General features: G+C 39.6%; 20 protein-coding genes and 1 long non-coding RNA gene across 30 annotated transcripts; 9 read left to right on the forward strand and 12 right to left on the reverse strand.

Moving 5' to 3' along the window:
• The first annotated feature begins 2,204 nt into the window (after nucleotides 1-2,204).
• zgc:158260 (uncharacterized protein LOC571389 homolog) lies at nucleotides 2,205-5,524 on the forward strand. The gene is made up of 4 exons (XM_039804024.1): nucleotides 2,205-2,234; nucleotides 4,799-5,144; nucleotides 5,231-5,404; nucleotides 5,516-5,524. The coding sequence occupies exons 1-4, from the start codon at nucleotides 2,224-2,226 to the stop codon at nucleotides 5,522-5,524; spliced, it is 540 nt and encodes a 179-aa protein (XP_039659958.1). The 5' UTR covers nucleotides 2,205-2,223.
• A 2,001-nt stretch (nucleotides 5,525-7,525) lies between these two features.
• On the reverse strand, nucleotides 7,526-24,500 carry LOC120560870 (coiled-coil domain-containing protein 158-like). The gene is given in 21 exon segments (XM_039803749.1): nucleotides 7,526-7,732; nucleotides 8,042-8,171; nucleotides 8,804-8,926; nucleotides 9,169-9,261; nucleotides 10,014-10,051; nucleotides 10,054-10,171; nucleotides 10,889-10,992; nucleotides 11,391-11,543; nucleotides 14,047-14,215; nucleotides 14,781-14,996; nucleotides 15,099-15,293; nucleotides 20,408-20,527; nucleotides 21,288-21,369; nucleotides 21,515-21,625; nucleotides 22,011-22,063; nucleotides 22,165-22,459; nucleotides 22,534-22,643; nucleotides 22,801-22,961; nucleotides 23,191-23,342; nucleotides 23,834-23,894; nucleotides 24,074-24,500. Coding segments are annotated over 21 exon segments (2,631 nt in total). The 5' UTR covers nucleotides 24,195-24,500; the 3' UTR covers nucleotides 7,526-7,706.
• A 113-nt stretch (nucleotides 24,501-24,613) lies between these two features.
• LOC120560871 (cyclin-G2-like) lies at nucleotides 24,614-29,428 on the forward strand. 2 transcript variants are annotated; one of them, XM_039803751.1, is made up of 8 exons: nucleotides 24,614-24,763; nucleotides 25,349-25,472; nucleotides 25,587-25,724; nucleotides 25,890-26,140; nucleotides 26,280-26,358; nucleotides 26,453-26,551; nucleotides 26,992-27,194; nucleotides 28,080-29,069. In XM_039803751.1, the coding sequence occupies exons 2-8, from the start codon at nucleotides 25,350-25,352 to the stop codon at nucleotides 28,189-28,191; spliced, it is 1,005 nt and encodes a 334-aa protein (XP_039659685.1). In that variant the 5' UTR covers nucleotides 24,614-24,763; nucleotide 25,349; the 3' UTR covers nucleotides 28,192-29,069. The 2 variants fall into 2 exon arrangements, with proteins under 2 accessions (XP_039659685.1, XP_039659684.1); XM_039803750.1 differs by lacking the exon at nucleotides 24,614-24,763 and having other exon boundaries at nucleotides 24,783-25,472; nucleotides 28,080-29,428.
• A 1,110-nt stretch (nucleotides 29,429-30,538) lies between these two features.
• On the forward strand, nucleotides 30,539-38,823 carry LOC120560378 (sia-alpha-2,3-Gal-beta-1,4-GlcNAc-R:alpha 2,8-sialyltransferase-like). The gene is made up of 4 exons (XM_039802796.1): nucleotides 30,539-31,065; nucleotides 32,818-32,940; nucleotides 33,497-34,054; nucleotides 34,673-38,823. Exons 1-4 carry the CDS (start codon nucleotides 30,908-30,910, stop codon nucleotides 34,953-34,955), a joined length of 1,122 nt encoding a protein of 373 aa, XP_039658730.1. The 5' UTR covers nucleotides 30,539-30,907; the 3' UTR covers nucleotides 34,956-38,823.
• LOC120560379 (ras-related protein Rab-27B-like) lies at nucleotides 38,348-44,295 on the reverse strand. Its single transcript, XM_039802797.1, has 6 exons — nucleotides 43,952-44,295; nucleotides 42,953-43,125; nucleotides 42,765-42,850; nucleotides 41,622-41,725; nucleotides 41,310-41,433; nucleotides 38,348-39,389 (listed from the first exon to the last, which is right to left on the reverse strand). Exons 2-6 carry the CDS (start codon nucleotides 43,103-43,105, stop codon nucleotides 39,200-39,202), a joined length of 657 nt encoding a protein of 218 aa, XP_039658731.1. The 5' UTR covers nucleotides 43,106-43,125; nucleotides 43,952-44,295; the 3' UTR covers nucleotides 38,348-39,199.
• Nucleotides 44,296-44,661: 366 nt separating this feature from the next.
• On the reverse strand, nucleotides 44,662-50,851 carry poli (polymerase (DNA directed) iota). 3 transcript variants are annotated; one of them, XM_039802804.1, is made up of 10 exons: nucleotides 50,634-50,851; nucleotides 50,279-50,404; nucleotides 50,021-50,185; nucleotides 49,299-49,445; nucleotides 48,857-49,093; nucleotides 48,510-48,688; nucleotides 48,195-48,286; nucleotides 47,981-48,114; nucleotides 47,285-47,346; nucleotides 44,662-45,883 (listed from the first exon to the last, which is right to left on the reverse strand). In XM_039802804.1, the coding sequence occupies exons 1-10, from the start codon at nucleotides 50,725-50,727 to the stop codon at nucleotides 45,104-45,106; spliced, it is 2,016 nt and encodes a 671-aa protein (XP_039658738.1). In that variant the 5' UTR covers nucleotides 50,728-50,851; the 3' UTR covers nucleotides 44,662-45,103. The 3 variants fall into 3 exon arrangements, with proteins under 3 accessions (XP_039658738.1, XP_039658737.1, XP_039658739.1); XM_039802803.1 differs by having other exon boundaries at nucleotides 47,126-47,346; nucleotides 50,634-50,850; XM_039802805.1 differs by having other exon boundaries at nucleotides 47,126-47,346; nucleotides 50,629-50,717.
• On the forward strand, nucleotides 49,346-60,766 carry zgc:152968 (uncharacterized protein LOC564848 homolog). Of its 4 annotated transcripts, XM_039802801.1 has the most exons (17): nucleotides 51,121-51,346; nucleotides 51,906-52,573; nucleotides 52,769-53,440; nucleotides 53,527-53,616; nucleotides 53,803-54,061; nucleotides 54,392-54,732; nucleotides 54,989-55,132; nucleotides 55,214-55,328; nucleotides 55,422-55,493; nucleotides 55,579-55,716; nucleotides 55,869-55,982; nucleotides 57,182-57,255; nucleotides 57,360-57,464; nucleotides 57,750-57,865; nucleotides 58,664-58,802; nucleotides 60,040-60,160; nucleotides 60,415-60,766. In XM_039802801.1, the coding sequence occupies exons 1-17, from the start codon at nucleotides 51,199-51,201 to the stop codon at nucleotides 60,501-60,503; spliced, it is 3,405 nt and encodes a 1,134-aa protein (XP_039658735.1). In that variant the 5' UTR covers nucleotides 51,121-51,198; the 3' UTR covers nucleotides 60,504-60,766. The 4 variants fall into 4 exon arrangements, with proteins under 4 accessions (XP_039658736.1, XP_039658735.1, XP_039658732.1 ...); XM_039802802.1 differs by lacking the exon at nucleotides 51,121-51,346 and adding an exon at nucleotides 49,346-49,464 and having other exon boundaries at nucleotides 51,906-53,440; XM_039802798.1 differs by having other exon boundaries at nucleotides 51,906-53,440.
• A 596-nt stretch (nucleotides 60,767-61,362) lies between these two features.
• LOC120560774 (UDP-glucuronosyltransferase 2A1-like) lies at nucleotides 61,363-72,400 on the reverse strand. Its single transcript, XM_039803615.1, has 6 exons — nucleotides 71,677-72,400; nucleotides 71,365-71,513; nucleotides 71,074-71,205; nucleotides 67,754-67,841; nucleotides 67,028-67,247; nucleotides 61,363-61,766 (listed from the first exon to the last, which is right to left on the reverse strand). Exons 1-6 carry the CDS (start codon nucleotides 72,398-72,400, stop codon nucleotides 61,481-61,483), a joined length of 1,599 nt encoding a protein of 532 aa, XP_039659549.1. The 3' UTR covers nucleotides 61,363-61,480.
• Nucleotides 61,540-119,815, forward strand: LOC120560778. Its single transcript, XR_005639509.1, has 4 exons — nucleotides 61,540-61,625; nucleotides 79,361-79,465; nucleotides 103,074-103,178; nucleotides 119,716-119,815. It is a non-coding gene; the product is annotated as an uncharacterized LOC120560778 (long non-coding RNA).
• On the reverse strand, nucleotides 78,895-91,523 carry LOC120560775 (UDP-glucuronosyltransferase 2A2-like). Its single transcript, XM_039803616.1, has 6 exons — nucleotides 90,800-91,523; nucleotides 90,488-90,636; nucleotides 90,199-90,330; nucleotides 87,219-87,306; nucleotides 86,692-86,911; nucleotides 78,895-79,606 (listed from the first exon to the last, which is right to left on the reverse strand). The coding sequence occupies exons 1-6, from the start codon at nucleotides 91,521-91,523 to the stop codon at nucleotides 79,321-79,323; spliced, it is 1,599 nt and encodes a 532-aa protein (XP_039659550.1). The 3' UTR covers nucleotides 78,895-79,320.
• Nucleotides 102,635-112,556, reverse strand: LOC120560776 (UDP-glucuronosyltransferase 2A1-like). Its single transcript, XM_039803617.1, has 6 exons — nucleotides 111,721-112,556; nucleotides 111,017-111,165; nucleotides 110,738-110,869; nucleotides 104,750-104,837; nucleotides 103,628-103,847; nucleotides 102,635-103,319 (listed from the first exon to the last, which is right to left on the reverse strand). The coding sequence occupies exons 1-6, from the start codon at nucleotides 112,442-112,444 to the stop codon at nucleotides 103,034-103,036; spliced, it is 1,599 nt and encodes a 532-aa protein (XP_039659551.1). The 5' UTR covers nucleotides 112,445-112,556; the 3' UTR covers nucleotides 102,635-103,033.
• tal2 (T-cell acute lymphocytic leukemia 2) lies at nucleotides 118,713-124,299 on the reverse strand. Its single transcript, XM_039803618.1, has 3 exons — nucleotides 123,910-124,299; nucleotides 121,177-121,300; nucleotides 118,713-120,061 (listed from the first exon to the last, which is right to left on the reverse strand). Exon 3 carries the CDS (start codon nucleotides 120,045-120,047, stop codon nucleotides 119,709-119,711), a length of 339 nt encoding a protein of 112 aa, XP_039659552.1. The 5' UTR covers nucleotides 120,048-120,061; nucleotides 121,177-121,300; nucleotides 123,910-124,299; the 3' UTR covers nucleotides 118,713-119,708.
• A 457-nt stretch (nucleotides 124,300-124,756) lies between these two features.
• Nucleotides 124,757-141,347, reverse strand: LOC120560038 (protein shortage in chiasmata 1 ortholog). Its single transcript, XM_039802146.1, has 28 exons — nucleotides 141,273-141,347; nucleotides 140,794-140,869; nucleotides 140,571-140,700; nucleotides 139,853-139,943; nucleotides 139,580-139,770; nucleotides 139,303-139,465; nucleotides 138,736-138,841; nucleotides 138,516-138,657; nucleotides 138,318-138,422; nucleotides 137,430-137,559; nucleotides 136,873-136,967; nucleotides 136,239-136,484; nucleotides 135,248-135,733; nucleotides 134,576-134,806; nucleotides 134,250-134,438; nucleotides 134,014-134,106; nucleotides 133,484-133,665; nucleotides 133,326-133,398; nucleotides 133,155-133,224; nucleotides 132,311-132,486; nucleotides 132,129-132,234; nucleotides 130,436-130,547; nucleotides 129,638-129,759; nucleotides 129,402-129,489; nucleotides 127,919-128,050; nucleotides 127,474-127,623; nucleotides 125,762-126,569; nucleotides 124,757-125,096 (listed from the first exon to the last, which is right to left on the reverse strand). Coding segments are annotated over exons 1-28 (4,581 nt in total). The 5' UTR covers nucleotides 141,275-141,347; the 3' UTR covers nucleotides 124,757-125,010.
• Nucleotides 141,348-145,464: 4,117 nt separating this feature from the next.
• krt1-c5 (keratin, type 1, gene c5) lies at nucleotides 145,465-157,630 on the reverse strand. The gene is made up of 9 exons (XM_039802137.1): nucleotides 156,619-157,630; nucleotides 155,493-155,884; nucleotides 153,658-153,740; nucleotides 152,176-152,332; nucleotides 150,699-150,863; nucleotides 150,452-150,577; nucleotides 149,127-149,344; nucleotides 147,489-147,514; nucleotides 145,465-146,656 (listed from the first exon to the last, which is right to left on the reverse strand). Exons 2-9 carry the CDS (start codon nucleotides 155,874-155,876, stop codon nucleotides 146,541-146,543), a joined length of 1,275 nt encoding a protein of 424 aa, XP_039658071.1. The 5' UTR covers nucleotides 155,877-155,884; nucleotides 156,619-157,630; the 3' UTR covers nucleotides 145,465-146,540.
• Nucleotides 157,631-163,567: 5,937 nt separating this feature from the next.
• Nucleotides 163,568-176,716, reverse strand: lhx6b (LIM homeobox 6b). Of its 2 annotated transcripts, none has more exons than XM_039802178.1 (8): nucleotides 175,742-176,716; nucleotides 174,964-175,095; nucleotides 174,419-174,540; nucleotides 171,378-171,598; nucleotides 170,927-171,027; nucleotides 170,676-170,771; nucleotides 165,333-165,504; nucleotides 163,568-164,246 (listed from the first exon to the last, which is right to left on the reverse strand). In XM_039802178.1, exons 1-8 carry the CDS (start codon nucleotides 175,742-175,744, stop codon nucleotides 164,167-164,169), a joined length of 927 nt encoding a protein of 308 aa, XP_039658112.1. In that variant the 5' UTR covers nucleotides 175,745-176,716; the 3' UTR covers nucleotides 163,568-164,166. The 2 variants fall into 2 exon arrangements, with proteins under 2 accessions (XP_039658112.1, XP_039658113.1); XM_039802179.1 differs by having other exon boundaries at nucleotides 164,134-164,246; nucleotides 171,378-171,595.
• Nucleotides 176,717-192,091: 15,375 nt separating this feature from the next.
• On the forward strand, nucleotides 192,092-203,394 carry ptgs1 (prostaglandin-endoperoxide synthase 1). 3 transcript variants are annotated; one of them, XM_039804594.1, is made up of 11 exons: nucleotides 192,092-192,259; nucleotides 192,351-192,428; nucleotides 194,253-194,369; nucleotides 194,935-195,075; nucleotides 196,366-196,509; nucleotides 197,120-197,301; nucleotides 197,392-197,475; nucleotides 198,484-198,730; nucleotides 199,367-199,653; nucleotides 201,869-202,016; nucleotides 202,407-203,394. In XM_039804594.1, the coding sequence occupies exons 1-11, from the start codon at nucleotides 192,253-192,255 to the stop codon at nucleotides 202,754-202,756; spliced, it is 1,785 nt and encodes a 594-aa protein (XP_039660528.1). In that variant the 5' UTR covers nucleotides 192,092-192,252; the 3' UTR covers nucleotides 202,757-203,394. The 3 variants fall into 3 exon arrangements, with proteins under 3 accessions (XP_039660528.1, XP_039660529.1, XP_039660530.1); XM_039804595.1 differs by lacking the exons at nucleotides 192,092-192,259; nucleotides 192,351-192,428 and adding an exon at nucleotides 192,720-193,025; XM_039804596.1 differs by lacking the exons at nucleotides 192,092-192,259; nucleotides 192,351-192,428 and adding an exon at nucleotides 192,720-193,015.
• Nucleotides 203,395-209,452: 6,058 nt separating this feature from the next.
• On the forward strand, nucleotides 209,453-212,279 carry LOC120561007 (CAP-Gly domain-containing linker protein 1-like). Its single transcript, XM_039803949.1, has 2 exons — nucleotides 209,453-209,968; nucleotides 210,290-212,279. The coding sequence occupies exons 1-2, from the start codon at nucleotides 209,702-209,704 to the stop codon at nucleotides 212,087-212,089; spliced, it is 2,067 nt and encodes a 688-aa protein (XP_039659883.1). The 5' UTR covers nucleotides 209,453-209,701; the 3' UTR covers nucleotides 212,090-212,279.
• Nucleotides 212,280-213,362: 1,083 nt separating this feature from the next.
• On the reverse strand, nucleotides 213,363-227,319 carry LOC120561060 (hemicentin-2). Its single transcript, XM_039804025.1, has 18 exons — nucleotides 227,171-227,319; nucleotides 223,662-223,818; nucleotides 223,385-223,536; nucleotides 223,064-223,217; nucleotides 222,202-222,719; nucleotides 221,890-222,050; nucleotides 221,554-221,651; nucleotides 221,319-221,472; nucleotides 220,499-220,617; nucleotides 219,950-220,117; nucleotides 219,684-219,797; nucleotides 219,349-219,401; nucleotides 218,931-219,045; nucleotides 217,152-218,394; nucleotides 216,883-217,037; nucleotides 215,900-215,969; nucleotides 215,580-215,781; nucleotides 213,363-214,939 (listed from the first exon to the last, which is right to left on the reverse strand). Exons 2-18 carry the CDS (start codon nucleotides 223,804-223,806, stop codon nucleotides 214,448-214,450), a joined length of 4,113 nt encoding a protein of 1,370 aa, XP_039659959.1. The 5' UTR covers nucleotides 223,807-223,818; nucleotides 227,171-227,319; the 3' UTR covers nucleotides 213,363-214,447.
• A 4,001-nt stretch (nucleotides 227,320-231,320) lies between these two features.
• Nucleotides 231,321-237,500, forward strand: pmpca (peptidase, mitochondrial processing subunit alpha). Its single transcript, XM_039804370.1, has 13 exons — nucleotides 231,321-231,367; nucleotides 232,835-233,037; nucleotides 233,135-233,214; nucleotides 233,304-233,386; nucleotides 233,535-233,629; nucleotides 233,731-233,831; nucleotides 234,876-235,139; nucleotides 235,229-235,321; nucleotides 235,436-235,554; nucleotides 235,669-235,759; nucleotides 236,021-236,083; nucleotides 236,180-236,324; nucleotides 236,464-237,500. Exons 1-13 carry the CDS (start codon nucleotides 231,321-231,323, stop codon nucleotides 236,631-236,633), a joined length of 1,554 nt encoding a protein of 517 aa, XP_039660304.1. The 3' UTR covers nucleotides 236,634-237,500.
• A 1,405-nt stretch (nucleotides 237,501-238,905) lies between these two features.
• inpp5e (inositol polyphosphate-5-phosphatase E) lies at nucleotides 238,906-246,570 on the reverse strand. The gene is made up of 11 exons (XM_039803793.1): nucleotides 246,413-246,570; nucleotides 244,927-245,804; nucleotides 243,616-243,739; nucleotides 243,410-243,507; nucleotides 242,256-242,380; nucleotides 241,877-241,996; nucleotides 241,398-241,505; nucleotides 240,755-240,916; nucleotides 240,540-240,655; nucleotides 240,240-240,376; nucleotides 238,906-239,647 (listed from the first exon to the last, which is right to left on the reverse strand). Exons 2-11 carry the CDS (start codon nucleotides 245,733-245,735, stop codon nucleotides 239,515-239,517), a joined length of 1,932 nt encoding a protein of 643 aa, XP_039659727.1. The 5' UTR covers nucleotides 245,736-245,804; nucleotides 246,413-246,570; the 3' UTR covers nucleotides 238,906-239,514.
• A 946-nt stretch (nucleotides 246,571-247,516) lies between these two features.
• Nucleotides 247,517-248,926, forward strand: LOC120560903 (gamma-crystallin M3-like). Its single transcript, XM_039803794.1, has 3 exons — nucleotides 247,517-247,651; nucleotides 248,225-248,467; nucleotides 248,611-248,926. The coding sequence occupies exons 1-3, from the start codon at nucleotides 247,619-247,621 to the stop codon at nucleotides 248,887-248,889; spliced, it is 555 nt and encodes a 184-aa protein (XP_039659728.1). The 5' UTR covers nucleotides 247,517-247,618; the 3' UTR covers nucleotides 248,890-248,926.
• Nucleotides 248,927-268,837: the final 19,911 nt, after the last annotated feature.

Raw genomic sequence — 268,837 nt, forward strand, 5'->3', positions numbered from 1 at the left:
ATTCAACGTGGTCCTGTGTCACCACGAGGAATCTATAGACAAGAGGAAGAGGCTCAGGACGACTGGAGCAATAAACAAACCCATTCACAGCCTACAGAAGCTCATAGACATAGATCTTACTGGAAGCTGCTGGCATCGAAATACCAAAATGCTGTATGTTTACTGGATTTTAATGCTAACCTTGTGACCAACTACAAAAGACATACAGTGGTCTGCCATCTCCATCAGCTGACGGTTTGTTTGCAGGGTCAAAGCCTAAAAACACAACGTGTTGAACATTATTTGTCCCTGAAAGGCAATTGGTTTTGCAGCACCAAGTTCAACTTAAAACAAACATGAAATAAAAGACTCAGCAGCACTGCATCAATAAAAAAGCATAATCTTTAGGAACAGTAATAAGAACACTTTGGAACAATAATAAGAACACTCCTGTCAGACCTACATAAAAGTATGACCAGCATAATCCCACAAGTAGGCCTGAATACATCTGATGGGCAAATTTCCCTAATGGATGTGGGGATGAATGAGTGCTTGTATCCTTTTTTTCTTGACTGAGGGGAATCTGAAGCGGGTGCCACAGAGGGCATTAGAAGTTATCTTTCAACACTGTTTTCAATTAATAAGAATTCAACAGGTGCTACTGCTTTAACAACTCCATCAACAGCAGAATCTTGTAGGCTAATTGTGCAAATTGGAATGGCGAGTATTCAAGGAACTGAAAGCTGTCGAATCTCAAATGTGTATTGAAATGTCACTGCACTCGAGCTGGCTGTGTCGCTGGCAAACAAACAAACTGAAACAGCGCATTAGATAGTTCACTGACTGCATTGAAATTGTTTACTAAGTTAGTTTGTTGCCATAAATAGGGTTCATCAGTGCTGAAAGAAAGGGAACAACAGTAATCTCTGTTCCATCACTGTTTCCCCTGGTGTTTGGACAACAGGGGAGTCCGGGGACCTGAACTAGGGCTAATTAGCCAATTCATCAGCCCTGAAGGGAACGACATGTGATTAAATCCAGTCAACAACAATCACTTTATATAATGCTCTGAAATAGATTAAAGTACACAAAAGTTAATAAAGCCATTAAAATGTTCTCCACCTCAATCAGCAACAACATTACAATTCTGCTTACTCAGCAAGTAATATGTATACCGACCGGTATATATATATACACATATATGAGTATATCACGAGTACTTTCACTTTTGATACTTTTAGTACATTTGACTGATTTTAGCCTATTTATACACTTTTAAAGCAGGGCTTCTACCTGTGGTGTATATTTACACTGTGGTATGACTACTTCTACTAAAGCAAAAGGCTTCAATACATATTCCACCGCTGAAAGTAGTATTAGTAGGCATATATTTCCGCATTTAAAGATTTTTAGTAACAGGGATTACAGATTATGGTTGCATGATGCTGTGGTTTAGGATGGCATAAACTAAAATGCAAATTCTCTACCAAGGAGAGCCCCCTAGTGCTCAACACTAGCACGGGAGGGTCAACACAGAGGAATCTTGACTAAATTAATGACTATAACTTTTATAAATGTGCTCCTGGCTTGTGCACTCAAATAATATGAGATACACAGATCTAGGCTACAACAATGATAATGTAATATTGCTGTCACTCAAAACTACACAACAGCTGTAGCGTTAACCACATAGCTAAATGATCTATAAATGCACATTTAGCTAGTTGGGTTATCAAATATCACCACTGGGCTATCTATAAGTTCCTCCATTTAAAGTCTGCACATACCAGTTGTTATTAAAGCCTACATCTATGATACACATAGATAGGCTATATACAGTATAAGCATGATACCAAGCTAGCATACCGAAAAAATAACATTGATTTAAATTGAAACATCTATTTTAGTTCAATGTATATTCCTTTAACAAGATGTGTTACTGACAAATTAGCCAACTATAAAGACATAGATATTTTTAATAGGGCTGTCAAAATTAACGCGTTAATCTTTGCGTTAATTTTTTTATATTTAACTTTTATAATACGTCTCCATAAGAGCAGGCGGCGCTACTCTAGGAGGGATTTACCTGATTGAAGTAGGCCTACGGGCCAGTCAAGAGTTGAAACATGGACCAGTAAGATCCCAAAAGAGAAAAAAGATTATGTGTTAGAATCCAGAAATGAATGAGCGCGGGCTATAAACGGGACCGAGTACTAGTTCCGACATGTTGTCTCGTCAGGAGAGATGCGCCACCAGTAAGCTGCTGTTTCGCTACATTGAGCTGCAGTTTAAGTTTGATTTGTCTGTTGAGCTACTGCTGTGCTGCCGAGTGTAATGCGGCGCCGATTTGTTTGCTTGATAACTGTTACGTTGGTCACGCCTGATAAAACCTTATTTGCAGTCTGATGTTTAACGCTGTCGATTCGATAGTATCCGTGACTATATTCCAGTAAATGTTTGAAATTGGTGGCGTCTCACTGTCACACAGCTACTTCCTGGTTGCGGTGCTGGAAGGGAAATGTAGTCAATCGCTTTACATTGGTAATGGATTGCTGTGCACAGCGTCGCTATCTAAAACTACACTCAATGTTTTCCCTTTAGGCCAACATACACCTTTGTGGTTTTGGGTTACTGGTTTAATGTGTAACATTGATATTGATATTGATGTGCATTTCTGTGTTTAGATATATGTGCTTTGCTTAGTCATTCAGATTAAACACTATGTATATTATAATATTTATGATATTAAGTACTGCCTAGATTGTAATTTATATTCTCTCTCTATATATATACATATTTGTATATTATTCAGAATATGGTATATTAGGTATGTGGCTAATATTGGGGGTGGTGACAAAAATCTGCTCTCAAGTCGGACAGTTTCTAGCCGTTTCAGCAGGACTAAATAAGTCAAATTGTTGCTGCTGTTGTTCTGAAAGATATTAAACATTCTGAACTTAGCAGAACCTTTCCTTGTTTGTTTTCTCTTCATATTTGTAAAGTTAAGTGATTTAGCATTATTTAAATATCCATTACTACAAGCTTCAGTCTCAATTTAAAAATGCGATTAATCGCGATTAACTACAGCAAATTGTGCGATTAATTAGTTAATTTTTTTAATCGATTGACAGCCCTAATTTTTAAACGATTTTTTTTCTCAGTCCTCTTTGTTCAATTCAACAGTTCCGAAATATATTAACCCCACATCCATACCATAGACTGTTAATATACAGTCTATGATCTATACACCCGACAGCAAAATTACAAATCCCACGCCAAGACCCGCCCTACGAAGCAGCTGGATTGGTTGGGGTTAGGCATTTCACCTCGAGTGGTTAGGGTTAGGGGGATTGGTCAGGAGATAGGACCTGTACACGTAAGCATGGACGCCTGGCCAATAGTAGTGGCAATAGTGGGGGAAAAAAAATATATCGCCAACGCATACTGTCCTGTCGATGCACCGCACACTATGCATTGACATATATAAAAGACACTATGCCCATGACTATACATCATGCTATACATCCATGCTATGCGCTATGGCCTTTATATATGTCAATGGCTATGGCTATGCCCATTGGCTATGCCGCACAAGAGCCTCCACTGTTGCCATAGTTACCAAGTAACAAACAAACTTGGGGCACGTCCTTCTTATATACTGTCTATGGACACGTCACTATGGTCACAAGCATAGACAGCATATAAGGTCACAAGCCAGATTTTGATTGTCAACTTTTGCAAATGTGACGTTATCGGAGATAAAAGAACAGGTTGTCTTCTGAAGCTTTTGATTTCAAACTCTAAATTAATTATTAAATAAAGAATACTGACAAGGATATGGAAACAAAAAACACACGGCCCATTTTCCCTTGGTAAGTAATACGGCTTTGTTTGCTGAGCTGTTAACGTTAGAAATTAAGCAGTCGTTTCTTTGGTGATTAATAACGTGAGTGAATGTAGACTAGCTAATGGTGGAATGTAAATATAATAATAAAGTACTGAACAAAATGAGATTCTTGAACCTTACTTGAGCAGCCTATTTACATTTTTATAGCCTAGCTAACGTTCCTACTTTCTATTCCACTAGCTAGCTAGATTTTGAAGGCAAATATTGTTACTTTTTACTTCACATTACATTTATTTGACAGCTTTAGTTACTAGTTGCAGATTCAGATTGATTAATTAATTTAAATAAGAAGTAAATCATGTTTATTAATTAAGCTATCAAGCATATCTTTTATAAAGAAATTTGCCCCACATTTACCAGCTGCAACACATTATTATAAGGCCCACGATAGAGAATATAAATAGTCCTTTCTTTGCCAGAGAAATAACAGCCAAATAGCCTACAGGCTGAGTGTCCAACTGGCAAAATATAAAGGAGGATATGAAAAGGCAACTCAGATAGCAACGTGCATGTGGTTCAAATAGAGATGCACTTCCTGCCCAAAAATGGAAAAATGCTCCAGCACAGAAAATGTGTGCTCCTGCTAAAATTTTACAGTGAACTCAAATAAAAAGCCAGTTCTCCATTTGGAAAATGATTATGTAATACATATTGTATATACACAGTGCTTAACATTGTGTGATTGATAGAAACTATATTATATCTACAGAAACTATAACTGTTGCTCAGCAGCAATACAGTGACCCTATTACACTGTCTGCCGTTTTGTGTCTGGTACGGTATCTCTGGGGCGAGGCTATATTTCTAAAGGATACATAGTTGATCCTTGCGTTTATCATTATCGTTTCAACTAAGTATGTGAAGTACTAAGATTAGATAAGATTAGTAAAAACATTTTTTGTTAATCCTCAGGTACAAGGAGAGGTTGCAGACCAAGTATCATAAAGCCCCAGCAAACAAGATGTCGTTGATCGGTAGTTGTTGCCGTTTTGTAAACGTGAGCCTCGATGACTTCAGTGACTGCTCGTCAGTCTTATCCGGGGACCAGAAAGGTGTCTCACCAGTTATTTTTCATGACACTCCAAACCAGAACTCCAGTCAAAAGCATAAAAAGTGCACCTCTAAAGAACATGCTTGCTTTTCAAAGCAGATGATTCAAAAGCAGATTCGCAGGGAATATGTGGCTGCTGTGGAGGAAAAACTCAAACAGCATCCTCTGGCTATGTACCCACACTATAAGGATCATATGACCCCAGATGTAAGTAGTGATGACAGCATTCTGGACTACCAAGCTGCACAGTGAGAGTTTATCCTGTCTTTACATGTGTCTTCATTTCTCTGCAGCTATTTGATAAGGTGTTATCCGTCTTGGACCCAGACATGAGCGTTAACAGTGCCTCTGCACTTCCTACGCTTACAGGAGATGATGTGGAGGAGGAAGATGAGGAAAACTGTACAGAGCCAAGTCAGGAAGAAGTGAGCAGAGCAAAACACAGAACTTCTGCTGATAAAACGCAAGTAAACTGGCCATTTGATTTGTAGTATTAATATAATCTGAAGATCCATCCAACAAATAAACACGATTCTGTCTGTAATGCAGCTACACATTACTTCTCAATTATTTTACAGCAGTACTAATGGCCAAAATCCAAGTCCAAGAAACCCCTATATTGTAAAAATTAATGGAAATTGTATCAAGAAAGGCCAACAAGTGAATCAACTGAGCACCCATGAGGACATGAACGTAGCCGCCAAACCTTTCAGCAGACAGTTTGCCTCTCCGGTAAGTTTGAGAAAAGAAAACGTTAAGGTTACCCTTTGTCAGACCTTACACAAGAAACAGTATAATGTTAAAACAATGATACAACAGACTTATTTTGGACTCTTGCAGGACGAAGAGACAAGACACAAATGTTACTGAATCTGCAATACTGGGCCTTTCCGACTCTTCATCTCCAACTTTCCCCATTTAAGTGGAGGACGCCAACAATTTCCGGTTCAAGAACTGAATCCTGGGGCGCCTGGGTAGCTCACCTCGTAGAGCGGGTGCCCGTATATAGAGGTTTTAGTCCTCGATGCAGCGGCCGCGGGTTTGACTCCGACCTGCGGCCCTCACCCTCTCTCTCCCCTTTCAAGTCTAAGCTGTCCTATCAAATAAAGGCCTAAAATGCCAAAAAAAGAATCTAAAAAAAAAGAATTGAATCCTGTCACAGCCACAAACAGAGCAGACAGTTTCAAAAGGCCTCTGAGCTAAATAAAGTACAAAAAGAGTAAAGTTTACAAATTCTTAAACCCACAAATCAAAATAAACTTTTTGATGGCTACTGATTAGAAAAATCCAATACACGTACAGTAAAAGCCACGCATGTCCATGGAGCTTTTCCTGTATCCATGTGAAACAGTTGGGCTGCTGACCGAATTAGGAGCTCGAACAGATGTAGCTATGAGGAGTTATGTAATCCATAATGGACTATGACTGCCAAGGCTTAAGGCAAGACTATATATTAAGAGGAGGGGTTGCAAAAGACCTTTGTACCTTGTATGGTGTATTCAGAGCATTGGTTTACAATGCTCTACAAAACCCCACTGTAAAAAAAAAAAAAAAGAAGGAAGAGGAAGTGTGTTTGAAATGTCTTTGTTTTAGTATACAAGGAAACATGGACAATTAAGCACTGTTAGGGTGTGGGGGGTCAGAGGTTTTATGATAATTGATGCCTAAAATTAACTTAAACAGCAAATATAGATGCTGCATTATTGTTAACTATCTTCTCTATATTTGTATTAAGCTTGTTTGACTGTGTACCGCCAAAAATGCAAATATAGTAGACACATTCTTTTTTTTTTATTTGGTATGATTCCTGGAATAAAATAACTCAAACATAATTTTTTAATAGACTTTATTTAAACAATAAATTACAAAAACATAAGCCTGATTGGTGATTTCATAATTTTTTTTTGACATCTGGGTAGTCTTTAAAAAAAAAAAAAAAAGCAGCTTTCTGAAAGACAAAAAAAATAAATGAATTAATTCTGAGGAATGGGATTACAGAGATTATGATCATTAAATAACATTCACACAGTTTTATGAAAAAGTTCTGTGAGTTGCTAAAGGACACGCCTAACAGGGAACTTTACTGTTGCTGAAATGGACTTTGTCGCGTCATTACATCCTGACACATCAGACTTGTGTGCTATGACATTTCATGTGAAATGTCTTATCATTGCTATTAATAAGCTGTATTAAAGTGAATTTGACTTTTGCGTGAATGTTGTTCAGCCTCCCCTCTCATTAATATACAGTGTGATAATAGCAATATACCGTTTTTGAAGAAAATGCTACAAACTGACTCAGTCTCTGTATATATGATGCACAAATATTAACAATTTACCAGTAAGAGGGGTCGGCCTCAGGTCTGTTGTGTCACTGTCAGCTGTTTGGGTCAGAGGTCAGGAGAGAGTGGACGGGTGACCTGCGGCCCAGTGAGAGCAGCTGTGGGGAGGAAGTGTACCACGCTGCAGTCGCTGGACTTCGAAATAAGAATAAATTATTAATTAATTAATTAATCATTAAATTATTTAGGAAGATGTGCGCTGCACACAAAGTGTAACACAACCGTTACACGCAGCACCTCCCTTTGCAGCGCCGTTGCATGAGGTATACAAGGTCACGTGGTGAGATCGTGTGAGCGTCTCATAGCCTCGAGACAAGTCACGCTTAAACCGTTAAAAACAAAACTAAAAAACCACAACACTGAGTTGATTAGGTTTGGGTGCTTTCCCTACCTGCTGCAGGTTTTTCTTCTCAATCTGGAGCCAGCTTTTACTTCTTCTGCCTTGTCAGTACTGCTGTGGGTGCAGAGGGATATCAGAATATACAGTGAGACGTTACACATTCCATGAGTCCACAGTAGATATCTTAAAACAAAGGAGTTTTAAGCTATACAAGGTCAACAGCCTGTCTAGTCTTTTTATGATATAGTACAGTAAAAACAGTGTGGGCAATGGCCAATTAAACCACACATGTATGCCCCCCCCCCCCTCTAAATGACTTCCTGCTCACTTAGTAGCATCACATGATTTTCAGATGTGTGACCTAAGCTAGCCCAGGAACGAAGCTAATCCTTGCAGCGTGTGGGAACGGCACCAGACGCGCACAGCGCGTGGTTCTGTGGACTCTCTCCGGTGCAGACCTCCTCCTGTTATCTGTGTGTGGTCCGCGGTTCTCCGAAATCACTTCTCGCAACTCTTTGACTAGAGACCTGAGTTCCCAGGCGGGGCTCTCCTGCTAGAGGAGAGAACGACAATATCAATACACCGCTGTGCTGATCTGATGCTCAACATTAGAAATAGCTGGTCGGATTAGCTTGCATTTCAACAGAGAAACATGGGAATACATACAATCTCACACATTTCTGTGACAATTAGCAACAAGATATTTTACTCCTAAGTCACTAGAAACACTTAAAACTGTGTAACACTGATGACAGACACGCCACACAGTATCCCACTGCTTTGTTTATAGCTGTTTCTTTTTTTTTTTTGTAGATTATTTTTGGGGCATTCTCAGCCTTTATTTTTGATAGGACAGCTGAAGACATGAAAGGGGAGAAAGAAGGGGAATGACATGCAGCAAAGGGCCGCAGGTCGGAGACGACCCCGGGCCCGCTGCGTATAGAGTTAACCTCTATATATGGGCGCCCGCTCTACCAACTGAGCTATCCGGGCGCCCATCCCGCTGCTTTGTTGAGATGATTTACAGTCAGGTTTCTCTGAAATGCTGTGTATGTTTTTGATTTAAAGGCAGAGCAGATGTGCTGAGCTTGTGTCTGTGCAGCCAAATAAACAATGATTCACACATGCACTTGATGGGCTGGAACTGTAGGAGGTAGGCGAGATATAAGGAGTTCCTGACTGTACCGTGATCTGGGTGTCAGAGGCACGCTGGGAGAAGGGTGCAGCAGCGAGTGCAGATGGGGATGGGGAGTCCAGGTCAGGTGGAGGTACATTCAGAGCTGTGCGCAAATTTTGACCTTGGAGCTCCTATAGATGAGATCGACATTTGTTCAAGGGAGCTCAGCTCCATTTATACATGAAAGTCTCAGAATAAATCAGATTAGATTAAGACATAACTATAAAACATGCATGATGAGAAGATGAGAAGAAGTGTACAGTAGCATAAAACATCTACATTAAATAAGGGTATACTGTACACTGTGCTGTGTATTTGTGGAGGAGTCATATTCCCTCTTACAAAAAGAGCCTTTGTCTGTAATCTGCTCTACCTTCAAATCCAAGGCATGTTGGAGTTTCAGACGGAGGAAGTCCTGCTCCTGCAGCTGGATGAAATCTTGACAGTCCGCAAAGCTCTCAGACATCTTTTTGAAGATACAGAGAATATGAAGCAACAACACAGAACAGGACAGATAAGGTTCTTTATTTATCTGAATATATAAACTAACATTTTGGTTTTGCTCCAAAGGGAGATGAGAACTGTGACGCCAAACCTTACGAATGAAGTGAAACACAGTATTTCTCAGAATGTAAAGATAGTTATTCAGATATTAATATTTCTGTTTTAAGATAATAGCGGATCATCAGCCCATTTATAAGACATTTTCTAACTGTATTTTACCTTATCTATTTTTTGGGGGCATTTTATACTTTATTACGGTAAAGAAATGATGGTAAATGAGGGAGAAGGGAGATGGGAAATTAAATGAAACCAAACTCGCCGACCGAACACGAAACGAGGATGCCACCAACACTTTGTTGTTGAAAAAAAATTAAATAAAAATTGGTGTGTGCTGTTTTGACTTGAAACTTGATGTTTTTCAGTCTGTCATCATCTTATTCAGGTGTTTTGTTTTTTTTTTGTGGGGGGCTTTTTTTCCCTTAATTTCAGAGTGACAGTGGATATACAGGAAAGGTGGGAGAGAGATGGGGGATGACACGCAGCAAAGGGCCGCAGGTCGGATGCGAACCCAGGCCGCCGTCAAGGCCTCAGCCTACATGGGGCGCACGCTCTTACTGGGTGAGCTAGAGGTTGCCCCTTATTCAGGCTTCTCTCAACACCAAATAACAGCTGTTGGTAATATAATGACTAGTATAAAGTGTAAATGAGTGCTACCTTGTGAAGGATTGCCTCCAGCTGGCTGATCCGCTCCCCAACTGTTTATCTTTGGAGCGTAGGGCCTCCAGCTCGTTGCCAAGTAGTCTCTTCTCCTCCCTGACGAAGGTAAGCTCCCTGAGCTGACGCTGGTTCTCCAGGCTCTGGTAGCGCTTCTCCTGGATAGGATAGGAAGAGTCGACAGAAAAATTTAATAAATGGTGTTGACATGTACAAAATGCTTTTGAGTTGGGCATTTTGTATGAGTGGGCAAAGTTGTCCCAGTAAAGCAATTTAGCATCCAAGAAATAAAACTAAATGTCCTCAATTCTTTTTTTCAAGATTTACACACACACACACACACACACACACACACACACACACACACACACACACACACACACACACACACACACACACACACACACACTTTGTATGTGTGTGGAAGCACCAGAGACATAAAATAACACCCTAAATCCCAGAAAAAGTTATTTTTTTCATAATATGGGCACTTTAAGTCACTGTTAAGGGGTCAGAGTGAGATTTTCAAAAGTCATGTAAGTCATTAATAAAAGTCTTACAAAGTAAGCAGTTCTTATTATTGTTATCGATTAAAGACATTTGGATCTTCATGAGTTGAATGGCTAACTCGTCAACAGCTGAGATGCCAAGTCTGCTGTTCTGGGCATCCAGAAAAAAACTAAACTGAGACAACAACAAAAAAAATGAAGGAGCATGAAGGAAAATATTTTTTAAAAGTTATTAAAGATTACAAGATCTGAAAAAAAGAAAGAAATGACTAGTTAATATAAAAAGTAATTAGAGTAACATACTGAGTCCATATCTGAAGATCTCAACTGAACTTGACTGGAGAGAAGCCAGTGATTGATTATTACCTGGTACAACTTATCCTCTAAATGTTGGATTTTGCCCTGCAGGGAGTCCACCTGCTCTCTCCTGGCAGTGATCTCCTTCTGCATGTCCACGGCTACTTGGAGGCCTGATGTAGAGGAGACAAAACCACCAAACAAAGAGAAAAGGAGCTAAGGTCAAGGAGAACATCATGCACATAATATATCAGAACATGTTGTAAATCCCAGAGCTTTAATTCTGGACAGGCTTTATATCAAGGACATATATTAATGGTCACACAAGTCAGATTATATCTCTCAGACTGGAATACAGCAGAGGAGGATAAATTCATATTTGAAACTTCATTGAACTACACTAATGTTTTCTTAAGAGTTGTCTGCATTCCTAGGTTGAATTCAGATCCAAATAAATCACTGTTATCCGTCCACTTGATCACAGAATGGATGTAAATCAGAGGAGGTTTCTTTGTACGTGAGATCTTTTATTTAAGTCTCAGTTTAAATCAAATTGTATCACGGATCTAACCGTGTCCGTCAGCTCCTTCCAGGGTCCTCAGGGCGCTCCCGACCTGGTCCAGCTCGTCATGGGCGTTCCTCAGCTGACTCTGAAGCTTCAGCACCACACCCTCGTGCTCCTCGCTCTTGCAGCTGTGGAGCTGTTGCAGCTCCTTGTGCTTTTCTGAAATCATGCCCGCACAAACACACGCATCGTATCCACTGAGAGGAACACACTTTGACACACACAGCCATGGAAGGGCTTGGTTGACAGTGAAAACATACCAAACATAGTTCTTTGTTGGATTTTTTAACGCAGCAGGACAAGAGGATCATTTGATTTGGCAAAAACTGTAAGAGCTGACTTTTTTAGAAACAGCACTGTGTCATTTTCTGGTGAATGAAAAAAAATCTAGTTCCACTAGTCTGCTGTCCGGAGGTAACATACAATTTAGTAAAAGTCCACATGGAATACTATATTGTGTGGTAATTAATGAACACAAGAATATTTTATTATCCAGGAGGACAACCAAAGAATATTGTGATAAAACTAAAATCCTCCAAAATCGAATCAGTTCATCCTTCAGTCCAAGTGGACGTTTGTGCCAAATCCACTTGGACCTGAAGGGGGTCCTGAAATATCACGTTTACAAGAATGGGACGGACAACCCGAAAACATAATGCATCTGGCATAAAAACTTTGATTAGAATTGAGGATGGAGCTTTGATTGAATACTTTTTGGACAATGTTTTATATATATATATATATATTAGGGCTGTCAAAATTAACGCGTTAATTTTTGCGTTAATTTTTTATATTTAACTCGTTAAAAAAAATTAACGAAATTAATGCAGCTGTGTTTGTTTACTTCATGTGGCGGCTGAGAAACGTAATAACGTCTCCATAATTGCAGGTGGCGCTTACTCTAGGAGGGATTTACCTGATTGAAGTAGGCCTACGGCCAGTCAAGAGTTGAAACATGGACCAGTAAGATCCCAAAAGAGAAAAAGATGATGTGTTAGAATCCAGAAATGAATGAGCACGGGCTATAAACGGACCGAAGTACTAGTTCGGCATGTTGTCTCGACAGGAGAGATGCCCACCAGTAAGCTGCTGTTTCGCTACATGCCGGCTGTGCTGCCGATATGTAATGCGGCGCGATTTGTTTGCTTGATAACTGTTACGCTTGGTCACGCTGATAAAACCTTATTTGCAGTCTGATGTTTAACGCCTTTCCACTGATAGTATCCGTGACTATATTCCAGTAAATGTTTGAAATGGTGCGTCTTCACTGTCACACAAGCTACTTCCTGGTTGCGGTGCTGGAAGGGAAATGTAGTCAATCGCTTTACATTGGTAATGGATTGCTGTGCACACGCGTCGCTATCTAAAACTACACTCAATGTTTTTCCCTTTAGGCCAACATACACCTTTGTGGTTTTGGGTTACTGGTTTAATGTGTAACATTGATATTGATATTGATGTGCATTTCTGTGTTTAGATATATGTGCTTTGCTTAGTCATTCAAATTAAACAATATGTATATTATAATATTTAAGATATTAAGTACTGCCTGGATTGTAATTTATATTCTATATATATATATATACACATTTGTATATTATTCAGAATATGGTATATTAGGTATGTGGCTAATATTGGGGGTGGTGACAAAAATCTGCTCTCAAGTCGGACAGTTTCTAGCCGTTTCAGCAGGACTAAATAAGCCAAATTGTTGCTGCTGTTGTTCTGAAAGATATTAAACATTCTGAACTTAGCAGAACCTTTCCTTGTTTGTTTTCTCTTCATATTTGTAAAGTTAAGTGATTTAGCATTATTTAAATATCCATTACTACAAGCTTCAGTCTCAATTTAAAAATGCGATTAATCGCGATTAACTACAGCAAATTGTGCGATTAATTAGTTAATTTTTTTTAATCGATTGACAGCCCTAATTTTTAAACGATTTTTTTTCTCAGTCCTCTTTGTTCAATTCAACAGTTCCGAAATATATTAACCCCACATCCATACCATAGACTGTTAATATACAGTCTATGATCTATACACCCGACAGCAAAATTACAAATCCCACGCCAAGACCCGCCCTACGAAGCAGCTGGATTGGTTGGGGTTAGGCATTTCACCTCGAGTGGTTAGGGTTAGGGGGATTGGTCAGGAGATAGGACCTGTACACGTAAGCATGGACTGGCCAATAGTAGTGGCCATAGTGGGGAAAAATATATCGAAGATACGTCCTGTCGATGCACCGCACACTATGCATTGACATATATAAAAGACACTATGCCCATGACTATACATCATGCTATACATCCATGCTATGCGCTATGGCCTTTATATATGTCAATGGCTATGGCTATGCCCATTGGCTATACATACATAACGGAATGTGTGGATTGGTGATGATTAATGTGTCTGAATAACCCCACCCCACTCTTGACTGTGTGTATACCTGTGTCCAATCGCCCTTCGGGGATACAAATAAAGTTGAAGTTATTGCCATGAGGTCATGTAAACGACCAGGCACAAAAAGTATTTGTTACATGCATTCATTATCATAGTGAGGAAAATGCAGCTCAGTTTGTTTTCACAAGCATAGTTTTGTTTATATGCTGGATAATGATAATCTCCTGTGTGGTGATAAAACATTCAGTAAAGTTCAACTCACTAGTGAGGGTGAGCAACTGCGTGCACTGCACCTCCAGCTGGATGGTGAGCTGTCGTTTCTCCAGAGATTCCTCCTGGACACGCTGACTTTGTTCAGCCACAGAGGCCTGTAGCTGCCGCCTCTCGTGCTCTGCAGCAGCCAGGTCTGAATTATGCCGGTCCAATTCAGCCTAAACAGTATATGGCACAAGAGGAAGGAAAGAGAGACAAAGAGTGCAAGGTAAGTCATGATCTAGGTGAGGTATAGGGCTGCATGATATTAGGAAAATATCTTATTGCGATTATTTTGACTGATATTGCGATTATTATATATGATTCACGATATTGGAGGGAATGATCATTTTTGTATCATTATTCCCATTTTCATGTAAAAATATATAAAAATGTATTGAAGTATGATTTTTTTTTTGCGAGGATCTGTACCAGAGAAAGATTTTTTTCTTTAGTCTGTAGGATACGATTTGTAGGCCGGCATGTCTCTGCAGCACCACAATACTTCATTCAGAATGGTTTGACACAAATTTTGCGTTTAACAAATATTGCGCCCACCTGCGATTTGGATATTGCACTAGTCCATATTGTGATTTCGATAAAATTGCGATTAATTGAGCAGCCTTAGTGAGGTATGGAAGTGAAAACGAAAAAAAAAAATTCTAATTGAAGGCTTAATAGGGAAAAGGTTTTACTTCAGTTATCTAATCATATTTTAATCAAGTTTTCTGCCATGCTCCTGACCCTGAGCTGCTGAATCTCCAGCTTGTGCTGGTTTAGCTGGTTGCTGAGGAGGCTGTTCTCCTGGTGAAGTTCGTCGATGGTGCTGCGGTGCTGCACTGTTATCTGGATGCTGCTCTCTATCATCTTCTCTCGGTCACCCAGCCTCTGCCTCAGTGTCTCTACTTCTGCATGTAGGGCCTGGCATCGGCTTTGGGCCTCTTCCAACCTGGCAAGGTGCTGTAAAAAAAACAGTTAAGCTTAAGTTCAATGATTGAGCCTCAAAATGGGCACATAGTGAACGCAAGATTCATAATGCATGATCTCCTCTAAAAACTTTACGTGCTGAGCTTCTTGCTGCCTAAACTGGAGTTCCTTGTTTTTCTCCTCCAGGACTTCCTGGGATTTCCTCCCCTCCCAGGCCCTCTGCTCCAGCATGGCCTGTATGCAGCTTTTCTCCTCTCTAGCCGCCTCCAGCTGTCCACTCAGGGCCTTCACCTCCTCCTGGAGATCACACTGCTGCTGCTCACCGCACCTCTAGAGGATAAAGCAGGAGGCACAGTGGGCTGATTGTTTTTAAAAACGACAAAAAGATAAAGTAAATCTTCTGATAGTGTGAAGAAATAGGATCTCAACGATGGGAGAGAAACTGGCTTGACATTTCATCTTGTGTTATTCTTGGATGGTTAAGTGACCAAGCATGCTCTGCATTTAACCAAACCGTTCGGAACAGGGACACCTGGTTCTGCACAGTGTGTTCAATCACATTGTAAAAAGAATGCAACCAAAATGAATGAATAGCCTTTGACTTTGGAACGACATGAACCACTTGGATTGAGCGATTAACAGGTAACTAGAGCAACTTGCACATCAGGATTGGGGGATATAAACTTCATACTGGCGATAGGCTTAATCTATAACCAATGGACGTTTTATGACTATTGGAGCACCAATTTGTAAAACATCAGTAATTGCAATGGGATGGGCAATATTCATTCAGTGATAGCCTGTAACTGCCCAAACCAACTCACTAGTTAACTAACCACTGTAATTTTTTTCCCTCAAAGACATTGGCCCTCATTTATGAAACGTGCGTATGACCTAAAACAGGCGTAGGACGGGCGTACGCCGATTCCTACGCAAAGCTCGGCATTTATCAATTTGAACATGAGCGTAGGCTGCGAAAAAATCTCACGTCTGGTCTGAACTCGTGTACGCAAGTTTTGGAGTCAGTGTGGACTTGCGGTGCAGCATATAATCAGTTTAACCCTTGTGTTGTCCTTCGGGTCCCAGTGACCCGGACAACACAAGGATTATGTACTTCCGTTTACTTTGTTGAGAATTGCTCTCTAAACAAGGGTTGATACAGCACCTTATTTCTTGTTTGTACAGCATTTTGGTCAGCTTAAACTGTTTAAATGTGTTCTAGAAATAAACTTTACTTACTTACTTTACAAGAAACAGGGTTTAGAGAGCAATTCTCAACAAAGTAAACGGAAGTACATAACCCTTGTGTTGTCCTTCAGGTCACTGGGACCCGAAGGACAACACAAGGGTTAACAGGAGAAGGAGAAGTCATCAGTTGATCACTTATCAGCAATGGCAGATCTGGCTCTTTTAGAAGACCTCTATGCGCCGGTCTGCAACATTGTTTTAGCCTGTAGGGTTCTGCACAACATCGCGCAGGAAAACAGGGGAGGACACGCACTCTCCCTCAGCCGTTGCCTCGTTCTGACTCATGAAAAAAAACCACGAGTAAAATAAAAGACACTGCATAAACTCCGGACTGCTACCGTGTGTTTATTTAAATATAAGTACACCTACATGTAGGCCTAAGAGATTGCAATATAAGCCTGTATATTACTATTAGGACTATAGCATATATGTCAAGCATGTATAAATTAAATAAACTTCAGCTGGAGTCCGATTTACTACGGCAACAATGTTGACCGCATCAGTGATCCCTTTCCATTCCGCATTCTTTCTAAAGCCTTTAATAAGTTTCAGGCTGCCAAAAAGTACACACGTTAGGTTCATTTGCACTGAGATATCAGGGTTTCAATCTCCACCTCTGAAAAGTGCCGCTTCTCAGCCGGATTACGTCTCGCCATGTCGTAAATTGTAGGGGCGAGGCCTTAAAACAGAGAATATATTGGGGCGTGATATTTAAATGACGATCGTTTCCAGCCGCTGCATTTATCAATGTACGACCATTCTTACGCTCTGATTGGTGTGATACGAACGTTTCATGAATCCCACGTGAAGCCTGTCGTAAGATGATTTCTGCGCTCATATCTGTGCTGGTTTCTACGTTAGTAGTTTTTGAATGGTTTTCACTTCACAGGTGTGCTTTGTCAGGGTTAATTAGTGGAATTTTTTCCCTTATTAATAAAAAAGCAAAGGGTGGCTACTTTGAGGAATCTAAAATATAAGACATGTTTTCAGTTATTTCACACTTTTTTGTTAAGTACATAATTCCATATGTGTTCATTCATAGTTTTGATGCAATACAATATAAACAATATAATATAAACAATATAAACATGAAAATAAAAAGGAAACGCATTGAATGAGAAGGTGTGTCCAAACTTTTGGCCTGTACTATATATATATATATTTATAACCTCACAAAAGGGATGAATCAAACATTAACATGGCCACATATAGATCCTTCCACCAATCAGAGATGTCGCCGTTATGCTTAGGATTGTGGGTAGTGTAGTATTTCTCCATAAGATCGCATATAAAAGATGTTTTTCTTAAAACAAGGTGGATTTCATACAGACTTGGTGTTTCTACAGGAGCAGAAACTTTCGTTTCACAACCTCGTAGCTCGTGGTCGGTCTACCTTGGATGGTTTAGACATACTAGCAAATAATCAAAATCCTTATGGAGAAAATAAATGGGATTTTTACTTCCGAAACCACACTGTTGAGCTCTATAGTGGACATTATTAGGACAGACAACACCGCCTCGGTCAGGACACCTCTACCAGCACAGTCCATCACCTAACTTAAACTGTTTGACCAGCAGATTACTAGGGCTGTGTATTGGCAAGAATCTGGCGATACGATACGTAGCACGATACATGGGTCACGATTCAATATATTGCAATATATTTCGATACTGTGCGTAAGGCGATATGTTGGGATTTTTTTTAAAATGCGCATAAAAGTCAAAGAAGTTTACTTTAGGTAAACAATTCAGTACACAGAAAATCAAACTGCCAGTTTGGGATTGTGGTTCACAGGTTCTTAGTGAGCCAATGTTTATAGGCTAAAGTAGGCCAAAGTTCAGCCATAGCTACATTGTTAGCTTCTAGCAAAAAGTCAGGCACTCTATGCACTGTTAGGCAAGGACAGTAGTGGTGTGTCTCAGCATAGTCATCTAGCGGTAGGGGGTTTAAACACAACATAAACGGGAACCAGTGTCTTACATGAATATTTTGCACGTAAACTAAAAAGAAAATCAATATTGCGTTTTTGATACAGTATTGCTAAATAAAATATTGCGATACTCAAGTGTATTGATTTTTTCTTACACCCCTACAGATTACACACATCCAGCCCTTTACGTTGCTCCATCATAATTATACTACACAGAACTTAAGTATGATTTGTATTGAATCATGTAAAGTCAACCTGACACTTCAGTTTCCACTTTAAAGAGTGTTCTTTACGGTAAACATGCATCTATACTATGGGCCCTATCTTGCACTCGGCGCAATTGCCTTTGTACACCGACGCATGTATCATTCCTATTTTGCACCCGACGCACAGCGGACTTTTCCCTCCACAGACGCACGTCGGTAAATTAGGAATGTATTTGCGCTCCCGGGGGCGGTTCAGCGGAAAGAGGAGGCGTGTTCCGGCGCAAACGTTACTTTGTGCTATTCTGCAGTTTCAGAAAACAATTCCGCCATTGACCAGGAAAAACCTGGTCTAAAGTCAGTGCGCTAGTCTAAAGTCAGTAGCGCATTATTCAGATGCTATTTTAGGGACGCATGCTTGGCCATAATGTAGCGTGTGCACAACGCGCATACACTTCTCTCATCTAAATGGATGCAGCAGTTCCCATTTTTGCAAACCATACATAATTACAAAGGAAAATATTACTGAAAATGCGCTTCAGGTGTTTGGATAGGTCAGGAGGCTACAGTACAGTCCTCAAAAAGTCGCAGCATTCTTTTGTGGCTTGTTGTGTTTTACACAACATTTCCATGAATCATGGATGTGTTGATGACATAAATGAGGAAATATTAGAGGACTTAAGGAGACGCGTGATGTTGAACTACGGCGGGATCTGGTCCGGGAGTAATGCGCGATGCGCTCCTGATGGAGCGGGGTGGACGGAGATGGAGTGGGGGAAGAGGAAGAGGCACAACAGGTGCAGGTGGTGCGTGTTTGAGGCCCACGCTCCATGGCTGCAGCAATCTTCTCCAGACTTGAGGAGATGCGCCCGAGGAGCCGCAGCAACATCGCCACTTGCGCCAAGACGGGCATTTATTACTTTGCCGCATCTCGCATCGGCAGCTCCCGCTGGCGTGCGCCAGGCAAATCCGCCGTCATAATAGCAATCCGCCATGGAACAAGCGCCCTGCTCTTAAAGGGAATGTGAGATGACGCTCTGATTGGTTTATTGCACGTTACGCCCAAACCACACCTAGTTACTTCAGACCAACCCATTTTAGATTTGCGTCGGGCGCAAGAGTCAATAGGCTCGTTCAAGATGAAGTGCGCCTCGCCTGTAAAGTAGACGAGAGCAGGCGGCAGCAGCAGGGGGCGGTGACAAAAGTCCGCTCTCAAATCGGACAGTTTTCCAGCTGATTCCAGCAGCTGACAGCAGCCTTCAGGCTCAACAGGAAGTGACACAAACACTGTGGTCCGAATTCCGATTTAATAAAATGTTATCAGACCCATATATCAGCTCCTACACAGTCTCCAGTTGATTTTATTATGACAGAGTAGCTGTCAGAATGCTCTACATGCGATCTGTTGCTGATTTTAATTAACAACAGACTGTAGATGATCTGTAATCTGAACAGATTTAGTCTCTGACTTCTAAACACAACTATCAGCCACACAACATGTGTTCTGTACAGAATAAGCCTTTAAATCAGACAAATAGCAGTTAAAATCCCTCCGATTCAAAATCAATGAAAAGTTTATATAAAACGTCATCATGTTGAGTCGATTCTGAACCAATCAGCTGTTCGATCAGCTGAGAGACCGGCGTTTCCCAGCATGCCCTGGGTCCGCCTGCGTCCGCCTGGCTCTTGCAGTTGGTGAAAAGCAACTGCGCTACCTGCGTCTCAGAACTGCGGCCGCCTTGGTCTCGTGAGATTATCGTTGCCCACGTGTGCATGACGTCAGAGCAAGTCGGGATCAAGTCGGACACAAATCTAACCGGCATGCAACGGGCGGCGATCGCCGGTGATCGATTCTGCGCAGATCTGCGCAGATCTGGCTCATCTTGAACGAGCCTATTAATCCCGCCGGTAAAATAGCAACAGCGCCCAAGATCCGCCCACAAAGCTACTTGCGTTTTGCGTTTCAGATCGTTAAAATAGGGCCCTATAAGTTACTTTGGGTATGATAACAACAGAAAGAGTAAAATTGCTTGTTTTCACATTCACAGTTTTGCTGCAGCACCTTAAATTGGCCAAGCTGGGACCGAAGCTCCTCTGTCTGTTGTAAAGATCGCTCTCTCTCTCTTTGGGCATCCACCAGCTGGGACTGAGCCTCAATGAGCTGCTGCTCCAGACAACAAACCTGCAATGTCAAAAATCAAATCAAATATTATTTAAAGGTCCCATGGCATGAAAATTTAACTTTATGAGGTTTTTTAACATTAATATGAGTTCCCCCAGCCTGCCTATGGTCCCCCAGTGGCTAGAAATGGCGATAGGTGTAAACCGAGCCCTGGGTATCCTGCTCTGCCTTTGAGAAAATGAAAGCTCAGATGAGCCGTTTTGGAATCTTGCTCCTTATGAGGTCATAACAAGCAAGGTTACCTCCCCTTTCTCTGCTTTGCCCGCCCAGAGAATTTGGCCCACCCATGAGAGAGAGACATCATGGCTTTCAAACGAGAAAAGTGGCAGTTGGTCAAGGCCACACCCCCACCCTCCACCTTGCCACTCCCACTCTCCTCCTCAATAGCTACAGACACAGAAATGGCACATACTAAGGAAAGCTCATTGTAGGACTGGCTCTTGTGGCTGTAGTTCCGCACCAAAGCTGAATTTTGGGAAAGAGACTTCAGATACAGTATTAGGGGACCACTAAGGTCTATATAAAAGCATCCAAAGAGCACCATGTCATGGGACCTTTAAGTTTTCATTCTAGCATAGGAGGAAGACAGCAGTTTTATCAGTGTTGCTTGTCCACATTGTGTTTGTCTAATCTTTAAGCTACTGTGGTTTGACTGAGCTATACATATCTAGTGAATGAGATAAATATGGCTGGTTAATATAAATGTTTAGCAGCCTCAGTATCTATCATCGCTTACATTATTGCTCATAACATTCCTTACCTTATTTGTATGGCTCCAGAGGGTTGACTCAAGTTCACTGACCTGACACTGGCGCAGTGATGTCTGTCTCTCTGCAAGTTCCCTGGGCATAGATTTTTAATTTTTTTTGGTGTGTCACTGATTCAGAAATTCAACATTGTGTGATCATATAGTTAAGTGGCCTTAGATGGCAAAGACTCTTTTAAAAAACAAAAAACAGCCACAAATGATTTGGGAACAACACTTACTTTAGCAACTCCAACTTGACACTTAAGCTGACACTGTTGTTTTTTGATGAGCTCAGTTTGGCAGTCAACAATGCCATCTCCTGGCCAAGACTTGCAATCAGGTCTTCCATTCTAGGACAGAGCAACGCAAAGAGTGAACACTGCTTTTAAAAAAAAAAGAAATACTACTACTATATTTATGATGCACAATGGAGCATGGCAGATAGCCTACAATAGTTGGAAGGGATGAAGTGATACGAAAAACACCATCATTTGATATGGAGCAGGAAAGCAGCTGTAGCTGGTAAATATGGCAGATCAAGTTGGGATGGGATTCCATAATGACTAAAAAAGATAATCTTCACATTTAAGAAGTGGGAACCTGAGAATATTTGGCTTTTTTTGCTTGAAAAGTGACTGAAATGATAAATCTATAATCAAAATAGTTGCAGAGTCATTTTCTCCCGATTGACTAAATGATTAATCGACTAATTGCTGCAGCTCTCTATTACATTACCTTTCTTTTTGCTTATTTACGCCACAGCATTCCTCACTCCCCAGATGCTTTGACTGCCATAAAACAGATGAAAAAATATATCAGACATACCAGGAGGAAAAGACTAAGTCTAAAGTACACTTAACATGACCCGTAACCCACTTCTAGTACTTACTAAAAAAAGTCTCTCCTGTAGCTCGTCTGTCTCATCGTTAAAATCCTCAGTTACCTTAGCAGCTGGGGATAGCGGTCTTGAACTAGTGGCGACATCAGGAGTGGTCTCGGGAGATATAAGTGAGTACATCTCCTTTACATTTTGTTCCAATGTCTCTACTTTCCTGTTAAGTTCCAACGTCTCCTCCTCCGTCTCCTGCAGCTTCTGGTCCTCGGCCCTTTGGATGTTTTGGAGCGCCTCCAACATGCACAGCATCTTTTCCATCTGACCAACGTGTATCCTTGAATCCTTCAATCTACGAATAAAAAGATCTGTGTGTCAAAGTGATACAAAACACTTACAGGAGTAAAATTGTATCAGTGTCTTCACCTGAGGTTGGACAGGTTGTCCTTCTCCTTCTGGACTTTGTGCAACTTAGTCTGCAAGTTCACGATAGCTTTGTCAAAACTGAATGGCTCTTGTTCAGGTTGATTGTGTGTCTGTGTTTGAGAGGGTAAAATAGTACATTATAGAGAAAGCATTACCAAGCAGGACAGGAAATTAACTTTTTGTCCACCTGCCACTCATTAGATTACAATTGTTTTTTGGGCTGGTGAGTGAAGCAAATTTAACAGCCACTGAAATAAAAAGATAAACCTTGTTGAGCTGCAAGTCAGACAGCTGTTGAAGACAGTCTTCTATTGCATTTTCAAACACCTCCTTTCCAGGAGAGCTGATATCCCCTTGGTTTAAACTACCCAGTTTACAGACCAGGGGCTGAGTCACTGCCTGCTGGTCGGTATTCCCAGGTGAGTCATCTGCCAAAAGATAAAGAATGTTTATTTTCCAGGGTTTTTCCCTAAACATTTGTACATTTAGTCAGGTGATTTAGATTTTAGATGAACATTTAGCTTTACCACTTGGAGTCATTGTATCATAATGTGGATGATGTTTAAAGTTAAAATCATAAGCCCTAACTTAACACTTTATTTTTTTCATCTGTCTTGCTGCATAAACAAAATGTTGTGTGACAGTGCTTGTACTCACAGACATCAAACATCCCGTGGTTGTGGCAGCTTTGTCCAGGTGAGCTGTTGATGCCATATGTGCAGGCAAACCTCTCCAAGGTTATTTTGGTTGCGTTTTCCACCTCTTCCTGAAGCCTCTGGGTTTCCTTGGTGCGCCTATTAAGCTCCTCACTATAATTTTTTACAACAATAAAAAAAACAAATTAGGGGGATGGAGAGTATAATTCATAGTGATGCCATATATCACTGTGGAACAGCCTTCCTTTAAATGCCAAACATGAAAGGGACTTTTGGAGGTCAGGGCTTATAGTATCAATGGAATAAGATGTACTTGAGCCATCACTTTGTTTTGTGTTATTTAGCTACAGTGTGTTTTGATGTGGACATGCTGTTAATTTGGACTGATGTTTTTATTTTGATCATACTGTTTATTTTATGTTACATGTTTTTGTGTCTGTCTTTTAATAACTTGGGTCCGTGTTACGTTGTCCCTCTGATAGTCTGTTTTGTAGATCCATTTCTGAATCAAATCAAAATAAATATTAAGCTAAAGTAATGGCTGCTCATGAGTTGGGAGTTGAGCTGAAATTTAAATATAAATGAGCTGATCGCTATAACACTGCTGGCATTTTAATATTAGCTACATGAAGAGTTTTAGTTACCTCAATTCATCCAGTGTCAGGCTGTTAAATCTCAGCCGAGAAGAGGCGTCATCATTGGTCTCTAAAGAAAGTTGAACAAAAAAAAAAAACCCAAACAAAAAAAAATGACTGAACGAATGTACGTTAGAAACTAACCTAACAGAGATTCCAAACAAACCTAAAATCTAAAACTGCCTTCTAACTAGCTAGCTAACTAGTTAACCCTATGAGTTAACCTAGCTAGCTAGCTAGCTAACTTACCCGTTGTTCCTGCTTGTGTTAGTTTTGTAACGTTATGTTTCGGTGGTAATTGAGCGTGAGCGCCATTATTGCTAGAAAGAGAACTAGTCTGACGATCTGAGGGCTGAAACTCCGATGACATTTCTGTTCACATTAGTAATCAAGCGGTCAGTGTAGTTAACTAGCTAGGTTGCGCTAAATAGCTAAGTTATACATCCTTGAAGCTGTCAACAGCTAACGTTAGCCAGTAAATTGTCGTTAAACGTAAAGTTCCATCACCATGGAAACAGCATCTGTGGCTAATTCCTAGCTAGCATTATGCTACCAATAAGGTGGTGTATCTCTGCGCTACTAGCTAGCTAGTTAACCTAGTTAACATTATTTGACTGGCTAGGTTAGTCGGATATTCGATTAAGTAAAGCTGATATTGAAATCACAGCATATGTAACGTTAGCGCCGACACTTTGAAATAATCCGTCAACATCCGCTCTACAGCTGTGACGCAGGGCAAAGGCGTTTCCAGTGATGCATGATGGTCATTGTCGTTTGTTTTTTCAGGGCGGACCCTCTCTTTTTTCAGCAGGGATCAAGGATTTTGTTTTTAACATATTCCGACCATCATCATAATCAAAATGGAAACATGAAGAACTGAAAAGTGTAATTAAGTTGCAGCGCTATTATTATCCTGCACGTCGGCAGCTTCTTGACAAGGTAAGACGACGGTTTGTGGATTTACGCTAGCCTAGCAAGCTAACGTTAGCTAAGTTAGTTAGCTATTTACATTAAATTTGTGACGTCTGCAGCTTTTTGGCATTTATAGCTAGTTGTTGTTTACCCCGAACGTATATTTCAAGAGGCGAATACAGTTAAAAGCCTAGTTACATCTATTAATTCAACCTCTTATGAAATGTTATAAGGTTTATAGTAAACCTGTTATGAATGATTAACTTGGGTGACCTAATTTCTGTTCAGTAAACATTTAGCTAACGTCACTTTAAAGCTAGCCCAGACTACATTAACTTTGCTTTTGTGAGTGTTTAATTATTTTTGCTTAAGCATATTTTTGTACAGTATTGACATTAATCAGTGTATTGTAACAACTGTGTTATGATTAAATAGGTTCAGGAATGTGTAGTTTTTGAGCGGTGGGGGGGATCTTCCACTGATATGTGACACCCAGTAGGTGTGGTTTTGGAGACAACATTTGTAAGCCCCCCTCGCTCTACTTGGGGAAACAGTTGTTGTGACCTTTTGTTTGCATGCAATGCAGAGCCATTTAAATATGTTGTTTTCCAGGATGAGGGATCTTCAAGCCATTGACAGCTTGCTCTTGAAAGAGTTAAAGTCATGTCGTGCAAACGAGTACAACTTTCTTCCCAGAGAGGCTGGCCTGAAGCTGATGGAGTCGGCTTCCACAGAGGTTACCCACTGACCCACTTTGACATTTGTGGCTGTCTGCGAAGGCTCATGGGACTGCTAAAAATATACTCTGTTCCCAGTGATGTCTATCTAATATATCGTGGTTTCTTTTCAGAATCACAGTGGAGTGTCTGCAAAATGCAGAGACACCAGAGTGGAAGAACTGTGGGGCCTGACCAGTTTCTTTGGATACAGCACACAAACGTTTGTTCAAGCTGTCAATTTGCTTGATAGATTCCTCTCCATTATGAAGGTAGGAATTTAACAAAGTATAACATGTTGTTTCAAGTTAGAACTTTGCATGCCTTATATCACATTTCTATCACTAGTAAAAAGAAAACACGACCACAGTGTCCTTGTTTGACTTTGAATCATGGGATATTGACTCACACTTATCACTGTTGTGTCATTATGTCAGGTGCAGCCCAAACACTTGCCTTGTATTGGAGTCTGCTGTCTTCACATTGCAGCGAAAATGGTCGAGGAAGAGAACAATGTCTCACCTACGCGTGAACTCATCCGCATCAGCCAAAGCAAGTTCACTGTGTCAGACCTGTGTCGTATGGAGAAGATCATCTCAGAGAAGCTCAGTGTGGAGCCCAAAACAGTGACAGCCTTAACCTTTCTACACCTCTACTACTCAGCCTTTACATCCCTATCTGCTAGAAGGTAAACATTTTATTTTAATTTGCTTACTCTTGTTGCTATTGCTGACGCATTGCTCCAATTTGCATTGAGTTGGTCAAATTGATTCTGCTTTATGAGCTTTGTACTGGCGGATCACATTCCGCTCCCTCTATATTTTAAGGGAGGAGATCCCAAGCATTGGGAGACTGGAAGCCCAGCTAAAAGCCTGCTTATGCCGGCTTGTTTTCTCTAAAGCAAAAGTAAGGCTTGTTCTCAGGCGAAAATTTCACAGCATAGCAGCATTCACACTCTGAGTCATGGGATTTATTAATCTGCTGTTTTTCTCCTTCACAGCCATCAGTGCTGGCGCTGTCCCTCATTGCTCAAGAGTTTGAAGCCCTCCAGTCCATCACCTTGTTGAAGATTGTACAGCAATTCCAAAGACACCTAAAGGTATAAAAAGAGTAAGGCTACAACAACTGATTGTTTTTTCAATTAATCAATATTGTTTGCTCTATAAAATGTCTGCATGTTTTGAAAAATGGCCACCACAAGTTATTAAAGACCATGGTTGTGTTTTCAAATATCTTGTTTTGTCCAACCAATTGTCTAAAACCGAAAGATATTCAGTTTACCATTGATACTATAATATTGAGCAGCATTTACTTGTGGCTAATATGCTAAAGTTCTGTTTCTTTACTCCTCCATTTCCATAATTTCTTACACATATCTGCTTTGTATTATTAATACTTGTGTTGAAATTGTACAATGTGTCACAACAATGTCACTACACGACCACGTGCACATATAGTATGTGCAAAAACACTTGTTGATGGCAGCATATTTTAAGACTATTTTTGTCTTCAGATGTTTCCTGTTCGTCTTCTTCACAGATCAGCGACAGCGAGTTGCTCCACTGGAAGGAACTTGTGGCCCAATGCATGACTGAATACTGCTCAAGCGAATGTAATAAACCAGACAACAAAAAGCTTGTTTGGATCGTTTCCAGGAGAACGGCACAGAATCTTCAGGCCAATCACTTCAGTGTGCCTGGCCTGCCAACTATTCCTGAGGGGAGCTGGGATGAGAGTGAGAGGTTAATAGTCCAGTTTTTCCATTTCTTTCATGCTGAAATTCGCCTGACTGAATAAACTGTGCTGTGATGGATAGATATTGACAAAGTGGTCATAACTGAATGGCAATTGACTATGTCTTAAGTCTGCTGAAGTCCTCAAATTCATGACTCAGAAAAATCGTTTCATTTTAGAGTTGAACTGGATACAGCAATGGTTAAATGAGTACTGGAGAAGACTTAATTTGCTACAATTTAATGTATCACTCTGGCCTTATTGCCTTAGTTGGTATCACTCTGAACTAGCGTTGCAACTAACAATTACTTTCTTCATTGATTGATCTATCAATTATTCTTTGGATCAATCTTTTAGTCTCTTTTAGATCAATCTTTTAGTCTGTCCATCCCAGTTTCCCAGAACCCAAGTTGTTTTGTTTCGTCCCATCAACCATCCAAAAAACAATCAATTAATGCTTGATATTGCCTTAATCAATTAGCAAAATTGTTGCAGATTAAATGGGCATTCCAGAAATGTTGTACTGCACTTCTATTAAGTTGGGGGACTCACAAGAGGTAGACTTTTTAAAAGAATGGTCAAATTGAAGCTGCAGGCGCTGACATACTGTACCCTGACTCTTAGTTTCTAGTATGAGTCATGCGCTAAAAACACTGTTCAAAGGCATCTATTCATTAGACCCTGCCTGTAAAAAGCCACATCTTTTAAACTCCATACTTCCTGTTTGTAACACAGGCTTTGTGTTTTTTTTTAACTGTCACCAAGCCAAAAACACTAAGGTTCTTTTCTCAAGACATACATATACAACATGTCTGTTCAGTTATCGATAAATCAGCTAATTGTTTCAGCTCCACCCTGAAGCACAGAGTATTAAGCCTTCCATTCTCTCCTAGTGAGGACTCCTGTGAGGACATGAGCTGTGGAGAAGACAGCCCATGCGGCTCGCCAGGAAGTGACGGCGAAGGAGCCTTCTTCCCCTCCGCCTTTCTCAATCGCAAAAAGTGACGAGTCCTCATTGTGCAGAAAGGACAGATGTGTATTTGTCCCCTGATCTGATTTAGGGTGGTCACCGTGTTTCTGAGAAAACCTGTTTCACTTGTTTTACCACTGTATAGGTACCACAAGTGACAGGTTTCAATCAAGTGCCTGTTGATTCAGTTTACTGTCTGTCTCTTTAATGTTAAAAAAAACAACATATCTTATAAATGCAAAATGGAAAATTGCAATATCTTGGCAGCTTGATGGCAATGCTTCTGAATATCTTCTTCCAAGATGTCCTCTTTGGGTTCGTTTGTGTCCGAGCCGGCACATTCCAGGAAAAGCAGTGAAGCACAACCTAGAACTTGTGTATGTCAGTCGTGAGGTATGCTCACTGTTGAATAGTACCAGCTAACACACTAGCACATCCTCAATCTTTTTTTTAAAACCTGTTTTTATACTCCGTACCATACATATAGACAGTATTCTGCAAGCGTATGTTATACGTATGTACACAATCCTAATGTGACATATAGGACATTGTTGTGTGAAATTATCAGACTGTATATGCATGGATACATTGAAATATGTGATTATGAATGGATTTTGTCTGTTTACCAAAATAAGCTTACTGTAAAAAAAACGTTTAAAAAAAATGTATATAACATGTAAAAAAATTTTACGTTTTGTGAATGCTACATAATGTGTGTTGTATTTGGAAATAATGTGGATGTTGGAAGGGTCAGAATTAATCCTTCCAAATAATTAAAAAAAATCTTTTTATCTACCACATTGTTTTCTGTTTCAGTTCACTTGTTTTTGAATTGTCCACCAGTGGTGGACTAGGGCGTTGCCTAAAGTTATTTTTAATGTTCACACTTGTATTTAAACTGAATTCTGTCTGACCAGCGATCAGTATGGGTCAAGAAGAGTATTGTCATTGATCATGTACGTTGACTCTTTGAGACCAGCCTGAAACACTGATTTATTCTGGTTCATTTGAGTGGTTTAAATGACATATACCGAAGAACTGTAACATCAGCGGACTTTTATTCCATAAAAATATACGTGTTAAGAATTACTTAAACAACAAACATGGCCGTGAGAAACACATTCTTAAGTGATGGAAATCCGTGCATGAAACCCTCAGGAGTCCTGCATTAGTTATGTGTTCTGGATCTTGTTTTGTATGATGGAAGAAGTACTCTAGGTTAGCAATACCATAAGTGTAAAGTGAAAGTATTGTATTAAAATTTTAAAAGAAGGCTGTTATCAGCAAAATATACTTACATATAAGCATAAGTATTCAATATGCAGAATTGCCCATTTCAGAATATTTATTATATTATTGAATTATAATTATTGATGTTCATTGATGTTTAAATCATTTTAATGTTGCTACTAGTAAACGTTGAGCTAATTTGAACTACTTTATGCACTGCTCTAGCTTAGTTTATAAAATTATGAATACATCATAATTTACTTGATTTAATTTTATGTTAAAAATCTAAATCTACAATCTAACTAGTAACTAGCTGTAGACCATGTAGTGAAGTATAAAGTACAGCATTCCTTTCCTTCCATAGATTGTAATTACTTAAGTAAAGTAGGCTACAAGTACCTCAAATTCAATCAAAATCAGTGGTGGAAGAATGACTCAGATCTACTTATAAGCAAAAGTATAGCAATACCACAGTGTGGAAATACTTTGTTACTAGTAAAAGTCCTGCATTCACAAATTACAAAAGTATTAGCATCAAACTTGAAGTACCAAAAGTGATAGTACTCACCATGCAGAATGGCCCATTTCAGGATAATGTATATATATTATTGCATCATACTTATTGATGCATTCACGTGTTCATTAGGCCTACTTTAATGTTGCCACTGGTAAAGGTAAGGCACATTTACATTGTTTAGATACTGCTCCTCCCTGGGGATCAATAAAGTCTTATATCTTAAACTATAATAATACATTTCTTTGTTGATTATATTTTGTATTCAAAATCTAATTCTGCAAAGTAACTAAAGTTAGTGGAGTAAAAAGTACAATAATTGCCACAGATATGTCATGGAGTAGAAGAATATAGTTTTAAATGGAAATACTCAATTCCAGTACAAGTACATCATATTTTCTTGAGTAATGCCTTATATTAGAGATCAGAGGGTACACATTAGATTATTTGACTGGGAGATCTTTCCTCCCCCATTCAATTTAATTATTGGACAAGCTTTCCTTTATGCTGGGAGCTGCGGAGAAGCCTGGCTCTGTGTGTGTGTGTGTGTGCGTGCGTGCGTGTATGTGTGTGTGTATGTATGTGTGTGTGCGTGTGTGTGTGCGTGCGTGTGTGTGTGTGAGAGAGAGAGAGGGTGGAGGTGGTTGTGATTGTGCTGCTGCTGGTGGACGGGGCTTGTCTTTTAGCTGGCTGCCTGTGTTGACACGCATTTCTGCTCCATCTCCATGATTAAACCGGCTGCCTGGAGGGGAGTCGCAGCGGAGTGTGAAGCAGCAGCAGCAGCAGCAGCAGCAAGAAGCAGTCAGGAGGAATGAGAGCGGACCGAGTCGCGGCATCTTCACCATGCAGCCGACTAGCACCACCAGCCGTCCATTTTATACGATTATATGAGCCCATGAGAGCCAGTTTGTCTGTATCTTGCAGACAGGCAGCGTGCAGACCCGGCGATGACAACATAGGCCAACGCCTCGCTGCAGCTACATACAGGGAATGAAAACGCTCCCAAGATGGTCCGCATCGCCAAGGCCCTGGGTTTGGTTATTCTGTGCGTCGCTGTGCTCATACTGTCGCTCATCAGCTATGTGTCCCTGAGAAAAGACAGCCTCTTCACCTCCTCTAAATATTACATGGGAGGTCCGAGGATTATGTTCCACGCAGGATTTCGGTGAGTGATAATTATGGTTTAGTTGATGTGATGCAGATAAGCACTGTCGTCAACATAAACACAGAGACAGGCCTTGTTTGCACGATAACAACCTGGATGTGAGGCACAAGCTCAACACATCACTTTCACTTACATTTGGGCCGAATGCCTCCTTGTCAGTTAAACAAACAGTGAGCTGTCCGAGGTGCTGATGTTGTTGCCATGGGCGATGCATGTCGTGAAGTACTTGTATTGTAAACGTTTGCATCATCAGCAACATCACATCCAATTGTTGTGCTTCACAGTGGTGCTACATTTATTCAGGTACTGTGCTGAAGTACAATTATGAGGTAGCCCACTGGCTCACTACATTTCAGGGAACGTATTGTAGCCTACTTTTTACACCGCTACATTCATTTTACAGTTGTAGTTAACTTTTTAGTTTGAAGATCAATATTTTACATAATATCAAACATATAATGCTGCTTAAATTGGTGGAATGTACATTTACCCAAGTATTGCGCTTAATGCAATTGAGAGGTAATGCTCACATTTCAGAGGGAAATATTGTACTTTTTACACCTCTACATTTATTTTACTTTTATAGTTACTTTCATTATAAAAAATAACATATGATATAGCCTATGATTTTATGCAGTACAATACTACTAATCTACCCAGTAGTATATAAAGTGTCTGGAATTGGCTCCATATTGACAAACTACAACATTACAATGCTCTAATATGTACAGTGTTAGTGTTAATAAAAACAGAATCATCACTGTAAAATGAGCTATTCTGCATAATGAGTACTCTAATTTTGATACATTAAGTACATTTTGCTGATAATACTTATGTAGTTCAACAGAAGTAACATTTTAAATGCATGACTTTGATTTGTAATAAAAAAAAACAAGAGTATTTTTACACCATGGCATTTTTACTTTTACTTAAGTAGAATATCTGAATAATTCTTCCACCACTGTCATCTTATAAATAAGATGCATTCAAAGGCTGAACTACCCTAAATGTATGTAAATTAGTGAACATTAGCCCCCCCTCCACCCTTTATAAAGCTAAAACATGAATTCCTCATCTGAAAAATACATTTAAATAGAGAATGGGTTCCACTTTCTGACAAAATGTTTATATGTTGTAACATTAGGCTTTATAGATTGTTAATTGGCAGGTGTCAATAATGCAGTTATAAATGTCGGTAACCCATTGCCCATATGTCATTAAGAAAGGGTTTTTTAATCCATCTAATCTGCAGTTGTAAATGTCAGACTGTAAATGAAACCGTCGATAAATGGATTTTGGTGCAGATCCAGTGCAGCTCTTTCCCAGAAGGTATAAGTGGTCAAACGGTCCAACCAGTCAAAGGAATTTTCCACAACCTGGCAACCCAAAAGTTCTTGTTATTAATGGTCTATAATCTAATATTTGAAAATTGTTTCAGGTTTCCACTGGCTGCTGCATTTGAATTTTAAAAAGCATTTCATTTAACAATTTTTCAAAACATGGAGACTCAGAATCAGATGATTTCCAAAGAGAACCTGACAATGGCCAACATTAACACTTTTTGGTGGCTTTATGATAACTCCTTGCCTTCTCATAAAAACCAAACAGATGTGTGTGGATCTCTTGTTTAAGAAAACCATCTGAATACCTTTATCTCCCTATAAGACAAGAACAAACAAAAACAAATGAGTAGTTTGCACATGGATCACCAGGGTGTCTCAGAATTAAATTTCTCATGATTGTTGTTCTCAGGTCTCAGTTTGCCATGAATTTCCTGGACCCCTCCTTCATCCCCTTAACTAACGCCCTGAATGAGGAGCTCCAGGGAAAACCGTCCAAATGGAGGTTCAACAAGACGGCTTTTTATCAGCAGAGGTGAGCGATGTTAATTTTCTTTCTTCTTTCCACTACTTTTATTTGATAACTTTAGTTACTTTACAAATTGAGAAACGTACGAAGATCTTAAAAAATATAATGGTTTGTTATAAATCAAACTAACAAGTACAGCTGAAACGATTAGACGACAGAAAATGCTTTTCCTTTTAATAATTTTAACACGTTTTTAATAATTGAGATTTTGACTGTTGGTTGGACAAACAAAGGATTGGGAAGGTGTCACTTTGCTTAAATGTGACATCATTTCACACTATTTTTTTTTTTTAATTTTTACAAACCAAACAATCAATTGTTTCATGAAGAAAATTATCAACAGATTATTCTATAATGAAGATCATCATCAGTTGCAGTCTGATACAAAATAGTTCAAAATTATGTGCACCTCAAGCATTTACAACAGTAAAATCCTGCTTTTGTATTAATGCATGAATAATAATATAGTACATAATAGTGCCCAGTGCAGGACTTTTACTTGCAACATATTATACATTGTGATATTGCTTACTTAACTGAGTAAGTGTTTTTCTCTTTTCAGGAAAGATATCTTCAGCTACATCGACATTCCCACCAACTTCTCCCTCACAAAGAACAGTGTGCGTGTTGGCCAGCTGATGCACTTTGACTACTCCAGCCACAAGTACGTCTTCTCCATCAGCAACAACTTGAAATCACTGCTCCCAGACACCTCTCCCATCCACAACAAGCATTACAGCATGTGTGCCGTGGTGGGCAACAGCGGCATCCTGACGGGAAGCCATTGTGGCCCAGAGATCGACCAGGCCGACTTTGTCTTCCGCTGCAACTTCGCCCCAACGGAGTTCTACTCCAAGGACGTGGGCAAGAAGACCAACCTGACCACCTTTAACCCCAGCATCCTGGAGAGGTACTACAATAACCTGCTGACCATTCAAGACAGGAATAATTTCTTCCTCAACCTGAAGAAACTGGAGGGAGCCATCCTGTGGATCCCTGCCTTCTTCCTTCATACCTCAGCGACAGTAACCAGGACCCTGGTGGACTTCTTTGTGGAGCACAAGAAACAACTGAAGATCGAACTGGCCTGGCCGGGAAACATCATGCACGATGTCAACAAGTAAGAGTGTTGATCTGATAGTTCAGATTTTTTTCAACTGACGTGACTTATAAAGCTAACTGGAAAGTATGATCAGGGCCGCGACTTTGGAAATAAAAAGTAAAAGTAGGCTATGTAAGTATCAGCAAAATGTAAAATACTTTTTCAACAATTTTTTTTTTTTTTTTTTTTATTTTGGGTTTTTTTTTTTTCATTCCCTTTTTTTTTTTTTTTTTTTTTCTCAACCCTTTAAACTTTTTTTTTTTAAAAAAAAAATTAAAAAAAAAAAAAAAAACACATCATAAAAAAAAAATTAAAAAAAAAAAATTCAATTGAAATCTGAAAAGTAATCAAAGCTGTTGTGGAGTAAAAAGTACAATATTTCTCTATGAAATGTAGTGGAGTATAACATTGCTAAATATGTAAATACTCAAATAAAGTACAAGTAATTTGCACTTAAGCACAGTACTTGAGTAAATGTACTTTGTTGTTGTTTCCACCGCTGCATAGTCATAAGGAAAGTGGGATTATGGGGGTTAGGGGAATGAAGGATTAATCCTGGTATTCTACTTTTAGAGGTATTTTGAAATTAAACATTTCTGATTTTTGGATGACTGACTTGTCTTTTCTCCCTCACAGATACTGGAAGACTAAAAACCTCTCCCCCAAACGTCTCAGCACTGGGATCCTAATGTACACGCTGGCCTCCGCCATGTGCGACGAGATCCATCTCTACGGCTTCTGGCCCTTCGGCTGGGACCCCAACTCGGGCAAGGATCTGCCTTACCACTACTACGACAAGAAAGGGACCAAATTCACCACCAAGTGGCAGGAGACCCACCAGCTGCCCAGCGAGTTCAAGTTGCTCTACAAGCTGCATAGAGAAGGCGTGATTAAACTCAGCCTGACCCACTGCTCTTAGACATACGATGGAGGGTTTTTAAGAGGTAACTTCAGAGACCCAGATACATCTGCTCAGCTCAAACGTCTGCTGTGACCCACAATGCATGAGAAGTGCTAAGGCAATTTACGACAAAACACACACTCACATCCTGCTGTAATTTTACATGAAAATGTCACAGACTTATCACAGCGTTGTTACTCATTTATCCGGTATATTGTTGTCTTCAGCACTACACAGTTAGGACGTTTTACGCTGCTCGGTTGCTTCCATTACTGTCCTGTGCATGGCTGCCGGCCGTGGCTAAACAGCTCAAACTATTTTAACTGGAGTTTGCAGGGGGATTCAAAACAAATAGTCGAATCGTCCAGTTGTGTTTAACACAGCATTGATTGAATAATCGCCTTTTAACAACAGTATACTGATTCTGTAGACAGAAATCACTGCCTAATCTCAGGGAAGGAGTTAGATCAGTGTTTATGTAATCAAATTTGATGCCTCAAGAGAGGAGCAGTTCCTGTTTCAGGCCTTTTTGCCCCCCCCATGAGGTGTCAGACAATCGGCACTGCTCTGGAAAATGGTATTTGTTTACAAGACTGTACCTGTAGACAGTGTAACTGTCCACTTCAAATTTTGTTGATTCTTAAAATTTTTTGAATAATATTTGACATTACAACAATAAGCCATAAATTCATGGACAATGGATAGTGTGTTGTCATTAAAATGCTGAATTATAGAAAGTGGTATTGACCTACATTAGGTTCGGAGACTATAAGACATTTAAAAATATCTTCCAACAAGACTACAAGTCTATAGCCACACTAGTGGCTACATTCAACTCACACAAACTTTGATTTTCCGAAACGAAAAAAATACCCAAATGTTGTTCACCAACACCAAGGTATTTCCTGAATCCTCAAAGCCTCTTCTAACCATCTGGTTTAAAAAATATTTAGTCCGTTTCCCAGGTTGCTATTGCAAAAATCTCCTTGATCTTTTACAACATGAGAAAAATTCAAACACGTTATTTCTTTGTGAAATTTTTAAATAATAGAAAGTACAAATTGAGCAAGGACATTTCTTGAGAGTCTTTGAGGATTCTGGAAATACCTTCAGAACAGTGTTAGGTTTTGTTGAACAATCTTCTGATTATTGTTTTTTTTCAGAAAATCACATGCTTAGTTCTGTAAGTCAAATGTAATATCAAAACATGAGTCACAAACTGGGGCTTAGGTTGCACCGGCTATTCGTAAATCCATTACTGAGTTTGTGCATCATAATTAACTACGAGCTAGTTTTAAAATCAGGTTTGCAACTTTGCGGTGATGAAAAGATGTCAGGAAGTCACTGCTCCGGCTACCCATAAACTCGCTTTTTACACGCTTCTTTTGTACGAATTAAACAAACGAGATATAAAGTTTGAATTCGGAGCTTTTGGGGTTCCGTATTTTGTTATCTTCAGACAGAGCCAGATTAGCTGTTTCCTCAGTTTCCAGTTCATATGCCAAGCTAAGCTAAGCTAACCGGCTGCTGGCTCCAGTTTCATACTCAACATACAGACATGAGAGCGGTGTCGATCTTCTTAACTAACTTTCGCAAGTAAGCAAAGTAGTGTATTTCCCAAACTGTCAACGTATTCCTTTAAATCAAATATCTTAGCTAGTAAAGTAATTAATGTAGGCTGTAACATAGGCTAACTTCCAAAGGTTAAGGTTTTAGTGCGGGAAACAACTGCCAGTCCTTTTAAATATGTTTTATATGTTAAATTAAGCGAGTAGTATTCATGAAGCTAGTAGTATTCATGCAGTTTAGCACAATTGGCAGATATCTGTTTATGCTAACTTATTATGATTCAGTCATTAAACGTTATTGGCATATCATTTTGTAATTTGAGGTATTTTTGTGAAGTGCAATTTAAAATATCCCAAGTTTACATTTTTGCACAGTTCAGATTTGTCAAATTCAATATAATCTTTTTTACTCTTAAATCTAAACAGGTCATATATAACCAACCAACTAGTTGGTGTAATGAAAAATAATTATTTATTTATTTAATAAACAAACTAAGTTTGAATTTACGAAGAGCTGCAACCAGCTCCAGAAAACAAAAGGAAGAGACAATTTTACAATTCTAACCAAGAACCAGAGGGTACCAGACCATCTTGTGACCTAAATTGCGGCACTAGCGTGGCGAAAAACATCAGGAAATACAATATTTTGTTTGATCCTGAGGTTTACCACTATTTAAATTATAAAAAAAGTACTAAGCAAGAGAATACAGTATGTATTATAGAGCTTTTGTTGACAATGGGAGGGTTAGTTATTTATTCATCATGTAACCATATTAATTCCAATATTTGTGACATAAAACAGAGAATGAATGAATGTTATATGACTTACTGCATCTAGTATGAAGAGCATGATCCATTTAAATGACATTGCATGTGAGGCACTAACAAATCTGTTAGGCTAGTTTTATACAACCTTTTTGAAGATTGTTGTGGGGTAAAAATGTAGTTCTTTGCATTTGTGTGTATTCCTAATGGTGTATTCCTTAAGACTATCACCAGTGTCTTTGTATGAGACGTTTCAAGGCTAACAAGAAGAACCCTAAAATATTCCACATGGGACCAAACCTCTACAGATCAAGTTAAAAATGAACAAGCTTTATTTTTTGTAATTGTAGATAACCATGGGTTCTCAAAAACAATCCACCCCGTCATGCCAGACTGCAGTCTAGTGGATATGGGGAATTGAATGCTGGCCACATGACTCGTCTCATGACTCTGTAATGTGCTCCTTGTTGCAAACTCTGGCTGAGGTTTATAAAACAGAGCAATGCAGCCATTCACACTTACCAGATAGTAGCGTGTGCTTTTGTGCTCCTTCAGATTTAGCGTGGTAGGCCTTTGCCCGGCATCCCGTCCCACACAAAGCGTTTCTTTTTGTCAGTGTCCTTTACACAAGATGAATATTTCAGATGGTTAACTTTTGTGTCTCGTCTCCAAATCACAGTGCAGTCACCACCATGAAATCACATATCTGATGAAAAAGTTTGAATTTTAGGCAATTTAATTGATGTCATAGATGTGTACATTTAAGGATAATTTCTGTGGTCCCTTAGGAATGTTGTGTAGTTACACCAAAGACCATGCGCAAAGGAGAAATGTTAGCTTGATACAGACGGAGTTAGGATTTTGAAAGCTGTATGACAACTAACGACGACTATTATTGTATGAGAAATGGAGTATCCCTTTTTTGATGTTGAATATCACATTTTGTGGCACAAAAATCCTTTTAAAACGTTTTGCTTTTTTTTTTTGGCTTCAGCCAAAGTAAATTTATTTGTGACTCCATGAATGTCCTCCTATAGATCGATTAGTTTGATAAATCCACTGACATGAATGCAGGACAAGGATAAGTTCCTCTTTTAATGAAATCAAAATCAATGTGTAGAATGTGTGTAAACAATAATGATGCTAACAAAGTCTGTGAGGATTGTATTTTCAGTCAGAATAACAGTATAGCTTTTTGTGCATTACATAACCTAAACCTAAACATACAATGTCTTTATTCCAAATGCAGCACTATACAGGATTTGTTCCAACAACCCTTTAACATTCTTGTACTTGTGTTCGATCTGCATGGCAACTTGCATTAAAAACTTTGGCTGCTTATGTACATGTCGTAAAAAAGTCATAAATCATGTAAGTGACTTTGCTATCTTGGTTGTTCTAACAAAAATTATCATCTACATAAGAAATATAACCATGTCTTAAATGTTTTTTGATTATACTCCATGATAAATATATGTTATGTGCCTGCATATTCCTTCCATCAATGCCTCAATGTGTAAAATAAAAACAGTATTTTTCTCTGATATAACCCATTTGAATATGATAAATTAGTCTTCTTTTTGCTGAATCATAACCACTTGTGTCTTTGTCTTTACAACAATACCTGTATTAATTTACTATATACATTTTTGAATTCTTTTACCCTTCTATCTCCTCTTTCTCACTCTTACAATGCAAAGGCTGTGAATAAATAACATCACAGACAGCAAATGTTAAGAGAGGAATTCACACTGTAATTACAATATTGGGCCAGATTTCCTCCCAAGTATCTTATATTTTAGATATTTAAGATCGCAATTGGTCCTCTCACCTAGCAGGCACCCTAGTCCATCTCCAGAAAACAGTAGCATTTTAAAAATGCAGCGTTATTTAGGGCAAACGTGAAAAGAGTGGCTGCTGGTGGTGACATCAGCAGGCGCACCTCCTCCTGACAGGAGCCTCCTCCACCTCATGGCTGACAATGGGGCTGCCGTTGGGTTCAGAGCTTTGGCCTCCGTGAGTGTTCTGCTCCATCCTCTTCATCACCAGGTCCAGCAGGGTGGTCACTGCCTGGTCCACATCAACACCCGTCACTGCACTTGTCTCAAAGTAGGGGATTCTGACGAGAACGGAGAGTGGAGATAGATGCTTCCATTGGCTCAGATGCAGACGACACACACGTTTACATAACCTGATCACCAGGAGACTATGGTCTAATACACAGAGTAAGCGCATGAAACAAATCAATGATTGGATGTGCCAGAACTTTATTCAATTTGTTTAATTGAAGAAAGTTCTGGTTGTTTTTGAAGGCAAAGAGTAAGTAGTATTAATAGTCAGCGCTCAACTTCAATTGGCAAATTGAAATACCGCAGACAAAGCCATAAATATTTGGTGTAGTCATGGACTCAGACCTGAATTTCAACAGCCACATGAAGACAATTACAAAGTCAGCCTACTAACACCTTGAGAATATATTAAGGACTTATGTCTCAACAGGATTTGGAAAACCTTGTCCATGCTTTTATCTTCAGTAGACTTAACTACTGTAACAGTGTCTTGAAAGGTCTCCCTAAAAAGTCAAAAAGACAGCAGCTGATTCTAAATGCTGTTCCTCGAGTCCTCAATAAGACCAAGACAGTGGATCACACCACTCCAGTTCTGAGGTTATACACTGGCTTTCTGTCTCTCAAAGACTTGATTTTAAAATACTACTGTTGGTTTATGAAGCAATGAATGTGCTTTTCTATTCTCTTTAATGAATGTTTTTAATTGCTTTTTAAAGTTTTATGTAAAGCATTTTGAATTGCCTTGTTGCTAAAATGTGCTATATAAATAAAGTTGCCTTGCCTTGGCATGGACAAAACATAAGCTGACATTTAGTGACCATGTTGTGTGTTTGTGTTGCTGCTAAATCGATATTTTACAACCTTTTGACTACTAAAAGAGTAGAATGTACTTGTAACCCTTGTCACAGTTTGCCTATGTCTACTAGGCCTGAGTAGTGCAAACAAAAGTGTTTTTCTCTTTATTTTATAGGCATGAAGAGCTACAACTAATCAGTATTTGGCCTTGACACACAGTTTGGAAACAGTTTGAAAACAGCTCACTAGCACCACCCTGTTGTGTACTGGTGAAAGAGTCAAAGCAAACCTATTGTAGTGCTTGGTTATGAAAATATTGTAAAAACAAAGTAATGTTACTATTCATTTTACACTTGAAATCATGGGGAAAAAAGTCTCAAATATTATAACATGTGACAAACACAAGGTGAATCAACATAAAAAAAGTTGAAACTAACCAAACAGACCAAACCAGACTAGTTAAAGGCACAATCTGTGATCTTAATTATTTTCTTGATTAATGGATTAATTCAATTGGTCCAAAAAATAGTAAATAAAACAATTATATTTTGTATAATATCAGATGAGACTAAAAAAAAAAAAAAATTGAGGAGCTTTTGGGCATTAAACAATGCTGAACTGGAAAACTGGACAATTAAAAAATTCTGATTTAGTTAAGAAACAAAGTCAAAGTCTGTTTTTATCAGGAACTCAAACTCTTCTATAATGTGTGTGAATATGTGTATTCAAATTGTATACATGTTTTGAATACAAATGTGAAAACTTCTGCTGATATATTTATATACAATGTTTTAGTCTGTTTGACCTACAAGATAATACATGTGTAAATAAAACATGTTAAATCAATGAGTGAGCCTTAAATCCTCTCTTATAAAATGATTGTTTTTTTTTGCCCCCATGTGTGGAGTAAGTGGCAAACCAGGTGTTGTGTATAAAGTGGCTCAAAATCTACCTCTGCTTTGAATTTGATTCCTTTTTTCCAATACACAGAGTCTGATTAACTGTTTTCTTGTGCTGCAAAGCAAATGCACAGAGGGCTCCCAAAGAGAAAAAGAGGAAATTCTAAACTACATGTGCACTTCACACAGCCTCACAAACCACCATTAACATGTGCTATAACTAACAAACAGTAGTACTTTGTACTTTGGTACATCCTATAGTATGTAAAGCCTTACCCGTATCTGTCTGCCAGATCTCTGGCCTGTCTGCCGTTAACATCCCTCACATCCTGGAGGTCTGCCTTGGTGCCCACCAACACGATGTCTGGACTATCACAGTACGCGTTGGCCTGTAGCTGACCTGAACCAACACAGAGGAAGTCATTTAAACCCATGTAATGCAAATAGACACGCATGAGCAAACTTTAAACTCTGTTAGTTTAGTTTCTCAACTCTCTCAACTTTGCATCTCAATCTTAGTGGCATCAAGAGAGAGCACTGATCTAGTATTGATCCGAAGCAGAGCAATGCTGCTGAGATGACACATACTCATCCAGTTCCTGACGTTGAGGAAACTTTGCTGATTGGTCAGGTCGAACATCAGCAGGAAGCCCATGGCGTCTCTGAAGAAAGCTGTGGTGAGGCTGCGGAACCTGAAAAACAGATTTGTTTTACAGGATAAAGCTCCCATGCGTCATGAAATTGTATACAGACATTCATGTTCCTTAGAAGATGAATCCTACAGATTTTGGTGACCCCAGAAACTTTTCTTCTATTGCTCCCATGAGGTTGAGATTTGTGGTTTTGAGTGAAATTTCTTAGCAACCTTTGGATCCATTGCCATGCAATTTGGTACAGACGTTCATGTTCCCCTCAGGAGGAACTGTAATTACTTGGGTGACCAAAACATTCATGTTCCCCCCGATCTGTAATTACTTTGGTGACCAATCACATCAGACTGGGATTTTTCAGGAGGGGCCCTTAAAGAGACTGGTGCTAAAAAGGAGCATTTCAGACAGAGGGTCAATATACAGTAGCTATATGCAGGCAGACAGAATGAGAAAAATAATGTGTTTTTTTGAACATTAATGTATATAAACATTTATATAAACATGTTCTAGTAGAAACCCAAAATACAAGTATGGACATGGAAATGAGCATGTCTACTTTAAGCCCAAATTATACTGTCTGCGTCTGCGAGTGAGCGAGGATCCACGTAATGTAAATGACATCATCAGAAGCTGTACGTGTAGGTTCTGTGCGGACGTCCACGTAGAGCCAATTTGTTGTGACCGCACGGACTTGTCCGGACATATCCGGACATATCCACGCAGCTACTCTGCTATAAGTGGTAGCATGGCGATCTACTGCACGTGTGGAACGCATCCTCCAAACAGATCATATCAACAGAGCTACAATCAGTCGGTGGGATTGTAGGATTTTTCAAATTATTTTGATGGTAATAGTTTTTGGTTTTAGAAAAATGTGCCAATGCTGGTCAATAAGTAACTTGCTTTCAGTCCATTTATTTATTCTCAGTGTCCCCAAGTTTAGATGTGTTGGTGGTGGGGAGCAACAGCGTACATTGCCGTTTTGGGATTACCACCAGGAGTCGCAAAAGCCAGAAATTTGAGGTTTTAAATGAACATGTCTAAATGTTAAGTATATTGTGAACATCAGTGTTAGTTTTACCTCTCTTGTCCCGCTGTGTCCCAAAGCTGAAGGTGGATGTTGAAGTTTCTCTCAGTTGCCCCATCAGCACCTTTCCCTGTGTACATCTGAACCAAACCACAGAACAAACCTCTGAACTGGGTTACATATATTTTGAGTCAAAAATTATCCTTGTATGTCTGCACCTAAACATACCAAGCATCACTTACCACTCTCTTTTCCCTGAAGTCGATGCCCACTGTTGTTGTGAACTTGCGGTTAAACTTGTTGTCGGTGTACCTGTAGAGGTAGGTGGTCTTTCCCACCCCTGAGTCGCCGAGTGCCAGCAGCTTGATCAGATAGTCATACTCCCAGTCAGCCATTGTGCAGCTAAGTGCTCAACCTGCCACAGAGTTGAACTCACAGTACACTGCTATGCTGGTTTGATAGATCATGAACCATATGAGTTTAGAGCAAGCTTGCACATGCACAACACTTGAAGAGTGAGTAAACTAGAAAAGAAAGGTGAAATAGTTCCACCTAAGCTGCAGTTTGAGGGCGCAGGACCATAACCATCACGCAGACTTATCGGGACGTCATAACTCCCGACTCATTAGGCTTTGATCAAAGAGGGGCTAGCACATGACTGGAGTTGGCTTCCGCATGAGCAGTCAAATGTCTTGCCAGAGTGTTCAAACTTTGCTGAGTGAAAAACACAGCCTATTTGGCAGACAGAACTCTTTACTAGGGCTACTGGCAGACAGCTCAACACTGCATGACGCCACTCAGGTCACTGCAATGCTTCGGCGACACTCGCAGTTCTGACAGGCCAATAAAGACAGGGTGGGAAATCAGATTTGGTTATGCAAGAGATGGTTGAGATCTCCCATGGGCCAAAACAAACCTGAACAATTCCATTTATTTTCTTTAGCATATCCACAATTGCATTCAGGAAAAATGTATGGTCAACTCAGATTCCCCCACCACAGCTGTGACAGGACAAGGGATCCCACCATTAAATCTAGAGTCATTTCCCAAGTGCATGACTAATGGTATTAGATTCTTTGCAATCAGAAGAGTGAGGAGACGCTGAGTAATCAGCCCTTTAACCTGCAGCATTCTCTGTCCTGATCTGACAAAAACACCATCAAAAAGTATTTTGGTGATTTCCTCAAATACCCACTGATAGTTTCACAGGTCCAATGACAACAAAAAGTAATATATCTTACCAGTCTATCTGCAGGAAGTGCCAACGCCCATTCAGATGTCGCCCAACTCGTCCTGATTGAATAAAATAATCGCTATCATGATGCGATGGCACATCCTGAACCTTTCCCCCCTTCTTACATGTGATCCAAGGAGGAGTTTCAAGCCAGCAAGAACCAAGTGGGGCTGTGCTTACAGACCTTGTGTTTTTCCGGTATTTTACATAAGGGGAAAAAAAGGCTCTTTGAAAACTGGATGTCGACAAATAATGTGAGCCTCTGTGGATTTCAGTGAAAATCGTCCAACCAAGGATCAGGGGCTTTACTTCTTGAGGCTAAGAAAAGTAATCCTCCTTCTCTCAACAAAAGTGAAAAACAATATGAAAACAATAAACCTGAAAGCTAAAGACTTAATTAAGGCCGCCTAAAGATTTTGGAATTTAGTTTTAGCTTTGTTTACAAATGGTAACATTATAAGGTCGCTTCAGGTAAAAGGGGATTTCACACATTATGTTCAAGGCACAGAAAAACCAAGCAGTTTGTAGAGGTTTTTAAATCATTATTAAGTTTTATAAACATATATCCAATATATTATAATCAACAGCAATGAAAACTTACAAATTGAAATAAATATCAAACTTTGATCAACTTACGATTATACTATTTTTGTTTGCGTATTTGGAGTGTAAAAGGATATTGAGCAAAATCAATAGTGGAGTGTTTAACATTAATTCTTGACAAATAGTTCCCTTACTAGTTTTTTTTTTTTTTGCTCAAACTTTAATATTTTTAAGTCTGTTGTTTTTTATATCCAATTACATAACTAAACCATTGATCAATTAATTAATTGTGCTAGTTAATGCTGGTGTGAATCTAATTGTAACCACTTTTTTTGTGAGTAATGTATCAAAAATCAGTCCTCCATATCTTTTTAAGTTGGATTTGCAGTAGTGTCAGCAAAATCCCTCACCAAATTGTTTCTTGCTAAAGGGCTATTGTAGAATACTGTTAAGTGTTTCTTTTATTTTGTTTAATCCCTGTCACTCCCTATATATATATATATATATATATATATATCACGAGAACAACCAAAAAGATCTTTAAGATAAAGAACATAACAAAGTACGAGTTTATTTTCGTCATAAATTACCTTTAGCAGAAGTTATGTGTCCCTCTCTAACTGGGTTTGTAATACTTGAAAAGATTGTTTGCCTGGCTGCCTTTTCCTGCAGCCTTTCTGTCTTTGGTCATCAAGCTTCTCCCTGGTTTCCTGGATGATGCCGTCTTCAGGACGGGCTTCTGTTGCTTCCATTCAGACATTAACTCTCTCTGAACGTCCGGCGGAAGCTCAGAAAACACCTTAGGGTCCACGTTTCCCGGAATCTCACAGTCAGAAGACTGGGGGAATGACCGTCTCCCTTCTTCCATGACGTTTTCTCCTGGAAATACGTATGTGTCAGGCCTGTGGGGATTTACAGTGGTTGGCCTGTTAGATGGAACCAATTTTTCTGCAGCCTCTTTTATGTCTTTAATAGTTTGTGAGTCTGTAAATGACTGTGGTGGATTGCTTTTTGTTATGCAAGGGGCATCAACGACTGCAGATGAGCTTGATGAAGTGCCAGGTAAAGGGTTTGTGTAGGCAGGAGATAACAGTTCCTTCTGGATTTCCTCAGGGAGAAGCCAGAACACTTTGGGGTCAACATTCGGGGGCAATCGGTGTGCGATATTTGTTTCTCCAGGGTCCGACCTCGCTGTGGTGCAGGATATTCTCTGAAGCGGAGGGTCTTCTACAGCAACAACAGGGCTCTGTTTTCTTTTAAACCCATGTAATGCTGCCTCAGAGCTACGAGGGCTTTTTGTGGTTACTGTCTTTTGTGAGGTAGGTTCAGTAATCAAGCATGGCGTGCTGAACTGATGATCCATGCAGTTACTATCTCCACTCTGAGAGGAATCATCCTATTGGAGAATAAAAGAGGAGGGGGGACAGATGATTTCAGGAAAGTACTAACACACTATTTCTAAGAAGAGAAAATCCTGTAGGCATCACGTAACAGCACAGTGCGAAAGAATAAAATCTCTTTAGCATTGAGTAAGCATGAAGCAGGGTTTCGGAAGGTTTCACCATGTTAAATTGAAGACATTTTAAGACCTTTTTAAATACAGCATAGATTGCTATTTAACGGTTTCTTGATCATTCCATCAAAAGTATAATGGAAAAAGGGACAATTTGGCCTATCAATTAAAAATAATTTCCTTTTTACTGGTTCTCCTTTAATTTACTGTGATACTGTATCTTGTCTTGTGTTATGTTGTTTATCTATCAGAAAACTTAATAAAAAACTTGCATAAAAAAAGGGAACCTGAAATCAGTGCATCTTAAAACACGCCGACTTACTGGGACTTTAGCTTATTCACCGTAACCCCCAGAGTTAGATAAGCCCTTCTCATCTCCGTGCGTGTTGTAACTCTGTCTGATGCCCCCACCGCTAACTAAGCCTAGCACAGATCCTGGAGGTAACTGGTTCCAACTAGCCTACTGCTCCAAATAAGTGACAAAATAACGCCAACATGTTCCTATTTACATGTTGTGATTTGTATAGTCACAGGGTGTACAAATAACAAGGTCACATGAGACACAGCCGTTTTCTAACCGTATACAAAATGGGAACTATATTCTCAGAAAGGCGAAGCACTGCTACTTCTGCTACTTGGGCGGAGTGATTTGCTAGCAGCACCTGAAGCCCTGTGGTGAGGAGCAGAGAGTTCGCCTGGAGTTTGCTGAGAGTTGGAGTAATACAGTCAACAATTACTAGATAGTAAAAGCATAGTGACCTTGTTATTTGTACACTCTGTGACTATACAAATCACAACATGTAAACAGGAACATGTTAGCGTTATTTTGTCACTTATTCGGAGTAGTAGGCTAGTTGGAGCCGGTTACCTCCAGGATCTGTGCTAGGCTTAGCTAGCGCTGGGAGCGTCAGACAGAGTTACAACACGCACAGAGATGAGAAGGATGTGTATCGACTTATCTAACTCTGGGGGTTACGGTGAATAAGCTAAAGTCCCAATAAGTCGGCGTGTTCCTTTAAAACGTTTCAACTGTCCTGCAGATACCCTGGTGGAAATGATGATGCCATTATCTGATCAGTAATAATGAGGCAAGCCAGATTATAATGCATTACTTCACTGCGCTACCTGGCGTTGTGATGAGAAGATTTGTGTTTTTCTGGCAGACGTGCTGTGTGTGAAAAAAGATTTAATGGAGCCCTTTCCGCTGACGGCAGCTCCTTTGCTCTGCAGGTTACTGAAGCAAACGTTAATGAGGGTGAGGTGGAAGGCGGCGCTGCTGTCTACCATCTTGTGGAAGAGCTCCATAGCCAACGGGACCAGCTGGACCACAGTATCATCACTGCTGTCTGTAGACACATTACAGAAATAAAATTAATTAATGGCACTTTTGGACAGCAGGACATGGAGATGACGAGCAGGGCAGCTTTTAAAAGGTCTTGCCTAATGTAATGAGCCAAAATTGGCACACAATATTGTTGCACTTATGGCATTTTAAAGCAACACCAAAGCATGTTTCCTCTTTGGCCCCCCTACAGGTTGGAAGCGGAATTATGTCTCAACTACAGATCCGCTACCCGTTCTGGCAAACTTGCATAGTGCGGTTATAGCCGATAGAGGGCCGCAAAGCGAATGCAGAAGTGCCGTTCATCCTGTTACGAGTTGATGAACCACTGAAACGATTTTGGAAACATTATTTTAAGTTACAAAAGAATCTTTGGTGTTGCTTTAAAGCCAACAAATCACGGTGAACATATTCCCCTACTGTTTAAACCCTTTGAGGATAGAGTAAACTCCATAGTGCTGAGGCATACAGATAATGCATTTGGGTGCTGTATTCAACTGACAAAAATCAAGTACATTCATGGCAATCAGTGCTAAGGGCTCAATTATTTTTATGGTGAGTGGAAACCCTCATAAAGTGTTTACATATGCCATGCTGAGCTCTTGCAGCACAGTGTTATTCCTGGTGCAGGAGCTTACCAGAGGAGATCTTCTGCCCTATGTGGTTGGGGATTGGACACTGCCGGCTCTCCCGACTGAACCACTTGTTGGTCGCAGAGTATTTACGGATGGTCAGCCGGAAGGTTTGAGGCTGCCTGCCATCTTTGCGCATCCTAGTTTACAAACAATGATCAAAGGTTAGATTCAGCAACCACGAGTCGAGCATAAAAGACCACAATGACAAGTATCTCGCCTCTCCACCAGACTTCTCAGGAGTTCTTGAATCTTTTCCAAAACGTCTGTAGTTGATGAGATTTTCTTGAAGGAGTCTTCGTCACTGAGAGACTGAAACATGAAATTGGATACTAATTAAGGAAAGATATGGTAAAATAGAATTTTTTTCCATCAGAAGGGAAAGTAATTAAGAACTCAAAATTACAATATCAGCAATGTGTATGAGTCACATGCGCAGACCTGTAAGAGTGAGTCGACAATTACTTCTAACTGTCATAAATAACTCAGAAGGAGCTTAGAAGACACAGGTCATTTCCGGGATATCCTAGCCTACCTGAGGGGCTCCAGTAGGGACGACAGGTGAGTCATCAACACCAAGGGCCAGATTCTTTAGGCGCTGAGCGCTGGGAACTCCAAACTCTCTCACCAAGTCATTCAATGGGAAGAGCTGAAGGTCTTTCACGCTGACCAATCCCAGGGCTTGAAGTCTCTTAGCGGTTTGGTGACCTACTCCTAAAAATACATGATGGGACCACAAATGTATTGTCAGGGATACTAAATACAAGTGACATGGGTCAAAAACACACTAAAGAGCTTTCAATTAAAAACATTAAAGCAATACTGCACATAAAAGTGGTAAGGGCAACAAAGTTACACATAAGCTGAGGTAAACATCTATACCCGGTACATTGCGGACACTGCTCAGACAGCCCATGATGTCGCTGACGTTCTCTGGCAGCAGGGTGGTTTGCTGATTGGGTTTGAAGGTGCCCGCCACTAGTTTGGCCAGTAGCTTGTTCGTGGCGATGCCTGCGCAGCCAGTCAGACCCAGTTTGCTGTGGATAACTTCTCTCAGCTCTGCTGCAATGTGTGAACCTAAAGCCAACCTCGGATGATCACTGGGTTTGACATCTGCACCTGGGCAGGAAAAGAAAAACAGAAAGGTATCTGTGGTTGTGTAATCCAATAAGTTAACGTTTCACGTGAAGGGAAACTGAGAGTGCAATGCAAATATTTTACAAGTTGCAGCTTCTTGGCTTGTTTCACAACTCATTTCCTGGTTACCATGAGCCAGATGTACATAGATGTACAGCAATACACCAGAACAACAGGTGCGACTTACTGAAATGGTTGTAGATATGTCCTTTGAATGAAAGGCTGCTAGACTCTGGTGTCTGTGCGAGCCTTCTTTCTACCATATTTGTGACGTCCACAAAGTTTTCATCAAATCCAAGCCTCTCTACCAGTGGACAGTAGGACATCAGCAGCTCTAAATGAAGACAAAAAAGGTAAAGAAAGAGGACCAAAGAAACATAAAATATACATGATGTTAGCTAAAATATAATTTCTCAAAATAGCTTTTAACAACCATCAGAGAATAGAGTGAACGTGTTGCACTAATCTGTGGGCTATAACGTGTATGAGGAAATTAAAAACAATAGTACTAGTGATAGCACAGCAAGAGGGTGACATTTTTATAGCTGAAAATGATACTCATACGTTTTCTCAATTACAAAATGTCTTGTTTTTGAATTGCATTCTGACTTCTAAAAGTTCCTATAAGTGTTTAGACAGTATCTCTGGCACTATTTCTGAGAGACTGATACCAAAACCTGATATTTGTTGTTTTGTGTGGATGTTTTAAAGATTCCTAAATTATTCTCTGTTACCACCTAACAGTAAATGGACCCACAGATAAGAGATCAAATTGTGAGATGAGATTTATTGGCAACATCTATTTATTGAGGGTGTTTAGGGTGGATTTTTACTAAATTCTAAATCCTTTTCTAACTACTTTACAGATTGTATCAGAATACAGCTCTATTTGCAGAGCATTCTGCATACCTGTCAGTTTATAGGACATTTCTCTATAGTGTGTCAGGTCTTCTCCTTTAACCAGCACCAGCTGAGGACATCTCTCTTTAGCATCAGTCACAGACATCAGCTTGGTGACACCCTGATCCCTTGCCACATAGTTACAGGTGACTATGATGTATTTCTGCTGAATACCTAATGGTTTGAGAAACATTATTAAACCACAAGATTATTCTTTCAACTTTTATTCCTCCGCCAAAGAGGATATTTTGTATTAAATCAGTTTACCTAAAGGGACCTCTCTCAGTGCTGGGTTTCTGATCATTTCCACCTGAGCATAGAAGCAGTCCAGGTCAAAATGCAGAATGACTCTGTGTGCAGGTGTTGGTCTGGATGTCTTATTGAGGCTTGGACCTGTAACAAGAGATTATACATACAATACCATCTGACACGTATAGATCATAGACTGTATAATATAGTCTATGGTATATATAGGTGTTAGACAGAGCCGTGTTTCTATTTGCATGTCCAAAAGCCAGAAAAAAACCCCCAAACTGTAGCTAGCTAGTTAGCCAAAGCCTCCCAACTTCGGTAAAGTTAGACAGAAATTTACCGAAGTAGCCTCCCAGTCTTCATACTTTACCAGAAGCAGCAGCGGGGCTGAGTGAGACTGAATCCACGAAACTGTTCTTCCACTCGGTTTCATCCTCTTCCATCTCATCCTCGCTGTTAGCCATTTCAAACAACGCAAATTATAAGTGCTTTATAGATTGCGATATCCCATTTCAGACTGGTATTGTTGTGGCTGCGATGGGGAAAGTGAATCACTCACTACTATTTCGTGTAGGTCCCAGTTCAGTTTTGTCCAGCAGCGCCATCTGCCGGCGCGGAGGGATTTCGGCGACACATTGGGCAGCTATCAACTCTTGTTATTATTAATATTATTGTTTTTCGGGGATTAAACTACTTTCATTTCCAGAAAATATCGAAAAATATACATATTCAGGGACAATTTTTAAAAATGTTTTTATTTAACGTTACTAACGGTCGTCTCGCGACCGCTTGCAACCTGAACAGAGCCTATATAAGCGAAGCTGACGTCACAAGAGTTTCATTCGCAGCCTCCGGCTCAACGGTTATGAAGGTTAATTAGCTAGCTAATTAAACGAAACGGTTTTTGCGTATTTTGAAAGGTGGCGTTTTTCCTGATGTTTCCCTCGTCTGGTCTCTTTGCATATATAAATTGTCCCTTTTCAAAAAGTGGGTATTGTGAGCGGCCTCACTGTTTGTACAAACATGCCACAGAATTGCGGGATACGTTTGGTGCCTCGTATAAACCATCGCAAGTTGTTGCAGGTTAGTGTTTTTCAGGTGTGCCGTAGCTTGGTGTCTTTTGCCTAAAAGTTTGCACTTGCATAGATAAAGTAATTCAAGCATAAAGTTGGTTAGCTAAATCATTTTCAAACTTTTTGAACTAGCTAACTTGAAGATGAAGCAACTCACTTTTGTACTAGAATTCTTGGCTTCCTCACGTTTTTTTTGCATTCAAATAAGGGTTAGAAATACTGTATACCTAGAAGTGAATGGTATCCCACTTTCTCTGAGAAAAATTTAGCCACCCTTGTGTCCTCATCCTTGTAATGTTAAGTTATGTAATATTAAAATGAGGCACATTTGTGGGTCTGTTATCTTAGCTGGATTTCAAACATAGCCTAATGGGACACAAACACAAATTCTTAATTCCGGTGCTTAAAAATTGTGATCTGAAACACAAATTATGGTTGTGTAGAGATGTTTATTCTGTACACAGCTACAGGTCACACCGACCAGCACTCTCAACAACTTATTTATATTTAACCCAATCTCACCTCCACCATAATGCTAATAAGTCCTATATCATATTTCTTTTATACAGGACTGCAAAATGTCTATCCAGTGAATGATGAGACCAGAGATGATGGCCTCCAGGAGCTTGAGCGGATCAACAAGGAGATTGAAACTGTAAGGCATGAGGTGGAGCAGGAGCAAAGACGACTGTCGCGCTACCAGACCGTACAGGCAGACAGCATAAACACTATGCCTAATTTCTCTGTTTCCAAGTCTGAGACTGCAGATAAACATGTAGACAAAGGTTCTTATAGGCTGTCTTCGTGCACAGACGTAACTAAAACATACTCTCGAGCAAGGAAGTACGTGGTTGACAACTCAAAACCAAGGACTGACTTGGAGTATGACCCTCTGTCCAACTTTTCTGCTGGCTTAAGGTCTTATAGCTCATCAAGTAAAGAGCAAAAAGTGAGAAATGGACCGGGTTTGAAAAGAGCAATTAACACTGTACCTTGTGACCAAAAGAAGCCAGTCGCATGTCCGTCTCCGCTTTCCAGATCGCCATCTCCAGAGCCATTTGATGACTCCAATGAAGACTGCGTCCTGATTATTGACATTCCTCCCTCGCCTGACAAAAAGAGAGCGAGAGTTCAGAAACCTCTTCATTCTGTTGGTGGCAAATCGCTCCAGGATAATGTGGAGGAATCGGAGGAGGTCCAAACACCTATTTCACTTCTAAATGCTGAAGTGTGCAAGGTAACATATCCACCTGCATCAACAATAGAAGGCAATAGACTTTATAGTAATTGCGGTGCTGAAAACAATCAAGGTCCATTATATCTTTGTGAGAACAAAGAATGTGAAAATATATCGGTTGATGGGAGTGTAGTTGATTTAACTGGCTGTTTAGAAGACTTGCAAAGTGAAAGTCAGAAAATGACTCCCTTTCAGGCTGCTGAAATGTTGGAGAAGCCTGCAAATCCTGCCACCACAGACCTGCAAGATCAAAACTGGAACAATCTGGTGGGGGAAAAGGAAGAAAATGCGTTTCATGTGGAATTACCTCAGTGTGAGCTGCCCCATAGTGTTAAGAAAATGAATCCACTGCAGTCGCATCATTTTCCACCAACAAATTCACTTTTTTATAAAGCTCCAGTTGCTAACTCAGACTTACCGTGCAGACAACACACCAAGCAAGCTCAGACAGCAGAGCAGCCAGCTCAGAACAGAGTTAGTAATCAGTGGTCTTCCACAAAATGTGTACAATCAGTGCTGCCACACAGCCAAAAAATGTCAAGCAAAATGCCAGGACAGATGCAGGCTAAAGCTGCTGCACCTGAAAGCTACCTGGCGCCAGCAGAACCAGCTTCAGACAGCAGCCAGGCTTGGCACGATTCAGCATCAAGTTTGGCCAACCGAGCTGAATTATCATCCGGATTAACTGAACAGCTTTTTGGGACAGAAGATGAGGTTATAACTATTTGTTCCAGCTCTGATGATGAAGATGAGCTCAACTATTCAGAAATGGAACTGTCTGACAGTGACCCAATGGAGGAATGCTACAGGATCTTCATGGAGGCTAACAACGAGGATAAGGGAAATGATAAGCAGCCTGAAGTGTCTGTAAGTATGCAGTAGACACTCCAGATCCAAGATGAAAAAACTTTGACCCTGTCTAAAGACTAAATTCCTTTCATTGTCATTTTTAGGTTGGAGCTATTTATGTAGATGAACCCAATGTCAAACCCCAAGCATTGCCACTAAAGAAGAGAGTGGCTCATGAAGCCAAACATACAGAGGTACATACACATGAAATGACTAATCTTAAGTCTCCATATATGGGGAGGCACTAAATATAAGATAAATATTTCAGACTGGCCTTTTTCCTCTGGGCACTACCCTCTTGAGAATAACAATTATGAATTTTTAAAGCATAAGAGATCATTTCAAGCATTTCCCTTTTTTCTTTTACCTGCTCCATTCAGCAGCCATTAGCTAATCGCAGACCTCAGCCCCAGGTGCTGGTTCCCTTACGTGTGCCTGCGGTGTCAGGATTCGCCTCGCAGCCCTCAATCCCCCCCAAGATCCAGCAGGTACGGCAGGGAGCCTCCATGTTGACTGCTTCAGTTAAAGGTGGTCAGGCTTTTGTTTCATCCACCTGTCAGTGGAAGCCAGAGACCCAGACTGCACCTTTTCCTTTAACTCAAACCCCTGAAAACCTGCAGCCTGCTCCTGTGCAGAATGGTAAGCATCTGTTATCTGTAGGGGATGAGATTTATTAGGGTAATTCTTTAAGAAAGATTACAATTAAAATGAACATATAATAGTGTCCAAATACAAAAGTAAAATGAAGAAAACCATGCACTTTAAATATTCCTTCTGTCATGTGTGACGTTGGCATTTTACCAGTAAAACATATTGAGACCTTCATACAGTCTATGTAGATCAAGCAGCATTTCCTTCCTGTTTTTGTATGCAAATATTTAAGTAGATTTAGTTGTATCTTGTGTTATATTTCAGTAGCTTTGCCTGAATGCATTCCATCTGTATGGATGTTTTTGTCTTATTCCATAGCTTACATGAACTACGTATCTTTGGGAACTGCCGTGATCGGAGTGGGCAACAACTTGCACTTCATCCTCCCCGAGGGCACGTTCCCCCTGCCTGTCACTTCCAGTTCCAGCCAAGTTACTTCGGTGCTAACCCCACTCAGTCAAGTGTACCCAAGCACTGCCGCTGTGAGACAAATGTGCCATCCACCTGCTGTTACCCCTGTGCAAAGATACCGCACCACAGCACCGGTTCTCATTCCTGCCCCGGCACGTAAACCTTCACTGAACTCTGCTTTTTCATCGGCACATTCAAGTCCAGCGGTTTCCACTACTCCTCTAGCTGCTGTCCATTCTACTGTCAAGGTGAGAAGTGACACATGGCCTTTTTTGGGGTGATGGTGAAAGACTTGAATAATAATACATTTTATTTGTTGGTGCCTTTCAGGACACCTAAGGACACCTTACACACACATTAATAAAAACAATAATAGAAGCACAACACAAATGATCAATAGTTAAATCATGTAGTAAGTAAAATCAACTTGAACTAAACTTGTGTCTGGTGTGAGTTAGACAGGTTAAATCTGCTAAATATTAATAATGAATTTAATTCTTTTAGCCAGTGCCCACTAAACGGAAATTGAAGCAGCAGTGTGAGGCCGCTAAAGACAAAGTGCCCCATGACATCCGACAGCGTTATGTCAACATGTTTACGGAGGAGTTCCTCAAGACAACAGCCAATGTTAATGATGCCTTTGAAAAGGTGAGCTTGTGCCACTTAATGTTATCCTTAATTACAAACTACAGTCTAGATAGTCATTTCTGTCCCTATTATTGTTTATAGGCACTTGCTGAAGAGAAGGCTGTGTATAATCGCAGTGTGAACAAACTCAAATATCTGAGTGTTGCAGTGAATGCACTGAAGAAGCTGAAGAACCAAAGTGCTGTTGCTGCTAAAGGTTGAGAATTTCTTACAAACTCAAAACTGCTCTTCGTGAAATGTAACAAAATATATAATTTATATTTATTTCATTTATATTTTTCTGGTGCAGATGAAAATGAAGTCAACAGCCAAAGATCCAAAGGCAACATTCCTCTTAATTTGAAGAATTTTAGAGAAAACGGTGAGAATAATCTTTTTAATGAATTTGTCATTTTATTCTAATATTTTGACATCTTCTCAATTATTTTTTTTTTTTTTCCCAGCAGATATGCCATTTTATGAGAGTTTGAAGGACTATATTTTGACTGAGGAAAGGCTGGTTGAGAGCAACTATCCTGTACAACACCCAGAGAAACCTGGTTGGGCTGTTCTTTTTGCTGACAATAAGAAAGGCAGTGCAGACCGTAAGTAAAAACATAGACTCCCTGAATGGACAGTTTGATGCTGTTCTCATATAATATCACTAGAGGGCACACTTAACCTGTGGTGTACTATCAATGATGGTTTCTTTTTAGCACATTTCACAATGATGATTCTTCTGTTGTGTTGATTAAAGCCCTTAAGAGGATCTGCTGTCGATGTGGCGCTACATACTCTGTGAACCAAATGGGCAAACACATCCGTAAGGAGGAGTGTAATTACCACTATGGGAAAGGAGTTACGAAAAAAGGTAATGTTTCAAAGTGTTTACTATACAGCTTACACCATCAGATGTGCAATACGAGTCAATTATATTACTATTTTACTATTTACTCTAGTTTTAATTTTTCCATCTTCACATTCTCTGCTCTATGTTCTTAAAGGTGCCCTGCCACACGTATTTCATTACTTTGTGGTAATGTCTGAAGTTCTACCATGGAATGCCTTGGTTACCTTGTTTCAAGCCATTCTAGCGTGGTATAGAAAGCCTACATGAAGACTCAGCTCGATTTATGCCAGTTCTCATTAATATTCAACAAGCTAAGCTGTTTGAATCTGATTGGCTAACAGCTAGCCAATGAGATCCTGGCTGTCAGAATCCTTTACCCAGCCCAACTGGGCGAGCTAATGAATAGTAATGAGCTCAGGCAACATGATGTCAGACTGACCAGCTTTTGTAATTGGCCTGATTTCTCTGCTTATTTCTTTTCAGTGGCTAGAGCTGACAGAGGAGGTAGCAGTTCATTTTCACATTCACAACATAACACAAACACATATGGACCTAACATATTTAAAAAAATGCAAGTAAAAACGGTTTTGTATGACCAGGGCACCTTTTTAAGTGTGGTTTATGCTTCTGTGTTACATCTACGTCGTGGCTACGTACGTAGGTACATGAAGGCACGGACCCTACGCAGTATCCTGACGTGCACCTCTCGAAAAATTTAACTACACGTTGCTGCGACGCATGTCGCTCGGCCGTGGCTTGGTAGCGTTGCATTTCCCCCGACTCATTTCCTGGTTCTCCTTCCCCATAAACATGAAATCAAGAACCGTGTTAACTTTTCCTGTTACAGATTTCCCACCGTAGTCAGAAAACACAGTGGAGACACTTTGGTTCTCTCACTATGACTCTAGAGTCGGCACTCGCTCCGAAGCTAATCACCGTCACTCTCTCACTCGCTCTACCACACGCTCCCCACACCGGCTTTGCTATTTTCTTAAAGAGATGGACGCACCCATCAACGCACAAGTAGAAACTTCAGGTCACTTGGGTAGGTTACTGCGAGAGCTCTGCGTGGAGACTCTGCAGAACCATAATTCACGCTTCAGTTTAATGTGTGTTTTTACGTTTTCACCATAGAGTGGCACTTTTAATTTCATTGTATGTACTTAAAATGAGAATGAAATTAATTCTGAGCATTGTATACATTTTTAAACTGTTAACAGTGCCAGGTGGAGTGGAGACCCGCTACAGTTGCTGTGAGGGAGTCATGGGAGCACCTGGATGTCAGGTGTTTAAGGTAGGAAAAGACAAATAAAGACAAAAAATTCCATAACTTGATTCTTTCCTAAAACCTTCTCAAATGAAAGTCTGATTTTATTTTATTTTTTTTGTCTTCACCAGTTGCATGTCCATGATTCCCTCAGCCTGGATGGGTTTGTCTCGACTGCCCCCAGACATCCCTCAGATAAGAATATTCCTGGGGTCTACTCCTTGAATTGTGAAATGGTGATTAGGTTGTTTTTTCTTTTTTTTCTTTCTAATGTTGAGCAACAAACACCAGCTTATTTGTGGAAGTTTCATTAGAATCCATGATTAAAACTGGGGATCTATCACAGAAAATCTGAGTTACAAAGTAAAACTGACGTATTTAAAGAAGACATAACTTTAATAGACTTGTTAATAAAATGAAAAAGAATTCAATACCAGATCCACTTTGTTTGTTCCAAAACACTTATTCTATAGTTTTTCCCTGATGTGCACATATACATTGTGTTATTTTTGTCTTCCTAGTGTTATACTATTCATGGTCTGGAGCTATCCAGAGTGACGGTGGTCAACTCTAGTCTGCATGTCGTCTACGACGCCTTCGTCAGACCTGATAATGAGGCTATCGACTATAACACCAGGTAATTAGATACTTGGCTGTGTGTGCAGCGTTTATTTCCCCAATTGTTTGTTTAAATAACTCAACACATTATAATTACACACATTAAAAGATTAACTGGAACTGTGGTAAGAGATTGCTGGTGTAACAAGCTCGCTGACCGCGCTCTCACTCACATACACGGGCCATTTAGCTAGCAGGAAGAGGGGAGTTGCAGGCCCTGGAGCTCTGTCAGGGCAGCAGCGTTTGGTTGTCCATTAGCGCAAAAAAACAGTGACTTTGCGTGGGTATGGAGTGCTCTGGGCTGCCGTGACGGAGCTCCAAGTACCTCATAGCAGGCCGGGGTCTGTGAAGGAAGGCAGGCCGGGCGGCGAGGCAGCAACACAGGCAGCAACACAGGCAGCAACACAGGCCGCTGAACTCCAACACACAGTCTTACCAAAATTGCAATTGGCCATCAATTTTCGTAAAACGAATATAATATAGAAATAATAGAATATAGGGTAATAGAATATAATCATTCTAATACCCCTTTAAATCCTATCCCTCCTCTGGCAATTAACCAAAACTGATGGCAAGAACCTAAAAATGCATACTATAGCACTTGAACTAGGAAAATATAGGAATACACAGTTAGAGCCAATGGTCTTGCTGAAAGGCACTGGAAATGTACATTACAATACCACAGATATAATTTCCATTATATGGAATTTTTGTATTTACTAATACAGGGTGATAAATGAAGGAAATGGTACAACTACTGTTTATCAATTAATTTGAATCACCTATCAGTAGCCTGTGTGACATTTTACTTGTCAAGATTTTCAGGAATCAGTGAGGAAGATGTGAAGGGTAACTGCACCTCCCTCACAGAGGTGCAGGAGACCTTATTGAGCTTCATCAGCGCCGACACCATTCTGATTGGACATGGCCTGGAAACAGACCTCTGTGCCCTGAAGGTGACTACTATACTTTTTTTTTTTTTTTCATCATTATTGTCCTTTTTGTTTGCAAAAATTCTTTTCCAACATATTGCAGTCCTGGCTAACCTGTGATTTTAAACAAGCCCAGGGTTTTTTAAATGAAACTGAAACCAAGCAGAGCATTGCCACCCACATTCAACATGGCCATCTGCTAAACAATTTTTCTGCAACAACCCTTTTTGATATTTCAGGAGTATCCCTGTTCATAGTTCATGTTTTAACTTCAATGCCAGGATTTGTATTTTTTTTTTTTATAAAAGCACATTTTAAAACCTCAACTTCCACAGGACCATCTAGCAATAGTGCTGTTTTCTAGATGGGTGATTAGTAAAGTGTGCTTTTTATAATCTGTATTATAGGGCTGCATGATTGAGGAAAATATGCGATAACGTTTAATATTGTGATAACGATATTACTTGCGATAAATAAACAAATATTAAAGTGTACTCAGATCTGCATTTCTGCTGCATTCAGTATTCTGCTGAAATGCAACAAATTGCTTGTTTAATTTAAAACAAATGAAAGGAAATATTTTCCAACATTCTTTTAGTAAACATTGAATTGAATATACGTAAAAGGCACCACTTAAAAAAGTGACTAACATTTAAAGTGCAGTTTTCGGATTGATTATTATTATTATTGCAGCCCGAATGGATTATTGATAACCTGAATGTAAAAGGTAATAACTCACTTAAATACCTCATGAGAAAGTACAAACTCTGAATTAACTTGGCAATCGCAACTACAAACACTGCAACAAATCTTGGTCATAGAAGGTTGAATGTAAGGTACCAGCTTTTCTCAGCTGTTAAAGGGATTTGGCAAGTTTGACTTTTAAAAGCAACACAAGAAAACTAGGCTTTAAAAATAGCAATATTTTATATGTCATCATGGCAACATATGCCAGACATGTGTGTGTGTGTGTATATATATATATATATATATATATATATATATATATAAATATAAAATACCTGATCTCATATTTGCCACCATAACACAACTAGTATTACTTTGAGTTACTATCGTATAAATGGATCAAAAGTGGGACTAAAAATCCGTTCTGGGCCCCACTCCTGCTGAGTGCCATGCCATTGGCTGAGTCTGTTTTTTCGCCTGTATGATTGAGTAATTGTCACTTTTCCGAAGAGGCTACCCCCTCCCCCCCACCACCCCGTAAAAAGAGATTCAGATATCTTCCTCTTTACTGTAGTTGCTCCATGGGGCAGTGGTAGACACATCAGTGGTCTTCCCTCACCGTCTGGGCCTCCCTCACAAGCTGACCCTCAACAACCTCACTGCTGAATACCTCAGGAGGATCATCCAAGAGAGTGGTCAGTCATCACGGATAACTACAGTCAAGTGTCTGTTTTACTTGAATGTCCACTAAGTTAAAACTCCAATACATCTGAAACAAAATCTAAATTCAAATAAAGAAAATGGATCATAATCTGACAACAAAATTTGAGTGTAAAGACTTACCAAAGTGTATGTATTTGCAACAATATAATTTAGGTATAGCTAATTCATGCTTTTTTTTCCCAATGTGTACATTTATTTAAATACACCGTGTTAATGTTTCTCCCAGTTTGTGGCCACGACACTGCAGAAGACGCTGCTGCCTGCATGGAGCTTATGTTATGGAAAGTCAAAGAAGATGGAAAACTGAAAAAATGATGGAAATAAAACATGATAATCGCCACACTGTTCATACATGAAAAATCAGATGTTGCGCAAATTTGACTGTCACATCTATTTGTGTTCTGATGAAATGGGAGGGCTGTGTTTTTTTTGATTTGATTAAATTACCGAATTTATGTTATTACAGTATTTTCTGTATGTTAAATTTTGATTTACAGCCCATGTTTCGATGCCTGTATAAATAAACCCGAAGGGGTGGAGTGTCATCAGTATTATCCAAGTAAAGGCATATCATGAAATCCCTTTGTGTGTGTGTTTCTCTCTTTCCCCCCCCCCCACCAGCCAATGAACATTAGGTGTTTAATGTCTGATTGTCCTCAGGTGCTGTTATGCAAATTAGAGCACACCTGTCTTCAATGGACCTTTTTCACAGCAGACATTTTGACTTGTCATAGTAGGAAAAGCACAGCTAAAATTGATAACCTTAACGATGGCTCAATTCCATCAAGTGTCCCAGTAAGCTATTTCAGTGAGTCAGCATGAACAAAACCAGGACCTCTCTAAGTGGAATGCAGCCATCATTAATGGTTTTGAATACACCTGTGCTTTTCCTACTGTTACATGTCAACATGTCTGCCGTGAAAAAGGTCTATGAAGTAATTTCCGGTACTGGTGATATACAAAAGAACAAATGAAGAATTCACACATAATGGAATGCAAATGGATAGTAAATGTCCATGTAGAGGCTAACAATGTTTTAACTTCAGTTTTTCAGGCTAGGCTGACTGAACCTGAGTTGATGGTGACAAAACAAGTGAAACAAATAACACCTTGTATATGGTACATTGTTTGGAGTTTCACATGAAGACACTTTTTGTTTAACTTTTTATTAATTTGCTCAAATTAGTAGTAGTGACAATTGTTGGTCCCAAGCCACAAGTTACAATCCAGGGCATTGTGCTTACAGTACATTATTTAGGCCAACAGGTGGCACAACATTTCTATTCAGACAGTTACTCCGCCTTTCTCTTCGTCTTTCCCTTTCTGCCACAGCACCTCCGGAAGCAGAATGTGCAGCTCTTGATGAACAGAAGTAAGATGAACAGAACGATGGCGAGGATGAAGGCCAGGACATCCAGGCTGTGATACTGGTACCAGGTGAGCTCATGGGCCTGAACCCTCAGGTGCTTGGCCCCTTTGTTTCTCATGGTGTACTCGATCCAGAATACTGCCTCATCTCGAGCACTCATTGGTCTGTCATGGTGGATACTGGACAGCTGCATGACATTGTCCTTGTACCTATGAATGTGGACATACAGGGGTGAACATGTAATCTGGCTTTCACCAGACCAAGCTCAATCTTTTAAGACTGAACATTAGTCTGGGGAGTCTGCTCTGTATTTTCTCTGCACAAGAGGCATGATCAACTGGCATAGTTCAAATGACTCTGTACGCCAGTGGTGTCAAACTAATTTTCCCAGAGGACCACAGTGGAAAAAGAGAATCGCACCAAGGGCCAGACATTTATTAACATGCTTTTATTTCATCGAAAAGGTCAAATATCTTTGACTCAATGATTGTATGTCTCATATTGTCATCTCACGTACAGATTGGTCCACATAAAGCTCTGAAAAAGTGAGCAAAAAAGTTCCAAAGCCGTCCTAGAATTTAGCAAATCAACTAAGTATGCTACCACACAGCCGACTCAAAACAAGCTCTTTCACAGCCTGTATATGCAAACGCTGTGCTTCTGGGGGAATTTCTGAGTCTCAAAGTCGGCAAATTTGCCAAATTATGCGTTGAGTGTGGTGTAATTGCAAGTTGAAAAACTGTTTCCCATGTTTTTGGTTTGGCACACAACTAGGTGGGCCAAAATATACTGTGAACCAAGATTGATATGCCGGATCAGAATTAGCAAGGGGCCGGATTTGGCCCGCGGGCCGTGAGTTTGACACATGTGCTGTACGCAATTGTATAGTCCTTCAACCAATCAGACCAACGATCTGGGTGACGTAGTAGCGACAGCGGGTCAACGGGTTGCTGCCATGGAGTGCTGCGCTTCGGTGGCCGGCTTGTTGAATGTAAACAAAAAGCTGCTTGGTGGCTTCTCTATCGTCATCGTGTTAAACCCGCCAATAGCGCGCCAGTTTGTGATTGGTTCCCGCAAATTTGTAACGGAAGCAGGATAGATAAACGTACAGGTTTCCAGCCTGAGCTGCAGGGTGAAATCAAATCGCCGGCTGGGTTTCTTTGGCTTACCAAGAATGGGTTTAAAAGGAAAAAAAGGGGTTTAAGTTTTTATAAAAACTTAAACCCCTTTTTTTCTCATCACTGATTGGTCAACCATCTCAGGAGCGAGAGCAAGTGTTACTATGGCCTTTTTTTTACACTGACTGTTATTATACATATGAAATAATTAAAATGTATATTTTTAAGTGCATGCATGGGGTTATAAAACACAATAACAAGATTAAAAAAAATGCCATGCATTAGTATGCAGGGAACCAGTATGATGTAGATAACTCTTATATTGTTAGAATAACAGATGTATTACAAGTTAATGACATAATATATAGCTAGATAGCTAACAACATTATGTTGTCAAGAAAAACTTAAAGCCATATAAAAGAGTCCTTTAATCAATTGTTTAACGATTGGTCAAATTTAAAGTTAAGCGGCTAGGGAAATAAATACATTTTACTTTCCCCCCATAAACCATGGTAGCTATACATTCAACTCCTAACACCATATTCTTTGAGTTACACAATCTTTAGCTTAGGTCTAAAAAAAAAACCATACAGTAAATCACTGTAAATCAAATTTTAATACCCATAATGCAATGCATATTACAGTAATGAACCGAAAGAAAATTATGGTACTGTAGAAATTACAGCAAAGTCTAACAGTGTAGTCAAATGTGTAATTTGTGTAGTGTGTAAAAATTTCCTTTTGCGAAATGATCACATTCTGTTTTTCTGTTTGCTGTTTATATATTTTACACCACACCCCAATTTCTTTCTGTTTTGGGTTGTGTAATTAAATAGAACGACACATCTTAAATGTTCTAAAAGTTCCATTATGTTTGTTGTTTTTTACAGGAAAAGATGCTGCTACTTCTCCTTCCTCTGCTCTGTCTTCATCATAAGAGCCACACACAATCTAATTTGCTTCAAATCTGCAAAAACTGCAGAATACAGAAGAGAATCTGCACATTTTCTTAGTTTTCAGCTGGGATTTTTTGGCCTTCTTCCGCATTTTCTTTGCCGCCTTTTGGTTTCCTTGTTGTTGATTTCTTTGACTTTATTTTTTACTTATCTTAGCATTTTTCCACTGACTGCCTTTGTGTTGTTGTTTTTTCAACTATTTTGTCAATCGGCTCACATCCTGTGTTATTTATTTATTATGTGCTCAAGTTTTTCCAACAACAGCACCACAAGAGCGGAACTGCATTAAATTGTAATGTTAATTTTGTTACCAATAAATAGGTTTATTTTTATAACCAATTCAGTTTGTCCGTTGTGCCTGGTCGCTCTTAATGCGTAATGAGAAGGCCATGTCACAATCTTAAAATTTGAGGTAAGGTTGGTAAAACCTATTTAAGTTTAAGTTTGCAGATTTACTATTTATGAAGTTGGCAGATGGTTAAAATAGGCTATATTTTTTAATTTGTTAGAAGATCTGCTGACAGTCTAAAAAAATGGTTGACCCAAAGTTGGCAAAAGGTTGGTAATGTAAATTTTAGGTTGGCAGAAGGTCGGCTGTCTAATGGTTGGCCCAATGTTGTTTTAGTTTTTTAAGTTGGTAAAAGGTTGGTAAAGTATTTTTAGGTTGGCAGAAGGTCTGCTGGCCATCTAATGACATGAGTGGTCCAACGTTAATCCAACGTTATTTTAGTGGTTTTTGGGTTGGCAGAAGGTCTGCTTGCCATCTAATGAAATGATTGGCCCAACGTTGGCCTAACGTTATTTTAGTGGTTTTTAAGTTGGCAACAGGTCTGCTTGCCATCTAATGACATGGTTGGCCCAACGTTGGCCCAACGGACAAAATGTCGTTGGGCCAACGTCAGCACCCAACGTTGGCCCAACACAACAGCAGACGTTGGGCCAACGTTGGCCCAACGTCTGTTTGCTACCTGGGTAGTTTCATGTATTTTAAAGCTGTAGTGCGTAGTTTCTGTCTCCCCCATGAGGAATTCTAAGTAATGACAACAAAACAGTTGGCGCGTCCACATGATACAAACATTCTGTGATCGCGCACCACCCCCACCCCTCCTCCACGCAGTTGCTAGTATCCAAGAAGGACACAGAGGATTAAAACAACATGGACTCTTCAGGGGCCTGTTGCACAAAAGTAGAATAAAGAAATCCAGGATAAGTGAAAAAGCGCAGCTTAATCGGTTGCACGTTTGCCGAGCCAAGATAAGTAGGTGAAGCTATGTCAAGCCAGGAGTAGATAGCTGGGATAAGTGCACGTTCACGGCTTTCTTAAATAGACCACGGTATCGATCACAGATTTACTGATGCAGAAATGGGAAAGACGCGTGCAGCATATGTTTCACCCGCTGAGCAGCAGCTTCTAATGGAAATTTACGAGGAGGTGAAACATATAATATGCAAAAAGGGAAATACGGCCGTTATCAAACGAGAAAAAAAGCCCGACAGACAATAGCAGACCGACTGAATACGTATGGATTTAAAAAAAATCTACTCAGTCACTCCACGTTTTAATTGCTTTAATATGCTTGTTTTATGTGTTGGTTTTATTGCTGTATCTGTTTTTATGTGCTGGTTTTAGTGTCAAGTGTCTTTGAGTAGCCTGTAAATTCTTGTTCCTGGGAAATTTATAAGGACTAGGCTTAATTTCAAAGCTTATTCATAATGCGAGAATATGTTTTACAACCATATGCACAAATCTCCATAAGCTATGTCTAATTCTAAATATCTTTCTACAAATAATGTTCATACAGAACAAACATGACTGGACAAAAACTAGAACAAGAAGTGACTTCAATACACGCTGTAAGCATATCTGTAAAACAATGTTATTATTCATGTTTTTTTTCCTCACTCCCAAGATGACAAGTGTCAGCACTAAAATAAAATGATTAAGAAGCTTTGTGGCATTCCAACACATTCTCACTCCCATTTGGTAAAAAAAGGACGTTTGATCAGGTGCCATTGTCGTAGTTATTGATGCTAAAAGTCCGCTTTTAGAGTCCGCTGCACGGTGTGGGAGGATCCCCCTGCCTCCCCCCGCCTCCCCGCGTTGCACGGGCGGGGGCACATTTCACGGGGACAGCAGCGGAGGAAAAGCCCATTCCCTCCGTATCGTCCAACTTTTTACCATTACCATCTCAACTACTGCAGTAGTAGGATTTAAATCAAACTCGTGACAGCAATAGTGACAAGTAATAAATGTTAATAAAATGAAGCAGAACACATTCAGAAGACAACGGAATAACTGTTAAACACGTTTATTTCGGATCAGAGCGGCAGCTGATTTAATACATCAGACTCCAGGATTAATCTTAGCCTGCCTGTTAGCCTGCTCTGGACCAGGCTAGCTGCAAAGAATAAATCGCCATGGTTACTTGGCTAGGTTTAATTCAACCTGCTTTTGTGCAACCAAGTCAAAGCTAAATTCATCCAGGATAACCTGAATATCCCGGCTTAATCCCTTATCTTGGTTTTGTGCAACAGGCCCCTGAAGAGGTAATTATCTTAACTCAAGTTTCTGCGCGTGAAAGTCGCCGGACGACACCAGTTTCTGAACATAGCCATACTGAGAAATACAGAGAGTGTTTTGTGAAGCTGATAGTCTTAATTAGCTTTGTATCAACTTATTTGGTAATGGCTTGAATGTAACGGATGTTCATTAATATAAAAAAGTTACGCACTAATGCTTTAAAACTGAAATATCTTACAGGAAAGACAATTTATTAGAGGAAATGGCAATTCAGTGGTTTTGTAATTTCTTTGTGACCTTGAAACTTTAGTGTTAATTGGAATGACATACTGCATTAGACCATGGCTCTTTTATGGCATGTCGTCAATCTTGCTTCTGTATTATTAATGTGAGCTCTCCAAAATGGTAAGAAAATTTATTTTCACCCATCTATCCATCTATTTCCTGCGGTTTATCAGGGCTGAGTCGTGGTGTAGGGTTGCTACCCCAGGGTCTCCAACCAGTTGGACATGCTTGCAAAACCTCCAGGTTGCAGGAGACATCCTGACCAGATATTCCAAACCACCTCAACTGGCTTCTTTTGACACAGCAGCTCTAGTGTTAGCTCTATATCTCTAAGGGTGAACCCAGCCACCCTGTGGAGGAAATTAATTTTGGCTGCTTGTACCTATCTCACCATCTAAAGCTCATAACCAAAGGTGAGGGTTGGAATGTAAAGTCAACTGGTAAATTGAAAGCTCAGCTCTCTTGACCACGATGGTCTGGTACAGCACCTCTCACTTGTGAACAAGACCCCAAGATACTTGAACTCCTTCACTTGGGGCAATAACTCATTTCCAAGTAAAATAAATAAATCCATAAGTAAAATAACTTACGATTTCTCACTGATGACAGCATTGATTGCATCTCTAAGGTCCTCAGTCTTCATTAAGTTGAAGTCCACTATAATTCCAGCTCCCTTAGCCTTAATATGGACCATGTTGTCTGGCTGGTCAGCAAACATGGGGATGCCCACCATGGGAACACCGTGGTAGATGGCCTCATAAATCCCATTTGTTCCACCATGGGTGATGAAAGCTCTGGTCTTGGGGTGACCTGTTAGTTTACCAAACAACATGAAACTTACATTATCATCATTTCTCTAATTAAAGCAAGCTGTTCATCTGCATATCTTTTTACATCAGTATGATGTGACAACTATAAATGTAATGAAACTGAATATTGGCAAAGGGTTGTGTGTGGAAGCAGGCTAGTTCAGATCACCCAGAGATTTTAGAAAACTACAGAAAGTGACAATACAAGCCCTTACCTCAAGGATTTGTGCTGAAGTGCCATGAATGTCAAACTTATGGTGGCGCTAGAGGAAAAGGCATTTGAATACTTTGTCTGGAAACCATGGATATGAAATACCAGCTTGTAATCGGTGTTAAGATTGTGTAATTGTTGAAGTGCATCAAATATTCTGTTTTCTCTTCTACTCTGTCCTTTTAGGATTGTGTACTGTCACACCCAAAACTAAATATTGTGGTGCATACCCTATACCTTAAGAAGTAAATGTAATGACGTTTACTGTTGAAGGATTTTATGAAAGCTAAACTTGCCCAGTAGGTCATTCTGAGGGATCCAGTCGTATATTCTGGTGTTGGCACCCAGAGTTGATGGTTTTTCGCCACCGTATCTCCACAGCACCTATGAACAGCAAAAACACTTTTAGACTTGGAAACGCAGTTTTAATTGTATGTCATAATTAGGGTTGCAAAATCCAGGAATTTTCAAAGTTGGAAACTTTCCATGGGAATATATGGGAATTAACGAGAATTAACAGGAATAAATGAGAATTAATGGGAATGAACTGGATATTTACATCTTGCAGCATAATCTTGGTTAAAACAACCAGATTTAATGCAACTTCAGTTGACATGCACACACACAGTAATCAGTATAGGCTAGTACTTGCCAACATTTCGTTTTTAAAATATGGGAGGTTTTTTTTCTTTCTTTTTTCTGGGGCTGCGGGGGGTAATACATAACTCATTGCTATTAACCTATGCGTGTTAATTGTATAGCCCACTTGTTCTTAATAGGCTGGAAACAATAGACAGCGCTGATGATTAGCTTAGCACGCATATAACCATAACCATAGTAAATCAAAGGCAGCATGCTAGCTAAATTCATATGTTAAGCTAAGGTTTGGGCTACTACTTAGCCTACTGCAGGGCTATTGAGGCCACACCCACTGCATTATTAAAGTTCTACTGACAAATAACTCAACATTTGTATTCACTGTATATGCCTGTCTGCTTATTACAAAACAAAATGTTTATATTTATAGTTTGTATAAGATGGAGTTTGTATGAATTGCCCAATATTTAATTCTCGTAAATTCCCCTAATTTCCATTAATTCCCATGAAATTTTCCAATTTGAAATGTTTCCAAAATTCCCCAGCTTAATTTTCCATGGAAAGTTTCCTGAAATTTACCAGAAAATTTCCGCCCCTTTGCAACCCTAGTCATAATACACTGTATAGCACCTCTGTGTTGTTCCAATGAAAGTAGCTAGCGCTAGTTCCAAAAGACGCTAAATCAGCAGATGACGTCACACATAACTTGAAATAAACAATAAATACAAAAACATATGTACAATATGACTGTTTAAACAATTAGAGATAAAAGGCTGAGTGGTTGAGGGATGTGGAAAAGATCAGGATAAACCGTATAGTTTGTGCAATGGTATATATTGTCTAGTATGTACGATAATCGTCATAGGGGGACTACAGATGGGGAGATTTTGGTCCTGGTGGACTGCAGCCTCCTGCCAGAATGGAGTGTTTCAAAAAGTTTGTGTTCAGGATGGGAGGGATCGGCTACAATCTTTCCTGCCCACTACAGAGTCCTGAAAACCCTGACCGTCTGAATAAGTCGCTAAATTTGTTGCTCGTTGCTTTTTAGATCTAAAGCTTAGATTGTCTGAAAAGTTGCTTAATCTAGCGAGAAATATCACCAACACTACTAAAATAAAGGTAGCTGTATTATATAAAAAATAAAACTTTAGTAGTTTTTATTTGGAAAATGGTTGATCTTTGATGGTTTGGTCTATAAATGTGATTTGTCATTTATTTTTGAAAATCCCAACTCCACCCCTCCAATCAAATCTTAAATTGTATATTATGTTTACACTTCTGATTGTTTCTCCTTGCCTTACATCCTGTCCCCTGTTCACTCAGAAGAAATGCTATGTTGTCATAACTTTATCACCATTTATTACCATTGACTGCAAATCATGTGTTGCTGCTGATCTCTTACCTTATGATAAGCTATGATAACTTTCAACCCTGCAGTAAGCTGTTGGTTTCATAGAATGCCAACATGTTATGAAAATCAAATTTAGACTTGAAGCTTACTTCAAATTGGGTAATTCTTCACAGGTAACTTTTTGTTGCCTTTTATTTTGTTAGTTTACTGCCTGTTACCTGTTATCACCTGGGGCCTGTTGCACAAAACCAAGATAAGGGATTAAGCTGGGATGTTCAGGTTATCCTGGATGAATTTAGCTTTGACTTGGTTGCACAAAAGCAGGTTGAATTAAACCTAGCCAAGTAACCATGGCGATTTATTCTTTGCAGCTAGCCTGGTCCAGAGCAGGCTAACAGGCAGGCTAAGATTAATCCTGGAGTCTCATGTGTTAAATCAGCTGACGCTCTGATCCGAAATAAACGTGTTTAACAGTTATTCCGTTGTTTTCTGAATGTGTTCTGCTTCATTTTATTAACATGCATTACTTGTCACTATTGCTGTCACGAGTTTGATTTAAATCCTACTACTGCAGTTGTTGAGATGGTAATGGTAAAAAGTGGGACGATACATTTTATTTTAGTGCTGACACTTGTCATTGTGGGAGTGAGGAAAAAAAACAATAAGTAATAATAGGCTACATTGTTTTACAGATATGCTTACAGTGTGTATTGAAGTCACTTCTTTTTCTAGTTTTTGTCCAGTCATGCTTGTTCTGTATGAACATTATTTGTGGAAAGATATTTAGAATTAGACATAGCTTATGGAGATTTGTGCATATGGTTGTAAAACATATTCTCGCATTATGAATAAGGGTTTGAAATTAAGCCTATTCCTTAGGGTAAATTGCCCGAGGAACATTCATTCCCTCTGCTCACTTTTAAGGCAACGTAGGCTAAATAATACATTTTATTTATATAGTGCTTTACAGGCTACTCAAAGACACTTTACACTAAAACCAGCACATTTAGCGCATAAAAACAGATTCAGCAATGAAACCAACACATAAAACAAGCATATTAAAGCAATTAAAACGTGGAGTGACTGAGTAGATTTTTTTTAAATCCATACGTATTCAGTCGGTCTGCTATTGTCTGTCGGGCTTTTTTTCCCGTTTGATAACAGCCGTATTTCCCTTTTTGCATATTATATGTTTCACCTCCTTGTAATTTTCCATTAGAAGCTGCTGCTCAGCAGGTACATATGCTGCACGCGTCTTTCCCATTTCTGCATCAGTAAATCTGTGATCGATACCGTGGTCTATTTAAGAAAGCCGTGAACGTGCACTTATCCCAGCTATCTACTCCTGGCTTGACATAGCTTCACCTACTTATCCTGGCTCGGCAAACGTGCAACCGATTAAACCGCGATGAGCAGATCACACCAAGTCCAGCTGCGCTTTTTCAGTTATCCTGGATTTCTTTATTCTACTTTTGTGCAACAGGCCCCAGCAGTTTCAAGCAACTGCCTTTTAAAAATAATGGTTGCGTAAGGACATCAGTCACCATTTGAAACAGTCCTTGCTTGCAACTCATTTGCCATGTGACAACAATGCAACACTGCCATTAAATTTGCATTTAGGGGTCATTCCAGGTCATTCCAGTTGGCACATAGAGATTGTGCTCTTACCTTTTGTGGGATCTGAGCGAGGGCTGAGGCTATCATGTTTCCCTTCTCTGTGGTGATGTTCTTGATGAATGTTCCCAAAGTAAAGACCACAATGCCAGCGTCTCCAGAAGTCTGCACAAACTCCTCCATATCCTGCAATAGGAGTGACATTATCTCAATGCAAACCAATCAGCATTTTCTTTTCTTTCCTCAGCATTTTAATGCTTATTTTCTTCATTGTTTAGGTCAGGACTACTGTGAAGGTAGTGTAGTGAAATATTAACAGGCTTGCGATAGTGGAGACAGCCCTACCTTTGGTAAAGGTTTAGCAGGTCTGCAGTGGATCCCGCCAACATATTTGAAGTTAGGGAGGAAAGGACGAGGGAATTCAAAATCCCAGTAGGTTCGTATCAACCAGATGTCTGCTCTACCCATCATCTCGCAGGCACTGGTGGGTGTTCCTGTTGCAATACAAAATTATATAATATATAGTTATCTTATTTTCATATTTAAAAAATATGAAATGGTTGACTGGTGATTTGATATAAAAGCATTGCAATGAATCAAAAGCAAGAAATCATCATTGGACTCTATGTGTTGGTATCCTGTAGTTTGGTTGCTCACCTTTGACTTCGGAGTAATATTTATCTACTTCTTTCCAAATAACCTCATCAATCACGATGTCCTGCAGTGCGTAGAAGAGAAAGTTCCACACTCTCTCTGAGAAGTCCATTTTGTCAGTCAGTTTGCTCATAGTGCCAGGGACAAAGGAAGGTGGAGCAGGTAGCTGACCACAGTGTCTCTCCCAGTTATTGGCTAGGGAAAAGCGCAGGGTGAAGACCAGAGGGATGCCCAAAATCTCTGCTAATAAGTCACTGCCAAGGTAGATGGGGTCAGCCAGGAGAAGGTCATATTTTCCCTCCTTCAGCTTCTTCATGATGGTTTCTGATTTTAGCACGCCGTCCAAATACTTCAAAGAATACTGCAGGTTGACCTTTATCAGATCCATGTATCTTATGTATAACTGCAAGTAGCTCATATGATCCATTTCATACATGGAGAAGTGAATGAAGTCATTTAGAAAGTCCTGCATGTTCTCTATTGTGACAGATACATTGAAGGGTTCGTAGCCAAAGCGAGAAGGCTCACTGGTGTCCATGAACATTGATGTGCTCGGCACCAGAACCGTCACCTGGTGTCCTCTGTTGATCAGCGTCTCCAACACAGGCTTAATGTTGATCCAGTGGCTGCCTTCAGTGTACCAGACCAAAATGTTCCCTCCATTTGCTCCCCATGTCACGCAAAGTAGCAGCAGGACACTAACAGAGAGACGCTGCCCCAGCTTCATGGTGCCTGTTTGTCAAGACGAAAGCATGCTGTGGCCGGATCCTTTTTCAGAGGTGCTCTTAAAAAAAAAAAAAAAAAAAAAATCATTAACTAATGAAGCTGAACTCTGGCTCGTAACTCCTCTTTATGCCGCATGGAACATTATGTAATGGACCCACCTAAAGCAAATGGTTAGAGGTAAAGGGCAATAGCTGTAAAGTTGACAGTATTTCTTTGTTTTTTATAAATCTGTGGGTCATCATGATTAGGTACCAGGAAGTACATCAAATAAAGGCAAAACGACAAAGAAAAAAAGCAATTTCAGAATTTCGTCAGAATTTCATCTCTATTTTTGCATACTATGCTTTTTTTTTTATTGATTATACCGACCCACCCCTACCAACCCACCTCCCTTCCCCCAACCCACCATACCATCGGCCCGCCTCTCCCACCACTGTCCCCATTTACCCGCCTACCCCGCACATTACTGGTGCTCATTCAAGACAGTTCGCGCTTGGGCGCTGCCGCACACACACACACACACACACACACACACACACACACACACACACACACACACACACACACACTATGACAACAACAACAATAAGACATGAATGTTCTGTAACCTGTACCAGAATCATCCAAACAGAAAGTAAAAACAGACTTCAGATCCCCAAGTTCTAGTCGTTAGCAGTGAAGAGATGGAGTGAAATAACACAGACAGATAACTATTCATTGACACACTCACGTAACCTAAGGAAGTTGCATGTGTGTGCCCGTGCAAGAATTTGAAGGACTATATTTTGACTCAGGAAAAGGCTGGTTGAAAGCAACTCCCCTTTCTAGCTGCAGCTCTTTGCTGCATGTCATTTCCCCTTTCTCTCCCCTTTTATTTCTTCAGCTGTCCTATTTAAATAAAGGCCTAAAATGCCCGAAAAAAGAAAAGACATTTTGTTGCTAATCTCATATTATATCACTAGAGGGCACACTCAACCTGTGCTGTACTTGGAATCAGGATTTCTTTTCTCAGCACATTTCACTCTGATGTGCTTCTTCTGTTTTATTGGTTAAAGCCATCAGGAGGATCTGCTGTCGATGTGGAGCTACGCACGCTGTAAACCAAACGGGCAAACGCATCCATACAGAGGCGTGTAATTACACTATATGGAAGGAGAAAGGTGATACCGATGTTTTATTTTTGTGTTAACTATACTCAGGGTTCGTACACCTTTTTCCAAGGTTAAATTCAAGCACTTTTCAAACACTTTCAAGGTCCATTTTAAAAGCTTTTTCCAACACCTCACCACCGTAAAATATATACCAATACATAGTAAAAATTTAGTGTTTTTGTCACATTAAAAGACATAATACTATAAACAGCCAAAATTGTGTTTCGTAATAGCAGAAGGATCAGATATTTAAGCAAAACACAAGTTTTATTTATCAAAATGTATCACTGTCTAAGTAGACTTTGCTATCTAACCTGCCTGAGTCAATGTAAAAACAATTGCCCCAAACAAAATCACTTGACAGGTTCACTTCACTAACCCTGAATTATAACCTTCTCTTCATGGTTCCTAACATAACATACAGTAAGACAGCTATGGAGAGGAGCCCTGAGTGGGGGGTCTGAGCCAAATGACATGAAGCTGGGTCATTCTGGGTCAAAATCCCGGAAAACAGCTTGTGCACCCTCTTAAATTTTGCTCAAAGTTTATGCTACCCTTAATGTCCTTTCACACTTTTTTCCAAATCTAGGGCATGCTGTACAAACTTGTAATGGTTAGAAGATGGTTAGAAAGGTAACTGTTGCTTCTGCCTTTTGGGGAGCCACTCTCTGCTGGGCCGGACTTGATTAGAACAAAGGAAATGCATATCTCTGTGAAGTTGAATAGAATCGGCTACCATACTGAACTACCATGATAAACGACCTTTGTCTGTGATCTGGAGTAAACCTGAATTCAGAGGTGTGTCCTTATCCTGAGAGACTTTTTATTCAAGGAAACACCCACAATTGCACAGGAATATAATTCAGAAACAGAGGTGATTTCAGGGCTGCAAATCTGTGACCCCAGTGTATAGTGTATTGTTTTGTCATGTCACAAGACTGTTTTTATGTGACTCCATCAAGGAGAAGCATCATTTCAGTCCGCTGCCAGCTGCATTGTAACATTTGCGTTTTGTCTTGTCATTTTCATCATGTTGTTTATTAAACTTTTTGCTTAACTTTCAATTGGACCCTAGCCTCTCCTTTCTCCTCAGAAATCAAACGATCACGTCTTTTAGATTTTCTTAACAATATACATTTATCTACTGGAATAGAGCAGCGTAAATATTGTATAAGGCCATCCTCAACCTTTACAGTAGGTAGGCTACTTGTATGACACTCCATCTGACACGATATCTGTTCAGCAATCGATTCTTGTTATGCACCGGGCTAACGTTTGCAGGTTTTAATTTGCGGGTAGTTAACGTTACAGTTACTGTGATGTAACTTTGGCTATGTTCACTGCATATTCCACAAATGAATGTGCCATAATGGACATGCAATACTAACATTACATTATCACACCAAGTACTCTCAGTCACTTTTTCCTAGCTAGAAGTTACTAGCGTAAACAAATAGGCGCTAACTGGCGCTAACGTGTACAGTAGGCTACAGTTTGCTTACTTGAAACTTCATGTGACTCGAGAGCGCAGACTCGCCCCATAGATATATAGACTCGCCCATTGTGAAAAGCTGCACATCTTTTTTGCAGACTTTACAAGAGGCGACTGTTGAGTTAAATAAAGTTGTAACAATGCTGATTTTAATAACCATGTATGTTTTATGTTTTAAATAATAAATTGTATGCTGCAGTCAGGTTATGAAAATAGGAATTAAATCTAGAATGACTACTAAGGTATAAACAGCTGGTTATTTCTCTCCCCCTCTCTTCCTGTTTCTTGCAGATAGATTAGGTTAAAACCAACTATTAACATATGAAGAGAAACGTCTCTTTGAGTCTCCAACCTCCTGGTGCCTAGACTTGATTAGAACAAAGGAAATGCATATCTCTGTAAACTTGAATAGAATAGGCACTACCATGATAAACTACCTTTGTCTGTGACCTGGAGTAAACCTGAAATTCAGAGGTGTGTCCTTATCCTGAGAGACAGGAATATAATTCGGAAACAGAGATGATTTCAGGACTGCTAACTGTGACCCGACAGGGGAAGCATGTTGGTAGTCCACTGTTTACAGTGTAGCCTATTGTTTTGTCATGTCACCAGCACTGCGGACCTGGGACCCGACAAGGGAACAAGGTTCTGCAGTCCGCTGTTTACAGTGTATTGTTTTGTCATGTCGCATGACTGCAAAACTGTGACCCCACAAGGGGAAGCATGTCTTGTAGTCCACTGCCGGCAGTGTTTCATGTTTTATGTTTGATTGTTTTTGTCATGTCGTTTTCATCGTGTTGGTCATTAAATCCTTTGCTTAACTTTCAATTCGACCCAAGCCTCTCCTTCCTCCTCAGAAATCAAACGAACACGTCTTTTAGATTTCTATCACAACTCATAAGGTTTGTAACCATTAATCGATAATCATTTTTCATCGTTCATTGAAACGACAACCTGCCGGCAGCGATATTACGAATCCCACTATGGCCACGCCAAGACCTGTCCTTCAATAGCATTTATTGGCCAGGTGTCCATGATGCTTACGCAAGGTCGAGGTGAAAATACCTAACCCCAACCAATCAAGCTGCTTCCTAGGGCGGGTCTTGGTGTGGTGGCAGATCACAGTCACACATGCACAAGGGAGCAGGTTTCATTTTCTCCAACATTTTATTTCTCAAATTTAATAAACGAACTATTCAGTAAGTTAGGTATTTGTTGTGAAAGAAATACAGTTAACAATTTCAAGCATTTTATCCAAAATTCAAGCCCTTTTCAAACCTTGAAAACACAACATCAAAATTCAAGCATTTTCAAGGATTTCAAGCACCCGTACGAACCCTGTATACTGCTTACACCATCAGATCGGTGTACATTTTTAAACTGTTAACAGTGCCAGGTGGACTGGAGACCCGCTTCAGTTGCTGCGAGGGAGTCATGGGATGTTAGGTGTTTCAGGTTGGAAAAGACAGGGTGATAGTAATCAGTTAAAAAAAAAAAATCTTCACGTAGAGCACCAAACCCCAACCAAACTCCAATACATTTGTGGAAGTATCGTTTTAAGCCAAAATTTTAACTGGAGCTATATGACCAGCGACATTTTAAGTAGCACCGAAGTAAAAGTAACATGGATTTATTCAATTCAATTCAATTTTATTTATAGTATCAAATCATAACAAAAGTTATCTCGAGACACTTTACAGATAGAGTAGGTCTAGATCACACTCTATAATTTCCAAAACCCCAACAATTACAGTAATTCCATCAACAGCAATCATTAGCAGTGGCTATCGCGACAGTGGCGAGGAAAAACTCCCTTTTAGGAAGAAACCTCGGCAGACCCAGACTCTTGGTAGGCGGTGTCTGACGGGCCGGTTGGGGGGGTGATGAACAGTGGCGATAATAGTCACATTAAAGGTCACAGTGACTTCGAAGGTTATCGTGGAAGTTCATGTCATAGCAGGGCACATCGTGTCATACTGAGTAGTGCAGTCCCCTATACCGGATCCAGACTACTCTGTGCATAGGAACATCACAGCAGGGCGTTGCGGGATGTAGCGTGGCGCTTCAGAGCATGGGTGGATGCGGCGGATGCAGCAGGACGCAGCAGGATGCGGCCGGGAATTGCAGAAGAAGAAGAAACATAAGGACTCCGGGGAGTAAACTCCCCAGAGCTAGATTAGTAACAAGCAATTCTGGGACAGGATGCATACAAAAGTAACAAGTAGAGATGAGAGAGCAATACCATCCAGAGTAGCTATATCGAAGTTCGGCGGTGCGTTGGTCCTATCACAATAACTTCCGTTTTGTTTGAGTTTAACATCAGGAAGTTGTGGGTCATCCAGGATTTTATATCTTCAATACACATTTGAAGTCTTGCTGACTGACCACTTTCATCTGGCTTAATTGACAGATATAATTGGGTATCGTCTGCGTAACAGTGATAGTTAATTGAGTGTTTCCTAATAATATGGCCTAGAGGAAGCATATATAAGGAAAATAGAATTGGTCCAAGCACTGAGCCTTGAGCAACGCCATGGCTAACTTTGGCGTGCTTGGAGGGTTTATCGTTAATGTTAACAAATTGGGATCGCTCAGAGAAATAAGACTTAAACCAGCTTAGTGCAATTCCTTTAATTCCGACTAAGTGTTCCAGTCTCTGTAACAGGATTGTATGGTCAATAGTGTCAAATGCAGCACTAAGATCTAGTAAAACAAGAATGGAGACAAGTCCTTTGTCTGCAGCTGTTAGAAGGTCGTTAGTAATTTTCACCAGTGCCGTCTCTGTGCTATGATTCTTTCTAAATCCTGATTGAAAATCATCAAATAAACTGTTGCTATGTAGAAAATCGCATAACTGATTAGCAACCACCTTCTCAAGGATCTTGGATAGAAAGGGAAGGTTAGATATAGGTCTATAGTTTGCTAAGACCTCAGGATCCAGGGTGGGTTTTTTCAGAAGAGGTTTTATCACAGCTATTTTAAATGACTGCGGTACATAACCTGTTAATAAGGACATATTGATCATATCTAGTAGTGAAGTGTTTACCACGGGTAACGCTTCTTTGAGTAGCCTCGTTGGGATGGGGTCCAAGAGACAGGTAGATGGCTTAGCTGAGGATATCTTTAACATTAATTGTTGAAGGTCTATAGGATAAAAGCAGTCTACGTATATGTCGGGACTAGTCGTTTGTTCTAGCGGTCCTGTATTTAACGATGAACTGTTAGAAGTTAAGGGCAAAAGGTGATTAATTTTGTCTCTAATTGTTATAATTTTATCATTAAAGAAGTTCATGAAGTCATCAATACTCAGTGCTAGAGGAATAGATGGCTCAGTAGAGCTGTGACTGTCAGCCTGGCTACAGTGCTGAAAAGAAACCTTGGGTTGTTCTTATTTTCTTCTATTAGTGAAGAGTAATAGTCTGATCTGGCTTTTCTTAAGGCCTTCCTATAGGTTTTGAGACTTTCTTGCCAATCCAAATGTGATTCTTCCACTTTGGTGGAGCGCCATTTACTTTCGAAGTTTCGCGAGATTTGTTTTAATTTGCGAGTTTGGGAGTTATACCAAGGAGCTGTTTTCCTTTGCTTTATCGTCTTCTTTTTGAGAGGAGCGACAGAGTCTAAGGTCGTCCGTAGGCAAGTCGTAGCACCGTCTACAAATGTATCAATTTGAGAGGGACTGAGGTTAACATAGAGGTCCTCTGTTATGTTAAGGCATGGCATTATTGAAGACAACATAACTTTGTTTAATTGACAGGTGTGTGTGTGTGTGTGTGTGTGTGTGTGTGTGTGTTTGTGTGTGTGTGTTGCCCAATTGGCCTCAGGTACAGTTATTCAAGTTCGTGCACACCTGTCAGCAATTGACGTAATTACAAGTGCATTTAAAGGAGCTAACGAAGAAGAATGTTCACATATTGGATTGCAAATACATAATATATGTAGAGGTTAATAATGTTTTTTTCTTCAGTTTTTCAGGCTGGTTTCACTGAACCTAAGTTTATGGTGACAAAGGCAGTGAAACAAATAGTACAACACATTACATATTATACATTGTTTGGAGTTTCAAAAGAATACTGGACACTGTAAAGTGATTTTGGTGTCATTTCTATTTTTTGCCCTAATTAGTTGTTCAAAGTATCGACAATTACTGGTCCCAAGCCACAACTTCCAATCCAAGGCATTGTCGTTACATTACATGATTTAGTCCAACAGGAAAACCAGTGAACTAGGTTGTTTTTTCACCCATCCTTTTTGTAGCCAACTACATTTCTATTCGGTTAGTTACTCCGCCTTTCTCTTCGCCTTTCCCTTTCTGTCACAGCACCTCCGGAAGCAGAATGTGCAGGTCTTGATGAAGAGAAGTAAGATGAACAGAACGATGGCGAGGATGAAGGCCAGGACATCCAGGCTGTGATACTGATACCAGGTGAGCTCATGGGCCTGAACCCTCAGGTGCTTGGCCCCTTTGTTTCTCATGGTGTACTCAATCCAGAATACTGCCTCATCTCGAGCACTCATTGGTCTGTCATGGTGGATACTGGACAGCTGCATGACATTGTCCTTGTACCTATGAATGTGGACATACAGGGGTGAACATGGGAATTAATGCATTTAAATTATTTTTATTTTTTATACTTCACTTTCTTTGACTTACCAAGAATGGGTTTAAAAGGAAAAAAAGGGTTTAATTTTTTTGTTTAATTTATTTTAAAGCTGTAGTGCATAGTTTCTGTCTCCCCCATGAGGAATTCTAAGTAATGACAACAAAACTGTCAGCGTCCACATGATACAAGCCTTCTGTGATCTGTTATCTTTTTCTGCGTAGGAAAGTCGCCAGATGACACCAGTTTGTGAACATAGCCATACTGAGAAATATAGAGAGTTTTGTGAAGCTGGTAGTCTTAATTAGTTTTACATCAACTTATTTGGTAATGGCTTGATTGTAACGGACGTTCATTAATATAAAAAAGTTACGCACTAAAGCTTTAAAACGGAAATATCTTACAGGAAAGCCAATTTATTAGAGGAAACGGCAATACATTGGTTTTGTAATTTCTTTGTGACATTGAAACTCTGTAGTGTTAATTGGACTGACATACTGCATTAGACCATGGCTCTTTTGTGGCATGTTGTCAATCTTGCTTCGGTATTATTAATGTGAGCTCTCCAAAATGGTAAGAAAATGAATTCTCACCCATCTATCCATCTATTTTCTGCTGTTTATGGGGCTGAGTCGTGGTGTATGGTCTTGTTGAGCTCTATATCTCTAAGGGTGCCAAACCCAGCCACCCTCTGGAGGAAACTAATTTTGGCTGCTTGTACCTATCTCACCATCTAAAGCTCATAACCAAAGGTGAGGGTTGGAATGTAAAATCAACTGGTAAATTGAAAGCTCAGCTCTCTTGACCACGATGGTCTGGTACAGCGCCTCTCACTTGTGAACAAGACCCCAAGATACTTGAACTCCTTCACTTGGGGCAATAACTCATTTCCAAGGGGAGCAATCCACTGTTTTCTGGCCTTGACTTGGAGGTGCTGACTCTCTCTCACTCCTGACCTCTTTACACTCTGCTGCAAACTGCCCCAGTGTGCACTAGAGGTCAGGGATGGACTGACAATCTGTGCATTCGGGAAAAGTCGGCACAAAAAAAATCTAATAAAGCGATATTAACAGCCAACAGCAAGTATGATCACTTATATGCTACGTGTAAAAAAAAAAAAAAAAAACAACTGCAGAGTAGGCCTACTAGTCTGGCTATCGACTGACCATAGCTAGTGTAATGGAAGAAATTACATTTTAGCATAATTCCTTATATTTTTATGTTTTATTTCTACTTTAATTCTCTCACATTATTGAAAGACAGTTTATCTCAGTTTCTGCTTAACTGCTGAGACGTCCAGTCTGGAACATAATGTGAGCACTGTTTGTCTGAACAGATAGGGGCTATAAGGTCACCCTAAAACTATCTCTAGTTTTCCCATGCCAGTTAAGATGTAACTGGGGGGGTGAAAGTCGTACAGGGAGGAGGCGAAATGGCTCCGAGATGTCTTCATGTGTATCAGATTGCCTGTAAGAATTGTAGCGTCATAATAATCCAAGTGCGTGTGTGCTGTCACTCTGAAGATGCATATAAGCCTAGTGTTCTTGTTCACTCATTTGAGGAACTGACTCCACACTGGGCTGCGGCCTTTTGTGAAATCATGTTGCTCCTATTTGCAAATATATCTTTAATAAAATACAAAAACCCAACTTGGTTTTAGTCTCAGTCTGTCTTATTTGTTTCAATTTACTAAACTCTGAAAACCTCTTCCCCTGCTGCAAAGGAAACTTCCACTACACTAGTAGAAAACGTAAGGAGAAAAGTGAATGGAAAAATTCAAAGAAAAGAGGGCCAAGTCTCTCGAGCCTGATGCAGCAAAATGCAAAAAGCTCACAGAGCTTGCAACTGCGAGCAGCAGCAGTAATGTTGTATGCCTAGTCCTAGACGACCAAAGCAGCACCACTGCATCACTTAGCCAGAGTGTAGAGGAACAAGTGGAAGCTGAGCCTGAGCATCCACAGCCTGGTCATGATGAGGGACGGACAGCAGAGTTAATTTCATATAAGCAAGAGGTACTGGTAAGTGCCAGGAGCAGGGCACATTATAATAGGCTATAAACACAACCCCAATTATCGTCATTGGTTTAGAGATTTTACTTGCTGTGAATACCTTGTCTAATAGGCTACAGTATTGAGGCGTAGTATCAGGACATCCTGGCTAGTGTCTGTCAATGGGCCTATTTGTGAGAAAGTCCAGGGGTCTCATTTATAAACGTGGCGCACAAAACGGGGCTGAAAATGTGTGTACGCCACTTCCCACGCAAAGGTTGTGATTTATAAAAAACAAACTTGACGGGAGAATGTGCGTTCCTCCACGCAAACTCTGACCCATGCGTACGCACATTTTGGAGACAAAATAGGAATTGGCGACGCAGATGGTGAGGTGGTGAGCTGAAGTCAAACTGCAGAAAGTAAATGGGAATAACGATTACTCGTAATATTTTAGTAAGTATTGATGCCTCACGCACATTTTTTCACTCCATATCATCCACGTTACCATGAAGATTAAATCCAGCAGTGTTATTTGCGCTTGTACTGAGTGATTATTGTTCCATAAACATCTCCAACTCAAATCTTAAATAAAAATTTGTTCTTAATGTTTAATCGGCGCTGTCTCGCCATCACATTGTCCGCTACGGAGCACAGGAGGAGGGGATGGCCAGACTGCATGGAATACAGGATATCATCAAATACCCTAGCATTAGATAACGGCAGAACACAGTGTAAATAACTAAATATCTGTCTTTAAAACTGTGCCTAATCATCAAATGTCAAAGTCTAAAAATACAGCCATTAAGCTCTCGCGCAATCGTTACTCTTAATTAAGGGTAACAATTGCGCGAGAGTCCTCGTTATTGGTCCGAACTTTAAATTACTGTTTGTGACCAAGTCTGGATGAAGAACAGTGTGTTTGCCTATTAGACTTTCTTTCGTCTTCAAATTGTATCTCAGAGTGGGGGATAACACTAGTTGATGCTGTGTTGGCAAGGTGTTAACAATCACAAATTGTTGTAAACATGGAGTCATTGCGGTGACCCCCGTGCATAATGCTGCATGATGGCACTGCTGGCTCTGCAGGAGGACTATATGATAAGAATCGGGAGAAAAAGAGACTTCAGGGACCATGGCGATGCTAATATGCCGATTTAGATTTTCTTAAGCTGAGCTCTTGGATGTATGTACTGAATTGGGTCCATTAGAGAGGGCAATGCACCGGAACCTTGGCATCCCGGTCCAAATACAGGTACTGATCGCCACTCTGGGGGAAACCAGAAGGAAATGTGAAAGAAAGTGTTTTTTTTTTTTATAAATATTATATTTAATCTTCAACTTTGTCACTAAGGCTTGTTTGGATATAATATATAGTTCTGTTAAATCTTATTATATACGTCCGGTATATTGAAGCTGTCCCCGAGTGCCATAATGCCTGCCCATTTTGGACGTATTATTAATACATTTAGTTATAGATCAGGTTTCCCTACACTGTGCAAGAACAGGCCGAAATTATAATTCAATTTGCAGCAATTCCTGAACGTCTGAGAAGTTTTTTGCTTTTTCTCCGCCTTTCTTTTATGAGTGAGAATAGAGTGAATAAGAAAGGAGGTGGAGTCGCCATTTTGTTTAATGACTCATTCCAATGTACGCAATTATCTTACGGAAATTTTGCTTCTTTTGAATATGTGGCTCTTCAGCTAAGATCCTCCCCTCAAGCTCTACTTCTAAATATCTACAGGCCACCTAAATACTGTGCATCCTTCTTTGATGATTTTACTGAACTGCTGTCTATAATCTGTATTAACTTTGACTGTGTAATTAGTGCTTGTGATTTTAACATTCATGTTGACAACCCCCAGGACCGAGGGACCAAAGAACTGTGTTGTGTTTTTGAGAGCTATGGACTGACTCAGCATGTGACACAGCCCACGCACAATAAGGGGCACACTCTGGACTTGATTATCTCCAAGGGTCTGAACATTTCCAAGGTTGTGGTGACTGATGTTGCTCTCTCTGATCATTCCTGTGTTTTCTTTAACGGCACTATCTCTGTGCCCAAAAGTGTTCAAACAAAGTTAATCAGAAAACGGTATATCACTGAAAACACCAGTGAATCATTCATTCAGCTTTTCTCCTCTACACCCGCCCTCACTGGGGCCTCAGTCACTGAGCTTGTAGATAATTTCAACTGTAAAATTACGAATGTTATTGATGCTATTGCTCCCACTAAGGTCAAAGCTGTCTCTGGTAAGAAAAGATCTCCATGGAGAAATTTTATAGTTGTGAGAACAGAAAAAAGAGAGTGTCGAAAAGCTGAACGCAGTTGGCAAAAATCTAATCTCCAGGTCCATTATAACACTTATAAAGAGAGACTTCGCATTTATAATCTGGAACTAAGAAATGCAAGGCGGTCCTTTTTCTCTGACATTATTGCCAGAAACAATAATGATTCACGTGCTTTGTTTGCTACTGTTGATAGATTAACTAACCCTCCAGTACTAGTAGCATCTGAACTGTTGTCTACCAAGGCTTGCAATGACTTTGCCTCCTTCTTCACAGACAAAATTCAGAAAATTAGACAAACAGTCAGTGCTTCCATATCAAGTACACGATATGTGTTGTCACAGTGTGCACGCAAAACAAATTCCAACATGACACAATTTCATACGATCAACCTTAAAAACCTGGAGGACATTATACAACATCTGAAAACCTCCTCCTGTTGCCTTGATATTCTACCAACGGGTGTTTTCAAAAATGTTTTGAATTGTTTGGCTTCTGATCTTCTACAGATTGTAAACACATCTCTGCTCTCAGGTATCTTCCCACAGGCCCTGGAAACTGCAGTCATCAAGCCACTCCTAAAAAAGAACAATCTAGACACGACACTAATGAGCAACTATAGGCCAATATCAAACCTTCCATTTTTAAGTAAAATCATAGAAAAAGTGGTTTTTCAACAACTCAACCTTTTCTTATCGCTAAACAACAGTTTTGATGCCTTCCAGTCTGGTTTTCGACCACACCACAGCACTGAGACGGCTCTTGTTAAAGTCTTTAATGACATCCACTTAAACACAGATAGTGGCAAAATTTCAGTCATAGTATTACTTGATCTCAGTGCTGCATTTGATACGGTCGACCATGACATATTGCTTGACCGATTGGGAAACTGGGTTGGTCTTTCTGGCTCAGTACTAAAGTGGTTTGAATCCTATTTAAAGAATAGGGACTACTTTGTGTCTATAGGTAATTATACATCTGAGCATACAAATATGACATGCGGAGTTCCCCAAGGCTCAGTTCTGGGGCCTCTTCTGTTCAACATCTACATGCTTCCACTTGCTCAGATTATGGAAAACAACAAAATAAGTTACCATAGTTATGCGGATGACACCCAAATTTACATAACCTTATCGCCAGGGAACTATAGCCCAATACAACAATTAAATATGTGCATTGAACAGATTAATGATTGGATGTGCCAGAACTTTCTTAAATTAAATGAAGAAAAAACAGAGGTGGTTGTTTTTGGAGCAAAAGAGGAACGATTGAAAGTCAGCGCTCAGCTTCAAACGACAATGTTGAAAACAACAGACAAAGCCAGAAATCTTGGTGTAGTCATGGACTCGGACCTGAATTTTAAAAGCCACATTAACATAATAAAAAAATCAGCCTATTATCACCTTGAAAATATATCAAGGGTTAAAGGACTTATGTCTCAGCAGGATCTGGAAAAACTTGTCCATGCTTTTATTTTCAGTAGACTTGACTACTGTAACGGTGTCTTTACAGGTCTCCCCAAAAAATCAATCAGACAGCTGCAGCTGATTCAGAACGCTGCTGCTTGAGTCCTCACTAAGACCAAGAAAGTGGATCACATCACTCCAGTACTGAAGTCTCTACACTGGCTTCCAGTGCCTCAAAGAATTGATTTCAAAATACTTTTACTGGTTTATAAATCACTAAACGGTTTAGGGCCAAAATACATTTCTGATCTGCTACTACATTATGACCCACCCAGACCTCTCAGGTCGTCTGGGACAGGTCTACTTGTTGTCCCCAGAGTCAGAACTAAACAAGGGGAAGCAGCGTTCAGTTTTTATGCTCCACATATTTGGAACAAACTCCCAGAAACCTGCAGGTCCGCTCCAACTCTGTTCTTTTAAATCTAAGCTAAAGACCTATCTTTTTGATGTTGCTTTTCTTTAAATAATCTATTTTATTAACTTTAATTTCTTATACTGCACTGTAACTTTTATTCTTATACTGCACTATCAATTTTATTCTTGTCTTTTAATTTTTTTTAATTTGTTTATTAATGTTTTTAAATTGTTTTTAATTGTTTTCTTACTGCTCTTTAATGTTTTATGTAAAGCACTTTGAATTGCCCTGTTGCTGAAATGTGCTATACAAATAAAGCTGCCTTGCCTTGCCTTGCCTTGCCAGTCATCATGATTCGGTCTAACAACTGCCAGTGTCATTCATATACTGATCAGCATTCACGAGGTGCTTTGCATTGACTATTTATGGTTAAAAATGGGCGTGTACAGGGCGGGATAAGAGGATGATCCATGTACGCACACTTGTATGTAATCTCTGATTTATAAAGGGAACATTGCTTACAGATGTGCGTACACACGGTTCTATAAATCTGACTTTTGTTTGGCGTACGCCATTTTGGGCTTTTGGGCGTACGTACACGTATAGTAAGGATCCTACGCACAGTTTTATAAATGAGACCCCAGGGCTGTTTTTTAGCCCCAGTCCGTCCTTGCTATAGATCACGGTCTGGTGGAGCCAACAGAACCATATTGTCTGCAAAAAGCAGAGAAGTAATTCTGAGGCCCCCAAACCAGACGCTCTCCTCCTCCCGGCTGTGCCCTAAGATCCTATCCATACAGATCATGAACAGAATCGGTGACAAGAGACAACCCTGGCAGACAGGGTCACACAACAACAAACCCCTCCACTACTATAAGCTGACGATTCTTGAAGGGGAAATCATTTTTTAATACCCTAAAACAGACCAAGTGCACATAAGTAAAATAACTTACGATTTATCACTGATTACATCATTGATTGCATCTCTAAGGTCCTCAGTCTTCATGAAGTTCAAGTCCACTATAATTCCAGCTCCCTTAGCCTTAATATGGACCATGTTGTCTGGCTGGTCAGCAAACATGGGGATGCCCACCATGGGAACACTGTGGTAGATGGCCTCATAAATCCCATTTGTTCCACCATGGGTGATGAAAGCTCTGGTCTTGGGGTGACCTGTAAGTTTACCAAACAACATGAAACTTACATTATCATAATTTCTCCAAATAAAGCAAGCTGTTCATCTGCATATCTTTTTACTTCAGTATGATGTGACAACTATAAATGTAATGAAACTGAATATTGTGCATCTTTTTGCTAAAAAAAAACTTCATCAAATATTCTGTTTTCTCTTCTACTATCTGTCCTTTTAGGATTGTGTACTGTCAATCACAAAACTAAATATTGTGGTGGATACCCTATACTTTTAAAAGTCAAAGTAATGACGTTTACTGTTGAAGGCTTTTATGAAAGCTAAACTTGCCCAGTAGGTCATTCTGAGGGATCCAGTCGTATATTCTGGTGTTGGCACCCAGAGTTGATGGTTTTTCTCCACCGTATCTCCACAGCACCTATGAACAGCAAAAACACTTTTAGACTTAGAAACACAGTTTTAATTGTATGTCATAATATACTATATAGCACCTCTGTGTTATTCCAATGAAAGTAGCTAGCACTAGCTCCAAAAGATGCTAAGTCAGCAGATGATGTCACACATAATTATAAATAAACAATAAATACAAAAACACATGTACAATACGAGTGTTTTAAACAATAAGAGAAAAAAGGCTGAATGGTTGAGGGATGTGGAAAAGAACAGGATAAACCGTATAGTTTGTGAAATGGTATATTGTCCAGTATGATGGGGGGGCGACTGCAGATGGGAAGAAACAGTTTTTGTGACATGAGATTTTGGTCCTGGACTGGTTGACCTTTCCTGCCCACTACAGAGTCCTGAAAACCCTGACTGTCTGAATAAGTCGCTAAATTTGTTGCTCGTTGCTTTTTAGATATAAAGCTTAGATTGTCTGAAAAGTTGCATAATCTAGCGAGAAAATCACCAACACTACTAAAATAAAGGAAAAGTAGCTGTATTAATATATATAATATAATAAAACTTTAGTAGCTTTTATTTGGAAAATGGTTAATCTTTGATGGTTTGGTCTATAAATGTGATTTGTCATTTATTTTTGAAAATCCCAACTCCACCCCTCCAATCAAATCTTAAATTGTATATACTGTTTACACTTCTGATTGTTTCTCCTTACCTTACATCCTGTCCCCTGTTCACTCAGAAGAAGTGCCATGTCATAACTTTATCACCATTTATTACCATTGACTGCAAATCATGTGTTGCTGCTGATCTCTTACCTTATGATAAGCTATCATAACTTTCAACCTTGCTAGTAACAGTAAGCTGTTGGTTTCATCGAATGCCAACATGTTATGAAAATCTAATTTAGACTTAAAGTTTACTTCAAATTGGATAATTCTTCTTTCAAACAATGGCCTTTACAAATAATGGTTGCGTAATGACATCAGTCACCATTTGAAACAGTCCTTGCTTGCAACTCATTTGCCATGTGACAACAATGCAACACTGCCATTAAAGGGGTGATGGAATGAAAAACCGAGTTTACCTTGTCATAGTTGAATTACGACGAGTTCGGTGGGTAAAATAGGCATACATAGAACCTCCAAGTCCCATTGACACCTCTTTCCTATGCAAATCTCACAATTTGAAATGGGCGAATTTCAACAAAGCCAGTAGTTGACGTCAACTCAGGTGGCTGTACCTTATTTGGCTCTAGTCTGTACCTTTTGTCACACCCCAAAATTTACATACAAACCACTGGTCTGAGACCAGCTGGTGTTCTGAATGTTGGTTGCGCAGATCTTAGACACTTTATACATTGTTCGTCTGCTATTTCATTACTAAATTCACTTCTCAGACTTTTTTTATGCGAGAAATCAACTATGTAGAGCTCAAATATGGGCCGTTTTACGAAAATTTATGGCTAATTGCAAATTTGGTTAGACTGTGAAGTGTATTAACACCCTATTTTATCTGACCATTCTATATAACTTGTATTTAAGCTTTATCTGATGATTATCATTTATGACTTGTACTTAAGATTCGACATGAGGACTCAGATGAATTTTACCCTACTTTCAGAGGACACCTCTCTGGAAACATCTGGAAAGTGTTATCAGTGGGGCCCCCAAGATAGATATGTCTTTGTTGAAAAGAAGGCCAGTTGGCTTGTAGCCTTTGGTCAATTATTGATCCAACCCCCACCTTATGTTATACAAAGTTTAGGACATATATACCATGTGTTAACAGCAGAACCTCAGAGGACCATTCAGAGAATCGGGGTGAGGTCCTCTCCGGCTCTGTAGAGCTTGTAAATTGATGCTGAATTCTTTGATGAAAATAAACCTTTATAATCAAGGACGGTGTCAGCGGATTCCTCTCCACACAGAATTACACCATTGCTATAAAATACACCACAACTGTGTTGGAGTTCAGATGCTCCACAGTCTGACGTTACAGCCCGCGGGCGCCTGCTGGGGTCGATGGCTTGCTGCCCGGCCTGTCCACCCTCACAGACCCCGCTGTGAGCTGGCTGGAGCTCTGTAAGGAGACTCGCGGACAAGAGGCGTTTATTTCCCCGATCGTTTGCTTAAATAACTCAACACACATATCCATTATAAAATTAACTGGAACCTGTGGTTTTTCTAAAGTTATAATGGTCCACAAGAGATTGCGGGCGTAACAAGTTTGCTGACTCGCTGTCTCCCCTTCTGATCAGTGCTGCTAGAGAAAGCAGAGAGTGGAGGGGCTGCTCCTCCGTCACAGAACGAAGAAAGAAGTGACTGTTTTGGTGGACACAAGAGAGAAATACCTTTGCATGCTTGCCGGACAATACTGGCGTCTTTTCTACAGAAAGTCGCCAGATTTGTCGCTAATCGCTTTTTAAAAAAAAAGTTGCTAAGGGGTTCTGAAAAATCTAGCAACAAAGTCGCTAAGTTGGCGTGTGTGTATGTGTGTGTGTGTGTGGCTCATAAACCAACCAATCAGCACGCAGCTCATCTAAATATTCGTGAGCATACCATATAAGGGAGAAAACCTCTCGTTTCAATCCAGGGCCATTTCACAGGTTTGCATTAGGGCGCATAGAACAGCACCCGGGCCATTTTCAGCCCAACCAATGTTACATACCCTATTTGGAGATCTTAAGGAACAGTGTGAAATACCCTATATAATCATTCTATCACCCCTTTAAAACTGCATTAGCCCTTGTATTGTCCTTCGTGTCATGGGGACTTGGTTAGTTTATTTACATTTTGTATTAGCCTGTCCAAACGCGTTCAATCGCAGCACTGAATGGGTCCCGGGGACCCGAAGGACGACACAAGGGTTAGGGGTCATTCCAGTTGGCACATAGAGATTGTGCTCTTACCTTTTGTGGGATCTGAGCGAGGGCTGAGGCTATCATGTTTCCCTTCTCTGTGGTGATGTTCTTGATGAATGATCCCAAAGTAAAGACCACAATGCCAGCGTCTCCAGAAGTCTGCACAAACTCCTCCATATCCTGCAATAGGAGTGACATCTCAATGCAAAACAGCCAGCATTTTCTTTTCTTTTCTCAGCATTTTAATTGCTTATTTTCTTCATTGTTTAGGTCAGGACTACTGTGAAGGTGGTGTAGTTAAATATTAACAGTCCTGTGATAGTGGAGACAGCCCTACCTCTGGTAAAGGTTTAGCAGGTCTGCAGTGGATCCCGCCAACAAATTTGAAGTTAGGGAGGAAAGGACGAGGGAATTCAAAATCCCAGTAAGTTCGTATCAACCAGATGTCTGCTCTACCCATCATCTCGCAGGCACTGGTGGGTGTTCCTGTCGCAATACAAAATTATATAATATATAGTTATCTTATTTTCATATTTAAAAAATATGAATTGGTTGACTGGTGATTTGATATAAAAGCATTGCAATGAATCAAAAGCAAGAAATCATCATTGGACTCTATGTGTTGGTATCCTGTAGTTTGGTTGCTCACCTTTGACTTCGGAGTAATATTTATCTACTTCTTTCCAAATAACATCATCAATCACGATGTCCTGCAGTGCGTAGAAGAGAAAGTTCCACACTCTCTCTGAGAAGTCCATTTTGTCAGTCAGTTTGCTCATAGCGCCAGGGACAAAGGAAGGTGGAGCAGGTAGCTGACCACAGTGTCTCTCCCAGTTATAGGCTAGGGAAAAGCGCAGGGTGAAGACCAGAGGGATGCCCAAAATCTCTGCTAATAAGTCACTGCCAGGGTAGATGGGGTCAGCCAGGAGAAGGTCATATTTTCCCTCCTTCAGCTTCTTCATGATGGTTTCTGATTTTAGCACGCCGTCCAAATATTTCAAAGAATACTGCAGGTCGACCTTCATCAGATCCATGTATCTTATGTATAACTGCAAGTAGCTCATATGATCCATTTCATACATGGAGAAGCGAAGGTACTCCTCAAAAAACTCCTCTATGCTTTCTATTGTGACAGATACATTGAAGGGTTCGTAGCCAAAGCGAGAAGGCTCACTGGTGTCCATGAACATTGATGTGCTCGGCACCAGAACCGTCACCTGGTGTCCTCTGTTGATCAGCGTCTCCAACACAGGCTTAATGTTGATCCAGTGGCTGCCTTCAGTGTACCAGACCAAAATGTTCCCTCCATTTGCTCCCCATGTCACGCAAAGTAGCAGCAGGACACTAACAGAGAGACGCTGCCCCAGCTTCATGGTGCCTGTTTGTCAAGACGAAAGCATGCTGTGGCCGGATCCTTTTTCAGAGGTGCTCTTAAAAAAAATCATTAACTAATGAAGCTGAACTCTGCCTCGTAACTCCTCTTTATGCTGCATGGAACATTATGTAACGGACCCACCTAAAGCAAATGGTTAGAGGTAAAGGGCAATAGCTGTAAAGTTGACAGTCAGTATTTCAAAACATGAATGTTCTGTAACCTGTACCAGAAGCACCCAAACAAAAAGTAAAAACAGACTTCAGATCCCCAAGTTCTAGTCGTTAGCAGTGAAGAGATGGAATGAAATAACACAGACAGATAACTATTCAATGACACACTCACGTAACCTAAGGAAGTTGCATGTGTGTGCCCGTGCAAGAATTTGAAGGACTATATTTTGACTCAGGAAAGGCTGGTTGAAAGCAACTCCCCTTTCTAGCTGCAGCCCTTTGCTGCATGTCATTTCCCCTTTCTCTCCCCTTTTATTTGTTCAGCTGTCCTATATACCAAAAGGCCTAAAATGCCCAAAAAATAATCTTAAAAGAAAAAGACAATTTGATGCTAATCTCATATTATATCACTAGAGGGCACACTCAACCTGTGCTGTACTTGGAATCAGGATTTCTTTTCTCAGCACATTTCACTCTGATGATGTGCTTCTTCTGTTTTATTGGTTAAAGCCATCAGGAGGATCTGCTGTGGATGTGGAGCTACGCACGCTGTAAACCAAACGGGCAAACACATCCATACAGAGGCGTGTAATTACACCAGGGTGTGAACTACGGGGGAGCTAGGGGGAGCTTGGCTCCCCTTAATAAGACACGGGCTCACCTGAAAACGTGATTTATGAAATTTTGGGGGGGGGGGTCTCTAAAAGTATTAACAGTACAATTTCAGTTTTGTGTAATGTAATCATCATGGATTATTATGTGTAAAATTGCAAACATATTAATTCATGCATGACGGCGATTTAAACCTAATTCACTTTAATAAAGATAACTATACATGCTATTCTTGTCATGATCATTAAGAGTAGTTATATACTGCAGCAAACATGGCGGACGGAAGTGGGCGTGTCTATGAAAGCGGAAGTAGTACAGTAAGTCAGAAAACAGTTATATCCGGAATATGTAAATATTGACTGGAAGAGGTGTGTCTATGAAGCCGGAAATCAGAAAACAGTTATATCCGGAATATGTAAATATTGACCGGAAAATGTAAATCAGAAACAGGAAATCAGAGAACGGTTATATCCGGAAAATGTAAATAGTGGCCGGAAGTGTGTGTGTGTGTCCATGAAACCGGAAACAGGGGTTTGGGTTAAAAAACTAGTTAAACTTGTTAAACCATCCTACAGGGTGTGAGGGTCCGTGTTCTGACAGTTTTTGTGACTGCTTTGTTTCAAGGGGGGCCAACTTTTATTTATTTTCTTCATTCTCTTTTTAAAAGTACATAAGTACTACATGTACAATATGTAGCAATGAGGTAGAAATTATTATAAAAAATACAGATAAAAAAAATACATAAGGACGGAATCAAAATCTTAAGCAGTTCTCAAATAAATGCAATTACAGAAATAGTGAGTCTTTGATTAAAAAGTGATTCAAGTGGCTAAGTTGGCTAATGTAATAAAGGGTAGTTGGAAACATCAGTGCATAGTTTTGGGGTCCTAGCTTTAGTTGAAACCAAACAGTTTTTTATTTTTTTTTGTGACCAAACAGTTTTTTGTTGTTTCTTTTTTAACCATCTAGTCATCCTGTTCATCTTATTTGATTTTTAACAAAAATACTGTAATTTCTGATCTAGCTCTTCATACATTGTAGGCTATTCTATAAGATCCTTTATTGAGAATTTAGGTAATAACTAATGTAATAATATTAATCATCCAATCCATTCACTGGTCCTCCCCTGAAACATCAGTGCAAAGTTTTTGGGAGTCGTAGCATTCTATTTTAGGAACAATAGTTATTATTTTAAGACTTACCATATTTTGTTTATAAAGTTTTTGGGTATCCTAGCATTAGTTTTCAACCATCTGCACTATTATAGCCTAATAATAATGTTGTTTGATGTAACTTTAGACCAAATACATAAAAAAGGTCTGTCCTCAGACATTTTTTAGTTTCTGACTATGGGGAAAAAATGGGGAGAAACAGTACTGTAGGAGCCAAAAAATAGTTTTTTGTTTATTTTTTAAGAACAATAGTTATTATTTAAAGACTTACTTTAAGACTTTGTTTATAGTTCTGATCCACTGATTTTGATTTACAGCTAGGCCACTGATTGACAAATATGCTGCACCATAGTAATTATGAATGTGGTATAATTAATCTAATAAAGGATAGTTGGAAACATGAGTGCATAGTTTTGGGGGTCCTAGCTTTAGTTGAGACCAAACAGTTGTTTTTTTAACCATCTAGTCATCCTGTTCATCTTATTTGATTTTTACCAAAAATACTGTAATCCCTGATCTATCTCTTCATACATTGTAAGCTATTCTATAAGATCTTTTATTGATAACTTATGTAATAACTAATGTAATAATATTAATCGTCCAATCCATCCTGGTCCTCCACTGAAACAGTTTCAGTTTCCCTGGGGAGCCCTGCCTGTGTCTTGATTTGAAGGGTGTAAAAAACTAGTTAAACGTGTTAAACCATCCTACGGGGTGTCTTGATTTGAAGGGTATAATGGACCGTGTTCTGACAGTCTTTGTGACTGCTTTGTTTCAAGGGGCCAACTTTTAATTCTTTTCTTCATTTATTTTTGTTTTAACTTTTTAAAGTACATAAGTACTACATGTACAATATGTAGCAATGAGGTAGAAATTATTATAAAGAATACCAGATATAAAACTACATAAGGATGAAATCAAAATCTTAAGCAGTTCTCAACTAAATGGAATTACAGAAATAGTGAGTCTTTGATTAAAAAGTGATTCAAGTGGCTAAGTTGGCATCCTTGTGAGACTCGATATGCTTATAATAGGTTCAGCTCATGGTTGGTTGTGACTGTGACCTTTCATCACATCTCTCAATAACGAATAACTTTTTTATTTTTTTTTAACATGTAAAATATATAAAATATACACCCTATCTGAATATCTGTCATTTATTTTCCTTGTATCAGATCTGTCTGTATGGTCTAGCTGTAATCACAAAAAAAAAACAAATATAACTTCTTATCCAAATGCCTTGTGTTACATTGTGCTTTCTTGCACCTTTTAGGGAGCCAAAAAGAAGCAAATCCGCGACAAGATCTATTGTTGTCGGAGTTATTACAAGTACTACTTAATTTGAGTGGAACATTTCCCCTTTTAAAATACATTACTTAACATGAACAATTGCCCTCTTAAACTTGTGAAATCGCGCTTGTTAATGGCACTTAGGGCTTCTTATCGCCTTTCTTGTCAAAAACCTTGCAATAAGTATAACTACTTCTGTAAAATTAGCAATCATGGAGAAACAATTATATTACAGTGTGACATTTTCTGCTAATAGCTATGTTGCATTTTTTTTTCATTAAAGATAAACAAATTAGACATGTTTATATTTCTACAGGTGAATAAACTCAAACAGGATAAAACTGAAAAACTTAAAATGTTTTACAAAAATCACATTATCTCTTTGAATTTTTAAATTAACAAGCCATACAGCAGACTCAAAATCGCCAATTTCAAATATTCACTGCTCACACTGGGGCATTAATGTCACTGATATTCACAACTACTTCAAAAAACAAATTTTTTCACTTCTTCAAAAAATATATAAAAAAACACGCGGTTTTACTTTGGCTTCAAGGAGGTTTTCAACAATAAACATCACAAAGTGCAGTAACAAATAACAGAAATATAAATGTTTTTTAATATTGGTCTAATTTTGTTGTGTAACTACATACTTTTCATGTTTAAAGCTTCCAAAAGGACATTGGAAGAGTGACTTGACTTTTTTGCGGACACTTTCATGTGCAAACTAATATGGCTATTGACCCCCTGGATGGGGGGTGTGAGCGTCCGGTTGTACTAAAGACAGACAGCTAGAGACAGCTGCTCATTTATCCTTGAAAGTACATTTTGTTTTAAATTCTTTTTTTGCTTCGCCAAAATTAATAAACAATTAATATTACAGTTAACCTGAATTACATATATTTTTTTTAAACATGCTAGCAACCCACTTAGGTCCTTATTGCAAAACTGTCTTATTTTAATGTCTCCCTGTTAGCAACAGCCATGGATCAGATCACCGATTGGCTAAATCGTTCCTACATTCAACTTAATGTAAATAAAACTGTAGGAATGTTTTTCACAAAAAGACAATGTAACATTATGTCAAATATAACCATCTCAGGGCAAAACATTATGATTTTGTCACAATTTAAGTATCTGGTCATTATTATCAACTCTAATCTTGCTTTTAAAGCACATATTAAGAAAGTGTGCAATAGGGTCAAGTTTAGCCTAGCAAATTTTAAATATATTAGTAATGCCCTAACTTTTAATACTGCCAAACTATGTATGGATGCCATGATTATGTCACATCTAACATATTGTCTGACAACCTGGGGACAAACTAACAGCTCATCATTAAAGCAACTGGCTACTCTTTGCAAGAAAACACTCAAAGTTTTGGACGAGAAGACGAACAGCTCGCATCACTGTATTATCCTAAATAACCGTAAACTGTTGAGCTGGGAAGATGTAATTAAATACAAAAACATCTCTCTGTTGTACAAAAGTCTGCATAACACTGCTCCTACTCCTTTGAACTCTTTCATAACACAATGTAACAACAGCAGTCCGATCACTAGAAGTACCGCACGAGGTGACCTAATTCCATTCAGGAAAAGTACATTTGGCCAATTATCATTTTCTGTTACGGCATTACAAAACTGGAATTCATTGCCCACTACAATCAAAGATATACATACATATTCCACCTTTACAACACACCTCAGAGGATGTTTAGTGGATCAATTATCTGTGCTTGTTTGTTTGTGTGCCACTTCTTTGTATGTTTAACCTTTTTGCTTAGGACTGCTGTTACTATAGATGTAATGTAACTCATTTTAATATGTTAACCATTGTATTTCATGATGCCTATTGTCAGCTGGAAATTAGCCATTGAGGCTAAAGCTGCTCCTTTTACTCTATAGTTAATTAAGGGGGACTGTCCATGACATTATAAACTAATAAACTAAACTAGCTAGCGCTAGCTGATTACTTAGCTCCACCCCTCTCGTACAAATATGGCCACTTCTAGCTCCAAAAAACAAAACAAGATAGAAATATAGAAAAACATATAGACGTATAGAAAACAAACATGAAGTGACCTCCTTTGAAAAACAAATACAAGGTCCTTTAGTGCCCCTGCAGTATTATACACCTACACATACAGTGATTTCTACTTCAGTGGCCTTTTTCAATGTGCGACTGCTTTGCTTTCCATACTGCTCAGAGGAGATAATACATTCAATAACATTTTAACTTGCCAATTCAGCTGTCAGTCCTGCTCTTTCATAGCCAAAAACACTATGGAAATGTACTGGTTAATGGCTGCAAGTAGCGATTAATAAACACAAAAGTTTAAATGTAAAAATTACAACACAAAGTAAAAGTAACAGTTTTATGTACAGTGAGACTAGCCTTCAAGACATGTTCTTGAAAAGGAATGCCACTCAATTCATGAATTTTACAGTTATGACCTACACTGTAAAAATAAAAATAGTAAAAAAAAACGGTAAAAAGTCTGGCAGCAAAGTTGCCAAACACTTATTGTAGAATTAAAACAAATTCTTGTTATAAAACATTTCTAGAATGTTAAACAAATGTATAAATCTTTTAATACCTTAAAATTACATAATTTAAATGAAAACTGCTGTTTTCATATAGTTTTCTTTGGTATATTCACAAGATTATCCAAACCATCCACAAGATATCCCTGATTTATGGATGGAAAACACACAAAAATTATGTAAAATGACTTTCAAATACCATCCTTTAGGCGTTTATTTTATGATAATCCAATCTATTTACGGTAAAAGTACAGCAGAGTTGCCAAACACTTATTGTAGAATTTTGAATGTACAAAAACCAAAAGGGCTATGTAAAAGTGCATTTGCATCAACTACTTTTACACTCAATAAATATATATTTTTTTCTGCTGACATTTTACAGCATTGTCCAATCAATTCACTACAGATCCCTATTTGAGATATATGAGATTTTAAGATGTATCATAACCAGAAAGTATCGTAAAATGACCATTTACTGCTTGTTTTACAAAGAAATGCACTATTTAAATAGTGCTATCCTTAAAGTTCACATATGAATAAACTTAGGGGAGCAAAAAACTGTCTGGTACATTACATTATAACAAAAGGGGAACTATGGGCAATTTGGGAATTCAAAACCCCATTTACTAATGAGGAAGTTGTGAACATATATTGGACAGTAGCAATTACTGTAAAATAATGTTCATGAAGTAAATCCCATGCACTAATAAGAAAAGTCTGTAGATATATTGGTGTTGCTTGTTATTACTGTCAAAGTGTATATAAAATAAAACATGTATGTGCATATAATGGAGAGTTGCTTGTTATTACTGCCAAATTTTTTTATATAAAGTAAACCCCCTATTTCAACGAGGAAAGGTCTGTAGATATACCAGATAGTTGCTTTTAAATTACTATAAAACAATGTTTATATAAAGTAAACCCCCTATTTCAATGAGGAAAGGTATGTAGATATACCAGATAATTGCTTTTAAATTACTATAAAACAATGTTTATTTAAAGTAACCTCATATATTAATAGTAAAAGTATGTATATATTTTGGATAGTTGCTTGTAATTACTATAAATAACAGTTTATATAAAGAAAAACCCCATACAATAATGAGGTACAGTCTGTAGATATAATGGATAGTTGCTACTGTCAAATAATGTTTATATAAAGTGAACACCCATACAATAATGTTAAAACTATGTGTATATATTGGATATTTGCTTTTTATAACTAAAAAAAGAATGTTTATATGAAGTAAACTTCATATATTAATGGGAAAGGTATGTAAATATATTGGAGAGTTGCCTTTTATAACTATAAATGAATGTTTATTTAAAGTAAACAACATACATTAATGGTAAAAGTATGTAGATATATTGGAGAGTTGCTTGTAAATACTCTCAAATATTGTTTATATAAAGTACTGACTATTATTACAATGTTCCTGGAAGGTATTATTCCATTATCTTCTCTTTTTTGTACAGTAAAAAACAGCATTAAAAAGGAATTTACCGTAAATAGATTGGATTATCATAAAATAAACGCCTAAAGGATGGTATTTGAAAGTCATTTTACATAATTTTTGTGTGTTTTACATCCATAAATCTGTACTTTAACAGGGATATCTTGTGGATGGATTGGATAATCTTGTGAATATACCAAAGAAAACTATATGAAAACAGCAGTTTTCATTTAAATTATGTAATTTTAAGGTATTTCTGCAATATTTCTTAGTTTTGATAAAGATTTATACATTTGTTTAACATTCTAGAAATGTTTTATAACAAGAATTTGTTTTAATTAAGTGTTTGGCAACTTTGCTGCCAGACTTTTTACCGTTTTTTTTTACTATTTTTATTTTTACAGTGTAGGTCATAACTGTAAAATTCATGAATTGAGTGGCATTCTTTTTCAAGAACATGTCTTGAAGGCTAGTCTCACTGTACATAAAACTGTTACTTTTACTTTGTCTTGTAATTTTTACATTTAAACTTTTGTGTTTATTAATCGCTACTTGCAGCCATTAACCAGTACATTTCCATAGTGTTTTTGGCAATGAAAGAGCAGGACTGACAGCTGAATTGGCAAGTTAAAATGTTATTGAATGTATTATCTCCTCTGAGCAGTATGGAAAGCAAAGCAGTCGCACATTGAAAAAGGCCACTGAAGTAGAAATTACTGTATGTGTACGTGTATAATACTGCAGGGGCACTAAAGGACCTTGTATTTGTTTTTCAAAGGAGGTCTCTTCATGTTTGTTTTCTATACGTCTATATGTTTTTCTATATTTCTATCTTGTTTTGTTTTTTGGAGCTAGAAGTGGCCATATTTGTACGAGAGGGGTGGAGCTAAGTAATCAGCTAGCGCTAGCTAGTTTAGTTTATTAGTTTATAAGGTCGTGGACAGTCCCCCTTAATTAACTATAGAGTAAAAGGAGCAGCTTTAGCCTCAACGGCTAATTTCCAGCTGACAATAGGCATCATAAAATACAATGGTTAACATATTAAAATGAGTTACATTACATCTATAGTAACAGCGGTCCTAAGCAAAAAGGTTAAACATACAAAGAAGTGGCACACAAACAAACAAGCACAGATAATTGATCCACTAAACATCCTCTGAGGTGTGTTGTAAAGGTGGAATATGTATGTATATCTTTGATTGTAGTGGGCAATGAATTCCAGTTTTGTAATGCCGTAACAGAAAATGATAATTGGCCAAATGTACTTTTCCTGAATGGAATTAGGTCACCTTGTGCGGTGCTTCTAGTGATCTGACTGCTGTTGTTACATTGTGTTATGAAAGAGTTCAAAGGAGTAGGAGCAGTGTTATGCAGACTTTTGACTTTTGATATCTGGTATTAACAGACAGATGTTTTTGTATTTAATTACATCTTCCCAGCTCAACAGTTTACGGTTATTTAGGATAATACAGTGATGCAAGCTGTTCGTCTTCTGGTCCAAAACTTTGAGTGTTTTCTTGCAAAGAGTAGCCAGTTGCTTTAATGATGAGCTGTTAGTTTGTCCCCAGGTTGTCAGACAATATGTTAGATGTGACATAATCATGGCATCCATACATAGTTTGGCAGTATTAAAAGTTAGGGCATTACTAATATATTTAAAATTTGCTAGGCTAAACTTGACCCTATTGCACACTTTCTTAATATGTGCTTTAAAAGCAAGATTAGAGTTGATAATAATGACCAGATACTTAAATTGTGACACAATCATAATGTTTTGCCCTGAGATGGTTATATTTGACATAATGTTACATTGTCTTTTTGTGAAAAGCATTCCTACAGTTTTATTTACATTAAGTTTAAGGTAGGAACGATTTAGCCAATCGGTGATCTGATCCATGGCTGTTGCTAACGGGGAGACATTAAAATAAGACAGTTTTGCAATAAGGACCTGATGGTTAGCTAGCATGGTTAGCAAGGTGCATATGTAATTCAGGTTAACTGTAATATTAATTGGTTATTAATTTTGGCAAGCAAAAAACAGATTTAAAACAAAATGTACTTACAAGGATAAATGAGCAGCTGTCTCTAGCTGTCTGTCTTTTAGTACAACCGGCGCTCACACACCCCATCCAGGGGGTCAATAGCCATATTAGTTTGCACATGAAAGTGTCCAGCAAAAAAAAAAGTCAAGTCACTCTTCCAATGTCCTTTTGGAAGCTTTTAACATGAAAAGTATGTAGTTACACAAGAAAATTAGACCAATATTAAAAAACATTTACATTTCTGTTATTTGTTACTGCACTTTGTGATGTTTATTGTTGAAAACATCCTTGAAGCCAAAGTAAAACCGCTTTCTTTTGAATATGATGATTTGTTTGAAGAAGTTGTGAATATCAGTGACATTAATGCCCCAGTGTGAGCAGTGAATATTTGAAATTGGCGATTTTGGTACTCTCACTGGGCATTGTTAAGTTGCTGTATGACGGTATGTCAAATATTTTCAAGAGATATGTGAGTTTTGTAAAACATTTTAAGTTTTCAGTTTTATCCTGTTTGAGTTTATTCACCAGTAGAAATACAAACATGGCTAATTTGTTTATCTTTAATGAAAAAAAAATGCAACATAGCTATTAGCAGAAAATGTCACACTGTAATATAATTGTTTCTCCATGATTGCTAATTTTAAGAAGTAGTTATACTTATTGCAAGGTTTTTGACAAGAAGGCGATAAGAAGCCCTAAGTGCCATTAACAAGCGCAGATTTCACAAGTTTAAGAGGGCAATTGTTCATGAGTAATGTATGTTAAAAAGGGGAAATGTTCCACTCAAATTAAGTAGTACTTGTAATAACTCCGACAACAATAGATCTTGTCACGTATTTGCTTCTTCTTTTTGTCTCCCTAAAGGTGCAAGAGAGCACAATGTAACACAAGGCATTTGGATAAGATGTTATACATTTTTTTATTATTTGCATTACAGCTAGACCATACAGACAGATCTGATACAAGGAAAATAAATGACAGATATTCAGATAGGGTGTATATTTCACATGCTTTAGATGTTATAATTAAAAAAGTTATTCGTTATTGAGAGATGTGATGAAAGGTCACAGTCACAACCAACCATGAGCTGAACCTATGATAAGCACATCGAGTCTCACAAGGATGCCAACTTAGCCACTTGAATCACTTTTTAATCAAAGACTCACTATTTCTGTAATTGCATTTATTTGAGAACTGCTTAAGATTTTGATTCCATCCTCATGTATTTTTTTTATCTAGTATTCTTTATAATAATTTCTACCTCATTGTTACATATTGTACATGTAGTACTTATGTACTTTTAAAAAGAGAATGAAGAAAAGAAATAAAAGTTGGCCCCCCTTGAAACAAAGCAGTCACAAAAACTGTCAGAACACGGACCCTCATACCATTCAAATCAAGACACCCCCTGTAGGATGGTTTAACAAGTTTAACTAGTTTTTTAACCCAAACCTGTTTCGTTTCATGGACACAACACACACTTCCGCCACTATTTACTTTTCGATATAATGTTTATTTCTTATCATTTATTTTCGTCATATTTACATTGATATAACTTTTTGATTTCGCTTCATAGACACACCTCTTCCAGTCAATATTTACATATTCGATATAACTGTTTTTACTCTGTACTACTCGCTCGTTTCATAGACATGCCCATCCTCCGCCATGTTTGCGTATATAACACTATTAAGGCTGCACTGTGTGCAAATTCAACTCATCTTTAGTACATGTTAACTCAAAGATTCGTAGAAAAAATATAAACGTTGGAGGCCATTAATCGGTGTGCAAAGTCCTTGAAATCCTTTCTGCAGTTAGCATCATATAGCCATGGCAAAAACAAAACAAGGCAGTTTAATTAGGCTAATTTTGGTTTTACTGCGATGACGTTAATAGCACTTTTGTTTGCAGAGTAAAGTTGAAGTTCAAACGGAACCTGTTAGAGGCATGTTCCCAGCAGGGAGATCACGAACTACTGTAAAACCTAAGTGTTACTCCTCCAAGAGGCCTCAGGCAAAACTGTAACTACAGTCTGCACACACTGGACACACAGCACTTTGTTCAAATGCCAACACGCTGGCAAACGGTTAAGGATGGAAGCTTAGGCCTAATGGTCTGGTCGTTGGTCCCAAGCCACAAGTTACAATCTAGGGCATTGTGGCTACATTACATTATTTAGACCAACAGGACAACCAGGTGGCACAACATTTCTATTGAGTTAGTTACTCCGCCTTTCTCTTTGTCTTTCCCTTTCTGCCACAGCACATGGAGAAGCAGAATGTGCAGGTCTTGATGAAGAGAAGTAAGATGAACAGAATAATGATGAGGAGAAGGGCCAAGACATCCAGGCTGTGATACTGGTACCAGGTGAGCTCATGGGCCTGAACCCTCAGGTGCTTGGCCCCTTTGTTTCTCATGGTGTACTCGATCCAGAATACTGCCTCATCCCGAGCACTCATTGGTCTGTCGTGGTGGATACTGGACAGCCACATGGCATTCTCCTTGTACCTTTGAATGTGGACATACAGGTGAAAATGTGCTATGTATGTTTTATTTTTATACTGTAGTTTTTTGACTTACCAAGAATGGGGATGAGAAAGGTGGATTTTCTTAGTTTCATGTATTTTAAAACTTAAACGACATGAATGCCAATATATGAGACGAAAAGGCCCTCCAGTACATTAGGCCATGGCTCCTTTAAGGCATGTCGTCAATCTTGCTTCTGTATTATTAATGTGAGCTCTCCAAAAATCTTTTTTCAATACCTTTTTTATTACCCTAAAACAGACCAAGTGCAGATAAGTAAAACGACTCACGATTTTTCATTGATGACAGCATTAATTGCATCTTTAAGATCCTCAGTCTTCATGGAGTTGAAGGCTACAGTAACTGCAGCTCCCTTAGCCTTAATACGGACCATGTTGTCTGGCTGATCAGCAAACATGGGGATGCCCACCATGGGAACACCGTGGTAGATGGCCTCATAAATCCCATTTGTGCCACCATGGGTGATGAAAGCTCTGGTTTTGGGGTGACCTGATAGTTTACACAAAAATCATGTAACATACATTATTTTCTCCAATCAAAACATATTTTCACTTCTGTATGATGTGACTACTATAAATATACAGTATATAATGAACATTGGCAAAGGCTTGTAAGTGAATCAGATCAGATCCCGCAGATATTTAAAAAGACAGCAGGAAGCGAAAATAATACACACAAGCAAACAAAGCAAGCCTTGACTTTTAAGAGTGCTGTTGACGGATGCTATTGTCCTGCAAAGTAAATTAAGGAAATGCCCACAGCCTAAAAACTAATTGTGAATGTAGGTGAAACAGCTCCAGGCATTCTTTAGAAAACAATTATATTTTTGGTTGTTTGTTTAGAATGATTTGGTAAGTAGATTTTTCTTTTAGTATACTCAGGGGCGTAGCACAATACTCTGGGCCCTGTAGAAAGGCATTTTCTATGGGCCCCTCCCCACATCCACAGCTATTCATTCTAGCATCTTTTTGGGCCCTCCTCACATGAGGGCCCTGGTTACTCAGTCCCCTTTCCCCTCCCAGTCCGACGCCCCCTGTAATTAAAAAACACAATTCTACAAAGATAAATGCTGTACATAATGTATTGATTAGTATGTAGTATGGAATTGTGGCACAGGTTTATTGTGTGGACTGGCTTGCATAGTTAACTTTTCACTGGATAAATACCAGCTTACAATTATGCATATTATGAATGGTCGGAAAATCCATTGTCTCTGAATTGACTTTACCGAAACATTCTTATTGTGTTTTCTCACCTACTGTATGTCCCTTTAGGATGTTGTACTGGCAAACGAAATTATGAAAAAAATGTGGGTGACGCCCTCCTTTCTTTAAGGTTAAAGTCATGAGGATTAGCCTACTGTAAAAGGCTTGTATAAAAGCTTTACTTACCCAGTAGGTCATTCTGAGGGATCCAGTTGTATATTCTGGTGTTGGCACCCAGAGTCGCTGGTTTTTCTCCACTGTATTTCCACAGCACCTATACACAATAAAATCCCTGCTAATTCTAGGTCATAATATACTGCATGGCAGTACATTTAATAATACATGCTAAAATAACAAGGAAAAGCAGTGCTTTAGTACTTTTAATTGGAAAATGATTGATCTTGGTGATTAACTTGTGGTTTTAAGTAATCAATCCCATGTGATTTGGTATCATCACTTTATTTTTGAAAAAAAACCTTCCACCCCTCCCATCCATATTGTTTAAACTTTTTATTGTGTCCTATCTTTATTCAACCAGACAAAAACCATTTTGCAGTATATACATTTATTACCATTTACTGCAAATCAAGAGTTGCTTCTGACCTCCTACCTTATCATAAGCTTAATAACTAGGGCTGCTCCCTCTTAGTCGATTAGTTGACTAATCGGTCGTTTTGGTCTTTTTAGTCCAATTAGATTTCTTTAGTCGATTAGTCATGTTTTATGCTTTTTTCAGTCTGAATGACTTATTTCCAGGAAAAGTACGAGCACATCTCTGGTAAACACAAGAATTAAAGTGGTGCTTTTGCATGACTCTTTGCGGAGAAACTCCGTTGATTTAATCTGTCGATTAAATCAACTAATCGATTAGTCGATACAATTGAATGAGTGTTAGTCAACTAAGAATTTCTTTAATTGAGCACAGCCCTATAACTTGTTAGTTTCATTAAATTTCAACGTGGATGTGGTATGTAAATCAATTTGAGACTTGCTTCAGATGGGTTATCGATAAGCGGGATCCTTTGTTTTTTGTTATACCATGGTCTGGGCGAATACTCAATTCTGATTGGCTGCAGGGTATCCATAAAAAAGTAATATAAGACACAACTTAAAAGAGTTTTGGTAAAATGGACTCGTAACTATTCTAAAAGAATGTGCTACATTAAAAGAAAAAGAAAATGGGAATCTGTTATTCAGGGCTGTAGTACTCGAGTCCGGTCTTGGACTCGAGTCCGGACTCGAGTCCGTTTTTCTATGGTCTCGGACTTGTCTCGGACTCGCTGGTATTCGGACTCGGACTTGTCTCGGTCTCGGCCACTGGTCTTGCCAAATATGGCTTTTGGTCTCGACCGAATCCAGGTGTCTTTACTCTTTACTATGTTCCCATATAACATTTTCGCCGCTACCTATGTTTGTTTACTAGGAACATAATTAGGGTGACCATACGTCGCGGTTTGACCGGGACAGTCCCGATTTTGAAGTTAATGTCCCGAGTCCCGACAAAAGCCTGTCGGGACGCTAAAATGTCCCGGTTTTAGGAGGAGCGGCGTCAGCCGATTTTGCCGGGGCTTCAGCCCCGAATGTTTTGAGTGTAGCCCCGAATGTAACTTTGTCCAGTTTATTTTTCCGAGGCGAATACAACGGGTAGCTACGTGCAGGGTCCGACCATGTTGTGTTGGTTGCTATCACCTAGCAACCGTCTCTACGTGAGGAAAGCTGTTAAACGTACAATATGTAACTTTCTGCCACTAGGGGTCTCTCAACCAAAACAATGGACGGTAAAACTGGACTTTTGATGACGTTGGGAAGTTGCGGGAATTATGGGAGTTTTAAGTGTTAAACACCTTCGCTGCCAGTTAGAATGCATCAGTTCACGGACGAGTTTACCCGTTCAAGTTTATTCACGTTACGTTTATTCATTCTAATAAAATAGCTGCAGTTTCCCCAACATAATTACGTTTTTCTTGATTAGATTTTTATTTGTAGCTGACCAGTTAGCTCGTGAGCCAGCAAGCTAACAGTAGCCAGCAGCTAAAACACAAAATATTTTACATATCAGTGTCACCTTTTGGATCGTTTCAACACCGGGGCGGACGGGGTTTGTTGTAACGCTAGCTAGCTACTAAACGAGGCTGAGAGACAGGTGTGGGTGGGGATTGTCGGGGGAATCTCCGCGACAGCGAGCCAGGACGTTCGATGCCGGTTGTGCAGCAGCAGAACATCTCCCAGCTGCCCGGAATTATCTCCCCTTCACTTTTCAGTAATCTTAACTTTCCGTTTTGGTGCTTAACTCACCTTTTGTCGGGTTAATTTAGCTAACCGTAAAGACAGCTAAATGTGAAGCGGGGAGAAATTTGGCAAGGAGGAGATTTTCAGCACATACACCGGTAGCGCTGCGGAGATGTAGCTAACTCTATGGATGGCCGCTGTTGTGACTCGGTGCCTGGTCTGATATGGTCCGTTTCCCGACGTTTAATTAAACTGCCGTTAGCGTCGTAAGCACCAGGCACTGGAGATAAGTTCTGGCCGGGGGGTTGCTGTAATAAAAGTAGCTGACTGGGGGCTAACGATAACTAGCTAGCTAGCTAGCTATATGTCCCGGGGCTGTTGTCAGCTGTCATCCCCGACTGAGTCTCTCTGCGCCGGGGGAGTGAGGCAGACAGACCGGGGTGTTCTAGCTGGCTAAATTAGCATTAGATTAATCGTCTATCTAGTGAAGTTATTCGTGGGTTAGCCCAGTCCTGTTAACTGTGGTCGAAACAGTCATACTAAAGCGTGTTGAATGATGTTGTAACCTCATAATGTTACCCACAAAGCATTAGCATCAATGTTAGCTACTTGTCGATATTGAACTTTCAAAATAAATAAGGTATCTGTTGTATTACTGTGATAAAAAGTGGGATGTAATTAATCACAAAATGATGCTTTATGGCCAAAAAAAAAGCAGTATTACGGTTACAAGTATTTTTTTTCTGTGACATTGCATGATTTACAATTACTCCTGAACGTATCATCTTGGTGCCAGTGCTCTGACCTGACGGAAGTTAGAGTAACTGGAGGGTGAAAGGTTATATGACGCCACTGACGGGCGACTAAAGGAAACGTTGCGTGTCTGAAAATAAAATAACAGATTTCTCTGGGTTTGACATTTGGTGGAAACATTTGGGATAGTGTAAGAACACAACTCATAAAAATATATAACATAGGTATGGTCATTTTTAGACATTTTAAAGCAGAAATGTTACATATTGTACCTTTAAAGCCGGGTGAAGTTTTCGGAGGAATCATAGCCAAATCAGTGTGATACATTGATGCCATCAACACAAAGTTAAGGAGCGCAATACTAATGATTTAGTTTAAAGTTCCTGTGACGTGACGTTTCCAGTCTATGGTTCAGACTCAACCACACGGAGCTCTGAAGCAGACCTGTGCGTTAGTGTCCACTCTGTAAAATGCAGCGCAGCCTCAGGTTATAACGGATGCGCTCTACTGTTGACATGCTGCGGTAGATGTGTTGCGTTTGTGCTGCGTGTATTTCTGCAGTAGATTCGGTTTTCCACCACCGATGTAGAGCAGCGTACGGCCACTTCTCTAGCTAAACTCTTTGTCTCATTCAGACACCCAAACAGGGCTCTGTGTCTGTCAGAAGGTCTGAGATCTACAGCAATCACGTAATGCACAGCAGACTATGGTGCAGGTAGATTTCTGAAATACAGTGACTTTATTCTTGTAATAGCCTATTATAACTTTATTTTTCTCAAAATCACGACTCCTCCAAATCACAGAGAACACAGATATACTGTATTTTGAGTGTGCACAAAGTTTTGGACATTGCTCAAACACATCTGAAATATTACAGTCCAGGGGTTTATTAATAGGCCTACATTAACAACAAAAGAGCAAAACAGGAGGGGGGAGTAAATGATTCCTAGTCTATGTGTGCTGACTCAGATATAATTAGAAAAGTCCATCCAAAGGAGAATAAATATTTGAAAGCAATACAGAATGCCTGTTAGCCTTACTTCAATACATTCCATTATGTTTTTATATTTGGATTGTAATCTATTTTTCTTTTTACATAAAGATATTTGCAGAATACATTGATTACATACATCTAACACTGTTATTATGAGGTATCACCATATATCATCATTCTGTTTTCTTTAGATTAGAATATATGATATCAAGGGGAATGTCTTTACTTAAAAATCCTGGGTGTTGTGACACTGTTTTTGCTTTTAAATCAACAAATAATAACCCCAAATGACTGATAATGTCATGGACGCATTAGACTTTTTTTTTCCTGTCCTGGACTCGGTGCTGACTCGGACCTTTTTGGACTCGGTCTTGTCTTGGACTCGAACCTCTCTGGACTTGGTCTTGACTTGGACTCGACTAGTCGTGGTCTTTGACTTGTCTTGGACTCGACAAAGGTGGTCTTGACTACAGCCCTGCTGTTATTTCCAACACTATGTAGTCCTTCAGAGCCACGTTCTCTAAACACCACAGGATGGCACTAAGAAGTAGGTTGCGATTCCCAAACCAGGTCCCCATGTAATGAGCTACTACCGCCCTAAAATAAAACTGCGGGTCTAGCTAGGGGTCATCTATCTCACTAATAAATCCAGGAGTCTGTGGGGCCATCCACACGGAAACGTTTTTTTGTGCAAACGCACATGTTTTGCATCGTTTGGGCCGACCGTCCAGACGAATCCTGCAAACGCACTGCCTGAAAATGCACTTTTTTGAAACCTGGTCTCAGGGTGAAAAAATCCGAAAACGGTTCTCGTTTGGCTTCGTATGGATGGTGAATACGGATCCGTATCGATGATGTCATCGCCACACCCCTCTTTTACACCCTCTCCCACGGCCGCTGACGCACACAACTGCGTTGAAGCTAAGCGAGCCCATCCCATCTCCCTTCATCTAAATACTGTGTCTCTGCTCCCTGAACCTTCCCTCTGGATTCTACACAAGATATATTGCTAACGTTATGTAGCTAACGTTAAACATCGCTAAAGTAGCTGACCGCTCCAGCAGCGAAGTAACGTTAACGTTAGCTGCTATGGCTATCTGTTTATAAAGTGGAAGTAGACAATTTATCAACTAGCTAGCTAATCTGTCTGCTTATAAACTCCTTGAACGGATTATAGTAACTTTTACCACGGCTTATCGTAGAAAGGCTACTGCAAGAAAAACTTATAGATTATTAAAAAGACATCATTCATGGATCATTGATGTTTGTTTGACTGCCGATGTTAGAGCTAGCGAACGTTAGCGCGCTAACGTTAGCTCGCTACTAGCGCGCTGCAATCATGCAAAATAAAAAGCAATCTAACAGCACATTATACAATGTAAACAAAGACACGTTTTCTTGCGGCAGCCTTTATAAAATGAGCAGTGGTGAAAGGTATTATAGTCCACGGATGTATTAAGAGAACGTTATAATCTAGTCATGTTATGATGGGAAGTGGAAGTGACTATGCTCTTCTTCTCCGTTTTTTGTGAATTTCTGTAGCAGAAACAGCGCCGCCTATAGGCCTGGCATATGAAGTAGCGTATTGAGTCATTTACAAGTGGATTCGTTTGGACGCAACTTTTCTTGAAACGAATCCAGGGAAGACGGGTAAAAAAAAGATCGTTTTGGTACGTGTGGACGGGGCCTGTGAGTGAGTCTGCCGGCTTTTTGAATCCAGCTGTGGTGACCTGCATGCGCAATGACGTCACACCCAGCACACTGCCATATTTTTTAGCGCTGTTAGCGGGACATTCAAGGTGACAAAGGTGTTCACGTAATACAGTAGCCTAAATAAATCAAATTAGCCCTCTAAGCTAATGTGCACTAATTACTGAAGCCGAGTATAATAAAAACAACTAGGAGGCTCCTCAGGCTAATCTGAGCCAACGTGAACTAAGATAGCTAACACACGTTTATTAACTACAATACTAACAATGGCAGCGCATAACACTATAGCTTCATTTCTGCTGGGTATACCCTTCACAATAAAAGCCCAACTTAAATTTGATTAGGGCAACTATTATGTCAGAGGAATTTAAATTAGCTTACAATACGCTAACGACATTAACACATACCACAGGCCTAGCAATCGAACGGGCACATTTTTTAATGGGAACAGGTTCATTTCAGTTGGCCCCTAAAGATTGTGCTCTTACCTTTTGTGGGATCTGAGCGAGGGCCGAAGCGATCATGTTTCCCTTCTCTGTGGTGATGTTCTTGAGCAATGATCCCAAAGTGAAGACCACAATGCCAGCGTCTCCAGAACTCTGCACAAACTCCTCCATATTCTGCAAGATGAGGAACATTATCTCAATGCAAACCAGCATTTTCTTTTCTCCCCTTTTAATGACTAATTCTCTTCAATGTTTAAGTTAGGGAAACTGTGGAGTTGTAATCCGAGACTAATAAGCCTGTGAAAGTGGAGACAGCCCTACCTTTGGTAAAGGTTTAGGAGGTCTACAGTGGATCCCACCAACAAATTTGAAGTTAGGTAGGAAAGGACGAGGGAATTCAAAATCCCAGTAGGTTCGCATCAACCAGATGTCTGCTCTACCCATCATCGCGCAGGCACTGGTGGGTGTTCCTGTCACAGGGCAAAGTTTCACCAATCTTAATACACTAATAGCTTATTTTCCCATACCCAATGATGTGCAGTGTTGAATTTGGTGCAATTCGGACATGCAAAACCTTCAATATTAATTAAACTGTGAATACAAATAAGCAACCGCACAATAACGCTTGGAAAAACAAACAAAAAAACAAAGCGAAACTAGGCTGTGTGACTGTGACTAAAGGAGTGACTAAAATGACAATATTAATGGTTTTGGCGAGACTAGATTAACTAAAATGTTCAATAATATTATGATTTGGCAGCCACAGGCAAACGGCGTCTTGCTTTGCATGTCACCCTCTCTGTAACTGGGAATGTTGGTATTGGCAATGGTAGAAGCAGTACTTAAAAACATTTTTTTTCTGAAGTAAAACTAATCAACTATATTTACTGCCCAGTACATTCGACTGTCATTAGAAAAGGCACGTTTTGAGAGGGCACTGCACTAGTTGCACTTCAAATATCAAAGTGTTGACAAGGGTGATTGGATATAAAAGCATTTCAATTAATCCAATGTGTTCAATTCACCTTTGACTTCGGAGTAATATTTGTCGAGTTTGGTCCAAAAGAAACATTCTTGCACGATGTCTTGCACTGCGTAGAAGAGAAAGTTCCACACTCTCTGTGAGAAGTCCATCTTGTCAGTCAGTTTGCTTATTGCGCCAGGGACAAAGGAAGGTGGCTGGGGTAGCTGACCACAATGTCTCTCCCACTTATTGGCTACTGAATAGCGTAAGGTGAAGACCAGAGGGATGCCCAAAATCTCTGCTACTAAGTCACTGCCAGGAAAAATGGGGTCAGCCAGGAGAAGGTCATATTTTCCCTCATTCAGCTTTTTCATGATGGTTTCTGATTTCAGCACGCCGTCCAAATAATTCAAAGTATACTGCACCTGGACCCTTAAAACATCCATGTATCTGATGTACATCTGCAAGTAGCTCATATGATCCATCTCATAAATGAAGAAGTGAATGAAGTCATTTATGAAGTCCTCCATGTTCTCTTTTGTGACAGTGACATTGAAGGGTTCGTAGCCAAAGCAAGAAGGCTCACTGGTGTCCATGAACAGCGATGTGCTCGGCACCAGAACCGTCACCTGGTGTCCTCTGTCAATCAGCGTCTTCAACACAGGCTTAATGTTGATCCAGTGGCTGCCTTCAGTGTACCAGACCAAAATGTTCCCTCCATTTGCTCCCCATGTCACGCAAAGTAGCAGCAGGACACTAACAGAGAGACGCTGCCCTAGCTTCATGGTGCCTGTTTGTCAAGACGAAAGCTTGTTGTGGCAGGATCCCTTTTAAAGTCGCTCCTAGAAAATATATTATTAATTAAACAAAGCTGAACTCTGGCTCGTAACTCCTCCTTGTGCCGCATGGAACATTGTATAACAAACTGGATTGAACAGGTAGTGGCTCAGTATTTAAAAAACAAATTAGTCTCTAACCTGTACCAGAAATCTACCAACAGAAAGTAACAACAGACTTCAGAATCCCACATTCTAGTTGTTAGCTGTGCAGAGATGGAGTGAAATAACACAGAGGAATAATGATTTCAGCTAAGTGGGCTTGAACAGACTGCAGTAATTTGAGGATGCTGTGTGTGCATGGGGATGCATGCGCAAGAATTTTTCTGCATACCACTGAAGTGTGGGAGTGTTAGTGTGACCAAAGATGTGTTGGTTTTTGTGACAGTGGGGAATTTTTGCTAGTGTGTTGGTGTAATGGTTTACATTCTATCCGCATCAGTTTTGGGTTGTGCATATTTTGGCAGAAAGTTCATCCTCTTGGTTTCGTAAGTAATGGCTAGTGTGGAGGACTTTCTGGGAGCTCTTTGGAGTTAAAGAAGTGAGTTTCTTGAACATGTTTTGGTGTCAGATGAGTAGGGAACACCTTAAGGTGATTGAATGCCCAATATTGTTGCAAAGTGAGTAACTGGGGGTGCAAATTAAAGTTGCAGTTCTGGTGGAAGCACTAAAGCACATGAGCCTTGGTTAGGTAAGTTTTGTTGTAGCTTTGGTCTCCGTTGTTTTGTTGGCTATTGAGCCTTTTTGTTTGGAGGGACCTTGTGGGTGCTATGTTTGGTTGAGCACGTGTAATTCCAGATCAGTGTGCTTTTGGTTGCTGTAATTCTGAAAAGGCAAGGCATTTAAAAGGATTATGTTTTTATCTAGCTGCAGATCACTTGGTTGGACATTTGATCACTGGTACTAATTGTGTTAAACATTAAAGGTCTCATGACATGGTGCTCTTTGGATGCTTTTCTATAGACCTTAGTGGTCCCCTAATACTATATCTGAAGTCTCTTTCCCGAAATTCAGCCTTGGTGCAGAATTCCAGCCACTAGAGCCAGTCCCACAATGAGCTTTCCTTAGGATGTGCCATTTCTGTGCCTGTAGCTATTGAGGAGGAGAGAGGGGGGGGGGCAAGGTGGAGGGTGGGGGTGTGGCCTTGACCAACTGCCACTTTGCTCATTTGAAAGCCATGATGCCTCTCTCTCATGGGTTGGCCAAATTCTCTGGGCGGGCAAAGCAGAGAAAGGGGAGGTAACCTTGCTCCTTATGACCTCATAACAAGCAAGATTCCAGATCGGCCCATCCTGAGCTTTCATTTTCTCAAAGGCAGAGCAGGATACCCAGGGCTCGGTTTACACCTATCGCCATTTCAAGCCAATTGGGGACCATAGGCAGGCTGGGGGAACGCATATTAATGTTAAAAAAAACTCATAAAGTGAAATTTTCATGCCATGGGACCTTTAAGAGTTTTTGGGGTCAGGAGTGTAATGCAGGGTGTACATACTGTACTGACCAAAAACATCTTAGTAATACAGTAAAACAACTCACTGTTTCCAGGTTGCTTTCTTTGGCTTATCCTCTGCTCTTACTGTTTATTCTCCCTCTTAATTTGCTCCTAGGATCCCAGCTTGCTAAGGTGATATTATGTGACTGGTTGGAGTGGAGAGGTTGCTAAGGTTAAATGACATTTTGAAGTCACTTAATGACTTCCAAAGATACATAACAGCTACAAGTGTATGCAGTATACAGGATTTACCCTATTATGCTTTGTAGACAGGAATTGATAGGTCAAACTGAAAACAGCCAGCCACAAATAGACTATAAACAAAGCATCAGGCTGTCTTTGAGATTTCACATGAACAACGGTTCAAGTTAGTCAGGCTACCGAAGAATACCATAATTCTTCCGTTCAATTAGGCCTAAGCGACGCACCCCAAGCTTCCATCCTTAACCGTTTGCCAGCGTGTTGGCATTTGAACAAAGTGCTGTGTGTCCACAGTGTGTGCAGACTGTAGTTACAGTTTTGCCTGAGGCCTCTTGGAGGAGTAACACTTAGGTTTTACAGTAGTTCGTGATCTCCCTGCAGGGAACATGCCTCTAACAGGTTCTGTTTGAACTTCAACTTTACTCTGCAAACAAAAGTGCTATTAACGTCATCGCAGTAAAACCAAAATTAACCTAATTAAACTGCCTTTATTTTTGCCATGGCTATATGATGCTACCTGCAGAATGGATTTCAAATACTTTGCGCGCCGATTAATGGCCTCCAACGTTTATATTTTTTCTACAAATCTTTGAGTTAACATGTACTAAACATGAGTTAACGTGCACCGCCACGCCTTGATGATCATGACAAGAATAGCATGTATAGTTATCTTTATTAAAGTGAATTAGGTTTAAATCTGCGTCATGCATGAATGAATGATATTTTTGCAATTTTACACATAATAATCCACGATGATCACATTACACAATATTTTAAGAGACCCCCAAATTTTCACAAATCACGTTTTCAGGGGAGCCCGTGTCTTATTAAGGGGAGCTGAGCTCCCCCGTAGTTTGCACCCTGGGTTTACATACTGACCAAAAACATCTTGCTTAATATGGTAACATTTTGAAGTCTTGGTTGGCTTGGGTAGTGTTTCTCTGGTCTATACAGACAAAAACTCAATAACAATTTTTTTTTTTAAATCTTTGCACGGCCCAAACCAGAGGTTGATGCAATGGATTGTTTTTGCCCATCAGGGAAGATACTTTTTCAAGAGCATGTGGCTCTTAAATGTTGTGTTGTACCACTGTTTAATCTCTCTAGTCTTCTGTCTTGTTCTTCAATGCTTCTCAGGCGCTGGAGTTGCAGGATGGAAATAGGCTGGCTGGGGGGGGGGGCGGGGGGAGACTCTCTTTAAACATCAGCACGTTAACCGTGTCATTGTAAACATGTTGGCATCCTGATTGTTAGCATTTAGCGAAGTTATCGCTGTGGCTACAGTAAGTACAGCTTCACAGAGCCGCCAGCATGGCTGTAGAGATGTATTCAGCAGTAGAATGAGGCAGCTGATTTCAAAAACCAGCTGGGGCCAGAGGGGTCAGTTCGGTGTTAATATTCGGGAGGCGGGGGTTGTTGACCATGCCTTTAGGAATCAGCGGCATTGAGGCTGTGTTGTTCTTGGGAAATGTCACCTCAGACTGTTTGGGCGTCTAAATCTTAACTCTGGGTACTTTGGTCCCCTCATTAACATTGTAGATTCCTTTTGACGCTGGATTCAGGAGCGTCTGGAAAAACAAAAAGAATTTGAATATTGAATTCAATGGCCTGTTGAGGGAGTCAGTGGCCATTCAGAGTGTGTAAGTGTATACGGTTTCTCCCTCAGACCTCCCCTGGTGGTACAGAGAGCGTGTGAGAGAATCTAATGATAGGTATATCAGGGTGTTGCATACAATTGCAAAATCATTGACACTAAATTTTGAATACAAGGGCAAAATGCGCATTCTACACCCTTCCTATGTACATTCCTACTGCTTCCTCTCCTTCCGTCCTCCTTCCTCACTCTGTCTTTCCACCACAGGGTAAGGGTTACAGCGTATTGCTTTTTGAAGTAGATATTTGCATAATCAGATTAGGATGCGTGATTGTCAGTGGGCTCCCCCATCAGAGGGTGCTCCAGAGGAGAGAGCGTGCTGTCCAGCCCAACAATGGATGACACCCCTCCTCTCTTACCCTCCAACCAGCCTGCACCTGCATCCCACCCACCCATCCGGGCTGCAGGTTGGCCGTGGCGGCAGTCCACGCTTGGTGTTGCAGCCATGGAGGGGTGAGAGAGAGCGAGAGGAAAAGGGAGAAAGGAGGAGGGGGTTTGAGTGCATGACGGGAGTGGGAGGGCAGGGGTTGAGCTGAGATATTTAAACATGCAGAGTGTGAATTGGCTTTAAGGGGATAAAGAGCTCAGGGCCTATCGGTTGGCACCCAACTCCAGAAATTCTTTTTCATGGGCGCCTCAGCCGGGAGAGCGAGGGGCTGCCTGCACTGATCTGGCCCATTGTGATAACAGATTCAGACAGTGTGCTAGACGCTGATAAGGAAATGTGCTCTCAATAGACGATTACCCACATACTTGGGAGAGAATAGTCAATCAGGCAAATATACTTGGTGGAGGGAATGAGAAGCGTACAGATTTGTTATTATTTTCAATGCAGGGTTTCATAATCCTGCTAGAAAGTTGAGGTCAGAGTAATGCTCATACTGTGATTGGGCGATTTCTATAAATAAGGTGTATCAGCAAAATGCATTTCACAGCCTGACAGCATATTGGGAAAAGCTGTCACGTCTTCCTATCCAGTTTCAAATGATGACTGAATAATTGGAATAATGTTAGGGAGTCTGAAATATACCAAAATATTCAACATAACATATATTGCACCTTATATAATCAAGATGTCTAGCTATTAATACCCACAGTAGTTTTATTTGGTGTTTTTTCAGTTCACCATGAAATTGCTCAATTCTCTGTGAAATTGCACAAGAGGTAAATACCTCCAAAATTCATGCTGTGGGAAAGGCAGACTGTCGCTGTACAGTTGTTTTCCATCACCCAGTACAATACGATTTATTTCGTATTTTTGCAGGATTACAAAGAGTCACCTGTCAGTTCCCACAGGCCTCCAGTCAGTGTGTCCAGCTGCCCTCTGCTCCGTTTACACACCATTAGCCAGAGTTTAACAGCCAGAGTGGAAGCGCCCAAAACCAACTCAGTGTTTACTCTTCAGCTCAGTTAGTTACAGCCTTTTGCCTGAAAATGGGGCACATTTTCTACAGTCACAATAGGCGATTAGGCCTGTAAATGTCTGACCTCTGTTTAAATGACATACGAGGAGACGGGTGCAAACAAAACTGCTGATATCGGAACTGGAGCCGAAACACGTCGTCCGTTAATCAGTTTGTCAAATGACAGAAAACTATTTGAATAATCAATTTGTCGCTTAAGTAATTATTAAGCAAAAATGACAAATGTTTTCTGCTAGCAGTTGCTTTTCTTTGTTTTATATTATTGTAAACTGAATACCCAAGCCATTTGAATATGTTACTTTTGAAGTCTGGGAAATTATAATGGGGATTTTTCACTATTCTGAAATGTTATACACTTACCAATTTATCGATTAATAATAATAATTAAAAACAAAACGATAGACTTATCAATAATGAAAATATTTTCAGTTGCAGCCCTAATTAAAACTATAGTTTATTTTCATCTGTTATTTTTTTGATAGTTTGATGGTGTTTCCCATATGAACCATTAATTTGATTGTAACATTTTGCACATTGATATGTTGGGTTTAGGAGTTTACATAGACAATTGGAATCTTAACAGGAATTAATTGGTGGCTTCTGACATTTCTGCAGTCTCCTTTTCAAGTAATTCCTATCTTTACACTTAAAAGTTATGACTTCAATGTTGTCAAATACCGCGTGTAGCAACAAAGTGAACTTTTCCTTAAGAAAACGCCATCTGCACGTTGGTCAACCGGACAGTGTTTGACTCCAGAATGACCTCCGACTCCTGGGGTCACAAGTTAAGCTGTCACTTTTAGCGCTCCTCTCAGAGACCTCTGGTCAGTGGACAGAGAGCAGAGGTCAGCGTTGTGTCCACACGCTCATCACAGGACTCGTGGACAAATGTTTCTGGGCTTATTGAGCAGCAACAAAGAGACAGCAGCTCCACTCTTAACTTCAGAACAGTTGTCTTACACAGTGTGAAATGATTTCATCAGAGGATTCTAACAGTGTGTCCTTATTCCACACTACATACTCATTGTATACATTATATGCCAATTATCTGTATACTATGTATTTGCACTTAGTATAGAAAAGAAATCAACATACTAAACTGTTTTATACTAACAGGAAATCGTACAGTATTGATGCCTATGCAACGAGAATGTTTTCCCAGGATTTAATAATTTTCTTTTGTTTTATTAGGTGTTCCTGGGGCTGTTTAAACACAATTTATTTGTATTTCCCTCCAATTCCGTGTGCATTGCATTGCTGGACAATGATATCCTTCAACACTCAATACTCAGGTGTTTTAGTATGCATACTGACTGTTTTGAGTCTAAAGACAATACTGTTTAAAAAAACACAGGCTAAGATTTAGTTCATAGTTTGGAGTCTACTCAGAAATTCAATGTTTGGTAGCCCTAAAGTGTTTCCTGCTTTAAAAAATACAAATGTTTATAGTGACCTCTTTAATTAAAAAGATCCAGAAAGTATTTTTTATTAACAAGTCATTAAATAAATAAATAAATAAATAGTTAAAATAAATAACATACTGCATATTCACAAGCACACCGAAATAACTTACAAAAGAGGTATCAGAAGATAAGTAGCACACTCTTCACAGTAGACAATCAATTCATAATCTTTGGCTATATGACATGCGTATTTTACAAAAACTCAAATGAAAACACATTTCAATGAGAAGATATTGTGTGGTCAAGCATGAAATTACTGAAAGAGGATCGCCAGTTTTGCTGAAATTCCTCAGCCCAATCCGAAGTATCACAAATTTGTAATCAACAAATGCTGAACATTGCTGTGTCAAAGGGTGAGAACCAGCAAAAGTCTTTCACAGAACTGTTTCTTCTGAAGTCACATAACCTTCGTAAATGAAAATTAAGGTCAGATTTAGTCTTCTCAAGAAAAAAAAACAGCATGTCGACTTAAAAAAAAAAAGAAAAGAAAAGTGCCCTTGGCTATTTTGAGACGATTGCAGGCTGGAGAATTGGCTGAGCCTTTATCTATTCAAATGCTGAATCTATTGCTTGAAATGAGAAATTCCTTAATCCCCTCCATTTTCCTCATCTGCAAAACACTCTGTCATTGCAAACTAAATTAGTTCCAGGTGGACCGGCAACAAGGAATATTAACATGAAGACATGAATGGAATATTGTATCACACATCCATGCAGAATACAAATTAATTTGAACCCGCAAAGCATATTTCAACACTGATCAGCATGGAGGCTGTGACCACATTTTGAGCCACGGTTGGAGTCCACAAATATAACACAATATTGCATCTTCTGCATTAAAACAAGTGTCACACACGGGTGACAAATGCGGAGGCAAAAATGAGTCTCGAGGAAGGAGATTATCAGTTCTTTTTTAAACCCCAGGAAAAGTGTCCGAAGGTCCACTCGAGGGTTTCTTTTTTTTGTGTGTGTGTGGTTTCTACCAGGCCTCGGAGCTGTCGCAGCTGGATCCAGGCGAAGGGACTTCAGTGTCACTGGTCAGGGCCCACGGGTGTGGAGGGGAGTGCAGCTGCTCCATGTTTCCTCTGAGAAAGGTGAGCAGAGCGGTGGGGGAGTGGCTGGCCGGCTGACCGCTCTGGCTCTCCAGCAGCTGCACCAGGAAGTTGATGTAGCGCATGGCCAGACGCAGGATCTCGTTCTTGCTCAGCTTCTTCTCCGGAGGATGGGTGGGGATGAGCTTGCGGAGCTCCGCGAAGGCGGTGTTGACGTTGTGCTGGCGCCAGCGCTCCCTCGTGTTGGTGAACACCTTCCTGGTCATGGTGCCGAGTAGAGCTGCAAAGATCCAACCATTTATTGATTAGTCGATTGACAGAAAAGGAATCGGCAACTGTTTAGATAATCAAAGCATAAATACCAAACATGCCCAATTTCCAGTTTCTTAAATGTAAAATATTTGATGCTCGTCTTTGTCATCCACGATAGTACGAAACTGAATGTCTTTGGGTTTTGGACCCCGCAGACATTTGACAATTTCACTTTAATTTTTTTTTTTAAATATACATGGGCAAAACAATTATTCAAGACATTAATCAGCAGATTAATCATTAATGAAAATAATCCTAGTTCTGAGGTGACTGACTGGAAGCAAAAAGCAGAGTGAATGTATGTTAGGAGGGGAACTGGCCACCTTATTGTAGTTCTTTGCACAAAAATTGCAGATATTGATAGAAATTATTTAATAAAATTGTACAAGAATATTTATCCAAATCTATGTTGTTTGCTGCCTCTTTCCGCAAAATACAACCCTCGTATTTTACCTCTTTTTGTTTAAAATTGGAATTCCTTCATATTCAGAAGGTTGTTTGGCTTGTACCAGGCTTTCACATTAAATTTAGATTTTGGAAACACTTTAACAGTATTACAGTATTATTTTTATTATCATTATTATTATTATTATTATTATTATTATTATTATTTTATTATTATTATAAACAGTATATGAACCTTTAATGGATGGTTAGGTCCTCTTTAATGGGTGCCCACACCATAAATTGAGGCTGGTGTATAAACGGAATGACAATATAGTTTAACATGTGTTTTCATATTAGATGTAACTGTTGACAAATGTACATTAATAAACACTTACAAATGTATGTTACAACTAAATTATAAGTATGCCTTTTATTAAATGTTTACATAGTGCTATTAAATGCTAAAAAGCCCTGCTGTTAAATAAAGGCTGTTCTACAACAAAAAACTCAAATTATTATGAACAGATAATTTGATCTTCAAATTACACATCATTTATTTCCCATTACAGCTGCAAGCAAAGAGTACATCACATCTGCTTGTATTACACTCTGGGTGATTAATGACTGACTTTACCAAAGTGGAAACACATGGCCTGAAGGGGAAATAAATGCTTCAATATACCACAGATGTCTCACCTGTACGTGTGTAGAAATGTGCAGAAATCTCAGTTGCAGAGTCGTCCTCCGCAGGTCATCAGTATCCAGGGGTCCGGCAGTAAATGTCCCCTCAGCTGTGTCTTCTCATGCTCGCTGAGAGATCCTGATGGGCGAGAGGGAAGAAGTGAGTAAAGGCGAGAGGGAGTATGAGGGAGGGAGGGATGGGGTAAGACTGCTGCATGCTCGCATCCCACATTTTATAGCAGGGTGAACCCTATTGTGTGACGTGTGCTGTCGTGGAGCCTCTGTGGCATTGTGTGTGAGGTTGGTGTTAACTGAGCAGTGATTGTTAAAACACACGCCCCCTCCTCTTCTACCATTTAGAACCAGCGGAGGTGGCTTCATGATTATATTGTCCACAAATCATCACTTTAAACGATTGTCATAGGTGTCTCTATGCAACATTTGAATGGATTCTGGGTGTGTTTTTTTTCTCAACAGCCTTTTAAGTGACTATTTGTGCTGCTTTTATGATTCATTGCCCATTTAATCCTTGAAGGTTCGCACTAAAGGTGACAAATACGTTCCCATTGAAGTGAAACTGAGACGTTCATCTCTCTGATCCTTCTCTTACTGCAGTGGACACTTGTTCCTTTCTGTTTCTCTGACATTAGGCATGGACAACCCACCATCCCCTGCACCGTAAAAAAAAAAAAAAAAAAGACCTTGATATCACTGCCTGCTCTCTTGAATTCAGCCTGATTGGGCCACAAAAGGTAAAAATACCATATCCAGATTGACAGTTGAACAATGTGGGTTTTGTTATGACTATGGTAATCTTGTTGAGCCATTCCAAGAGGCCACACATAAATTACAGCGTCCTGACTCACCTCTCTCCAACCACTCCTCTCTCTCTCTCTCCCCCCTTCTCTGCCTCCCACTTTCAACCTCCGTTCAGATAAAAAAAACAAGTCTAGTTTAACCAATTGTCTCTGTTCCTTTTACACCCTTCAAGTGTTGTTTCAAAGACACGCAGCCTTCCATAAAAGTCTCTGTGTGGAGTAGGAATTTACATAATCCGATTAGGGGCTGGGATTAGCCCCGGGCCTGGAGAACGGGCCCGATGGGGGCCGTTTTCTGAATCGGCCATTCATGGGCCCCGCTGCACGTCCAAGAGGCTGCACCTGCAGGCCAGGCGCCGCCGCTCTCTGGCTCCATCCAGCCTCCACTGCAGGCTGAAGGTCTGCAGACACACTCACTGTAGGCTATTTGGGCCAGTCGGTTAACTTTCATCACACCTACACGGCCAGATGAAGATTATACCCGATTTGTTGTAATGTATCTGTCGTGCAGGTTAGGGGAAAGAAGCATGACATGCTACGAAGCTGCTTGGGGAATTAATTAGGTTAAATTAAGTGTAGCGTTTTAATATGTAAGCACACTGTGAGAGACAAAATGAGATGACTACTAAAGCCTACTACTAAATGTCATGAGGTCAGGTCTGGCAGCAAGGAGCTTGAATAACAGAGGTTACTGAGGTTTTTATTATTGCTCACAGCGTGTTTATTAGACTTGTGTGTGTAGATGATTCTTGGACATAGAATTGGTGCTGCAGTAGTAGAGCTACAATAGTTAGTTGAATAATCGATTAGTCAGACGACAACCATGTTATTCACTGCCGATAAAGCGCGACTGTTGGGAACTAGGTCTGCTTCCCGAGTTGTGGATCAAAAGAGTACAAACAAGTCTGCTTTTCCCTTCTATGTTGTTTCTTAAAAAAGGTCGAAGTTGGCACCCTGTTAAACAAATAAAATAAATATGGTTTTATTCTCCCAATAATAATCGCTCAAAAGTTGCTCTCTCGCTTGCAAGTCAATTAACATACAATTTCACCAGCAGATTAAATTGTAAAGAGACAGGTCAACAAACTTTGACTTCATATTAAAAAGAAGAATAATAAATACAATGAAGCCACGGTATGCAGTCCCAGTAATAACTGGAATGTTAATTTGAGCTAACAATGGGTTTTGACCATACTTTGTATGTAGGGAGGATAAACTGGACACTTTATTACCACGTATTGGGCCAAACTGATGGATTGATTGTCTCCAGTGATGATGCACGGGGCTTTATTTCTTCATTACCTCTTCTTATTATATTTAACATGTTGCGATGTTGTTCCTTGTGTCAAAATACGTTGTGTTGCTTCTGCCGCTGTTAATTTCCTTTCAGGGATTTGTAATTTGTCCCATCTTAAATCAGTTCAGGTTTAAACAAACAATTGTGCACCTAAGTCACAGGAAATCCCCCTCCTCTGCTGGGGCTGTGGGTTTTATTTACAGACGAGAGGAAACACACAGGTGACACAGTTAACTGCTGTTAACTGCTGCCTGTGATTAAAGATAACAGCTGTGTGACCTTTACAGCTGTAGTCAGAGTGGGATCCAAATCTAAAGGATGGCATTGGTTTAAACAGCCTGTTAATTCCCACAATATCTCCCCTGTCCCGTTCAGTCCAGGGCTTTTAGTATAGTCGGGGGGAAATTACAGCACCATTACTGCTGCTGTTTACCGAGCCTTCATGTGGGGACTCCTTTGACCATCCTGCCCCACAGCTTTTGTTCCTGTGCCATTAAAAAAACAAAACATTTTAGTCTTTCTCTTTGTTTGTCCACTGCTTGTTAGAAGGCAGAGGCCGGCAGAGACACAGAGACACACAGAGAGAGAGAGAGAGAGAGAGAGAGAGAGAGATGTTTAAAAAAAATTAAAAACCTGGCGGTGGCTAGCCAGTGCTGGATGTGGCTGTCCAGAGGCAGAGAGGCTTGGAGTCGATGTCCCTCGGGGTTGTCTTTGTCTGGGGATCATTCCTGAGGGAGCTGGCTTCACTCTGCTGGCTCGTGAAGATAAGCACTCTCTCCACATGCTGAGAGACGATGATAAGGGGATTGCTTCACTAAATGAGAAAAAAAAAGAAATAGCCCCACCATTGGAGCTGCTAAAATGAGACGCTTTATCAGTTTTGCTGGGAAAGACCCTCGATCCCACTCCTCCAACCATAAATCACAGTTTGTTTTTCACTACTGAGCATGCTCTGTATGGAGGAAAACAAAAGCAGAATGTGCACACTGTTGTAATCTTGATGCTTAATCTTATTTTGTAAAAAGAAATTGGTAACAACCCCTTATTACTTAGAAGCGGTATAGAATCATAATAAATGTATGTATGTAATAATGATGTGTTTATATAACACAATGTAGTTGTAAGAAGATGTAAGGTTTTTAAATGTTTAGTATTTGGCAGTATTTAGCTACACCTTTGAAAAGATATTTTATTAAATTACAATTGTGTTATATTGGAATTCATTGTCTGTTCATACACCAGTTATGAATGCTTAACAGCACAGGACATTAAATAATACGTACAATTATAAACAAGTGTTATAAGTTTGATTTAATAAATCACAAATACTGTTTGTGCTTGTAAATGCAAGCGTTTTAAAACAAGGCATAATAAATACTATAACACTATAATATTTTACAAAAAATAAAAATTTCAAAATATTTGCAAAATGATAAAATATCAGTATTTTATATTAATAAACTATTTGACTGAAATTAATTATTTATAATTCTTCAACAACAACAAAAAAGAACAGGAATGGACAAGAGCACTGTTACTTGTTACTTATTATTGTTACTTATTACTTAACAGAATATATGCCAAAGATAAAGACATTTTATCCCAAAAAATCAAACCAGGCAAAGTAAAACGTAATTTGACCTGAATGATGACTCGAACTATGCAATTTATAACTTGAATTTAACAAAACGTTCTTGTCTTTTCAAACAGGCCACAGGAACAAAGCATTCATGACTAAAACAATTTCAGCCTAGTCTGTCCGTCACTTCGGCCGGGCACCTTCTCATAGCTCAACCTCGCCCTTTTCACCGGTGTCCCCACTGTCAAACAAACACAAGGCAATCTGGTAAACAAAAGGACACTTTAAAAAAAGAGAGTCAAAAACATAAAAGCCAGGTTTCCATCCAACTGTAGCACAAACTGGAATCAATTTGGAAGAAAATGTGTTTCCATCCACTCTTGTTATTAGGGGTGTTCAAAAAAATCGATTCACATTTGTATCGCGATTCAAGCTCTACCGATTCAAAATCGATTCATAGAATTCCAAAAATCGATTCATAGAATTCCAAAAATCGATTCATAGAATTCCAAAAATCGATTCATATTTTTTTTAAATTGTATGTCTACTGCAATCACATGGGGGAAGTAACTACATTTACATACTGTGAATCGAGAATCGTTTTTGAATCGAATCGTGAGCCTAAAAATCAATATTGAATCGTGACATTTTCTGAATCGTGCACCCCTACTGTTATGCAACATAGAGCAAAACGAGATGACGTCATTTAAAAAGAGAACTAGTTAAACCTCAAATGGTGGGAAACCACATGGACAGCGTGATGGAAATATGACATTTATGTTTGTTTCATGTATTGATTGTGAAAACGGTTGCAGTCACATTTTTATTAAGTCGGTTTCCATTGTCGCATTTTGCTTTTATTGAAAAACGTTGGATGGAAGCGCACCTATAGCGACTAGGACTCACCTGTTCCAACCAAACCTGCAGCCTCGCCCCTCCTCTTCCTCTCTTGTCCCATCCAGCATTTGGAGCCATAGTTGGTTGAAAAAGCCGTCGCCTCTCTACTATTTCTGAGACAGTTGAAGCTGCTTTGACTTTGACTCCACAGCGTGGCCTGTGTGGGAGGGCTCGGACCATAGGAAATGTGGGGGTTATCTGGACGCTGGGGGTCAGTGTAGACTGTAGAGTACGTGGACATCTGGCTGTTGACCGGCTGCTGCAGGACGGGGCTGTAACTGAACGCAGAGTCCAGCTTGAAAGGTCTGTCCAGGTGGACTGCAGGAGCGTCTGCGTTGAGGTTTGTCGTGGCCTTCTGTGCCCACTCACCGTTCACTCTTCCAACAACTCTCCCCACTGCCCCAGCTCTGCGTCTCCAGCCAGAAAACGCCACCTCCTCTCTGCCTCTGTCCTCCTCTTGCCATGGATCCCTGCTGGTCCAGCTCCTCTGCAGGTGAACATCTGGGCTGCTGAAGGAAGAACTCAGGTCGAGTCTGAAGTCTGTGTTGCCCTCCTGCGCCACCGAGTCTGGGTCGGGTTCACAGAAGCCGCGATCCGCTCCGAACAGGAAGCTGGTGTTGTGGTCACTACAGAATAGTTCCGGGTGGGGGTCGATGGGGGGTTCTGGCCGTGGATCAGGGTTCACGTGCTCGCGGTGAGCAGTGGTGGTCCAGGAGCTGTTTGGTGGACTGCTCTGTTGGTTTGTCTCAGTGATGAATGTCTGAGACTCTGGCTGCTCTGTGGTCAGTGGGTACAGGGAGGTGGTGTCACTGAACAGCTAAAACCAGATTGAGAAGAGGGGCTATTAAGGGCTAAAATGTCACTGAAAAGATAACAGCGTTTATCGATTTAATGTGAATTACATTTAATGTATAGTCTGTCCTGTAGAAATTAAGTTTATGGTAAAGGATAATGATTTCGATACACTAATAGGATACTAACTGGGAACTGCAGTAATGCATTATTATTCTCAGTTGAGCTGCAATGATTGGTCGATCAATTGGTTAGTTAGATTAAAAATGAGTTAAATAATTGGCTATTTTGATAATCTGTTAATCGTTTCAGTCATTTTTCAAGCAAAGATTGCAAACAATTGCTGATTCTAGCTCCTCAGATGTGAGAATTGGCTGCTTTTATTTGACATACAGTATATTCTAGTCAATAAGATATGGTATTCCAAAGTTGTGTTGGGTGTTTTTAACTACTTTGACATTGTATAGACTTAACGGTTACAGCCCTTATTCTTAGTGAAGTCACGAAAAAGATCACAAAGAAATAGATCACAAACACCGTTTGATGTTGAATGTAATAATTTAATCCAAAAATTGAAAAATAAAAATACTACGGCTGCCATGACTTTCACTCAAGTAGAGTGGATGTTTCAGGACTTAATTTGTTTTTATCCTATCCGGACAACCAAACAACACATTGTAAGTTAATGTGGTTCTTAGAGTACTCTCAGGCCAAAAGAAAATGTAAATGTCGCAATAAAGTAACAGAAATCTGGTCTGATAATCAGACTGACAGCATTCACGTAAACATTTTTTTTTAGAAATGTATTAATCCCATCAACCTTTTTGCTTTCAGCTCCCGCTGACATAAAATATATTATTACAGAGGCAAAAAAGCAACATACAGTATCCACGTAGTGTATTTTAGTGTAGTGGTATATGTCTGATCACCTTGAGAACTTTATGTGGCACCTCAGGGAGCAGCTCCATCAGCTGAGACAGAGAGGCCCCCAGGAGCCACTGGATGGATGGAGCTCTCTTCAGCATTAGCTGACTAACCAGAGGGTTAATACATGGGAACCGCAACAGACACTTTTCCTCCTGGAGGGAAAGAAAACAACAATAGTACCACACAAACTCAAGTTAGAAAAACTTCATGTGGGGGGAGGGTAAAAATGAAAGCCATGTAGTGTTAAGTTGCAAGGCATATTGGTTATTTGATATAAGACCGATAAATTATATGAATAAAAAGTTCAAGTTGTAGCCACAGAAAATCTTCAGGCATTTTACCCTGCAGGTACCCTGTATGAGTCGGGTTGAAGTAGTTAATGAAACCAAAGAAGACCCTTTACAACTAAATACAAGACCAGTCTATTAACGTTCTATGTAAGATGACCTCTGAGGGAATCACAGTCAGCCAGTCTCGGTCCAGGTAGTCCAGAGGGTCCTTCTTACTGGCCATCAGGCTGTGGAAGCAGATCTGGCTGATCCATTTGGCTATTTCAGTCACCTCAGACACAATCAGCACCTGACAAACACAGAAGAAGACCAAGTGGTTTATATTGTTATTTTGCCCACCATCTACACAAATTCAAATTCACATCTCATTTTATTTGTTGAGAGACCTAGTGGTTAGAGTGAGTCAAGTGTTGGTTTATATATATATAAAAATATATATATGTGTACCAGTAACTACATTTTAAAGATTAACTAAACCCCTGGGTTTATGCTCAAGGGCCTCTAACCTGGAAATTAAACAGTTGCCTTAGTGAAAAAGGTATCAACATCAACAGCGCTAGAAAAAGGGGCTAAGCCACGCCCACTCACCCCCCTGTGACCTCCAGTCCTAGAGTCTGGAGAAGTTGGTTTAGGAGCGGGGAGGGGGGGGGATCAGGCCCCCAGGAAGTACGCCGGGCTTTAAAGCTAATTGAACATAGTGGCCAAACAGTGGAATTGCAACTCCCGGCCCGTCACGTGATGCCCACTGGCCCTAAAGGACTTTTCCCCATAGACTTGGTATAGCCATTATTTAGAGCAATCAAATGCAACGTATCACCTCAGCATTATTCAGGGCATTCCTTAAGGATGGGGGCTGCTACTACTACCGCCAACCAAAGTTTTTCATGTTCCTCTCTGCAACATCTGATCCTCATTCATGTGATCCTCTGCCTACACATCCTATATTCGCCCTGATGTCGACAGCAAATCAAAGACCCCTGAAGCCCTAAATACCTGGTAAGTCATGCATATAACTAGTGGTGGTGGTCTCTCTTATGGTCACTGGATTACGGCTTTATTTATATTATCTATTGGGTCATGGCTGACCTAGCATTATTCACATCTTTCTAACAGGGTAAAATCATTCAGATCATAGATTTATTCTAACCAAATACTGCTCTCATGCATTGCATTTATTTTGTCATTAGTTCCTATCAGTATGACCTCATAATTGCATAATGGTTTATCGTGAAGTCATCATGGTCAACGTGACCTCACCATTGCATTGCAGTCAGCGTGGCCTCAATTATGACATCAGCTTTTAAATTTAGAATAAATATTAGTTGTTCCTCTGGCGTGCACTTCTACGTCTTATTTCCTGTCACTTAGAGATCAGTTGCTGCCCAGTAAAGTAGGTATAGCGTATGCGTACACATGCACATTTAATCACCAATTTCTCTTTTATTACCTCTTCTTTTGGGGGGATATTTCTGTCCACCCATGGCCTCTCTACCCCTTATACATTTAAGATAGAGATAGGGTCTAATAGCCAAAGACTCACATTTGAAAAATTGAGATGTATTTGACAGCAATGACATATACTGTAGTTGTAAAATCAAGAACAGTGGAGGGCAGAACAATGAATCGTGTTTGTGTTCTACCTTGATGTCTAGATCCTCAAACTTCATGCTGAAGAGCACCAGAGACGAATAAACCAACACCAAGTTGCTAAAAGCCTCGCTGGAAAATCTGCAATCACAAAAGAAAGACGGAAGCAGTGACGGTGAGTCTTTGTGTAGAAGATTTTGTTTGTATGTGTGTGTGCTGCATTTTACGTATGTATGTATGTATGCATGCATGTATGTATGTATGTATGTATGTATGTATGGACACAGACCCTCCTCCCTGGCTGTCTCTGCAGTGCAGGATGAGCCAACAGCAGTTGTACTGCAGAGAGAGAGCGGTAAGCCTCATCACTACTCCCTCACTGGCTCTCTCCTGACAAAGTTCATCCTCCTCCTACACACACACACACACACACACACACACACACACACACACACACACACACACACACACACACACACACACACACACACACACACACACACAGAGTTGCAGAAACTGAATAAGTATCAGCTATTGACCTTTTTCACAGCAGACATTTTGACTTGTCATAGAAATTGATAACCTTAACGATGGCTCAATTCCATCAAGTGTCCCAGTAAGCTATTTCAGTGAGTCAGCATGCCCAATACCAGGGCCTCTCTAAATGGAATGCAGCCATCATTAATGGTTTTGAATACACCGTGAAAAAGGTCTATTGTTGTCAATATGAAGATTTTGTTAAACATTTCCATGAAATACCCAAGGAGCTCACCAGAGGGAGATAAAAACAAGAAATTCAGCATCATAATGGATTGTGTTGTGGGTGTGTGCATGTGTGTCTTATACCCTTAAGAACTGAGTATTGTGCTTATTAAGTGATATTGTGAAGACCTGCTGCATGCCACTGGTCCATGAGTTTGCGTATGTATTGTACTGCATCTGTAATATGTGTGTCCCTGTACCATTTTTCTTCATGTGGACATAAATAAATGGTTAAAATGTGTGTGTGTGTGCGTGCGTGCGTGCGTGCGTGCGTGCGTGTGGGTTTTGACGGATGCAGCAGGTACTGTATCTCTGTTCATGGTACCTGAATGACGATAGCGGTGCTTTCATCCACTGTGATCACAGCGTAGTGATGGGTTCCTCCGAGCATCTGCAGGGACGGACAGTGGCTCCTCTCAAGCACAGTTATATTAAACCTGTAACATAACACACATGCAGATAACTTTCACCGTATGGTTTTAAATGATAGCTTATCATCACTGGCAAATACGGTAGAAACACTTAAAAGCCTGACTGTAGAAATTGTTGTGGGGAGATTTATTCTTAACATGTCCTCCGAAGAAATATTCTATCTGGAGGTGAGGTGGAGGTTACCTTAAGAGAGATACACTAGTATAACCAGCAAATCTGAAACAATTACTTGAATATGATCTCTAGAAAATGAATCAGCAACACTTGATAATTGTTTTAATACTTAAAACTTCAATGAATTAAAATTAAAAGTTTTAAAATGATTATTATTAATTTGGTAAATGATGTATTACCAATACCTCTCAAATTTGAGGATTTTAGGCTACAGCCACACTAAAACGGAGACATTTGGAAATGCTGCTGACGCCGTTTAAGTTTGAAAATGAGGTAGTGTTGTAGTCTGGACGGACGGAAACAGAGACCTTTGGAAAAAACTACGCAGACACCCATGTCAGTCAGTCTTATCGGTTAGGTAGGCTCGCATACCTTTCAGTAACCGTTCCACCTTGTTGTCGGTCTAAGCAAAAAAATCTTTGGTTTTACTTTTTTACTTAATGTGGACAGAGATCATATAAATAAACGCTTGCATGGACAGAGATTTATTTATTTTTATTTATTTTTTTGGCATTTTTGGCCTTTATTGGATAGGACAGTTAAGCCATGAAAGGGGGAGAGAGAGAGGGGAAATGACATGCAGCAAAGGGCCGCAGGTCGGAACCGAACCCACTGTATCGAGGACTGAGCCTCTGTATTTGGGTGCGCGCTCTACCAGGTGAGCAACCCAGGCGCCCAAGATGGAGATGGTTTTTGTTTCAAAACGAAAACATAACAGTGTGGATGTAGCCTTAGGTAGTGTCCTCATTTAGCATCATAGTTGCCTGAGGGTAGAAGCTCCTCCTGAGCCTCTCGGTGCTCAGTGTATTTACCTTCTTCACGACCGCAACAGGGAGAAAAGGCTGTTTACCCGGGTAGTTTGGATCTTTAATGATTCTCTTAGCCTTTTCCTTAACCACCGATAACTAGGTAGAAGTGGCTAAGGCGAAACAAACAAAACGTTTATAACTGTAAGAAGTGATTGAGAAACGCTTTAAATTGGTAATTGAATACAGTACAATGAAAATCTACAGATACTAACCAACCCAATTTTTCAGTGTCTGAAAGTTCTGTTAAATCTTGACTGATTTCCCCTTAACAGATAGAGCAGTAGATTATATGAAATGCTGATTATGATAAGTTTGATAAGTTTGTGGTTGCCATGGAGTCCTCTGATCTTAGTCAAAATATTTATGAACCATTTTATTTACTGTAAAATTACATTGATTCTTGGTAATATTGCCCTGTATTGGAAATGCAGGTATTTGTCATTCTTACCAGAGGGATAGGATTTAATTAGACTTGACTGAATGTCGAATGGCCTTGGGCAAGACACTCCATCTCCGCCATCGGTGTGTGAATGAAAGTCGCTTTGGATAAAAGCTAAATGTAATGTAATTTAAAAAGTAAAGTAAATGAATGAGAACATTTACCCTGACTCGAGTGTCTGTAGCAGCAGTGGACAGTTAAGAAGCCCCTCTGTCACTGACAACACATATGGCACATTGTCCTCCAGGCACCACGAGGCTTTTCCCTTTTCTTTTGGGAAAAAAATAAATATAATTACATATCACTGTACAATAGTGTCAGTAATATGTATGTGGTGGCAGCTGACCAGTGTCGGAGAGGATTGTGTTGAAGGCGAGGTGACTGATGCTCCTCTCTCTGCACACGGTCGCCCATGGCGACTGGCCTGGATGGTCGTACTCCACCACCAGAGAGAAACAGCTCCAGGGGAAGTCGGGCCCTACGTGCTGCTCATACACCACCACGCACACACTGTCGTACATGCTGGTGGAACAGGATGGGAGTGAGCAAACATTTGTTCAGCTTTGTTCAACATAACATAGCAGCTTGAACTATGTCCTTCAACACAGTAAAACAACTGCCACTTTCTCCATTTTACACACCAAAGCACTCTGGTTACTTACTCATACAGTATGATGATACGAGGAATGATTTTTACTTAAAGGTGCTGTAGGTAGGATTGCCAAGATCCAGGACTTAGCCAAAAAATTTGAACATCGACAACTTCTCAATCCCTTCCCCCTTTCCGCTAAAGCCCAAAAAGGTCTCCTAAGCCCCTCCCTGCACAAGGGAGAATGAATGCGTGTGCATGAGCAGTGATTGACACGCAGTTAGACACCCCCCCTGGCCCTGATTGGTGCATCTGAACAGGGAGCTGTGGATTTTTGCAAATTGCACTATAGGTTGTAGGTGGTGGCAGAGGAGCCAGATTTTTTTTTGTTGAAATGACCAGCTTCATGTAGTTCTACTCGAACGGGTCAGTTTCAGCAAATATGACAGAAAGTTAGTTTTATAAGTCTTACCTACTGCACCTTTAATGTTCATAAAACTCACTAAATTACTTTTTTTTTTTTTTTTTTGCTGTATATATTTTAACCCACCACACATTTTTAATGTGATTTATGCATTTATAAACAACTATGCATTTTTACCTGCTGACCACACTGGCACCGTTCAGTTTTTTCTTGTCCTCCTCAGGACAAACTGCAGTTACAGCAGCACCTGGGACGACGACAAGCAAACATACTTACATTTACTTACATCTACAGTAGTGTATTAGTGGTGCTGCTGTTGTAGCTGATAAGAGATGAAGGGTGGCTCACCAGTGGCGTGGCTCAAACTGCTGACGATTGAAGATCTGATCTCGTCAGAGTCGACTGATATTATGACAAGAATCTGCAAAAAGAAAAATCAACCAAGATCATAGCAAGTGTTTCACAAATTAACACTGAAACAGGACGGATATGCTGGTCAAACTGACTTTCTCCACAGTGTTCGGTCCTGTCCTGCCGCGCAGCCATGCAGCCAGCAGCTGCTGCAGCTCCAGCAGTTTGAGGTTGCACTCCTGGTTCTTGTGACTGAGGTAGAGGACGATCTGCAGCCTCTTCACCAGCTGCTCCAGACTCCGCTCAGCACACACCTCAGCTGCCTTGGTCAGGTACTCTTTAGTGCATAAGAAGAAGACCATAAAGTGACTGATGTGGTCTTATTTGATCAGTGTTAAAAATAGTTGGAAAACTGGACTGGACCAGGATGTGACCAGTGCAGAAATTAAATCTAAATCAAAACATAATGACAGTTGTTTGTTTTTGTTGTCAGCATTGTCAAGTCAATCAAATCTAATAAAACCAGACCCACGCTGTCCTGTTGAAGCAAAGTTTAAGTGTTTAACTCTTATAACTAAGGATGTTTTTTTTCTGTATTTAGTAGTAAACATTCATATCTTAGCTACAGAAATGGTTAAGATTTGAAACCAAGATTGAAGGGGGTTTAGAGTCAGTTTATACTGACCCAATGCAGTACTGAGGTCGCACTTCAGCAGCAGCTCCTTGAATGTCACCAGCATGTGAATCAGAGCTGCCTGGTCGAAAAGCACTTCCTGATCTGTATGCAACACAAGGCCAGCAGGGGGTTTGATATCTTTTCTAACCGATTTACTGAATTAATGTCTCTGTACTACATACAGTTGCAAGCCAAATACAAGGTTTTACAAATGTGTTTCTGGAATATGGAATGATACTTTGTACCTCTGACCAGCTCTGTCTTCTGTGTCCTGCAGAGCGCCTTCTCCTGCTGTTTGAGAAGGAAGTGTGTTTGGTCCGGGGCCAGGCAGCTGAAGTCTCCCAATACTGGGAAGTTGAGGCCCAGCTGTCGAGCAGAGTCCAAACAAGGCTGAGCGAAGGCCTGCAGCTCACAGTGGGCACGCTGCTGGCTCTCTGTAAGGGAGCGAGAGCACAAGGGGTTGGAATAACAAACTACAAACGCATCACATCGTATCCATGCTTCCTCCAACAAGGACAATTTCAGAAATGTTTTGCTATATTTAACGGAAGGTGGCGTGAAAGTGTTGTACCGGTAGCTTGGACTTGGACTACTCTGCTGTCCTGTCTGTCCTGAGGGATGGACTGAGGGACAGGATGACTGATGAGGTGACCCATTGACTGAAAGGCGGCTTTCTGCTCTCTGGTGGCAATTCCTGAGACAGCACCACTAATGTACATCGGCCTCTGATCTGATCTTTGCATCTGCTCTGGAGGGAGCTGATGATGCTCGGATGGTGGTGTTTGCTGGTGCTCGTTTGGTGCTGATAAAAAGAGGACGAGAAATAATAAAAATGATAATTACAGTTACTACTTGGATAGTTTTATATGCATAAAACTCTGGTGACGCAATCTTGATATGACCACAAGATGGAGCCAAAGTTTAAAAACTAAATTAAATCCTACATAAAGTCTAACTTCAATAATGGTAATTTTAATATCGATATGTCCAGGTAAGGTTTCTGATGATTCTTGATGATTATTATATTAATATTACTACCTACCTACCACTGGCCTATAATTCGTATTCATTGTGACATGCATACATACAAAAAGCATCTAGTTATCAGGAGAAAAGATTATAAAAGTACGGCTGCAAGAACATAAAGGAGGCAATGAAAATCATCTTCAGACTTTATAATAGGAACAATTAATGAATGCATTATCTATTTAGTCATTTAAACCGAATTAACATCACAGCATACCTGGAGTTGAGCTCTGAGGTGTTGTAGTAACCCGAGCCATCTGCTGAGATCTCAGGATCATGAAGGTGGAAAGCGGGTCCAGTTCCTTCTCCGATGGCCGTCTCGTAACCAGCGGACCTCTGTGATCGTCTCTGGAGGACACGACGCTCCGCTCTGTCCTACAGTCGTCTCTACTCGTGTCAACGTCGTTCTTATGAGCAGGGAACCTGGCTGCAACTTCTAAAAAACTCTCGTCTGAAACTTTGTCTCTGGTGTTTGTGACAGCAGCAGGTTTTGAAAATATAAAGATGGCAGGTTTTACTTCCTTATTGTTTGTGTTGACAGGGTGCATCAGGAAGGCGCTCTGAGACATATCAGCAACTGTTTCTTTTTGAAGAAAGGTGTCGTCCGCAGTAGCTGCAGCAGGAGAAGCAGCCATTTCACATTTCTTCAGTTGAGGTAACGGAGTTCTGTTTGCGGGATTCATCAGGATGGATCTGACTGTGACTGAGACCAAAGGAGATGAGATGATCCGTCAAATCTGCTTTAACTATCTGAACCTTTAAGTCCTCAATCAAACAATCAACTAATTGTTGAGTCTCTAATGTCAGAATATAGTGCAAAGTGTCCTAATTGACCAAAGCCATATTATTGACATATTAAAGTTGTTTGGTTTTGTATGACCATCAGTCCAAAACCCAAATGTATTTAGTTTACTGTTCCAGAAAACTAAAACCCAGACAAATATTCACATTTGTGAAGCTGTAATTTGTATGTATTTGACCAGTTTACTTAAAGGAATTACCTAAACAATGAATCAATTATCAAATTTGTCAATGAATGCTTTTATCCATCGACTTAGTAATCAATCAACTAACTGTTTTAGCTCAACTTACTATAATAACAAATATACGTACATAGAATTCAGCCTCTAATAAATTACCACATTCACTTCTATGTTCTGTCATGGAACACATTCCATAAAAAAAAATTAAAAAAACAGACTACTCACTCTCCACATGTTCAGGTGACAGTTTTTTGAAGTCTTCCATCTTTTCCTCCTCGGTGGAGGGAAGGTCGGACCTCATGCTCTCTGTGAACTCACTGCTGCTGCACAAGTACACCTGGGGGGCTCCCGTCTCCATCTCTGACTGCAGTTTGTCACCGACACTGACACCGCTTTGTTTCTCCGATTGTATGACCTTCCAGGCTTCAGACAGCGGCTGGAAGTCGACAGCTGGTTCATATATTTGAGGCTCTGTGAGAAAATGCAGCAGATTAGATTTGTAATAACATCTTATATAGAGTTATTTATAGTGTAGGTCTCTTAAACTGCCAGGGTACAATTTCCAGTGAAATGTTATCCCATCAGCTCCTTAAACCAAACCATACCTTGTTAACTTTGCCGCACTCTCGCCTTATAATTTTGACTTTAATGGTTCTTGTATGGTTAAAATTAGTTTTTCTATTAATAATTTTATTTTATATACAGAACTTCTAATTATTCATTTTATGTATTTGTTTGCTGCAACACCTAAATAATAACTGAATGTAGTGATTTGAGATTGATGTTCATTAAAATATTATCACCTTAGTACTTGGTATCAGGTGGAAAATGTTATTTAACCACAAATCCAAACCTTTACCTGCCAACAGAAAGCCCACCACAAAGGTTGGATGCTTCTCCGCCTTCCAAAGGGCCGTCTCCATCTCGTCCTGAGCTCTCGCCGACACCAAAGATCTACATGACAATCATTAATGTCACAAGAGCTTCTCTACGCAATATTAACACTTACATTACCACAAAAGGACTTCACTCTGTCAGTCACATCTGCTCCTAATGCTGTACCAAATAATGTTTGATCCTCTGCATGTCTTAAAGGTGGATTTTTAAAGATTAGTTTTTTTAGGCTTTTCTGCCTTTATTTAATAGGACAGCTAGGTGAGAGAGACGCGGAAGACATGCAGGATATGGTCACAGGTCAGATTCAAACCCTGGACCTCTGCGTCGAGGCATAAACCTCTCAGTATATGTGCGCCTGCTCTACCCACTGAGCCAACTTTGCCACAAGTGAATTTGACCTTTAAATTTAATGTGGTGAGCAATGTCAGAGCAACTTATTTTTTAATTGTATGTTCAGTAACTAAAATATGTGAAAATAAGGTAAAACCCCATCAGGATAAATGCTGTATCGTCACTCACCGTCTGCTGAGCGCGGACAACTCTTCCTCTTGGAGTTGACATGTGGACAGACAGATTTGTGTTTGACCCTTCTTGGGACTCAGGGTCAAAATCACCTCCAGCTCCAGTTCAGTCGGAAGCATTGCGCGGCCTTCGAGGAAAATTAGATTTGAGCACAGGACGTAAAACTTTCTATTATGCTAGTTTTCTACATTACCATACCACTACTTTTTGCACTACTCTCATTCCAACTATAACCAAACGTTTCTATTTATCAGTAACAAACACATGTAGAAGCATTGAAAATGTTGTAATTGGTCAATGTGGAACAAGTTTTAGATACTTTCCTGAGTAAATTAGTAGTGCATAATGTCATGGAAACATATACGTTTTTTTTTTTTAATGTAAAAAGTAACTGGGAACTCCTAAGTGTTAAATAAATGCAATGGAGAAAAAAGTACAGTATTTCCCTCTGAAATGTATTAGAAGTACTGTATAAAGTAGCATAAAATGAAAATACTATAGTACTTAAGTACAGTACTTGAGTAAATGCACTTACTACTCCATTACATTTCAGAGGCAAATATTGTACTTCTTCTCCTCTACATTTATTTAACAGTACTAATTACTTTTAGGATTTTACTTACAAAACATAATTTATACCTCATTAATGAAGATCTAATAATATAACACTGACAGGGACCATTCTGCCTAATGAGTGATGATTACTTTTGAGTATTTTAATAGTGTGGTTTTGCTACTTTGATCATTTGAATACTTTTCCCACCACTGTATTCAAAATCAAGTGGTAATATTTAGTAAACAAGCCGCTGTAAAAAAAAAAGTATTTCTGTCCAAACATGATCAACTAAGAAGTTACTCTTTGTGTTTTCTATCTGTAACGGTTACCTGCCAGCTCCATCAGAGCTTCTTCCATCTTGCATTTCCTGCCGAGCTCCTCTGGTATTTCATACCGAGAAATATCCACCGATACTGACGCATCTGCAAGGGAAGCTGAGAGAAATGTGACTGCAGTATATCAGTTTACTTTGCTTTGTTACTGTGCATTTTTATTTATCTTATTTCACTTTATGTAGTGTTATTTACCTTTATAAAGCATATCCAGGTCTGGAAGCTGATCATCCAGCGGTTCAGGAGCAAAATCCATTTTACTGCAAATGCTTGAAAAGGCGGTGCAGGTTTCTTGGCTCAGATCCAGTGTGTCAACTACAACCGGCAGCAGCAGAGACTACACGGGAAAAATATTCATTTTTAATCACTTTCATACATAAGAAGCGAATCATTTGGCATTTTCCTTTTTAGTTACCTCTTCGTTCATCAGTGACTCTTTACCAAACTCCTCGTGAATGTTTGCACACGTCTGAATGTCACTGGCGTACACATCAGGAGGTTTTTCATAAGACGCATTGTGCCTGAAAAGCAGTGGTGGAAAGTAACTAAGTACATTTACTCAAATAAAGTTTTGAGGTAGTTGCACTTTGTATTTCACATTTTCTGCTACTTAATACATGTACTCCATTACATTTCATAGGCAAATATTGTACTTTTTACTCTACTACATTTTTTTGATAACTTAAGTTTAAAGTTACTTTGTAGATTTAGATTAATATTACAAAATATAACCAACAAATTAATTATAATGTATTAATATTAAGATAAGATTAGACTTTATTGATCCCCAGGAGTTAATTCACAAGCTGTCGGGTAGTATATAAAGTAACTAAAATTAGTCTCACTTTTACCGGCTGCAACAGTGAAGTGAGGAACAACAAACTCTTCTCTGCCATTACGCATAAAGACTACTTTTACCTTTGGTATTAAGTGTATTTTGATGCTAATACTTTTGTATTTTTGAAGGATGAACATGACACACCTGAATATGGTATCCTCAGAGATAGCATCTCCTGTCGAGCTCTGCAGAGGGTCGGCCACAGGAAGCATCCTCAGCCTGGACAGTTTGGCTTTCAGCGTGGGCAAATGTCTCTTAAAGTGTGTCAGGTAATCGACAACCATGAGCTCTTCTGGCAGAAGGAGATCTTTGACGGACGTAAAAAATATTTTCAGTGAGAAAGACAACCAATGAAAACAGCCAATTCACTGTATGAGGGAATACTGAAATAAAAATAACTGACAGATGTTGAAATAACTACCTTTCTTGTCATTTCCATGTTTCATCTGGTCAGTTGTCCACTTGAAAAATGACTCCTGACATGGATCGTTGACCTGTGACTCTTTTAAAAGGCAAACATACTCATCCTGGTCAAGATCCATCAGTGAGTCAGGATTAGAGCTGGGTATCATCTCCACATCCCCTTCCACCTCACTCAGAGCCACTTTAAATCTGGAATATAAAAAGTGAAATTACGACTCCAACAATAAAAGATAATGAGAGTAAAATGATGTACAGGGAGACAGTTCTGAACCTTTCTGGTGAATTATCTGGTTGCTTTTTTGCTCCTAGGTCATCGAGCACAGAACCACTGACAAAGAGTTTGCAGGTTGAGATCACCTTTCCTATAACAAGTGGAAAAAAACATTTGTGTTGGTCTCATTTAGGGTAGTTTGACACAAATCATATACAAGTATTCATGTACCACATTTTCTACTCTGTTTCAGTTATACAGTTTGTTCAGTTAGACTGGAATAAATTTAGTTAACGTGAAAAAACATTTCAGCCTTACAGTAGGTCTTTACAGTACGCTCAGACAGTTATGTCCTGGGTTTACTGCTTAATAAAAACCTAACAGATGGTGCTTGTATATGCAAAAATCTGAGCAGGAAGAATTATTAGGAGAGTGCAAATGATGAGTTTTACTTTTAATCAAATAGATTAGTTAAAGAAAGTGATGAATTTGTTTCACCGAACTGTGATGTCCCCTTTAACAGTCACAGAATACAAACTTAAATAATATTATGGCATTAATACCAAAATCACACACTGTATATCTTAAAATGGGAGTTACAAGTTTATATAATTTTCTCACAAATGATGTAGTTTGTAGAAAATATACACTGGGCTACAGTGCCTTGGGCTATATATTGTGTTGAAATTAAAGGTAAAAACCCTTTACATGACACATAAAACGTAAAAAATAAAGTCAACATAGTGGTTATAAGACATGAGTTAGGCCACTTGTATACCTCTGATCCACGGTGTCCTGTACGTGACTTCAGGCAGCTTTCCACTGTGCGGGTACAGGTCGCTGGTACCAGTACAGTAAGGTGATGGCAGAGCCAGTAGGTTCATCATCACTTTCAGACTGGTGGTGGTCTGAAATAAAAGACAGGAGAGGGATGCAGGACAACATAGCTTTGAGGTTTAATGATAATATCCGGAGGTAAAAATAACAAGACAAAAACTCACCTCAAAGACATAGTCAAGAGCTTTAAAACTGTTAGCAGAGAAGGTTTGAGTAGGAAAAGAAGTGTCAGTTTCAGACCTGTAAAAATCATGAAAACAGTAACGTTAATTTAAACTAAATTAAACATATTTTCAGGAAAACATTCATTTTATAATCACCACTATCTTAACGAAAACCTAAAACAGATCACCCCAAACAGGTAACATTAACTAAATTTCTAAAAATTAGCGTGTCTACTATCACAAAATAAATCGTATAATACTGTACCGCAACTTTAGCAGTGTTAGCTTCGGTTATGTTAGCTAGCTAGCTAAAGTTAGTTTAGCGATATCTTCCAAGTAACGTTAACGCGTAAGCTAGGAGACTTTTAACTTGTTTTCTACGTCCTTCAACTAAAATATTTGATAGAATTAAAACGTCAACAGCCAAATTCCAAAAAAAACGTGATTAACCAGAATGTGTTGGTTAGCATCAAACTTACATAATGACAATAACGGCTTTATTTTAAGTGTCAATGATCTTTGAAGATGAACTAGCTACAGACGTGGTCTTTAACCGTCACGCATGCGCTGTGGGGCGTTTTGTTTTATTAGCTGAAGCATCTCAGTTTGTTTTGGACTTTTCTTTAGTAAAAACCTTAGAAAATTAAAAAGATAATAAATAATAAAATGGAATACGTTTAGTAAATAAACCACTTGAAGATATAATGAGTATTATATTGTATTCATAAAAACAAGACAGCAGTAGGTAGAAAATCTACTCTATAAAAAAACTATTAATAAATAATTTTTCCAAACGTTCTTATTATAGTTCCTTATTCTATCCTCCTGAGACCCAGCCCATTGACTTATGTCCACTGTAGTGGACATTTGAGTTTCATTTCTCTCCTTGGAATCTTTTGTGCAAGTCTCTTAATTCCTGCTGTACTGTACAGAGGACATTTTGGGCTTTTCAGTGATGTGTTATTTGATTGGCTGGGAGGCTGGGAACTGCCTCTATCTTTCAATCCAAAATGGACAGCATAGGAACAAGCACATTTTATGGAAAGATAAGAGATGAGTCAAATATTGTTTGTCTATGGTTTTGTTACTATGATAATCATATATTTTCTTGTTCATTAAGGTGTTAGGAATCATATATTGAGTTCTGATAGCAACTACATTATGTATCTTTTGAAAAATTTGCCATTTTATGAATGTCAATTATAGTGGACATCAGGACAATCTTCATGTAAAAAATGACTCCACAACTACCAAATTTGTCTGTTTTCGTAATCAAATGATCCTGTTGCCCACTACAGTGGACATCCTGTAAATAAATAAAAATTTTAAAAATTAAATTGTGAGATGTTTTTTTTAACCTTAAACAGGTAGGGAATCACAAAAAATATGATTAGGAAAAACAAAATTTTCCTCGGTTCTCAGGAGGCTATGTATTAATTAATTAATTAAATAATTATTATGTATATGTATGTATCTATATGTAGGCTATTTACATATGTGTGTGTGTGTGTGCATTTATTTATTATTTATAGATTTAGTTAAATTTTCCTTTTATTATTATAATTATTATTATTAAATTACTGTTTTCATGAATTACCACTATAGGTTAGGTTTATTATTGGTAATATGTTATATATGTCATTATCACTATTTTACTTATAATATAAGTTGATGCATCATTATAATGTTCTTAATTAACCTTTTTTCTACGAGTACAATTACGTGTATCACGTGTATTTTCAAAGATTCTCTATAACTAACCGTCTTGGGTATTTTTTCTTTGCTTTTCTTTTAAATGCATTTTTTTTTATCTTACTTACAAATTGCAATTGCACTGTAAATTAAGAATATTTCAATAAAACAAATCTCTGTTGTAATACATTTTCTTTTCTAGATTTCTTTCTTTATAGATATATGCAGCACATTTCATTTTGTAAATGTAGAATTTAACTGATATTATGAACGGATTGGTAATACATATTTAGTCAATACACAGAGACGGGTATTTACAATACAATAAATAAAACATGAATCTTTTTTTTTTTCATCTTTTTGTCATGTCCATTTTAAAGTTCAGCCAGAAGGAGACAGAGTAGGGGGATGAGTAAAAAACTATTATGCATGTGACACAATCTGTTTTTAGATATTAGCTATTGTTGGAGTTTCCAGGGAAATTTCTTCGAATACATAGATAATAAAATAAAATAATGTGGCATTTGGCAAATATTGTACTTTAACTCCACTACATGTATTTGACAACATTAGTTAATGGTTACTTAGCAGATTCAGATTATTAATACAACATATAAATCAACTAATAAATATGGATAAGTAGCAGTTAGGGTTAGCATGTTGTCGAAATTAGCCCCAGCTGCAACAGCTTACACATTCTTGTATCACTAATCATAATGCAGTTTTCTGAAATGGGCCATTCTACATTTACTTAGTACGATTTTGAATCCATGACTTTTACTGTTAACAGAGTATTTTTACACTGCAGTATTGATACTTTTAGTCAAGTAAAAGCTCTTAGTACTTCTTCCACTACTGCTGAATCCCCATGAAGGTATAACTTTTAGAAAACATGAACTGCTTTTCAACGATTTTTTTCCTACAGAGACACTGTATGCTTTTCAACACAGGGAGGCGCTGTTCACTACACTATCAGAAGACAGTTCAGTTGATACAGAGGAAGTTAGTAGACACCATAACATGTCACCAAAACTTAAACTCTGGATAATATGATCAAATCAAGGCAGTTACACAAACACTATGTCACTGAATCGATTCACGAGAGCTAATTCTACATCAGATTTGACACAAAGTTTGGTTATTAGAGGAGAGGTTTTGCTGTCATGTTACTGAAAGCATTAAGGCATGTCACAGTTCTTCTTTCTGGGTTATACACAACAACTGTCGTCTCCTCAGTGTGGCTGTAAATCTGGTCTATGACATCATTTTACAATAAAGTTAATAGACTCTTAAAAGTTGTGAGAAACATCTATATTTGGATTTTTACAAGTTTTTCCATCAAGGTGACAAAAATAATACCATTCACTGTTGATGATGACTAGGCTGCAGTTTAAGACTTAGATGTTATCATCTAACTCTGGGAATGTGTGTGTTTTTTGTTACTGCATCATATTAAAACCTTTCACGCTGGAGTGACAAGCTACATAATATTCACACTGACATGAAACTGCAGTAAGTGAGTGATAATGTAAGCTGCATTTTCTCTCTCTTTCCATGTAAGTAAGGAAACTTTATTTCTATACTAGGCTACTCTTGACTTAAAAAAAACAGTAATACAAGATTTTCAGGGGAAAGAAAAACTAAAACGAATAAAAGAAAAAGAAAGACATAAAACTGTAACATAGGTAGGTTTTTAAAAAGTGGCAGATATTTAGCTTGAGCTAAAACAGTAAAAACATCCTCCTTTAGCCTGGCCCGTGTACATTTTATCAACATTTGGTTGCCTGACCTGAAGGGCCTTGGTACAAAATAAGGAGTTTAAAAATATCAGAAATACTGTCCAGAGCCAAACCATGGAGGTTCAAGGTTCAATTTAGCCTATTCATTCATAAAAAACATGGAGAATACATTAAAACAACTGGATTAAAACAAATGTTAAGTGAAATTAAAATAACAGTTAATGTCTTCCTTACAAAGAAGCCCTTTGTAAAAGTAATCAACTGAATCGTAAACACTGTATAAAGAATTGAGAGCCAAAGTAATCAAGCCAGGAGTGGAGAGAGGTAGTCTCTGTTTTGTTTGTTAGAAGCCTGGCTGCTGCGTTTCGCACCAACTGTAGACAGACAATGAAGCAAGTAGTGATTCTTCCCTGTAACCTCACCACATTAACACACAGCGGTGGAGAGTCAGAGCCCAAAGTGACACAGCGGTTGATTCTCCAACCTCAAAATGATCGGACATACATGAAAATAGGGAGCAGCAAACCCTCACATTTGAGAAACTGAAACCATCTTGACGAGTTTTATAATACATTTTCTGTCAATCAACAATATGATTAATCGACCAATCGTTTCAGCTGTACTTGTAGCCTACTGTTGGGGTTTTAATTTATGACAAAAACATCATATTGTATAAGCTTTTAAAATGTTTTGTATGTAAAAATGTGTAAAGTAACTGAAGCTGTCATACAACTTGCAGTAATTCTTGTGGAGTGAAAATACAATAATCCCCTCTGAAATGTAGTTGAGTAGAAGTAGAAAGTGACATGAAAGAAAATACTCAAGTTAAAGTACAAGTATCACAAATGTGCACTTAAGGAAAGTACACATCCGTGGAACTCTTTAAATTTTTATTGTTTAACTGTGGAATCAATCTCCATGTTGCCATGGAACCTGAATAACGTGACACAGCCACCCTCTGATATGCATTCTAAGCATTTAGTGACTTTACGCTCCAACATTACTTTAATTCCTCTAAGCTGTATGTATACATGTGCACGCAAACTCACAGAGAAAAAACCCCTGAAAAACAACACCCGCATACAAAGCCTGTTACTTGATACTAGGTGCAGTTTCTGCCCTCTAGGTGCAGAATCATGTTTCTTTGTTTCTGCGTCCTATTTTGTTCCTTGAGTATCAGTCTAAGCTTTCAGTTTAAGCTAATAATATATCTAAAAATGAACAGGGACACATATTTTTAAACACTGTGTTTTATTGACATGTACAGATGCTATACAGATGCTTTGGTTGGTTTGTGTAAGTTTCTAAAATGCAACTACAGCTCATTACATTACTCCTATAACTATTTTACAGTGAAACGATCACATAGACACAAGATATGTGCAAGATGAAGACATTTTCCAAAAGCTTCAGTAAGTGTTAAAGAAAAAGGTTGACATTTTTTGAAATACTTAAATTATTTGCTTTCATGCCAAGACTTAGATGACAAAGACTCTCAAGTCTATGTACTAAATATGAAGCTAAAGCCAGCAGCTGGTTAGCTTAGCTTAGCATAAAGACTTTTTTGTACACTTTGTATTCTGTTTGAATCAAACAAAGCAGATATAACATGTTAATTAGTGACCTTTGGAGATGCTAGTAGTGTTGGACAGAGCCAGGCTAGCTGTATCCCCATTTCCAGTCTTTATGCTAAGCTAAGATGAGCAACTACACACTTCATATTTACTATACAGACATAAGAGTGGTATCAATCTTCCTGCAAGAAAGTGAGTAAGTGCATTTCCCAAAAATACAAAGTATTTCTTAAAATCCAAACAATTTTGAAAGCTCATTGTTGACGTTGAAAACAGCAGTTTGACTGAAAAAATACAGACCCACTAGCTTTTTCCAGATGTTTCACATTTTGATGACAACTGAAAAGCCAGAGAAAAAGCTACAGTAGTAATTAGACCTTGCGTTGAGATTTAGTTTTGTCGGATCAAATGAGATTAATGTCTTATTATCAAAGACCCAGCACAATCAACAGATACATCTTTGTAGATTTTAATATCACACAGATTATTTTTCTCATTACATCTCAATATTGAGTTTCTTCTTTCCTTTCAGTTCATGTTGCTGAAAATGACTATTATATTTTAGGTTGAAGTATTATTTCATTTCCATTTTAGTCTATTGTTTGGCAAGCTGAAGGCATTAAAACATGACATAAAATAAGGAAGACATAAAACAAGAAGGTTGTGGTGAGATTTAAACCACAGCCGGCAGGCACTTTGAGTTTATGAGACATCACTGCTTCTTCTCTTCACACACTTTGGCTCATTTTTTGCGCTCCTCGATCTGCTCCACCTCACTGGACTCATCCACCACCTTGCCGTTGATCATGGTCTGGGTGACAACTTTTACAATCTTCCTGGTCCTTACCTCGGGATCTTCTGTGACACAGAATTAAACCACGGTTTGTCAAAAAACACTTTGATCTTTCTTGTCTAGACCAGCACTAAAAAATAACATTAACGGTAATCTAATAACAATACAATGTCTGTAGTATTATTTTGCCATATTAAGGTTATGAGGCTGCACCGTAATGTAATATTTTAACAACTTTGGCCATCAATACCCTCAACTGTAACCTAATGTCAGTAAACTTCTTTTGTTGACCGACTTTATGCCCAAAAAATACAAAAGGGATGAAAAAAAGAAGAGATTGAATGTCGGTGAACCCAACTTTCAATGTGCGAGTCATTATTTGCTTGGTGCTATTTTTTGTTAACTCTTATCAGATCCTGTGTTGGTATCGAGCAACCACGCCCAAGGACTGAATTTATGTGGGCAAAATAGAAGAGTCTGAATTATGAGATAGGTACAATCCAAGAGTAGCTTTAGGAGACCAATATTAGGGGCTGTTACAGACAGAAAATACAATAGTAGGCCACTACAGTAGAAAACAGGTACTGCAGGAGCATGCAGGAGCATCCAATCCTTCCCTAAGTTTTGCAGACTCCCTTTTACGCACATGAATTCTGTCCTCGGGTTTGGTTAATTGATACCCACACAGGATCTAATAAGAGTGAAAAATAGAAGTTATCAAAAACAATCTAACAAGCCATTGCTGACCAACTCAAGTGGTTTTCGACAAGTAACCTCCGGCCAGATTTATAACACAACCCTGTGAATAAGGGTGTAGAGAAGACTTCATACAAATAATCCTTGCAGCACAGATTTGGTCCTTGATGGCATTCAGTAAATACAATAATCTGAACTTACTTTTAGGAGGAGGTGTTTCTTTCACCCTGTAGGACAAAACGATATGACAACGTTAAATCAATGTCAATCCAAAAGAGCAAGCATAAAAACATGTTCACTCAATATCTGATGCAAGTAGGACACTTTAAAGAAATATGCTTATTCTCTTTGTTGGTGAGAGTTAGATGAGAAGATTGAGCTCGGCTTAGCATAAAGACCTTACCGGACAGTCATGTAAGTGGTAATGATTGCTTTTTCTAATTACTTAGTAAAACCCTGTATTCACCTGGTATTGAAATCCGTCAAGGTGTAAAATAGCAGGCAGCACAGGAACAAAAACCCCCGACACATCACCGACAGTACAAAATGCATGATCCAAAAACCCCCGACACATCACCGACAGTACAAAATGCATGATCCAAAAACCCCCGACAAAAACCCCCGACACATCACCGACAGTACAAAATGCATGATCCAAAAACCCCCGACAAAAACCCCCGACACATCACCGACAGTACAAAATGCATGATCCACTCTAGGTGGTGACATGAGAAATACTTTGAATGAGTATGTAGTTCCGCTCACAGTTGAGTAGTGGGCCCTTACTGTGTCCCAGGACAAATACGCATGCGCACTGCTATAAGAATGTGATCATATGTGGCCTAAACCATCCCTGAATGTGGTCTGAGTGATCGGCTCCCAATGCATCCTGGGTGCATTCACACCTGTACTTAGAGCTGTCCACTTGTGATCGGATCACTCAGGATGGATTTTAATACCAGGTGGAAACAGGGTGAAAAGAGTAAGTAAGTGTATTCTACATCCCTAAATAACCAACTATTACATGTAGGGTGTTCAATACATGCATAGTCAGGATAACGACAAACTACGTGTACTCCTATGTAGCAAAAAGAAATACTAGTTAATACCCAAAGGCTAATAATGCATAAATAACTACCAACAGGTATCAATAAGTGTAAAATACTATCTTTACAGTTCTCTTCTGGATTCTATGGTGGTATTTTGGCACTAGAAAAAAACATGCAAACTCGACTCTACTCTACTCGGCTCGACTCCACCGCGGTGCCCCGTCCTCCGTTTTCCATTGCAGATTTAGTACTATGATTTAGTACCGCCTCATGCCTGAGGCGAGCGTGGCTGGTCGTCATAGCGACGCCGCAGGAAACTGCCGTGACCTAACGCGACACACACACAGAACGTCAAAGGTGTGTTGTTTTTGACTCTCGGCATGTGGCTGTTGCCACAGCCAGAAGACAAATTTTGTTTCAAAAGAAGCTGGAGGCAGCAAAAAAAACACCGCTGTCTAAACTATTTAAAGTTTTGTCCTTTTTGTTCAGGACACACCCATCTGTCGCTTGCAATGATGACGCAGTGATTAGTGATGATTCTCTTTGACCAATCAGTAGTCTGCAGGTTTTCACCACGTCAGCTCGCTTGGAACCTGAACCTAGGCGGTACTAAAAAAAGTACCTGTTAGCAGATACCAGGGACTTTTTTTCTTAATGGAAAACCAAAAAAGGTGAGTAGAGTCGAGGCGAGTCGAGAAGGTACTGTGTAATGGAAAAAACACCATTACATAGAAATTCTTGATTGAAACGATGAAAAGGTATTGGTTGTGGTTTCCCAGCTCTCACTTACATTTCCTCCCCCTCCAGCAGCCTCCTGTAGGTGGCGATCTCCATCTCCAGGTTCTGTTTGATGCGCAGCAGCTGTTCATAATCAGTCTTGTTGCGTTGCATGTCCAAACGCAGGTGAGACAGCTCATCCTCCAGCTGGGTCAGTGTGCTCTGAAGATTGTCCATCTCCACTGAGTACTTGTGCCCCGTTTCCCCCAAGTTTCCTTCCAGCACACCTACCTGTTAACAGAGCATGCAGGTAACATTCAGTGACAGTAGAAAGCAAGTCGCCCAGCACCTATCACATTACACATCATTAAAAACATTGTTATTATAAAAATATTCATGCAGCTTTAAAGCTATTGTGCGTAGTTTCTGTCTGTTTCATGAGGAATTCTAAGTAATGACAACAAAACTGTTGGCACATCAACATGATACAAGTCTTCCGTGATTGCGTACCACCCCCACCCCTCCTCCACGCAGTTGCTAGTAGCCAAGGAGGACACGGAGGATTAAAAAAACATGGACTCTTCAGAAGAGGTAATTATCTTTGCTTGATTTTCTGTGCGCGAAAGTTGCCGGACGACACCATTTTCTGAACATAGCCATACTGAGAAATACAGAGAGAGAGCTTTATGGAGCTGATAGTCTTAATTAGCTTTGCATCAACTCATTTTGGCAATGGCTTGAATGAAACAGACGTTCAATAATATAAAAAAAAGTTACGCACTAAAGCTTTAAATGGTAGAATAGTCTAAGGTAAACTCTGATGTGGCCTTAAAGTACCATGTGGAGTTTTTACCACCCAGTATTGTTTTGTACTGTATGTTTACCTGTTGAACTCATCCATCATCCAGCCCCATCACCACTCAACCAGAGACACTAGAGACTGTCAGCGCCATAATATCTCTGCATTCAATACTGTGTGCTCATTATTTGGCAAACATCCATGAGCTATATTTTCGTCCACTGAACAGCTCCATATGCTGATGTTTGACTTGTGTTCACATGTAGCGGAGACACAGACAAAACATTGACTTGTTTGGCTCTACTCTACGTCTTGTCACACTGATTGATTATAGGAGCAGAATGAAATTGCAGTGTACATTGTTCCGCCAAAAGCTCTTTGTTGACAAGGAGAAAACAGCTGTAATCTATAGATAACATGTCTAACGTGTGCAGAAGAGAAGAGGAAGGGGCTGAGCTCCTGATTTACCCCTGCAAGAAAAAGACTCTTTGCTGAGGCTATTTGGTATTTGACTGAGAGGTTAAGTATTATTCCCGAAGAAAAATGTGATTACATGTTCGGGCTACACCCCTGTGACGTGTGTTTATGCAGTAATGTACCTGCTTCCGAAGACTGTTGAGTTCGACCTCCAGAGCCTGCAGGAAACGTCGTCGCTCGCTGAACTCACTTTGGGCACAGCGCAAAGCCTCGTTGCTTTCTTTGACCTCCGACTGCACTGCTTCCAACTAGAGACACACACATCAAAATAATGCATAGTGCAATGTACAGTATGTAGTGTATAATACCACAAAAAGCATGTATTAATACAATGAAAAAAAAAAAGAACAGATTTGTGCAGTGACGGACTTTCTTGAGGTACCAGGTCTCGGCCTCCTCTTTGTTCTTGCGAGTGATGCCCTCATACTGGACCCTCAGCTCAGCCATGATGGCCCCCAGATCGGGACCCTGAGCCGCATCCACCTCCACAGTCACCTGCTCGTTGGCCAGACGAGACTTCATTGCATTCATCTCCTGTGATCATTTAAAGAGGGGGAAGGCAAAGCAGTGTTTAATGCTGCAACGTCTTATAGTGTCCACCTCACAATCTGGACAACTCTCAGACCGCAGTGTCTGTTAACATCTGATTTTGGCGGTGTCAAACTTATCTACTACCCAGTGGTGTATTCAGAGCCTTTACTTTTAGTAAAAGTAGTAATACTACACTAAAACAATACTTCAGTACTTTCACTTAAGCGGGATTTTGAATGCAGGACTTATAAGTATTATCAGAAAAATGTAGGCCTACTTAAAGTATCAAATTGAGAGTAGGCTACTCATTATACAAAAAAGAGGCTTATTTGATGGTGTTTGATTTTATATATTATCAATATGATTAAGTCCTGCAAACCTCATTTTAATAAAACAAGTAAACGATAGTAAGGATATTTAAAATAGTCTAGAAAGGTATTTCTGTAGCTTGAACCAAGAAAGAATATTACAGTTTGCTACAATAGAATTATGAAAATATATTTTTTCAGAAAATGCCTGAAACTTTAGTTAATTGGCATTAAAAACAGGTTGGAATGCTCTTACAGCCCTATAGTCACAAAATAAGACATTAAAGTGCTCAGTTAAGGACTGAAGTTATTCAATAAGCATTGAAAAATGCATCATATTTTACAAACTGTTTATATTTTTAAGTACAATCTTAGTATGCAAGATAACTATTAACTTTAAGTGTCAACAAGTGAAGACTAAAGAACAATATTTCTGTGTTTTAAGCATTTTTGTTTTTACAACCAGTTTGTAATGCAGCTTCCATCCTGTAACTTTAATTGTTCCTGATTAACTCCTTCTTTTTTCTTTTTACATGTTTTGATCATCTCAGCGTGTACAAGATACGTATTCAACACAAAAAAAACTCCATTGTCTTTAGTCAAGTCTTCAGTCCCCATCCTGGATACCACACCTTACAGTCTAAACACACATAATCCCGGAGGCTGGATGGGCTCAAATACTTGAGTGTGTTGTGTACACAGGTGTTGTCTTGCTATCTTGATGCATTGTGGCTACAAAGAAAAAGGGTTTGTGCGTACACTTAACATTATCATATTTCAGATACTAAAACCTACTACTATGTTGCTGTTAGAAAAAAAACAGGAACTCTATGGTTTTTGGATGATATGCTGGAAACTGGTTTTCATGCAGCTTTACAGAACCCACTGTGCTACATACATCTTATATTTAAACAAGACTACTCTTGACAACTTGTAAAATGATTATCTTGATGAGTCAACACTCATTGATCATATCTGACGTGACCTTCTTCTAGAGGGGATCTCACCTCATCGTGATTCTTCTTGAGGAAGTAGAGCTCCTCCTTCAGGCTGTCCAGGTCTCCTCGCAGAGTGGCGATGATCTGGTCGTGGTCAGACTTTGCTCTCTTCAGAGCCTGACAGTCCCTCTCCACCGACTGGCACAAGGTGGCCTCCGCCTCCCATCTGCAGGAAAAACACAGTGGAGGATTCAAACAAGAAGAATGGAGGTCATCAGCAGACACGCAACACTAGTCTCAGTTAATGCATCTCATGTATTTTCATTACATGTCGGACATGGTCAACATAAATATCTGCAGATTTTACAAAACCCCAAAAGGTAATTCAATACAAAATGTAAGCATCCTTAAAAATTGTATGTACATGTGGATGAAAAAATATTCCATCTACTGCAACATTTATACGATTTGTAACCCTTTTTGGAAACTGTAATTTGGCAAAAGTAAACTTGATTTAAGGTTTACTTACTATCTTTTCTCCCAATACTTTCAATCACATCTTAAAGCCTTCAATCCATTGAACATGAATTTGTCAAACAATGTTAATTCATGTTATTTTTAATTATTTTAAAACAAACAAGGATATACATCACTTCCTACTGCCATCTTTTTTTGTATTAGAAATAGACTTGTAAGTTATATGTGACTAAATGAATAATCTTCGGTCCAAATCTGCAAAAGAGTTTGTCAAGATATTTGAAATACCTTTAATAAAACAATAGAAACCCATCTGTTTTATCGGCGGTGGAAAAAGATTGTTCACTTGAGATAAAAAAAAAAGTAATACCACACTGTAGAAATACTTCATTCATCAAAAGTGTAAAGTATTATCAGCAAAATATACTAAATATTATAGTAAAAATATATTATAATTTACTGCATGAAATAGAAATACTCAAGTAAAGTACAAGTACCTTGAAATTGTACTGTACTTAATAACTTTCCACCACTGATGATGATAGATGAGAGACACAAACTGGAGGTAGTGCAACACGTGCAAACAAGCACATGCATAAAAGCACTCGTGAAATAGTCACGGAATGGATGCACACGTGTGAAAAATACAATGCAATGACTTGCAAAGATCTGCACGTGAGGTACACGTGCACTTTGCTGCTAAAACCATAAATCACTGCCAATTGATGTATCACTCCTTCAAATCAGGCCACAGAACATACCATCAACACACTGTGAAAAACATAAGCAGTGGGTGGGTGTTTTCTGACTCCACCATCTTTCCTTTACCAGCTCCACTTTGCCAACTTTGGACTTCAGTAAGTGACGATGTTTCTCTGACCTGCGCAATCTATCACATCCTTTGCTCCCTGATGGCAATCTTTGTCTCCTGCGGGTGCCTGAGCACCGTGGGAATGGGCCTCCTATTTCGCAGCCTGACATAAAGGTCATTTATTCACATTGCTCTGCAGTCTGGCGCTCCCATGTGAACACTCACAGGCAAGTACAAGAAAGGAAACTCTGTGTGGCACTCACTTGACTCTGAAGTCATCGGCCGCCAGCTTGGCATTATCAATCTCCAGCATGATACGGGCGTTCTCCAACGTCTTCTTTCTCACCTGAGTAGGGAACATGGTGGAAAGTTGATGAAGATCTGGCAACAAGTTCTACAGATATTATGCACTTTTTTGGAGTGGCTTTTCTGCGAAAGGACAGCTAGGCGAGAAAGGGGAGAGAGACGGGAAGACATGCAGGAAATCGTCACAGGTCGGACTCGATCCCTGGACCTCTGCGTCGAGGCATAAACCTCTCAGTCCTTCCAGAAAAATGCAGAGTTTTTTTGTGATTGTTGCGGGCAAAAATCCTTGATTATGCGACATGTTTTCTTAAAAAATGCGACGGAATATGTGGGATATTTATGCAATTTTATGCGATGAAATTGCGGGAACTTGCAAAAATTGCGGGAACTTGCAAAAACTGCGGTTCGATGAAAAAGAGAAAAAAAGTGATTCCCCCAACACCCTGCTTTTCCATGATGTTCATGTCGCGTAATTACGTAACTTCATAACGTCACTTCATAATGTCACTTCATAACGTCACTTCATAACATAACATAACATGGCAACAGGGGAAAATGGCTGCTCTTGTATAAAGTAAACGCAACATTTTTCAACTTTCTGCTAAGATATATGTGACTTTTTTGCAACGAAAATGCGGGGATTATGAAATCAAGCAAGCCTTGCATATTTTGTGCGGAAATCGGCAATTTATGCGGCGAAAGTGCGGCGTATTTGAAAAATTCGGCTCCCACATAAATATGCGGGCTTTGGCTGATTATGCATTGAATTATGCGATCAGATAACTGCGTTTTTCTGGAGGGACTGACCTATATGTATATGTGCGCCTGCTCTACCAACTGAGCCAACCTGATATGCACTTTTTATACTGTAAGTGTGCTGGTTTATTTACTGTAAAAACATACATGCTCTGACTAAAAAAACCCGAACATTCAAATCCATCTGACTGCAGGAGCTTTGTGCTCCATTTCTCATCACTGCCTTCAACTAAATACCTTATTAACAAGATGGACCCTTTTAAAGGTTCTCTAAACAATGTTAGGTGACGTCACTTCTTGTTGACGTTCGAAGTATTGTCAAACAAAACCTTCCCACCTCCTCATCCCGAACACTGTTTGTTTGTTATGTTATGTTTGGTGGTGCAGGTTGGCGCAGTTTGTTTCTGTTGCCTTTTGTGGAGCCTGGGCTGTCTACAGAGCCCGCATTTGTTTTTTACAGTGTGTTCAGGGGACAGGCAGCTTGCGGATAGTGAGGAGATGTTTGCTGTATGTGACAAAAAATGTTGTAGCCAAAAAAAATGCGTGACACCGCTTAGAGCACCTTTAAACAACTGCAAATTATCCCACGTGTGAATATGCAAAAATTGTCATTTTGCTGTTTTCAGCGGCTTTGCAGGTTAATGTCAAGAAAGTTACATTTCTGCTTTATCAAATAACCCTATACATATTTCTTGCATTTGACTCTTTAAAGTGCTTCAAGAAAGTGTATGGGCATCCCAAAATGATATCAGGTGTGTAGGTAGAAAGGCGAACACAATATGAAGAGAAAAAGGCACCTGCACACTGAAAAGATGCATTATGTATTAAGTACCATTACTGTACAACGTTTCAACATTACATCTTCATATTCAATATGTGACTAAGAAGATTTATATATAGACTATACCTGATTTAACATAGGTGTTAATCTTAGGTCGAGCCCATCAACTACATCAACATTAAAATCACTGGGGTGCAATCAAATCAAATCCCTGAAAGATGTTTGAGTTCTTAATTCTGTTCTACAAACACTGACCTCCTGCCCGATGGCATGTGCCTGGGCCATCAGCCCCTCGATGTCATGGCCTTTTGGAGCCTTCTCCAGCATGAGCTGCTTGATCTTCATCTCCAGTTCAGCGTTGGACCTCTCCAGTGAGCGCACCTTGTCCAGGTAGTTGGCCAGCCGGTCGTTCAGGCCCTGCATGGTCTCCTTCCCGCTGGCGGCGCCACTGAGGCCGTTGAAGGAGAGGCTGGAGCCCAGCATGTTGAGGCCATTGCCCATTGAGAGGGAGCGGGACAGAGACAGCGTGCCGATGGAGACGGGAGACTTTGAGCGGATGCTGCGTCCGCTGTCCCTCACAGACATGCTGGAGGAGGGCTGACGCACCGCGTAGCTGCGCACAGAGAGGGAGGAGGCCATGGTGTCCACTGCAGAAGATCAAAATGAAAGTTGAATCAGTGCTCTTATGAAGCTACACGTCTGCTAATCTGCAAGTACAGATACAACTTTTGTTTGAATGCGCAGGACAAAGTCAGAGACCTTGGCTTTAAGTATGCAGTTGACTGATTAATGCAGCAAAGAATGAACAGAAAAGAAGTTCAAGAATTAACTTTTAATCAACTTTTGAATCAACATGGACAAAAAGTCCTCAAAGGGCTAAAAAAGAGACAGCATTGCGGCATTGTTTTATTTCTCTTTTTAGTTGTTTTGCATCTCTTCATGCTTGTTTTGTATCTGTAGTTTTGTGTCTCTCTGTGGGTGTTTAGCATCTATCCTTTATATTGCATCTGTAGTTATTTTGCATCTCTCTAGTTGTTTTGTGTTTCTTTGCGGGCGTTTGACTTTCAAACAAGAAATGTTTACAGTCACTTTAAACGTAGGTTTGTTCAGTAATCCATCTATCTCTCAGCACAGCTACTAAATGGGCCTTGTGGTGAGTCAATTGACTGATGATGGCCAAATATTTAGCATTATGTTTCTGTTCTTGTTATTTAAACAGTACATAGAACAATATAGAGGATCTACTAGATTTCAAGCCTCCATCTGTGTCGGAATAGCTGTGAAATGTAAATCTGCTTGAAACTTGAAAACTTTGTTGCTCATTCTGTGACATAAAGTCGTTGTTTTGATGAGTAAAGAGAAAGGACAGCATAGTACTTACATTGAGCTCAGTTCTTCAATAGGTCTTCTGTTGTGCTGCTCGGTCAGGTTTCAATCCTGATGGTACGAGTGACCGTTGTCTGTTGCTGGACCAGATTTTCACAGGTGAATTTAGATGGAGTTTTGGATGGGTGGAGCCACTGTTGGTATGTCCAACCCATAGAGTGTAGCAACAAGGAGGAGGATGCAACTTGACACCTTGATGAGGAGTGGAAAAAAGAACTGTGGTGCACATAAACTAAAGTCGGCATCAACTTTTTAAATGCAGTTAATTGTCTGCAGCATTGCAGGTTTGCAAACAGCCGCTGTAAGTTGAGACACTCGATTAATTTCCTGTAACAGTAAAACACACACTGACTTTTAGAGCTACAGTATATTGGCCTCATGTGTCCAAACAGTGACATCAACTTCCTCAGGTCTTCGTCCGATCTGTAAGGGGAAACTGGGAGGACAAACTGGTGTAACTGGCTAGCAGGGCTGGAAACAGGCACCCTGCTGTGTGGATACAATGTACTCTGAGCGATGTGAGAATCCGGCTTCACCTGAGGACAGCCCGGCGGGAGGAAGCAGGAACAATGGAGGGACAGAATGAAAAGAAAGTGAAGACCCCTGAGAAATGCAAGGCGTAGGCCCGGCTGAACTGGAAACCCGGTTTACACACACAGACAGAAACACGCCATTTTGTAAAGGTCAACTATCTCTTAATCCTCTTTTGCTGTTATACAGTATGTGGTCTCCTGTTGCTGTATTGTAACATTCCTCTGGTGAGCATTATTCTCTCTGTATAGGATCAGATCACACAGTGTGACACGCACACACACACACACACACACACACACACACACACACACACACACACACACACACACACACACACACACACTAAAACAACAAAACAGGATGACAATGATCTCCAAGGTGTTGAGATCATTCACATGATCAAACCAAAATAGATTCTTGGATTGTTTAGTGTGAAAAGTTGCTTTGTGCAGATTGTAAGCTGAATACAGTGTTCACCTGTACAGTTTCTGACACAATAAACATAATAATAACATGAATGCCGTAACTCTGTTCAGCTGTCCACAATGAGGTTGAATCAAGTCCAACAAAGTCCTAACAAAAAGTCCTGTTACTGAAATTGCTGGACTATTGTGCTGGATTGCATAACATTGTATAGGTGTTTGTAGCAATGCAAACAGCTCTTAAAACATTACTATCAAATACATACTGCAGAAAAATATGTAATTACATACTAAAAACATACATCCTTTTTCAAATGCAATCTTTAGGGGTTATGATTATTACCATATGTAGCCCTAGTTTTCAGCATAGCTGTACCACCACCTTGTGGGTAAAAAAAGAGCTGCAGAATTGAATGATTACTATGGACTCATCATTACTAAGGAACCTCTTTTCACTTACTGTAACAGTTCCTTTGATCCAACGTTAAAATAAAACCATTGTTAGTACAGCTTGTAGCCTATCTTTGATTCAATTGTACTGCTACTGTCAGGATATAGCAGTTTCAGCAATGACAAAAGTAATTTTTTATAAAAGTCATTGAACCTTTAATGCACAAATAATTATAATTTAACAATATAATAGGATTTTGAAATTGGGTATATGCATAATAAGCATTTTTACTTTTTGTACTTTAAATATATCTTTAAACTAAAAGTTAAATTAAGAATGCAAGATTTTTACTAACAGTAACTGTGGTATTGCCACTTTTACTTAAAGTACTCATATTATGCTTTTTGGCTTTTCCCCTTTCCTTTATTGTGTTATTTATCTTTTTGTGCACGTATTAGGTTTACAAAGTGAAAAAGCCCAAAGTCCACCCCAAAGAGACTTACCATCTTCAGAGAAAACATTGTTCACAAACTGCTCCAAACAGCTCTATTGTAGTCCAGCCTTTATTTCCGTGACAAACGCTCATCACTTTGAAACACAAAATATAATGCTGCGTTATTATGGAACCCATGCAACTTCTAGGAGGGACCCGCCCTTCAATAGCATTCACACGCTACTATTGGCCAGGCATCGATGCTTACACAAGGTAACGGAACCCGATTTTGTTCGGGTCCTATCCCCTGACCAATCGGCTATCCTAACCTTAACCACTTCACTTGAGGTCAATGCCTAACCCCAACCAATCGGGCTGCTTTGTAGGGCGGGACTTGCCTAGAAGTTACGTGGGATCCATATTAATGCTATAATGCTCAGCTGCTAGCGTGGCACACCCTCATATGCTGCAACTGACTAGCTAGTAGTGCTGAACTATACTGCGCATGTGCGACTCCCAACAAAGATGGAACAGAAGTGCGATGCCTCACTCGGTAGCTAAAACAGTGAGCTCAACACATAACATGCAGTACAACAAAAATATAGTGTTTTTTGAAAATTAAATCACATAAACCTATTCTGGTACAACCTCTAAATACAATTATGAACCTGAAAATGAGCATAATATGAACACTTTAAGTAAAAGATCTAAGTACTTCCTCCACCACTGTTCATATTTGTTCTTGTTAAGATAAATAATATTGAATGAAATATTTATTCCTGCACTTTGACCATCTGAGAATATGTCCACTATGGAAACCTGATCTTTCAGCGTGTTGTAGCGCCACCATTTGTTCCTAACATGCAGCAAAACAGGCAATTCTACCTCCAACATGCCTCAGGAGAGTGATTTATATCCTGCTACAGCTTCATATGAATCAAACTAAACTAAACTGCTGTGATATTTCAAAAAACGTTGTCGTCTCCCCCAAAATAAACACATTCTGGGAACCTGCTGTGGAGTCCTGTGTTTATTTTTGCATAGTGCTTGGTTGGCCATCAGCCTGGGTAAAGTGAATCATATGTTTCAGCTATTTCCTTGCTTTTCGTCAGCCTTCTTTCTGCTCTCGTGTGCTACTGTAAATGTCATAGTTTACACATTAAAAAAAGTTTCTTTGTTTATTTCTCTGAATTTCTATAGCATACTATGTACTGACCGACCCATAGTCTAAAGTCGATTACATTCATTTTGCTTTATATTGGCTTTGTTTGGAAACTTGATACTGAATCCAGTTGTGCGGAGCTTTTATAGCCAGGGTTAAATGGTAGGCCTGTGCAATATCCACATTTAAGCAAAACACCCTGAGCCACAAAGTAAATTCATTGTGGTCCAGTTTGCCTGAAAAAAGGACATTTTGACTAAAAATGTTCACTCAAGTAGTGTTAACCCCACCACTGTTGTTTGTTGGCGTGGTCCTGCTCTGAAGCCTCAGATAGTCTAGTTCTGAACAACAAATTTAGTCAGGCTTTAGTCTGAAAGGAGTTCTAATTGCTGGTTTTCTCTCCTGTGTCACCAAACAGCTGATGGATGGTGTTACATTTAGAAATGATGCTTCCAGAAATAAGTAGCTGTTGTCGGAAGAAAACAACAAAACTATGCATTTTGAAGCTGGATGAAGTTTACAAGTAATTAAAAACTAAACTAACCATTGCCCTAAATGTCTAGAGTTTATTCTTCAAAATTCTGAGCAATATTTGAAACAAGGGGTCCTTGATTTGGACAGGATGTGGACAAAAGCCCTCTTCGCATTCTAGCCTAGTCGTTTTATTGGCTGCATATTGATGGTTATTTTATCAGCTGTAGCTAGCATGTTCTGTGTCAAGTGGCCAGGTAATAAACCTTTAAAAGGGCCTTGTCTATAACAAAGTGAAACATAAGGCTTAGCCCCACTCTAATCATTTTGTACAGTCCCTAAAATGTTTATTTTATCAGAAGATAGTGAAATGCAAAGTTGTGTATCGTCTGCATAGATAACTGATAACTTGTGTTTCCTGATTATTTCACTCCTAAAAACAGTACATGAAGATAGCCTTTCTGTAATTATATTTAGCACTACATACTCAGTTTGGTGGTACAATAAGATTTTTTCTTCAATCTCATGAGATATTCTTAAAATGTATTATCCAAATTACTTTATTTAGGAGTTGAAACTGAGACATTATCATGCTCATCAGACATTTAGATACTTTGCATGCTGTAAGCTCAGTCAAATAATATCCTCAAGTGAAGCAGAGGAAAAAAATAATTAGAAGACCCTGCCAGCATATGGCAACATCTGAAATAAACTTGAGGAGGAGGAGGAGGAGGGTGCTGATGAAGATGGCTCACGTTGCAATCTTCCACAGAGGTCTTGTTGACTGTTTTGCAGGGGAGAGCTCATCAGCGTGAAGGAGAGAAATGTGAATACGCAGAGACGAGGGGCACTGCAGTGTATCTGCTCATTAGGTGGGCGATGCTGTAATTCAGAGAGCGAGCAGCTCTGCAATCAGGGGCCTATTCATTAGCATAGGGGGCCCGCTTTCATCTGTAACCACTTGAAGCTGCCAATCACCGAGGTGGACGCATTACACGATGACAAACCGGGGCGGCTTAAACGCTCTGGGATGCTTGTGCATAGAGAGAAGACTCGTATCTGAGAGGGACTTTAATGGGGAAGAGATGTGCGTTTTTACAGTGTAGTGCTGGCAGGTGGCCCAAACTGTGTCAGCCTGATAATCATCTCTCTGCTCAGCATATAGACAGCTTTTGTTCTAAGATTTCATAAGGAGCTTCATTTTCCTGAACAGGTGCCCTCCTGGATTGAAATGATTGAAAGTGATTGATTAAAAAGTTAAGTTCAAAGGTAAAGTTTAGGAAAGAATAAGAGTAGCCTGCTCCATTAGTCCTGTTTTTTATTCTCTGATATAGCCTATGTGGTGGAATTTCCGGAAACACCAAGTTGTGGTATGATGAGACAATGGGAAAGCTTAGACAACATCAGGTCATACATAGGTCACAAGTCAAGGGACAAAAATATTCGGCCAATAACCAAACCTCTTCATGTATAAATATGTATGTGTCTCTACAGATTCAGGGAATCTAGGCAGCTGCATGATAAGGTAATGTTTTGACTTAATGACGGATGGTGAAAACTAGGCTTTAGTTAAGCCATCTGTGTTTATGGCACCCACAATGTCTTTGTTTTCATTGAAGGTTCAGATAAACATGAGTTTTAAATACACCTTCAGGAAGACAGGAACTTCAGAGAGTTGGGGACGGCACGACGTAGCCTACTGCCTGCCTAAATCTTAGTCCATTAACTGCTTCTGTGTAATTCATCATGGTTTCCCAAATCTTCTTCACATATATATATGTGAAATGAGTTGTGCTGCTCCTGAGTCTACAGTACACTCCCACACAAAAAAAAACACATACATGTACCCAAATATCCAACAATGATGCAGACCCACCTGGTCCATTCAACGTTTGGGCATCTTTAATTAAATCTCTGAGCGGTATAAGGGAGCCTTTGTGTGTATGTTTTTATCTGCTGTAGTTCTACTGTCTGTGTAAAGGCACTGCTGTTGTGTTTCTGACATTCCTGCTCCTACACAAGGAACAGGAGAAACATTCCTGTCACTTGAAACTGTATTAATGCAGATGTGATTTGCACTGTTTCTGTATTTTCTATAATCCTCTCAGAAAGATGTTTGGAAACCTGAAAGGTTGGGCAGAAGCACAAAAATGCTCTTGGTAACGACTCTTTAAAGGAGTAGTTAGACATTTTGGGTAAAAACACTTATTGATTTTTTATTTAGAGACCCAGGATCAATATCACTCTCATGTCTGTATGCTAAATATGAAGCTGAAGCTAGAAGCCTGTTAGCTTAGCTTAGCTTAGCATGATGAGCATTAGCATAAAAACAGTTACCCTGGCTCTGTTCAAGAAAAGTAAAAATGAGAATTTGCTATTTTTACGGGGCTAAAATCACTGGGGATGCAGCTTTATTTCTTGGCCGGGAGCAGTTGCAACAAACAAAGGGCTAGCTTTTTTATACCCCGGTTTTCAGTGTTTTTGCTAAGCTAAGCCAAGTGGCTGCTAGTCTATTAATAGAGTGGCAACAACCCTCCCCTTTCAATGGATGACCATGGGACCTGATTTAGGAAGAAAATATGAACTGTAGTGAATGGCGAGAAACAAATAATAGTTTGATCCGGTTTGAATCGAGCCACCGGAAGGGGAAGGACTCCGTCTCTCTATCGATCTTAATTAACTAACTCTTAGCAAGCAAGTAAATAAATGTATTTCCTTAAAAATGTTGAGCTATTGCTTTAAAAGAAAACTAATTTAAGGGATTCTTTGTGTATGTTACGTGTTTATGTAAAAAATATATACCGGCCAATAAATCATCATCAGATTTTCTTAAACTCTAAAATATCAATATCTCCTCCAGCCTCAAAAGTCCTGTATCAATGCCGGGCTGATGGTTGCTCTGGGGCTTGTGAAACTAGAAATGCATGGATGTGGCACACTCATGAATTTACTTTAGGGGTAAAAAAACGGCACATTGATCCAGTTTGGAAAATCCAGATCTAATGATATCCTTTAACTCAGAGTATCCCATTCGTTCTTCACATCGCAGCCCCTTAAGTGCTGTCAATCAATGTAACAACTGTGGATAATCTGTGTTAAAAGGCCTCATAAAAGCCAACAAGCTGCCAGATCAATAGCCACGCTCATAGTATTGATTACATTTCCTGTTAAGTACAGCATGTAAATTGGAGATGATGTGCAGGTTTGTCGCAGAATATTGCTCTCAATAATAGGTTACTGCAGGTACTTAACCTCTGATAGGCGACCTTTTGATTTTTGTAGCTCTTAGTATAAAAATAGTACATATAATATAATGTGGAGATGCATTCACATTTCTGTGACATTACTGACACACACACACACACACACACACACACACACACACACACACACACACACACACACACACACACACACACACACACACACACACACACACACACACACACACACACACACACACAATCTTGCTCTCTCTGCATGAGTTAATTAAACCTGATCCTCAATTATTCATTTTTATAACAGCTCTGATACATTTTTATTAAAATGTAGCAGTATTTACAATGTACAATCACTGACTTATTCCATTTCAAGACACATTTAAAAGTGCTTTTTCAAAAGTGAAATTTTGTTTTGAATAAATAAGTTTTTCTGACAACAATACAACAACAAACAACAGTAAGCTGCAAATGTGCTCATCACCAATACAAAACAAATGCTGAGGTTTAACTGTAATACTGCTACAACACTCCCTTTTTTCATATTGCAGCAATATGATTAAAATACCGTGTATGAGTGGGTAAACAAAAGGAAAACAATCCTGACCTGATTCAATGTTTTGTGTTCCACCAAAAAGAGGAAAAACAAAATAAAAGTGGTCTTCTTCTCTTCTCCATGTTATCATCAAGACGGGACATTTCTCCCCAATCTGCTGTCTTTAAAAGACAAGTTCAGCTCAGCAGTCTCACAGCAAAGAAGAATCCAACTGATTGAAAACAGATCGCCGAGGTCCTGCATGCCCCGGGGTGATTAGACTCCCAAACAGAGCAGATTACTGACAGTACGTCCCAAAGGATTTTTTTTTTCACAACATCAGAGTGGAGACGACGCAAAAAAGGAGACGCAGGAGGTCAGCGGCTGATGGGAAGCTGTGGTAAAGGGATGGACGGGTGGGCCAAGCCTGGGGCAGCGAGGACCGAGAAGGGATGAGCTGCACGAAGAAGACAAGAGGAACAACATGAGTTTGTGTATAGCAACGTGAGCATGTTAATGTAATTTAGTTAGAGAAAATGCTGCTAATGAGGGATAACAACTCCTGAATGATGATTGAAGCCACAGAGGAACTTTTTGTCCAATGTAAGGAAAGAGATTCAGGATATTCAGACTGCATATTCTCAAAACTACACAGTGTTTCAAACTTTGGGCTTTAACACATTATCGGATATGTCCTTTGTAAATCCTTTCAATCAAGTCATTTTTATTTGTATAGTCCAAAATTACAAATCAAACATTTGCCTCAAAAGGGCTTTACAACATGGTTGTAAATAGGTCATGTAGGCTACAACATACAATACCCCATATCCAGTGACCCTCAATTCGGATGATGAAAAACCTTTACGGAGGAAGAAAAAAGGAAGAAACAAAAAAGAGCAACAGAAGAGGGATCCCTCTGCCAAAATCCTTTGCATTTCCCGTTGCATTTGCATATTTCTACTCAAGTGCAAATGAAATGGTTTTGTACATTTTGCCTTACAACTGTGACAAACTGAATGTGTATTTTACTTTTTGGTACTGAAAAAATGCCCAGCCCTTCAACATGTACACACCAGACCCAAAATACACTTTATACTTATATTGCAAACATCTATCATTTTCTTTCATACTTGAACTTTGATCCTTTATATTTCTTTTTCTAATCCTTATATCTATTCGTATCATAATTATTATTCTTTATTGGGTATTCTATCTGTGATTTTTGTAGTAGCATATTATAGGGTAGTTTAAATTATAACAGTGCATCATACTTTATATACTGTTTTTATGTTAAATTATGTAGCGGACTTAAAAAGTACAATATTTTACAAGTGAAATGCAGTGTAATAGAAGTATAAAGCGGTACCTACAAATTTCTAAGAACAGCTGATTATGGAGTTCCAATGTTGGGAAATATAATATAATCAAAGCTTTTAAAGCAGTTAATGTCATTCTGCTTTTTAAAACATATACTTCTCTTCTTTTGTGCAACAATAACACAAACTCAACAGAGTGGAACTGACATAAAGACCCTTCAACTCACTGTCCAGGTATCCATGCAGGGCGAATAGATGTGGTCGGTCCGGGCTGCTGAACGGTGAATAGTGGATATCGTCTGGCAGCGATGGAGGCATCCTGGACATCGGAGTGCTCTGAGAGTAGCCACACTGAGGGGGCTGCTTTTTGTGTCGTGCACGGCAGTTCTGAAACCAAACCTGGTGAAATAATACGGATAATGTGAACAAGCAGCAAGCAGGGGGGAGATACAAAAACACTGGAAATCAGGTGTGTTGTTCCACTCACCACATCCCATTTATTTATGGATATATCAGTGTGGTGAGGGAGGATTTTACCCATCAGAATAATGGTTTTAGAGTGTAAAAGCTAAAATGAAACTTCCTCTGAAGTATGACACTGCTAACCTTTATTGGTCATTGGTCATTAGAGAGTCTAAGTGTTGAAAATGGTCTGAAGTCTGGTCAGACCACTTGATAACCCGGAGGATGCCATCTCTCACTTGGCCATCCCACAGAGTCTTTTTTTAAGCAGTTTTGTCTCAAGTATGCAACTAAGGGATGTATACATCTAGTCCTACAGAACAGATATGAATCAATAGTTTCCATCTTAATCTGAGGGGTCACAAGTTGATAAAATTGGGATACAAATGAAAACAATTTAAACTTTCTAAACATTTTGCCCTTTTTTTTGAAATACGGGATCCTTTACCTCATCTGGTCTCTAAAAATACTTTAAATCAGGCAGTTCCAGAAGGAAAACAAGGTTGCAGGTAGATAAGATTTCATTTTAAGGGGTGACAAGCAACAACATTCAACAACTCTTCTAAATGAGTTTTCATAGATCATTCCACCCCAACATGATGAACTCTGGGGGAAATTCACTGGATTTAGGTGGTGATCTGTCTAAATCAGGGGTATTCAATTAAAATTCAAAGAGGTCCAGTTAGAGAAAATGTTCTCAAGCAAAGGTCCGGAACATCATAATGTCTAACATGCCTTATTCAGTGCCATATATTTTGAAGCAGCCTAGAAGTTATATCAACGTCTGTATGTAGTCAACAACTGACTGTCAAATAAAATAAAGAGAGTACAATTCAATAGTATTTCAACAATGTTTATTATTAATTTCCATATCGAACTGGACTCTTTAATCATAAAATAATAATAATAAAATAAATGTTTTTTTTTCTCTTTTCAGGTAAAATAAGGTTTGCATTTAAAAATTAAATAAAGATATTTTGAAAAGGCATCTTAAAATAAAGTGCTTAATTTTAGAAAAAAAAAACTCAACTGCATTTCAAATATAAACAATCAACAAATATTAACAACTAAACAGTTTTACCTAAACAGCTTTAACACTTTCTTTTCTCTTTATTCACCTCTTTCCCCACCACTTTCTCTTGCTCAGTGAGAGAAGTAAGCACTACCTTGTGCTGCCAAGATTTTAAATCTAGGCTGGAATTGTATCAGGGCCATTCTCATGCACATGTGTAAATGGTCATCTGTAATCTTGGAGCGATATTTAGTTTTAATAATGTTCATGGTAGGGAACGCTGCCTCACAGGTGTATATGGAGCCGAACATGGTCAAGATGTACAGGGCCACTTTCCTCAGATCTGGGAAAATGGTCTCGGAGACCATTTGGAACCAGAAAGTGGCAGGGTCAGCTTGTCCAAACTGCTCTTTCAGGGCCACATCTGCTTGAGATCAATCAGTTGCATCTGGAAAGGCCCAAAATTTGCCCACTTGAAGTGCTGCGTGACTTCCTTTGATAATTTGGTGACATCAGTGATACGGAATGGGTTCTGAATGAACAGGGTGAGCTGTTGTCCAAGGCTGAAGCTGTCAAAACCTTTGCTGAAGTTTACCATCAGCTTGTCAACAAAGTCAACAAATGCAGATTGATCTCTCTCACCCTGAACCTGTTCCTTCAATGATGGGAAGTGTGCACAGTCTCTCTGCAGGTCTAACTTGAAGACCTCAAGTTTCTAGCCTGACCTCAAGTTTCTAGCCTGACAAGCCAGGGAACACACCATTGGCAGGGCTCAATCCGAGGGGCGGGATAAACGGTTGTCTTTCAAATTCCCTCTGCACGCAATAAGATAGTGCTACAACCAACCAGAGCAACGAAGAAGGTAGTGGAGCTAGTTGATAGATTAAACTTTTGCCGTATCCAGTCGGCAAAACTCCAAACACATCTTCCTTTTTTAAGAATGACTTCAGTGCCGTTCTTTGTTCTTTTCTCAAAGAAAAGCTTAAAGGTGCTGTAGGTAGGATTGGGAAGATCCAGGACTTAGCCCAAAATGTTTAACATCAACAACTTCTCAGTCCCTCCCTCCTTTCTGCTAAAGCCCAAAACGTTCTCCTAAGCCCCTCCCCCCACAAGGGAGAATGAATGCGTGTGCATGAGCAGTGATTGACACGCAGTTAGACACCGCCCCTGGCCATGATTGGTGCATCTGAACAGAGAGCAGTGGATTTTTGCAAATCGCACTACAGGCTGTAGGTGGTGCCAGAGGAGCCAGATTTTTTTTTTAATTACCTGCTTCATGTAGTTCTACTCGAACATAGGGTCAGTTTCAGCAATTATGACAGAAAGTTAGTTTTATAAGTCTTACCTACTGCACCTTTAACTCCAAGTCTTCCAGAGTCGCAGCTAAAGCCGATTTGAAAGGCCGCTGTTCGCCAGCAGCAACAGCAGCCATCTTCTTTGTTTTCAAGTAGCAGGGAATTCACGCGGAACCGTCGCAACTCTACCGTCAAAATGTTAAGCCCGCCCACCGACTCTATACACAATGTGATTGGCCTGACTAGAGTTTGGTTTTTCCAGCTCACAAGCCATCAGAGAGTTGTTAGACGACCCTTGTTGCAAATTACATTTGCTGCCGCTAGGGTGCGTCTAGATTTCTAGGCTATCAATTTTCCTCTGGAAGGAGCGGACAGCTATCATCAGGTCACAAACTGAATTGTCCCTGCCCTGTAGCTTTAAATGTAGTTCATTCAGGTGTAAAGTGGTATCAACCAAAAAAGCTACAATATGTATCTTCTTCTCATCTTCCAAAAATTGAGAATATTGTGTTGCCTTCTGGCTCTTCAGCTGTGCCAAGAAAAGTGCAATTTCCTTTCTGATGGACCAAAAGTGCTCAAACACTTTGCCTTAGCTGAGTCATCGGACACTGTTGTGCAACACTAGGTCATCAGCATTTGCATCCATCTCTCTGAGGAATTCCCTGAGCATGCGATGCTGATGGGAAGAGGATGCCCTGAGAAAGTTTATCATTCTCATCATTGAGTTCATCACCTCAGCATACTCGTCTGAAAGGGTGGCGCACAGGACTGTTTTGGTGAGCTCATGATTGTCCTCTTTCATTCTTGGCACAGCTCTTCTATCTCTTCCAACCATAGCAGGTGCTCCATCTGTGGTTATTGAAACCACTTGTTTTGGTTCTATTCCCCTCTCTGCTAACATCTTCTTTAAAGCGCCCATATTATGCTCATTTTCAGGTTCATAACTGTATTTTAAGATTGTACCAGAATAGGTTTACATGGTTTAATTTTCAAAAAACACCATATTTTTGTTGTACTGCACAGCGCTCTCTCACTGCTGCAGATGCTCTTTTCACCTGGTTTCTGTTTTAGCTTCAGAGTGAGACCTCTTTTCTTCTTCTTCTTCTGTACTATCTTTGATTGCACTCGCACATGCTCAGTAGCTCAGATGTAGAGCATGTCAGCTAGCTAACTAGAGACAGTAAAAGAAAGCCTGTTTCTCCAACTTTGGTCAGTTACAAGGCAAGATTAGCTGGGAGACTTCTTCTAAATGAGGGCACACATGTAAGTAGTTCTTTTGTAGATTATGGTGAACTTGTGTGTGTTGTAGCAGTGCTTTGCTATTGAGAACAACGTAGCATGCTAGCGTTAGCATTAGCGTTAGCATGCTAATGCTAATGCTAACGCTAATGCTAACGCTAACGCTAGCATGCTAATGCAAACGGTTAGCATGCTAACGAGCTGTGGTTAGCCAGCTCATCGGCTCGGACTGTGACATCACAGTCCGAGCCGATTTTGAACAGCTCACTAGGAGACTGAAGGCAGGACACATTCAGAAACCGTATCTCACTCAAAGCAGCATGGATGGATTTTTTTCAAAGTTTGTATGTGTGTGGAAGCACCAGAGACACAAAAGAACACCCCAAATCCCAGAAAAAGTGATTTTTTCATAATATGGGCACTTTAAAGCCAGGCAGATGCCCTCTCCTCTTGTACTGGTATCAAGGGATGTAACACCCAACAGGTCTTCACAGAACTCTTTCTTCTCACTGTTGAAAAATCTCACATAAACTAACATCTGAGCATTGTCAGACACATCAGTTGACTCATCTAAAGCTAAGCCTACACAGAGTTGCCTTGCGAATTGCTTGATCCAGCTGTTCTAGCACATCCTTGGTTAATATTTCAGTTTTTCAGTTGATGCTGACATGGGGATTTGATTGATCTTTTCACACAACTCTTGTTTTTCTTTTCCCTCCAGTAAGGTCTCAGCCACTGCACTCATGCACTCCTTAACGATTCCTGAGTCTGTGAAAGGTTTTTCCATGTTGTCCTAAAATCCAGGCAACTTTAAGGGAACATTCATTGGCACGTTGTTGGGCGGTGAATGATTGTGTCAGGACTCTGGTGGATCGATCATATTGGGCTCTCAGATCATGCATTTTCTGTGCCCTCAGTTTGGATTTGAGTGGATATGATTGTTCAAAGGATTTGGGCTTTGTCTCGTAGTGGCGCTTCACATTCCCGCTTAATTATAGCAACGGTCTCAGACCATATGAGGCAAACCGGTATTTAACTCCCAGTTGGAAGCATGAACATATAAGAGTCGGTCCATTCTGGATTAGAAACTCTGTTTTCCCTGTCAATTGTTCAATTTTTTTAGCAAGACCATGTCCCACTTCTCTCACTCACTTGACTCTTTTTCTCCACCTCTTCTACTTGACTCTTTTAGAATTTTTTTGAGTTTTTAGACTCCAAAAACTCAATTAAAATTCTAAAATGTAAAGACGTGTTTATCAAAAAAAAAAAAAATACTGGCATCTTCATGAGCCTTCAAAATGTGTTATGTGAGTATCAGATACTGCATATTCTAGAGCTAATGTAACATAATGTTTAGTTCAAAGCGGTTTGTGATCTGCTCAATCAAAGATTGCTTTCCCCTTTTTAAATAGTTTAATTGGAACAATTTTCAGAGGCCTGAAGAGGTAAACAAAAGTCCATTAAATATCTCACGACCCCTTTAAAATCTTTCAACCCCCAGCTGGGAACCATATATCTAATATTTTTTAAATTGCATCATAGAGTGTTTTATTATTTCCTACCTGTATGACTCGTCTGCTCAGTCCCGTCATTTCTGCCAGTTTCTGTAGAGTCTGGGCGTCAGGGTTGTTGTCCTGAGCAAACTGAGACTGCATCACCTGCACGGACACACAGTCATGAATGTCATGAACCCACACACACACACACACACACACACACACACACACACACACACACACACACACACACACACACACACACACACACACACACACACACACACACACACACAGGTACCACTGCACCCACACACCTGCAGTTGCTCAGCAGTAAACGATGTCCGTGCCCTCTTAGCTGGTTTTGGTTGGCAGTCCTGATCAGAGGGCAGTGCTCCTTCCAGAGTCAGTCCTGTGCCTTTAAGAGAGCACAATCACAGCAGGTCTCATACTGTCACTTTACCCGAAAACTACATTTCAGTCATTATATTGTGAAGTTACACAAAACAACGTAGTTATAAGTTTTACAGGCCAATTTTCTTGCGGCTCAACCCGTCTAACAAAATGTTTTCTTGCCAACAACCGCACAGTCCAAAGTTTTTATACTGTTACAGCCTACTTTTCCTCACTGAAAGCACAGCTAAGCAGAGAGCAGTCTCACACAATACATCTGTGATGTTGTCAGCCAGTGTGGAAAATAACTTATTTTTGCTGGTAATCCAAACTGAGACCATCAGAGACGTAGGCTATGTTTACTATGATTGTTACCATTTTCGGCAGCCCTGCGGAGGTTGTCGAGCATGATGTTGTAGTGGCTGCGGCAGAGCACCCTGCCCTCCACCAGGCCGAACTCCTCCCCGGTGGACAGCTGCCTCTTGCAGGAGAAGCAGGCGAAACAGGCCAGGTGGTACACGCTGCCCCGTGCCCGCCGAACCCAGTCACTGGCGTACACCTGCCGGCCACACTGGGCACACTTAGTGCCGAACCTACTGTGAGGAAGAAGGAACCAGGCAGGTGATGGTCGGCTATAGGTTACAGAGCTCAGTTAAAAGTACGAATGACCTGATACTTTTCAAATTATTTAAATACTGAGTATCTGCTAACCAAACCCTATCCAATATTTGTTCTTTTTTTTCTCCTTCATATTACAGCTACACAGCACACTGAGGCTATTTACATTCCATCAGTAAAACTATAATTCTTTGATGGTCTGCCATAATATTTGAGCATAGTTTGCTGTATTTTGTACAACATCTATACAGAGGAGTGTAATTGTTGATCTGTTGTGGCAGGAAGCTTTGGGCAAGTGTCAGGCGGCGCTCTTCATCTCCAGAGTAAACTACATTCAAAAGTTTAACTGCAGTTTTTCAACCAACAGCATCTCTGTGTATCTTTCAGTCTCTGTGTATTGTAGGAGGAGTGAGGGGGCTTTTTTTTATTGTATGTCTGTGCCCATGGCCAATTGTCTGTTTATCTGTGCATGCTACTTCTTATAAAGGTGACTGTGTGCAGTGGTGGAAGAAGTATTCAAATCCTTTACTTATGTAAAAGTACTAATACCACACTGTAGAAATACTCTGTTACAAGTAAAAGCCCTGCATTGAAAATGTTACTTACGTAAAAGTAGGTATCGTCAAGAAAATGTACTTAAAGTATAAAAGTAAAAGCCACAATTTAGAATTTGGAAACGATCAAAACAGTTCCGTCAATCAACTAAGTGTTTAATCAGCTCATCATGCCAGCTGGACTTATAGGCATGTATATTGTTGAGTAGTTTAATGTATAATTAAACATTGTAGTTTACAAACTACATGTGTGCAAAATTTTTAATTTGTAAAGTAACTAGTAACTACTAGATTAATGTAGTGCGTGGTGATGGCGCAGTGGATATGACACGTGCCTTTGGAGTAGAAGACCTGGGTTTGATTCCCACTGTGATACATCAACCAATGTGTCCCTGAGCAAGACACTTAACCCCTAGTTGCTCCGGAGGCGTGAGACCATATTGCTATACATATATAGCAATTGTAAGTCGCTTTGGATAAATACATTACATGTCATAAAATGACATGTAATGTAGTGGAGTAATAAAGTTTCTCTCTAAAATGCAGTGGAGTAGAAGTAGAAAGTGGCACGAAAAGAAAAGTATGAAGTAAAGTACAAGTACCTCAAGTTTGTACTTATGTACAGTAAGTAAATGTACTTAGTTACATTCCACCACTGTCTGTGTATCAGTTAGTTTGTTATTATTTGATTAAACAATTTTTTTTAAGAATATGCACAGTGTGAGCACAATATAAACTAAAATAATAAGGTCCTAAAACTAGATTTTCCTGAAGGTTCTCTTTCCTTAACAGGGCCACAGAATCAGCAAATAATGCAGTTAATATTGTACATTAGTGATGCACATTTTCAAACTAATTTGCCATCAATCAAATTACCAAAACTCATTGACATGCAGTGAGGGGGTGGGGAAGGGGGGTTGAGGGCAGTCCACTTAGCTCTGTCAGTAATCCACCTCTTTTCATTTGAGGGTTGTGTTCACTGTCAGAATTTGTTTCAAAAACATGGTTTAGTTAGTGGTTTGTTGTGATATATTATATAAGGCCTTGTAGACCAAAAGCCCATCATCGTCCATGCAGAACATATTTTTCACTGAGAAAATTGTGTTAAGTCCAAAAGTTGATCTTTGAGAGCAAATATCAATTAGCTGTAAAACCCCTCTGAACAACTGGAGATGTATTATTTCCCTTTAAAGGTGAAGTGCCATCAAATAGCTCTTAAAAGCTCTTAAAATGTCGTCTGAAATATTTTGTAGCCTAAAAACACGTTTTATTTTTGATCGAGGTAGAGAAGAATCAATCTATCATGCTGCATGTCAAGAAACAATTATGGTTTAAAAAAAATAATATGATATTTATATACATATTTGGTCTGTCTGCATCTGCATGCCTCATCAATGCCTCATCAATATAAAAAACAACAGTAAGGAGTCAAGTTTCTATTTAAAGCATTTGTTTATTAGGGATCTTTTGCAAGAATGTGGGGATTTAACGGGATATTTACAATAGATAAAAAATATCAGTATCAGAATTTTGGGTGGCTCAGACACAGCTTTACCCTTTCGCTCAGAATTTTCATTTAACAGACAAATGACAATTGTGACAATTATTTTCGCCGTGGAGGCTGTTCTTCGTTATTTTCTTTGTTTTTCCAATAGCCTACTCAACAAATGCAATTGACATGTGCAGTTAAATGAATTTGCCTCGAAACTACAATGATGAACCGTAGTTTTAGTACAGTCTACAGTACATGTCGTGCACAGGCAATTTGCAATTTATTTTTCAGAATAAACTACATCGACATGGCGAAGCAACGCGAATGTGGGGGAGGGGGGTGGTGACGGTCGAAATAAAATAAACTTTTAAAATAAATAAAAATGTAAAAGTAAACGTTTGAATAACCACAATGCAATTTAGATAATCGACACATTTTAATGTAACGCCATTCATAATATGTTAATTCATTATTAATTAGAAAAATATATAGGCCTACACACACACACACACACACACACACAAACGCACACTCTTAAAATTATATCATGTTTGCAATGCAGTGACCGAATTACCGAATTAAGCTTTGGGCTAGTACTTATTAAACTGAATAGTTTCACATTTAATTACGCTTTTATTTTATAAAATGAACTTCACTGATGAAAAATAAAAGATTGTAAGATTATAATTTCTAGAAAATGCTCGCGTCTTAAAAATAATCAGTAAACAGCTGAGAACAAAATAATTTAATACCTGAAGTAATCCAGTTTGCAGTAGATTTCTTTGTTTTTAACGTAGCAGCTGTTGTGTTGGCGCAGAGACGCTCTGCAGACTGAACACTCCAAACATCCCAAGTGCCAGTTCAGGTTGTTGACCTGTGGAGAGTCAATACAATCACACGGACACATCAGACACGTGCACTGAGCGTGTGACCGATAATCAGTGCCATACTACATCTTATTGTTTAATTCAAACCTCAACTAACTAGCAGCTTTGGTTATTTATATAGCCTATTTTTTACAAACGGAAAGAAGAAATAAGCCTCACGAGAAAAAAAGAAAAAGAATTGTAGGATAATACTTGAGTAAAATGATCACCACATCTACTTTGTGCCTATTTATGCTCATATTTTGTTGAGACCAATCAGCTAGTATAGTAGTAAAGACAAAAAATAAAGAAATGAATTAAATGAAAAGCTACAAATCTTAAATCGTTTGGAGCTTTGCAGATAGGCTATTGTCCGCAATTTATTCTTTCTGAGAGTGTAAATATTGATCATTTTGCCTCGTATTTCTCACCTTCAGCAGGTATCGGTCATGGATCTCCATGCCGCAGCTGGCGCACTGGTTCTTGGCCGCCGGAGGAGAGCAGTGGCAGGCGGCCTCCGACGGACTGGACTCACCGGACTCCTTCTTCACCTCCGATTTAGACTGCATAAAAACAAAAACAAAAAAAACACGGTTTTGTATCAAAGAAAAGACAGCTTCATAGACTTTGCTGGAAATCAATTTGTATTATTATGAGTAGATTCATTACAAAAAAAGACTAGTTCAGACATGGTAACATGAAGATCTAATCCTGGAAAAACACATAGCCTATCTAACATAATTTTTTTAATTGAATTTACTTCCAAAAATGCCTTATTTTTATCCAGTGGCTATTCTTTATATTTAGTCTATAGCCTGTATTAATTAACTTACATGTAGCCTACATACATCCGCGCAACAAGTAGGCCTAATTTTAACATTCTGTTTCATTTTGGCTACATTTTACAACACAAAGATTATTCTCATCCTAAAAACGTTGCATTTTTTTAAAACTCTAATCCGCAAATTAAACGTGAATAAATCGAGTTGTGATGGCTTTACTCTCCTCAGCCCTGATCATAGAAACGTACAGCCTTTAGTTACTGTCTGGCTGATTAAACTTGAACCTCTGCCAAATCCAGAGTCCTGCGGAGGTTATCCTGCATGTAAAAAGTTCTGGAAGAAGAGGAATCAAAGAACCTTACACAGATTGAAAGACAAAGAAATCAAAAGGCTGCAAAGCAAACTCGTCCAGATGTTTGTGACTCACCATTTTCGGGTCTTGAACGCTGCCTATTTGGAGAGAAGATGGAGCTTGCTCTGCGCATTACGCATCTCTGCCCCAACCCGCACTATATCCGGTACAAAACAACGAATAACAGTTTCTCGTGCATTTAAACCCTGGCAACAAAAGACATTTTGATGCAATTAGAAGGAAAAAAAAACCTTATATGTGATCGATCATTCCTCTTGTGCGCAATAGGAGGCTGTATTCCCATGCAATCAAACGCAGTGAAAAGAAAGGATGGCACTATCTGCAATTAGCGGTGGATTGAAATGCTTCGCTTGATAAGTGGCAACCCGAGTGTCAATTTCATCTGGCAATCAAGAAAAGGCAACCGAGCCACCAAGCTCAGATAGAGAGAAAAAAAGAGGCGCATTCTAATTTCAATAGCTGTATAATCGAAAATCGAAAAATCTCCAAAGTGAAGAGGCTCAATTGGAGATCGGTCTATTCATAACAGACAATGTGCAGAAACTGCAGCTGATCTCGAGGCATAAAGGAGCTTGATTGTCTCGTTCTCATGATGGACCCATTTAAGTACTTGAGGCTCCCCTAGGTGATTACAGCTGCATTCATAAACTGCCAAAAAATCTGCGTTTGGGTGGCAATCCGAAGTCCGTGTTGTCCTTCATTTTGTCAGAATTAACAGGAATGCAAGATCATGTTAATTGCAGCTACGGTATAAATATTGGAGACAGTGAAATAAAAAGAGAAGGCCTATATGGGAATAGATAAACATATACTTCATACATGGAAAACCTCCCAAAAGCAGCGAAAACATCGTCCAATAAGTTTCTCCAGAACATCACAAGCTAAATATCCTAATAATTCCGTGAGACATTGTTCTTTAAAATCGACTCTAGGCTATACTCTCGTTCTTCGTCTTCAACACAAAAAAATAATCCAACTTCATGAACTTTGTGGCGATCAAACCAGTGGCACCAGTATGTGCCGTGCCTCTCTGACAGACTGTCCGCTGTGGTTCCTTCTTTTCGACTCGACTCGAAGTTTACACCCTGTTCAGTCAGACAGGATGTGATGCTGCCGCATGACCCGCGGGTTTACCCTCCTTTTCTGTAGGCTCATAAGAATATTCAGGGTATGAATTCATTAAAAAAAAAAGATAATGGTGATAATCGGGCTGAAATCACCCATACTTATCGTGAATTTCTCTCTTATTTTCTGAAAATGATGGTTGCAGACTGGAGGCCAGAATTAGTTAATGGAAATCTCTTCACTGATTGCAGAGTGATGGGGGGTAAGGGGTGTGAGAAGATAATTATGCGAACTTTACACTGCTAATTATCCATCATATAGGCCTATAATTAATTTTTAATGGACTTTTAAAGTTCATTGTTCATTGTCTTATCCACTTTTCCTTGTTATTCAAGGGAGCCTAAAAAAACAACGATTACATGTACATTAATGAAATGGTTATTGGAAGGGAAGTTCCGATAAAAAAAAATTCCTTTGCGATACCGATTCCGTTACTTGAACTTGCGTATCGTCTGATACTGCTCGATACCAGTGCAAAAAAAAAAAAATATATATATATATATACCGATACCAGCATTTTAGGCAGTATCGGAGGCATTTCTAAACGACATACCTAAACAACTTTATAGCTCGATTTCCAAAGACTCCCCACTGCCGCACAGTGGTGGTTTAATCATGTAACCATAATCATGTTACCGTTCTATTTATCAATCAATTTTATTTGTCACATGAAACCATATGAGGTACAAGTCAACCAGTCTGTACAAGTCCAGTGAAATGTTATCCTATCAGCTTCTTAAACTTGTGCATGATTCATCATGAAGTAGAATGTGTCGGTCAGATCGGCACACAGAAAAAGAGTCAGTCAGTTGAATAAATAGAGATGCAGATGCACGCAGAGATAGTCTTGCTTGTTCACATAGTCGGGGTCATAGCCATAGGTCGTAGCTGAAAGCCATCTTCACTTTTTTCTATTTATACTTTGATGTTTACATTTTAAAACCCAGACCGGCCAGGCTAGCAGAGTCAGCAGGAGACTGGTGAGTTGATTTCTCTATCCTGATGAGCGACTCGTAGTCATGAGATGGCAAAAATATTTATTAATTTAATGATTAAATAAGGTAATGTCTCCAAACTTAGCTCAATTATAACTTGTCTCCTGCTATACTACAGCACTAAATGTAAAAAAAAAAAGTTAAATGAATAAATATTTTTGTTGTATCTCTTTTCGGTGTTGTAATTTGTAGACGTCCCTAAGCACTCGTCTTACTGCCGGTAGCGGTAGCAGCAGCAGCAGATAGCAGAAGCCAACAGGCAAGTGTTATTTACATAAACTTCTGGTGTACTTACAAACTTTCAAATCCATCGTTTTATGAGTGTATAACCTCTATGTACTAGTTTGGTATAATTTCGGGCATTATTAGTGGGGTCATTTACGAGATACAAACGTGGATCCATTAGCAACTGCACTAAGCTATTCAGCTGATAACGCTACTCTATGCTAACTCTCCCAATGTTCGACCCAGGTGAAAAAACCTTCTGGGGGGGTGTTTGGCTCAAGGTCGTGGTGCAAAGGACCCTAGGGTGAAATTACTCCGAACCATCACTTTAAGATGGACTGGCAAAGAGATTTTGGGTACATTTAGTATTTCAAAAAGTTGTCCTATATTCTTAACGATCTCCTCCAGACATGTTTTAATATGTTTAAAAACAACGCACTGAATCAAATTTGCGTCATATATAGTATTTCCACAATAAAAGTTAGATTGTCTTGTCTCACCTATCATAAAAACAAATCCAGAATCTATGAATATGCAAATCCTCTTCACACAAGATGTCTCCTACTTGATGTTCTGTGTCTCATGTGTGGTTATTTGATGTCCTGAGGTTTCTGTTTATGTTGCTGTTTAATGTTAATAAAGCATTATCTCTTGAATGGATTTTAGCGATTGAAGGATGAAACAAATATACAGTACATAGAAGTTATGTTCTTATCTGACTAATATTCCCCTCTGAAATTGTGTTTTTGGTGTCCATGCACAGCACATTAAACAACATACTGTACCAAACTAACTAAATAGCAGGATATCTTCCTACTAGTTTTGGTTTTCTTTTGTGTTGAAGTGAACTGAAAAGATCAAGGCAATCTGTGTTCTTGATAAGTTGACATTTTAGAGATTTCATTGTGATGGCATGACGACTCTTTTGCTTTGTGTTGAAAGTCTTACACTAAAGCTACACTTTTACATTTATTTCATGATAATCATTAAACTCCCTGCACCTACGGAGTAAGAATAAAGAGACTAAAAGTAAAGGTTTCAATGAAATCAATGACACTTTAATTCTAATTGATCACTTAAAAAGCATCTCAGCAGAACAGCAGAATGACATTGTCTCAGACTCTTTGTATTGTCAGTGTAACACACTTCAGCAGCTCTGTGCATTACCTGTAATTACCAGATGGAGCAGGGTCAGCTGGTGGGCTTGCCAAGATGAAGGAGGACTTAAAGAAGGAGGGAAGAGTGTTATTTCACCTCCATTATTGTCGCTCCTTAGTGATGATGTGCAAGATTGAAGGTTTTTGACCTTTTCAGAGACAGTGATTTTTGTTGTATGACCAAGTATATAAATCAGGAATGAAGCAGTTTTGGACCATTTTCATCTTGACAAATAACAAGTAGCAAATACTGCACATTTTCAGCTTCTAAAGCACTTTACCTCAAATTCGTTGTTGTGAAAGCCTCTAAAACAGCATTTACATCACCATTTACCGAGAGTTTGTCAAGATAAAATAAGAAAACGTACTCAATATTAAATGAATGAATAAATAAGTACGCAGCATCAAAATATAATAAAAGTGCCAAAGCAAAGGTACTCACTATGCACAAATGCCCATTTCAGATTTATATTACTAGATTATAATACCAAATTTACTAAGTTTATCAATTTTAATTTTGCAGCTTGTAAAGGTGTGGCCTACTTTATATACTACTGCATAGCTGAATAATACATAATAATTCTTTAGTTGATTAAATATTGTATTAATAATCTGAATCTGCAAAGTAACTAAAGCTATAATTTTTTTTTTGTGAGTTAACCTAGTAGAACAGCAGACTCCAGCCTGGAGTGCGGGCCAGTCTAGCTCCTGTCCCAGGAGAGACTTTCAGGACTGCGTCTCATTTCAATAGAGCGAAATGTGCGAATGTCTTGAGATCTGGACGACACAGCGGTAGCATTTGCCATAGCCAAGGTCCATAGAGTTTAGAACAGAATGGTGACAAACTCTGGTTTTGAGGGGTCCCCTAGGACCTAGACCACAACAGACCCTAGAATCACCACTGACAATGGCTGCCCACTGCTCCTAATTAGTTAGGATGGGTTAAATGCACTTGGGGTGTTTAAATATGTAGGCTACTTGTCAAATAAAAGATATGTTATTTCCTAATTCTGGCAACGTTAAATGCACAGCGACCTCCTGACAATGGTAATATGCGAGGATGGGTCACCTGTTGCATCCTGTACAGCTCTGTGCATGTGTGACTATCACATATGTGTGTGTGTGTGTGTGTGTGTGTGTGTGTGTGTGTGTGTGTGTGTGTGTGTGTGTGTGTGTGTGTGTGTGTGTGTGTGTATGTGTGTGTCTGCTCTGTCCAGCAGCCGCTGCCCTTCCTTCACGCACAGCTGTCTGTGACACAAACAATAAGCGACCAGCACACTGTAAACAAACAGTACCGCATGCTAAAGCTATTAGACTCATCAAATGGGACCCAGTGGACAGCTTGATGGCTGGTATGTCAACAATGTATGACGTGCGTGGTCTGCTCGCTGTGGAGGTGCAGAGGGGTTCACACAAGGGCAAAATCTTATTCACTGTACTGTGCTGAACGTTGACAAAACAACCAGCAATAAGGTGGGGCCTTCTGTCATAACTCAATAACAATGCTTGTATAACACACTGGCCTTCACTCAGAGTTGAATTATTTGTAACAATACAGTGTTATACAAGCTACTGCTGTAATTTTCAGTGGATTGATTGATTATCCAAGTTCAATGACTAAAAGACGTCATCTGACAGCTAAATAATCTGAGATTTGCATTGCCAGAAGCAACCATTTTCTATTGTCAAGTTTTATTATTTTTCATAGGCAGTATAATCTATCCAAGATTGACTTCTTTATATCTATATATAGAAATAAATGAAAAACTGTTAACCTCACTCAAAAAATGAGTCTTGATGCACGTATTGTATTGATCGATCTTAGGTTGTGCACAAGGACTCAAAAACGTTCTCAGCTGGGTTTGTCGTTAAATCATTACTATAATGCTGCAGGATTTTGTATGAGTATAACAGCCAAGAGCTCCCATGGTGGCAAATGCTAATTTTACTCTTTTCTCTTGAAATCACAAAATGAACAATCACACAAGTTATCTAGAAATATCAGATTCTGTTGTCTCATGATTAAAGGCTAAAACCTTCAAACTGATGATGCAGATTAGCAGCTGAGTGTTAAACTCTTAATAAATAATACCTAATAATAATGCTCTTATATGTCAATGCATACATCTGGACACATGCCTTCACACGCTGTTTTATCCGTTTTGTTGATTTTATCCATTTGTTTGTTAAGTTATTTAAACACAATTTTGAAAGTTTAAAGAGGGAAAGAGGCTGCACATTAGCATAAGCTTCATATATATAAGCCCTATAACATCCATTGAATTACTTTTTTTCTTATCCGTATCTGTTCAATAAGCCTACATTGTAATAAGATTACATGGTTAAAAATGAACAACAATGTCTTCTCTTCTGTAGAGATTGATGCCTGCAGTTCATGGTTTTCACCAACTCTATTTTCTGTAATTCTTTTGGGCGAGGTGCAAACAAAATGCAATGTGCATGATTCATACCTCTTTCTTTCAGTGGTGGCATGTTATGGAGAACCGGCACAAAGCCACGTAACAGGGATGACTGACGCTCTGCTTGGCATGTTGGCTTATAGAAAATGTTTGGAGAAGGGCGGAGCAAGCTCTACACACAACACCAAGGTCTTATCTTGTTTCTATAAGCTTCCGCCACTGTGGATTTTGTTAGATGTTTGAGATATGAGTTGGTTCTGAGGCCTGTGTGAGAACAAGGCTTCAAAATATTCATTGCTGTGGTTTACCTGCTTTGTAAACCTGCATTCCAAACTGATTTCCTAACAGTGGGTATAGGCTGCTTCTGCAGTTGCCAGGAGGTACGTGAAAATACCACAACTAAAATTATATATCACATAATTCTGAAATAAACAGTTAAAATAATTAGCTAAAAGTAACAGATAAACAGTTGAAATAGTTAGCTAAAAGCATCAAATAAACAGTTGAAATAGCCAGCTCAAATACTTAGCTAAAAGTATACTTAAGTTAAGTATTGCAGTTGAAATAGTCAGCTGAAAGTATAGTTAGCTAAAAGTAACAAACAGTTTGGAAAGTTAAAGAATAAATGGTAACACTTTACTTGAAGGTATCTACACACGAGTGACATGACACTGTCATGAACACATGAAACAGTCATGACACATGAACCCTAACCCTAACTTTTGTTTTAACCCAAACCTAACCCTAACCATAACTTGTCATGACAAAAACCGAATGACACTTTAAAGAACTTAAATTAAAGATTATGTCATAAATGTTTATGATTTGTTTATACTGTTTATGACACGTTCATGACAGTGTCGTGTCAGTCTTATGTAGATACCTTCAAGTAAAGTGTAACCGCAAACACTAACAATTCAATTGTAACAAAAAATGATTGTGACAAGAAACACTTTTGTAGCCTATAATTAAGTGGTTAATAAAATCTGGTTTATTTGACAAAGTGGGTAAGGCACTCACCACTTGTCTCTTGTGCTTGTGTACATTTGTTCCCATTTATTTTACATATTGCTGTAGTTTTTTCATATGGCATTCATTACACACAGCCACTGTTTGGTTTCAGTTAGATTTATTAAGTTGCAGGTTTGAATAGTTAATTGTTTGTTTCTTCATAGTCACCTTTTCTTTAGTCCTTTGTTTGGTCCTAGTCTGGCTCCGCCCTCCTACGTTGTTCCGCAAAATTTTCTTTTCCCTTCAGTACTCCGTCTGGGTTCGCGGTATTTTCCTGGGTCGGTCTCCCCTCTTGTTGCACATGCGCATGACATACTGTACGTCACGATAGCGATTGGTTATGGCAGATCCAGAGTGGCTCTGGGCAGATCCAATAGTTTTAAACTTCAACAGAGTACCCGCCTTCAAGGAAGTTAACACTTGTCAATGGAGAGAGGCCAGACTCTCTGTACAAATGAAATGTACGAGAGTCTGGTAGGACCAGGCTAGTTTGGTCCACCGTGCAGGAATGTTTGGGGAGGAGCAGCCCAGCATTTCTGGTGTATTTATGGTATTGATAATGTCATCACTGACATCATGAGGCAGAACAAAGTGATGGGGGTTTCTTGTGTGTACTGATTTTTTCATTGGTTTGGTTAATGCATTTTTGGGGTAATTGGAGGAAGTTACGTACCTCATAAAGTTTTCTTTACTTGTGTAGATGAGTATAAACTGTGTCCAGCTTTGTCCAGATTTTGGTAAGGTTAGTAATGTTTTGTAGACCGCTGGAAGATAGTGGTGCAGTCCAGGGCTGATTGAGAGCCCTATAAAGGCATGGTGCGTTCACATCAGAAAAACATTTTTCCGAGTGAAAACGTCACCATTCACGTCACTTCCTGTGGGAATCAGAGGTGCGAAACTCGGGCTGGATTTTGCTAACAGAGTTTCCCAGTTGGTGACGCATTGTTGACAACTGACGTTTGATGTAGGCGACTTTGGTTCACTGAACATATTTCAATGACAATAAACTGTTTATTGTGGACAAATGCCTCTGCCAAGAAACATACACAGACATAACATGTTTGAAATTATTCATAAATAGGCCTATGTATAAAAGAAAACGCATTATCGTGTCCTTTCCCGTTGGTTGTCCTGCAGACAACACAAACAAACACCTGTCGATGTGCTGTTTGTATGCTCGCATAAGAAAAACAGCAGCAAATCCTTTGTTATTGTGGCCTCCATGTTTTCACACACCTGATGCTCTCTCGGCTACGGCCAACAGTTGGCGGCAGTCATGCAACAAGTTGTTATGCCAAACGCCAATATAACAAAAGAAGAAGAACACGCATCCTGACCACGAGAACGCTGCCAGTCGGAAAAACAACCTAACCGTGGGGGTGGTCCCTGTTATTCCCAGGTGGCATGAACGCAGCAGCAGTGACATGTTGCTGCTTAAGGGGAAGGGAAGAGCTGTACTGTACTGATACAAACATGACTTAAAAAATAAGTGATTGATTACAGAGAGAAGGTAACAGCTGTGCTGATACAAACACATGATTTATTGACTATTTGACTATTTTTCTCTTTTATGTGTTTGGCACCCTGTAAATGAATCTGCGCTGATTGGAATTCAAGAACTCTGCCCTCCTATCTTTTGACATTTTGGCTACACCGCACGCCAGTTTATAATCCATAATAAGGAGACATTTGGAACATGATGGATGGTACAGATGAAGGGGTATTTGAGCTCATGTGACAGGGCTGTGGGGGTACGTCACACAAAAAAATGTTGGGAAGAAACACTGCTGCAAGGCACTTTGGTGTCCAGCAAATGTTTAAATCCTTCTTCAAAATGTGTGCTTGAAAACTTAAAAATGTTCAGAGGGAGTACCTGCTGTGGATGTGGAGAAGCACATGAATAATACAAGAAACTGAGACAGCCAGTTAATGTTTGCCTGTGGAAGCTTGTTGCAGAATCAATTGACTTTTGAAGACTCTCCGTACAGCAGCAGCCAACATTCAACAGGCTGCATGAAGTCAAACCCATCTAGATTACAGTCTTGCAGCCAAGCTTTTAGCAAACAAAGGAAATGGCACATTACACCATCCCTCTCTCGGAAAAGTTGCATTGGAGAGAAAAAAAAACCTCTCCAGTTATTTAACAAATACAAGTTTATTTGAAGTACAGACAAGGAAAAATGAAGGTCTTTTTTCAGGGCTTGCACTCCATATGACAGCAATTTGGGGGTATTGTGTATTTTGGCCCAGGCGTGTGGTCTATGATAGATGACAGGAGAGAAAATCACAAGCCGCTGGCTTGAGCACAGAGACACAAATTGCTTTCAGCTGATTGCCTTATTCTGCTTGATATTTATCAAGAGGATTACAGTATTCCCTTTTTATTTACAGCCAGGAAGCAGCTGATCAATTCCACTAACGAAGGGAAGAAAGAGAGCTGATGTTTTTACTCTGCTGGGTGAAAGTACAAACCCCTCAAGTGGTCAGTGAGCCTTGTGAAATTAAGTGTATGCCCTATTGCATCTTGTTTTACCACACCAGAAGAGACAACATCCAGAATTACAGATGATATGGGTTTGTGCTCAAATACAAATTTACAAACACATCTTACAGTAGTAGAACAAGCTTACAAGTGATAAGTGAGCCTACACACATCATTTAAACCTGCAACAACTGATTTTCTAGCCACTTGGGGGCAGCGGAAACAAGTGTGAACACAACACTGACATATCACTTTTTAAGTTGATTTGGCGAACTGTAAGCAAACACTAGCTTATTTACACATCAAACTGTTACGGGGCAACAATATCATTCACTTGGAGTCAGTGTTAGATATCTCATCTGCTGATTTGATTTTGATCCTTCTTTTTTCAATCCGTTTCTCCCAACCCTTCTCCAACTTTATAGAAGTGCAATACTGATTCGTTGGAGTACCCTTGTAGGCAAAAACAGTTTGACTATCCTTCAGCAAGATGCTGAACCTCTTCCAGCTTCAGGATCTTTGATCAGTGGCTGAATCTGACCTCTAACCTTTTTTTTTTTTTTTTACAGCTAAAGCGAATTTGTCGTCTTAACCTCCCATAGGATAATTTTTTTTGAGCAGCACATTATTTGTTGACAAGCACATGTATCTGTGTGAGGGAAGTTGAGAAAAGTTTATTTCCCTTATTGGCAATTAGTTGTGAAACTAAATATGCGAGAGTTAGTATGTAAGTGTAATCCTAGTCTATATCCTTCGCGTTCCACTTCTGGGATAGCTCCAGTAAATGCTGCAGTAAATTCCACCGGATTCCTTCCGCTTTCTCTGTGTTGGAATTTTAAATTTGGTTGATTTATGAGGACTATTGTTGACAGCTCCTCAGATCTCTGCAGGGTAATTGAGACAACTAGCTAAACTGTATGTCCAATCTGAGTTTTTAAGTTTTTAAGCTCCGTGTGGAGTTTAGCACTGCCCATGCAATTCTGATTGGTTTAAAGAAATGCCATTAAACCAGAGCACGTTTGCGCGAAAGTCGCCGGACGACACCAGTTATTAAACATAGCCGTAGGGTGAAAAACAGAGAGAGTTTTGTGGAGCTGATCTTAATTAGCTTTGTATCAACTCATTTGGCAATGGTTTGAATGTAACGAACGTTCATTTATATAAATAAGTTACGCACTAAAGCTTTCAATCAGGTTCCCGTGGGCACAATAATTCCACAGCACTACATACGTAACAGCAAATTTCAATTTCATAACGACAACTTGTATTTATTTTTTCTTTAAATATTTTTTTGGGGCATTTTTAGGCCTTTATTTATATAGGACAGCTGAAGACATGAAAGGCAAGAGAGAGGGGGAATGCCATTTAGCAAAGGGCCGCAGGGCGGAGGCAAACCCACGGCTGCGGCGAGTAAACCTCTATAGATGGGTGCCTGCTCTACCAGGTGAGCTACCCAGGCGCCCCAATTTGTATCTCTGTGATTTTAATTGAGCCCTGCTCTTGCCTCTGATCAGGATCTAGCTCTTTCCCTCAGATATGTCTGAGGACTCAGGTCAATGTCAAAGATCAGCTACTTACCCAATCAGGTAACCAACTCCAGAAGGAAAATTACCTCCGTCCGACCACTCGCACTCACCTGCAGTGACCCGGAGCAATCAAAGGTGAACCAGGCTCCTAATCACGGAAAACCCTTTAGGTAAGTAGATGCACACCCCACACACTGTACCACCCAACCTCCTCCAACACCACCTCCCCCCCCTGACAGGCCAGCTCTGAGTTCAAGTGTTTAAACTGTCACATCAAATAGGCTCAAACGTGGAGATTACTTGCGCAGGACGCCTTGTGTGTTTAGTTTGATGCCGACTGCAATATCCTGACACTCTGTTGATCCTAGCAACTCCGGGTGTAGAGCAGCGGAGTTGAGCTGTGTCAAGTAGAGGTGGCTGGTGCTGGGCACGCTTGCACTCTTAACGGCCGGAGGAAGTGTAGAAGGTGGGACAGGAAACAGAGGGGTGTTTTAGCAAAAGAGTGCTGGAAAGGATCTATAACCTGGAGCATAACCAGGACTCCCTCATTGTTCAGTAGGAGTGTGTGTGATAAAGCAGAGAGTGAACATAGTGGCACATTATAAATTTATTAATTTTAAGACCAATGGTAGCTTCTGGTCAAGTGCCACGTAGATGGATACATAGCTATGATTGTTTGTGTTTCATGCACCCTTAACTTTCTAGGGCCAGACCCTACGGGCTTGAAACCATGAACACTTAAGATGTGGTGTGTGTGCAGATTGACTACATTATAGTGAGGGGACTCTGTGTTTTTCTATGGTGAACTGTGCCAGCTCTCTGACAGCTGATGAATGAGTCAGAGTCTCGCTCCTCCCACAGAACTCAGATCACTTGCAGCATGTTGTGTAAAAGGTCTGAGGACTGTGGACACCTGAACCCAGCTCACAGTACAATATGTGGACCCATTGACTGATACTAAACTGTAGGCTATATAAGCCAACATCAAAACTCTGGTGGGATATAACTGACTACATGAAGTGTAATTTAAACACAATTTTGAGGTACTTTACTTAAGTATTTCCATTTTATTTTACTTCATAGCACTAATCCACTACATTTCAGACGAGAATACTAATTTTCACTCAACTACATTTTATTTAGACAGCTTTAGTTACAAGCTACTTTGCTAAAATCTAAATGTGTCCAAAAATGTGTTTATGATGTATTTTTATGGATTAAGACCCCTGGCAGTACATTAAAAGTAGCCTCACCTTTACCAGATGCAACATTAGTGATGCTTAGACATTAATGCATCAATAATTATGATCCAATAATATAACATACATTATTATAAAATGGGCATAGTGAGTACTTTGACTACTTTTGGCACTTTAAGTATATTTTAACACTATATTAGTATTTCTACACTGTGGAATTTCTACTTTTACTTGAGTCAAAGGTGAGTATTTTCTTCCACCACTGACTCTAACTGATTTATGAAATAAAGAAATAATAAGGAGGTATCTTAAGAAGGAGATATTTTTTCTACCTCATGTACTGTACTGTCATCATGATGATATGCTATGGCTGGCAGAGCCAAGTTTAGTTTTTTATGACGGACAACAAAACAAAAAGGCTTATTGTGACTAAAAAGCTCCATAAACAGGGGCACTGCAGAGTCGGTTTGTCACTATGAGAGACACTGTTCACGTTACACATAGTCATTTAATGCATTGGTTATATAAAATATTGGCTAGTGCAGCTTTAAGTACTGTATAGTTGAGTAAATGTTACTTTCCACCACTGCCTATAAGTGGACCACCAGCTGACTCCAGGGGAGGTCAGTCCTTCTTTATAATCTTCTAACAGGTTTAACAAATGATACCTGGTTGGCTGTTTAAGGACCCAGCGCTGTGTGGCTCTGTCAGAAACTCCATCTAAGAAAACCCATGATGCCCTCAACAGCACGCCTATCGCCTCTCCCCTCGTCAATTGGGTCGCCCCGTTCCTCAACTGGACAGGAAGTCTGCTAATCTGTAACCCGATCTGGGGGGAAGGAAGAAGTCAGGAACCAGCCTTCAGTGCTTTCACCAATCGTATTCATCACCAGAGTCGGACCGAGGCTCATTTAGAGCGGGAGCATGGCTTAACTAAACATCTTCTCCATAAAATAAATGCTTCCAGGTTACTCCCAGTCCAGGTTCCACTCTAAGGAGCATCTGATCTCAATTACCAGGAGTGCTGTAGGAAGCAGCGAGCCTCGCTCTGCAGCCTGAGCCAACAGCACCATGGCAACCAGCAGCAAGTCTACGAGCCCTGCGCAGATACAAGTCCTTTTCAGGCACTTCTAAGACGGGAAATGATGATTTGATAATTAGTTCCTGATGCCTCTCATTCTTTTTCATATCAATCATGTCTAGGAAACAAAATGTAATTCAAATACAGTTTAAAGCTGCAGAGGTTGGTTGGTATACTGAACATCCATTGGATGGATATCCTTCAGTCCACTAGGTTTCCCACTGTGAAACTTTAAAGTGCCCATATAATAAAAAATCACATTTTCTGGGATTTGGGGTGTTATTTTGTGTTTTCCTTTTCAGAATTGTCTTTGCTCCCATCATAATTACTACGACCACTAGAGGGCGCCACAACCTAAGAATAAAACGTAAATATAGGTCGTAATTGCTGATTGTACAAATGACTTATGAAGTTGTTTTTCAGGAGAGGACAGTAAAAAAAAATGCATTATGAGTATTTTCTAGATATGCATTTGCACTTAATTTACAATAAGTTTACAAACTCCCACTGTACTCACACACATCTTGCCCTACATCACCATCTCTACCTTCTCATACATCCATGATTTCTACACTCCAACACTCACTTAGACACTGTAAAAATATTTTCCTTAATTTACTAAAATTATCTGTCAAAAAATACATTGATACATATTTTCAAACACGTTAAACATTTTTTAACTAACATTTTCTTTAATATAATTATATCTACTTTAGATTAGATTAGATTAGAGTCTTTTGGAGGAAGATTTTAAGGTGTGCATGCAGCACAGTTTTGGGAGCATAACACATGCTGACCAAACTTGGCAGATAATACAATGTGACCTCAGGGTGACAAAAAGCTGAGCTCTTAGTTTGTATGTGAACCACGACAGATACTGTACATACTGTACACTATATACTGTACACTCCTTGAAGATGACAGGACATGGAAAAGAAACCTTTTCACTGCTGTTCACTGTTTTTTGTTTCAGCAAGACAGATCAGCTTCTGATGTTTAATTAAGCATAACAACATTATATTTTTGATCAGAGGTTTAGAAGATTATTTTGGAAATTTTGCAAAGCCAGTGTGAACTCGTTTTTGTTGGAAACAACAGATTCAGTAACAAACTGCATCTTCAGAGAGAGCTAAGGTGAGGTCTGTAAAGTTTAAAAGAATTGGCTGAACATGTTTTGGTCAAGATTTGAATTATCTTCATGTAGACAAGCTGGTCCTAAAATTGCTACAGTATGCAGGAAATTACTTCAACAGGCAAAAATCTCACATCGGTTTGGCTCAGATAATGTCTCCGTGGAAAGGAGATCAGAACCTGGCAACTCAACTGCATTGTTTGGTTCTTTTTTTAAAGAAGACAGCCTCTTTGTTCCTGTGTCTCTCCCCCCTTATTCCCTTAAAAACACAAAACATATTTACTAGGAACAATTTCCAATCAGTGTCAGTGTCTCTGTGCTATTTACGGGTTCTGGGGATATTTAGTACACATACTAATCACAAAAAGTCAGGGATATTCGGCTTTCTGGAGAAATTTCAGGATTAACCTAAAATCAACTATAACCTTTACAGGTGATTGCACATGTCCAACAGTTCAATGTTTCGTACTTTCTGCACAACTTGCTGTTCTCTAACAAATGGCAAAATGTTTTGATCCATGAATCGACCAATACATTTCCTGGTTCAATTAGAATTGGTATTTAAACATTCCTCCTCATCATGCTGTTCACATTTTGACATCATGAGACCAAGACGACACCTAACAATTGATCAACAGTACCTCACCATTGCGAGGCTTCAAACAGGATGTTCTCAGATGAAGTGGCCACTGAGCTTAGAGTGTCACAGAGTGTCATCAGCAGGTTGCAACAGAGATACAGGAAACTGAAAGAGTCACAGAAAGGCATAGAAGTAGACGCCCATTGGCCACATCCCACACTGATGACCGCTTCATTGTGAACGGTGCCCGGCAGAACCAGATGATGAACAACTCAACTCCAGGCACATTTAAGGAAGGTGAGAGGCACCCAATTGTAACGTCACACCATTCGAAACCGTTTACATCTGCGTGGTCTGCGTGCTAGACGACCTGCAAGGGTACCTGACCACACCACCAGGCACAGGCGTCATCGTCTTGCTGGACGAGGGACCAGTGGGCCTCAGTGCTGTTCTCTGATGAAAGTCGATTCACGTTGAGCAGAAATGATGGCCGCCAACGATGTTGGAGACGGCAAGGAGAGCGCTATGCATCAGCCACTGTTGTTGTGACATCTATGGTTGTGACCCTTTGGTGGTGGTGGTGTTGGACAGTGTGGACATGTGTGTCCAGTCAATACAGAGCTGCCCTACACATTCTGAATGGTACAGTGACATGCCCATACTACCTGAATAACATCATTAATCCAGTCATTGTAACCCTGCATGAACAACACAGGCCTAATTTCATCTTCATGGATGACAATGATCCAGCTCATCGAGGTCGCATCATTAGGGAACTGGAGACTGGGGTACCTCAAATGGAGTGGCCTGCACTTTCTCCAGACCTGAATCCCACCTATGGGATCAGTTGAGTCGCCGTGTTGAAGCCCGTAACTCTGTATCCCAGAACCTCATTGACCCGAGGGCCGCCCTTCAAGGGATACCATGCCTCAGCAGACAATAACTCGACTTGTGGACAAGTTATTGAGACATTGACATTTTTTGTTGTGGTATACCCACCACTGTTTTTCAAAATTTTTTGAGATGAGGAAATCACCATTGCATGCTTCTACTTAAATGCACTACTTTCATGATATAATACCACCGTAGCTTGAACTTTTTACATTTTCCATAGATTTCACCCGAAAGCCAGATATCCCTAACTTTTTGTGAGTAGCGTATGTATGAGGGGCAATTAAGCCTTGGATGTTACATAAATTTGCCAGCAGGTGGAGATAAAGCACTTTGAAATCATCCCTTAGCATCCTTTCATGTTTCCTTTCACTGTAATGATTTGAATGACACATAAGAACCAATAATTTTCATTATTTTAAGTTGTCAAAATTTGTACACACATGGGTCTCACCATTATCCTAATAACAATTTGCCCACCGGTTCTCGTTAAAAATGATCAAGTCCAAATTATTTAGTTTACATGCAGCAGGCTTTCTTTAAAATCTACTGCAGACTAAATGGAGGAAGTAGAGGAAACACCACCCATTCGTGTTATAGATGTTAGTAGCAGGCCTATGGGTTGTTGTGCAGAAAGTAGCCAACCCATGTGTCTGAAATTACTTTTGAGAAACAGAAGAACACTGTTAACCAAAACTTTTTAAATTTGAGCCCTCACAGAACGACCCAGGTGTGGAAATCATGAAAGGTGAGTCCTCACATTATTTAATTAAACACCTGCTAACGGAATTTGATGTTTTTACACACCAGATAATATTCAACTGTTTTAACTTTCATAGAGTTTAGGATCTTCTCCATCTGGTTTTTCAACCTGTTGCTGCTGGAGAGCTCATCATGTGCTGGTGACTCAAGTGTTGGTAAGCACGTTTTCTTTTCCCCATCACAGCACATCTTTATAGTTAGACTGATCATTTGAGAATTTGGTTTGGTAGGATGTAATTGGCTAATTATACAAAAAAAATTAAGTTTTTTTTCTTTTTTTATGTTTTAAAACTGGGTGATGCTACATATATTGTTACATTTCCAGGCCAAGTAGGGGCAGAATTTCTGATGGCCTGAATTGTGACCTTCATTTTAATGTGCTTCTTTTGACTCCTGATGTATTTTTTTTTGGATGTTATTCAATCACAAAAATCACAAAGGTGTCAGGCAAATCCAGGCCGAAAAAGAAAATAAAGAAAAGTTCAGTCATTTATTGAAGAAACGAAAACCTTTTATACTGTCTACGGTGAAAACACATACGCTTACAGGCAGGTAGAGGTACATTTCCCACATTTCAGGGTTAAGAGAAAGCAAGGCACGAAGCAACATTGACAATCATGCAGGGCTGATGAGGGAAAGTGGAAACAGGTGAGCAGGTGGATGTGAGACACAGGGACAGGTGGGAGAGTCTGAGGGTATCTGGTGGATGGATGGAAAATGGCAGTTCCATGGCCTGGGAGAAGTGAGAAGCTGTATGTAATAAATAGAGGAATAAATGACTGGATTTTACACATATTTTTGTGATTTTGTGATGACGAATTTTGATGTATTACATTTTATTTCATGTACTGCCTTGTGACAAGTCCATGGTATTTACTTTTACCCTGTTTGTTTTCCAGTGCATTTTTGGATTGGCTCTATCCCTGAATGGATGTATGGATAAAAACACTATTTCAATTTAAGCCACAATGTATTTAGACTTTGGTGCAGTGCAGCTTAAAGAGTGTAATTCAGATCATACCATAGGTAAATAGTTTGAAAAAGTGGGACGGTAAAGTAGTCAACCTGTATATGTTAGATTTACACAATAATTGAGTTCAGAAGTAGACTAATTTTGCATATATTCTACTTTATAAGTAACTCAATCTAAATGTTTATCTGCATCCTTGCCTCCCCTGGTAGAGTTAACCCTACACTACTTTAAACAATGCATGCATTCTTACACTTTCTCCTTTTGGAAACCTAAATCAGAATCACCTTTAATGGCCAAGTAAGTGTGAACACATACAAGGAATTTGACTCATGCTTTTTGATGCACTCAAAGTACATACACAGAAATAGACATACGCATCAGAGAGTGCCAGCTGAAAGCTGAACAAATGAACAAAGACAAAAAAAAGTACTAGAGAGCACAACCCCGAGGCCGCCATCCACGGCACCATCTTGATTATCTCCTCTATTTGTTGTTCATGTAGGGTGGGCATGCTTATCTATTCTCTCATTCACAGCTAAATGAGGAAGAAAAAGCTGCAGTGTCTGATTATCTTATTGAACTTCTGCAAGTATGAAGGGAGGACAGGAAGCCACAATACAGCAAGTGTTAAAGATATGGGGGAGGGGTTGCAGTGGGGCAGCAGCAGCTTGTTACCCAGAAGCAGGGAAGTCCTAATCTATTTAACAGTTCCTGTAAAGAGACTTTTCGGTGGAAGTGGGGTTAACGAGGGAGTAGTGGTAATGTGGGTTAATACAAGTTTCAGGTTGGTTTTAGCTTTAAAGTGTAAGATTTATGGGACATGTATGAATCAACACACACACACACACACACACAATGATATTTAAATGAATTCAAGTTGCCTGTGTTTCAGTATTGTGCTGATTCATTACACCACCTGTACTATCCGTCATTTAGTTCAGCTGGAGCTACATTATAACAATTATTCATTAAGAAAAAATAAGATGATCTTTTTCCTCGTTTGCAGTGAATCCCTGTTGTTACTACCCTTGTCAGAACGTAGGAGTGTGTGTGAGATTTGGTGCAGACCGCTACGAATGTGACTGCACTCGCACAGGCTTCTATGGAGACAACTGTACTGTTCGTAAGTACAGCAAAATTGAGGATTTTCAACATAAATCTGTGTGTCGGCATCTGGGTGTGGGTTCATTCAAAAGCTCCAAGTAACCCTGTTAGCTCAAGTACTACTTTAATGTAACATTGGGACAAATTAACCCTAAAGTTACCCTACTACGCTAACCATAATCTCATGCACTCTAATGCTCCTCCTATTTTGTATAAAAAAACTGATAATTAACATGAAAAAAGCATTTTAACAATAATAGATAAAGTATAGTTGTAAATATGTAGACATTGTTAATAAATACATTGTGCTTCCAGAAGGTCAGAGGTCAAACTGTCAATTGGATCTATCCTTATCCTAATCCTCCACCACTTTATAAACTAAAGAACTAAAAACATAAAGCACATGTCATTTTGAAGGAGGATAAACACCAGCCAACATGGCAACATAAACAATTTTCTCATTAATGTATATAAGTGATCTTTAAAGCATTCATACATTATGTATTTACATTAGTCACAATTTATAAACCCTTGCTTTATTAGAAGTGGTACAAAGAATATTTATTCTTGATCTTTGTGTGTAGCGGAGCTCTGGACCAGAGTTCGTCTCATGCTGAAGCCGAGGCCTGCGACGGTTCACTTTATCCTCACCCACTTCCAGTGGTTCTGGGACATCGTCAACAGCTCTTTCCTGCGTGGCACATTCATGAGATTAGTGCTGACGGGTAGGTGAAAAGGTTTAAGGTAAAAAAACTACAACCCTCAAACAAGTCACTCAATCGGCAGAATCCAACAGACCACAGCAGATAAAACAACATGACTTGCTTGCAGCTAATATTGTTTTAGTTCTTCTCTGTTATTTATGTTCACAATATGTATTTGGAAACACAATATTGGCTGGAGTTATGGTTTTATCAGCCTTGATGTATTTAAAGGTGGAGACACATTTTAATAAGTATATTGCTGAGGTCAAGGCTGTTTTAGATAAGGCCTGGTGGGGTAAGGTTGTCTTACTCTATGTGAGAAGCAAGGAAAAGGGGTCAGAATGGGTTTGCCTCATCTATAGACACAAAGCTGTTTGCATGTAGACGTGTGTGTTTATAGACAAAAACTATTGAGACAACACAAAAGAAAGTTGATCAGTTTTTAAATGCATCACAAGTTGAAGTTTTGAGAGCATGCAAGATTTGTGACTGCGAATAAAAGTGTATTTATACCCACAAAAAAGGAGCTGAGTTACTAGAATTAAATGAGCATCAAGATTTCTTTTGCTAACATTTTCAAAGTCGCATGCTCTCACTTTGTGCTGTTGTATTCCCTGCAAGCAAACGCAAACTCAGAGCAGAGTTAAAGATGAAGTCTGGCGTTATTCCATACTTTAATAATTGTCAACAAATTACATGAAAAGAAAAGATCTGTCAGTCCATCTCAGTTTGGGAATACACGTTTGGTGTGCTAGTGGGTATTTTCAGCTGCAGGACAGTGTATGTGGGCTGAATAGAATTTCACTACAGCTTCTCGTTCATTGTCATGCAAAAATGTGGCTAGATGTGTCTGTAATAGATTTTGGACACCAATTTAGCCCTGTGGAACAGAATAATAAGTTATATCAGGCTTTGTAGCTCGTAGCATGCGAGTAGGATAAATTCCTTAGTTTCATGGGATTTGTTGACACTAAGATACATATTGTATATCACCAGCCTTATCCATGTACTTACAGGGTAATAATAATAATAATAATAATAATAATAATAATAATAATAATAATAATAATAATAACTTTTATTTATATAGCACCTTTTCATGAAACCCAAGAACACTTTACAGAATTACAGTGGCTATACTAAAGGAGGTTGTATGCTGTGGTACTTGGTACTTGTAGGCTGGGTACTTACACATGGATTAATTAGGTGTCCAAACATGCTAGTTCATCCATTCCACTGAACCAGCAAACATGGAAAATATACAAAAAAAGACAGTTGTTGTAAACTACATATTGTCACTTTCTCCCAAAGTCAGAAGCGACCTTATTCCAAGCCCTCCAACCTACAATTCTAAATATGGATACCTCAATTGGGAGTCCTACTACAACATCTCCTACTACACCCGTCTCCTCCCTCCTGTACCTGAAGACTGCCCTTTGCCGATGGGAACTAAAGGTGAGACCTGCACAACTATATACACAGACGATTATGCTACTGAGGAAATCTTTAAAGGTCCCATGGCATGAAAATTTCACTTTATGAGGTGTTTTAACGTTAATATGACTCCCCCCAGCCTACCTATGGTCCCCAAGTGGTTAGAAATGGTGATAGGTGTAAACCGAGCCCTGGGTATCCTGCTCTGCCTTTGAGAAAATGAAAGCTCAGATGAGCCGATCTGAAATCTTGCTCCTTATGACCTCATAAGGAGCAAGATTCCAGATAAAGGTTACCTCCCCTTTCTCTGCTTTGCCCGCCCAGATAATTTGGCCGACCCATGAGAGAGAGACATCATGGCTTTCAAACGAGCAAAGTGGCAGTTGGTCAAGGCCACACCCCCACCCTCCAACTTGCCCTCCCCCCCCCCCTTCTCCTCCTCAATAGCTACAGACACAGAAATGGCACATCCTAAGGAAAGCTCATTGTGGGACTGGCTCTGTAATTCTGCACCAAGGCTGAATTTCGGGAAAGAGACTTCAGATACAGTATTAGGGGACCACTAAGGTCTATATAAAAACATCCAAAGAGCACCATGTCATGGGACCTTTAAATGTTTCTTTCTCTACAGGTAAACCTGATCTTCCTGATCCCAAAGTGTTGGCCGAGAGGTTTTTTAAGAGAAAGAAATTCAGGCCAGATCCTCAGGGAACCAACCTGATGTTTGCCTTCATGGCCCAACACTTCACCCACCAGTTTTTCAAGACAAACAAGGAAGTTGAAGATGGTTTCACTAAGGCTTTAGGCCATGGGGTGAGATGCATACTGTCTTTTTCATAATTAGTTTTTTGTGTGTTTGACTTTTGAATGTTTTGCCAAATGTAAGTATTTTTCTCACACCAGGTAGATGCGAGCAATATCTATGGAGACAACCTGATACGACAGCTTCAACTCCGGCTTCATCAAGATGGAAAGCTAAAATATCAGGTAATGAAGAAGCTTGTCATTTTGGGGAATGCGTTTATTTGCTTTTTTGCAGAGAGTTAGATGAGGACATCGATATCACTCTCATGTCTGTACTGAGGAGCGATATCAATCTTCTCATCTAACTCTCGACAAGAAGGCAAATGAGCGTATTTCCCAATATGCCATTAAAATATCAGTTATTTCCATCATGATAAAAAACGAATAGCCTAACTCTGCATGATATTACACAAACGTTTCTAAAGGCTTTGTATTGTGGTATTTCATAAACCACCAGACGTTTCTTGCATATCTAAAGGGTGTCAGCCTTGAACAACTTTTACTTCCTCTGTCACACTGACTTCTGAGAATGCTATGGTACTGTCTCCAGACAGCAGAGATAGTGATAAAGTTGTTAGAGAGACAATCCTCACACTCACTTTGACAGCACATTATTGTGCCTTTGACATGCTTGTGATGAAGTTACACTTTCAAGTTTATTGTCATTCGTCTCCTTACAGGTTATGCAAAAAGCAGAAATGTAATATTTCGCCCCTGGGGCAATAGTGCAATACATAGAAACAGGAAATAAAACAAAACAATAAAAACAAGCATATGACAATAGGAGCAGCAAAACTTGAAAGATACATTTGAAAATTAAAGTGTAGAAAGATCAGCGTGTCCGAGTGCTAGAGATCAGTGTTTGAGAGGGAACTTCTTCAAACTATCTTCATCTTAAAGCTTGAAGATGTTGTCTCATAAATAAGACAAGTCTGCTACTTTTACTTTGCACAACAAAGCCAACTATGGCAAGAATGTACATTTATGAAGAAATAGTAGAGCAAACAGGGTATTTAAAAGTTTAAATAGCTCAGAATCAAACCTTAAACCAAAATACTTCTCTCAAATGTGGATTACTATTTTGTGAGATGTACCCTCCTACTGTATCAGAGATCCCTGTGCACATGAGTTATCATGAAAGAATAAAAAGGTTTAAAAACTTTGCTTATACATGCTTTTGTTTGTTGACAGTTGATACATGGTGAGATGTACCCCCCTACTGTATCTGATGTCCCTGTGCACATGGTGTATCCTGAACACTTCCCCCCAGAGAAGCGTCTGGTCACTGGTCATGAGGTATTTGGCCTCCTGCCGGGCCTCACCATGTACGCCACCATATGGCTGAGGGAGCATAACAGAGTCTGTGACATCCTGAAGGCAGAACATCCCACCTGGGACGATGAGCAGCTCTTCCAGACCACCAGACTCATCATGATTGGTGAGAACCTAGATATGTTTACAGTTTAAGTCCAAAGATGGTGTCAGGATCTGCAAATCTTCTTTCTCTGTGACAGATTGGAGCATTTCAACCTACAGTATATCGACCACTTTTAACAGGTTTTTGACCAATAATAGGTTTGTAAAATAATAACTTAAAAATGGATCTTTACACTTTTTTTTTTTCAGTACAGTCCACATAGTAAGTAAAATTGTTTTTAGACTTACAATTGTTTTTGTAATTGATTAATCTGCAGATTATTTTCTCGATCGATCAATCAATCGTTTGGTGTATAAAACATTAGAAAACTGTGAAAAAGTGACTTCATCAAATGTCTTGTTTTGTCCGACCAACAGTAATAATAATAATAATATTTCATTTATTATAATCTAAGACCAAGAAAAGCAGTTCATTCTACCATTTGAGACCTTGGAACTATTACACTTTTGGCATTTTTGTTTAAAAAATAGTTGCCTATTAACTTCAATCAACTAATTGATTCCCTGTTGCAGCTCTAATTGTATGCACAAATTAACAGTTCAAATTTCCATCTTGAAGCTTCTTTATATGTTTTTTATTTCGATAAAGTTAATCCGTGTGTGACATGAAGTGATGACGTTTGTTTTTGTCCCCCAGGAGAGATCCTCAACATTATAATCGAAGAGTACGTGCAGCATCTGAGTGGTTACCTGCTGAAACTGAAATTTGATCCCGCCCTGCTCTTCAGCGTACGTTTCCAGTACAGCAACCGCATCGCTCTGGAGTTCTGCCACCTCTACCACTGGCATCCACTGATGCCTGACAGCTTCCTCATCGACGGAGATGAAATCCCATACTCCCAGTTTATTTACAACACCTCCCTCATCATGCACTATGGGGTGGAGAAACTAGTGGATGCCTTCTCCCAACAACCTGCAGGACAGGTAGATAAGTACCATCTTCTGATTGTATACTATAATCCAGTGTTAGAGTTACAAATGCAGTTTTGTTAGTATTGTTGCTTTTATGGATGTAAAGTTTACCGTCGTCAAGTACTGTACTTAAGTACACTTTGATGTACTTGTACTTTACTTTTTACTTTTTACATGTTACTTTATACTTCTACGTCACCACATTTTAGAGGCAAATATTGTACTTTTCACTCCACTACATTTATGTATCAGCTATATTTAGCCTACTAGGTACTTTTCAAATTAAGATTTTACATAAAACACGTACGATGAGCTTATAAAATGCATTGTTTATTGACCAGATGTTTCCAACCTTTTTGGCTTTTGACCCCTGACAAAAGAGGCAGTTGAGGCCCCTTGTTATGCTTCAGATATTTATCTAACTTCTCAGATGGTTTCATTTAAATAACTGCTCAAGTCCCAAAAAGGTGAAATTATCCAACATTTACAAAGAAAAAGGTTAGAGAAAAGTCCAAAGAAGTAAAGTACATATTTGTTTAATAAAGCTTGTTTTTTTTGTCTTCTTTCCTGCCCATTTAATAATCTAATGTTCCCTCAGATTTGTCATGTGACATTTTGAAGTGGCCCGTCCCCTAGTTTGAGAACCACTGGACAAAACAATCCAGCTGTATATAAAGTATTTAAAACTCGCTCCACCTCGACTAGCTACATCAATAAAATGCTACTTATGCATTTAGGCATCAGTATTAAAAGTGTGTGTTCGACGCCGACCTGCGGTCCATTGCTTCATTTCATTCCCTCTCTCTCCCCTTTCATGTCTTCATCTGTCCTGTGGAAATAAAGGCCTAAAATGCAGAAAAAATTATCTTTAAAAAAAAAAAAAAGATAATGTAATTCATAATAATATGTCAGGCAAGGTTCATTCTTCTGCAGATCTACTTTCTTTTCAGATCTACAGATGTACTTTTGATACTTTAAGTACATTTTGCTGAAGATGCTTTTGTACTTCTACTTAAGTAGGATTTTGAATAGCGCATTTACTTGTAATGTAATATTTATACATTGTTGTATGGCAATTTTTACTTAGGTAAAGGGTCTGAATACTTCCACCACTGAAGTAGACACAGTAGATAAATAGATAGATGACAGGAAATGCTGCACAGGAACTTGTTCCTATCATCTTTCTTTGACTCTTGGTGGTTGCATTTGCAAGACGTCTTCACTGATACGTAAAACCTCGTTATTAAACACCTCTAACCCTCTGGATGCAAATATTGATAATAATACCAATCACATACCAAATGATGACATTTCAGAGTAGCTTAACTCGCCCCAAAGACAACGGACATATAATATATACCATAAACCTCTAAATAAAGACAGAACATATTATATAAGAAAAGGTGCTCTAAGCGATGTCACACATTTTTTAGGCTACATTTTTTGTCACATACAGCAAACATCTCCTCGCTATCCGCGAGCTGCCTGTCCCCTGAACACACTGTAAAAAAATGCAGTCTCTGTAGACAGCCCAGGCTCCACAAATGGCAACAAAAACAAACTGTGCCAACCTGCACCACGAAACATAACAAACAGTCTTCCAGCGTTCCAGCCAATAACCGTCAAGGATTTGGGGGTGGGGCTTGGGAGGGTTAGTTCGCAGAAGCACGTAAGGGAGGGAGAGGGGACAGGATGAGGAGGAGGGAGGGGCGAGCTAGTCTCGTTTTGTTTGAAAATACTTCGAACGTCAACAAGAAGTGCCGTCACCCAACATCGCTTAGAGCACCTTTAATGAATGTCCGTTACATTCCAGCCATTGCCAGATGAGTTGCTACAAAGCTAATTAAGCTAATTAAGACTATCAGCTCCACACAACTCTCTCTGTTTTTCTCTGTATGGTTCAGAAGATTGTGTCGTCCGGTGACTTTCCCGCCCAGAAACTCGAGTGAAAATAATTACCTCTTTTGAAGAGGCAATTGCATACTAGCAACTGCGTGAAGGAGAGGTGGGGGCTGTGCGCGATCACAGAAGGCTTGTATCATGTGGACGCACCGACATTGTTGTTGTCATTACTTAGAATTCCTCATGGGGGCGACAGAAACTACGCACTATAGCTTTAAGTGTTGTTGCCTGCCAGGCTACACGTTTGTTTGACATCTGGCTGACGGTATTATCATTAACAGTTCATTAAAATAACATTGCAGGAACTTCTTTGTCTGTGTTTCAGATAGGTGGAGGTCGCAACTCTCATGCGGTAGTGCTCAAAGTGGCAGAAATGGTCATCAGAGAGTCTCGAGCAACACGTGTGCAGCCCTTTAATGAATACAGGAAGAAGTTTAACCTGAAGCCATACACATCTTTTTATGAATTTACTGGTAAGCACAAATAATATTGTAACTAAAACTTGGTTCTGAAAATGTTTTGTATTCCCCCTTTGCAAAAATCTGTTGCACATGTATATTTGTTAATACAGCAAGCTTATTTAAATTGGATTAAAATAATAGTTGTATTTATATACACTTTTCGAGCTTTAGCACAAAGTGCTTTCCAGATTAAAAGATACACAGAATACTACATGCTAGCGTGGATCAAAACATAAAACAGTAGATATACTTTAAATAAGTGAAATTTGTTTAGCAAACTATGTTTTGAAGTGGGTAAAGGAAAACCGCATTTACACATTCCACATTGTAACAAAGATGATAGTAAGGATATGAATAACAATCTCTGAGTTAATTAAGAGCCGTTTTCTCTTTTCCAAACAGATGACATAGAGATGGCCAGAGGTTTAGAGGAGCTCTATGGTGACATAGATGCTCTGGAGCTCTACCCCGGCGTCCTGCTGGAGAAAACCCGTCCTAACAGCCTATTTGGTGAGAGTATGGTGGAGATGGGTGCTCCATTTTCCCTGAAAGGCCTGCTGGGAAACCCCATCTGCTCCCCTGAGTACTGGAAGCCCAGCACCTTTGGGGGAGAGACGGGCTTCAATATCGTCAAAACTTCCACTCTGAAGAAACTGGTGTGCCTCAACACCAAGTGGTGTCCATACGTGGACTTTCATGTTCCACGAAAAGAGGAGGACACAAAACCAAGAAAATCACCCACTGAACTTTAATGAGTATTTCATTAATCACAATCAGTTTATTACTATACTGACTGTGGGAGACATAGTAGTTGTCAATGTGTTGTAAATTCTTGTCATATTCTCATTCAGACCATATGTATTGCTGTTGGGGAGAAAGGGTGACTTTTATACTACATGTGCTAATGCAGTGGTTTTATTCCTGGCTTCAGTGAATGACATACTCTGCATTTAAGCAGGTCTACCTCCAAAAAATACAGCTGACAAATTCTATAGTTTCCGGAGAATGAAAATTCCTCTAGACCTCGGAGAAGTATTTTAATTTGCTAATGATGAAACTCAGTATAACTTTTTTGTTTGGGTTTTTGTTTTTTCCCCTCTTCTTTTCAGAGTAAAGGTATTGTATCACTATATCTTCTTGAATACCAACAATTAAATTACGTTACTGTACAGATGACCTGTTCAAAGAAGAGAATGAATACACTGTATTTTAAATTGCCAAAAATAAAAGTAAGAAATAGTTCATGAATTATAAGTAATGATCTGCAGACAGTTATTATTGTTGCATATTAGAAGAAACCCATGTCATTTAGGTCAAAATTACATTCAATCAATGTTTATAATCTGTACAAAAGAAAATGTTGCAATTCAAAAATAAAAGTTGGCCACTACACTGGGGCATTGGGGGTTTAAGTGCTTTGCTCAACAGTGGCTCCACATGAGGCAAGAGTGCAGATTAAAACAGTCCAACTCTGTACTATAACAATAAGGACTAGATCCCTCACTGGCTTCCCACATACCCGAAGCCCTCATGTTTTCTCTCCCCACAGTTTTCCCTGGATTAGGATGGCACCTAAATCATGGTTGCATCTGTCGCCGTGGTCCTGCTAGGCGCCCTGCTATGCCGTGCTATGTCCAGTTACGCCCTGCTACGCTCGGCCTACGCCCTGCTACGTCATGCTATGCCCTACTACACCCTGCTATGCCTTGCAGTGCCCTGTTACACCGTGAACTACTACAACAACTACTATTTTTAGTCATAGTTCCATTTTCTTTATTGTGAATAGAATTGCCACTGTTCATCACACCCCAATCAGCACTGGCAGACAACAGCCCACTTGTAATCCTGTAATAAACATCTGTAAAGTGTCTTGAGATAACTGTTGTTATGATTTGATACTATAAATAAAATGTAATGCTAGCCAGTTAAGTTGGTTGAAATGGCCAAAACAGACAAACCAACAAAACCTGTGTGTGTGTGTGTGTGTGTGTGTGTGTGTGTGTGTGTGTGTGTGTGTGTGTGTGTGTGTGTGTGTGTGTGTGTGTGTGTGTGTGTGTGTGTGTTCTTGTTTTTTTCATGATCCCCAGAGTATTAATCCCACTGTCTATAGTGACATTTGTTTTTTTGTGTAATGTCTCAACTACCCAGATAGCAAAAAATATCCGCAAGGCTTCTTTTAGCCGCCAGCCCTAAGCTGTCGGCTATAGGTGCGTCCCGCTGGCGGGGATGAAACGTTTGCCGCCGAATACGTCAGTCCCATTTCTTGCGAGATGCCGAAGGTGAACAGCTGGCGGGCCGACTGTGTCATTTTCTCTGGCGGTTGCCTTTGTCTAATGGACCATTATGGTCTATATGTGAATTATATCAAATAGATTTTTTGCTTGGATGGATTTCCATTATAGTTGTGCTAATTATCAAATGTTAGCATGCTAACATGCCAACACACTAAAACAAGATGGTGAATGTTATGCCTGCTTTGCATAAGCATGTTAGCATCTTCATTGTGAGCCTGTTAGCAGGCTGACATTAGCATTTAATACATGCAGTGCTGTGCTTACAGTACAGCCGCAGGGATACTTCCAACAGGGTCCTATGTTCAGCATGTGTGTATCTTGATATTTCAACATTGTACGTGATACTGGTAAGGGCTATCTTCACAGTAATAATATTGAAACTAAAATTGGTTCTGAAAATGTTTTGTATTCCCCCCCTCTTGTACGTGTATATTTGTTAATACAGCCATTTTGACTTCAATCTTATTTAAATAAATATAAATAGATAAAAATAATTGTTGTATCATATAACACTTTTCAAGCTTTAGCACAAAGTGGAACACATTCAATACATGTAGCCATGCAAGCAAGCAACAAAACTCAGCCAGCAACACTGATTATAGCTCTTTTCTTGAAACATAGAAACCTGTAGCAGCAAAAGGAGTGAGACAAAAAAATAAAATACAATCCAGGGACCCAGGGAAACATGAATTAAACATTTGACCTATGGGAAAAACATTGCTGAAAACATTGAACCATTTGAAAGATCTTCTTAATATTGATGTTGAGCTAGGGACCATATAGGACCCTGGGAACATAGACACGCTCCCCAGCAGCACATGGCTGCACACTCTGTCTAGTTACATTTTTTAAAGTGTTACATAAGTTTTAACCATAGACTGTAACAGTCTATGGTTTTAACACATGCAATTTGAATTAAGAAAAACCTACAGTCACAATACAAAATGGCTAAATGTGATGTGTGTGTTTGAATTTTAACACTAACTGACGGATAGTGGATGCAGATGCAGACGTTGGTGGAAAAGGGATCACACACTACTGTGGCTTTGCTGTGATGTCCCAAGAAGATAGACAGGGCTGCATGTGTAAATTTTGTGTTTACACCTTGTTGTTAATGTGCACTGGGTGGATGTGCATTGACCACACTGTACTGTTGTAGTGGAAGTTTCCTTTGCAGCAGGGGGGGAAATTTCAGAGTTTAGTAAATTGAAACAAATAAGACAGACTGAGACTAAAACCAAGTTGGGTTTTTGTATTTTATTAAAAAAGATATATTTGCAAATATAGGAGCAACATGATTTCATAAAAGGCCGCAGCCCAGTGTGGAGTCAGTTCCTCAAATGAGTGAACAAGAACACTAGGCTTATATGCATCGTCAGAGTGACAGCACACACGCACTTGGCTTGGTATGACGCTACAATTTTTACATGCAATCTGATACACATGAAGACAATCAGAAAAATACAAGAGACATCTTGGAGCCATCTCACCTCCTCCTCCCTGTACAACTTTCACCCCCCAGTTACATCTTAACTGGCATGGGAAAACCTGAGATAGTTTTAGGGTGACCTTGTACTTTTATCGGTTCAGACAAACAGTGCTCACATTATGTTCCAGACTGGACGTCTCAGCAGTTAGAATCAAAATCTGCATGTGGGAAATGAGATCAACTCTTTCATCATTTGTGAGAGAAGTAAAGTACGAATTAAACATAAAAATATAAGGAATTATAGGCTTAAATGTAATTTTCCCATTACACTGTACACTATGCACACTATGGACCCCTCAGGTGAAAAAGAGGGACACACACTAAAAAATACTGGGCTGAAAATAACCCAAATTGGGTTATTCCCAACCCAGTCCCTGGTTCAATATAGGACAGAACACATGCTGGGTTGTTTTGACTTTTTGAACAGGGTTGAAATTTTAACCCAGTACATGGGTTGCTTCGCCTAACCAAAATATGGGTCATTCTGACACCAATGTTGGGTTAATGAAACTCATTACTGGGTCAGGCCCACCAGCCCAAATATTGGGTTAAATTGACCCACTTGTTGGGTTGATATTTGACCCATTCATTTAGTTATTCTTTAATCTATGAAATACCTGTATTTTTAATAATAATAATAATACTAATAGACAATGCATACACTTCATTAATGTCACAGATTTTATTGAACAATATTTAAGTTACTCATTTAAAAGAGAAAAACTGGAATAACCCCCATTCCCTTATCACATGAGCGTTTCCAAAGAAGCAACGCATGGGGCCTACATTACCCCTACCTCATTTCAAAATGTGTATCAAATAAGTGGACTAATAAGCAACAATTATTAACAATAATTAATTTCCTCCTTTAGTCCTTATATTCCTCCTAAATATTAGAAAGAGAGAGAGACAAGAGAGAGAGAGAGAGAGAGAATTCCCTTATGGCATGAACATTTCCAAAAAACAAACGCATGGGGCCACATTACTACTACTAGCGCTAGCTAGCGGTTAGCATTAGTGATCTTTTTAAAAGGTTATATATAATACCTCATATCATAGTGAATTTGTATAAATGTATGAATGGGTATAAAACCACTGTTTATGTGTCACTCCCTCAGAGAATTAGAAATATTCTCCATTTAAATCTTAGCTAGGTATCATGCTACAATATTAGCCAACTAGCTAGCATTAGCGCTATAATATTTGAACTCTCGCTAGCCTTATAGTATGCATGAATCATAGTTAGCTAGAAATCACTATTGCTAACTGGATTATCAGAGCTAAAATGCTCCTCCTATCCGGCAATTCTGACTAAGTGTGGATAATACAACCCTAGGTGTAGACCAACATGAATCAAGATCAAGTAAGTAACCAGTAATCGGAGCTAAAGTCTGCGGTTTGACTGCAAGCAATGTTGTAGTAAGCATAGGCTCATTGCTAGCTTGCTAGCTGTTTGCTTAATTAGCATCAGTGGTAGCCGTTAGAGGGGCAGAAACGGTTGCTTTCGGCAAAGTAAAGTTCTACAGGCTGTCCCGTTATGGAAATAATGATTATTATTATATATATCATAACTAACAACTAGCAAGCTCATGTTTCTGTCGAAGAAAGAGGTAGTTTTCTAAAAAAATGAGAAATGACAAAAGTGTTCGCCCGCCTCGGAGGAAAAGAAAAAGACCATTGGAGGAGGAACCCAAACTTGAATATAACCCTGGGTTAAAAGGATCATTGGTTCGGTTATTCAGATCAAGGAAGATTGAGGCACTGTCCAAAACCATTAACCCAACTGGGTTACTGAAAGTAACCCAATATGGGTTTAATATACATAATACAGGGTTAAACAGCCTCAACCCAGTGGTTGGGTTAATAAAATAACCTAGTATTTTAGTGTGTACTATATAAATTTTATAAAACAGAATTTCATATTAAATTGGGCCTACAATAACATGTGGGGCGGCCTAAAGCCTACACATACCTGTTTAATGGTGCATACAATACTAAGCTATTTAATTCATAATTGTTGACATATTCATATATTTATTCATCATATTTTCATGTTAAAATGTGGAATCCTTAAGCGTAACTGTATCTGTGGATGGCTACCTTATGGCTACTTACCTATAGGCCAGTAAGCCTATCATCAATGTTTGTGTGTAAATTAAAAAAAGATTTATCTTTACAAATAATATTTTGGATTCATGTCAATGTATTTTCATTGTATGGCCCCCCTGCAGCAACTCTGAGGCTGCCTTAGGGGTCCAGGACCCCCTGTTAAAGATCTCTGCAGTAAGGAACAACAGATAAAACTTAATTTTAATTAATTTGTGTGTAGATTGCATCAGTAACCATTCATGTAACTTTGGTGAATTAGTGAATTCATTATTAGTATTCAAACAAAAGGATGGTAAAATGGTAGAATGTGTAACTGAAATGGTAATGTCAGAAAAGTATGGTTATACTGACCTCTGTGGGTTAAATGTTATAAGATTGTCTAGATTTTTAGTCTGTGCACAGGTGAACATTTCAGCTGCTATAGCAACAAAAACTATATTTCCAGCCTGTGTTTCTTGGCCTAATGAAGACATTTTGACATGTCACAGTAAGAAAATCGCAGGTTAAAATAATAAAATGAATGATGGCTGAATTCCATATAGCTGCTTCAGTCTTCTTGTAATATACATCCTGGCCCCTGTTACACTGTCTTGCCTCACTGGGGTATTTGAATAGAAAGGATTCAGCAAAAATGTTGTGATTAGTAATACCTATACTATGACAAGTCAAAATGTCTGCTGTGTAAAAGGCTGTTTACTCTACAAAGGGTGATTCAAAACAATTAACTAATATAATTACATTTTTATTAAATAAATTATAAAGCAACTGAAAACACTCCAAAAGCAGAAATTATCCTAAACAAAAGTATAATAAGTATGTTGGTACATGGTAAAAAAAAAAAAAAACTTCTAAAAATAAATGCAAATTAAAAGCCCCCTTAAATCCCTGATTCAAATCTATCTCATTAATTTAATGTGTGAATTCAGCTACTTATTTACCAAAACTTGGCAACTTGTTAATGCATTAGTGCGTAGTTTCTGTCTCCCCCATGAGCAATTCTAAGTAATGACAACAAAACTGTCGGCATCCACATGATACAAGCCTTCTGTGATCGCGCACAGCCCCCACCCCTCCTCCACCCAGTTGCTAGTAGCCAAGGAGGACACAGAGGATAAAAAAAAAAACATGATGGACTCTTCAGAAGAGATAATTATCTTAACTAGATTTTCTGCGCGGGAAAGTCACCGGACGACACAAAGTTCTGAACATAGTCATACTGAGAAATACAGAGAGAGTTGTGTGGAGCTGATAGTCTTAATTAGCTTTGTAGCAACTCATTTGGCAATGGCTTGAATATAACGGACGTTCATTAATATCAAAAAGTTATGCTCTAAAGCTTTAATTTGTTAAGTCTTCTATAATCATATTTTACAGTCCAATATAAGACCAAGACCTCCATGCAGGAGTTCCACTGTGGGAAAGCCTTCGAGGATTCAGGGCAAAGCAGATGACTTGAAAGGTTTGGTATCTACTACTGCAGATAGTTTTGATTGCATGTGCCTGGCCAAATCAAACTAAAACTACAGGCACTATGGCATAACTGAATATACCAAAGAATACTCTCTCTTTTTTGGAATGTGGGTGAACTGGCCCTCTAAAGTGGAATGTAGAATGTGTCAGTAGAATCCGAACACATCATCATGATTCTCTGCTTTGCTAGTCACAATTCACCTGTTGACTACAAGTTAGACACACTGCTGGCATTAAGAGAGGACAAACGTCAGTGCAGAAATATAAAAAGCCAGGTGTTAGCCCCGCCACATTGAAGCTACATTATCAGTACGGTGCAGTTATTTCTTCAGGATATGGCTTTATGGTTCGTAAGTAATCCTCCCCGTGAGGATATGTCTGTTGAAGAGGAGATTGAGGAAGAGATTGAGGAGGAAATTGAGGAGGAGATTGAGGAGGAGATTGAGGAGGAGATTGAGGAGGAGATTGAGGAGTTAACAGAGGAAGTTGATGAGAAAATAGTGGAGTTTCAGGAGTATGCAGAGGTAGATATTATGAAGGAGGTTCAGGATCAGCCCTCTGTCTCCAACAGAGAAGACTACTCCTACAGTTCCTTCGCAGAGGTAAGAAAAAAAATTACACAAACACACACACACACATCTTAACGTGATGGGATCTGCAAAAAGTAACATATAAGGAGTAAATATACATAATGTATGTATAGTAGAAAAATATTCAAAAACACATCTGTTCATGATTATTATACCACAATTGTGTTAACTGTGTACAGCTGCACAAGCATATAAGTAAATTAAATATGTTAGTGGATAAACCTCTTGATCGTTTAGTTTCTAAACACATTGTTCAAGAGAGAACATCTTAATTAAAAAGACTGCACATGTACTACAAATATTTTTTTTTTTTATTTGTTTAATGTTTTACAGACGGAGGAATCTGAGAGGTCTGAGAAATCGGCTGGTCTTCACAAAGCTCTAGAAAAAGAGAAAAGAGACAAAGCTGCTCTTGAAGAGGCTTTGAGGAAGGAAAAAACATCCCATGCTAAACACAAAGGAGCCCTGAAGCAGGAGCGAAAAGAAAAAGACGCTCTTGCCAAGGCTCTGAGGAAGGAGCAAGCTGAGAAAAACCGTCTTCAAGTTGATATGGAGCACATGAAGGCACAGGTGGCTGATCTCAAGAAGTCACAGAAAGAGCAGCAGCGGAGCAAAGCAAAGCTGAAATCCACAATCACCGGAATGGCTGCTGAGCTTGAAGAGGACAAGAACGTGATTGAGAAGCTCCAGAAGGATCTGGAGGCGTCCTCTTGTCAGCAAGAAAAAGAAATCGCACAGCGTGATCGGGTGAATTGTGCCGAAATCAAGGCACTAAAGGATCGCATCACTGAGCAGTATGATGAAAGTCTGGAAAAAGACAATCAAATTCAATCCCTGCATCTCAATCTTCAGAATCTTCAAAGCGATATTGAATCCAAGGACAACATGGTTTCCTCACTGCAGCAGAAAGTGAACCAGTGGGCCTCAGATCTCAAAGAGGAACAAACTAAAAAATGGTCACTCCAAAGGAATTATGAAGCCGCTGTCTCCCAGCAGCAGAAGGAAGCAGAAGAACTAGACCATCTGACTCATGAGAACCAACAACTCGCTTCTGAAAAAAAAGGGCTGCAAGGTGAACTTGAGGCTGCTGTAAATGAGCGGCAGCTTCATCATAAACATCTTCTGGAAGCCCGAGAAGCTTGCAGCAGACTTGAGAAGGCCATTAAGACGGAGAAAGTTTGCTTCTCGACAGCATATAACAAGATCCAGATCCTAGAGAAGGAGCTCTCTGAGAAGAGTCTGGCTTTAGAAAAGAGCCAGATTGCTGAAAGATTCTTAAGGTTGCTTGTTAAAAACGAGAAGAAGCGCTATGCGCAGTTGGTTTCAGTAAAGCAGGCTGCAGTCGAACCTCTTGCAATCCCTAGCAACCAGCTGAGAGAAGCATCTGCAACCTCAGAACGTCTGATGTACGACATGCAGACTTTGAGGATGGAGAATGCAGACGTCAGAGCTAAATTTAACGTTATGGAGACAGAATATGACAGAATAAGATCTAAACTCTGCTCTCTCTCTGAGCGCCATGAAGAGATGATGTTAAAGAATAATGATATCATCTCTGAGAATAAGTTCACCATCACTAAGCTCCAGTTCATGGTAGATGGTTTCAAAGAGCAGCTGTCAGACAGCAAGGCGAGACAGGCAGAACTTGAAGATGCCTTAAAACAGGACCAGAAACAAAACCCGGAGTTGCAGCAAAGAGTTGATCAGCTCACCTCTGCTCTTGAAAAAGTATGGACCAGGTGTGAGAAGCACCGTGTGGAGCTCAAAGAGACTTTGAAAAAGCAGATTGAAACAATGGAGGAGAAGCAGAAGTTGGCCGTGGCTCTGCAAAAAGCTCACGACAGCTACGCCAGGCTTCAGGAACAACAGTCAAACTATCAGTACAGACACGTCAGTGACACTGAGCTCAGGCTCAACCAGCAGAAAACCGCCCTGGATGAGAGCGCAAAGGCTCTACAACATCTGCAACAGGAATACACACATCTGGGAAGGAGGCACAGCGACATTAATTCTGACTATTGTGAGCTGCTTAAATCTCACAGTGCCCTCCAAATCAGATATGACAGGCTCAGCTATGCACAAGGTAACCCACGACCAGAATTCAGCCCACCGCAGTTCACAGTAAAACCCTAATGTTTTGGTATACACGACATCTATTTCCAGTGGTGTAACATAATTAAAAGTATTCAGTCATACATTCAAAATCGATGTAGTGGGCAGCATGGTGGCCCAATGGGTAGTGCTGTGGTAACCTCACAGCACGAAGGTTCTAGGTTCGAATCCAGGTCGTTCCCGGAACGACCTGGATTCAAACCTAGAACATGCATTTCTGTGTGGAGTTTGCATGTTCTCCCCATGTTTGCGTGGGTCTCCTCCGGGTGCTCCGGTTTCCCCCACCATCAAAAACATGAACTATGTTCTCCAGTCAGTGCCCTTGATCAAGGCACTGGCTCAGATCTGGAGTTGGTCCCCGGGCGCTGTGATTGGCTGCCCACTGCTCCCTTGAGGGATGGGTTAAATGCAGAGAATAATTTTTTGTGGGAGTTTTTCCTCATCCGAGTCAAGGATCAAAGGACAGAGGGTGTCGTGTGATGTACAGGTTGTAATTTTGTGATTTGTACTGGGCTGTATGACTGGAACGTGAAGACTCTCAATCATCCAGGTGACAGGAGATGGGAAGTTTGTTTTTTAATTATTTTAACACTTACTCAAGAGACTTAATCAGCTTTACAGACAGACCTCTGTCTGATGCAGCACACCTTCCTTTGAATGTGATATTCTTTGTGTGTGTGCAGTACTACTAATGTAAGCAATGTCATAAAAAATGTGTTTAATAAACAACACTGTAATTCCAACAATCTCACCACAAGGTCCTTTTCGTTGCTTTTCTGGAGCATTTTATTATATTACATACAGGATTTTTCTGCTGTTTCCAATTTTAAGAATAAACCTTGAATCTCTTGAACTTATGCCTGACTTTCCTTTTAGTTCAGTTGCACATGGCACAGCGTAAATCTTGATGATTGTTTAAAATGGGTGGAGATTGGTGACCAGCAACCTGAGAAGACAAGGCAAAACAATAGCAGTAGATTATTTTAACATACATATTTTTATCCATATGCCTCATTACCAAACATGTGTCAACATATTGAAACGGACTGTGCAGGAAATGAAAATGCACCGTATGATCTCCAGTATGGGCCTGCCTTTCATTATCATATTTGATACTGGCAAGGTTTTTACTTATCCACTCCTACATTTCACACAACCAAAAAAAATAGAGATTATCAGGGAAACAGGCCAAAGTACAGCCATGGTTATAGTTAGAGCTTTTGATAAGGTGATAATGTGTGATGTCTGTATTACATGCAAAAATATCACTAAAGACTTTGGTAGTATTGTCTTAATGTTTATTGATCCAGCCCCTCATATTCTCCTTTGGTTTTAAGAAAAGGTGTTAACAGTCAAGTCGCTTGATATAAGAAAATTAGCATGGTCACTGAAACAAAAAAAAAACAGTATTTTGTGACAGAGTAAAGTATCCTTAGCAGTTTCACTAACAAAGTCAACACTGTACAACACATTAAGTCTTACTGTAGGCCTACTTGAACTAACTAATAACCAATAACACAATATGAATCAGAGTGAAACATGTGATTCCTATATATAATTAATTAAAAAAATGTAATACTAAACATTTTCTCTTTCATGTTTCAATAGTAAAATTAAGAAACGTAGAAACCAAGACTAGTAGTTGTATTCAGAAGTAAACTGCACTACAGTCAAACTGTATAACATGACAGTAAATAATGTAACCACAAGGAGTAGTACAGAAAGTGCTGTACTAAAGCTATGAAATACAGATTCACACAAAGATGTGGATGCTAATACAGAATGTTAGAAATAGTTCAACATCAAGACCACTCATGTCTGTGTGTTAAGTACAGAGCTGAAGTCAGGAGGCAGTTAGCCTAGCTTAGCATTACAACTGAAGGCAGGTAGGTAGAGACATCTAGCATGGCGGGGGAACAGTAAAACACAGTATGTGAGCATTGTTAACTGTTGCAGGAGTGAACGAAACTCAAGTCACGTTTATTAGTTGCAAACCGATACGTTCAGATTACCGTTCACCAAAATGAGCACGTTCAATGAACACTTTTAGTGCATTCATGCACAGTACTGTTTATTAGTGAGTTCAAAATGAGTTGGTAGGTTGGCTACATTTGACATTTGACTAGCTGTTTCCCCCTGCCTCCAGTCTTTATGCTAAACTAATCACCTCCAGGCTCTAAGCCCATACTTAAAAACACAGTAAATAAAAAATAAATTTTACAAATTCTCATCCTGTGCTAATTGTTCAGTTATTATATGCCAAAACATGTCAAAAAAATAATTTTAAATGTTTTTTCATATCAAAATATTTTTGATGGCTTATCTTGAACTTGGATTGGTTACAGTATATGAGGATGTCTTGGACTTGATGATCTGTTGCTACTTACACTGATGAAATCTGGCAGCTGATTGGTCATTCTCCTGACTATTAACTAACGGGGGACTGAACACAGGTGCAGTCACTGAAGTGGAATTAGAGACTGAATTGATATGAGTGCTAGTGCCTACTGCCATTGAAGCAGTGTTTGCTGGGTAAAAGTGGACATCCACTGCCACCGTAGTAAGGCCCAAGGAGACATGGTGAGAAAGGAGCAGGGGAGGGTTGCCATGTGAGATGGTAAGGCTGTGGTGGATGGGTGCTACACATGCCTCAGCACTTTGTAGGGTTATAAAGGAGCGCAGACCCTCCTCACGTCTGGATGGTGGAGAGGGGGAAGGTGAATGGGAGGGTAAGGATGATGGGGGAGGAAAGGCATCCTGGCATTGGCTGCAGTTGTCTCCTCTGTTACTGGTCCAATCCTCAGCACACTGCAGCTGGATGCTGGGCTGCGACATGCTGCAGCCCTTTTCCTCCTCCAGAGAGGGTTCAATCTGAAATAGTGTAATGAAATAATGAAAACGTAATGATCATTTATCTGATTTGATCAAATAAAGGGTAACACGACTGGTGGAATCATGGTCATGGTCATCAGTGGTTTGTAATTCTAATTACACATCAGAAAACAAAAATGTTGGGGAAAAGTGGCTCGTCCAATTTAGCATTACACTTGTATAACTTTCAGACTAACGATGGGCAGTTAAAACAAAAGTGTATCAAAGTTATTGCAGCATAGCCAAAAGTATCATAATTTTTATTGCCTTTATTCTTCTTATTCTTCCTAATCTGGCACCTACTGTATATGTTGGTTGTAGATTTGGGTGTTATTCTAAGAACATTTAATGTAGCCCCGAGCCACTAGCCTCATGCAGAGATAGCGAGTGGCTAAATTGGTCAGCTCACTTTTTTCTAACTTCCAGATTTTTTTTCATTTTCAACTCGCAGTCTTCAACCCCAACTGACGCTGACTCAGTTGACAGTTGATGAGATTTATCTGATTTTGTTTTCTTTGCTACCACAGTGCTACCTCGTTAGTGTAATTTGTTCATGCCCAGAGGAACAAAATTCCCTGTAAATTCAGACAAAAAATATCCCAGTCACCCAGTCATGTCATATGTTTCTGTGTTATCAAACCTTTGTGTCAAGAATGGGTTCAGGATAAGTCTCTACAGTGACTAAGTGATCGTCTAGAGCGGGCTGTGTGTCCTCCTGAAGATCCTCAAACGTAGGCTCCATCTGCACCGTGACCAGGCTTGGTCCTGGAGGTCGGGCTCGGGTGTCTGATGTGTTGGGGCTCTGCTCAATCACTGCCACACAGTCATCGTCTTCAAAAGCTCTATGCAAGAAACACAGCACTTTGGTTTCCTGCATCTTTTACAAAGAGGCAAAATGGAAAAAAACTTGCAAGGCACCATCTCATGCATTTTTTTGGTCCTGTATAATGGTGTATTTACCTGTTTTCATATGTACGTCCTGCAGCTCGATGTTCAGTGTGTCGTATGGGGACCCCTAGATTCCTCTGAACTGTCAAGGACATTTACATTTTAAAGGGATAGTTTGACATTTTGGTAAATATGCTTTTTCGCTTTCTGGTTGAGAGAAGATTGACACCACTCGTATATCTTAAATAGTAATAATATAATATTAAATGTGAAGCTACTGCGATCAGCTGGTTAGCATAACTTGACACACAGACTGGAAACAAGGGGGCACATGAATTACAGTAAACACTTGTTTAAAAAAGTTACCTTTTAATTAGTGAGCATTAGTGGGGCTAGAGGGCAAATTTAGGACAGAGCCAGGCTAGATGTTTCCTCATGTTTCTAGTCTTTGTGCTAAGCTTAGCTAACCGGCTGTATTCTTATATTTAAAGGAACACTCCACCAATTTAGCAATGCATCTAGTATAACATTGTTGGACTCACTATGGACAGTTAAAAAAAGAATAAAAATTGTATGCAACAGAAACTTGCCGCCTATATTACCCACAAGGCCCAAACAGCCAAAAGTTCTGCCATTATGGAGTGTTATGCTAGTGAACAGCTAATCCCTCAAGCGGCTAGCCTCAAGCAGAGATGAGGAGAGGGCTACCTAGTTCTGGTGAGCTCACTTCTCCACAGACCCAGATTTTCAAACTTGTAGTCTTTTTTATTTATCTGGAGCAACAAAATACTTTACACAACTTTTCTTTCAAATATGCAGTAGTATTCCTCAAAAGCTGTAAACACACTTTGATTTCTAAAACCTGTGAGGTTCCACTTTACAAACAGACATAAGAGTGGTATCAATTGTCTTATCTAACTCTCCGCCCTAATGCGAATAAGCATATTAAATAAAAGGTCAAAACAATGCTTGAAGAATAAGGATTTTCTGAAGTTTACCATGCTCAGAATGTGAAATAGTTGTGCTGACAATTGATGCGGCTGAGGATCTCTGACCTGCTCTGCTTGTTGTTGCAAGTTCGTTCTTCTGGACCACTGAATAGAAGGTTACAGTGATGAAGATGAAGGCCAGAGATACACCTACTCCCACCACGATGGGAATGTCATGTTTCTCCAGCACAGGCAACCATGATGGAGACTGCTGCGTTACTCTAAAGTGTAGAAGACAAAACTTAAGTCAAATCGGTTATGCTTTCTTTTGTTGACACTGTACAAACTCCATCTTCACAATATCTATCACTCCACCATATTTTATTTTGACCTACCTGGGATCATTGCTGGTCATAGGGGATTGGGAGGTGTTCCTCTTCAGCCACTCTGTAAGCTCTGTGTCATTGGATGATTTATCTGACTGAACTGGGTCACCTTGCTGGCTAGTATTTAGCTGTACCTGATCAGACACATTGACCTGATGGACAACAGGAATCTCAGGGTACAGTGTTGAAGGATCGGATGTCTGATGTATGGTTGAGATTGAAGGCTGGATTTGAAGAGGGTCTCTGTGTTGGAACGGAAAAGTTTCTGTCTGTGGTAAGGGAGCTTGTGAGTGGAGCAGTGGATGTTGTGTTGGAGATGAAGATATGGTTAAAGTTGGTTTTGCGGGGAAAGGTTGACTGTGAGTTTGGGATTGTTGAGGTTTTGTGACTGGAGAAGGTGGAGGTTGTGTAAAAGGCAGATCATGTGGGATTTTTGATAGCTCAAGATGGAACTTCGGTAAAAGACTTTGAGTAAATGATTGTGGAGGATCAGATTTAGTTATTTGTGAGACGGTTGGTGAAAGCTGCAGATGTGTTTTCTGGTGAAGACGTTGACTTTGGTGTTCGAGTTTGGTTTGAGAAATCTGGGTTGAGGTTGGCTCACGGTAGGATTGGTAAAATTGACTTTTTGTAACCAGTTGGTCAGTTGGAGTTTGGTGCAATTCAGCTTGTGAAACAGAAGACTGGGTGATTGAATACAAATCCAACTTGAGAAAGCCAAAGGGTCCAACCACTGGAGGCTTTGACGTCTCAGTGAAAAGTTTTTTGATTTGACCGGCTAAAGACACAGCACGGATGTTAGAGCCCTGAGTATGAGACTCTATCAACAATTTGTCGCTGACTTGATGTGATGACTGCAATTTTGTACGTGATGATGTTAATGTCAAATGGGATTGACTTTCACTGAGTAGATACTGAAGGGTTGAACCCAAAGCTTCACTGGTGACTACGGATATCTGGCTGTGTGTTATCGGTGTTTCACTATCTGAAATCATAAGAGGATCACTAGTCAGTGGCAGTTGGGTGTGGAGATCTACTGACTGGAAGTTCGGATGTGGAGGAGGTGGTAACATAGGAGGCTGCATCTGTGTGACTAATGGCTGAGTTGGATTGGTTGTTGGCTGATTCAGGCGGTGATGTAAAAGATAGCCAAGTGATGGTTGTGGCGTCTTTAGCTCAGCTACTGCTCCTCTTGAAAATGTAGACAATGTGGTAGCACTGTTAGTTGTTTCATCACAGTGTGATAAGGAGCCTGGAAATAGTCAAAAAAGTTGTTATTTACAGGAAAATGGGTTTTATTGCTGTAACATTAAACTCACCAAAGCAACGGCTTAATCTTGGAGCACAGCAACATTGCTAAATGTACAACAAACAGAGCAGTTTGTAGAGAGTTATCAGGTTGTAAACAAGCTAACAGTGTTGCCTGATTAGCTTTCAAGTGAGAGCACTTGAAATTTCGCTTACAAACCCTTAGTTTACACAGGCAATAGCTGTTTTAGCTTGCTAACGGTAGTGCTTGCTCGGCTACCCCACAGATTCCCTTGGCTTGATCCTCGCCTTGTAGGTCGTAGCAGCTGATCAAGACAGTTTGCATTGTAATTTTACCATCATCCTCAAAATAATGTTGAATTACCCGGGGGCTTTGTTTTCAGCCTGTATGATTGTCTCACTTTTCGCTGTTGTTGCCAAGTTGTACCTATTTTTAGTGATGTTTTTACAAGATCTTGGCAATTACTCTGATGAGTACAAAGTTATCATACCCTATAGAAGGTTTTTTAAAGTACATACATGTGGCCTCCTTATGCTGCGCCTGTACATGTGGATGATGTGTTGTCTCAAGGTGTTGCTCAGCCATAGAGTCACTGGATTGGGACACTGGCAGATCTTTGCTAGTGTCGGTGCTCTAGAAAATAAGAAAAAGACTCTTAATTTCAGGACAAGTGTAACATTTGACACAATCAGAAATGAACTGAGCTACGAAACAAATTATACGCATGTGAGAGGCCACAAATATCAGAGCAGTGATGTTGCCCATTGACAATGGAAAGTCACCACATGTAAAGCGTGCACAATCTAGAATAATTTACAGCTTCTGGACAGAGACAGCACAAGAAACCCCAACATGGAGTCTGCACACTGATTTGGAAGCCAAAGCAGTGTCACCACATAAGCCTCAACAGAGATTTTTTACAAGGTCATTACTCACAGCAGACAAAACCAGTCTTGTCTGCTTGTCTCTAACAGCTGGACGATGTTCAGCTTAGGACAGAGGACAGCATGAAAGACAGTTAGCAAGAATAAGAAACTTGTGCACATGGGGTCAAGATCGCATCTTGCCGTATAACAATGTACTGTAAGTGTACACCTCAAAGTACATGTAAAAATACCTCATGTAATGACAGCACACTAACACACCCACTCTGATTATACTGTGATAATAAGACAAAATATCTTGATGTCAATTTTTTGTAATATGAAGTATTTTTCACTCTGCAATTGAAGACAAAATAACAGTGAAATGATAAGCAGATGTCGACATACCTGTGACAATGAGGATGCTACGTCTCTGATGTCGTCCTGCCCGGTTCTCAGCAGTACAGTAATATTCCCCTACGTCAGAATACTGCACACTGGAAATATGCAGCGCTCCATCTTCTGCACAGACCATTAGATATGAAGTCATAAATCACATCCAGTTTAAGTATTGGTAGAATAAAGTTCATGTTTGCTGCTGAAAACAACTTCTAATGAGAACCTGGTGAAAAACCTAATGAAAATAAACAGCTCCAATCACACTTTGGACTCACCATCAATGTGTCTGTGCTCAGTGGGACTGATGGGGGACTGTGTCTCTGCTCTGCCCCTGGTCCAGGTATATGTGATGGGCTGAATCCCTACAGCCCTGCAGGGCAGAACCGCTGAAGCACCGATCCTGCAGCTCACTTGACCTACAATGGTCACTATGATGGGACTCACTGAGACGAGAAGAGGAAAATTAAGTCATATTTTGCATTGTATGAAAAAATAAGGCATCCTCACTTCCCCTTTATGTGCCATAAGATCAAGAAAATGAAATTGGCATAATTTAAACACAATTATATCATTATTGTACCAATTTCAGCAATATAATAAACTTCTATGACATGTGGCAAGCATTATGTACAAGGAAATACAATTTTGTGCCACTTGATGATTGTTTTGTGCACAAAATACACTTTAAAACGATGTCACATTGTATTTTTAGAAGGTCTGTAAGGAGAAATGCAATGTATTTGACTTATTTTGCTCCCACAAAGACTATAGAACAGATGTTCCTCTATCAAAATAAGCCAACAATACTGCTTTATTTAAATTACCAGCAACTCTCAGCATTGCTGTCTTATGGCTGTGGCCCAGAGTGTTGGAGGCCTCGCACGCATACACTCCCTCATCATAGCTCCTGGCTGAGTGGATGTAGAGAGTGGCATTTCTCAATCTGTATGAGAAAGATGTAAATGGTCATATACTATAAGGCAGTTGTTGATGTACTTCATGTGGTTTTGCTAGTGCAGCAGCAGTGGTGGTCAAGTATTGTAATAAAATACAATTGTGAGGTTTTTCCTGAAATTCAGCCTTGGTGCAGAATTACAGCCACTAGAGCCAGTCCCACAATGAGCTTTCTTTAGTATGTGCCATTTCTGTGTCTGTAGCTATTGAGGAGAGAGGGGGGGCAAGGTGGAGGGTGGGGGTGTGGCCTTGTCCAACTGCCACTTTGCACGTTTGAAAGCCATGATGTCTCTCTCTTATGGGTGGGCCAAATTCTCTGGGCGGGCAAAGCAGAGAAAGGGGAGGTAACCTTGCTCCTTATGACCTCATAAGGAGCAAGATTCCAGATCGGCCCATCTGAGCTTTCATTTTCTCAAAGGCAGAGCAGGATACCCAGGGCTCAGTTTACACCTATCGCCATTTATAGCCACAGGGAGATCATAGGCAGGCTGGGGGGGACGCATATTTATGTTAAAAAACCTCATAAAGTGACATTTTCATGCCATGGGACCTTTAATGGTAATACTTGTGTATTTTAACTAAAGTAGAATTTCGGATTACCTTTACTTAAGTAAAGGATCTGAGTACTTCTTCCACCAAAAAAAAAAAAAAACGTCTTTCCTTTTCAAAAGTCACAACACATTAACATACCCCAAAATGATCTTGCCTCCAGTCTGCTTGGAGTGGCCTCTCTTCACCCAGCTGATGGAGGGCAGAGGGTGACCGGACACTTGACACTCCAGCACCACCCGAGCACCCACAGGCACCGTCAACATCTGGGGCCACAGTTTCACTGATGGAGGGGCTGCCAGGAAGAGAAAAAAATGACTCTTATTATACACATAGATGAAGCAACCATAATGGTGGGTTTATTGTAATGTAATACCCAGCACAGTCAGGGTTGCTCTTCTAGAGGTGAGAAATCTTTGAAGGTGGATGTTGGAGGCCCGGCAGAAGTAGCTCCCACTGTCATACTCCTGGACACTGCAGAGAATAAAGTCAAGACACGTGCTTGTAGAAACCTTGAAAGCCTGAAATGTGGCGATGATCAAAGGAGTTTACATTATTATTAGGAACAATATTGCATATTGTCATGCTCTCAACTACAGTACACTGATGTACAAACTACATTTTTTAAACACGTGTCTTTAAACACACGGACGCACACACACACACACACACACACACACACACACACACACACACACACACACACACACACCTGTGGAAGAAGAGGTCTCCATTGGGCAGCACAGTCTCATGAACTGACTGAGTGAGAAGTTGGTTGTTTTTAAACCAGGACACCTGTGCTGCTGGTCTGCTGTATGGAGGCCTGCAGGTGACTGTAACATTTTCTCCTCTCTTCACTGTCAGGTTTACAGGCTGCTAACGAAACTCCAGTCCATCTCTGGAAACACAACATGTGCGTCACTTATTAAACCACCAGCATCAAGGGTCATGTCCTGTCACTCACTTAAACTCACTCACTGCTAAAAATGCGACATTAAACAATTTACTGCAGACATTGGCACACAGTACCAGCTGGATGGAGGAAGGCTGGCTGTGACTTGATTGACTCTTTCTGGTTGGATGCTTCACAGTGATACGAGCCCTCATCCTCCCTGGTCACGTTCCTGGACACATCCAGAAATGAGGTTTTACATTCTGTCTGGCAGGAGTATAAAGGCTCCAGACAGCATGAATCACAACTGGTTACAAATGTGATATATAAAGCATATTCCTGATCAAACCCAATGCAATATACTGTATGTATCATTTTTACAGTGTTGGTTCTTGGTTCATCATTACAATTTGACAATAAAGGATTAATATTCCTCTTGTCCCGTTCAGTGTTGGACCTGAATGTGAGCAGCTGTCCATTGTTCTGGAGGCTGAACGAGGCCGAGCAGTTCGACAGGAGGCAGCCGTCTTTGAACCAGTGCACCATGGGAACAGGGAAACCACGAACAGCACAGTGCATGGAGACCTCTGTTCCTATAGCAACAGTGATGTTGTTAGGGCCTTGGATTATCTGCAGCCTTCTAGGGACCCCTGCAAGGTAGATTGACAACGCTTTAAGATATCAACGCCACTGCAGAAAATATATGTACTTAAGTCGTTTAATGTAGCACTGGGTTTTGAAAAAACTAGAATCAACATAATTGGGAATGGATAATTTTTCTTGCTTCCAATTAGATTTTCAGAGATATTTTCAATTAAAGCAGCATTTTTTGTGATACTAGTGATCTGCCATAGTGCAGTAACTGCTTTGAAGAAAGAGGAATTAAACACATTTTTCAGTGACATTGGTGTGTTTATTTTTGATGAATCCAAAATGAAGGGATTTGCTGGTTTGAATTGACAAATGTAAGAATAAAAAAAATAAATAAACTCACCCTGCACAGTTAGTTTAGCTGGGTTGCTCTTCTTGTCGATGTTCAATGAAGGATTGTGTGTGACACAAATGTATATCCCATCATCCTCTAATGTTACGTTGAAAAGATGCAGAGTGCCTGAGATCTTCTTCTGGTTACCCCCTCCATACTCACCCTGAACATGTGAACAACACAGTTTGAAGCATGCAGTAACAATACATCTGGCTTGGGTCAAAAGGTACAAAAGAAATGTTTCCCACAGGTAAAGTGGTATTCGGAGCCCTTCTAATAAGCTGTTCAAATCCATTAAATTGATCAGTCCAAAGCTGCACCAGTGCTCACCTGAATGTGTCTCCCTCTTGTGACCAGAGTCCCATCTTTGAGCCAGGTGATGCTCGCTGGAGGTGAACTTTCCCCTGACACACACTGGAAGAAAACTCCCTCTCCTTCTCTGACTGTCTGGTCCTGGGGACTGAAGAAAACATCCTCCAAACCTGGAACACACAGCATATAAGGAAATGGACGATGAATCACTCTGTTGGCACTATGCAAGATGTTTAGGGACAGCAAACATTTAGTGGTCGGACTAATTTATAATAAAAAAGGTACTTAAACTCACCCATTTGGGATGAGACTGCCAAGCACGACAGGATGAGTAAGCAGAGGTGGGAAGTCATCTGCGGGAGCCTCCAGATGGAGACACAGACATGCATCCTACTGCAGAGCTCCCTGAGAGGCATGAGGAAACCACCATACAGCATCATCCATGGTGTCAGCTGGGAAAATGTGCACACATAAAAGACAAGGCAGAGTTTGAATTTGAAATGTGATCAATTTCAACCCTTGCTGGACTTACTTTTTGACAGCTCTGTAGTGTCTAGTCCTAATCAGGCAATTGACACACTAAAAATTAACCCCAAAGCACCCAGAGCACATCTATAACAACATTACATGGCTAAGTAATGAACCGTTTAATGCATATGGTCACATATCAGATACAGAGGTACACAGAGGTACAGATGCAAAGAAGAACTGTTGCATCATGTTGAAAATTACATGTTGCATTGTTTTGATGAGTTAGTGTTTTTCATCAGCTCTGCACTGGAGCCACACACCCCGGTGAGCCCAATATGAATACTTCTATTAGGAAGCAGTTAAAGGGATTTTGGTCATAATAATTTTTCACATACTAAATATGACTAGGTTCAAAATAGAGCCAATTTAGGTAAATATAGCACTGTTGCACTTTTGTTCATATTTCTGATGGGTTATTAATATGGTTATTTTGACCCAGTGTTACACACACAACAACAATTTTACATTAAAACTGTCACAAATTAATTTAGTAGTACAAAAAGATGTGCATTTGTCATTTAGAACTGCAATACACATATTGACAACAATCAGTAAAAGGTAGTGACTACACAAGCTGTAGTAGATTATAACAGTTTTCAACTATACTGGCTATATTTACCAACATTTTAACCCAGTGACTTTAAGTCTGCAGCATGATGGGAAAATATGTGAAAATGTTAGATATTCTCCGCTGATATGATACGACTTGATCCCTCTTTTTTCTCATAAACACTCACTGCATTACCACATCTTATACAACAACACCACTGAAGCTACCGTATGCAAAGATTCAGTTTGATCAGTTTCTAACAAATGTATTCAGCAGACAATCTCGCTCTCTCTCTCTCACACACTCTCTCTCTCTCTCTCTCTCTCTGTCTCTCAGTCGCTCTCCCCCTCTCTTGCTCTTAATGCCCTCCCCTCCCTTTTCCCCTTGCTTCATTCCCATTTTGGTTGTGAGTCTGTATCACCGCAGCAAGCTCAGCTTTGTCCGCTCTAGTCTCTTGAATTGGCCCAGCCAATTTATAGAGCTCACACTGTGGCCCTCCACTCAATGAAAGTGACATGAAAAGAAGCTTTGTACTATGAAGATCAGTTATTGGTCCTCTGCAATGAAAGCTACCGCCTGATCACATAGGCTTTTATGATTCTCAATATGGCCGTGTAAGGGCTGATCCTTTATTGTTTTAAACATGCCACAAATTTTGTGTAGGCCTATGCAATGCTGAATTTGCACAAGTAAATATTATAGATATTGAAACATGCCAAAGACATATTTTGATATCAAGAGGCTCATTTATGATTAAAATTAAAAGGGTTAAAATTGAATGTGTAATGATGAAAGTTAAAAGGTTTGGTGTGCTTTGCAAGAATGTGAACACTGCAAAGAGAGCAGGAAAAACTGTATTATCAGAAGGAGACTGGATATTAGTCAGGTTTCAGCAAAATGTAGCACACATTTTAACTAAAATTTCCAAAAAATCAGCAAAAGAAAATGCTAATTCTATTATGCACATATTAGGAGTTGAGCACATTAAGACAAATGGCTGGAGACACTAAAGAACTAATCTAAATCTGAATGTCAACCAAACCTCAAACTGTGGAGAACCATGTAGAAAACATGATAATATGGCATCTATGTTTGCTACAAGATTTAACTTTTATTTTTTGAATTTCTGGTGTTTCCACTCCGGCATTGAAAATGTGTACAAAAACAAGTGGGTGGAAACTCACTTATTGTGTAGAAATCTGTTGTCATACTACTAATAATAATAATAAAACTTAAACGTTGTCTCCGCTGCAAGGTCTCAAAGGCTTAAATACAAGATGTTACAATCTTCTGAATTTTTTCAAACAATATGATTTGTTCTTAGACAATATCATCCATCTCTAAATTAGATTAGAAGTATATTATATTACTAGCAATCATACCCAAAATAGCAAGTTTATAGTCATAAATATCACCACATTGTATAATTGTCACCTGGCCCTATATGCATATTATTCTTTTAGAGGACAAAAGAAATTGCAGGTTTGAAAAAGGTGTAAAAATAAATAAATAGTGGAAATAGCGAAACCAAACTCCCTCCAGTGATGACATGCTGGAAAGCTTTCTAGCTTGTGGCTGGTTATACTCACATAATGTTAAGAGCCTGTGGGTGTGTATTTGTTTGACTCACAACAGATCATTTACACTGTTTAGCATGTCATTACGCTGTTTTAGCCCACATACTGACTCATATGCTCTTTTTTTTAAATACATTGTCAAAAGCATTTGACAATGTATTTCATTTTCAAAGGCATAATATTGTCAAAGGCATAATATTAATTATTTTCTATTTACCCAATTGTATAAAATAATGAGTGGAGATTCTGAATTTGTATCATCATTGAATGCAGTCCAGCCTATTGCATTGTCCTGTGTGATACTGGGACAAAATGTAATGCTTATCATGTTGTTGCATTTCTCCAAAAGTTGTTGTAGTCTTCAAATAATGCAAAAATCTTAAAATAAAATAAAATGTCACTGTTGGGTCAGTCTCTGGCAGGTACTTATAAGGAAGTGGTTGCCTGTAAACGCGACTAAGATGGGCTCCAGCTCCAGTGAATGAGCTGAACTATCACTTCAGATGAAGTGGTCAGTCATCTGGAGATATAATTTCTGTTTGAGCGTCCATAACCTGAACCTCATCACCAGCATTAGAGTACTGTTCAACTGAAAAGCTGAAACTATTTTTAATTCTTTAAAAGCAGATCTCCATTCATTTTTTTATGTCATTTATTCAGTTTATATTTGTTAGTAGTACATATTTGAAATACTCTGTCTTTTATTACCTGTAAAACTCACCTGGTAATTATTTTTCTTTGTTTAGTTGTATTGTATAAAGGGTACTCAGAAAAAACATTTGCAAACTTTAGCTTATATTGGTTTGAAGTGTTTTTAGTCTATCCACACTACTACTACAGTTTAAGCACAGCACCAAAAATGAATTAAGCACGGTATACTGCTTGCGTGCATTCAATAGATAAGCAAGAGAAATATAAATTCAGTGCTGGTTTCTATTAAGTGCATTCCGTGCAACTAAATGAGAGCTGCTTTTTGATGCTTTGCATGGTTGAAAACAAAAAAATTATTAACAGCTGAATAAATACAGCACACTACACAGAATGATCAAAGGACTACTACTAAACTAAACATTGTATACTATTTCGCAAGATATTAATGTTGCAACACTTTGTTATCCACTCCAAAGAAAGACTAATGATACTTACTCTTATGTGTCCAAAGATTGTTTCTGTGTTGCTTTGTTTGTTTGCAATCAGCCCATTCGTCCTCAGTCAGTTTCTGTCTGTCTGTAGTCTGTGGACAACCTTTTTATTCCCGATGCATTTGCAAAGCTTCCAGCTGGGAGAGAATACAACAAGCAACAGCCGCACGCATATTCTAGACAATCTACACCTCCCCTTCACTCACTCACATACACACATGCACGCACACGCACACATACACACACAGCATTCTCATTCAAAGCCAACAGCTGTAATTAAGCACAAAACCACTAATTGTGTACTGTGTTCATTATTTAGACAGTAAACAGAAGCAAAAATAATAAAACACTCAATGAATTAAAATGTGAAGCTAAACCGCCAATAATTGTAGTGAGCGAAGAAGCATGACATCATAAAATGTGTATCTGTATATATACTATGTGTAGTATGTGGACACATTACACACATGCAATTTTTGAACACATCATTCTTAAACTGTGAAGAATAATCTGCTGCTACAACCTTCACTGTTCTAAGAATGTTTTATGTTGGAACCTGGCTGCAGAGATTTAGCCACAAGAGCAATCGTGAGGTCGGACACTGATGTTGGGCAAATTAGTCAAAGTTCGGTCAAGTTCTTCCACACCAAACTCTGGAAACTATTTCTCTATCGACCTGGCTTTGTGCAACAGGGAAGAGCCTTTCTCCACACGGTTGCCACAAAGTCGGAAGCACACTGTTGTCTAAAATACGTGCAGCATCATTGTGTGCTGTATCATTAGGATTGACTTTAATTGAAACTAAGGGGTCCAAACCAAACCATGAAAAACAACCCCACAAAGGTACACAAAAGCATGTGGACAGGGGCAAAAAAGTGTATATTGTTCAATTTGATGTTGGAATAAACCTATGTTACAACATCATTAAATGATCTACAGCTGAGATGTGTCAATTTTATGTGTAAGTAACTGTTTCCTCTTAAATCTACGTTAATGGAGGAAAATAATGAGTGCTGCATCAACACTCAATCAATCTATGGAGAGCATTTCAGGACAAGCATTTAGGAAGGTGGCCCTTTTTTATTAACGCAAATACGTCACTGTAAAATATGTCTATCATAACAGGTCACTCAACTCATATGAAAATCATTTTCTTAAAGTACTCTTAAACAAAGCAGTTGTAGCTGCAGCTGTCCACTTGCTTGTTCTTTCTCAGTATCACATGACACCGTCTTCATCAGCAGATGGAGTCTACATTTTATTGTTTGAACACACAAAAGCAAAAATGCACCACCATGAAGTTCACATTTGTGGTTATGAGTGAAAATATCTCAACAACTATTGGATGGATTGCTTAGAAATTTGGTAAAGACATTGATGTACACCCTTTAGGACGACATGTAAAATGGTTGTCCTATGACATCATTAGGTCAAAATCTTAATTCACAATACTTTTTAAAATACCTGCAAAACCGATCTTCCCATCAGCCTCTACACTTTGTGTAATTAGCAAATATTAGCAAGCAGCTAACATGCTAAACTGAGATAGTGAACATGGTAAACATTACACCTGCAAAACATCAGCATGATAGTATTATCATTGTGGGCATATTAGCATGCTGATGTTAGCATTTAGCTCAAAGCAGCACTATACCTTACAGCCTCACAGAGCTGCTAGCATGACTGTAGTAGACTAGTCTCATTTCAACCATAAAGTGACCTCTTTTTAAGACAAAGGGGGAGAGGAGCACATAAAAAAACAGATTCATGCAGTGGCTTCAATTTCATTTATTTACATGGATGGCTACAGCTAACATAGTCTTGCCACATGTCTGCTGTGGCCAGATGAAGTCCTTGCAAATGTAAATTGACAATCCATTCAGCATAATCAAATGGAAATTAAAGTACAAATGCACCGATTTATAATCTATGCAGGAAGGGTCATTTTAATTAAGCAGACAAAGACTGATTTAGCAGGCGAAATGTAACATTGTTGGGTTCAGGACATCAAACACATACATCCACCAAAGGAGGTGTAGTATCAGAGTTCTCCCAAATAATCTGTGTTATATAATAAAAAAGGTTTTCTTTGTGGTAGACCCACTGACTCTTGTCAATGCTGAGAAAAGGTGCAATATAGAAGTAATTGTTGACATACTGAGATATATAGATTATTATATAGCCTATTATTCTTTCACGCCACATGGATGTAGAATTCTGTCTTCTGACTGCTGGATATCCTCGGCCTTGTCTCGCATACACTCCTCAACACTTGTGAAATGTGTACATTTTACTTTTTCACATATATTTAAAATTTTTATCCTTTATATTCCTTTTTTTCTAATCCTTAGTCTTTTAGCACCACCTTAGGAGCATGTCACATTGCATTCCACGGGGAAGTAAAGCCAATCTTAAAAAAAAAAAAAAAAAGAATTAAAGAGATTTATTGTCAACCAGAATTACATACCTGACGTAGGGAGAGCACATTTACAGCAGATATAATTGAAAGGTTCAAATGAATAAAGGAAATGTGAAATTCTTAGATTTTCCAGAGATTGTGCCAATAGAAACCCTGGCCACGTTCCTGCTTTCAAATTCATAATAATAATAACATTTACAAATACTTTCCTGATGTATCATAGGGACTCTGATAGCCATGTGGAATTTAATTGAGCTGAAAGATGTCTGCATTTTGGAGTCACAACAGCAGCAGGAGATTCAAAGAGATGAACGGTGAAAGGAGGAGGAGGAAGCCTGGAGTGATGAAGATGGGCTGGGCAGCGCCATGCAGCTTTGCTAAACAGAGGGTCTGCTCCAATGTTTGGTGAGTCTCAGCACTAATGCCTAGAAAACATAAGACTGTTGTTGGGACAAAGACATAAAAACAGGATTTGTTTCGTAACGTCAAACTTCACCTTACCGTGTTGGGACCATTCCTTCCAGACGTGCAGAAATTCAGTGTCATTTCCCCCCCCAGAAACTGTGTTAAATGTGAAACAAATGGCTATTCAGAACTTCCATTCTAAAAATGTACTACATCCAACAAAGAGATGACTCTCTGCTCTTACCTTTGTGTTCTGTCAGCAGATGTCTTAAATCTCTGAGAGCCTGGGTGAGGTTCTCCAGTCGATGCTGCAGGTGGACGTTCTCTTCTTTCAGTGTGTGGATGGTATCATGGAGCTCATAGGCTGAGCTGCAGCCTGAAAGCTGAGAAATCAACCACAAAACTGTGGTGACTTGCAAGATGGAGAGCATTGCAGTAGTAATTGGATGTCATTCACACAGTCCTGTTAAATCTGCCTGCAGCTCCAGAATGTTTTAAAATCAGGTGGAAGTGGCAACGTTATTGAAAAGCTGGCCTATTTCTGTGTCCAAATTGATTCAATGATGTGCAGCTAAATGCTCTTGCCTGCGGACCACTCTAACAGATCAATTGTTCTGTTTTGGATCCCAGAGCCCAAATTAGAGAGACTCAGATAGAATTGTTTACGGGTTAATACATCTTCATTTTTTGCAACTTTCAGTGAGCACACTATTTCAGACACATGAGCCAATCACAAATGACACAAAGGGGATGAAAAGCACAAAGGTTCCTTTTGATAAATAATACATTTTCCTATGTATATTGGACTGAATATGCAGATCTATTTATAATTATAAACCATGTTTTATTTTGATATGCTTGTGTTATTTACTTTGGTTATTTTAAGTGTTATTATTATTATTATTATTATTATTTCAATTTGTTTTTAATTATTTTTTCTACATATTTTCAGGTTAAATTCTTCTGGGAAATAAGACTTTTTTAAACTATTGTTATCATTATTATTATTATTATTATTATTATTATTATTATTGCCTTCTATTTATTTCTAAGAATAAGTATAAAAAGAGGCTAAAATAAGGTTAAAACCATTAAAACATTTACAAATGACAGAGGAGTTATTTATATAAATTATATATATATATACATACATATAAATAACGTCAGGTTTCGTTGTATGGCACCATTGCAAAACGAAGGTTAGTCCAAATAAAGAAAGCAGTTATTGTTTGTTTGTTTGTTTGTTTGTAGGGTGTGTCTGCGGCGGAAGTGCTTCAGAAAACTCTCATCATCATCCGGGTTACTTCTGGTCACACAGAGAGGACCCAAGATGGCGACTCACATGTCGAGGTATAGAAGCTGGAGTCGTGTTCAAAGGTAATGCACGTTTAAAACAAATGCTCTTAAATGGTCGCCAGACTTGAGTTAAATACATGGAAATAATATTGTGCAGCGTCATAACTTTTCTACGTACTCATGACCCAAGATTAGCTTACACGGTTAGCACGATGCTAAGTGTTAGCTGTCAAACTGTCAGCCTGTAACGTTAGTCTTTAGATGTCACTGTCAGGATGGCTAATGGGTTACCCATTACTGGGGAAGATTGGTTTCAAATATGTGGTGGAAAAAAAGTTCGGATCTTACCGTCAACATATTTAATCACAAACAAACCTCGAGGTGTCTGTTTTAAACTTCTTCATCGGTTCTATCCAGCAAAACATTACTTGCAAAGACTAAAAAATGGCATTGACATTGACTGCTCTTTATGTGGAGTTCATCGTGAAACAACCATATACTTAGACTGTCACTTTTTTGAAAGACTTTGCCCAACATATCTGCTGTAACATTTCTGTCAACTTTTCTCTGCTGTACAGAGACGTGCTGTTTGGTTTTTATGATGTCTGCATTCTAGAACTAAAACAGTATTACATCATCAATCTTTTTGTTATCTTGGCAAAATTTCACATTCACAAAAGTAAATTCTGTAACGGAAAAGCTCTACTTAAAATCTTTATGAATGACATGCTACAATACCTACAAACTATTCAGCACTCTACAAACCCTGAAGCCTTAAAGACTCTTAATTGCATGAACTGCTAAATTATTTATTGTATTGATCGTCATATTTTTTTGTTTTCTTACTCTTTCATATTTTATATACCTCCTAACCCCTGGTATATATGAATTTTGGAATTTGACATTGTACTTGAATTGCAATAAAGATAAATAAAAAATAAAAATAAAAAAGAATTAACCACCAGTATTTCAGAGGTTGGCAGATAAGGAAGTTATATTTTTGGTGATTTTCTTGGTCTTTTCATTTTGTTAGACTTTGATTAACACGCTGAGCTAAATGTTTGTTGATAGTTTCAATATTAGGTTATGTATTTGGATCAAAGTTTGAGAAGTGCCAATTCAGCTTTAATTACGTGTTAAATTCAGATTAAATGGCTTTAGTATTAGCCGGAGTATTTTGGAGTCTGATTCTATTCTATTGCTGTGTTATACATCGTGTTATACTATGTTACTTACTACCTTTCATTTACCATGTAAACTTGATCTCATATCCCATACTTTATCATAATTGGAACATTTTATGCTATATTATGTGTTACACTGATTTTGCAATATTAATTAAACTACTGGCAACTGAGTGTAACTTCTGCACTGTTTATTCCTTTGACACTAAATTGTTTTTGCACCACTTAACAATGCATAACAATATAGAAAGTAGAGATGAGCAACACGTTTTAAGGAAAAAAAAATAAATCAAATGAGTGGAGGAACATAATGTTGCTGAGAATAGGTTAAAGAAACCTTGTTGTTGCCTTGTTGTTCTCAAAGGTTTGGGATCGCAGCTTACAGAAAGTACAGCAGTGGCAGCCGATACCCAAATATCTCCCTCTCTGCACCGCTGCCTGGGATCCCCAAGCCAGTGTTTGCATCTGTACATGGTCAGGAAAAATATGAGACCAAGATCACTACTCTAGAAAATGGCCTCAAAGTCGCCTCCCAAAACAAGTTTGGTCAATTCTGCACAGTTGGAAGTAAGTCGCAGCAGTGATATGCAAATTATAATATCCACTTGTCTTCAGGATCTGGCTGAAGTGGATAAAATGTGTTTGTTTTCTTTCTTATTTTTAGTTTTAGTAAATTCTGGATCCAGACATGAGGCAAAGTATCCGAGTGGAATAGCTCACTTCATAGAGAAACTTGCCTTTTCTGTAAGTAAAACAAAGTAAAAGACCACACAATTAAAGGTCAAGGAAGTTGAGGTGTGTAAAGTAATGTTGTCGTTTTTTTTAATCTTTAGTCCACAGCTCAGTACGGGAGTAAAGATGAAATTCTCCTCACGTTGGAAAAACACGGAGGGATATGTGACTGCCAAACGTCAAGGTATGTAGGCTCTTAGCCTGTCTCAATGTTACAAAATGTAATGTTTGTGTATTACTACCTTCCATGTGTGAACTAGGCCTTTCTTCTGTTGTAGAGTATGTGTAAAAAGCTGTTGTTTGTGTGATATATTGTTCATTTTGCTCCGCAGGGATACCACCATGTATGCAGTGTCTGCTGAAGTTAAGGGTCTGGACACAGTGGTCAGTCTTCTCTCTGATGCTGTTCTACAGCCTCGCCTGCTGGGTACGGCCATTCTTATTTGAAATGACAAATCCATGGGCACTGTGCCAAATGTCTGTCTGTCTCCACTGCCTGTCTGAGATGATCTGTTTGTTTACATGCAGATGACGAAATCGAGATGACCAGAATGGCGGTACGCTTTGAGTTAGAAGATCTAAACATGAGGCCAGACCCTGAACCTTTACTCACTGAGATGATCCATGCTGTGAGTCGCATCATTTGTTTAGATCCTCCAACCCCAGCTCTCTGTGAAAGTAAACAAATTGATCCATGACTTTTTAAAGGAGCACGGCGACCTTACTCACCGTATCCCCCAGAGTTAGATAAGTCCATATATACCCTTCTCATCTCCGTGCGTGTTGTAACTCTGTCTCACGCACCCACCGCTAGCCTTGCTTAGCACAGATCCTGGAGTGGCGGAGTGATATTACTCCAACTCTGAGCGAACTCCAGGCGAACTCTCTGCTCCTCACCACGGGGGTTCTCAGGTGCTGCGAGCAAATCACTCCGCCCAAGTAGCAGAAGTAGCAGTGCTTCGCCTTTCTGAGAATATAGTTCCCAGTTTGTATACAGTTAGGAGACGGCTGTGACTCATGTGACCTTGTTATTTGTACACCCTGTGACTATACAAATCACAACATGTAAACTGGAACATGTTAGCGTTATTTTGTCACTTATTGGGAGCAGTAGGCTAATTGGAGCCGGTTACCTCCAGGATCTGTGCTAAGCTAGGCTAGCAGTGGGAGCGTCAGTCAGAGTTACGACTCGCACGGAGATGAGAAGGGTGTGTATGGACTTATCTAACTCTGGGGGATACGGTGAATAAGCTGAAGTCCCAATAAGTCGGCGTGTTCCTTTTAAGCATCAGGGCTGTTATTATGTAGCGCCGCTGTAACTGATCAGTTAATCGATAAGTATGCTGTTGATTAGTTGCTTAATTGTTTAGTATGTGTAATGTCAAAAATAACAAAAAATATACCATGCTTTATATCAACTGCAGTATATTCTGTATATTCAGTATAAATACAGTCTGAAACTGAATTTATAATAATATGAAACAAAGAAATGCGACCTAATTTAGCTTTCCCTGGAAAAGAGGAGCTGTAGCAATGTGCAGTACAAGAAAAATATGGTGTTTTTTGAAAATTAAACCATGTAAACATATTCTAAATACAATTATGAACCTGAAAATGAGCATAATATGAGCACTTTAACAATATTGTAACGTATGGTAATTGTTTGCTTCCAGGCCGCATATCGAGGAAACACGGTTGGACTGCCTCGCTTTTGTCCTGTAGACAACGTGGACAAGATTGACAAGAAAGTGCTTCACAGCTACCTGCGTAACTACTACTGCCCCGAGCGGATGGTGCTAGCCGGAGTGGGCATCGAGCACGAGCAGCTGGTTGAATGTGCCAGGAAATACCTGCTGGATGCGAAGCCGGTGTGGGGAACAGGTGCCGTGGCCAACGTGGACCTCTCTGTAGCACAGTACACTGGTGGCATCATCAAGGTGATTTCTCGGTCGTTTCGTTTTATTTCCAGTTGTAAAACTGAAATAGTGAAAAAGATTAGTAACCTCTTCTTCTTTTCATCTGCTAGATTGAGAAGGATATGTCAGATGTGAGCCTTGGCCCCACCCCGATCCCAGAGCTCACCCACATCATGATCGGCCTGGAGAGCTGCTCCTTCCTGGTGGGTGTTTGCAGTGCCTGGCTATATCCTGAAGAGTCTCTAAATCAGGTGTCTGATACATGTTAGCTTCAAGCTTCCAAATAAAAAAATAAATAAAAGCTTTTCTCTTCACAGGAGGAAGACTTCATCCCATTCGCAGTGCTCAATATGATGATGGGTGGAGGAGGCTCCTTTTCTGCAGGAGGACCTGGAAAAGGCATGTTCACCCGCCTATATCTGAATGTGCTCAACAGGTGAGCGTCTCACACACCTCCATTCAGCATCATCAGATAATCATAAGTCACTAAAAATAACACCAGTCAGTTTCACTTATGGTTATCACCTTATGGTTTTCCTTGTATTGTTAGGCATCATTGGATGTACAATGCCACCTCCTACCATCATAGCTATGAGGACAGCGGTCTGCTGTGTATCCATGCCAGTGCAGACCCCAGACAGGTTGGTACAGGTTCAGGACTGCACGGTTCAAATGTCTCATTGTACCTTTTACATCCAAATAGCCTTTTTTTTTTTTTTTTTTAACAATCACTGCTTTACAAAGGGAAGTTTAAATTCTGTCAGATATCCCTCTAAAATTTTGTTACAACGTTATGTTATGTTTTCACATTTGCATGTGGCTTTCTTGTGTAGATGGCTCTTTTTGTCGGTCTTTGTTGATGTTTGTGTAGAGTTCTTATCATTACATACGTTCATCTCCAGGTGCGAGAAATGGTGGAGATAATAACGAGAGAGTTCATTCAGATGGCTAGCAGCGCAGGAGAGGTAATAGCTGCGACAACTTTAGCAATATAATTATAGTTAAAGAAACAAAGGCGGTGTACAGTTCTTGGAACATTTTTCTCATCCCTGTATATTTAGATGGAGCTGGAGAGGGCCAAGACTCAGCTCAAGTCCATGTTGATGATGAACCTCGAGTCGCGGCCGGTTATTTTTGAAGATGTTGGTCGCCAAGTTCTCTCCACAGGAAAGAGAAAGCTACCACATGAACTCTGTGATCTAATAAGTGAGTACTAAAGATAATATAGCAGCCATAAAATACCTGTGTAAGAGGAAAATTTACATCATAAATTAAGAACTAGACATAGGCTTATTTCACCCCAGTTGTTCATTCAGATTTTGACCTTTCAACTAATAATTTGCAGGCAATGTGACAGCCAGTGATATTAAGAGAGTAACCACTAAGATGCTGCGCAGTAAGCCCGCAGTAGCAGCTCTGGGAGACCTGACAGAGCTGCCCTCATACGAACACATCCAGGCCGCCCTGTCCAGCAAAGACGGACGTCTGCCCCGCATGTATCGCCTCTTCCGATAGAACCCCGTGGCCATCGAGCCGTGTCGTCACTGTAAATAAACTGGACTGGATTACACTAGTGTTCCCTCCCACCACAGAACTCAACACTCACTGTGGGAGGGGACTAATACCCGGGCTCTCGGCTGAACCTCTGAGAGTGGGGATTTTAAAGAAAAGTTGCATTTTACTCGACAGTAACCCTAGTCTACATACACAGTTGGAGTATCTGTATTTGTTGTTTGTGGGCAGGAAAGCCATATTTCATTATTTACCGGGGTGGTTTGCAGGAGTTTGGTTTTAAAGGGACAATTCACCCCAAAGCCAAAATTAGTTAGTTTTTAATTTGAAAACCTAAATACCAACCTGTTACGTTTTAAATATATGAATGAATGATATTACACTGTGAAAGTAAAGCAGCATATAGGCAAGAGAAGGGGTTGCTAACGTCCCCAGCAGTGTCTAAACTATTATTGTTTTAGTGAGCTATTGTTTTTCTCTGCTTGCAAACCCTCAGCTCTCTAAAATGCACAGCGCTCCACATCGATCCTTCTCTTTTCATAGAGTGGATGGATCAGAAACCAGTTTAAAATCTTACAATTTATACAACACAGCACTTCAGTCTCACTTCACAGGCACAGAAGACTCTACACAACCCGAGGGATTAACAGATTAATAAAGGCATCCTTGGAAGTTTTTGGATAAATGTGACAAACCTTACAACTGTAGCAAATTTGTCCTTAAGAAGATTGAAATCATGGTTTCTGTCATCACTGTGTCAGATGTACTGTAAAGAGATTGAAATCCAAAGTGAAATCTGTTATTTTTTTGTACTTTTGTGGTTGTGTTGATGCCCTTGCAAATAAAAAATATATGATTATATTAACAGGATAAATTAGAGGAGTAGTTTGATTTTAGGAAATACGCTTATTTGCTTTCTGGCAGAGAGTTAGATGAGAATATCAATACTAATGTTAAATTTGTCCTTGAAATATGAAGCTACAGCCAGTCACCAGTTAGTTTAGCATAAAGAGTGGAAACGGCTTGCCTGGCTCTATAAATAAATCCGCTCAGGAGCATCTCCAAAGTTCACCTCTGCAAGATTTTTTGGGGGCATTTCAGCCTTTAATGGAAAGAACAGATGGATATGAAGGGAGAGGGAGAGGGATGACATGCAGGAAATCGTCTCAGGTCAGACTCGAACCCTGGACCTTCTGCATCGAGGTATATGCCTCAGTTTATGTGCGCCTGCTCTACCAACTGAGCTAACTCGGCCACGCACCTCTGCCATTTCTTGTTTGATCTGTACAAAAACTGAAGCTCCAAAGCAAAATTCAGCCAACAAAGTGCTTTCAAACATTTATTACGGGATGTTACATCATAGGTGACATAAAAATATGCAGATAAAGTTAAGAGGTCTTGAGGAAATCAAAACAAGACCCACAGGCACTTTTCTTTTGGAGCGTACTGCTCTTCATGCTGGGAATGCAAGTTCATTAATGTGGTATACAGTTTATAGTATATATGAGGTTACACAGCAGTGAGATGAGAGGTAAGGCATTGAGTTACAGTCTGTTATAGTATTACTTGGCCTAATAAGAGAAAAAGTAGTGACATGTGTTAACAGTGTAAATAATCTATTTTATAGGAAGTGAAAAAAGTTAAATAAGCTGTCAAATACATTTGATCTCCCTGAAATTTAACAGTAGCATGTAAAAAGTATTAACAACCTCCTGACTGTAGTGTTCAATGTCTGAAATGATAAATTCAATCTCCCTTCTTCAGTCATATCAGTCACGTATCTCTCCTACAATACATTAAACTTAGAACACAGGTCAAGTTAAAATGGACCCAGACTCTAAATTACATTAAAAAGTGCACCTCAATGTGCCACCAAAATTCTTTGTTAAAGTGCTCATATTATGCTCATTTTCAGGTTCATAATTGTATTTAGAGGTTATATCAGAATAGGTTTACATGGTTTAATTTTGTTCAAAAAACACATTTTTGTTGTACTGCACATTTCTGCAGCTCCTCTTTTCACCCTGTGTGTTGAGCTCTCTGTTTTAGCCACAGAGTGAGGCTTCTCAATTCTGTTCCATCTTTGTTGGGAGTCGCACATGCGCAGTACCTAGGTCAGCACTACTAGCCAGTCAGAAGCAGAGTATGAGGGCGTGCCACGCTAGCAGCTAGGCGAGCATTATAACGTGAGTTACAAAGTGACACACGTTTGTCACGGAAGTAAAGGCTGCACTACAATAGAGCTGTTTGGAGCAGTTTGTGAACAGTGTTTTCTGTTGGAGATGGTAAGTCCCTTTGGGGTGGACTTTGGGCTTTTCCACTTTGGAAGTCTATTACATGCACAATAAAGGAAAGGGAAAACGGCAAAATGCATAATATGAGCACTTTAAGCTATTTGATGACAAATGTACAAGGCATTAAAAACACTGATTTAGCGTTCAGAAAAAAAAATAACATTGTGGTTCATGATGCATTTAAAACACCTACAACATTTTTTTAAATGAATGCAGTTACACAGAGCCTTTAAGGTTAGTCAGTTCGCATGTGACTGAAGAGTAAACCATGATGGCAGCCCCCCCTTTCCACTTCATGTTGAATAAATGGAGGGGGGCTGAATAAATAAAGGCCAGACTGCTGCTGTGTCTGCAAACCTCTCTCTCTGTGTTTCTGACCTTAAGGTCCCTGCCCTCAAGTCCTGCCAGCTGCTTACCCCACACAGACAGTTACCAACAGAGGGCGCACTCTGCTCAGTTACCGACCAGCACCGGGCTCTGTGTAATTAAGACAACTCTGGTTTCCTTTTGGTCCTTTTCTGGTTTCACATTCCACGATCTGGCACAGTTCAGTCCAGTCCAGTCTGGTCTGGAGAGTTTGTTTTAAGGGTTTAGGAGATGGTACAGATGGCGCTGCTACTATGGTTCTTCATGGCCTCCCTCCTCTTCAGCTCTCTGGTGATCCTCCTCCTAATTCCCTCCAAGTACAAGCTTCTGTCAAACTGTCCCGCACCGAGGGGAATACTAAACAACACAATCAAACACATTTAGTATGAGACTAGTAGTATGTAGCACCAGACTTAAGAGGTCAAAATAAAGAAAAGACAAATTCAGTATTTAAATATGTAGACATTTAAGAATCTAGAAAGATTAGAAGATGAAGATTCTTACTGCCCAGCATTAGAAAATGGCCAAAACGCATTTGCAAGAATTTTGACTCTTCTAAACTAAAACAGTACTTTGCCAGCTGCCGAGATCATTCACTTTCTAACTGTATTGGAACAAAAATGCACTTCTCACTGTGATGGGTAGAAACCAATTTAGTTTTCAACTATGGACAATGCTACAAGAAAGCATTAAAACATATTTAAAAGTAAAGGCAGCTTCATAAAGGAAAGTTATATTGTGCATTGTTATATGGGTGTCAAGAAAGGTACTTTAAATAAAATTTATTATTATTATTATTATTATTATTATTATTATTATATTACACTGAACTCAAATTAAGCTGGTTTATTACAGTTGCAAAAATGAAACTTCAACTTTTCAATATAAACTAATCTTTTTAGTATTTAAATATTTTAAGCTATGTTTTTGAAACGGCAATGGGACTCACTTGTCTCTGCCTGGCCTGAGTTTGACCTGGAAGACGCTGATGACGGGCCGATGGTCTGAGGTCTTGATGCAGGAGCAACTGGTGTACTTGACCACTTTTATGTCCTCAGCCTGCCTGCTCCTGAACAAGATCCTGTCCTGTGAACACACACAAGAGAGGTTTCACCCTGCTGAGAGCCGCAATAAGCTGACTTAACCTGCCCTGGCCAGTAGACTTTAATTAGAGCAGCTGAAAAGTGTATAAGAGTGCCTTCCACCAAATGTCTGGCTTTTTGTGGCTTGATTTTCTTTTTCTTCTTACTGTGTATGAAGGCGTTCTCTGTTTAGAAGTAGTGTCGTAGATATCACAGCCAACGTCAAACTTGTACGTGGGGAGGAAGTGTATTGGTGCCTCTTGGAAGCCTTTAAAGATTGAACCTGGAGGGGAAATACACAAACACAACAACATACTTTCCAAAAACCTTCCAAAATGTTTAAAGTTTTTAAAGAGATTTAGCCACTAACATGCAAGCATACCATCTTTCATTTCCTTAGAGAGCTGGTCGTGCTCCAACAGAGGGCCCATATCGCCGCCTACTGTGCGGTTTATGATGGTCTCCACATCCACCCGGTCTTTACTCAGCCGAAAGTTAAAATCTCCAAACCAGAAGACCTGATCGAATCTTGTTGTGACGTCGGCTACAATTACAAATGACATCCTGTGATTATCAACTATATAACTCTATAGCCATTATTCCTACCAACTTCAAAGCTTTAATCCGAAATAAGTAGATAATGACAATACATTCTATTCAGCACTCAATGGCAAGACCAAAGCTGGGACAAAACAGATGGTCATGGACACAAAAACTTTTTTAAATTCTTATCACTACAGCTAAAAACCTCTCTGAGAAAAAGAGGGAGCAATTTGTTCAAAAATGTCTGACTGTAACCTAACAGTTACAATCAATCCTAGTTTTATTTAAAGAAAATGTGCGAATAGGTAAGGCTACAACATAAATTGTGAATTTCGAAGAATCCAGTGAAGGAAATTTGTCTTTTCGTAATTACTTCAATGCGTAAAATATTATTTATCGCATTGCCAGAATATAACATGTTTCAGAAACACCACCATCATAATTGTTTAGATTTTTCACATCTTTAAGACGAGGAAACTTACATGGTGTGGAGCGGTAGGGGTTGGTGTCTGGAAGGCCTTTGGGAAGAGCTAGAGCCTCGACGATTTTGTTGTAATCTAGTACTCTCTCGTAAACTTTGGTATCTCCAGCTGGAATAACAGACACAGAAATTAGAAACACGTAAAACTGCCTAGCCATCAACGCTGCAGTTTAAATGCAAATATGTAATACTAAGAGCAGACGTAAAAGCAGTTATGGTGAGTCTCATAGAATGTGTAGACAATGTTTAATACTCAATGGACATGCCAGTATGCTGAAGAAGTAAAAATGATATCATTACTGTTTCTTCTCTAGGTGAGGAAGAGACAAGTTGTCATTCTATGTTGCCACATCCCACCTAAACTTTAGTACAAATCTCCAACCAGTCCTATCTACAGCCATCCTGATATTAGCCTCATGCTATAATAAATCAATGCTTCTGTCTGCAGCCTCCCTAACTTTGCGGAAACCTGTTACTCACAGGTAAAATGGGATGTGATGAAGAGGAAGGAAGTGCCAAAAAAGGTAAAGGCGATTCCCACAGCCCCTTTGGTCTTGATCTGAGAGATGATCCTGGTTGTGACTGTGGCATGCTCCACCTCTGTGTGGGTCAACAGGACAAAATGTTGTGGTCAGTGTCAGAGGCTTAACAGTGTAATCAGTTATCAAAATCCTTTTATCTGCAGACTCCTTTGGCCAATATAATGAACTAGCATCTAATGCTAACATGCTTATTCAAATATGCCATCACATAACTGGCGGCTAGATGTGTAACCACGAAACAGATATAAACATCTTTCAAAAACCTGCACTACGCACACGTTCTGTACGCAAGGAGCGATGTAGGAGGAGTTTATTACCTGAGCAGAACCAGATGAGGTCTCTTCTGACAAATACAGTGAGATACAAAACGCCATGTGATGCTGCGTACAGCATGACGTAGTAAGGTCCCAGAGTCTCCTGAAGACGGGTCTCCCACTCCCTCCTGCACACACATGTACACGCAGAGTCACATACACAGAAGTCATACCTGTCAAGTGTCCCGTTTTGGCCGGGAAAGTCACGTATTTTACCCTTCTTTCCCGCCGTCCTCCCGTATTAGTATTTTCCCGTAAATCTCCCGTATTTTAACCTGCGTTATTAAAAAATAATAATAGCCCGGGCCCGAGCGGAGTAAAAAAAAAAAAAAAAACATTCCCAATCTGAGCTCTGTCACTAGCCTCGCGATAACCTGCAGTAGGCAGTAGCCTACTACAGCATATATCTATGCCTACTACAGGTACTGTAGGTGGCAGTTGATGCGAGGTTAGTGTGTGAGGTCAGATGATGAGTGACAACCTTAAATACTGTCTATGGTGACAACGCAGGGAAAAAAAAAGAAAAAAAAACATACGGATGATGGACGCTACGACAGAGACGGTGCGCTGCCAAAACCTATGAAGGCTTTACTATGCATTCCCCATAGCAATGCAAGTTGAGAAAGGGTGTTTAGCATGGTACGAAAGATTGTTACAGAGAATAGGAGGACGTTAGACAACAGAACTGTCTGCGCTCTACTCTCATGTAAAATGAACCACTCTGGCCCAGCCCACAAATACACTCCTTCCAAAACAGTCTTAAAGAATGCAAAGTCTGCAACTAATTTGTACAAAAACTCACTAAAAGAGTAAAGAAAAGTTATGTGAAATGAAAAGAAAAATTGTAAAAGAAAAGCAATATGAAATGAAAAGAATGTGTGGAATGAAAATAAAATGTAAAGACAAGCAATGTTATAAATTGTTTTCAGCATTCTGCATCAAGTGGTGATTTTAGCTTTCTTGTGCACCTGTCTTAAAATGTAAGGGATACTGGAGCTTGGTTGGGGTGGTGGGACTGCTCGCGGTGGGCGCCGGAAAATTTCCCTTATTTTCAAATCCAAAACTTCAGGTATGAGAAGTATAACTGACTTTACAGCACTGATAGTCCTAATAACTCCCTTTTCTTACAGTAATGATGTAAACAAAACGCAACATACCTGTCAGGACAGCCCTCCTGGACCCCAATAATATAAAAGTCTTGTGCAAATGCGGAGTCTGTTGGAAGGAGGAGATCATCTAAGTTGGCTGGAAGCCCCTGAAAATGATAGAAACTTGGTCACAACTCAGTTGGTAGTGTGTAGTAATACGACTTTAAACGGTTCTTGGTCTGTGAGACGCTGCAGAGTCATGATTACTTACTTACCTTCTCTCCCTGCATGTTCCAAGTGGCTATGTAGATGCCCACTCTTCTGTCAGGGAAGTGGCGGTCCAGCTCCTCGGCCCCAAGCAGGGCACCACTTCCCAGCACGCTGCCCTCCAGAAAGCTCCTGGAAAATACACATTGGAGGGAAAATTAGCGCTTCTAAGGGTAGCCGACTTGCCATGTAGGATGCAGTGTAGGAAAAAGCAAGGCTGTTGTCTCAGATGTTACGTCAATAACTTAAAAGTCAAAATACTATTCCCTTCTGGGCACTGACTGTGTATTGAGAGTATAGACTACACTCATTTTTTTGCCGCTCCTGCTGTCAAAAACTGTACTGAACAAGCATCTCCTCTGATTTTGTGCTAATCCTCCTCCACTCTGTCACCTTCCCTTTTTCTCTTAAGAACATGAGCACAATGTAAAAATGTCTGGAGCTTTGGTTTCAGGACAAATTAACAGTCTCTCGCTGATGCTTTAACACATACTCCCGATAGTGAACCAAGCTCCAGATGCGCTATGCTAATCATCTTCAATCAGAGGGCACAATCAATACTAAAAGGCTTGTAGTGGATATATTGTGCAGTGTCTGAGCATAGAGCTGGGCAATATATCAATATTATATCGGTATCGTGATATGAGACTAGATATCGTCTTAGATTTTGGATATTGTAATATGGCATAAGTGTTGTCTTTTCCTGGTTTTAAAGGCTACGTTACAGTAAAGTTATGTCATTTTCTGAACTTACCAGACTGTTCTGTTCTATTATTTGCCTTTACCCACTTAATCATTATTTCCACATTACTGATGATTATTTATTAAAAATCTTATTGTGTAAATATTTTGTGAACGCACCAATAGTCAACACTACAATATCGTTGCGGTATCGATATCGAGGTATTTGGTCAAAAATATTGTGATTGATTGATTTCCTCCATATCGCCCAGCCCTACCTGAGCATAGTACTTTCTTTTGAGCAATTTTCTTTTGTTATAAGGATAAGGTAGTTAGAGCCTGGCCAGACCTCAGACTGACACGGTACTGAAAAAGTAAGCCATATGTGCTATTGCAGCACTGCATTATTGTTGCAAATGATTGAAAATGATGCACATGAAGTTTTGAATTTGCCTAGTTTTATGTTGTCTCTGACCTATATGTAAATAAGGACCTACGGTACCCTTGAAACAAACCGGCTTCTAATAGCCTTCTCTCTTTCCTTCCGGTAAGAGTAAGCCTTACAAAAGAGCCTTCACATCCAGCCTGAGGATAACTCCAGGTACATCATCTACATGGTCATGATATGCCTACTGTACCTGTTCCTCACATCCTGGGGCCTGATGGGGCTAAGCACACTGTAGGTGGATCTCATGGAGTTGACAGAGGCACTATCCGACCCCATGTTCTCCAGAAGCCGGCTGTCGCTCAGGTTCCTGTGGAGTCTCTCCCCGAGTTTCTCTCTGGCCATCATGGCATAATCCAAACAATCCCCGTCAATCCTATTAGCTGCCCTTAAAGTGGCTGATGCAAAGCTCTTCCCCAGAGCAGGCAGTGTCCCCGTTGGTTGCACTGGAGACAGACGCACCTTGCTGGACCTCGCCCGGTGGTCTGTGGGGTCGCTCTGCTGGCTGGTGGGCCTCCTTTCATACTCGGAGAGACTTCGCCCTCTGTCCCGGAAGACTGGGGATCCCGTTGTAACAGCGGAGAGCTGTCTCACATTGGAGTCCTGGTCATTCCTGATGGTGGCAGCACCGCTGAGAACAAACCCACCTGGAGCTGGGGCTGTTTGGTCCTCTTTAAGAGAGTCTGTGGAGGAGCCAGTCCCAACTTGGTCACTTAGACTCTCCTGGCTGTTTCTTAGCCTCCTGGTTCTCACGGCCTCCTCCACTGAGACACTTTTTTTGGACTTTGACAGCCTTGGCAGTGCAGGTGGCCGAGGCTGGTATAGACTGATCTCTCCCTCTGCATTTCTATCAGTGAGTTTAAGGGCATCATTGTGTTCCTTGCAGGATTTGGCATCCACTAAAGAGGTCTCGAGTGCCCTGCTGTCACTGACAAGTGAATCTCCTTTAGCAGGAGCCTCACAGGACTGATGGAGGAGGCTGTCCTCTCCATTCTCAGTCATCCTCTCGTCATGCCTGAGACCAGCTGTGGTCAGGTGGATGGAGCTTTCTCATTGCTAATTAACATACACCTTAACATATAGGGCAGAAAATGATTCAGTCAAATGTTGACCTAAAAACGACTTAGTTCAGCCATGCTAACCATACGTTTGTTGTATAAACTGTTTAGTTCCTGCTTATTAGCAATACATACACTAATGGCAATCGTTACACGTGCAACATTAGTTGGACAATAAACGTTAACTATAGCTAACGTTAGTTAGCTAGCTAGTTAGTTCAAGAAATACTAGCACCGTGAGCTAATTATGCTAATGTTAGCCTTGGCGGTCTAAGCTAGCTAGAATCCAAGGCTGAGTCGAAATTGTTTTTTTTTCCAATTTCATTGCTTAACTGAAGCTCTGTAATTTCTGCTAACTAACGTTATCATCCAGCCAACAAGTCACGTTTGAATATAACCTACACTGCTAACTTTAGCTAACGTTAACCATCTAGCATAGCTAGTAGTTACAAGCTAGCTATAACATAGCTGTCATAGCATAACAGTAGCGATATCCAGGCTAGCTCAGCTAACGTTACAAGCAAACGTTTATAAGATCGTATAAATAATGAGGTAATGTTGGTAGTTTCCGTCTTATATGGAGCTGGTTATTTCACTTTTATCGTGGTGAAGTAAAGTTACCTGTGGTTTAGCTACTGATGTTTGAGTGGCTAATTAAAGAGTAGCTTAATTACTTCCTTAGCAACGCTTGACAACAGATGTTGTTACCAAGACAAGAGGGTCAGGACAGAGAGCAAACCAAGCTCAGAGCAAAGGTCACAGCGCCCCCTCTGTGCTAAGAATTGAAAGTACATGCAACTCAAATTATTGTAATCTACCTGCATGTTGTGCATTCATAAAATACAGTATGATGTCATACATTGTTTTCTTGCATTAAAATCATGAGGTGCCAGTCAGAGCATAAATGTGATACGGAAATGCATTTACCAGCATGGCATCATTTTTAGACCTAAAAAAAAAACATCATCCTCACACTTAAATCATTATATGAATTAATTTATTTCATAATTCATACATTTTAGTCTTGCAAAATGCATATTCGGAAAGTAAAATAAAGTGACAAAAGCCTTTTTAGCAAAAAAAATTATCTGCAAGCAGCATATAGATATTTTTTTAAAGGAAACCTCTTTTTTTATCATTTTATTTCCATTTTCCTTTTATTCAAACTAATGTTTTCATTTAGGCTATTTAATTGTCACCTCATTACTGTGTCTTATTTACCCACACATCACGGGTTGTAATACACGAATCAACCTCTTACAGTCACTTACACAACTTTTTTTGTGTGCACTAAAAAAACTCATTTTTCATACAAAGGTGTTGCTTTTTGTTACACAATACTATTTTTGCCATGATTAACTTTGAGAAAATAATTATTACTATGCTTTTACATCTAGGTCTATCACCGGGTGTTATCATGGAGCTTACAAAAGTAAACATACAAAACCATGCACTAAATTCAGACTGTCAGCACTAAAAAAACAACAGAAAAATGCTGTTGCTGAGAAAACAGCGTACAGAATGTCACAATGAATAAACAACATCAAGGTGTGACCTCTGATTGTTAACCCTTTCACCCTTTCTGTGCCCCCCTGCACTGTACGACAAACAGCCACTGAAAGGATTTCTGAGCCCGCTGGTCTATGGATATGTGGACAATCCCTCCATATTCTGTGCATTTCTATGGCACTGTTGCTGGCTCAGGGGGTTTAGACAAAAGAACCAGTCTGTGGGTCAGGTATAAAAGCAAAGGGTTAAACCAGGTAGGGTACAGTTCAGTGCAAGAGCAGCAGCAGTACCAGCAGCAGCAGCCCACTGACCATCAAAATGACTTCCACTGGAATGAACATGATGAGCAAGGTAAGCTCTCTGATAGTTTTCATTTTTATGGTGTTATTTTTGGCCACAGCATGCAACTGTTTTCATTGAAAGAGCTCGAACAACCCTACCTGTCCATGCAGCACTAAAAGAGGATTTAGCAGGTTAAGAGCCAAATATTTCCCTGACAAGTTGGTGAAGACCATAAACAGAGCTACAATTAGAGTTAATATTGGACTTCTATTCATTGTGTGGACAGAAACACAGCTCCAAATAAATGCTAATGTTGCTCCATATCTTCTGCATGTGTAAATAGGCATCTGTGTTGTGTTTACAGCTTGTTTCTGCTACCCCCAACTGGCAATAAAATCAGTTATTGTCAGGTTAAAGCTGCAATTTAAAGTAAACTTAGTAGTAAAATCCAAGCTTTATCCTTAACAGCACTACATCCAAAGAAAGCTGGATTCACATTGAAAGTTGTTCCCGTTTTTCTAAAACATAAACATGTGCAGCTTTAAACTTGATGGCACTTGTGCCTCTAATATGCCTCACATGTGCTCAGCAAAGCCTTTCCTTCTCTCTCTCTCTCTCTCTCTCTCTCTCTCTCTCTCTCAGATCATCTTCTACGAGGAGAGGAACTTCCAGGGTCGTTCCTATGAGTGCATGAGCGACTGCCCCGACATGTCCTCCTACATGAGCAGGTGCCACTCCTGCAGGGTGGAGAGAGGCTGCTTCATGGTGTACGACCGCCCCAACTACATGGGAAACCAGTACTTCATGAGGAGGGGCGAGTACAGCGACTACATGAGCATGCTGGGCATGAGTGACACCATCAAGTCCTGTCGCATGATCCCCATGGTAAGATCTTACACCTGCCTAGATTTACTGTAGCTGACATCTCTAGAAAATACAATATCTTTTTTTGTATATCAAGCCTTATAGAACTCATGTTGAAAATATGAACTGTTCTGTGTTAAACCCACTCATCTTCTGCACCACAGCACAGGGGATCCTACAGGATGAGGATCTACGAGAGGGAGAACTTCGGCGGTCAGATGTATGAGCTGATGGATGACTGTGATGACATCATGGGTCGTTACCGCATGTCCAACTGCATGTCCTGCAACGTGATGGAGGGCCACTGGCTGATGTACGAGCAGCCCCAGTACAGAGGCAGGATGATGTATGTGAGGCCCGGCGAGTACAGGAACTTCATGCACATGGGCAGTAGCAGCATGAGGTTCATGAGCATGAGGCGCATCACCGACTCCTGCTATTAGACTCTCTTAGCACTGAATAAAACTGTCATAACCTAAACTGCTGGTGTGTTAAGTCTTTTTTTAAATTCTGCGTATGCATACTTCAGACAGTTTACACCAATCAGAGCTGCCAGACCTGTATTGCTGGCAGTAATCCACAGGGAATCCCCAAAGAGAATGGTTGTTGACAAAGATGTGAAGGTTTCTCATTTTCATTAAATTATTCGCTCCTTATTCTCATTTCCCACTCACATTCATAATCAACAACTTCCCAATCTCAAGTCTCCAATCTCTTGGCAGATACACGTGCTGGATTGTGGAAAGCAATCTAATACATTACATTGCACCATTTTAGATTGAAGTTTCTAATTAGATTTTTTTTGTTGAAATGCGTGTTACCTACACACATCATACCGTATGACTATTTTAGTTCGTTATATATATAGCCTACCCTTTTTTTTTTTTGCAATGCAAATGTCCGGCACCTAACCCCTGGTAAAACGGCAAATTTTCATTTTTACACTTACGGATATGACATGTTAATTAGTGAGCTTTAGAAGTGCTTCTAGGTGAATTGTGTTACCTTTGGAGAAAGCCAGGCTAGCTGTTTCCCCCTGTTTATATTCTTTGTGCTAAGCTAAGCTAACCGGCTTGTGACAGTGCCTCCCAGTGCAATACAGAATCAACTTTAAAATGATTTTAATAGTCTTTAAAACACTTAATGGTTTGACAGCCTTGTGTATTACTGACTTAAGTTCAGTCAGAGTTGTAAGGTCATCAGATGTTGTCATGGCGAGGATGTTCTAGTTGGTTTGTTGTTTTGCCTGGCCTGGCTCTCTGTCCCTGTCTCCAGCCCCTCGTTCACTACCCCCCCAGGCCATGAACTCTCCTCTCACTCCCCAGACCTGCTGTCCTCGGACCATCCACTAGATGCCCTCACCCTGACAGCCCCCATAACCGGCCCCTTTCCACACAATACTAAATTGCTATGTTGCAAAGTTGCCAAGTTCTTATATGTTCTTCAGTATGTGCTCCAGCCACTGTAACTGCCTGTCTGTTATCTGCCTATATGTCTGTTTGCCTTCCTTCATTTTGACAATATATCACTGAACTGTCCCTGTCCACCTCGACTGTTTGTGTTTGAGTCCATTCTGCCTTGCACTCACAAGCTGTGGCAGGTGGTGGTGTTCTAACTGTACATAGAATAAGATCCAGATCTTCTTCTTCCTTTTAGGTCAGATGTAGTAGAAAGAATGACTGTGAAGGTAGATTTCCATGTGTTCTGTGCAATGAGGCTGTTCACCATCTGTGAAGCCTTTTGATTTGCAGCTGAGAAGTAGTGTTGCACACTGCTGCCTCCTGGTTATAAAATAAGGTTTGTGTCAGCTGAAATCGTTGCACTGAGCTGGAGGAAGTTTAGTCTAATTCTGAGTGGCATTCAAACCGTTGTGTCCAGTGTTTATATAGCAAACTTGGACATTGTCACATAAACACTAGAATAGCTGAGTTTTCTCTGATTATATTAACACAACTCCAATTTGGCTTCAGGCTTGTTTGGAGTTTTTATGAGATGTAAGATGTAAGAGCGTCTGGGTTTGTTTCTGCTCGACTGCATGTTTCCTTTAGTCCTAATAGGAAGACAATAATAGAGCAGTCACACAGGTAAACACGCAACCAGAATCTGGTCGTTTTTGACTAAAATCACATATTACACATATATGGTAACAACATGCAAATAGAAAAGAACTAGGTAAGTCTTACCCAGTAAGATTTCAAAGTAGCCATGCTAATGGCGATGGCAATATCGGTCCACCACCTTATTCCAAACTGAAACATTTCAACAGCTATATGGATTTGCTGTCAAACTTTGTACAGACATTCATGGTGCCTACAGAAGTAAACCTTCCGACTTTGGTATTCTCCTAACTTTTCCTCTAGCGCCACCATGTTGACCTTTATGATTTTAATTAACACGTCTCAACAACTATATGACAAAATAACTTTGATCCTCTGAATTTTCATCTCACTTAATCAGTAAAATATCTCAGCATTTACCGGATGGCTTGCTTGGCACAAAACGTTGTGAAATATCTCAACAACTATTAGATGGATTATCTATAAATTTGGTACACATATTCATGTTCCCCTCAGTATAAATTGTAATAAATGTGGTGATCTTGTGACTTTCCATCTGGTACTATTATCAGGTCAAATTATTTGTTTTTCTGTCCAATACTTTGGATTATGAAAGCTATGACATTCCCATCAGCCCCAGCAATTTTTTGTGATTTCAACATCAAGATACACCTTAATTAAACTTTAATTAAAAATATATCTACATATGAAATATATATGTATAAATGACTGCCTATCTCCTACAAGATAGGTACATACATACAGCTTTTTGTCACATGCCTCAAAGGAGGATTATAGAAGCACGTCTCTCTATCTTTTTTCTTTTCTTTCTGACTCTTCCTTTCTTTCTCTTTCCTCTCTCTTCTTCCTCCAGAGAACAGCCAATCCAGGGAGCGAGTAGGGAATCGATGCCCTGATACGAGATTCAGCCTAATGAGGATCAGAAACATCTTAATAAAGACGCATAATCCACCACTTAATCCCTCATTACAGAATCATCTGCATTCACTGGTCCTGCTCCATACCGCTGCAGTGACGGCACATTAAGGTCCATTGTTCTTCCTCGCCTCATCTTTCACCCAGGGCTACGTCTCCTTTTGTCTCCCCTCGGTGTCAGTTATATTTGATCCACTCTCATTAGACTTTCAGACGAGATGAGCAGAAGGGCCTGAAAATAGTGCTTTTGTATGCACTTCTATGTTATCTCCTGTCTGAAATGGAAAATGAGACATATGCTTAATGAGTAGGAGATGGACTGGGACCTGCCGTCCGACAGAGAGAGATAGGAGCGTATTGTGTGGAGAAAGTGCTGTGACCGATACTGTGAGAGGGCACACTTTCCAGGCAATGTCTGTGTCAGTGATTATAGACTTCAGAGAGTGTGAAAATTACTAAAAAAATAAAGTGGGACAGACGGATTAAAGTGTGATGCTGAGCCCTGGAAACATTCTGTGTTTTAGTTAAGTGCTGCATTAACACAAAAGTTTTGGAAGTTTTACCAAAGTTTAAAAACAAAGTATATTCAAGTTAATATAACCATACATTATGACCGTATTCTTAGAACACACAGTACATCCATCATAGTTGAGGGATTATTCTTGCAAAATGAAGAGATTATGTAAAATCTCTTCATTTCTTGAGCTTCTACCTTTCAGTAAAGCAACATGGTTTCTGTCCTGTGGATGGATATAGTTAGTATAAAAATTCCAAGTGAAGTTAGCCCCATCCAGACACACTCCAATTTAGACTAACGAAGGAGGGTAATATAGAATTATGTGTCGAGCTAGGAGGAGAAATCTCTTTGCCTTTAGCTATGAGATGATCCTTGTGAGGGTTGGATAATTAGCCCCATGAAGGTGTGGAGAAGGCTGATTCTTTAACCCACACTACCCCTCCCTCTTCTGTGTACTGAGGTGAGTAGGAGGTGGAGGTGGATAAAGCAAAACAAATAAAACTCATTAAAGGTACCCACATGGCTACAAATCCCCCTCTGCATTATTCTAACGCACCGCAGACATCATTAGCTCTGGTCAAAGGAGCCGTCGTTATGAACGCAGATCAAAGACCACTATTGTTCATCGTCTTTTAACCAGAGGCAGGATTCTCAAAATCAGAACTCTCTTTTTGGCAGATTTCCATTTTTTCCTCCCTGATCTCAGCCAGTGGAGACCCAGAAAATCACTCTACATAGCAAGTGTAAATCTTGAGATAAAAAAGCCTAACTGATTTTTCCGAAGATGCTCCCGCGGCATTCTCTTGTTGTGAGCAATGGAGTTAATATTTGATGTTGGAAAATAGATGAGGGGTTCTTTGGTAGTTCTATGAAAAAAGTTTGGTAAATACTAAATGAAAGATGTTTTCATGTTTAATGACAACTTCAAGCATCAAGAGGCTTGATTTCCCCCCCTAATTTTTTAGCCAAACTAGTTGTGGCTATGTGTGGCCATTTGACCACTTTGGCCGACATGGTTAACCAGCATGTTAGTATGCAGGCGTTTGTATTTTGATCAAAGCACTGTTGTGATTTTTCCATGTCTTGTCGATCTTGTGTCGTAAGTTGACACTGTGTTTGTGTTGCTGCGTCCTTTATCATTTTTGTACCACAAACGATGACCATTATTCAACCAAATCCAAACGTAAATATGAAACTTGTATCTTCAGCTTCGTTTTTGCATAATTGTTTTGAGAATATCTTGTTTATGAGAATGATGCCAGCTGCCAAACATCACTGAAATATTGTGAAAATTAATTGCTTCTGTTATCACAAACCTATCCATGATATCAAATGCTCAAATACTATGGATCTCATTCTCATTTAAATGGCTGGACTGGACAAACATGTACCAACAGTTTATCAGTTTAAGATTGAAACAGTGTATTACAGAGGCTGAATCCTCCCCAGAGGTGATGTTTTGCACCAACATGCTGGGTGTAATCCACACCAATCTCCTGCCTCATTTCACACACATTTGCATCAGTTATCCTCTGGGTCCCATCCCATCCCCTCGGCCCCACTGACTTTGCACGTAAGGGCTGTGTCATTTTTCTCCTCAGGTATGATGGCCTCAATGTGCCCTGACAACTTGATCTCATCTGTGCAAATTACTATATTAACATCTCATGTTTCCCTCCTGCTTACATGCAGAGGCTGACTTAAAAAAAAAAAACTGTTTACATTAGGCAGAAACAGAGGCAGGTGCAGGGGTTTTCTCCTCGGGGCAGCTTACAGCTGTGACGAGTGTAACTGCTATCAGACACAGAGAGAGAGCATGTGCCAACAAATGCTGTACTAATTACACATGATAGCATCTGCAGCCAACAGACAGCAAGCACACGTTACAGGCCTTAGGCTTTCGAGCAACGGGCTGAATGAATGACTGCAGCCAGCCGTGACCACATCAGGCACATAAAAACACACAGATCAACAACAGTGATCATAACAAAAATGGGAATAAACATGCAGACATACCACACACCCCTGTCCACTGCTTAGATTAAGGTGGCTTTGATTCTTATGAAGAAGAGATTATAGCTCATTCCTGCATTTACTGACTACACAATGTGTTCTGCCTTAAGTACACAAACAGATGAGAGTTTGGCAACAGTGGAAAAAGTGCTGAGATTATTTGAGTGAGTAAAATGGTGGAGAAAAGGTTGTGTGGCTCAGGTCTTATCTTTATGGCAGCACCTGGAAGTTGCTTGACGTCCTCCTACATCCATATTCTTAATATATGTTTACAATCTATCCTGATTTTACATATTGTAATATTTCTATTTTGGTCTATTCTGTACACACAACATCTGGAGGAGCTCCTCAGTTTGTTTATTGGTGTTTTTTGCCCCCCAATGGTGCCTTCCAGGCAGCGCTGCCTAGAAGGCACTGTTGGGAGGCACTGGTTAGGGTTAGGGTTAGGGTTAAGGTTAAGCAGCGCTGCCTGGAAGGAGCAGTTGGGGGCAAACAACACCATCGAGCACTCAGTTGCTCCTCCTGAGTTTTTTTTACGATTTGTTTCCTGTTTAAGGTTTTTTTGGGGAGTTTTTCTTTATCCAACTCAAACGTCAAAGGACAGAGGGTGTCAAATGCTGTACCGATGTTAAAGCCCCTTATGGCAAATTTGTGATTTGTTATAGCCTATTGGGTTATATAGCCTACATAAAAATATAATTGGATTGACTTGACGTGAAGGCATTGGTGGAAGTAACAAATTACATTAACTCATACTAATAGTAATACATACTAAATGTAGTAATACATACTAAATGTCATTCCAGAAACAAAAGTCGATTTTTGTGTACTTTTTAAGTATTTTAAAAAATCATTAATTGCTGCTTCCTGTGCTTTACTAAACTATCTCCTGCTGTTACTAGCCATCACTGATAATAACTCAGCTCTGTAGGAAGAATGTGGGCTTTGGCACTGCATGTTTTTTTCCCTCTGTGTGTTTGTCCTCGGCTGCTTCTTCCTTTTGTTTGTTGCAGTTGGAAGACTTGTGAAAAAGAAAAAAACACTGGAATTTAGGTGGCTCGTAACACCAGATACCCAGGAAGTTGTGGATGGAGAGTGGATGTGGCAGCAATGGGAGAGAGCCAGACCTTTTGTGTACCATTGTTCCCCCCAACACACACACACACACGCACGCATGCACACACACACACACACGCACACACACACACATCCATGCATTCACCCTAGCGTTAGTGGGGTCAGACATTGGCCTCTGGCCTCTGGCCTCTGGCCTTGTAATGGAGTGGCAGGTTGCGTGTGGTCATCAGCACTAACATGGATAACACTCCTGGCTATGACAACATATGAGAAATGTTTCTAAAGACAGTCAAGCTGCAGTCACTCAAAATGATGATTTCTGTTTTTTTGAAAGGTGGATTTCTCATGGATGAAATGAGTTATTTGCTTAGCTATTTCAGTCTTTGGTCCAGACTGAAATATCTCAGAAACTAGCCACTATTGTATGTATTTCTATAACATTTCTTTTGTGGGCTAATATGCACTTGTCCTACCCTATGTAGTTTACTTTGACACTGCTATCCGTACACCTTGTACTGGTATTTATTTGTCACGGTTGTGTTCCAGTTGGACTGTGTGTAGAACTTGTATGTATTTATGTGTATTGTATGTGTTTATACTTGCTGCACACCTTATCGCCCTTCGGGGACACAAATAAAGTTGAAGTTGAGTTAAAGTTGATTTTGGAAAAAACATTCACATAGAGTAAGCAGGTAGAGATTTTTTAGTGAAAACAGCTGCCAGGATGCATTTGAAAACAAGGTTGATGACAGCGGTGAACCAAAACAGAAAGATTGTGGACTGTGAAACTAGAGATGCTAAAATGTGTCATAGAGCTGAGTGAAGCTGCGGGCCATGATGCTCCCTCTCACATTAATGTAATACTTTCATCCATTGCTAATGTAAAACTACTGACTATAGCAGCTTCAAATACTAAATTCTTTATCTGCTGCCCTAGCTGAGTAGCACAACATTTGAAAAGGTGAGTAAATACTTTGCATGACACTCATAATGGACTATTTTCTGATGCTCACTTCTGCAAGATTTATTGTTCTGTCCAATATCTTTCTATTACCGAACTTTATCACTTTTATTTCCAGGACTTACCAATGTCCACTCCGCAATGCTCAAATGAGGAACTGAAGTAACTGAGGGAACTCTTTACAACCTGTGAGTTGCTTTCCTTAACCTCTGACCTTTGTCACATTACCCACTCAGCAAGTTGAGAAGGTAAACACGTACAACACCAGTAGCTAAGTTCACTTGCTGATAAAGTGTCTTATGTCTTCTTTAAAGATGTTTATCCACAGTGGAACCAGATATTTTCCATTAATATTGCATCTTTTTCACAATAGAGAGCCCAAATTAAGAGTTAAGTATGTTTTAGTATCTTGATAGAATATCAATAACCACTGAAGTTGCACTCTAGTAACACATTTAAACATAGAAGGCCTTCGACTGTGGTCAGGCTTTTAATTTATATGCTTATAAGATCAGCCTTAACCAATAAATCTACGGCCGAGCTCTATGTCAGAGGCGGCTGACTGGACCTCAGGCAGTTGTGGTGTGAAGGCGATGATGAGGCCCCGATGACCGGCAGTGACCTCTGACCCCTGTCCTTAGCCCAGGCCTTTTAATATAACCACAGCAGATCAGCTCCATATGGTGATTCAGAGAGGAGAGCCTGGATGAGGCAATTTTAGAGTAATTTCATTATAAGTGACCCTACGTCTGAATCCGTAGAACATACCAAACTTTATTAAGATGAGGATGATCAAAGGGGTTATTAGCAATAGCTTGTACTGTAAATTATACAGTTAATAATAAAGTAATAAAGTATTTTCTGTCTTTGAAGCTTGGCTCAGGTTTCAGAGTCCCTTTCTTAGTGTTTAAGCACAGTAATCATGTGGGAAGGAAGGTTTAAATTGTGGCTTTTTTGCCTTTAAAAACGTAACTACTTTATCTGTGCCCTCAGTGATACACTGACATATTATCAGTATCTGTGGAGGCTGTGGCGTGGGCCATGTTGTTGACACAGCTGCAGTCTGGGTGCAAACGAACGTGTCCAGGATGCACCTCTCTGCTGCTTGCCAGCCCAGCAGCTTCACGAAAACACAAAGACTGGAAAGATTTTCTCCCATCCCAATGTGTGAAACCTGGGAAATGTTATTTGACCTGAAAAGGAAAATGACTTTATGATGAGTAACAATTATATTTTGTTGAACTTGGAATAGTGTTGGATATGATTTAGAAAACATCTTTTACTATGTTGATTAATCAAAATCATCATAGGTTCTCATACTTTCTGTGTAGCACAAGACTATTTCCACAGTTTTTATACAATTATTATCATCAATAGTTTTCAACGGCACAGTAAGTGCTGCACTTAAGTACAAGATTATTGTACTTTACTTGATGATTTTCCTTTTATGCTACTTCATACTTCTACTCCACTACATTTCAGAGTGAAAACATTGAACTTTTTTATACCATTACATTTATCTGACAGCTGTATTTACATACTAGAAATCCCTCGTCAGAGTTAAACCAAATGTTTTTATTTTATATATTACTCTATCTATTTGTAAACTTACATGTCACTATTTGTTACTGATTCTTTTTTTTTTAAATAATAAGTATATCCTTTGCAGTTACATTTTTGACAGTTTTAAGGTAAATCTTTAGTTTGTTGTGTCTAACAATGGAACAAAATAACCACATTTTAGTTAGGGTAATTAACTCAACGTTAATATGAAGGAAAAAAACACTAACTCTAACACTGGAGTGCATTGTAGTGGCTAAAGTTAACTCAGTATTGTGTCAGTGCTATATTAACCCAAACTAGGTTAACCCAGTGATTTTTAGCGATTAAGATTTAGCATTAAAAAAAAAAAAAAAAGGTAAAATCTTATAAACGTATTGCTAAAGATTAATCCCATAGCTCCCCACCTTTTTGGCTCATGAGCTCTTACCAGAAAACAAGTGTTTGGTTATGTTTCACGTCTATGAGTGTTAGCAGCTCCACCGAAGAGACCTTTTCCCTATACGGTAGACCTCAACCTTTTATTTTGATACTTTAAGACCATTTAAGAACACACTTGCTGATACTATCTCTGTGCTTTAACTAAACTAGGATTTGGAATGTATGACTTGTACTTACATTGGAGTATTTTTATTATTGTAGTATTGGTACTAAGGTAAAGTGTCTGCATACACTATCCACTACTTCAACAGCTGATGCAACTACACAAGAATTCAAGACAGAAAGAAGTGCGTTTGTCCCTGGTCAATTCAATACCTGCCATTGCCAGAAGGGGGCAGTGTTGCTGTTACTCAAACTTGATCTAGAATGGGATTCTTCAATTCTACAGAGCACATCTCTTTCCCAAAGCCAAACATCTGAAACAAAACCTGACAAAGAAGACCAAATTCTGACCCTTTGTTGACAACAGATCTGAGATGCCGCTGGGATCTTTCTTTCTGCTTTGGTATCATAGTTTCAGTGACTGGGAAGCCCTGCCCTGTAGGCAGAAAGGTAGAGTGGAAGGCACTGTGGTGCAGATACTACCCTTTACCCTCTACCCCCCTTACTCTGTTCTCAAAGATTCAGCTTTGTGCGATTGTGGGTGTTAATGTACGCAGGGACAATGGTATCAGATGGGCGCTCCACAGAGACAAGTGTCCTGAGATCTATATTTAACACTGTATATCCCTGTGTTTTTTTTTTTTTTTTTTTTTCAGAAGAGTATAGGTTTTCTGTATTGTTGTGTGTAGGTCAGGGGCTGGTGGGTGAGAGGACATCCTCTTCTGTAAAGTGCAGGGACAGGTGCTACAGGGACAGGGCATCCCCAAGGACCAATAGAGAAGAGCTCTCTCTGTATGGTGCACACAGTTTACATGTCTGTAAATAGAATATCTGAGAGAGGATGCTTCATGACAATACAGTGTGTGCAGTAAGGTGGTGCAGCAGCAAAAAAATATGTTATTGTCTCCAAACGGCTCCCTGAGGTGTTGTGAATAGAGATGTGCAGTAGGTAGGCCTATAATGAATTGCCAACATTTTTCATAATTTAAAAATGTATCAAGCATTGAAATCCATTTATAGTTTTCCATGTCTGGTTGCCAGGTAAACTAACAGCCAGGAATTTGAGATTAAAGAACAGTGTTAAACATATTCTCATTTATTCCATTGTTTGCTGGGAATAAAGAAAAATACACCCATATCCTAGAAGGAAGATGTCTCTCAGGACCCGAAAGTATCCGTTTTACAGTAACTCCTTTGGCATTTTTCACAGAGGATCTGAGGTCACTTCCTGTTTGTTATTCCCGATTGCTATCATCCTGAATGGCCCAGCTGTTTTCCAACAATCCAGGAAGTCCTTTCTTAATTTGTTATGCCTACATCACCTCCTCTCCTTTTTCCTAATTCCCCAAAAAAAACAACCCGGCACAAAGTAACAGACTTTAAACTTTAAATGTTTATTTACAGATCACCAAGGAGCTTGGGGAAGAGGCCTCAAAGAAAGCTGCCTGCTGGTCTTCAAACCCAGAGATTTGGTCCCTCGGTGCGGCGTCAGGGGCCGTGCTCCTGTTGCCATGTTTGATGGCATCGACAGCCACTCGCTGGGCTTCAAAGAGTAATGTGGCGGCTGCAGATGTGTGACTGCTCACAGGGTCCTAATCTGTTCAGAGGAGGGGGGATCCAATCCGGATCTTTTTCATCCAGCCGCACAGAGACAGGGCTTTTTCCAAGAGGCCTGCTGTAATACAGTGCATTAGTAAGATAAAGGCCTCTCCTCACAGCTGTCTCATGCTGACAGACTCTTGGAAAAACTGGCTCGGGGTGGATCTGGGAGGATCCTTTCCTTCTCTACTGCTGTATCTCTTCAACAGGTTTCTTTCCTTTCAAACCCTTGAGCTGGGCCTTTTTACCCATAAATCTCTCTTATCATTGTTATGATAAGGTCTCCTCATGGTGCTGGTTCATAACACTGTGCACTTAAGTGCAAAGCCTCAGTCATTTTTTCCAATTTTTCTCAGGCACATAAATGACCAAACACTATAAATCCTCACTCGCTTAAAACATTCAAAACACTTTAAGCTAAATTATAGGGTTTGGTATATGGCAACCAGAGATCCCTTATTTGTTGACATTGTTCCATGCAAAAGTACAATTTAAAGTTTATATGATGCCAATATTAGTCTTCAGCAGTCTGACATAGTGGATGTCTTTCAAAGTTACAGTAATTTTAGCACAAAATTTCCTCTTGACATTATTTACTTTCGTCTTTAGAATGATTACAACCAGAACATCCTGTTTCAATGTTCATATATGTTTTAAGACATAATTAAACATGTTTAACCTATTAGTCTATAATTTGAAATCCCAAAATTTTCAATTTAAGATGCCCTTTGGGGATACAACTCAAAAACTAAACCCCTTAAAAAAAATTGTTTTAAATGCTCTAATTAACACATTACGTAGATTTTAAGAGGGCCATGACACCCCCTTCATTCACAGATTTATTTGACATATTGGCCTTACGACAAATCCCTTATTTATTAAATAAAGGTGTTATTAAGTTACACTATAGTTTCTCAAAAGGCCAAAGCCATTAAAAGCACCTTGATTTTAAAAGCCCTTAATGAACAAATTAGATTAGTGAAATAGAAAAATTAATACAACTGTTGCTGCAGGATCAATTCCTCAGAGACGAGGAGACCAACTTCTAATTGGTCGTGAGGGTAGTAGTTGCTCCTGTCCAATGAGAATCAGTGTTGGGTCTGTTGTATTTGTATTTATAGAGTAAGGAAGGCAGTGATGGATTGAAGTCAGTAGACAGGCAGCAGACGAGCCAGGACAGGGAGAGGAGGACACCAGACCAGGGAGGAAGGGAAGTAGTAGAGATGAAGGGACGGAGGGAGGCCAAGCCCCAGACGTCACATCTGCCACTACAACTCCCAAGGGGCCTCCAGGGCATGGGAACTTCTCTGGTCTCCACCCACCCCCCCATGCTCCGACCAGTCCTTCCACCGGCCTGGGACCTGCTCTGCCTGGCTGGGACCCAGTTCTCCCACTCGTTTCCCTGACTCTGTTACACTACTGTTGTTGCTTTTATATATTATTTGTCTCTTAATCTTTGATTTTTCCTTCCTTTCTTTCTCTCGTTTTCTATATTTCTTTCTCTACGACTACTTTTACAAGCCCTATCAACCACACTGATGATGATGATTGCCACTTACTTATATCTATGCAGACTGTCTGTTTCTAAGGTGTGTTTTTATGTACACATTCATATGTTATATTTATGCATTTCCTACACATCTTTGCATCAGTTTGACTCTGTACCGGATTTGAAATAAATCTAGACAGTTTTGGTAAACTGCTATCCTGGAGATCAAAAGATTTTTGCTGGAGTTAGAAGAGAAAGACTTGTATGTGATCTTTATTGTAATTTACTGTATATTCTTTGGTGTGCATACCAAGTAAAACACATGACTCTGAAAAGACTCTGAAAAGACTAAAGTCTGACACCATCTCACATCTAAAGACAACCATCCCACATTTAAAGACAATCTGTCATAATGTCACTGAGTTTTTAGTCACAGACTATAATATTTTACTACCAAGACTTAAAACTAAGATAGTATGAAACACGTTTGATTTTGTCGGACGAAAATAAGACTTAAGACAGCTCGGACAGAGTTTTATGACTACCTTACACCAAAACGATTGAGACGACGGGAGCACACGCCAACTCCAGTAAGACTCTTGTGATTTCATTCAACGACAGTGGAATTGCTTGTAAAGACATTTTGTGTAAGGTCAGCATTAGATACATAAGAATATGTTTATCAAGATATTTATTACTGTCACAAACAAACCGGAAAGTACTTGTTTTGAAACTCACATTTTCATGTCTTGAAAAGTGCTGCCAAAGTTCAAATGGCTTTTGAATAAATGCTCTCAACCTTTTCACACTGCTATGAATGTGCTCCAGCACTGTTACGCAGTTACAGTTACACAGGGATTACACTGTTACACAAGATTTATATATATGCACATCAGTTGCGAACAAAGTAGCTATTTGTGTCATATTGTTGCGTTTACATCCAAGTTTTGACAGTCAAGGTTACCATGCCACATTATCTCCTCTGCCTTTGCGTGTCTGGGGTAATACAGCAGTTAAACCCCTGCCAGCTGTTAACAATGGCATGCTGTGTGTGTGAAAGACCTCTGTGAAGCCTGTGTGTGAGTGTGTGCGCACATGCATGTGCAGCAGCTGTCGGCAGCATGTACGTCTTGCAGCCAGCGGCCAAAACACAGCGGCCGGCTGCTCCCAAACCTCATAGCAGCACGGCCGCCGTCATGCGTTCACAGATAACTGCTGCCATTCTTGTAGACTGTGTCAATATTATTATAACAATACACGTTCCAGACTTTACACTATGGCCGAAAATATATCTGAATATAATGTGGGCTGGATTTATTGAACATTCTCTTTGACACATGCAACGTTCTTAACGGTCTCAACAGTCTTTTATCTTTCAGAGTGGGTTCAATGGAGGAAAAGAAAAGGAGGAGGGCATATTAAAGTTATGAGGAAGAATAAGTAGACACAATCAGCTTTCTGTACAGTGTTTGAATCTATTAATCAAAATACAATACAAACAGTCCTGTGAGGAAATCAATGGAAACAAGACTAAGAGCCTACAACCATGCTGGCAACTTTATGGGGGTTTAAGCTGAATACTAATCACGGTGACACTGCTAACAGGCTTGTATTTAGCTTAGTTTAGCATGTTAGCATGCTAACATTTGCTTATTAGCACTTTTTATTATACAGCAGACTCAGTATGATGGGAATATCATTAGATTTGCAGGAAATTTAAAGTGCTCATATTATGCTAATTTTCTGGTTCATAATTGTATTTAGAGGTTGTACCAGAATAGGTTTATGTGGTTTAATTTTCAAAAAACTCTATTTTTGTTGTACTGCACATTGCTGCAGCTCCTCTTTTCACCCTGTGTGTTGAGCTCTCTGTTTTAGCTACAGAGTGAGACATCTCACTTCTGTTCCATTTTTGTTGGGAGTCGCACATGCGCAGTAGCTAGGTTAGCACAGCTAGCTAGTCAGTTGCAGAGTATGAAGGAGTGCCACGATAGCAGCTAGGCGAGCATTATAACGTGTGTTACAAAGTGACGCACGTTTGTCACGGAAGTAAAGGCTGGACTACAATAGAGCTGTTTGGAGCGGTTTGTGAACAGTGTTTTCTGTTGAAGATGGTAAGTACCTTTGGGGTGGACTTTAGGCTTTTTCACTTTGTAAACCTACCACATGCACAAAAAATTATATATCACACAATAAAGGAAAGGGAAAAAGCCAAAAAGCATAATATGAGCACTTTAATTCTGGTTTGGACAGATAGAAACTTCGACCTGTCGGTGGTGATAGATGAAAAGTCATTAGGATTCCTCGGAGAACCATTAACGTCTGCACAAACTTTCATATCAATCTGTCCAACAGTTAAGATATTTCAGTCGGGGCCAATGCGGTTGACTGACCAACTTTGTCATCCCTTGAACAATGCCTCTAGGCAATGCTAAAAATAGATAACCATGTCTGTAGAAATTAATTGGGAAAAAATCTTGATTGATGAAATAAATAATTAAAAAAAACTCACTGGAGTTGTCACTTGCCTTTTTTTTCTTGATGGTCGTGTGAGCCAGTTAAGGGAGAGGTGTCTGAGGTGTCTGACCCCCTCCTCCTCTGCACAGCTTACTTGGCAACAACAGCTGATGTTTCATAAAAGTATAACGTTTCTTCTTGGACCACAACAAATTAACATCAAACAGATGGCACATACTGGTCTCTGCTCAGGTTTCACAAAGCCGTCCTGTGTCGCAGTCATGACGATAAACAAGCAGTGCCCCACATGCCAAAGTGTGGTTTGTCGCAGTCAGTCAACACATGTCTGAGTGTGGGACAGTTTCCTGTGACTTGCTGTCAAACTTAAATCAGTTGCAAATACATTTTAGTGTTTTGTTTTGACATGTATTGTCGTCTCAGATTCCTGGAGTTTAGCCTACAGCATCAAAACAATTCATGGACGTGATCACACTACTTTAGATCAAGTGGGCTAAACTGATAAACGGACAAATAGATTTCTGTTTTGAAAATATGGGCTCATGTCAACTTGCCTGAAATACATAAGGTGTCACATTTAAACTTTGATGTATAGCGCAACAAAACCAAAGAACAGGGGATCAGTGTCAGTCTCTCTGTGGATTGACATGTGGTCTCTGGTCCCTTTTTTGTCAGTCATGGCAGCCATTCATGGCATCCAGTCTGAGACAGACAGATGATGTGTTGAGAGGAATATTAAGCTGAGTCTTAGCGCTCACGACACATCTGACCTGACATCAGTTATTAAGGGTTGGTGTTTGATGAACCATAGTACCATAGTAGATCAAGGGCTGTAGTTACCATTGAATACACTGAGTTGAATTTGGAATTTTAGAAATCTCCGAAGTTTACATACAGTACAGTTCACATTTACATTTTTTTGGGGCACCTCATTTACAATACCTTAAAGGAACATGCCGACTTATTGGGACTTTAACTTATTCACCGTAACCCCCAGAGTTAGACAAGTCCATACATACCCTTCTCATCTCCGTGTGTGTTGTAACTCTGTCTGACGCCCCCAGCACTAGCTAAGCCTAGCACAGAACCTGGAGGTAACTGCTCCCAATAAGTGACAAAAAAAACACCAACATGTTCCTGTTTACATGTTGTGATTTGTATAGTCACAGGGTGTACAAATAACAAGGTCACATGAGACACAGCCATCTTCTAACCATATATAAACTGGGAACTATTCTCAGAAAGTAGCTGAGCAGCCTGTCACGTGTGTGTGTGTGTGTGTGTGTGTGTGTGTGTGTGTGTGTGTGAGTGTGTGTGTGTGTGTGTGTGTGTGTGTGTGTGTGTGTGTGTGTGTGTGTGTGTGTGTAAATATAACATGAATATTTCTTTGTCAGACTTTAATTCCTAGCAGTGTGAAGGTTTTTAAAACAATATTCAGATATTCACTTTAGAAAATTAACAGTTACACTTAATCTAAACACAAGTTACACTAACTACATTTTTGCAGTTAAACTGCATCTCAGGGTCTATTTTGTCTTTCATCAGCATCTCACACTTTGATAATTATGGGCTAAATTGTTTGAGTTTTGTTGTGCTGAATATAGCAGCATTTGATGATTTAAATATTCTTGAAAGAACTGCTCCATTTCTCCAACTGCAAAGTGCAACTGTAAATCCGAATAGTTCAAACATTATAGAGATTGTCTTTAGGGGGTTAGGGGGATTTCGACCTTAGTATTTAAAAAAAAGAAAATCTGGGTTTGCCTCTGTGTAAATATTTAAATATTATGTATTTATCTCATTCTCATACTTCTCCAGTAAATCACAAAGAAACTGGTCACTCCCTATCACTGTATACACTGCATCTGTATACCTTCACATCAAAGCATGCAGACAACTTTAACCGTAGCTGTTTGTCCTCAGTGTTATTTCTTTGTTGTACCCCGTTTTGCAGTGAAATCAACTTTGGCTTCCTCCTGACAGGCGGGAACTGAATGGAGGGAACAAACTATTCACTTTCCGGATATTCTTACTCTCATACACAATTGTGCCTGAATTACACCTTATCACCACAGGAACAATGTCCTCATTCAGGTCCCCGACATGCAAGGAACTGGTCCAGCAACAACAAGCACACACACACACACACACACACACACACACACACACACGCACACACATACACACACATTTCTCATATAGGCCAATTTGTGAGGATATTGCATTAACTTTAATAATAATTTAATTAATTTCTTGGAGGCTTACTGTAATTTGACCTTAACCATCGCTGCTACATGCGTTACTCTAACACTTACCATGGCCTTCACCACAGCACTTTGTATGGACCTTACTTTTGGTTACCATTAGGCGGATAGGTCCCAACATGTAAAACTGTCAACAGTTTTAAAAATTTTAATAAAGCAAACATTTGTAGAGAAGAAAAGTAACATATTACAGGGAAAAAAAATGTAATACGTTATTTATTTGAGTAAGACAAAGTAACTAGTCTAACAAAGAAACCATGGAATAAAATTGAAATAAGAAGTTACAAGTAACGGACATTTCACATTTAAGTCAATTTGTTGTTGGTCTCCTCCAGCATGTCTACAAACAAGCCATGTCTGTATAAAGTTCAATAATAAAAACAATACAAAAAAGTAATAGGAAAGTATCTGGCCTACATGAGAGCGTTAGATTGAGCAGATTGACCAGGATGCTTTAGCTAAACTGATTCAGACTCATTTAGTGCAGAAAGGTAAATCTATCCATCCATTAGCTGTACTTTGAGGGTCGCTGATGATGGCCCGGGCTGTTCTGACTGTAGAGGAAAGTCTCATAACCTCCTTAAAAAACCTCCTGAACCACTGTTTTTTTTTCTCCATCTGTCACCGCCCGTCCTCTGGGGATCTTGGCTTTTATTAACTCACAATATAAATGCTATTAAACCTCTCATTTGTCACAAAATGTATCCTACACCTTAGGTAAAGTCTGGTGCTTCCCACGAGCTTTCAGCTGAACGACATCTCCCATGCTGACCTATCAAACTGGGATTCAATAATAACCAATGGGAGATGAAAATTGAGTGAATGCTCCTTTAATGACTGGGCTGTCTGGGTAATTGGCATGATGGGCAGATGGGCCTCGTGTTGATATCAGTAATGACTGTTACAGGAGATGGTGTTTATCTCAGTCACGTGCACCCTCCTGCTCTTTGGCCTCACACAGAGGGAAGGGTGATGCTAATTGATAAAAGGGATAAAAACACAACAGGGGGCATTGAAGGCTGGAAGATCAAGAGAGACTATGAAAAAAAGAGACAATTTAAGAAATAATCCCAGAATGAGAGATTGTGAGGAAAAATGTAAGCCAATAAAGAAAAACAACAAGAATGAGAAGTAGATAGGAATAAAAAGGAAAGGCTGGTGAAGAGAGTGAACCACAGCAATGCATATTGTGCCTCGTCAGTAAGCCCTGTGTCTAGCAGAGGCAGCTGGGAGTTTGGCAGCTGTTCAATCCCTAATGAGCGACCATCTCCCTGACCCTGCCTCTTCCCTCTCTTCCTCCCTCCATCCCTCAGTTTAATAAACCCCCTCAGTCCGAACCTCCAGCCTCTCCTCTCCTTACTCAAGCCAGCGCTCCGCAATTAGGAGGAGGACCAAACATAATTGCGATGAAAGGACGAGAGCCTGTGTGGCCGGCGTCGCTGTCGGCTTGACTGTGTCAGAGCCAGACGCCTTGTTGTGCTCAACATTATCCATCCGCGCACAGTAAAAGCCTTTGTTCCTACAGGAGACTAGATAGAGAGAGGCAATGACCAATGCACCCAGAACAAGAGGAGGCCTGCCCTGCAGAAGTCTGCAGTTATTTAGGGTCTGTACTTGGGGACATCAAGCAGTGTGGCTGACAGAGTTTCACCATACAATTATTCATTGGTGTAACAATAGAGTAAGCTCTAAAATGACAATTGTTCACAAACTACAAAAACAAGAACTTACATTTTAATGCAAAAAATTTTCAAAAGTGATTATGAAAAACACAAGTTTATAATTTGACCTGCCAAGTAGTTAATACTAAATTCAACATGGCATATCAACATTAACTGATACAGTTGCAAACAGGTTTGAAAAGAAAATAGGGTTAGGTTTGGGTTAGGGTTAGGGTTAGGGTTAGGGTTAGGGTTAATCTAGGAAAGTATGACACCTGAGACTTAAAGGCTTGTTGAACAGAAGCCTTAACAATACATCAAACTACCAAACTCAACCTGTTCTTTTCATTGTTCACTTTGCAGATTTGGGTCTCCAACAAGTATCAACTGACTTATCACTTGGCGATAGTATACCGTCGATACCTTATTTTAAGCCATTTTTAAGTCTCTGGCTATTTATTATGTCATGCACTGCAATCAAAGGCTGTGTGGAAGGTTAGCAACGTATCCAAACTCTTAGGCTGCATTTAGACCGACTTTTTCATCATTCATGATAACTTTACAATGTTTTGACCATCGCAGCCCTTTGAATGGTTTTAACACAGGGCTATTTTTGGATTGAACGCCGGTCAGCACTAACGTAATTTGCAATTGCAATTTGGTCAACATCACCAGTAATATTGAGACCCTGCAAAACCCTCTTTGTGGACTTTCCACAACATTTATGAGTTGATAAAATCAGCTTTCATCTGGATAGTATAGTTATCTAAAAGTCTGGGTAAAGCGAGATTAGTGATTAAACACATTCTACAAAATACTTGTTGAAATCATTTTGTTAAAAGACTGTAAACTGAATTGTGGAGTCGGACTGTTAAACTGTTGGGCAATGCATACATTGTTTTCCATTTATTTCTATACAGTAGCCCGTGAAAATAATTTGGTAGAGTTATGAGAGTTATGAAATCAATAAATATCAGCCTTCAACCACCCAGAGCGCCTGATTGGATGATGTTGGCGCTGTTGGACATTCCAGCTCCAGCTCAGTGGTTCTGAATGAACAGACAGAGGCCACAGAAAGGCTGCAGGGACAATCAGCAGTGGGCTCATTACAAGTAAAAATAGCCCGCTTTGTTTATGTATGTCTTTGTCTGCAGTTCCAGAGATGACTTACTCTAAATCTGATGAGTAGACATATGAAAGACTTTGTGGGACTGTGTTTTTTTCTGTTGCTACACACCC

This window comes from Perca fluviatilis, chromosome 6 (genome assembly GCF_010015445.1).
Source record: "Perca fluviatilis chromosome 6, GENO_Pfluv_1.0, whole genome shotgun sequence".
Lineage (NCBI taxonomy): Eukaryota > Metazoa > Chordata > Actinopteri > Perciformes > Percidae > Perca > Perca fluviatilis.

Excerpts from the sequence above, each read along its gene's own strand:
- zgc:158260 (XM_039804024.1), top strand. Across the intron at positions 5,145-5,230 it reads AGGATCATATGACCCCAGAT|CTATTTGATAAGGTGTTATC; the intron begins GTAAGTAGTGAT and ends ATTTCTCTGCAG.
- LOC120560871 (XM_039803750.1), top strand. The coding sequence starts at position 25,317 with ATGCAGAGCCATTTAAATATGTTGTTTTCCAGGATGAGGGATCTTCAA. Across the intron at positions 26,359-26,452 it reads TTGTTTTCTCTAAAGCAAAA|CCATCAGTGCTGGCGCTGTC; the intron begins GTAAGGCTTGTT and ends TCTCCTTCACAG. Across the intron at positions 27,195-28,079 it reads AGCTGGGATGAGAGTGAGAG|TGAGGACTCCTGTGAGGACA; the intron begins GTTAATAGTCCA and ends ATTCTCTCCTAG.
- LOC120560378 (XM_039802796.1), top strand. The coding sequence starts at position 30,908 with ATGGTCCGCATCGCCAAGGCCCTGGGTTTGGTTATTCTGTGCGTCGCT. Across the intron at positions 32,941-33,496 it reads ACGGCTTTTTATCAGCAGAG|GAAAGATATCTTCAGCTACA; the intron begins GTGAGCGATGTT and ends TTCTCTTTTCAG. Across the intron at positions 34,055-34,672 it reads ATCATGCACGATGTCAACAA|ATACTGGAAGACTAAAAACC; the intron begins GTAAGAGTGTTG and ends TCTCCCTCACAG.
- LOC120560379 (XM_039802797.1), bottom strand. The coding sequence starts at position 43,105 with ATGGCTGACTGGGAGTATGACTATCTGATCAAGCTGCTGGCACTCGGC. Across the intron at positions 41,726-42,764 it reads GACACAGCGGGACAAGAGAG|GTTCCGCAGCCTCACCACAG; the intron begins GTAAAACTAACA and ends TCTGTTTTTCAG. Across the intron at positions 39,390-41,309 it reads GATCTGGCAGACAGATACGG|AATCCCCTACTTTGAGACAA; the intron begins GTAAGGCTTTAC and ends CGTTCTCGTCAG.
- poli (XM_039802803.1), bottom strand. The coding sequence starts at position 50,727 with ATGGCTAACAGCGAGGATGAGATGGAAGAGGATGAAACCGAGTGGAAG. Across the intron at positions 50,405-50,633 it reads CAGCCCCGCTGCTGCTTCTG|GTCCAAGCCTCAATAAGACA; the intron begins GTAAAGTATGAA and ends CTCTTGTTACAG. Across the intron at positions 50,186-50,278 it reads ACTGAGAGAGGTCCCTTTAG|GTATTCAGCAGAAATACATC; the intron begins GTAAACTGATTT and ends TCAAACCATTAG.
- zgc:152968 (XM_039802798.1), top strand. The coding sequence starts at position 51,199 with ATGTTTCCCTCGTCTGGTCTCTTTGCATATATAAATTGTCCCTTTTCA. Across the intron at positions 57,465-57,749 it reads ACTCCTTGAATTGTGAAATG|TGTTATACTATTCATGGTCT; the intron begins GTGATTAGGTTG and ends TTGTCTTCCTAG. Across the intron at positions 58,803-60,039 it reads CAGACCTCTGTGCCCTGAAG|TTGCTCCATGGGGCAGTGGT; the intron begins GTGACTACTATA and ends TCTTTACTGTAG.
- LOC120560774 (XM_039803615.1), bottom strand. The coding sequence starts at position 72,400 with ATGAAGCTGGGGCAGCGTCTCTCTGTTAGTGTCCTGCTGCTACTTTGC. Across the intron at positions 67,248-67,753 it reads CCCTCAGAATGACCTACTGG|GTCACCCCAAGACCAGAGCT; the intron begins GCAAGTTTAGCT and ends GTAAACTAACAG. Across the intron at positions 61,767-67,027 it reads GCTGTCATCAGTGAGAAATC|GTACAAGGACAATGTCATGC; the intron begins GTAAGTTATTTT and ends CCACATTCATAG.
- LOC120560775 (XM_039803616.1), bottom strand. The coding sequence starts at position 91,523 with ATGAAGCTGGGGCAGCGTCTCTCTGTTAGTGTCCTGCTGCTACTTTGC. Across the intron at positions 90,331-90,487 it reads CTGCTAAACCTTTACCAGAG|GATATGGAGGAGTTTGTGCA; the intron begins GTAGGGCTGTCT and ends CTCCTATTGCAG. Across the intron at positions 87,307-90,198 it reads TCGCTCAGATCCCACAAAAG|GTGCTGTGGAGATACGGTGG; the intron begins GTAAGAGCACAA and ends TGCTGTTCATAG.
- LOC120560776 (XM_039803617.1), bottom strand. The coding sequence starts at position 112,444 with ATGAAGCTAGGGCAGCGTCTCTCTGTTAGTGTCCTGCTGCTACTTTGC. Across the intron at positions 110,870-111,016 it reads CTCCTAAACCTTTACCAAAG|AATATGGAGGAGTTTGTGCA; the intron begins GTAGGGCTGTCT and ends CTCATCTTGCAG. Across the intron at positions 103,320-103,627 it reads GCTGTCATCAATGAAAAATC|GTACAAGGAGAATGCCATGT; the intron begins GTGAGTCGTTTT and ends CCACATTCAAAG.
- tal2 (XM_039803618.1), bottom strand. The coding sequence starts at position 120,047 with ATGACCAGGAAGGTGTTCACCAACACGAGGGAGCGCTGGCGCCAGCAC.
- LOC120560038 (XM_039802146.1), bottom strand. Across the intron at positions 140,701-140,793 it reads CTCTTGACTATGTCTTTGAG|ACCACCACCAGTCTGAAAGT; the intron begins GTGAGTTTTTGT and ends CTTTTATTTCAG. Across the intron at positions 133,225-133,325 it reads CAGTTTGAGCCACGCCACTG|GTGCTGCTGTAACTGCAGTT; the intron begins GTGAGCCACCCT and ends TCGTCGTCCCAG.
- krt1-c5 (XM_039802137.1), bottom strand. The coding sequence starts at position 155,876 with ATGGCCTCCTCCCTCTCTGTGCGCAGCTACGCGGTGCGTCAGCCCTCC. Across the intron at positions 152,333-153,657 it reads GCCGATGACTTCAGAGTCAA|ATGGGAGGCGGAGGCCACCT; the intron begins GTGAGTGCCACA and ends TTTTTCCTGCAG. Across the intron at positions 147,515-149,126 it reads CTGCTGGAGGGGGAGGAAAT|GGTGAAAGAAACACCTCCTC; the intron begins GTAAGTGAGAGC and ends TTTGTCCTACAG.
- lhx6b (XM_039802178.1), bottom strand. Across the intron at positions 170,772-170,926 it reads TTACTGCTGAGCAACTGCAG|GTGATGCAGTCTCAGTTTGC; the intron begins GTGTGTGGGTGC and ends GTGTCCGTGCAG. Across the intron at positions 164,247-165,332 it reads CCTGCATGGATACCTGGACA|CTCATCCCTTCTCGGTCCTC; the intron begins GTGAGTTGAAGG and ends TTCTTCGTGCAG.
- ptgs1 (XM_039804594.1), top strand. Across the intron at positions 192,429-194,252 it reads TGCTGGTGACTCAAGTGTTG|TGAATCCCTGTTGTTACTAC; the intron begins GTAAGCACGTTT and ends CCTCGTTTGCAG. Across the intron at positions 197,476-198,483 it reads ATGGAAAGCTAAAATATCAG|TTGATACATGGTGAGATGTA; the intron begins GTAATGAAGAAG and ends GTTTGTTGACAG.
- LOC120561007 (XM_039803949.1), top strand. The coding sequence starts at position 209,702 with ATGGCTTTATGGTTCGTAAGTAATCCTCCCCGTGAGGATATGTCTGTT. Across the intron at positions 209,969-210,289 it reads CCTACAGTTCCTTCGCAGAG|ACGGAGGAATCTGAGAGGTC; the intron begins GTAAGAAAAAAA and ends AATGTTTTACAG.
- LOC120561060 (XM_039804025.1), bottom strand. The coding sequence starts at position 223,806 with ATGATGCTGTATGGTGGTTTCCTCATGCCTCTCAGGGAGCTCTGCAGT. Across the intron at positions 223,537-223,661 it reads GGCAGTCTCATCCCAAATGG|GTTTGGAGGATGTTTTCTTC; the intron begins GTGAGTTTAAGT and ends TGTGTGTTCCAG. Across the intron at positions 220,118-220,498 it reads AGCAATGCTGAGAGTTGCTG|TGAGTCCCATCATAGTGACC; the intron begins GTAATTTAAATA and ends TTCTCGTCTCAG.
- pmpca (XM_039804370.1), top strand. The coding sequence starts at position 231,321 with ATGGCGACTCACATGTCGAGGTATAGAAGCTGGAGTCGTGTTCAAAG. Across the intron at positions 235,760-236,020 it reads CCAGTGCAGACCCCAGACAG|GTGCGAGAAATGGTGGAGAT; the intron begins GTTGGTACAGGT and ends GTTCATCTCCAG. Across the intron at positions 236,084-236,179 it reads TGGCTAGCAGCGCAGGAGAG|ATGGAGCTGGAGAGGGCCAA; the intron begins GTAATAGCTGCG and ends CTGTATATTTAG.
- inpp5e (XM_039803793.1), bottom strand. The coding sequence starts at position 245,735 with ATGACTGAGAATGGAGAGGACAGCCTCCTCCATCAGTCCTGTGAGGCT. Across the intron at positions 241,997-242,255 it reads CCTCATCTGGTTCTGCTCAG|AGGTGGAGCATGCCACAGTC; the intron begins GTAATAAACTCC and ends TGACCCACACAG. Across the intron at positions 239,648-240,239 it reads CTCAGGCCAGGCAGAGACAA|TATTCCCCTCGGTGCGGGAC; the intron begins GTGAGTCCCATT and ends TGTGTTGTTTAG.
- LOC120560903 (XM_039803794.1), top strand. The coding sequence starts at position 247,619 with ATGACTTCCACTGGAATGAACATGATGAGCAAG. Across the intron at positions 247,652-248,224 it reads GAATGAACATGATGAGCAAG|ATCATCTTCTACGAGGAGAG; the intron begins GTAAGCTCTCTG and ends TCTCTCTCTCAG. Across the intron at positions 248,468-248,610 it reads CCTGTCGCATGATCCCCATG|CACAGGGGATCCTACAGGAT; the intron begins GTAAGATCTTAC and ends TCTGCACCACAG.